We start from the raw sequence: 288,358 nt of genomic DNA on the forward strand, positions 1-288,358 counted from the left end.
TGCTTTCCTTATTGACGAAGCCATTCAACCAGAAATGACCCTCATCGCTGAAGATGAATTTTCGATAAAATTCGGATTATTTTTAAGTTGTTGCTCAGCGCAATTCAGGAACATACGCCGATTCTTGTGGTCGAGCGGCTTCAGTTCTTGCCTCAGTTTGATCTTGTAAGGAGATAGGTCAAGATCTTTTCGCAAAATTCGTCACAACGATGTCAGAGAGATGCCCCACTCTTGAGATCAACGTGTGAGAGACTGACTTGGGTCCCTTCCCCAGTCGATGCGCTAGCGGCAGCAATGCTCTCGACACTACGAGCACTTCTATGTCTCACTGGCACGGGAACATTCTGTACTGTGCCTGTGGATTAAAATTTTTCCACTGGACGCTGAATGGTTAATCTGACAAAACAATTATGAGGACCATAAATAGGACGTAGCGGTTTTAAAGTTGTGGTCACCGACTCTGAATTTCGGTAGTAAATTTTAATAATTTCGACTCGTTGTTGGGTCGTATATCTTCCCATGATAAAATGGCAAATCTTAGTGAAGAGAAATGTCAAAAGAGCGGGAAGAAATATGTCGTCGTTTGCTGTCCCCATCGGTCTACTTTTGTAGATTTGGCTTGCTTATTTGGGTTTCGGTTAATTTTTTTCACTCGATTTCATTCGAATGTCGAGATCTCCTGCCATCTCTCTAATACTTGCCTGACGATTTTCAAGCACATTATCCTTCACTTTTTTAATATTTTCATCAGTTGAAGAGGTCGAAGTTCGTAAAGAACGAGGCATGTATTCAACGATCTCTCGACCAGCTTTGGAGACTTTGAACCACTCGTAGACTTGTGTTTCTGATAAAACTTAATCACCGCAAGCCTTTTCGGAATGATTCCTCACACAGAAAATGATTACTTCAGATCGTTTCCCACTTAAGAGTTTTGAATGATGAAGAAGCATTATGCCGAAAGTGAAAGCGCTCAGGAGAGATGATAGGGTTTCCAATACCCCCGTCGAAGCATGCATTACTCTTCCTCTTAAAAATTAAATAAATTATTATTTAGTTAAGGTATGGGATCAAACAGGTGTTGGTCCTTGAATTATTGAAGAGAAGCGTATCAAGTGCATATCGATTAGGCTCACTTGTTACATTTGCTTTATGGTGTGGATATTAGAACTTGCTTTGTTGTCGTTTTGTAAACGAGGTAAACATACATACATATAATATGTACATGGGTTCATATGCATCTGAAAAGCACCCGAGATGAATGCTGGTATTTTACAAGTTCTGAATTTCAGTGTTTGTCTAAAACTTCCCTTCTATTTCTCTCTTAAGGGGTTGTTTGGGTTTCAGGGCCTAAAAAGATATATTGTCTTTAAACTATATAATATTGTCCTATATTTTCAAGTTGATCGGAAGAATAAAAAAAAATTATTGAAAATATTTCCTTTTTTGCTCGACGAAACCCATGTAACCCATTAACCATCACCACCTACATATGTATGTATGTATATAATAAGCAAAGTCAATTCTTATGAGCATTCCGAGAATATTATGCATATCGAATAGCAAATCAACTGTACAAAGAAACTCATACCGTTCATTCATGTTTGCTTCCGTCATTTTTTTATTATTTACTTAAAATATTATTTTTCGAATTCGGCCGCAACGGTTGGTTTGGTAAAAATCTGTGCAAAATGCCTGCGCCCAGTGTAGCCAGTCTATTTGTCGGAATATTAGTGGGCCTGATAATTGGCTACGTCGTTTGGGAATGTGCCTACGCATTCATACCATCTCTGAGAAATAATAAATATCACATTACCGAACGCATACGAATGTCAATACAACCGACCACCGAAGCTGACGATTATCGCGATGACAGCCAATTAATCGATCTCTACAATTTCACGTACATCATGAACCAGCCCAGCTGCACCCCCAACATCCATGCATTGGTACTCGTACCTTCGGCGCCTGAGAATCGAGATAAACGCAAATTGATACGACAAACGTGGGCGAATTTCGTCGAGTTGCCATTACATAAGAGTAACATACCTTTTCGTGTGGTCTTCATGCTAGGCATCCCCGGCACCGAGACGAGTCAGGCAGAGTTGGAGCGGGAGAATTTCGAATACGACGATATGGTGCAAGGTTCATTTGTCGACAGCTATGAGAATATGACATACAAACATGTGATGGCCATGAAATGGTTTCTAAACTTTTGTAGTAATTCCAAGATTCTCATTAAAGTGGATGACGATGTCTTTCTCAACACACCGCAATTGATGATCTACCTGCACAACACTATGTTACATAACCAGCTACCCCAAACGGACAATCATGCCGGTGATCGCGTCACCAACATCAGCAAACCTCTGAAGCTACTCTTTAGACAACAAAGGGATCTATTGTTCTGCAATCAAAAGATTGGTGTACGTGTCCACCGTAGTTATCGTTTTAGGTGGCACGCCAGCTATAGGCATTATCCCAACAAAACTTATCCACCATACTGTCCGGGTTATGGCATCGTCTATTCGGCCGATGTTGTGCGACGCTTGTACAATGCTGCACAGAGAGCCAAATTCTTTTGGATCGACGATGTACACATAACCGGTTTATTGGCGAAACAGTTAAACATACGGATTGTTCCAGCGCAGGCTTATACCGTATTTTGCGCGAGGAACCAGCCCACTTGTGATATACTGCAAGATAAGTCAGGTGATTCCGACCCGCTTGAATATTTGTTTTCATATTCGCCGACCTATGAGCAAATGCACAACATGTGGCAGCTGCACCTTGGCAGGCTGCGAGACTACATTTTCACGGATGTGGAGAAGAGGGTTTCTCATGTTGATTCCATTGAGACTGAATTGTGGTAAATGATTTCTCTGTTGTAAATGAATTTCGGATTTATATTAGCGGAAGGTGTGGTTTGTAAACATTTCGGAAGTTTAATAAAATTGGTTGCAATGCAAATCCATTTCGATATTATCATAAAACAAGCTTACAATAAATTTAACTATGGCAATAGGCTTGCTATTAGGCAAAGATTTGGATCTCGAGGCAAACATGGAACAATACAGCTACATGTATATCCATGAGATTATTAGTTTCCAATTCTGCGGCAGCTATAGGTTTTTCAATTAAATTCCATTGAGTACTTTGACACAATGGTGATTCAAAATAACCGAATTATCCGACCATTTTTTATGGACACAAAATAAATTTCAATGAATTTTTAATCACAATCACAATATAGTATGTATGCATGCATTCGTATTGTCGCGTGGAAATAAATATGATTTTAGCTAAGTTTCTAACCTCTCCTAGAGTATTGCTGTTTAGAGCGACATCTAGTGGTGAGCTTTTATTGTTTAGTCATCAGCCTTAACAGGGTGATTGCAGTGTTGAAAATTCTAGTTATAACGGGTCTTTTGCTGGCGCTTTAAAGCCTACATTTAAAAGGACTGGAAAGCATGCATCTTATATATGTATGTACATATATATGTATATAAGTAAACGGTGTAAATATACATACGTATGTTATGCCAATTAATGCTTATTATTTGAGGGGTGATGTACAATGTGGAAGGCGAAAAAGAGAATTTTCTGAAAAAAAACTTTTTTCGGTGAGAAAAAACAAGAGTAAAAATTTATAATTTTACGATTTTACGATGCTTTACGACAGGTTGTGAATTGAACATATGTATATATGTATACATTAAGAAAATAAAATAAAAAAACTGATTTTTTTTTTAATTCTAACTATATATAACCCCTTAATTGAGCTGTATACTACTAGAGTAAACCGTAGAGGAATAATAATTTAAATCGATTTGGTTTTTTATATTCCTTGTACCGATTAGCTTCGTAGTACTTTCTAAATAAATAATCTTAGATAACAACATTGTATTTGCAAAACAATTTCCTGCAGGGTCGTGTGAGAAAAGTACTGTAGAAACAGCCGCGCCAGCTTTGACTTCAACAGGTGTGCTTAAGGACAGGTCAATGCTTAACACAATTTCTTTGCTAACCTTATTCTGCTAGTACCCTGATGTGCAGCAGATTTTCATAAGAATGTTGTGAAAAAAGACGATCGATTTTACTTCAACCCTTTCTATATACAAGTATACTTGTAATCATATGTTTGGGCAAAACACATTGAAAAATCGCTTGTTGTGGCTTTTCTCCGTCTAAAAGCAAAAACATTATATTTCCAAGGTATGTACATATGTATATATATGAAAATTTTCAATAAAAAATCTCTGAGTAAATCATAGTTAGGTAGTGGCATGACTCTAATATAAGGTTTTCAATAGATCACTACAAAAGTAGAATAGGGACAGCAAACGACGCCATATTTTTCCCGCTCTTTTGATATTTTTCTTCAATATGGTTTGCCATTTCATCATGGAAAGATATACGATCCAGCAACGAGTCAGTGGCCTCAACTTTAAGATTTACATATATCCATATTTCTAAATTGCACTCGGGATTTAATCGAAAATTCGCATGAGATATTCCAATCTGACAAGTCACAGCCTGAAAAAGGCCATCAACACTCAATGATGTTTTATAAAACTGGAAGCAGGGTATATGTATACATATATTTGATCTATAAAGGCTCCATTAGAATTTATTGGCTACGAGTCCAAGGCCTTGTAGCATGAAGGCTTCATTGACTGCGTTTCACCAGAGAGGAAACATGCGAAAATGAACATTTGCGTTGCATTCTCTTTACTCTAGGAGCGATCTTCTGCCAAAGCCCATTATAATATAATTTATTAGAGAAGGGAGAAAAACGGGTCAATTTATTTACAAAAATCTGTCATTTATTTTTGATTATTTTTGTTTGTTTGTTCAATAACCGATTGTGAGTGAAATAGAAATGCTCAAAGCCTTATAGTCGAAGAAAAGTGTTGCTCACTTCTTTGTCAGCTAAAGAGCATATCCTCGCCTGAAATGCAAAATAACGTATGATCAAAAAAATCGAAATTGGGTGTGTTGTTGGTTGCGATTAACTGCTTCTAATTACATACATAATATTACATATGACCAACATTGTTCTGCGCTCAGATATGAACCAGTTTTAACCAATATAAATTTCTTTTTTTCACTCATGTTCCATTTTATTTCGTGTTTCATTCATGCCACTGTAAGTTTCCGGAAATGTTGTTACGTTATTTTGCATTTTAGTTGACGATATACATGTATGTTTGTACATGGGTATAGAATGGTTGTATGTGTGTATAAATAGGCCCAACTTACTCATGTTTACAAAGCTAAATGTGCGAGGAAAAAGTTTGGCTTCGCATAAGTAAATAAATAAATTCATATACATATACATATTTACTTACATGTCGACATTGAAATGTGTTGATCATTAAGTTGTATTGATGGTCAGTTGTTAGCAATTATTTGCTCGTTTGTAGGGCTTATTGACACCAATAACTTGAAGTAGTGCGTTAATTACAAAACCGTTAGTTTTCCTGCAGGGTGCGAGTATTTGTGTTAGTTCTTGTTGAATTCTACGAGACACAGCGGTTTCTTTCCCCAGTGGTGACGTGTTAGTGTAACGTGGAAAATGTCTATTTTTCCCACGCATTTAATTTTTTCCTTAGCCTGATTTAGTATTTCTTTGGTGCCCGACTAAAGCAAGTGGTCACAACAGTTTGCTATATATCCTAACAGTAACGAATTATTAGTAGAAACAAATAAGTATTGATTATTAATTCAATAAACTTGTGGCCAAATCATTTTTTAATCGTGTTTGCTTAAAATTTTCTAACAACAGAACTTGTAGTGAAAAGTAAGTACGAATACTCTAAATTTATGTTAGTACGCCTTGGTAGCGCATTCAAGGACGAACGTCTAGTGATTCTTGAATAAGACTACACCAGAGTCGAACGAAATAAATATAATTTATTTGAATGTGTTAAACTTCACGCTGCGAAAGACTCCACGATTGCGGAGACTCGATAATAGCATTCATCGTCTATCCACAAAGCACGTGTGTTTAGAGATTTCTAACCGCAACTTGGACTAGGTTTTATGAAGCGTGTCGTGAACGTGAACAGCATTCAATGTTGAAGAGATACCATCAAAAGTGCTGTATTAGCTTTCTTCGATGCGCCAAAACTTGGATTATATTAAACAGATTATATTAAAATCTCGAGACGATCAGATATCTTTTGATAATAATTTTGATCTAGCTCTCGCACGTAAATCTTTTGACATGATAGCAGTGCAATATTTGGTCAAAGACGACAAAAATTATTTATTTTGGGACTTTAAGATTTATCCCCTAATAGATTTCAGTGAATTAATAGCTCTATTTGCTCTATAAAGTGGGTTGGTTAAGCTGTTGATTTTTGAGAACGCGTTTTCCTCAATGTGGTTTAATTCTTCATAAAGTATTTACTACGAGGATTGCCTTTTATATATCAGGATTAGAGAGAAAAAAACAAATATCAAAAAATCATCAAAAATCGCTTTATTGTCTTTCAAGATATTCCCAATTAAGATAAATACATGCGTTTCAACTGATTTCGTAACACTTTTGCCACTGCGATTGAGGTATCGCAAAACGGTGCCATCTTCATGCAACAACCGCTTCTTCAGATGACGAAAAACGTTGACCTTTTAGTTTTTTTCATACAGAAATAAAAAGAAGTAATTGGGTGCCAAGTTAGGGCTCTATGGTGGCTGATCAAATGGATGTTTTGAGTGCTCAAAAATGCAGTTGCATCCGTCGATGTGTGAGAACTTGGAGGATGGAACCACGTGCAAAACTTCCCACAAGTGAGGAAAGTTCTTTAAGCGCCATGCAGTTGGGAGTGGTCAGAAATGAATATTTTACATATCACTTAAGCAGCTAACGACTTCCGGTCCCTCCCCAGGATTATGCGCCAGGTTTGGGACCCGCCAAGTAAAAACACCCTTAATCAAAAGGACACAACAGACTCGGATAAGAGACCCTTCATTTTGATGACGACCACTGTAAACGTATTAAGGAATGTGATTTAAGGGCATGCACCTGGAAGAGTCTGGTCCTGTAATTGGGAAGGTGCCGTTGACCAGCTGATTGATTGATTTTTCGTAGCAGTAAAGGCTAACATCATCGCTGTTCAAGAAGTGGGATTGACCGGACTAAGACTGAGACGAGTAGGTGCTTGTAGCATTTACTTAAGTGGCCATATAATAGAGTTGTGGAGTCCTGGCACTCATTCTGGTGGATGAATTTCTAGCCAGCGGAAAGCCTGCCTCGCAATGTTGCGATCGACAACAACACAAGCGGGGTGGGAAGAAAGAAAAAAAAAGAGAACAAAGAGAGACGCTGAAATGTGTGAGTATGAAGAGCTTGAGAAGCTAGCTGATAGTAGTAATGCTCGAAAATTCATTGAATAGATGAGGCGACTAACAGAAGGTTTCAAGACTTGAGCATACTTATAGAACTCCATGAGGTGAGATGGTGTACACGATTTGCCAAACGATGTCGATGGAGCAGACGTTCCATTGCACGACCACGAAGAAGTTCAAATAGCAATTACCCGTCTGAAGAACAACAAAGCGACGGGGTCTGATAGACATACATAGTTCAGCGAACTAACATTCCAGTTTTGAGATGATTCATCGCTATACCCGCCAGAGGAAGTAGAGGAAGACCTCTACTCCGTTGGAAAGACTAGGTGGAAAAACACATGGCTACACTTGGAATCTTCAATTGGCGCCAAACAGCGGAAAGGAAGAACGACTGGCTCGCTCTTGTAAATTCGGCTACAATAAAGAAGAAGAACCTACGTTTAGACTTTTCACTGTTCCATTTTTGATCTTATAGACCCCCAAAACAGCCATACCCTTAAAAAATTTGGCAAGGCCGCTGGTATATCCACTGAAAATATAAGAGATGATATTGAGTACTGAGGGTCACAGGTATGGTTACATAGGTTTGCAGAGATTTTTAAGTTAAGGTTAAAGCTGTTATTTTCCCCATTGAAATATGTAAATGTAGCCATTTAAGTTACCTACTTAAGGGTATACTTATGTATGTACACACATTTACATATGTACCAGTAAGCCAGTAATTCTCGCTGTCGGTCTCAAAAATGTCCATTTCTTTTCGTTCTTTATGCTTCCTGAATTTGATTGTGTTCCTGCGTCGAAGCACGAAAATTGTTCACACTCGCTGGCTTAAAACCGCACATACATATGTGTGTGTGAGTGTGTGGACACCTGTCGTTAAGTGAATGTTGCTGCCGCACACATCTACGCACGAGTACACCTCATCATGTTGATGTATGTACCTGTATGTAGGTTATGTTTGACAGAGTATATCCGCCAGAGTGATGCGCAGCGCTTCATTGTGCGAGGCACTCGTGCTTTTTGGTGCAAGGATATGCGATGCTTTCATGCAAACTGTGTGTGCTTGTTAACTGTAAAGGCATGCGCTGTTTGTATGTATATCGCACCTATTCATAATCGCATCAACGCCATATACATATATGCGTGTGTGTGTGTGTGCGGCAAGCACGAGCACATGACGTAGCAGCAGCAGCAGCACGAAAATGGCGAACGTCAGCAGTAACAGCAACAGCAGCAGTAACGGCATCATCATCCACGATTGCGTTGGCAACGCTGAGTATGCACTCATTGACTGACAATCAACTTAACGTTATTAAACAGTTACTGTCGCTGAGTGCTGCGGGCTTGCTGTTGTTGTCGATGTTGCAGTTGCGGAGCATCAGAAAAGTGAAAAGCAAAACACGCTCTTGCGCTATCTGCTAAATGTTCCACATACGCAGTGGAGTACACACAATGAAATTCATTCTGCTCGTACGCTATGCGCTGTTGCTATTGGTTACCACAAGCGGAGTGTTAAAGTAGTTGTTGCGATGCTGTTAGAGAGCCTCTGAGAGTTGAAGAGCGAGTTGTGTTTTTTCGTTTGTTAAATTTTGCTATTTTTAAAGTTGCCTGCTGGAGTACCGTTCACCGGACTTTGTCGCTGATTGCCAACGATGTGAGTAAGTGGTCAGTTTACCACTTTGCAGTTAACTTTTAGTAACATCTAATGCTTAAGAGTAAAAATGCTGTTAATGTCACTTATGTTATCGCAAAAGCGAAATTATGCTGTTGAATTCAACAGTGTGTCTAAGTCGGTGAAGTAAACATGATGTTAGTGTTTGTTTCAAAGGCTGTATTTGGTTTATAAACATGAACAACCTTATGCTGACTTCAGAGAGAGTATTTGACGACCATAATCGAGTTTATAGGGTGAGATTTTTTGCATAAAATACCGAATTCTAGCATAATTTATAGCTCTTTGAGCTGTGTTTGTTTTAGAAGACCGAAAAACGCGAATTTTCCAGAACTTTTTCTGAGAAAAAATTTAAATTTATTGACCCAAGAATTTATACAGATATTATATTCTTTTGACTGTATTTCAATACTTATTATTAGCAAAAATATTTGTTTCGAAAGGAACTACAGCTTATCTAAGGAAGCTCCTCTCAAAAAAGACGTCTTGTGGTGATTACTCTGCAATTAAAAACCAACCAGATTTTGTTAAAAAATATACTAGAATCTAGTAATTAATCGAATTTATAAGCAAAATACAATTTTTGGACGAAATGCCGGTTTCTCAAAAAAAATCGATTTCTGACCAGAATTTCTGTAATATCTCATTTGGAACCCGCCATAAGTAACGACAAAATCGAAAAAGTCTCGGACTGAAGTTTTTTATATTTAAGTGGCGTTCGTTTTCGCCGTAATTCTTTTTTTTTTTGAAATAGAGCATTACAAGATGGAACAACATTTCTTAACAGTTCGAAAATACAAAATATGGTCGCAACATTGTTTCAACTCTGTCAACTGTGAAGATCTTGTCTTAATTTTGGTACCCTGTACTAACTACGAGGCCTGAAAGCCTGTCATGAGGTCTACAAAACGGACTTATGAAGAGTATTGATATGATTTATACTTGCATTACACTGTTTTTTAAACGTCTTCCATAATTTCTCCTTAAAGAAAAAGCACGACTCATAAATCAGCACAGGGTGACTCCATAGGGTTTGCTCGAAAACTTTCCCGAATCGTAGTCAACTCTTTGCCTGTCTCCCCTTTCTTCCAGTGATTTGTTTGATTTTTATTGCGGCCATTGACTCGCCACTCTCACTAGTTATGCGCTCATTATGCGCGCCTCGGCGCTCCAGCTGCTCGCCCGACGCTCGTTTACTCGTTACTTCTGCTCCAACATCCACTCGTGCACATCAGCAGCCAGCAAGCCATAATCAACAGCTACCATCGATGCGACAATCTCTGACTTCACGACTCTCGACTCGACGACTCAAACAACTCGAGTGCTTTGGCGCTTCGGCACCTCAGCGCCACAGCAACTCGGCTGTAGGGTCGGTAGGCGGTTTGATGCCAACAACCATAATATACTCACACACACACACATACACGCATATATACTCGCTTACACACGAACACATAAACGATAATGCTCAACGGTAGCATTTGCAACTTTCGCACGCCACAAGCTGTGCGAGTGTCCTTTCGATTTTATCATATAGACAAGCTGGCTCCTTGTCGAATGCTCAGTTCGACTTGTGCACTGACAGAGGTCGCTTTCAGTGACACCACAGTTTCAGTTCAGTTCAGTTTTCGGCTGGTGTGTTGTGTTCTGTCTATTCTGTGTTCTTCTCAACCAAGTGATTTGCTATCTGGCGTGTTGCGCACACACACACTCACACAAATACAGTCACTAGTGCATTAATAACTGTTTCTGCTCGGTTTGATTTAGCTGCTGGCTGGTCCATAGTTTGGCGAGACGTATGTGCCTTTGAGTAGAGGGGACTCTGATTTTTGGCGGCGATTCCGGGAGTCCACGGCACATGGCAGCGAAGCAACGCACGCCACACAGCAGTAGCCAGCGTTTTGTCTAAATAATTCCGCTTGTAAGTCATTCCGTGCAGTTGGCTGGTGACCGTATGGTGAGACGCGGTGCGCTGTGTGCGTGTGGTGGTGGCTAGTGTGCTGGTTAGTTGGTGAGCTGGTTAGTTGGCGTGGTCGAGTTCATCGCACGTCGGTGTGCGTGTGCAGCAGCGGTGGATGCAGCCAGAGCTTCGTTCCAGAAGGCGAATTGCACGAATTGCGCAGTGCGTGGCGAGCAGGCAGCGAGCGAGGCGGGGCGTTTGTGGCAAGCAAATAAGTATTGCAAACATTGTAATCACTTTTAATCCGTTCATCAACTTCAACAAGTGTTAAAGTGTGCAAGATTAGGGATACTCAATTACAGTTACAACAGCGAACATTTTGAATATGTGTATATGAGTGGACCTCAGTGACTGCAGAAAAGTGATAACTGTGTATGTCGCCAAGCGTGCGGAGACAATAATAATTTCACAAACCAAAGTGTCAACCAAAATCTCAAGCAAACAGAAAGCAGAAAAAGTGTGTGGGCATTTCTCGGAAGGGGCAGCTGGAATTTCTCTGGACGTCTTAATGAAACATGGTCGAAGAGTTTCTGGAGAAATTGCCTGAAATCGACACACGTTACGAGGTGAGTGCCACACACACGCATACACAACTACACACACAAATAAAAACAGTATTTTTCGTGTTGAGTCCAGACTGCGGCGCGTGACTTTTAGTTGTCAGCAAATCGCTGCTTTGCACACATACACACTTCATAAATTTATTTATAATATTTATTTACTTTTCTATGACTGGCTTATCCCTTTTATATTACATTGTTCAAATCCTCCAGCGCTCGAGATCTCGAGTACTCAGCAACTTTTGAGTTTTGCTCGACGCATTTATTGTGCCAGCAGCTGTTGTGCTTATTTGCTCAGCGAAACGTGTTGCCCTACATAGGCGCAGACCCCTACAACCCATGCTAAACTAGCAAGAGCCTCTGGTTTCCGCTCAGCTCCACCGAGCCATGACTCCGTGCATTCCCTGCACATGCATAAATATTATGACCTCACGGCCCCCTCACACAGGCACTTGCATCCCGTTTCAGCCAGTCGTCATCTTATCAACCTGCAGCCTCAATATGCTTGTTGTCATTTATTTATGTTTTTCTACTTCCTTTGTGTCCGTCGTCCCTTTCACAAGTGCTGGTTGTTATGTATGTCACTGCTGTCTCCGTTTGGTTGCGTTGCGCTTGGCTTTGGTCGTGTCCTGTCAAGTGCAGCTTGCAGGCAGTAAATTCACATTTATGCAAATGTAAGGATTTCATTGTTTGTTTCCCACTTTAATTGAGTTCCAGTTGTTTTTGGCCAATTCCTAACAGGAATAGCCGCATGTTCAGTTCACTTTCGGGATCACTGGAAGTTATCCGTTGGGAACTTTATTTCGATTTTTTCTCTTCTAAATTCAACTTATTTTTTTTTTTATATTTATAATGAACTTTAATGAACCAAATATGTACCATGATGGTCGATCACTTTTTGCCATTTTCCGCAAGAGACATTATTCCATCAGTGTAAAACTTTTCTGGTTTCCCGGCAAAAAGCTGCGACAAGTAATTTTCACAGGCTTCTCTTGAAGCCAACTTTACTCCATTAAGGGAGTTCTGCATCAGAGGTCGGAACAAATCAAAGTCCGATGATGCAAGGTCAGGGCTATGTGGTGGATGCATTAAAACTCCCAGCCAAGTTTTCCCAGTTTTTGCCGAGACATCAAAGATGTGTGTGGTCTAGCGTTGTCCTGATGGAAGATGAAGCCCTTTCTGTTGAACCGTTCTGGCAGTTTTTTCGATTCTTTCATCAATCTCATCAGCAATTGTCAGTAAAATGTATAATCAATCGTTCAACCAGGCCGGAGCAGCTCATAGTGGATGATTCCTTTCCAATCCCACCAAACACTCAGCATAATCTTTTGAGGCGACATTCTCGGCTTTGTAATCATTTGTTGAGCTTCAGCACACTTGGACCATGATCTTTTTCGCACATTATTGTCAGATTTGATTCACTTTTCGTCTCCTGTTACCAGTCGCTTTAGAAATGGTTCGATTTCATTTCATTTCAACAAAGAATATCAGATGTTAATTCGGTCCATTAAATTTTTCACAGACAATTCATGTTGTACCCAAACATCGAGCTTCTTCTTGTAGCCGGCCTTTTTTAAATGGTTCAAAACCGTTTGATGATGAATGTTAAGTTCCTTAGCGATGTCATGGCTCCTGGTCAATATTTTCCATAATTTCATCGACTTTCTCAAAGATTGGTCGAGCAGAGCGAGGTACATCTTTTACATCGAAATTTCCAGAACGGAAGCCAGCGAATCATTGTTGTGCTACACGAACTGATACAGCATCGTCTCCGTAAACTTCACAAATTTCATTGGCGGCTTGCGTGGCATTCTTCGCTTTTTATACAAAAATTTCAAAATATAGCGAATTTCTTCATTATTTTCACTCAGCTTTGCACAGCTGTAACTTTTTTTTAAATTTCTCGAATTAAATTTTTTTTGGTTAAATGAAGCTTAAAATCTCACCTTTCCAACGCGATATGGTATGACACAATGTGATTGGTTGCATTAGAGATATACGACTGAAAAGATATTTATTGACAAAATACGAAAATACTTTTTCGACTACCCTATATAATTGAAATTCGGGGAGAACCCTTTCCTGATAGCAGTATGTTTGTATATTAAAAATGGGTTAAGTCGAGTAAATATTTTTGTTAGCCCTCATATACTTAATAGAAAGGTTCTAGCACTGTGCGAGTTATCTTAATTAAATTGAGTGCGCCTGTTTTTCATTCACAATTTCGTCGAATTATGAATGTTGAATTTTTTCACAACGCTTCTTAATATGAAGTTGTGCTCACCCCTGTAGCTATACCCCTGACTGTGATCTTTGCAAATTGAAAGCGTATGAAATGTTTGGTCACACTCGAACTTCGCCCTTTCTTACTTGTTTTATTTTTGTAATGAAACAAATTTTTATAATTAATTTTAATTTAATTAATGAAAAATGCAAATAAATGGCAACACCATTTAACCTGATTTTTATATTGTAGAATATATCCAATAAAACAGCTTCTAAAATTATAAAAAATATGGCAACCTATCTGCCATTGTTACCAAAAACCGGAACCAAAGGCAAAGGGATCGCTTAAGTTTTAAAAGGGTTAGTGGCTAAATATTAAATGAGAGCAATTAACTTACTCATCACTTAATTGCGCTCAAGCAGCATGAATAACCTTCGAGTTGCTTTCAATTCCCTGTAGGGTGTTTGTGCATCTTCCGGTTTACCCACACATATTTACATGTTTATAACATATATTTTTGTGTTTGTCTCTAAATCCGCAACCAAATTTTCAGTTTGCATGACAATTAAAATTTCTAGGAACCGAGATGGTGTGTTAGTAGAGATTTGAGTTCATTTCAACTGGGTGACCTCAATGTAACCTACAAAACTCAAATGAAATTGAAATGCAATTGATGGCCGCTCCGCTTCCTACTGACACTGTTGGTTGTTGTCCACGGTGTGCTGGTTTAATGAATCTCAGAGGCATTGGGTAAATTATTGGGCATGGAATTCGAAATATTTCTATTGTTACTTTGTGAACACACATATACCTTTACATGTCTGTATTTGTATTTGTATTTGGTGTATCGTGAGCTTCAAAAATGACAAATGTTTTCTGTGTAAATACCTGGATTTGGTAATGAAGAGGCGCGTTGGGCGTTGGTGGTAAGCACTGACACAGCAGATGATTAATTACAACATTAATTGTAGTATTTACAGATTTAGAATTGATTTATAAACAAATACTATGTGCACGCCGATTCCTTCGTTAGTTTAGAGGACATGCTTATGTATTGATTGAGTGAGCGGTGGAAATTGAGGTGTTAAGCTATAACGGTCTTTCAGAGTAAAATTCACTCTAGAGAGTATTATCAATTTTAATTTCACAATCCGGAAACTATCAGAGCTGTCGAAAGATTCTGGTGAGAGTTGTTAGTGCCTTACCTTATTAGTGTTGATTTCTATGTGTATGTATGTATGTTTTCTATATTATTTCTTGGCTTTGTTTGCTTGGTGTGGGAATATACTCAATATACTCTCCAGCATTAGGGATGAGGCAGCTTTTTAAGTTGCTGGACCCCTGCAGCATATTTTAAGCTGAGGTCTTTGCTATTGCGAAAACAGCGGAACTGTTCTCTAATACACCTACAGGCAATCCAGAGCCAACATCTACGTAGACAGCCAAGCAGCAATAAAGGCAGTAACCTGGTATCACATATCGACCAGAAGTGTCATGTGAAGCAGGGCAGCAGTGGAAAGCATTGTCAGAAGCTAGCAACTTCACTTCTACTGGGTGCCAGGCCACAACGACATCGAGGGCAATGAAATAGCGGACGAGATTACCAAGAATGGTGCACGACTAACACCCGAAAACGTGATCAACATTGGGAAACTCATGCATTGTCTATAGGACAATCTCAACAGAAGCATGGTAAGAAAACCAAAACCTGATGGAACGAGCTACCTGGGTGCAAGACCTCTGCAAAAGTCATGTGCAAACCGGTAGATCGGAAGTACAAAAAATTCCGATTGGCACTCGATAGAAGGGACAGTAGAAACATGGTCACTATCTGGTGGCGGCATAAGCCCGCAGAATGGGTCTGACAAATCCAAAAGACTGCAGGAAATATCTAGAGCAAGCCATCAGGGAAATATTCGAGCATATCTTGTGCACTTGTCCCGCATTGTCAAGGCTACGGTGTAATCATTGGGGTCGCCACGGTATGATACACTGGATGAAGTATCGATAGTGAGGCCACAGAGTATGTCAAAATTCGCTACAAGTGCAGGCGTTCTAAAGGATGACTACTCCTCATGAACCTAGCAACTAAACTGCATCTGGTATCGCAAAGGACCAAAACTGGTCTATGCGTGGCTCATTGGCCTACCAGATTAACCTAACCTAACCTACATATTTAGTGCTTGAACCTCATTAGAAATTTGGAATAAGATTTTTTTTTTAAATTTATTCCTGAATATTTACTCCTCAACTATAGTCCTCTTTTACATATTTGCGATGTATAATATAAGGTCAAACGAGTTATGATTGTGCCATAACCCACAATTACCAGAGCTTTCATCAATTCATCAATCTTTCATAACCATTTTGCAAAGCCATTTTGCCAATTAAGGACGAATTTCCAATTTATTTTAAGTACACCGTTATTATCCAGATAATGACTGAGAGTATTGCCAGATGCAATGAAAAGCAAGCTCAAGTGTCCTTAGTTGCACCAAAAACAAAGGAACCCAAATGAAAAGCGGTGAGAAAACCGAAAGCCTGATGCACAAAAGACAAGGTGTTCTTATCCTATTTTTATAAGAACCTTGTGAATTCGAAGGGATTTTGCGGTGTGCGTGGCCCTCACAAACGAGTATATAGTAATATAATATTTGTATGTATGCGTGTAAATTGCGGTTAGTATTTGATGATCGATGGAAATGAAAAATTCATATGCAATTTCGTTGCAGGCTTGTTTGCTTCATGATGTGCGAATAAATTTTAAATTTAAATTCGCCTCTTGTATGGCTATGTGCATGTGTATGCGTGTGTGTCTCATGGGAGTGGCTGCTGGCAGTGTCACCAGTCTTCTGTTGCTTTTCCGTCGCCTAGCTTTGGCTCGCTGTTGTCAGTTGTTTGTGTTCGTCAGTGTGTGCGTCAGTGTGTACGTCAATGGCTGTGGTGTCTGGTCGGTTTTGGCTGCGGTGGTTAAAGTGTAAACTTTCAATTTGTTGAAAAACTTTTACACGCCCATACTGGCGGCGTTTACAAAGGAAAGCGCCGTAAATGTCACTGAATCGATGCGAACTGTCATTGCAACGAAACCGCTGATATTTACTTTGGGCAGCCGAAAACACACGTGGTGGAATAAATAAATATTTAAAGAGCTCGGCTTAAGTTGGCTGAAAGCTGAAAGTGAATAGCTGAGTTATTTTTCTGTTTTCTGGAAATATTATAAAATTCGATTATGTTAAGAAAAATTAATTGGAGAACTGAATTCAAAGTGATCGAATTCAGGTTAGGTTGAAGACAGAAAACCTGCGTTTCATGAAAAAGTGGGGGAATTTGTCGACCGATTTCAAATATTTTCGGACTATAATATAGCCAATATTATACTTTCACTCAATTTTGCTTTGTTTGACATTTTTATCTAAATATTTCGAAGTTGGGGTAATATTAATTAGCCAATTTTATCCATTCTTGGCATCATCACATATTATTAGAAGAAAAAGAACTTCTGTAACCTTCAATAAGGTACCTCAAATATTGCCCGATATACTTTATGGTATAAAAGCAAACCGAATTTCAAATTCGTTCTTCTTCTTTTCTGGCGTAGGCACCGCTTACGCGGTTAAAGTAGAGTTAACAAAAGCGCGTCGGTCGTTTTTTCTTCTCGCTATATGGCGCCAATTCGAGATGCAACTGCAGCCGCAGAACCTTTCTCTCGAACACCCCTAAGGCCGGCTCATTAGATGATATCATCGTCCATGTCTCCACATCATATAGCAGGACGAAAATGAGAGCGACATATAGAATTTCGACTTTGTTCGTCGAGAGAGGACTTTATTTCTCGATTGCCTACTCAGTAGAAAGTAGAAGTTATTGGCAAGAGTGATTCTGCGTTGGATATCAATGCTGACATTAGCTTTGCGGGGCTACCAAGTTCAGATATAGATATCTCTTTCGTGCAGTCAAAAGCAGCTTTGAAATCGACGAAGAGGTGGTGTGTGTCGATCTTTCTTTCACAGGTCTTTCCCAAGAGTTGGTGCATAGTGATAATCTGGTCGATAGTAAATTTTCCAGGTCTAAAGCCACACTGACAAGGTCCGAACCGTTTGTTGACGGTGGGCTTCAGTCTTTCCGACACTATGTTCGATAAGACCTTATATTCGAAATTAAGGTAATTGACAGAGATTTTTGGGTCCTACTTTTTACACTATCATTGCCATTCAGCAGCCTAGAGAAGTGTTCCCTTATTAATTTCAGTAAGATCTGGGCATCGATCACTAGATCACCTTTGGGGGTTCTATAAGAGTATGATCCGGTCTTGAGACCTCCTGTTAGCTGGTGCATCTTTTTGTAGAATTTTCAAGCATTACCCCTGTTGGGAGCTTCTTAAGTTGTTCATACTCACTGCTCGTGTTGTTGTCGATCGTATCATTGCCAGGTAGGCTGCCCGCTTTCTCTCCTTTCTACGTAAGGAGTTTGAAGTAACGTCTCATAGTTCCCTTATATCGAGTTGCTGACGAGTGCTCTCAGAGAGCAGGAGTGCAAGCCGAGTAGAAAACCGTTTCACGATTGTGGTAGTAGCTTTTCAACGTTGTACCTTCCATGTGTTTGTTGTACAGAGGCGGGAGAATATTTTCGCTACAACAATATAGTGGTCCGAGATGATGTTAGGTCCTCTGATCATATGCACGCCAAGAACGCTGGATACCTGATGTCCATCTATCACAACATGATCAGCCTGGTTTTGAACTTTTCGATCGTGCTGGAATCTACAGGCAACCACATTTCGGGCCATGAGAAATCGATCAGCCCCAACACATTTGGAGAGGTTTCGCCATGGACGCTGACTTTTCCAACTGTTGTACTAAAGATGTCTTTTTTGCGCACCCTAGCGTTAAACTTGCCAAGCACAATTTTTACATCGTGGCAGGGGCAATTGTCATAAGCGCGCTCCAGCCGCTCATAATAAGCATTCTTGGTCATATCGTCCTGCGTCTGTTGAAAAGACGTTGCGAACAGACTTCAGCGAACCCTTAAACCGAATAAGTCGGAGTGGATCCACTGAAGCTTCCTCTCTTTTAGCCGTGACCCTAGGCTCCAAATGGGTTGGCTACCGCCTCATACGCAAGAGTTACTCACATTTCCAGTGTGCGCGGGTATAGCCCTTTGACTGTAACTGCGTACTCAGAAGCATGACTATACCTCATTACACCCCTTGAAAATCGTTACAATAAGTAAATTTATTTTATGGGGGCTAGGTTATAAGGGTTACTTCTCTGATTTATCGCATTTTTCCAACAAGGGCACATTGTTATCAGAAAAAGATTTCCTCGGAATTCCATTGACAAACCTTGAAGTAAAAAGTCAACGATAGGCACTGACTGAAAGATATTCGGATAAAAGTTGTCGAATATGTAGGCCATATTTTATTTACTGTAAAGTTAAAGAATCATGTCGAAAATGTGTGTATACATATGAAGAGTAGGTGCGGTTGTAGTCCGATTTCGATCAGTTTTAAAATGTAATATAGTATGGGAAGATAAAAATAACTGAGGCTTTGCACTGCGACCTAAGGTCCATTGTGACCTCTTCTATATCATGCATGGTCGACTGAGATGATGTGATCCCTGTCTACGTAGATGGAACCTTGCTTTGAGCCTGCTTCTACAAATGGGCACTCTATAATCAGGTGTTCTGAAGTTTCCTATTCCATGTCAGAAAACTGCCAGTTTGCGGAAGGGACTATGCCCATGTTAGACAAGTTCTTGAGCCTGCAGTGCCCAGTGTAGAGCGCGACAAGGAGGCGGAATCTGTCTCGGGGGAGGTTGATCATATCTTTAAACCTTGCAAGGTTGTACCCTCCCAGTAGATGCTTGATGTGCTGCCTGCTGCAGGTGCCGTTTCTACTGTGGAAACATTTTCCCTCACCGCTTCCGCATTCTTCTACGCTCACCCTCGACCTTCTTGAAATCACCCATCTCAGAGTAGTTGATCCTGCTCGAGGAGGTTTTTTGTGAGGGGGAGGGGGGTTCGTGACACCTACAACAGTCGCAGTAGACGCCTTCTTCTGAGTGCCAGTACAGGAGGGCACATCATCATCATCCCGCGCGTGATCCTCGAAGATTGCGAAAGAACGTCCAAAAAGCTGAACTTACGCCTGGCCCCTGATTCGCTCTTACCTGCATTTGGCATGTTGCAGTTAGTTGTTGTTGTTGTATTAGGAATTTGTTTGCTCATCTGGCTTATGGCTAGGTGAGCCTACTGGTCTATTCTTTACGCGGAGAACACAAGAGCTCCTTGACGCAGTAAGGCCACCGTTACTTCCCAAGGCGGCGCAGTGTTGGGAAGGCTCCATTAGAGTACTGCCGATTTTATCACCTGGCTGCAAATGTCCAACGGGCACAGGAATCGCATAACACCCTGGTTTAGGAGGTATCAGCTCTTGATTGCCGCACGCATGAGGACCCTGCCAATCTGAATGAGCAGCGCCTTACAGAACTTCTCACACCGGTTGGGTGGAGCCGAGTATGACGACAAGATACCTTTCATTCGCAGAGGATATTACTATGGGCGGGGCTTCACAGATAGACGGAGATAACTCTGATCATTTATATATACGTATATAACTCTCTATATCTATCTCAGTTAGTTTTACAAATAACAATAAGGTGAACAAATAATACAATGTAACGAAATGTTGAGCAAGTATAGTAAAGAAATTTCATACCAAACCCGCTTTTGGTATGACTCACATTATTCAAATGAGAATAGTATATATGAGTTTATAGTTTAGGCCATTACAGACACGTGAGCACTTTATTGAACACCTTGAAGCACTTCAATTCCCAAACTAAGCAAAACATTAATTAACAGTAATTATTTGGTAAGGTCCGAGGCTATTTATACAAACTTTTGATACTATCTCATCTGGTCAAGCATTTGCCATAAATTCTAGCAAATAATTTAGCAAACTCATATTTTTCTCATTCATTTCCCGCACATCTCCCTGAAAACCGAGCTCATATAAAAGCGTTTAAAAATCTATATTTAGTACATATTTAGAATATCTCATTAGAGCGGATTTCTATAACAATTAGCTATAGACACAGCCATATACATCGAAATAACGGTTTGTTTACCTATTTGACATATCTTTGGGGGGCATCAAAATTACAATGCATAATCACAATAATTACATATACCACATGCTGGGCACCCTGCCCATGGAGACCTTGAGGCTTAGCAAAACTCTGGCGCACACATGTGCACACAGAGTCCCGTTGAGTGAGTAACATGTCACAGTCGGAGCTAAAATACTAATATTTGTACTTTAGTGTGTGTGTGTGTGTTTAGCAAATATTAAACAATGAAATGGCAAATGTCACAGTGACGGACATATACATATGTATATATATGAATGGTTGTGTATGTACGGGCACTTATGCCAAACCGGTTAAACGCCAAAGACAATCGACCACAAAATTGCATGACAATTGCCTACACACAAAAAATATGATGAAAGTGATTTTTGACTTGTTCAGAGACTGGTTTCAAACGGAAGTGTGTTCCAAAGGTTTTTTGATTTATAGAACTCGGAACTCTAAGCACGTTTAGTAAGGGAAATTTAAATTATAATAACTTTTTCTAGCAGAAATACTTGTTTTAAGTCCCTGATGTGCAGATTGCAGTATAGTATCTTCTCAGGTTCTTGCTATTGTGTGAAAGAGCCCAAAGTCAACAAACTGATTGGGCCTTATTGTGTGGCTTTAGGCCCGGAAGATCAACAACTGACCACATATTCACCATGCACTAAATCTTGGAAAAGACCCATGAAAGGAGGATCGACACACACAACCTCTTCGTTTATTTCAAAGCTGTTTTTAACAGCACGAAAAAGAGCTGCCTTTATGCCGCTTTGTCTGAAATTGGTGTTCCCGCAAAACTAATACGGCTGTGTTAGCCAAAAGCAATTACAGTATCGGGAACGACCTCTCCGAGCTGTTCGCTACCAAAAGAGGTTTCATACCAGGCGACTCCCTATGGTGCGACTTCTTCAATCTCCTCGTAGAGAAAATAATTCGAACTGCAGACGAGAATCGAGAAGGCACAATTTTTCTAAGAATGTACAGCTGCTGGCGTACGCCGATGATATTGATATTATTGGCCTACACATCCCCGCTGTTGGTTCTGCTTTTTCCAGACTGGTTATGGAAGCGAAGCGTATGGGTCTAGTTGTGAGCGAGGACAAGACGAAATATCTCCTGTCATTAAACAAACAGTCGCCGCATTTGCGACTAGGCTCCCACGTCACTGTTAACAGGCATAACTTCGAAGTCGTAGATAAGAGTCGTCTCTCTTGGAACCAGCACTAACACCAACAACAACGTCAGCCTATAAATCCAACGCAGAATAACTCTTGCCAACGGGTGCTACTTCGAACTGAGTAGGCAATTGAAAAGTAAAGTCCTCTCTCGACGAACAAAGATCAAACCAAACTCTTTAAGCCACTAATTATTCCCGTGCTGCTATATGGTGCAGAGGCATGGACGTTGACAACCACTGATGAATCGACGTTACGAGTTTTCGAGAGAAAGATTCTGCGGAAGATGTGTGGCTCTTTGCGCATTGGCAACGGCGAATAGTGCAGTCGATGGAAGGATGAGCTGTAAGAGGTATACGACGACTTTACATTGATCATGTCTCTTAACAGCAGCTACGCTGACTAGGCCATGTCGTCCGTATGGATGAACACACTCCAGTTCTGAAAGTATTCGACACAGTACCTGTCGGAGGAAGCTAAGGAAGAGGAATACCTCCACTCCGTTGGAAAAGACAAGGTCGATAAGGACCTGGCTATACTTGGAATCTGCCATTGGCGTCACACTGCGAAAAGGAAAACTGCCGCGCTGTTGTAAACTCGGTTATAACCGCGTAAGCGGTGTTTACCCCAATAAAGGAGAAGAAGTATTTTTATGAACTACAAGTACGTTTTCATTTCTGTATAGCTAACCAGTTTTCTTAGCCGCCTTTTCATGGGGGAGAATACGTGCACTAGTCTCACCGCCAAAGAATGATTATCTCTCTCAAATTGTGACAAATAAATTCATGGCTGGGTTAACATGCTAGCCAATTTTAGTCACAGAAGGACACAAGCCACTAATATAATCATTGTCTGCGCAGTGAGTGACGGAAATAGGAAATAACAACAACCTCTTCATATTTGTACTCGCCCACCAGACCTTCGACACTCACGAGCTAATAATAATCACTCGGTTTAGTGAAACCCGACCCGTTGGCGTCTTAATGCCGAACAAATTCCATAGAAAATGTGTGCTCGCATGAATGTACAGTTAATTAATTGACACGTTTGATTATTATCAATTTGCAAGATTTTGTGCGCGTGAAAAGCTCCAGTCGGTACGGGAGAGCAGTCGCCTGCCGCTTACACGACGGCACAGTGGAAAATGCCGAAGAGACGCAATGTCTATGTGCTCGAGCTTGAGGAAATGTCAACGATGAGTGTTTATAAGAAAGTGAGTTAGGCATTATTAAATAATTAAGGTACCTTGTGGGTCGCCACGATAAAGGCTTTTCAAGGACAGTTGCTGGCGGTTCGCTTTTGTGGTGTTTGTGTGTAAACAAAACTTGTGTAATTTTGCATATTTTTATAGAAAATGAGGTGGAGACTGCATTTCAAACGCTTTTTATTTTTTTCTTTATTTAACTTTTAATTGTGACCTTGAGCTTGTGGGAAGCAAGGGACCGCAAGCTCACCTAAACACACTAAAAGCAGAAAATATTGACCAGCTGAGTGCGCAAACGAAAAAAATGGCAAAAAGTGTTTTTGTAATTCAAAGCCGCTTGGGAGCTTTTTTAGGCAATCAGTTGAGCTTATCACATCAACGTTTTGCTTGAAGGCACGACACATTTTCCATTTCGAGGCTTTAGCTCTTCTGTGTCTGATAGCATGCTGCGTTTGTGCGATGATTAATGAAACTGTAAGTCTCCGGGGAGAAGTTACTTTTCGGTTAACAGTTCTTTATCGAGAGGCAGCAGGAGGCGACTGGCTGGATGGAAATTATATTGTTTTTTAATGAAAAGCGTGCATGACATTTTTTTAAAGTATATACGGAATAACTTCTTGGATCAAGATTTTTATATGAGAGACAATTTTTTTGGAGGCTTCTTCGTCACTATTAGTTTGTTTGGAAACAAATTTATTTGAAGGAAAATGTAAGCTTGTTGCATTCTCCTACAAAACTAGTATTTCTGTCTATAATGTTATGTAGTGGAAAAAGTCTTTTCGTATTTTGTCAATCATATTGATCATACCATGTAGTGTACCGAAAAAAAATAAACTCGGGGAAGTTGAAAAAAAGTTGCAGCTGTTGAAAAATGAGTAAAAATAATGAAGAAATTCGCTATATTTTGAAATTTTTGTATAAAAAGCGAAGAATGGAACGCAAGTCACCAATGAAATTTGTGAAGTTTACGAAGACGATGCTGTATCAGTTTGTGTAGCACAACAATGGTTCGCTCGCTCCGTTCTGGAAATTTCGAAGTGAAAGATGCACCTCGCTCTGCTCGACCAATCGTTGAAAAGTCGACGAAATTGTGGAAAAGATTGATCATGACCATCACATAAGCAGCCATGATATCGCTTTTTATCGATTATGCTGAGTGTTTAGTGTTTTCAGCCTTGTCGAACGATTGATTCTACATTTTACTTTCATCAACTTTTGAGATTGAAGCAAACAATCGAAAAAAGGGCCAAAACTGATCAATAGAAATGAGCTTCGTCTTCCATCAGGACAATGCTAGACCACAGACATCTTTGATGATTCGTCAAGAATTAGGAGAGCTTGACCTTGCATCATCGGACTTCTATTTGCTTCGGTCAATGCAGAACTCGCTTAATGGAGTAAAGTTGGCTTCAAAAAAGGCCTGTGAAAATTACTTGTCGCAGTTTTTCGCCGAGATAACAGAAAAGTTTTACATTGGTGGAATAAAGTCTCTAACGGAAAATTGACAAAAAGTGGTCGACCAAAATGGAACATATTTGGTTCATTAAAATTCATTACATAGGTATAAATACAAAAAAAATGAGTTGAAGTTTGATTAGAAATACGAAAAGACTTTTTGACTACCCAATAAGTTGAAGAACTGTTCCTTAAAAAAAGCTTTGATTTGAGTAAGAACTCGGAGTTCAAATTCCGACCAGTACACAAAATGAAATTATAAAGAAAGTTTTTCATTAGTTTTCATTAGATTGGTGGCCATTGCTAACCTTGTAAGTTGATAGTGTTAATAGGAAATTTTTCAAACGGATTTCCTATTCAACCAACTAATTATAATATGATGGAATATTTAGCTTTCGCTCGATTGTAAAATTATCTACCGAGTACTCTCCAACCATTACATAGTCTAAAGGAGCGCAAGAAGTCAGTCACCTTCGGCTCATCTAGATGCTTACGGTGGCAGAAAGTCCAACAAACTGCTTTTAATTAAAAATCCCTAACTTGTGACACAAGACTACTTTATAACGGCTGTAAAAAATCACCTAAAACGGTTTACATATGTGTGTATATGTACTTAAGAAACCGAGTCGTTGAAGTCAAATTGATTTCCAATCAATTAAAATACCATGATACCCGACTTGTTATCGAAAATTCTGTTGATTAATGTGCTGCCATGGCTTTAATTGATTTTGTTGTTGTTTGCTCTTGTCTCTTCCACAGGATATAGTACCTATGGAACAAGTTAGCTCTATGGTTTCAAACGGCGGCGGCAGTGTAACCATGCAACGCGACGACGAATACCGGAATCGTATAATGAAAAGTAAGTGTGTCATTCAAGTTGAGCATGCTGTCACAGCCTCACCCTCACCTATCACCCGCTACTCATCACTCTAAGCACATATGTATGTTTGTAGGCATGTAGAAAGCATGTTGCAAGTGTAGTAAATAAGCTTTGTACCAACCTGCCTTCCGTTCCCACCGTTATTCCTTCCATGTGTGTTTGTCTTTGCAGTAGTCCATCTGTCAGCGCAGCTGCTCAGTGCACAACTTACAGCGCCCGTCCCAGCGTCAAGCGTCATCCATCAGCTCTGGCGACTGTTGAGCTCCAAACTAACTATTCATTTACACGCGCGCTTCCATCTGCTTTGAACAATTTTCACTGGCATCTTGTCTCGCCATCATCGTCACCAGCGCCGACATCACTTTATCACATTGAAAGCTCTTCATGCGCCTTGTTTGTTGCGTCCGTCCACCGAGCTCTACAGCGCCACACATTTCATCAGAGCTCGCGTCACCGTCTAGCACGCCTTACACCTTCTGTCGCTTTCTATCGAGTTAGCTTAGCCGATCGGCCCGTTTGCCGTCATACACGTCGCTTGCCACCTGCCACCTGCCACCTGCTTGTTGTGTGTCGTGTTGTCCTAGCCCATCCTTGCTACATCCGCCAAAACATGGCAGCGCTGAAAAGTTGACACAGTTTCATATCCGCCGACATGTTTTTGGTTACTGTTTCAGCGGTGACACTTGAGTCTCACAATCAGATGTTTGTATCTACCGTTTGTATGTAATAGACACTAATTTTTTACTTGCAAATACAGTTGACTGTCGAAAAGATAGCGACAAGACGAAAAATTGCGAAAAGTTCGATTCTTGCTTACCGCAGACTGAATAAAGTCTCTCTACCACGACATATCCGACACCAAAATTGTACTCCTTTTCTTGACCGATGTGGTCGGAGTTCAAAGGCAAAATTCCGACATAACCTCAAACCCTTGAAGTGAATGAAGTTATTACGGAGAGGGTCTCAGACTCAAAACACAAATTTGCAGAAATCTTACCAGTTCTTATTTGACCACCAAGACCCGCTATACTTCACCAGTGATCTAAGGCTTTATATAAGTTTAAGATCGCGCCTGGCGGAAAGTTAATTTGGACAGGATTTATGGATGTCAAAAAATCAGAGCCGAAGGCAATCATGTTAATGCACCGACTCGAAAGTTAAAAGTATATACTATACTTAAGAACCCGAGTTTCATTCTGCATGTTTAGCTTCTTTTTTGGTCACCTTTCCATATACATATGTTATCATGTGTGCGTGCGCACTTTCAAGGCCCTCCATAATATGCGGACCTATGGCTGTACATTCGCAAAAAATTAATTGAAATATTTCTCCATGGTCTTGCTTCTGTGGCTAAGCCTGTGGCTGCGGTTGTATTCCACTCGATTGTTTGTACGAGTTTTTTATGCTCTTCGTTAGCACATCCTTGAAATGCGCGGCATGCTTCTTCGCGGTTTATAGCCACTAACTGTTTGTAAATACAGAAAAAATATCAATTGTAGGTGCATGCATTAGGGTGTGCTCGCATAAGACATTTTGCAAGTTTAGACTGCAGATACAGGGTTTGTCCGTAAGTAAAAGGACTGATTTTCTTCCGTCACGACTGTACTTCGGAATGAACGCGCACCGACTGGATTCAGTAGAGGGCGTTCCTAGCTAACGAAGGAGCGTGTGGGCAGCTGTCTCCGAACACCTGGAGAGTCAGCTATCCCAACGCTTCCACAGCAGCCCTACAGCCCAAATGTGGTCCTCCCGGACTTTTTTCGTTTCCTTGCCTGAAAAGGCCTAAAAGGTCTGAAAGGCAAGCAATTTGAGATGACAGAGGGGATCCTAGCAGTATGCACCTCGGCGCTCAAGGCTATTCCGGAGAATGCGTTCCGTGACACCTTCAATACTTGCAAATCGCGTTGGCAGCGCTGTATCCACGCAGAAATAAGCTCTTTCTGAGAAAGATTTAAAGAATCGTAACGATTGGTTTAATACATTTTTTTAACTCGACTCAGTCCTATTACTTTCCGGGCAAAGCCTGTATATCTAATTCTTAAAGACGGAGACTTCAACGATTTATTCCACAGCGTTTTCTATTTCCGAGCCTATCCTCCGATATGTGATAAATATGCGCATAGACGAAGAAACAACAATTCTACTTCCGAGCGCTGTTTGGATCACCCTAAAGTGCTTATTTGCGTACAGCAGCCGAGCATACGCACATGACTTGAAGGCGACATCCGCCAAGGTGGCTAAGCGGAGAGTAAAACGTAGTAAAAGTGATGTTGGCGGCGCCGAAGGTGGCTGCGGAGGCGGCTGTATTGTTGGCGCTTTGCGCGCTCATGCATATAACGGCGTTGCTGCTGCTGGAAATAGTGAAATAGTGTGTGCATTGACGCGCGCAGGCACACATGAGTTTATTTCTATACACACTTACATACATGCACATACATATATGAGTGTGTGCGTGCGCATTTCTTTAGCTGATAGTGTGGTTTTGTCTTTTTATTCCCATTTATTTCACTTTTGTCGATTTGTAACGCCATAATGCTGTTTGTTGTTTGTTGTTGGTTTGTTTATTTGTTTGTTCCCCCTCATCTATTTGCATGCGCGCCTGAGTGTTAGTGAGTGACTACAGGCACAGCACGTATTCACAAGTGTAGTTGTATGCCTATTGAGCATGTGAAACTCGTTTTTTTATGTGTATGTGTGTGTAGTTGTTGTTGCAGCTGCCTTTTGTGTTGCACATCTGGTGCATGAGGCTTTGCGAAATTAATTGAAATGCTCCTTTTGTACTTTCCATTTTTTATTTTTACACCACTTTTCCTTTGATGGCGGAACGACGCGTGCGAATGGCGTTGGCGAATGCTCAAAAACCGCAAATTGGAATAATTATGACAAATATTCGCATCGCAAAAAATGCCTACATTGAAAAATCGTGCATATTTTTGTGCGATTTTCCAACATATATCATTGCTCTAAACATCAACGAAATCAATGATGACGCAAATTATTCGACAATTGATGAATGATGCGTTAATGTTGTTGTGCATGCGTTGGAATTATCCATTTTAGTACGGCGTGTGGGTGAGTGCTTCAATTGGATTAATGAATTTGCACGAAAAAAAATAAAATTTAAAGGAATAACTATAACTGAAGCACCTTGTAGCTTCATATGTACATAGACAAAGTTAATTGTTATTATTTATTTATTTAGAAAAGCATGATTTTATAAAGTATTTATACATATAGCATATAAAAATATACATTATTATATACTAACCAATTTGGTTGCATATATTTACATATACATATATTTATATATATATTTTCAAATCCTTAAATTCTCAATACTTTGCTGTCTAATATTCATTTAAACAAGTTTAAATAATCCCTAATTGTCAATGTGAAACCAAATATGCTTTTATACAATACACTAAGTATTGTACTTCCTTACCATTGCCTTGTGAATCCCCTGACTCCCTTTAGCCTATATGTATGGTATGTAGTTTGTATATCGTCATCTAAAATGTAAAACAACGAACATCACTTTTCAGGCGAAGGTAAACCAATAAAATAGAAACCACTCACATTGAAACAAAATTTGAGTTTTGGTTATAAAATGGTTATGTATTGGTTATAAAACGGTTATATATTGGTTATAAAACGATTATATATTGGTTATCATACACTCATATTGAAACAAAATTTGAGTTTTGGTTATAAAATGGTTATGTATTGGTTATAAAACGGTTATATATTGGTTATCATACACTCATATTGAAACAAAATTTGAGTTTTGGTTATAAAATGGTTATATATTGGTTATCACGCACTCATATTGAAACAAAATTTGAGTTTTGGTTATAAAATGGTTATATATTGGTTATCACGCACTCATATTGAAACAAAATTTGAGTTTTGGTTATAAAATGGTTATATATTGGTTATCATACACTCATATTGAAACAAAATTTGAGTTTTGGTTATAAAATGGTTATGTATTGGTTATAAAACGATTATATATTGGTTATAAATTGGTTATATATTGGTTATCATACACTCATATTGAAACAAAATTTGGGGTTTGGTTATAAATTGGTTATAAAACGGTTATATATTGGTTATCATGCACTCATATTGAAGTAAAATTTGAGTTTTGGTTATAAAATGGTTATGTATTGGTTATAAAATGGTTATATATTGGTTATTTTATCTGACAGCAATTTTTTTTTTAATGATACGTTGTTTTGCATTTTAGGTGACGATATGTATGTATCTATCTAGTGTTAACTATTTATCTGACTTGTATGAGTTGAATTTAGCTTTATGGAGTGCAATGATTGCTTTAGCTTAATTTTTTTCTTTATTGCAGTACTGAATAAATCTCCTTGTAAGTACCCACTTTTTCGTAAAGTGGTAACCCCCTTTTTGTTTTGTATCCCATAATTTTTAGCAGGAAAACAATTGAAATTTTAGCTATATATTTTGTGTATATACGTACATATATACCGTAATTGGACAATATAATTAAATTCTTATGCTTTCCATTAGTGCTAATATTAATTAGTCCCTTAGATAATAAGAAATGTCATGATTTATCGGGAATGTAAATTTATCGATTCTTATACATATATTTGGGTGCAATACTTCGTGTCGATTTATCATTGCATGGAAAGAGTTGGAATTGTAAGAGTGGGAAGCTAAAAGTTCGTGTTTTTTGTGGAAGTGAAGCAAGTTTAAGTCTATAAAGCGTTGAAGCTATGATTGCTAAAGGTCAAACATAAACTCCACTTGTATACGTATCACATATATGTATATAGTTTTGTAAGTAATTTTCGTAAATTGGACGCTAATAGTTTCAGCTCCCAAAAATTATATCTCATTTGTACCAAAACTTTGTTTGAGAGTTGTTGAAGCAAAGTTATCTAAACGCCTGGACCAAGCGATCTAAGCTAATTATCGAGGAAATAGTTCTGTTAATAATATCGATTTTTTTATTTTAACAGTAAATTTGTTTCACAAAACACGACTGCGCATTAAAGGGATTTTCTAGTCTATAGGACCGAATTTTGAGTATTTTTTGGTAATTGTTAAAAAAAAATTAATTCCTTTACCATACATTTTTATATATTTTAATTTACATCTGAAGAGTACAAATTAATTTAAAATATAAGGAAGAGCTATGTATGGGTATAACCGAACATTTCTTACTCTTACAAAGCCACGGAAATACTTTGAGGTGAAAACGTCAACGAATTCCAACAAATTTTATATATACATACATATACTATATACAACGACATACACTGAGCGAGTAGTCGGCATAAGGTTTGTTAGAAAAACGAAAATTATGTTGATTTGGTTGATTACTGGAAAGTGAAAGTTTCAAATGAAATTTAAGGCGTGGTTTTAGTTCGATTTATTATTTTCACACTCTTTTATGGGAATATCAGAGGAATGCCACGTACCAAATTTGGTTGAAATCCGCCGAACGGGTCCCGAAATCGGTGATTTCACCACAACTGTTCTGTTCCATCCCCTAGACCAATTTTTTACTCGGCTTCGACAAAGCTATCTCATACCATCTCAGGGGTAAAGTTTAATGTATTTGACGTGTTTAGTTATTGATTTAGCGCGCTTTAAGTAGTTTTTAACAGTAATGTTATATGGGCGTGAGCTGGGTCATCATCCAATTTCATCCATTTTTACACTGTCGGTAGGATTTCTAATAATAGTATTTGCGTTAGATGAACTTGGTGGTTGTAGCCTTAGTGGTACAATAAACTTATTAGAGGGCCACTTACGAACTCATAATTCTTTTGCCAGGGAACATGTGTATCAAGTTTCATCAATATATCTCAATTTTTACGCAAGTTACAACTTGCACGGACGGACGGACGGACGGACAGACAGAGCATCGACATGCTGAGCATTTATTTACATACATAACCCTATATCTATCTCGATTAGTTTTGGGTGTTACATACAACCGGTTAGTGCACAAAACTATTAAACTCTGTAGCAACAATTTGCAAAAGTTTACAAAAAATTGCATTAGCTATGCGTCCTTGAAGTAAAGAAGGTTAAAAATTCTCGTCGCTTTGATTTATACTCGTGTGGTCATAGGCAAAAAAAAAAAAAAACAATGAAGGACTATTGTAATTAGTACGAATTTCGCTATCACAATGCCGAATTTTTTTTAGAAAATGGCGGCTATCTAAAAATAAAAGTCGATTTTTTCACAAGTTTATCGGATTTTTCCCAAATATCAAAATATATCATCATCTTCATATTCTTGGGAAAGAGAGATATGATTCTTGAGGTATTATGGCGACCGCATCAAAAAAATAGTTTAGAGAAAAAAGCGTTTTAAGTTTCGTCCACAGCTCAAACCGATCCACGACACTAAAACGGAAAAAACTTCGAAAATAACTTGAATTAAAAAAAAAAATACTTTTAGTAAGACAGTTTGGAGTATCTAAGCTATCGAATTATGAAAACATTTTAAATTTTATTTTGTGAATAAATAAAATGCCTATATAAACGTAATAAAAAACTATTTTTTCTGACTTATGAGCGGATTTAATGCCTTGAGCCAGCATGGATAGCTTGTTAAACCTGAAAGCAATACAAGAACTTTGATCAATATTTCTATATATGTATATTACATTGTTGTAGGAGCTTATAAAAACTCATAAAAGGCGACGATACATTAAGTTAAGTAAGGTCGGCACCTTTCTTTAAATTTCTTTAATATCTACAATATATAAATTAATTAGGAACTAAAAAAGAGTAGCACAACAACGTTGCCTCAGTATATTAATTTTTAAATTTATAATGTGGATATTAGAAATATCGAAAATTGAAAATATGCTAGAGAGCAAAATCGAATTTTCAGTTCAAGCGTCTGGTGACTACATTGTCGGCATATAAATATCACTCATACGCACTGGTGTTTGGTATATGATTATTCCTGTTGTCGGTGACAATACACATATATAGAAGCCAATGTACAATGTGGATAATACAAAATACAAATTTTATAAAGTTAAGGTTATGAACGATGGTAAAAAGCTGTAGAAGTAAGTTGATTATTTTAATATGCAGAAGCTATTAGTTTTTGAACCTGAGAATTGGCAAAATAATACCTGCCGCCATAAAAATTTATGTTCGCTCACCAGAAAAGTGATAAGATAAGAGTCTAATTTCAAATGTTAATAGTTTATTACAAGTTGGAATAATTTAACTAAAAAATTAGAAATGATAAGCACTTTTTAAAAATATAGAACATCTGAAAAAAAAGGAGAATATTTTTATGAATACTTTAAGACTGTTAAAGCCGTTGTTAACTAATATGCTCACTTATGAATATTACTGCCTTGAAAATTCAGAAACTTGTCTTAGTTTAATCGCCTCTTAATAATACATCTATGTTCGTGAAGTTATAACCATAACTCAAAAAATGTTCACTATTTCGTCTAAAAAGTATTAAAAATTCAACGCCTAGCATGGATTAAATAGAAATTGCTTTCGTATTAATAAACCGTTGCGAAGTTCATATTACCAAATTTGCAAAACTTACAAGCACCACTTATTGGAGTACATAGAAGCATGTAGTACATGTGTACGAGCTTGCAAGTGCATGTGTGCTAATGTATGCACACAACAAGTGTTTTTGGTGCTTGTGTTTGCAACGGAATCAACAATGAGGAGACGGCCCCCAGCAATTCCATGCCGCGCCATGAACCCAGCAGAGAATTTTGTTTGCTTAAAACTCAACTGGTTTTATACTAGTAAAGAATTTGAGTTTCACGATGCGACTCAACGAAATTCACAAATACTCGTAAAGCTCACATTTTGTTATAAAAATATAATTGCTTATTTTTTTCAACTACTGCCGGCTACTAGGGTCCAGTTGATAGAAGCGGTTTCAGAGAAATAGTTTCCATATCAAATAAAAAGATCTTTACAGCATGAGCCCCGCTCTGCTTTCTGTATGGTAAAGTTCGCTGAAGAGCAAACACAAATACATAAACACTCGCACATATGTAGAAGCTTGTGGAGAAGTATTTGCATTCAAGCAAAAGTATCTCAGGGAGTTTGTACTCGTACTTGTCGGCAGACGCTTCACGTATGCAAAGCATTTCCAGCACGTAAACCGAAAAACACAAAGCATGCGCCGCACACACACGTGCACACTCATGTTGAGGCAGGACGCTGAAATGCTTGTGACTTGCAAATGGGTTTGATTAGTGAGAGTGGGCTTGTAATTTTGGCATAAAGCATGCTTTGGCCGAAGGCAATGGGTTAATTGCTTGTATATTTGCCATTTTTCTCACATAAATTTTAAAGTACACAAAAAGTTAGTTACGAGCGAGTGAAAATTTCATAACGGTCAGCAGTTAATTTTATGAGCCTTCTAATAAAAAATACAAGGGAGAAGGCTTTTTTAAAGGGCTGCGGTAGAAGGCTGGTTATATGTAGATAATATGGTAAACGATACGCCGCTCTATTGAGTGGGGTCAAGGAGGACGTTAAATTGATTGTCACTATTTGTTTGTTATTATTGTATATTATCTTTTGATTTTCGAAGTCTTTCCGAGCTAAATCGTATAAATATTTAGATAACTGCTCGCTTTAAAAATAATTTGCTTAAAAAAGTCGAAGTTTTCTGATATTTTCTGTAGGGAAGTGAATTCTGTATGCGTAAGTCAAACTTTCGAAAATTAAATGTCGCGTTTGAGAAAGCTAGTGGCCACCAATAATAATCTTGAAGTTGTTTATAATTTGAAATCAATTCTTTTCCAAAGAAAGATTATTAAAATTTCCCCAGTTCTGGAGACTTACGCATCATGAACTTAATTTTTGTTAACGTTTAAGTAAAGAATTTCAAGGAGTGAGCAATTATATACTCAAGTTCAAATTTGTCTTGGTCTGGTCCACATAAACGCAACGCCCAAGCCCAATCGATGCAATTTCCTACATTTTTACAACATATTTTCCATCAGTGAATGTAGTGAAGTCATCGAAAACGTACTTTTTGCCAACCAATAACAGCGTATATTGTCCCATATAAAAAAGTGCCTTGAAATAGTGCGTGTCTACATCAGAGAGTTTTCAACATCTCTCATGGATTGTCGTAACACATTTTGGATAATGTTTTGCTATGAAGCGTGCCAAAGGTAGACCCTCACTTAAATATTTGAATCTGATTGGCTCCCTGTAGTTGTATTCGAAACCGAAGAATCCGCATCGTCAGCCCAAGTGTTCGTGTTGTAAACAAACAGTTGCCAAAACACACAACATTTGACGAATAGATATCAAATTGCAGACATGAAAAGAGGTTGAGAAAAAAATAATTGTCGATGCGGTTTACCCGCGATTTTAAATTTAACGGTGCGAGTCTTTGAAGTTGTAGATAATTTCGTCTATCTTAAAACCAGCAATAACACCAACAACAACATCAGCCTCGAAATCCAACACAAAACAAGGTAGATTAAACTGGTAGGCAATAAGCCACGCATAGACCAATTTAGTCCTTTGTGATACCAGATGGAGTTCATTTGCTAAGTCCAAGCAGAGTAGTCAGAGTGCCAATCGAAGTTTTGTGTACTTTCGATCTACCGTTTTGCACATGACTTTTGCAGTCTTGAACCCAGGTAGCTCGTTCCATTATGTTTTGATTTTCTTTCCCATGTTTTTGTCCAGATCGTCGCATAGACAATACAAGGGTTTTCTAATGTTTATCACGTTTTTCGCTGTTTCGCTGTAGCCGCACACCATTCTTGGCAATCTCGTCCACTATTTCATTGCCCGCGATTCCTTTGTGATCTGACACCCAGTAGAAGTGAAGTTGCTTACATCTGGCAACACTTTCCACTGCCGCCCTGGTTCTCAAAACACTTCTGGCCGATATGCAGTATGAGGTTACAGCTCCGCGGTTTTCCCAATAGCAAAGACCTCAGGTTGTAATATACTACAGTGGTCCGGTAACTTGTTGCCTTATGGATGTTAACTCTGGACAGTTTATCCACGCACCAACTACATTCTACATTTTCGAGCCAACAGTATAGATGTTTAGAGTGTTGCGCGTAGCTAACATACATACCTTTACGCCAGCCATCTTTTCTTATGCTTATTTTGAACCTTCTTTCCCAGTTGAAAAGTTGTGTCATGTAGGCGGTGTTTGCCCAACCGCCATTACCCATTGAGCTATATTCGAAGGTCCTATCTGTAAATTCCCCTGCAGCTAGTAGTCGTCCAGCCGATTTTGGTCCGCAGTTACCAGCGAAGAGGTCTACAAGTATAGGTGGCAGGTTTAGTACCAGTTCAAGAGCCGCCGTTGGAGTTCTTCTTAAAGATCCCGCGCTGTGCCATACGCAGCGAGTCTCTGATCCCTTCGACACAGATTAACTCTTGCCAACATGCGCTACTTCGGAGTGAGTGGGCGATTTAGAAGTAAAATCCTCTCTTGACGAACAAGGACCAAATTCTATGAGTCATGCATCACCACCGTCCTGCTATATGGTGTCTGATAAGTCAGCGGTACGAGTTTTCAAGAGAAAGGTTCTACGGAGGATTTATGGTCCAAAAATTATCCATAATCTGCCGGATGGAACTAGAATTCAAATATACAATTATAGGGTAACATATATCAAATGCTTTAACTTTTCGAAAAGTCCAACTAGTTTAAGTAGTTTAGCAGCAGAGCTGATTTTGAGCGTTACATTCCGGCTCTTGTTTTAGTCAACCCCTCTAAATTTCAAACCACACTGGAACAAAGAAAAATCTTTGACGTATGACTTCTAAATTTTTACAGGATCAGCAATGCCTTCAAGGTGTTTTACTTCCAAGACAAGAAATTAACTATTTTCGAACTTTGTGTGCATACAAAATATTTGCTATTTATAAATTGATCAACTACTTTCCCCTCTCCTCTGCTAAAAAAGTTGCCTGGCCACTTCAAGAGCACACAACTTGCCTCAGGCAAATCTCTGCTTACAACCACATTTACTTAGTCTAAGCATAATAGTAATAATAATAAATCATCTCATTGTGGCAAATCTTCCACATGCAAATTGTATAGAAAAGAGGATGAAAGGAGAATGGGAAATATTTACACTTGTCATTGCAATTTGTCAAAGCAATGAAATGAAAGTAAATGACATGCGAAAACAAGCTCATAACAGCGTGCACAAGCAAGCCTCATCGCCTTGACTTGCTGAACCGAATTCCCCATCAGGCACATTTCTTAGCTGTGATTGTGGGAATCTCGCCTTATTAGCATAAAACACTTACATTTTCAACTAAATTACACAATGTTAATTTAAAAGACAAACTCAGATGCCAGCAACAATGCCGGCAGGACACAAAGCGACTGCGGAAAAGCGAAGAGAGAGCGGGAGGCAGTGTAATGAACGGGAGCAGCACGTCGCTGCTTTGCTCGAAAATTTCCTATCCAAGCGTTTATGTGTGTGTTTCGTTTGTGTGTGTGTGTGCGCATATTTGTTTGTATGCCGTCAAGAGGTTATCTTAGCAAGCTGGCGTTTTCTTAGCGTTGCTTTGTGGCCTCTTGGCGCACTGCCATCGCTGCCAATTCACGTTTCACGCTCCGCACTGTGGCGAATAGCAAGCGTTGCCACCAGATTGTGGCTGCTAGCAATTTCTAGATGGTTAATAAATACAAACTAAACACACAATTTTGGTGGGGAGGTGGGGCGAAGCACAAATACGGCACGCTTCACACTCCACCACGCCCTGCCGGGCGGTATTTGTCACTTTCAGACTTTTGTTAGTGTCTTTGAGTGGGTTCTGTTGTTGTTGCTGCTGTTGCTGTCATCATGGTTGATAGTTTTCTGTAGTGCCGTTTGGTGTTTGTTGTTTTGGTGTTGTTGTAAAGATTGGTTGTGTTTGAAAAACCAGCTTATGGATTAAAAGTGGAAAATTCGCCGAGGCAAAAACCGTTAGGCATTTATGATGCTGGCAGTTGCATTATGTGTAGTTCCTAGGCCGTTGGTGGCAGCAGGGAGGCAGGAAAGCGCAGCATTTTCTGCTTATAAGAAATTCGATAAGGGTTTTGTATATACATATGTACATATAGATTCTTTGCGTGCGTCCTCCGAGCGCTCGGCAGCCACAAGCTCACCATATACCGTATATAGTAGTATATATACATATTTATGAATACATGTACACATATATATGAATGTTGGTGTGCGTGAGCCCGCATATTTGTCAGTTCAATGCACTGCCTCGCCAACTTCCGCCAGCCGCTGCAGCTCGACAGCTCCATTGCTCAGCCCCCTGGGCCAACTCGATGTTATTGGCAATGGATTGTTGGCTGTCAGTCGTCGAGTGTGTTGATTGAAAAAATTCTTTAGGCTGGCGACTTATGAATGTGTGATATGCGCCAAGAGTCGCGCGCGTCCCAGGGGGAGGGGTTGGTGTGGCGTGCATTTCCGCTGCCAACTCAAGAAAGTTGGTGAATAGTTAAGGCCGTTGTATAAACGCGCTGTCATTTCTCAGTCTTTACGGCTCGAGCCGTCGATGCCGGCGATAGTGGCATTGAAGACGCGCACTCCGAAGCATTGTAGAAGTGGCAGGCGCAGGCACTCACATAAATGAACACAGTTTTCTTTATGAATTCCGCAAATAAATGGCAGCTATTCTCAACCACGTTGAATGTAATTTTTCTTCGCTGACTTCTTCTGCTTGCTTCTTCGCCAGCAAAGTCGAGAAAGTCAAGAAAGTAGAGATTCTTATGCATTTATTAGACGCTGCTGAATTTTGGCGCTTTTCATAATATTTGTGTGTGCTCAAGGCATTTGTTTGGACCGATGGCACTTGCTGTGTGACTATTTGATTCATGGCGTGGCATGGTGATCCACCGTGGTCGATTCGGTTTTTCATGGTGCGCGTTGTTTGTGGGGTTTCTAGAATGGATTTGTGCGATGTATAGAGATAAACGCTGGCAAATTTAGACTTATATTAAGCATTCTTCAATTTCAGTGAGATATTTGGGAAGTTCGGGATTTCAGTGGTTTGAAATGATGGTGGTTCGAATCTCGAAAAATGTTTTTATTATTTGAGTATCATCTTTTTTAGTGTCAAGGTCTTAAAGAGGACCTTTACAATAAATTTCACGATAATTAAAAAATTTTATTATTGTCGAGTTAAAGCACTAACTCAAACTTGAAGTCACTCCCAAGTCCATGAAATTTTGGGCTCTTCTAACTTAATTAATGCAAAAATACGCTTTATACCTTGAACAGCGTATATTAACGAAGTCATCTCTAGTTAAAACAAGTAAGGAAGAGAAAAGATCGAGTGCAACCTAACATTTTATACTCTTTCAACTTGCAAGGATCACAGCCATGGAAATACCTTAAGGTGTAAAACGTCAACCAGAGGAACGGAATCTAAGCAACTATATATATATATATATATATATAATATATACAAGGTGCGTTCCAAAGTAAGCAGGACTTTTTAAATCTAGCGCCCCCTGGTCGCGCCATCTATATGTCGACTAGTGCGTTAGAATCTGCTGTTTATCGATTGTCCAGTGAGAATTTCAAGACATTTCATTGATTGGAAGTAAAGTTATTGCGTTTAAAGTGTCAGTATGTTTGTGTGCTTCGAACAAAGGGCCAACATTAAATTTTGTTTTAAAATTGGTAAAACTTTTGACAAAACGTTTCAATTGATGAAACAAGTTTATGGCGATGATTGCCTATCCCGCAGCAGAGTGCACGAGTGGTTTCAACGTTTTCAAAGTGGTCGTGAGAACATAAATGACGGCCAATCAAAATCCGTGATCACTGGAAATTCTATCGAAATTCTACCATTAAAAATCAGCCGAAATCATCATTGAAATTCATGGAAATGGAATTGAACATCTCCAAAACATGGATTTAACGCATTTTGATTGAACATTTGGGCTTAAGAAAGGTGTGTGCAGGGTTCGTTTCGCAGAAATTGACTGACGACCAAAAATTGCTCAGAATCCAACATTCGAAGAAGGATTATTTGACCAAAAATCAAATTTTTACCATTAACCACTCCCCGTATTCACCTGATGTGGCACCGTGCGGCTTCTTCCTTTTGGAAAAATGCATTTGCTCATGAAAGGAAAGCGTTATGCAGACGTAAAGGACATTCAAAAGGCTTGCACCGGCATACTGGCGGCTATACCGGCCAACGAGCTAAAACACACGTTCGACATGCTCTTGGACCGTGCAAAAAGCTGTATTGAAGCAGAAGGAGACTATTTTGAATAAATTAAACTGATTTTGCCGAAAAAACCATTTATTCTGTTTTTTTTTAAGTCCTGTTTACTTTGGAAGGCACCCTGTATAATTCATAGACTGACTGACATATTCGACATAAGGTTTGTTAGAAAAACGAAAATCATTATATGGGAGTTGGGGATAGTGTTGACCCGATTTCAACTATTTTTGCCAATACCACAAACTATTAACATACTACATACTAAAAAATGTCCCTGGGTTTAATAAAGTACCTCCCATACTATCACCAATCACATGGCGTAAAGTCAGCCGGATATTCAAAAATCCTGATATACGTTACATATATGGGGCTAGGTCAAGTTTTTCGCCCAATTTTATCTATTTTAGGCACAGAGATAAGCTGTTATGAGTAAAACAAGCTCTCTCATTTTCGTTGAGATAACCACATATAAGTCACCGGGAACTTCGAAAATCTTTATATTAGGTAAATGGGGCTCAGGGAAGTATTGACCCGATTTAACCGATCTTTGACAGACAAAAATACTATTATCAGGAAAAGATATTTTCAGGTCAAAGGTTAACTATAGATACTAGGGTCCACATATTTGGCTGTGCCACCAAATCTGGGGCTTGAACAGTTGTTGTGCCGACAATTTTTGTCATAACCATTATTCGTGTTTTATTCCGTCATTTCAATTGCTTCTTAATTTGTGTACTGGAAAGTAAAAGAATTTAAAGTTGTGGTATATGGGAAGTAGGCGTGGTTGTAGTCCGATTTCTAAGTTTCATCAAGGTATCTTAATTTTTAGTCAAGTTACAGCTTGCACGGACGGACGGGCAAATTGACGGACAGTCACCCGGATTTCAATTCGTCTCATTATTCTGATCTCTTATATATACATATGTATAAGTATATAGGACTATATCTATCTCGTTTAGTTTTAGGTGATACGTAAAACCGTTAGGTGAACAAAACAATTACACTCTATAGCAACATGTTGCAAGAGTATAACAATGCACCTCGGCATAAATAACGGTGCTTTAGGGTGTTAAAATATTTATAACTCAAGAAGCTCGTGACTCCCGCTTTTTGCTTTTGCCGAATTTTCGCACGTACCACGAAGCTAGTACATATGTAGAAATGTCTTGAATTCCGACCGGCGATCAATAAACTAAATTATGTGCCAGCATCACATTTTCATGAGCTCGCATACACTCACCGCGAGACACATACACGTTTATGTGTGTGTGTGTGTGTGCGATGGTATTTTCTGTTTGTGCGTGCCTCTGCGTGACCTCTTCTGCATACGCCATTGCGATTCTCCCATTCATATTTAATTTTGTCGGAAGCGCGGAGCTTCTGCTGCTGTCGCTGCTGGTGTTATTTATTTGAATTTAATTGATGCTTTGTTGGCCTTTTGATTAAGTGTGAGCCCATCAGTGCTTAAATGTAATGTGCTCGTGGCAACGTTTTTGTGAATGGTTAAGCGCGCATTGCGTTGTAGCTTAAATTGCTGAAGCGGAAATTCTCATTAATGCTGCGCCAAATTTTGGTTGCCATATGTAATGCCATTGACGAATTTCCAGTTGAGTTATGGGCGCCTATAAAGCTTGTTGCAAATATATTTGATTACAGGACTTTTTTATGTTTCTCGATTAAAATTTCATGTGGATTAAAATTGACAAAATGCTAGGATTTAAATTAAATTCAGATAAAATACTGAAATTGTTGAAATGAATGTGTGTGTTTAAATATAAATTTCATCATATGCGCATATCACATTCGGATCAGAGGTTTTTGTGGTCTTATGTAGAATAAATATGTTATTTTTTATACAAATCAGTTTGCTGAAAGATAAGAGTGTACGAATTTAATCACATTTATTTGCTTACTATACTAAATCACAAACTACACCTAGTCATATAGATATACTCACAAAAAATTAAAATTTTTTATATGTTTTTTTTTTACTTTGAGCTCTAACAGCTTCGTGCTAAATTTAAGTTGATTACATTCATATGCCTGAGCGATTCGTTTCAATTAAGCTTTTGCCTTTGCTGTACCTTTGCTGCCCCACTAACTGAGTAATTATATTGATTTAGTTAAGCTGTCGAAAATTCATCATACCAACTCCGAAGCGTTCTTTGGCTCATACAAGAGAAAAGATTATCACATTTTCAAAGGCATATTTTACGATAGACAGTGGCGTAGCTACATTTTCGGGCGCCCGGGGGCAAGGACCTTCTGCCGCCCCCACAAAATATCTTCAATATTAAGGATATAAAATTTAGGAACTAGAAGCCACGCAAAGTCTGAAAATCCAAAATTCTCACAATACGGTTTTTGAGGAAATTGATAGTAAATTTACAAGACATCTTATTAAAAGCCATAAAAGAACCTATTTTCGCCCTATATCTTGTACACTTTTGACACAATTTGCAGGAATTTTTGCCCGAATTGGAGTTTTAAAAACAGCGAAGATCGTTTTGCCGCCCCCAAGACGTTGCGCCCGGGGCGACGGCCCCCTTCGCCCCCCTCTAGCTACGCCACTGACGATAGAGAACATACACAAGAAAATATTGGGTAGTCGAAAAAGTCTTTTCGTATTTGTCAATGGATGCCGTTGCAGTCGTATATCTCCAGCGCTACCAATCACATTGTGTCATACTATATAGTGTTGGAAAGGTGAGATTTTGAGCTTTATTTAACCAAAAAAAAATTTAATTCGGCGAAGTTGAAAAAAAGTAACAGCTGTTCAAAAATCAAAAATGAGTGAAAATAATGAAGAAATTCGCTTTATTTTGAAATTTTTGTATAAAAAAGTGAAAAATGCCACGCAAGCCATCAATGAAATTTCTGAAGTTTACGGAGACGATGCTGTATCGGTTCGTGTAGCACAACAATGGTTCGCTCGCTGCGTTCTGGAAATTTCGATGTGAACCTCGCTCTGGTCGACCTATCTTTGAAAAAGTCGATGAAATTATGGAAACATCGTTAAGGAACTTAACATTCATCATCAATCGGTTTTGAACCATTTAAAAAATGCTGGCTACAAAAAGAAGCTCGATGTTTGGGTACCACAGGAATTGTATGTGAAAAATTTAATGGACCGAATTAACATCCGCGATTCTTTGTTGAAATGAAATGAAATCGAACCATTTCTGAAGCGACTGGTAACAGGAGACGAACAGGGGATCAAATACGACAATAATGTGAGAAAAAGATCATGGTCCAAGCGTGGTGAAACTCAAAAAATGGTCGCAAAGCCAGGTTGATGCCTCGAAAGGTTATGCTGAGTGTTTGGTGGGATTGGAAAGGAATCATCCAGTAGGAGCTGCTCCAACCTGTTCGAACGATTGATTCTACATTTTACTGTCAACAGTTAAAGAGATCGAAGCAAGCAGTCTTCCATCAGGACAACCCTAGACCACACACATCTTTGATGTCTCGGCGAAAACTGGGAGAGCTTGGCAGGAAAGTTTTGATGCCTCCACCATAAAGCCTTGATCTTGCATAATCGGACTAATATTTGTTTCGGTCAATGCAAAACTCCATTAATGGAGTAAAGTTGGCCTTAAGAGAAGCCTGTGAAAATTACTTGTCGCAGTTTTTCGCCGAGAAACCAGAAAAGATTTACACTGGTGGCATAATGTCTCTAGTGGAAAAGTGGCAAAAAGCGGTTGAACAAAATGGTACATATTTAGTTCACTAAAGTTCATTATAAATATAAAAAATAGTAAGTTGAAGTTTGATTAGAAATACGAAAATACTTTTTCGACTACCGAATATATTTACATATGCACAGACATTTCAAAATCTGGGATACTAGTACATGCCTGTAAAAGTGGCGTTAAATCTTTAATTTCTCGCGTGTACTGTAAGAAAGGTAATTGAGGTACGTGCGGGGCGTATACATAACATTTGTTGACATACTCAACGCATTTCCAATATCCCACTCTTTCTCGGAATGTCTAGAATTTTCATATATCAAAAGAAACATTAGTAAAAATTTGAGCAATTTGACAGAATTATTTTGTTAGAACTGTTTTGAATTTCCTAAGGTGAGTGTGTGTAATTGTTCCAGTAACAAGTTCTGAGTTGGCTGTACGTGTATAACAGCTCCGTCATCACTACATCGGACTTGCTCGATTTGTTTACAATAACATCAGTTTGCTGTCAATCCATCATGAACGAATGAAAAAGCGACAAAGTGTAAAAAAATAAATATGAACATTTAATACAAAAGCAATATTTTTAATTATCCTGAACACGCACTCTACAAACTGGGTCACTCGCCGCTCATAGCAGCGCAACTCTCGTCAATTAGAGTGGCTCGTGCATTTGAAATTTTAATTGCACGAGAAAATCAATAACTCGTGCGGCGAAGAGGCGGCTGCATTTGCCTACTCATAAACATGAATTGATTTCAAATTTATACAATATTAATATCAATGTATGCGAAGGCAAAACACACGCTCCCCACCCACTTACTGCAGAGCCGATTCTCTGCTTGAGTGTGTTTGGGGGAGGAGGGTATCTGAAGTGCTCATTACTCAATAGCGCTATTGACAGACAGTGCACGGAGTGAGATCATTAAATAGCAATACTCGCACAATCACAAGTACCCACGCCACGAAGGACACTTTCAATGGCAGCACAGAGGCCGCGTGGACCTACTCATTGTCGAGCGGGGTACGAATGTATTATTTGCGCTGCGCTATATTCACGATTAGAACGCGCAATTTTTATCGCCTGAAAAGTTAATTTGCAGTTTTATATCAACATTCGCATTAACTAAATTATTATTTACTTTTAAATGACAGCCGAGTACTCATGGAATAATTCATACACTCCAAGTGCCAGCAAATAAACAAGTAGCTGTCCACCCCCTCTCTCTCCGCTGTGCAGTAAATGAGCGTCGCGTCGGGGCCTCACAGCGTGTTCTTGTATCGGTGGGGTGGTTGCTTAGCCATGGCGGAACAGCTGGCGATTCGGAGAAATTGCATTTAATAATGCAAAATGGTGGAAATGAGCAACATAATGAATTAAGTTTGGCTGTTTTGCCCGTTTTGCACAGGCGGCGAAACAAGAACAGCAAAGGAGCAAAGGAAAATGCAAAAAAAGTTGAATAAACCACAGTGTTTAGTGAAAAATACGTATATATGTCACATACATTATGACAAAAAAGTATCCGAAAATTGTAAAGAAAACGCAAAATATTTAGTTATTCCTCAATAATTATTTTGTTGCCTTCAAAGTAATTCCCACCAGTTGTAATACACTAATGCCAACGATTTTTCCCGTTCTCGAAACACTTTTCATAAGCATATTTTGGGATGGCCTCCAGCTCCTTCAACGAATTCGGTTGTATCTCTTCGATCGATTGAAAACGAGTTCCACGGAGCACCAATTTCAGTTTGTGTGTCAAGGAAAAATCACACGGATCCAAATATGGTGAATACGGTGGTTACTCGTTGGTATTATGGCATTTTTGGATTGTTCTTAGACAATTTCGGCCGTTTTCGACGGACGTTCTTATTCAAACGCCTCCATACGGCCGAATATAACTCTTTAATGAATGTCTGTTCTTCTGAATAAAATTAATGATGCACCGAACCACGAATATTGAAAAAAACAACGAGCATCACTTTGATTTTTGGTCGACTTTGACATGGTTTTTTTGGTTTCGGCTCATTTTTTCCTCCATTCCCACGATTGTATGCTATAATTTCATGTCAAACAAATAAACCCATCTCATCGGCAGTAGCAACGAGTCAAGCAAGAACGCGTTTCATACCCAAAACATCCACTAAAATCATTCGAACTTACTCGCGAGAGATGTCGAGCTCTCTTACCATCTCTCTAACACTTGGCTGACGATTCTCAAGCACCGTATCCTTCACTTTTTTATTATTTTCATCAGTTGAAGAGGTCCAAGGTCGTCCAGAACGAGTCATGTCTTTAACGATCTCTCGATAGTCTTTCAAGTCTTTGTACCACTCGTAGGCTTGAGTTTTTGACAAAACTGAAACACCGTAAGTCTTTTCCAACATTCGCAACGAATCCGCACACGAAATTTTGTTAGAAATACAAAATTTTAGACGAATTCTCTGTTCGATATTTTTATCCACTGTGAAAATGGCAATGCATTACTGACTACTAGCATAGCTAAATACATTTTTTTTGAAATATGTATCATTTAACCGTAGACCAAACAATTTCTGGATTTTTTGTTGTTCCAATGTAAACAAACACATCAACACATTTATTGTGAATATATAAACTTATAAAGGTCAGGAATTTTCATTTTACTGTGCTCAGAGTTATTGGTTTGTTGTAGTCGGCATAAAAGCTCATATTTTATTCCTAGCAATTTTAAAGAAGAAAGCTTAAATTGCATGTTTAAATATTCCGTATGTGCTCGCTCTTTGCTTTAGGAAATTTCGTAAAAAATATGATTTCAGAGGCTTGTGCCTCACACAATAATTTGCTCAATGAAAGTGGTTTTTTTCATCGATTATGGTATAGTACCAGCTTTCTTCAAGTGGTTTTGGGATTTAGTAAATAGATCTGCTCCAAAGTTCCTTACATTCTTTCGACTATAGCGCTGTGAACTTCTAGAAGTATCACTTTTGATTGGGAAGGAGTAGCCTCAACAAATTGCACAAGCAAAAGGACAAAAAGATGATTTGAATCAACTTTTAATACGTTCTGGTTATCATGTTCTTTACAAAAAAATTAATTAATTATAACAATGAATTACTGTACCAATGTGAGAGATCACTTTAAAAGAACATTCTCTTACTTTGATCGAGAAAAAGAGCTTTCATTCAGTAGCCAATACGAAGAGCTTTTACCGTCTATGGGCATGCCTGTATTCCCTTGATATGATTTACACAGGGGTTTTGAGCTATTCTTATCAATGGATTCTTTAACGTAAAGTTTTCAAAAATTTGTCATTGAGGTCAGAGATGTGTACTGGGTTTCCACACTCCAAATATATTTCTATTATAAGAAATTTTGTAATAAAAACTTTCAGCCGTTCGGAGTTCCTGAAATTATAGAACTGCCAAGTGGTGGCTAAAGCCAAAAGCAAAAGTTGAAGGAGAAGGTGGACGAGACATCCAGCAAGAATGTAAACCAAATTCAGAACTTAACTTTTTCCGCATGTAGGCACGCACTTTTTGCACAGTGTTAATAAACACGCGAGTAAATAAAATATGAAAATTTAAGAGCCATAAACTGCTATAAGCTTGCATATTTACGCAATACATATTTACATACCAAACTAAATAATTTCGGTTTTTCCAGAAGTCGCCATGTTCTAGGCACACATCGACAAATCATACACATAACTACACACATATGTATGTACATATGTAAGTGTAGTCGAATGTGAACTTTGTTTGCGTCTACCTCCATCTATTGTATACCAAAGTGTATGTACCTGCGTCTATGTGCGTGTACATGGAAGTCCATTTGGCTGAATATGAATTTATCCGGTTGTATGCTCCATTCGTTCGACTCTCGTGGGAAATGCTTGGATGTAGATGCAAAATTAAAAGTGGTCGAGAGCAGCTGCGTACAAAATGGATTTGCCTACGAAAGCCTGTTAGACACTTCATTTCGCAGGCCGCAAGGCAGTCAGCTAGTCATACTCGTATGTAGACGCCGACGCTAAGCGAAGCCCTGGCAGCTCATGACCCACTTCGCGGCGATTCAGTGCTTCAGGAGCTAAAACTGGGCGTGCGTGGTGCGAATACACGGCCGGATAAAGGTGTGGAGGCTGGTAAATGCATATATTTTAAATTTATATGCGTGTACATATGTAAGTAGTAAAGTGTGCAGTGAGTGCGAGGGAACAAAGTGCCGCCGGTTGCGAGCCGGGATGGTGAAAGTATGTTGTTGCTGCTGTTTATTGCTGCCGCCAGCAGGACTTTCAATGATGCATATAGCTATGGGAGGCATTTAAGGATGGATGGCTTGCGGCAGTGTCTGCAGCAGACAATAACCACACACATCAGCTTGATTGCGAACAGCGCAGGCGTGCACCATCCGAATTTAGTGTTAATTGTGAAGCCACAAAAGGCGAGACGAGCTCCATGCTGGTCCATCTACAACGTATTATGAGTTTGGTAACAATGGAGCACAAATGTGTGGAGGTTTGTGAAATAAGCACATACCTCCATGTATACTTACAACTAAGATTGCTGAGGGCTTATTGCCGTGCTGAATAGAAGTCGACGTAAAATAGAAGATTCGAAGCTACTTATTGGCTGCAGCCACGATATTACATACGAATGTATGTATTATTATTATCCTTCTCGGTCCAGTTACTTTAATTTGCTCTATTTTTCCTCTCTTTTCTGGAAAAAACTTTGCTATCTCACAAATTGCATTCGAATTGTGCGTTTTATTCCGGCATTAAAGCCACTGAATATCCTGGCATTCAAAATTCCGCTGCAAAAAGATGAGAATTGCGAAGATGCAAGAGAGACGAGAGCTGGCAGAATGCAAATGTACGCTAAACGGCTTCCATCTACTTAACGTTGTAAATAGATAAAATAGTGAAATCTATGTCCTTGAGAAATTTTAATATTTAGTGTTTCCGTTTTCATCTATTGTCCACTGCTGAGTTGCCGTCGCTGCGATTTCCAGCATTGTGTTCTTTTTTTGTCCAAAAGGTATGACTATGGTATGTTTTATAATACATTGTAATAAATTTGTGCTGCTTTGATGCAAAATATTTCTCTGCTTTAAGTAGGCTATTTGGATATCACAGATAAGTACAATCTTCTTACCGGAGTATACACAAATCGGAGCTTACATTGCGCCTTTCCTTTCCTTTTCTTTCATTGCCTTTCCTTTCCTTTCTTTTTCTTTTTTTTTCCTTTCCTTTCCATTTCTTTCCCATACAGAGCCTTACATTTGCCTAGAATATGTTTTATATGGCATTCCTAGTCTGCTGACATGCCTCTCTATTAGTACTCCTATTTCTTGTTCAAGTCATTCCTTTTGACTTTAATAGTCGCATGTGCGGCTCATATTCCATTTTCACGTTTGCCTACTCGTTGAATAAGTTAGAGATTGTCCCCACCGAGACTCCGCTATATTTATAACATGCTTGTCGATTAAATTTTATCATTTTCGGCATCTAAATGTAGGCACTACGTTTATCTGCTTCACCGATACCAGGAATATCATCATGTCCTGGAACCCATTGCAGGGTTATCGTGAAATAGGATGTTAGATCAACTAAGAGATCAAGAGATCAAGGCATTCACAACTCTTTGACAAAACCCTAACCTAATATATTCTGTTTCCTAAGTCTCTTACATATAGATATTCCTTGTTGTGAGCAAACTCCTTATTAGGACAAGAAGGTTTTCTTTAATTGCTGTGATCTCCGCTTTGAATACATTGCAATCGATTAGAAGGCAATTTTGTTGTCTAATTTTGCTGAAAAGACACCATCGCCAACTTGATTATCTGCTTGTAGCTATCTGTATAGATGCTCATCATGGACAGGGACGTATCACCTTGCCTTTTTCCCACTCTTTTCTGGAAGGGAAGATAATATGGTAAATAATCATAAATTTTCAACTGCATTTTAGGTGACGACATATTTACTGATTTTTATATACACTTTATATGTATGTATTTTTGTTGAGTTTAGCTTTCATTGTATTCTTCAGAATCGGTAATACAACTCTACTCAAAGTATAGGACTTGCAGTCAAATTTTTATTGAAGTTTTTCTCTAAACCAATGCATAATTTGCTACTTCCAGTAAAATTACAAATTTATCTTTTAAAAGTTTGAAATATTACTACAGGGTTCGGTGCGTGACTTTGCTAAAACGTGCGCTCTGCGCCTATTTGTAGGCTGAACTTAATGTAACCCACTAAAAGCGGTATTTTTTGTTTACTTTCTTTTCCGGTCCAACGCACATAATCTTCTAAAAACAAAAACAATGAAATGAAAATGATGATAGCAAAGAGTTTCCGTTTCTATTTATAATCAGTCGAGTGTCCGCTTTTATCTCATTTAATATTTTTTGAGGTTATTCTTCTGCAAGAGGAAATTCCACCGGCTGCTCATTTTATTATTGCGAAATATAACTAAAACTATTTTTTGTGAAAACATTGCTGCATATCCCAACATATGTATTCAAATGATTTGCTTGGTGGTATAGTCCGTTGGGATTGAAACGTGGTCATGAAAAGTGCATAGCCTATGCAAGTTTACTGTGTCTTGCAACAACTTAATCTGTATTGCTGCTCATACTAGGTAGAGTTCCTTAATTTTTCATATACTTTTTCGATTTCGAAATTCGAAAAACTTAAAATTTGATTTGATTTGATTAGAGGGGGGCTTAGATACATACGTAGCCTGCTATATATATTTCTGGCCTAATAATGTAAATCGGCATATTTTTCAACGAAAATGTTTTTTTTATTTTTTTTATTATTTTTTTTTATTGTCGATTGCTGTTTTGTTTCGGGCTCATACGCATAGATCCATAATTCGTCACCTGTGCGAGCCTTTTTTTGAGCGATTGTCAAATTGTGCGGGATCCAACGAGAACAAACCTTTTTTACGGCCAGGTGTTCATGCAATATCGAATGTATGCTAGTGGGAGAAATGCATAGGCATGCCTCTATCTGAAGGTATGTTACATGACGGTCTTGCATTACGATGTTTTACGCCATCGATGTTTTCTGGCACAACGGCTGTTTTTGGACGATTCACGGAATTCGTCTTTGAGCGAGCGTCGGCCACGATTGAATTCGTTGTACCAGTTTTTCACAGTGCTATAGGATGGTGCTTCATAGCCATACAAAGATTTTAGTTCATCGATGCACTCTTGTCGTGATAATCCACGTCGAAAGTTGTGAAAAATGGTCGCACGAAAATGGTCACGAGTTAATTCCATTTTTGGCCGAAAGTTAATTCCATTTTTTGGCCGAGATGAATTTTTTAATTCCCTGTAAATAAAACAATTCACGATTAAATGACGAAACGTTCTGAGTGATGTTATGTTAAAAAATGTCAAACTTTCCAATGGAAATGTCAGATTGCACCTGGCAACACTTAGTGTTGCCCCAGGCCAGGATATATATAGCAGCCCTCGTATTACGAATATACCTTCAGATCAAAGTATTCTATTGAGCCCACATTTCTTGTGGATTATTATATCCTGAACATGGTATATTTAAATTGCCACGAAGTTTGTAACACTCAGAAGAAAACATCGGTGACCCAAAAAAAGGTTTATATAAGCTAGCAGCATGACGAGTTGAGTCGATTGAGCCATGTTCGTTTGTCTGTCCGTGCGTCTGTTTATATGCTCGGAGTCAGATACCTGGATATTTAGTCAAATTTTAAGAATTCTCGAGTACTGGACACTGGGTTGACAGCAATTCAAAAAGAATGCAACAGCATTTTGCTATTCCTGCCAGCAATCACAATTGGCGATTTGGTTCCATGAAAAGTTTATGACAATGCCAGTCACTCTTGCGTCAAATCCACACACAAGTGGCCTTGGCTTAATGGCTGCCCCTCGCCGCACCTGCCATCAACCACTCTCACCCACCCACACAACCACTCTCATCCTCGCGCCCATTGCATGAACTGTGAAATTGCTATCACACTCTCGCCAGCGCTGCCACCAGCTCCACCAGCTGCGCCTTCGGTTTGCGGTGCAACTGGTCAATTGTTATTTATGGCATGTGAATTTCAGCGCAGTGAAAAAAAATGAAGCAAACTACACAGCTCTGTTTTGCAGCGCAAATTCTTGTGTGTGACCACAATCACAACAACAACAACATCCACAAAAACCCCTAACCCCAACGCATACTTGTGGCTTGGACCATTTGGCGCCCACTGGCAGACAATCAAATATTCAAATATTTTTCTGTGCATGCCGAGTCACATATTTGTGTGTGTAAGTGTGTGTGTGTTCTGCGACGCACAACTACATGCATGCATATCTGTATGCATGCGCTGGCAATAACAAAGGCAACGGTTGTCACGCTAGTTGCACTCGCTGGCATAATCTTTGTTTTTGTTTTGGTTTTCCATTGTTTTCATTTATTTTTAATTTTTTATTTGTTATAACGGTAATAGAGAGAAATAAACACTCAGTTGCATTAGCATTGTCATTATGCCATTACGCCGAATGAGTGGCCATTTTGTCTTTTGCCCACTGACATTCGCACACACACATTGACACACACACAAATACACTTTCGTACTTACTTACTTATTTACCGTTACGCTGCTTGCGTTTGGTAAGCTTTAAATGTGGTCACCACTTCTGTGGCGACTCAGTAGTTTTTGGCGACCGGACAGTTCGACAGTGCAACCGCCTTGGGTGCCGCTCCGCTGTTGCAAGTGCAACATTTTTTCGGCCCAACTACTGGACCCATTGTCCATACCAGCGTTATTGTGTGTGTGTGTGCGCGTGTTTGTGCGGTTTCTGCTGGCAAAGCGAAAGCAACGAGCGTGTGCATCGCAAAACTTCACGTGGAAAATCAAATTAAAGAAATAACTGTGAAACTCTAACAATTCCGTTACTTTCCTACTCGAAATAGCAAAAGGGCGCAAACAGTAAAAAGTGAAAAAAATATCCTTCGTGCAGCAGCAACGCTTTGTGTGGCCGTCCCTTCTGTGCTTTCGAATTTGCGAAATTTTGCCGCTGCAATGAGCACCAAAAGTTTCCTCTGTACGAACTCACGTTAACTGGATAAGTGTTTATATTTCGTTGGTCATTCCAAGTGGTATTTCTCATTTACATTTTCACTTCCATTTCCATTCATGTTGTTGTTTTTGCTTTTATTTTCGTTGTTTTGATATTTCTGTAAAGTTTTCTCTGCTTCCGTTTCATATGAATTCAATTTTTTCCAGCCAAACAATGTAAACATTGCGCAAACTTATAGCCACGTCCTCAGCGTTTTGTTATCGACTGTGCCGAAGTTGAGCATTTTGCTGATTAAGCGAACGCTGCAAAAGGCTAAAGTTGTGTTCTGATAAACCTACTCGGGCACATACAAGTTTACAGTTGCACAAATACGGGTGTTTGAGATAATGCTTTGCGATGTCCTCAAGCATCTTCTAGTTGAGTGTTTCGATTTATCTCACATAAATATATTTTCATGTGATTCCGTCGAGTCATCCGTGCATTAGGGCTGTTCTCATTGGATTAAAATATCTTTTAGCAGGCGAAACTCTAGTTTTCAGAGACCTTCTTGAGACGAAATGATTTTTGCTTTAATACTTGTGAATATTTATTGTATCTTCTAATTCACCATTTCGTCTGTTAGCACAAAAGCTAACAGTAGGACTTCTCTGACTGTTATAAACAGTATACCACTTCAATAGTTGACATTTGCTTGAAGTGGAAAGACGATTTCTTTGGCGTATTCTTGAACTATTTTTTATTAAAATTTTTGGAGAGTACTGTACCGAATAAAAGCTGATGTATTGATTATTAAAAGTAGTGGACTTAAAATACTTATATGAAATATGAGAACAAAAAATTTGGCAATTAATTTCGTAAAAATAAAAAAATATTCTAGAAATATGTATGTTATTTAGTTGATCGCTGAATTGAACACTTGATTGAATAACAGAAATAATATTTCATTGAGCACCACAAAAACAAAAACAACTGCACTTCAAATAGCCATTAACTCTATTTAAAGATTACAAATACGGTTATTCATAGCTTCTTTTATAAAGGGTGATCCATTTCGAGGTTCCCTACTTGTTTAAAGAAAAAAACACAAAAACTTCAAGTTTAATGGGGAATATTTGTTATCATTAGAAAGATTGTTCTTTGGCATTTATTATTTGAAGGCTATCTTTTGCAGTCGGTGGCCGCGGCTATGTATCAGACGGTCCATCCATGTGTCCAATTTTCGTTAACTCATTCGAGCCTTTCCACTGGTAACTGATGACACACGTGATGTTTTTCTCCAAGGTCTGAATCGAAGCGGGATTGAACGCATAGACTTAAGACTTTACATATCATCACAGGAAAAAGTCTAACTGAGTGATATCACACGATCTTGGTGGCCAATCGAGCGGCCCAAAACGTAAACTTATCTGCTCACTGAAATATTCTCTTAATAAATCCATTGATTGGTGTAATGTGAAGGAAGTGGTTTCAGTTATTATGGCGCAATAATGGTCGCCATTAACGGTTACGATCTTACCGGCATCATTTTTGAAGAAATATGGACCAATGATTTCATCGTACCACAAACCACACCAAATCGTTGTTTTTTCTGGATGAAGTGGCAGCTCTTGAATCTGCTCAGGTTGCTATTTGTCTCAAATGCGTCAATTTTACTTGTTTACTTACTTATTGAATCAGAAATGGGTCTCATCGCTGAACAAAATTTGGATTGAAAATGTTGGATCTTCTTGGAACTTCTCAAGAATCCATAGAGCGAAGCGCTTTGGAAGATCGAGCGTCTGCAGTTCTTGCACAAGCTGTATTTTGTACGCTTTCAATTTAAGATCTGGACGTAAAATGCGCCAAGTCGTTTCCTACGTCAGTCCGTCTGTCCTCGGTCTTCTTGTATACTCTCAGTTAGGGTTGCTATATTTTCTTTACTGCCTGTTGGACGTGGTCTATTTAGTCGAATATTAGCCAATAATGAATGCTGCGTTTCAAGATGGATAATGTATGCTCAGTAAAGCATATTCTTTACAGAACGTGAATTTTCGTAATAAAGTTGAACGATCTATAAATGTTCAGGCGTAAGTCAATCCTTGTTGAAATTCCAAACAATACAAATGCCAAATAATACTAAAAAGATCTGCCATATACTTGCGATTGATGATTACGTTATTTCCTGCCACATTTCAAACGAAATAAGGCCTGATGCTGCCATACAACAATCCGCCACAAAGTCAAACTTTTTGGAATGCAATTGCGTTTCTTGAACCACACAAGGGTTTGGCTCACCGCATTAGTGACAATTATGTTTGTTGACAAAGCCATTAAGCCAGAAGTGGGCTTCATCTGAGAAGATGATTTTTTGATGGAGTGAATTTGTGAAGTTTTCGGAGAACGTGATTTAGCGTAATAATCTTGTACAATTTGCAAAGAAATTGGACATATGATGAAATTGGACATATAATGATTTTTATTGACAATCCTTGCTGAACACTCTGACAAAATAAAAAAGTCAGTTAATAAACATGACAACCACGATCTGTCAAAATCACATCATTCCCATTGGTAGACGTTATATCAGGGTTTAGAGTAACAGAATAATAACAAATTATTTATAAACACATCACACACTAAAAAGTCACAACTCAAAATCTTTCGTAATATGTTATACTACGTAATACTTATTTATCTATCGAAGAAATTTCATTGTTCTTACTATTATATTCTGCTAAGCTGTGTATCTTTATCTGAAAAAAGTGAGCTTAATGTATCATTTTCGATAAAATAATTGTTTTTCTGAGAAAACTTTCAAATTTATTGATCCAAAACTTTTTACACACATTTTGGTATCTCTTAACTGTACCTCGAAAATATTCGAACAACGAACGATATGAAATTTTCTGTATGTATTCATAAATATAGGTACATTAAGAAAAAAAATAAAAAAATCGAGTTTTTTTAAATTGTAACTATATACTTGTATAACGCCTTAACGCAAAAATTTCTTTCAATTTCTCTGCTAAATTCGAGAATCAATCATATTTGTGTAAGACGCTCGTTTAAAGAGATACACGATACTCGTACTATGGACAATGATTTGGTTGTAAAATTTTAATAATTTTAATAGGTAATGGTCCTCCTGAAGATTCGTAATTCGAATTGTGACCCCGGAACAGGGTATATTAAGTTTGCCTATAAAGTATATATATAAATGATCAGTATGTTGAGCTGAGTCGATTTAGCCATGTCCGTCTGTCTGTCTGTATATATTCGAACTAGTCCCTCAGTTTTTAAGTAATCGTTTTGAAATTTTGCAAACGTCATTTTCTCTTCAAGAAGCTGCTCATTTGTCGGAACTGCCGATATCGGACCCCTATAACATAAAGCTGCCATATAAACTGAACGATCGGAATCAAGTTCTTGTATGGAAAGCTTTCACATTTGACAATGTATCTTTACACAAGTTGGCACAGGTTATTTTTTAGGACAAAAATGTAATCCCCGAAAAAATTGTTTAGATCGTTACTAAAAGAAATGCAACTATGAGGGGTATATTAGCTTCGGTGCAGCCGAAGTTAACGTTTTTTCTTGTTTAGAATCCGATATATTTAGCAATATATTTTATTAAATATTTCACTTCTTGGTCGAAATTAGTGTTTTTTTGTAAATATTTGCCATTCTGAATGAAATCGAAAACAGTGTCAACTTTTAAGAAATGAAATAAAAATCTAATCGAAAAAATACATTGAAGCAGCGATAACAGATCGCCATTTTGCAAACTTCCACTTTCAAATTTACTTAAATTTTTTAAGCTTGCAGCAATAATATTTTAAACTATTCGCTTTTAGAAAAATTTGTAGAAAAATTTCTAAAACAGTTTATATATACACCGTTAGTATTTACGAGCGAAATTTACAAAAGTCATTGTATTTGTTGCTCTCTTGGATGCTATGTAATCCAAGTACGTACATATATACAAGAACATATACAAGTATGTACATGTATATATGTATACTCGTACATGTGAGTTCAACTAAAAATTAGCTACCTACTGGATTTCGCTGCTCTTGGAGAAAAGCCAGATTGCATTTCAATCTTTTACAGATTTGTTTTTATTATCATTATTCTTTATATTTTCTACTATTTTCTTGTTAAGCCTTTTCTGCGTGTCACTTGCTGAGTAGTGGATTTTAAAATGCTATGGGCCGCCAAATTGAAGATTACTGTCTACATCTCGAGATCTTTTCTTGTTACTTTGGCTTACAATTTTAAAATGAAAGTTGATTATTTCCAACAACTATATTCCCGTTGTTTTATTTTTTCTTTCTGCTGGAAGCTGCTAACTAAATCTATTCCTATGGTTAAGTGAGCATTTGTTAAAAGTACATTGTGACAGAAAAGTGCTTTTAAGTATACCCTGAACAGGATATATTAAGTTTGTCACGATGTTTGTAACACCCAGAAAGAACCGTCGGAGACCCTATAAAGTATATATATAAATTATCAGTATGTTGAGCTGAGTCGATTTAACCATGTCCGTCTGTCTGTCTGTCCGTCCGTCCGTCTGTATATATACGAACTAGTCCCTCATTTTTTAAGATATCCTTTTGAAATTTTGCAAACGTCATTTTCTCTTCAAGAAGCTGCTCATTTGTCGGAACGGCCGATATCGGACCACTACAACATATAGCTGCCATATAAACTGAACGATCGGAATGAAGTTCTTGTATGGAAAACTTTCACATTTGACAAAGTATCTTCACCAAATTTGGTATAGATTATTTTCCAAGGCAACAATGTAATCTTCGAAGAAATTGATCGGATCGGTTAACTATAGCATATAGCTACCATACAAACTGAACACATAGTTACTAAAAGAAATGCATCTGTGAAGGGTATATTAGCTTCGGTGCAGCCGAGGTTAACGTTTTTTCTTGTTTTTTTTTTTTAATTATTCATCAATATTCATTTTGTCGGCTTCCAATTAGTCCCCACCAGATGTATTACACTTATGCTGAAGACTTTTCTTCGAAACACTTCTCATTTACACTTTTTGGGATGGCCTTAAGCTTTCACCGAATATTGTTTTACCTTTTCGATCGACGGAAAATGGGTTCCATTCCGATGGCTGGTGACTTGTTTGCATGTCAAACTTTTAAACCCATGTCTCATCGGCAGTTTTAATGCTCTCTATGAGTGTGTTAACGGAATTCGCATGATCAAGCAAATTCAGCACTAGCGGGACGAGTCGAGCAAGAACGAGTTTCGTACCCAAAATACCCACCAAAATCCTTCGAATGGACTCGGAAGAGATGTCGAGCTGCCTCTTGACATCTCTCTGTCACTTGCCTGACGATTTTCATGATGCTTGAGCTTTCACTTTTTTAATATTTTAATATTTGGCTGTTTCCTTCAACAGCTATTTCAGTGACCTTATGTGATCGTTTGACCGTAGTCTCTTCAATGTGAGTAATATTCCCAAATCGTTGTCATGAAATCGAATTAAATGGAACATCCGAGTTAATAGAACGTAAGAGGAGAGTGAAAATTCATATCCAAAATTTTAAATTTTATCACATTTTATGAAAAATTCGTTAATTCCAAATATAAAGCAACAATAAAGCAGTTCTAAATGAGAATTATTCCTTTGTTATCAAATACATAGCACGCATATAGTTATAATATTTCGCATAAGCTTCCAAAGAATTCAGCAATCAATGCCAAATGATTTCTCATTAAATTTGATCGCACAAATGCACAAAGCTCATTACAAAAACCACAACAATTGAAAGCAAATAAACACAATTATCCAGCACGCACGAATTACTGTATAATATATATATGTGATACTCGAAGAACAAAAATAAAAACAATGTCTACATAACTTTTTGGTCATCACATGGCGGCATTGAAGTTTTAAAAGTCAAATAAAAAGCGGCAATTGATGCTGCAGCACGTGCCGCAAAACACATAAAAGACAAATAAAAAACCAAAAGCGAAGAACCAGTATTTAACGGCGCACGTGTGTGTGTGTGTGTGAGCGCGAGTAAGTCTATTTGATTGCGCATTGCACAAAACGGCCCCAACATTTCGGACCACACGGACAGTCTGTGGCAGACGACAACGACGAGCATGGCGCCCGCTCCCGTCGGCCACCACCAGCACCACCAGCAGCAGCACAACCAAAAGTCGGCGCACATGCACCATCAACAGCACCATGTTGCCTACCAACACCAACAGGCGAACGCACACACACACGCCGCATATGGGCGCAGGCACAGCAACACGGCGACCACGACGGCCGGCACGACAGCCGGTGGCGCTGGTGGCGGCGGCTCGGGTGCAATGGGGCTGGCCATGCCCGGCAGCAGCAGCAGCCAGCGCGAGAGCAGGCCAGCGGACACCACCGTATCCGGCTCGACCATGTACAGCCGAGGTAAATGAAATGCTGAAATGCGCAAATGTGTAATGAATTTTGTCACTCACACACACACGCACACCCAAACACAGACACAGGCACTTACCATGTACAGCATATTCTCCTTGTCACATGCATGCCATTGATGATAATTTTTTACTGTCCTCATTTCATTTCATTTGCTTTTTCTTTTTCTGCAGTCCGCTGTGCTTTTGACGTCGCTTTCTTTAGTTTTCGTTTTCCTCTGGTTTCTTTTTTCGGCTACTCGCCCGGTCTTTTCAGCACATGCATGGCTAACGGCGAATTGGCCTTTTGTTAGCCGGATGCGGCGCTTAGTTAATTAGAAAGTGTTTATCTTTGATTGTATGGGCGTTGCAGTGGCAGTGGCTGTGATTGTGGCAGCTGCAGCTGTGACGCCTGCACGCCCTGCTGCAGCGTGTGTGTAGGAAATGTGATTTTCACACCCAGCATTTGTAAGCTAAATACGCCACAATGTTTTCTGTGCTGGGACCCAAAGCGAAATCGGAAAAGAGAGGCCGCTGGATGAGCGCGCACTTCGAAAGGGTGCTGCATTAGAGACGCAAACAGTTAGTGGCGGCGCAAATTTATTACAAATTGGCTTTGCGTGACGTTCAAATTATATTACACCTTCCGCTTAGCTGCCTAACATTGCTGCAGTTGGCGCGTTGCGATGCAACGCTGCACGGCGTAGGCGTCATAAAACGAGGCATGCAACATGCTGCGGTCACATGCCACCAATTCACTATCAATAAGCAGATATCAGTGTGGGTATGTATGTGTGTGTATGTGTTTGGTCAAAGCCAAAGGAAGTGGTTTGTGGCTGTGGGGTGTGAAAATGTGACGGGAAATGAGGGCAGGCGCTACGGAAATCACATTCACTTGATTGTATTTAAGCCATAATTCAGTTTTTCGAATATCCGTTTTTTCGTATTTGAGTGCAATGGGCAACGCAGCACGAAAGAGTGAATGCCGTAGAAGCGATTGTGCGCCTGACTTTGATTGATCCGCAAATCTAATTGTGACTTTGGCTTTGAGTATGCAAAGCGAATTAAAATTAATTGGTGCGTGGGCGTTAGAGTGGGAAATTCGGTCGTTAGAAAGAATTTTTTCAAGTTTGTGCGGAATTAAACAATATCAAGTGATCAATTTCGAGGTTCCTTACTTTTTGAAAGAAAAAACACAGAAACTTTAAATTTAATGTGGAATGCTTATTATCATTCGAAAGCATATTGTTTGGCATTTATCTTTCAAATGTTGGCCGTGGCTACGTCTCAGATGGTTCCTCATACGGCATGGTGTACTGTGAGAATGCTCAATTGATTTGATTATAGCTTCAGCTGTTTCTAACTTTTAAAGAAATGTGTTTATGGATCGTTTGTTCGTACTTTTGTATTAGCACATCGTTTTTTTTTTTCAAAGTTGGAGGTTTATATTGCATGGAGGTCATATTTTCTGCCAAAGATTAAAATAACACTTTTTATTTAAATGGGAAAAGTACTTTTATGCAGACAAGGTTTAAATTTAAAGTAAAGGGCTTATTTACGTTGTATATTTTTTTAAAGGTGAAAACTCAAATTGCAGGGACGTCAGCAAAAAAATCAGCATCACAGTTTAATATATTGGGTAGTCGAAAAAGTCTTTTCGTATTTCTAATCAAACTTCAACTTATATTTTTATGTTTATAATGAACTTTAATGAACCAAATATGCATTATTTTGGTCAAACACTTTTTGCCATTTTTCCGCAAGAGACATTATTTCATGAGTGTAAAACATTTCTTATTTCTCGGCGAAAAACTGCAACAAGTAATTTTCATAGGTTTCCCTTGAAGCCAACTTTACTCCACTTAGGGAGTTCTGCAATGACCGAAACAAATGGTAGTCTGATGGTGCAAGGTCAGGGCTATATGGTGGATGCATCAAAACTTCCCAGCTAAGCTTTGTCCTGATGGAAGATGAAGCCCTTTATATTGATCAGTTCTGCCTATTTTTTCGATTGCTTGCTTTAATCTCATCAGTTGTTGACAGTAAAATGTAGAATCAATCGTTCGGCCATTCTGGAGCAGCTCATAGTGGATGATTCCTTTCCAATCCCACCAAACAATCAGCATATCATTTCGAGGTGTCCTGGATTTGCGACCATTTGTTGAGCTTCACCACGCTTGGACCATGCCCTTTTTTCTCTTATTATTGTCGTATTTCATCCACTTTTCATCTCCTGTAACCATTGGCTTCAGAAATGGTTTGATTTCATTTGGTTATGTGACGGACCTGGTTAATCTTTTCTATAATTCTTCGATTTTTTCAACGATAGATCGAACATAGGTCTTTCACATCGAAATTTCCAAAACTGAAGCGAGCGAACCATGGTTGTGCTACACGAACTGATACAACATCGTCTCCGCAGACTTCACAAATTTCGAGATATCTTTAAGAAATTTGGCTTCAACTACTTCCGAATGCAACGCTACAATCTCCAAAGTAACTGCTTAGATCCGGACCGATCAAAATGAAGAAAGAACTTTTTTGTACTTTTTAGGCTAAAAATCATGTTTTTTCTTGTTTTTTTATTAAAAAAAAACAGTCGTTGGTAAGAAAGGCTTGTAAGATATTGGCACTCGAAAATGATATGGGCCATTAAAATTACTGCCGCCTTAATGCATGTGAAAGCATATACATATATGTCGCTGAACATATTAAATTGGCGTATGTGTGTGTGTCATAATTTGCGTGGTATATGCAATCAACTCTCCATTACTGCGATATTTTGTTGTTTAAGCGAGTAATTAAAAATTGCTGGTAAATAAAGTTTAATTACACTTCCCGCCGCAGTTGCCGCACACACTGCATGCACTCACTAGTTGTGGCTATGCGTGTAGTCTTGTGCGTAAACATTGTTCAACGCATGATTATGCGTCACGGGTTCAGCGCGGAGTAAGCGACAGCCAAGCGCATTCTTATATGTATGCAGCAGCAACTACTTTGCGAATTAACCGCAGATTGTGACAATGTTAAAGTGAGATTTAAAAAAAAAAAAAATTAAACAAAAAAAATATTTGCCAGAATATATATTTACACATAAAATTACTCGCTTTAAATTAAATTTAAACCCACTCAATTTGTTTTCGTTGTGTATTTACTTAAGCGTGCGCTTATGTGTGCAGGTGCCGTACCCGGTGGCGTATGAGTGATATTTTAGTGCTGGCAGCTTTATTTGTTACGCAAACGACGTGACATTTTAATTTATGCTTTCATATGCCAGTATTTTAAACAGATAAATACAAGTGTGCATCTGTGTGCTGTGCACATATAGTATATTTGCATATTTACTGCTCACGATGATTTCATGCGGCAACTCGGTACATCATTGCGTGCATAAAACGTGTTTTATTATACAAATGTTGTTCGTCTTTATGCATGTGAATGCCTGAGTATGAATTATAAATGCAATTGCCAGGCATTTTAGATTCTAAATTATTATCTCATTGCATTTCAAGCATATGGCATCGAAGATCTATTATTCTAACTCTAACGTAGCTGAATTCGATTTGAAAGATATACAGGTCCATCTATCAATCAGAACAACTATCTGTATAATTTATTTGCTGTGAATAAAATAAGTGATATACTTATATATAAACTTATTGTGAAGATAAAAACAGTTTTTAGATTAGAATAGCATCACATATCGGTTAGTTTCTTTGTACGAATCTTTCAAATTTATTGATAAATTTAAGCTTGGACAAATCTGCAGCAAAAAGTTTCGTATAACAGGTACATTTTTAGGCCTCTGGTCTTATATAAAATTATATGGAAAAGGCGGTGTAGATAAAATTCTTCTCATCTTGAACTTTCATCAAAATCACTTAAGGAAGAGGTTAGGGTTTCAAAGAAAAAAAAACTTTTTTGCGAATTTATTTCTTAAATATGGATTGAGTAATTTTATTCGAACCTTTTGTGCATTATGGAATACACTTTTGACAATATATTCTGATTTTTTAGCACTTTTTTAGTTCATAAACTTTTGACGCGTTTTTCTCGAAACTACTTTTTTAAAGTCCGTGTTTACTGTCATTTCAAAACTACTTGACCGATTTATCTCAAACTTTGTACACATTTTCGGTTAGAACATTTTTTTATACCCTGAATAGGGTATATTAAGTTTGACACAAAGTTTGTAACACCCAGAAGGAAACGTCGGAGATATATATAAATGATCAGTATGTTGAGCTGAGTCGATTTAGCCATGTCCGTCTGTCCGTCCGCCCATCTGTCTGTATATATACGAACTAGTCCCTCAGTTTTTAAGTTATCGTTTTGAAATTTTGCAAACGTCACTTTCTCTTAAGGAAGCTGCTCATTCGTCGGAACTGCCGATATCGGACCACTATAACATATAGCTGCCATATAAACTGAACGATCGGAATCAAGTTCCTGCATGAAAAACTTTCTAAGATAATAATGCAATCTGCGAAGAAATTGTTCAGAACGGTTAGCTATAGCATATAGCTGCCATACAAACTGAATGATCGGAATTAAGGGCTTGTTTGGAAAACTTTCGCATTTGACGTGGTATCTTCACGAACTTAGACATGGTTTACTGCTTAAGGTATCAATATAATCGCCGAAAAATTGTTCAGATCGGATTACTATAGCATATAGCTTCCATACAAACTGGACACATAGTTACTAAAAGAAATGCACCTGTGAAGGGTATATTAGCTTCGGTGCAGCCAAAGTTAATGTTTTTTCTTGTTTTACATTAAGGTTGTTTTCCTCCCTCAAAATGGCGGAACATTTCAGTGGAAAATAGCAGTTTACAATTAAAATGGCCGCAAAAAATTTTTAAATGAAAAAAAATTATCAGAGAACGTTGAGGGGAAGATTTGATTACAATTATACTGACTATTCTTGCTTTTCATTATCGGATAACTTCCAGCCGAGTTATCGTGAACACCGCAAATTGTTTTTTTTTTTTCCAAGACGTTCTGGGGAAAGCCCTGTTACCGGCTTATGCTTCAATATTTCTGTATGAAAAAAATGCCCTATATTGTCAAAAATATGCTCAATGAAGTGCAAAAAGTTTGAATAAAGTTATTCAATCCATATTTAAGAAATAAATTCGCAAAAAGTATTTCTTATTACCTTGAAACTCCTCTTTTAAGGGATCGTCACAGTATAAAATTTTCGAGAAATCGGTTTTTGTTGGGTTATCGGATAGTATACACTATAATAAACATTCGCTCGAATTTTGAAATCGAAATTCAAATTCATTCATTTTCTTGTAGAAAGGGAACAGAGTGGAGAACACAGCGTCTCCAATCTTTAAACACGTTTTTCTTAGAATGGTGTTTTTTAAAACGATTTCCGCTCTCAAAGGAAGAGTTTTAAAGCTATCTAGTTCCAATTTGGAGAAAATATATTTAACGTCATTCGCTATCGCGCTATGAAAGCTTTTATTTTTTGAAATCTTCCTATTTTTTCTACGAAAAACTTTCGGAAAAAAGTGCAGCATTCGATGCTTTTTGTTCAAATCGCCGCTATTTGGTCAAATTTGAAAAAAAAGGTTCCATAGCGCGATACAGAGTATTAATCTTTTTGAAATTTTTGCTTTAGATCAAAATTGCGGCCGCAATCGTGGATATCGTAGATTACCTTTTTTTCCGTGTAATTTCAACAGTTTATTGAACTATTTTACACCCAATAAATAAGCATAAAAAATCATTTTGTATTCGTCATGAATATATTTAGAAAGAAAAAATCGCGATCGATTAATTAATTCCAACATTAAAAAAAAATCGCGAAAATCAGTGATTTTTCGGAGGAGTGATTTTTGACTGAGTCGATCCCTTAAGTTGTTTTGCTTTCAAAATAATTATGTGTTTTTACGCATATTAAAATATATAGGAAATTTGTCAATCAACTTTTTCGAGTTATAAATTAAGCTAATTCTTTCCGCTTTCGTTTGTCGAAAAAAGCTTTATTTACAACTAAGACCTTTTGATATATGAGTCAACTTCACTTCATAATAGCATAGTTTAAGGCGCTCACATTTCAATTATTTGCCGTAAACATCTCTCTATTAGTGAATTTATTAAGCACAAATAAGTTTTTAACCAACATATTTTGCCAAAAAGTTATAAATTTAAGTAAAGCCAAAGTTTAACTGCTCAAGCCCCTGAAATTGGCAGCAAATTTAATGCGTTGTGGTTTATTTATTAATAAACATTCTTCTAAGCACTAGAAGTGGCAATATGCTTACTCATGCAAAAGGTTGATATGAATAAATAAGCTTATACATATTTATGTAGATGCGAACTCATTGTGATTTATTTTTACTTTTCATTTGTTTTGTATAACCGACAGGCAAACACAGCGCACAATTTCAGCAGCCAAGCACTAAGCTCTCCAGTTTGTTTGCATATTAGGGTGGTTGTATATGCAAATTTTGTTCAAATTGCAAAATTAGTTTTACTGCAAGACAAGATAAAAATATATTGGTGCATAGTTAATTAATCGAATGTCAAGAATCGATTCTTAATCGTCTTCGACTACTGAAGATCGATTCCGAAAAATCGATTATTTTACGAGAAAACTCGATTCTCGAGTAGAATCGGAATCGAGTTTACCATCTCTACTGGCAGCCATCGCGTGCACACATAATAACCTCCGCACAATAACCACAAAAAAAAAATAGTTATTTTCCCATGTTATTTATAGTATAGAAAGAGGCACCTCTTAATATTAATATTAAGAGCTCATCTTTTGAGTGACTTTCTTTTTCACATTTTCGAAAGTTTTTAGCCTGTTTTCTAGTTGAAAAAAAAAGGTTGACTCAGAATGACACACCCTAATGTATATGGCAAATCAACGCTTGCCGGGTCAGTTAGTATAAGTATAAAAAATTTTTCTTTCCTATCCAAAATGTGTTTATAAAATGAAATATGTATCGTGGCGTTGACGACAGTTACAGTGAGCTTTTATACGAGTATTTTAATGTAAAACATATATGCCGTTACCTGATATACATACATACGTAAATTGTAACCTCAAATATAACCTATACATAACTAATATATAACCAATATATAACAAATATATAACCATTTTATAACTAATTTATAACTAATTTATAACCAATATATAACTAATACATAACCATTTTATAACCAAAACTCAAATTTTTTTTCAATATGAGTGGTTTTCATTAAATCGTTTTTCCTTCGCCTGTAAGCTTATGAAAAGTGATATTACGTCATTTTGTATTTTAGCTGACGATATATTCTTTGAAAGTGAAAAATAACTGTGGAAATCAATATGGGCCACCCTAATAAGCCATACTTAGCAAAGAAAATCGTTCACTACTTGGGAATCTGGGCAACCATTTGTACGCACAACATTTGCTTGTGTGTAAACTCCGCATTTGTGCAGTCAATTGAGTACATTTGATTTTATTTGCGCCATTTAATATTAAATAAATTATTTGACAGTGATAAATGATAGAATGCCCCAGTTGAAACTGTTAGGATTACAGCTTAAATACTTAATTACTTAAACACAACATTTATTGTGCAGTTTTCACTGGCATAAATATTCACCAACACTTAGCAAATTGCTTTTAGATGAGTTAACAATGTGTGAATATCCAACACACACTCACACATAACATACACATGCCGGCGTGTGTGTGAGTGGGTTAAGCGTTTGAAGCGATTTGCAGAGTCACTGAACTCCGCTTGCGGCGCAATGAGGCATGCCGAAGGTATAAGCGTTTTCTATTTCTATTTATTTGTTTTTGTTGCTGTAATTTGCAAACATAACGTACGAATTTTGGGTCAGGCACCGTTATAGTGCAGTTGAATGTGTTGAGGCTCCAAAGTTCGGCGAGGCGTATCGGCACGGCATCTTATTCACACTTAAATGATTATTAATTGCTCTCGCGCTGGAGTTGAGAAATGTGTTTCGCCAGATTTATAAGTGTTGCATGCAGAGCAAATTCAATTTTAATTACGTGTGTGTTGAGGCGGCGCGCAGAGTGAAGATTTTCATATGAAAAGGAGCGTACGCACAAAAGAAAGTGCTGCAAGCAGTACTCCTTCCTTCGGCTGCGTCGGCATTCTTTGATTTCATTTCGCTTTGCGTTACTTCTCCGCAGCTTGCTCGCATTCTCTCTTTCCGCCAAATCGCAGCCTCCGCCATTGAGTGCATAACTTTGCTAGTAAAAGTTGCAACAAACTTTCACTTGGAATGTTATGAGACATCGATACCGACACCAATGATGCCTGTCCATATAATTTATAACTAATGGCCGCGACTCTTGCAAAGTATCATCAACTTGTTAGCTGCCATTTGTTGGTTAAAAATAAATTGAAAAAGTTTGTTTGTTGTTGTGGCTGTTGCTGTGCACACGAAAACTTTGCCACTGACCAGAAGAAATTTCTGGTGGAATTTGCAAAATTGCAATTGAAATGTTTAATATTGACAGATTTTATGGGAATCTGCGCGCTTTACATCTCGTCCTTCGCGGCATTTCCATTTTGCGATTTTCTTGCTGTGCAATTTGTAAATTCGGCAGCAAGTGTAACAAATGTCGGCGAAATGGAAACTGCACAAGCAGCGAGATAAGTGGCTTCATTGGGATTTCAGCGAATGGCTTCCGCGAGAGATTAGAGCGGAAGCTGTCTGAAATTTCTGATTGATTTTCGTACAAGAAGAGCTAAGGCGAATGGAAGGTCGCAAGATATCGAATACATTGCTCTTGGTAAAAATTGAAATAAAAAAACCAAAGTATTTTATAACTTTTTTGGCTGCCATACTTAGATGTGAGAGAAGCAAGATGCAATATTATTGCTATTTGCCTTAAGCTCCTTTCCATGAATCACCAAATCTTTCCCTTTAGTGCGAGCGATGCTTCAGCAGTCCAGGTCGTGGAATGTAAGTTGAAAGTTTTGAAGGCTCCAATTCTAATTTTCAATAAATTATTGTTGTGTGAATCCTAGTTGCTGACTCATGCTTCTGCAGGTATCGTTCGTCACTACCTTGCACTGGATAGTGTCATGGCTGATGGTAGCGCTTATATTCATATTTCTAATCAAACTCCATCTTGTTTTTTTTTTTTAAATTTATAATGACCTCTAATAAACCAAATATGTAGCATCTTGGTCAAACACTTTCTGCAATTTTTCCGCTAGAGACATTATTCCTTCAGTGTACAACTTTTCTGGTTTCTCGGCGAAAAACTGCGACAAATAATTTTCACAGGCTTCTCTAGAAGCCAAATTTACTCCATTAAGGGAGCCCTACATTGACCGAAACAAATGATAGTCCGATGGTGCAAGATCAGGGCTATATGGGGGATTCATCAAAACTTCCCAGTCAAGCTCTCCCAGGTTTTGCCGAGTCACCAAAAATGTGTGTAGTCTAGCGTTGTCGTGATGGAAGACGAAGCCATTTCTGTTGATCAATTCTGGCCGTTTTTTTCGATTTCTTGCTTCAATCTCATCATTTGTTGACAGTAAAATATAGAATCAATCGTTCGACCAGGCTGGAGCAGCTCATAGTGGATGATTCCTTTCCAATCCCACCACACACTCAGCATAACCTTTCGAGGTGTCAATCCTGGCTTTGCGACCATTTGTTGAGCTTCACCTCGCTTGAATCATGATCTTTTTCGCACATCATTCTCGTATTTTCCCCACTTTTCGTTTCCTGCTACCAAATTTTTATCTCTTTATCATCATTAGTCTCTTTAGCGACAGAACGGTTGTGGCGGAGTGGGGAATTGCACGGGCACTTCGGAAAGTAAATAGAGCACCCTATTACATGGAGAGAGCACGCCTCTGGATCGTTGGCTGCAAGGGCAATTGCTGAACACCAGCCTAGAGTACTCCAAACTCAAGTTCGGACCGAACATCGTGCATCGAATATCTTTCCAAGTGAAATCAATACTACGACCTAACTTATAGTTGCTGCTTTTCAGCATAAAAATGTGTAGGTTTGATATTAAAAAACTAAAAACAAGCTACCATACACAAACTTTCATATTTAATGCGGGCCTAGAGCACCTAAATATAGTTATGTTTGTCTGGTGATTTGCACGTTTTCAAATTTGCGATTTTGCGGAAACGAAAAATGGGCCGAAATGCATAATTTCACAGCAATTATATGAAATGACGCTCGCTCTAATACCCACTTTGTGAAATTAAATAACTTCGTGCGCGTGTGTGTGTGTCTGTGTTCGGCTGTGTCTGCTAAAATGTTAACCGCATACACAACAACAAAGCGTTTCCGGTTTACGAGTCAACGCATCTGTGCCACCGCCGTTGGCTGGAAAAAGCAAATGACAACAATTAGCTGGAAGCTCGGCGCTTAGAGCTCACGGCTCCCGCTCACTGCTCTGTGTGTGCGGTGCTCTGCGTTCTGTGGCCATTGCACGGCCCAGTGGCATAAAAAATGTTGGCAACCAGCTGAAAGTCGGCCTCCGGAATGTTGGTTGCTGAAATTTCTTTTTCGCCTGCAGCACAGTTTCTATACCCCTATGCATTTGGGTGTGTGTGTGAAGGTGTATTTCGTTTGTATACGCAAACAGAACGCAGTAATGCTTTGTGGGCTCAGGGATTTGAACATGGAAAATTTAATTGCTACGGCGAATAAAAATTTATGAGCTCAAGGAAAAAATGAAAAATACTCGCGACTAGACGGACTTATTGTATTATACATACTAAATAATCTAATAGCTGAATGATAATCATCGGTACGATAGCTACTTTATTCCAAAATCGATTTATGGCGTTGACCTCGAAGAGAAAATTACTTAAATTTTGGAGATTTGAAAAGTATGAAACAGCCGAATTCGTTTATATTTAAATGCATTTAAACTGGTTTGAAAATTCTTAAATATTTGTATTTACTCAAAACAAATCCTGCCATGCTGAGTTAATGCACCGAGCTCGTAAAGGCACCTGCTGAGGCACCTGCTCATAACGACAATATGTGTATACCTGGCTTACATGGCTGTGCTTGTGTTGGTTTGCAGCAGAAATTATTTCATTTCAAATTCACCCCAAGCTTTCTACATTCTTTAACACAGCGCTACAGTTCAAAGTCCTTAAGGACGTCGAGAAAAGTACTGACGCGGAATGCTGCTTGCCAAGCCAAAAATCACAAACCAATAGGCGGTGGAACGGCAGCACGGTAATGAAAAAAGTAACGGAAGGAACTCATAAAAAAGTACGCTTTACGGCATGGCGCCAGCAAAACCCCACTGATAATGCGGCTCGCGCACTTTGCGGTGGCTCGGTAGGAATTGTGTGCTGGCGAGCACACACACACACTTACAATACCTTTTTTTATTTATAAATGCACATTGCTGCTGAAATGTCTAGGTTATAGGCTGCAATGTTAAAAAAATATTGGCTTTTCCATTGATATGTTTGAGGCGAATTTCCAAAATTTCAAGTTCAAAGCCAATAGCGACTTCGCAGGCACACATGAGAGAGCGCAGCCAAGAGTACATGTTGACACACCCTCTCAATGTCGTGCCTTTAAAATCAGTTTATTGCTTCATTTCCTTACGATTTTTATATCTGTCTATATATACATACATATGTATATATGTGTATGTATGATTGCATATGGGCGTTTGTATGCAAACAAAAAGGGATTTTCTTCGATTTTGTAGTTTGAGTCTATCCTTTCATATTTTGTTCCTTGTTGCGGTTGTACTGTATTGAGCATAATAACAGCAACTTCTGATAAACGTATTTTTTAATATTAAGAAATATAGAATGATTGCGAGTTATCCAAGTGGAGGTACTTCTTTCAATAACTTTTTTTTGACATATCACGCGTGAGTCGTGTCAAGCTGTTATGATATTTTTGTTCAGTATTGTTTGGATTATCACGTTTATAAATTGTTCAACTTTACTACGAAAATTCACGTTCTGTAAAGAATGTGTTTCGCGTGCTTCACTCAACTTATGGTCAATGTAGTCGGCATACTGGGCATATTATTCGCAAAACAGTCATTTTGTGAACCAGAATTCATTATTGAATAATATTCTATCGGATAGACCACGTCCAGCTCGCAGTGAGTAAAATATAGCAACCATAGCTGAGAGTGTACGTGACGAACGTAGAGAGTCGATTCGGCGCCATTCACAGCGACTCGGACTGACGCATGGAATGACTTAGCGCATTTCACCTCGAAATCTTAAGTTGAGAGCGTATTAAATACAGTTTGTGCAAGAACTGAAGCCGCTCGACCTTCCCAAGCGGCATCGCTTCACTCTAGGGGCTCTTGAAAAGTTCCAAGAAGATCCGTCGTTTTTGAGTCGAATTTTGTTCAACGATAAGGTCCATTTCTGGCTCAATTGGTATGTAAACAAGCACAGTTGCCGCATTTGGGACGAAGAGCCTGAAGAGGTTCAAGAGCTAACATTTCATCTAGAAAAAGCAATGCTATGGTTTGTTGGCCGGTGGAATCGTCGGTCCATATTTTTTCAAAAGTGATGCCGGTGAGTACGTAACCGGCAATAGCGACAGTTAATGCGCTCTGATAACTGTCTGTTTAATGTCTGAAATTGAAGTTCCTGATCTCGGCGAAGTTTGATTTCAACAAGACGGCGCCACTTCCCACACATCAATCAATTAATGGGTTTGTGGAGAGAACACTTCGGAGTACAGGTAATTTCAGGTTTTTGGCCGGTCGATTGACCACCAATATTATGTGATATCACATCGTTAGACTTTTTCCTGTGGGGACATGTAAAGTGTGAGTCAGGATTTGAAGCAAAACATCACGCGTGTTCCTCGCCAATTACCAGTTGAAATGCTCAAATGAATCATGGTTGGACTCAACGGTCAGACGTAGCAGCGGTCAAAGAGATAATATTTAAGGATTTTGTGTTTTTTATTTAAAAAATTAGGTAACCGCGAAATGGATCACCTTTTATTATACTGAAATTATCAGAATTATATCTCAACGAGGACATTTTTTTGGCGTTGTCAACTTTTCCCAAGCATTTTTATGGAAGAGTTGCATTTATTTCGCACTCCACCGCACAAACGCCTAAATATATGTACATATGAATAAATGTCTGCGCGTTTGAGCTCTCTCATTCATGAACATTGCCATCGAAGCTTTCCCTCCACTCCGCTCCCTTTTAGATTTCAGTTAAGGCATTTCCTAAGGCGGATACGGTGAAAATTCGTCGTGTACATTTTGATATGTGGTGTCTCATTCGCAAACCGCCAAGTGTTGAGAGTGTGTAACAGATACGTTAGGCGCAGGGCGGCATCTTTGCCTAATATGAGCGGCAGTTTTTTGCCACATCGCTATCACATTCTCTACATTTTTATTATGCTTTTCTGGTGCGATATTAACGAGCTTTGAGTAGTGGCAAAAGTGCTGTAACAATCTTGCTTGTGGTCCCAATCATCTGCGAATATAGCCGGTTTGTGTATGAATTGAATTGATATGCGCGGGGTGTACGTAATAGGTATATAAGCTTTGTATAAATATGTGGAATATGAAACCAGGGAAAATATCAGTTTGGTAACAATGTTAAAATATATATGGAGGAGCGTGATAGGTATTAAAGAAACCAGAATGTGCATACACAAGGAGTCTTTGGAATTTTGAAATGAACTAGTTGTGTTTTGAACATGGAAAAAAAGAAAAAATACGTTTTTTAGTTAAAACCTTAACTTACAACTTGGATAAAGGAAAAAAAACTGAAAATTGAATTTTTGGCAGACATTTTTACAAAAAATTCGAGCCTCGAGCGCACAAGTTCTCAAAGCTGTATCTCCGAAAGTATTACTCAGATCAACTTGAAAATTTAGAACAATACGCTAGAGGTGTTGCAAAATTTAATAAGACAATAAAAAAATTTGACTTTTTGAAACCCGTAAATCCATGTATCGTCATAAAACACGAATAATATTAAAACAATTGCTGATTGAACCAGTCGAGTGTTTCCTGCAGGGTTTCATAAAATTACAAAACAAAGCACATAAGTATATTTATGTTGCAAAGCAATCTCTTTCTTTTTTGCGAGCTCACTTTATCGAAGCCATTACCAGCGTGTATGATAAAGCGTCTTTGGGACAGAAGTCAATGCCATAGCAGTGTTTATGAACAACAAAACGAAAAGCGAAAAAACAGAAGATAGATAACACTTATTATTGGCGCTGTCAAATACTTGAGGTGGCGTTATCATCAATGAATCTTTATTATTTGCTCAAATTTTGCTGCTGCATAAATTTTTATGACTTAATAAGACAATAGGTATAGAAGAAAGTGTGTTGATAATATTTTCTTAAATTTTACAATTTATAATAAACACTAACTAATAATAAGATATAAATACACTGGTTGCTGTAATCATAAGAATTTATATTTTTACAGATTTAAATGTCTGCCGGCAAAAGCCATGCTTCAGTCTTCATATATATTTAGTAGTTGAATGAAACGTGATTTGATTTCCAACTCAAATTGACTTAATTTCACATATTTCCGTTCCGTTGGTCTTTCTTATATGCGAGTTTACACGCCAATCTTCATACGCGCGCCCAACATCTGTGCGTATTTTTGTGGTTCCAAAAAGATGCTTGGCAAAGCTGAATGAACGACTCAACATGGCACTCAATGTTTGCAAAGTGAGATGAAATTGGATTCCATTGACGCTCGGATATGCTGCTATCCCGGAGCCGTCATTTACACTCACGCTTCTCGCTTAATCTCTTTGCGTGCTTGCTCTCTCACTCACTCTTTCTTTCAATATTTCTCTTCAGCTGCAAATATTTTGCAGTTAAAGCTTTATGCTTCTATTTTTAGCGCAATGCTCAGTACATTTCTGTTTTGAGCTTTCAGATTTCAGTTTAATTCATAAACTGTTACTATGCTTCACACACTTAAGTGTGTTGTTGGCGTTTCAGAAGTTCAATGTATTGCATACATGTATGGGGATGCTGTGCTTAAAGCAAGCGCCTTTTGTATGTTGTGTTGCTCATACGACATGGTGTACCCTAGCAATAGTAAGCTTAAAAATTGTTGGGCATATTTCAATTACGCGAAATAAATTAATTTTTTTATTGCAGATAGAAAAATATGAAATAAAAACTAATTACATTTAGTGGAACAGAATAATTTTCTACTAAGAAACACTAAGGAAAAGCATTTTTACTAAAGCCTTTAGGTATACTGCGAAATTCACTTTGCAGGTTTGTTTTTTCTAATCGGGTGGTGAGTACTGATACTTATACAAGCTTGACGAAGCTATCAAGCTATTTCCATATCAGTTTTGTTCCCAATCAATAATTTTTTTTAAACTGCATTTAAATCTAATCGAGCAAATATAATTTACTTGCTACATAAAGGTCTGGCAGCCTCAATTTTAACTTCAAAAGCTTCCAATAAATTCCACTAACATTTTTCCGTATTAAATACGTTCCTATGTTCTCGCTTCTATGTTTTCGCTTGTATTTGGACCTGCTAAACTCAAAATCGAAGTTCGAGCTTTTGCACTCTCCACCGCTCATGTTACACTAACAGCAGCAGCATACGGATGCTGTGTTAGCAGTTGTGCCACTGTCACAAACGAGCACATGTGGGCAACACTGCCGCAAAAGCATCAGCAATGACGTTGACGACAGCAAACATTGTATGTTGTTCCGCGTTGCTGACGTCGTCTTCAGCAACCGGGCGACTGAGTAGCGGCCAGCGACTAGCGCCTTTCGTTGTCGCGTTCGGAGCCAGGGGTGCCTGTGCTGCCCAGCGGGGACAGACATTTTCACACTGCGCGCTCGTGGAGCACAACGCAGCTTACATGGACCAAGACCAAGAAGTTGGAAGAATGTGTACCCTTATAAAATGGCAGCGCTGTGCGCGAAGTGAATTCAGTTGACGGGCAAGCACATAGGTGACAGGAACTTCGCGACCGAGCTTTTGCGGCGACCGTGTATGCTGTGAGCTAATACTATAGGTGCCAACAGCAGCTGCAACAACAACAACTAAAACAACAAGCGACTGTTACATTTTGACTGGCTGGTACGTAGCAGTAACAGCGGCTGTTGCCTTAACAGTGCTCTGCAGTGCAGCAGAGTGTGCGCCTTGTCCTGCTCACCGTGTCATGGGTGCAGGGGTAGAGGTGTGCAGTGGCAGCGGCTGTGCGTTGGAGCGACGTGTGAATGGGTGCTGTTGCTTTGTTTTGTTGCTTTGTTGCTGCTAATAAGTACGGTCACCGCAAGCGATCAGCAGGACGACCATAACAGGACGCTGTTTCAGTTACAGTTGCACTGTGGCCGAGAGCGAAGCGAATCAGAGAAAGGCGCGTGAATGAGAAAATGTAATATTAAAGTACAAATAATGAAAAAATAATTAAAACTACATATTGGGTTAGTTGGGTTAGTGTTGAAGTGCAGGCAGGAAAGTGGTACAGCTGAAAAAACGAAAGTAAATAAAAGTTGTTAACTCATTTAAAAAATAAATGCCAAATTATATTAGTGTATAGTAATTTACATTGTCTTGTTAATTAAAAAAATGTTTATTAATAACTGAAAAAAGAGCGTGAGATAAATTTAAAGCAAATCCGTTAAAAATATTAAAAATTTGCCAAACAAATAACAACAAAAAGCAAACCCAAGGCAATAATTCAAAATAACCTCAGATAGCTGCAACACTTAATTAGGATAGCGTTACTCAGCAGCCTCGCCAAGTGTCCACTATCCATTGCCACGCAACTGTGATCCTTTAATGACACACATTACGGCTTAATTAGCTGCACTCGTGTGTGTGTGTGTGTGTCTTAAAAGTGCCAAATTGCCAAATTGCTAAATTGCCAAACAGTAAAACGTCCAAAACAGCAACAAGTACGACCGAGTACAAATAGCGCGGGTGGTGAAGGGTCTAAAACGCAATGCCAGATACCAAAAAAGGTGAGTGAGTGATTACTGTCTGACTTCGTGGAGCTAATAAAACCCAGTTAGCCGTGTATATGTGTGTGTTGTACAGTAAAGCATGTGCTGCTCAACTGCTGACCGTTATGGCTGCTTATATGTAAATATATGTATAAATGAGTGCGCGTGTATATATGTATATAAGTACGCTTTTAGGCGATATCTGTATGTATGTATGTAGGACTTTGGTGCGTATATGCATGTTTAACCTCATGATCTAGTAACAAATGTATATAGAGCAGCTATTAAACTAGTGAAGCGCATTTTAAAACTTATTTTTTTATATACATAAATTCTTTTTTTTTTCTTTTTTTGGGGTTGGTTGGAAAATTTAAAGCCACTGGGGCGCTGTTTAAAGTGGAGCGTGGGAATTGCACAGCTGCTGTGTGTTATTTTATGTCTTATTAATAATAACTGCATTTAATCGAAGCGTATTTATTGTATGCAATGGGAACTATTGTGCTTCGTGGGTAAATTAATACTTAAATTCTCTTGAAACCAGTGAAAAGTGACTTATAACCGACTGCTAGAAATTATTACTCAGAAATTTATAATTATATCAAACATATTCATACCACTTTAGAAAGGGTTGAGATTTGTGAGGGTTTTCTGAAAGATTTTGCTAGAGGAATATCGCTTTAAAAAATAAATGATATTTTTTTTAAATAAAGAAGATTTTTTAATACGAATTTTTAGTATTATTTGAATGCGTTTTATTCATTTTGCTTATATAGTGTAGTCGAAAAAGTATTTTCGTCTATCGAATCAAACTTCAACTTTTTTTTATATTTCTACTAATAAATAAATAAACAAATATGTGCCATTTTGGTCCACCACTTCTTGCCTTTTTTCCGTTAGAGACATTATTCCATCAGTGTAAAACTTTTCTGGTTTCTGGGCGAAAAACTTCGACAAATAATTTTCACAGGCTTCTCTTGAGGCCAACTTTAGTCCATTAAGGTAAGGTAAGTTTTGCATTGACCGAAACAAATGGTGGTCCGATGGTGCAAGGTCAGGACTATATGGTGGATGCATCGAAACTTCCCAGCCAAGCTCTCCCAGTTTTTGCCGAGTCAGCATAGATGTGTGTTGTTTAGCGTTGTCGTGAGAGAAGACGAAGTCCTTTCTGTTGATTAATTCTGGCCGTCTTTTTCAATTGCTCGCTTCAATCTCATCAATTATTGACAGTAAAATGTAGAGTCAATCATTCGACCAGGCTAGAGCAGGTCATAGTGGATGATTCCATTATTATTCCGTTTTTTATACAAAAATTTCAAAATATAGTATAATTTTGAACATCTGTAACTTTTTTTCAACTTCCCCGAATTTAATTTTTTTTTGGTTAAATGAAGCTTGAAATCTCACCTTTGCAACACTATATGTTGTGACACAATGTGATTGGTAGCACTGGAGATATACGACTGCAACGTCAACCATTGATAAAATACGAAAGTACTTTTTCGACTACCCAATATACTTGTAATGATAAGTATATTTTATATCTTCTTCTTTTTAGGTGTTGACACCTCTTACGCGGTCAGAGCCAAGTAATGTCTATGCAGATATTCAATTAGAGCTGTCCTATATATTGGTTGCAAAGCATCTGAAACTGAGCATCTTCATACAAAAATGCCAAAAAAAGTTATGCTACATATAAAATTATTCTTTTTCGTCGAATTTCAATAAAAGCTCAAATTTTTTTTCTATAGAACATAAAATTGTTCTCAATTTAATTTTATTAAAACAATATCTGTCACTACACACCCAAGTCAAGCTACAGAATACCACTGTAACACAATATCTTTTGTTGTTTTTTTTATTCCGATGCCGGAACCTTCATTACACAAGCACTTTAAAGTAGCTAATTTGTGAGGTTATGAACCTTTTGCAGCCAACGGCATAGTTGCAGCGCCGCTCTCCCCTAACGGCAAGCACAGATTATACATTACGGCGGGAAATAAAATGCTTACAATTATTGCTTTTTTTTGTTTTGTTTATAGGACAACAATGGAAATTGTGCACAAATTTTATACAGTTCTGCTATTATCCTGCCCATAAGGATGTGCTTCTAGGTATTCCATTGTAAAACAAGCTGCGTACAAAGTAAAGCATTGTGCTCGTACAATTCGAAGCGTTCCGCGGCTAGCGACGACGGCGGCAGCGAACTGTGAAGCATTAAGCACATATGACACACGGCCAGGTCGTTGCAACAAACAGTTGTTGATATATAAATATATGTATAGTATCGGTAGCTTCACCACATGTGATATTATATATATACATTTGATTACTCTATAATAAATAGCGCATTTATGCTATAATTAAGCCGAGTCTGCTGAAATGCTGAAAATAGAAAAGCCATACCTACATGTATGTATAAACAACAGTTAGAAATAACTGCAGCAATCAAACAGAGTGGCAGCAATTAAAATGTATTTGAACACAAGAATGTGATCTCGTGATATTTTCATCCCGCTAACAGTTAAAGTTTGCTTTGCGTGGCTGTCGAAACCATCCACGACCCAAAGTGACTGCAACTGCGCCAGCGCATTCACTGCTGGGTTTTGCTTCGTACAAATCCGTCATACCAGCGTTTGTTCTATACCACACATGCATATGTAGCAGTAAGTATGTGCATTCACGATTATCTGCTGTAAAAAGTAAGCGCACTGCCATTTATTATGCGTCCGCCACTTGACTTTCTGCACACGCCGATTTTCGTTGTTTCCATTATTCCCTCAGCATTATTATGATAATTGGAAAGGCAAACATTTCCACAACCGAAATTGTTTTAAAGTGCACTGCCACATGTGTGCGTGCGCTGCTCGGCATGCCGTTTTATTAACTAAATTGGGAAATTAAAAACTTTTAATTCCATTGAAATCGTTTGCGATTTCATGTGAACTTGGCTGCTTGGCGATTTAATAAGGAAACTATGGAGAACTTTGCACTTCTTTGTCATCTGCGAACTTATTCCAATTAAAAGTTTTGATACATTTTTACTGAATTTTTCTTCTTGTTTAAGATATTTTATGGTGGATGATCTATTACATTTTTTCAATAGAGTAACAATGCAGTATTTACACTTATAAACATATACATATGTATGAGAAATTGTATACCAGTAATTTTACTCGCCGCTCATTGTTTTAATATAAAATATTCATTTCCCTATAAAAATATCATTTTTGCAACTTTTACCGGCAACTATACAATAAAAATAGCAAGTAATTCCGGTTTGATCCGACAAATATTGACAAAAAAAAACTTTCTCACCATCGTTATCACTATCTATGCAAATCTTTATTATCGCCTCGAAAATAGCAACCGAAGCCAATAATAGCTTACCAACGCGTAACCTAATTTAGCATACACTTGTCGTAAGCCTCGGCTGGAGTCGGCTTTAATGCCTTCAGCGAATTTTAGTTATTGCGGTTTCGCTCATTTTTGGCGCGCTACGCATATTCTCTAGATCGTTGGACTGCTTCGCCATTATACTCATAATCCCACGTCTCGTTACCAGTAGTAATGCGTCTGTTGCAGCTCGACTTTACTTTGCAAAAGATGCTGGTTTTTTGGTTTTTTTAAAATATTAACCAAAATATGTTGAGTCCAGTCATAAGAGACCGTGAAATCCGTTCCTACGACAGTCGGGTCTACGTAACCGGAACGGACGCGAATTTTATCTTGACAAGGGCTGTCAACTCGGCAGAATACTGCCGCTAAAACAAAAAAAAAGAGACCTTGAAATCCTTTGCCATAACAACAAGGTAGTAGTCTGGTAACTTTTGTTCAAAAATCGAAAAAAATTGTTGTGCTTAATTTGAAAGTACAATGTCTTGAGAATATACTCTGAAAATTTTAGACAGAAATTCGAAATATTTCGGGAATTATAACTAGTTTCCTAGAGCGCCTCGGAGTCTTCTCTCTCGGAGTTGTTGAACTTTAAACGCGTTTTTCTCAAAACATTGTTTTTCTGGTCGGCCCGGGTCCTAACTTTTTTTCTACTTAACCGATTGCTTTCACACTTATAGTTCTCGTCGGTACTAACGAGAATTTTTTCCACCCCTAAATTTTTATTTTACAACCCTTTCTTAGCTAAAATAAAAGGACTTTTTTTCGAAGTATTTACCCTTGAAATTTAACTTCACTAGTTCCGACCAGAATGACATATCTATAGATTACGAATAATCAAGAATATTTGATTTCAGATAACATCAAGAGCCAATATGTAAATGAAAACACTCTAAATATTCAAGATAATTCATTTTTATTTTCCTACAAAAAACCACCCTCCAAAGAAGCGATTTTCAATCACTATTTCTTTACCTTCTTGACGCTATCGTCAGTAATATCGATGTGTGCACGACTCGAGGCAACATATCGAAGACTTGGCGACTTTTACTGAACTTTTCAGCCACTCAAACACTTGAGTTCCATGACAAAGCAGAATCTCTCATTTTAAAGGATTCAGAGGATCCACTATAAAAAAGCAAAGCAAACTAGTTGTTCCATCGGGGCAGTTTATATAAAGCAGTGCAGGTCAGATGGTATACATGTTTAGAAAATCTCAGAATTGTGGAATTATGCTCGCGTTAGAAAATATATATGAACAGCGGCAACTTATTAAGAATGTATCAATTTGTTTTTGGGAATATACATACGTTTTAACCGGAATAGAAATTTTCTCTAAGGAAGTACTTTAAAGATTCCTAAAACACTTTTTAACGTCGTTTGAGGACAAGCGTTTATACAATCAAAAATCGATATACATATGTATGTTTTAAATTTGTGTGACGTCACTCTTTTTTGATCCATTTTTAAAAATTTAAGGGAATCGTATACAATTAGAAGGCCGAAAAAAGCCAATTTTCCAGAATTTTTTGCGGTGACCACTATATCTCTCAACTGATTCTCTGTTACTAAAAAAAAACAAACAGATTGGGTTAAGGTGATGTTAAATCTAGTAAAACAAATCGAAGGAATAAGCAAAATAAAAGTTTTTAACAAAATGGCGGTTTCACAAAAAAAATCGATTTTTGACCGAAATTTCGAACTTCAATTTTTTTCAAAAAAATTACTAAAAAATATATTTAAGAAGATCGTGTTGAAATTTGAGACTAATAGCCATTTTCGAGTAATGTTGGTCACCGACTTAGAAAACAGCACTTTGGGAAAAACATGTTTAAAGTTTGGCCTTGTACTTCCAAGCACTCTGAAACGCCTTTTCAAATTTGCGTGTAACTTCGAAAATATGTGCCGCAACGATATGATATTGTGTGTATTATTAAATCTATGTACATTAAGAAAATAAAATAAAAAAAAAACGATTTTGGAATATTCTAACTGTATATAACACCTTAACAAACAATTAATATTCATATTTCTTGTTCAAATCGAGGTGAATTCTTCGAGATTATTGAATAACAATAATCGATTGGACAATATTGGGTAGTCGAAAAAGTTTTTTCGTTTTTCTAATCAAATTTTTTTTTTTTTATATTTATAATAATAAATAAAAAGGGAAATATGTACCATTTTGGTGGACGACTTTTTGCCATTTTTCCGCTAGAAACACTATTCCATCAGTGTAAATCGAAATTTCGAAATTTCCAGAACGGAAGCGAGCGAACCAATGTTGTGCTACACGAAGTGATACAGCATCGTCTCCGTGAACTTCGTGAATTTCATTGGTGGCTGCGTGACATTCTTCCCTTTTTTTTACAAAAACTTCAAAATATAGCGAATTTCTTCATTCTTTTCACAGATTTTTGATTTTTGAACAGCTGTAACTTTTTTTCAACTTCCCCAAGTTTAATTTTTTTTGGTTATATTAAGCTTAAAATCTCACCTTTCTAACACTGTATGATATGATACAATGTGTTTGGTAGAACTGGAGATACATTATAGTATGACTGCATCGACATATATTGGCAAAATACGAAAATACTTTTTCGACTAGCCAGTAACAATGAAAATATTTTAATCAGTAACGGCTCATTTCGAATGCTCTATTGCTCGACTTCAGTCGTATTTAGTTATTATAATTTGAGGGAACAATACAATTTCACTTATATTTTTTTGGAAAACCGTTATTATGCAGATTATTTACGAAAGTTTTGAAGTATTATTCTAACCATTCTCAACTCATACATGTACATATATACATACATCTATTCAATTAGTACCGCATAAAATTAGCATAAGCGCTTATTAGTCATAAATTGCATGTAATTTTAATGCTTTGAGCATCTAACTTCGGCTTTTATATCATTATTTCGCAAATTTATTACATTATCGTCCACTCATTGTATTCATTGGACTGGTATGATCGTAAGTTTACATATGTACAAATGTAGCTATGTGGGAGAGTGTGCCTGACTGACCTACAGCAACAACGCTTTGGCTGAAATCTATTTTGTGTAATTAGTAACCGAGATATTAAGCGTGTATATGGCTTATAGAGCAGTGTGCCATGTCTTATTCTCTGCAGCGTTGGTGGCTGTGTGCTCGACGAGTTAATCCCATTAAATAAATATGCTACAACTCTGCGAGTGTATACATACACCGTTACTCATAACAATGTGAATAAACTGTATATAATCGGAATGTTTTTTTTATATCCAAATGAAGCGTAAGCTCAGTTATTTAACGGTATAACAACAAATTAACTTTCATGCATCTATATATAAAATAATTTAATACATATTTATCTGTGGAATGGTAAGATTAGTCATTAGGCTTGTGGCAACTTGTAGCATGTCAATGTATGTGGCGCTGTCAGTCAAGTAAATTTGCAGCTAGCAAAATATGCGAATGGTGTGTCATAGACGGTTATGCTTATATCCAAAGTGTTATATATGTATGTATGTAGACATAGACGTAGTATACCTTAATATAATATATGTGCGTGCGTAAGTAGTTGTTGAGACAAGTCGCGTCTTGCTTTGAACGCTATTGATCGCCTCTTCATAGTCAAGTGATTACATACGATTTTACTCACCACTCACCACTCACTCTCTGCCTCTCTTTCTATGTGTTGCCTTTGCAAACGCCATTGTACTTTCAGATATGACAGCGAAGCATTCGCGTGGATTCCTTCATTGTAAGTCAACTTTTTCCATAACAAATTTAATGAATATTTAATGAAAGTGTCCAGGGGGTACTTTTGCCAAGTAATCAAATGTGTATGTTATACTATGTAGTATTATAAATATGTCAAATAAGAGTCATGTTATTTTACATGTACATATTACATATGTGTATATCGTGGAGATACAGTGATGTACATACGTGTGTATAGAATATCGATTTATTGAACAATTTCTGCAGTAGTAAATATCAACTGCTGCAATATGATGAAGACGACGTAGGCCGTACTTCGTGTTTACTCAGACTGTGGTCTTCCAAAACTGAAAAAATGTTATTCTGGTCTTCGAAATCAACTTTTTCATACCAATGAAAGTGATATTCAATATGAAGAATGTTGCCTACAATTCGGCGCATAGCAAACAAAAAAGTTATATATATGAAAGATTTGTTTATTTATTGGTATCAGTGCAAAAAATTATATATATGAAGCAGTGTAGAATTATGCTACTTCCAAAAAAATAAAAATTTAAGAAAACAAAAATCTATTCTTATTTTATTTTAATTTTACTGGCCCATAGGCTTTAATATCCGTCAAGTTATGTTCGTCTTCGCAGATTTTCGAATATCAATACAATTTTGCAATCATGTATACTTAATTGTGAAAGAAGGTCTGTGAATATGTTTCATAAAATCCGTGATATGTCATATATTATACAAAAAAATGTCCATCACTTGCAGCTTTGGAAGCCCGCTAAACTTTTCAGATATTTTGTCCTGCTAAGATAACAAATATGTCATATATTGTGACAAAAAAGTACCCGGAAATTGTATTTTGTCGCTTTCAAAGTAATCCTCATCATACGTAATACACTTATGCCAACGATTTTTCTTGTTCTCGAAACACTTCTCCTAAGCACTTTTTGGCATAATCTTCAGCGAAATTTTTGAATTTTTCTCTTCGATCGACTGAAAACGTGTTCCATTCCAAAGATAGTTGACTTGTTTGCATGTCAAACTCATGACTTTTTGGCAGTTATAATACACCCCATGAATGTGTGAGATCTGTTAATGTAGGTACTCTTTTTGAAAAAAATCATCTTTATGAGGACAAGTCTAGCAAAAACGGGTTTCATATACAAAATAACCACCAATCATTCGAACGTGAGATATGTCGAACTCTTTTGTCATCTCTCTAATACTTGCCTGACGATTTTCAAGCACCTTATCCTTCACTTTTTTTTTACATTTTCATCAGTTGAAGTGGTCGAAGTTCGTCCAGAACGAGTCATGTCTTCAACGATCCCTTGACCATTTTTGAAGGCTTTGTACTACTCGTAGGCTTGTGTTTTTGATAAAACTAAATCACCGTAAGCATTTTCTAATATTCGCAACGATTCCACACACGAAATTTCGTTAGAAATACAAATTCAGACGAATTTTTTGTTTGATGTTTTAATTCATTGTAAAAATCGCAACGCACTACTGAGGTATGAAGACTTATGCAGCTGCTGTAAGCAAACTGGTTGACAGGTTGCTCTCATATTTGACATAGTAATTAAGGAATGTTCTACCAACTTAGCAAAATACCTTTTTTTTTTAAATATCATATACTAGGTGAATTTGACTACAATTTCCGGGTGCTTCCCTGACACAATGTACATATATATTTATATTAATATATATTCTGTTAAGTAATAATAGCAAACTTTTAGGCGTTGCGTAGAGCATTTCGAAAACAAAACGATTACTTACCTTATAAAATATTTCCTTTGTTTATAATTATTCTGCTTTTATTGCAAGTAATTATGCAAAGCGAGGTTAGGTATTGTGGTCCCTTCTTCATCAACGGTATATCTGCAGATTTCACAAAAGTTTTAATCCCAACTTTCAGTCCGCTCTCGTGATCGACAACCCCAGCGGTTTTATTTGCGCTGCATATTACATATTCGCATATTTATACATGTACATATGTGCGTATGTGGAAATGTCAAATATTTATGTTATCCCTCAACGCGGTTTTCAGTTACACATTTTTCAACAAATGCCATTTACATTTCTGTGGTTCAATACAACACGTGGGTATACATACTCTAACGCATACAAGTAAAAAACATGACACAAGCAGCCACATACAAATTCATACATTTGATATATTTGTATGAAGCAAAAAGTTACATGAAATGTCGGCAAGTGTGTGTGTGCGTTTGGAAATATGCAAATTTCATTATCACTCCAATGTCTCAATACAGCAATCAATTTAGCATTCAATGCCTCACACAAACACTCATATTTAATTTATGCTCTACAAATGAGTGTGTAACATACAGTTATATGCGAGCACAGCTGCGTCTCTTGAGGCTTTTTAATATTCCCTGGAGATTCTTGTTGCTCGTATGCTCCTTGGAATATTCTTGGATAATGTGTAAGACCCTGTTTGAAGAATTTCATTCATTAGTATGCATTTTAAAATAGACGGATTAAATTTAAGCTGTGTTTAGCTAATGGATTTGAATATGTGTATACCATATGCACCAGTTTGTCTATATATTTTTTGAGATGGCTTATGCTATGCTGCAAAGTTGTACCTAAAGCGATTTTGATTGATTGCGATGAACAGCAGCATAATTCTTGCCTCAAACCCCAATTTTTTTCGTGAAATTTTAAAATTCCCGTTTTTTTCCGAACACATCTGGGATATTCATCTTATTTCATAGGCAAGCTGGTAATTACGCTCTAAAATTTGCGTATCGAATTCAATCGATTATTAAAAAAAACATTAATAACATCAACAGCACAGCGTTTAACATCCTTATTCAAAATAACGGGGTTTTCAATAGGGATGCTACCAAAGTAGTCCAATAGGGACAGCAAACTGCGCCATATTTTTTGTGCTCATTTCACGCTTCTCTTTAGTAAGATGTGCTAATTCATCATGAAAAGATATACATACGATCCAACAACGAGTCAAAATTATTCAAATTTACTACCAAAATTCGGAGTCAGTGGCCTCAACTTTAAAAGCGCTACGTCCAATTTATGGTCGTCCTGTCAGATCAATAATTGAGCCTTTAGTAGAAAAAAGTGAATCCACAGGCACAGTACAAAATGTTCTCATGCCACTGCGACAAAGAAGTGCCCATTTTGTCGAGAATATTGCTGCCGCTGGCGCAACAATTGATGAAGATCCAAATCAGTCTCTCACACGTCGTTCTCTAGCGTTGAGCATCTCTCTGACGTCGTTCTGGCAAATTTCGCGAAAATATCTTGGCCTACATCTTTACAAGATCAAATCGATGAAAGAACTGAAGCCGCTTGACCACAAGAATCGTCGTATGGTCGTGAATTGGGTTGAGCAATAACTTGAAAATAATCCGGATTTTCATCGGAAAATCATCTTCAGCGATGAGGCCCATTACTAGCTGAATGGCTTTGTCAATAAGCAAAATATGCGTTATTGGTCAGGCAGCAATCAACACATACTCCGTGAGGCAGTTCCCGAAAAAATTACGTTTTGTTGCGGTTTATGTCTGAGCGGCGTCTTTGGGCCGTACTTCTTCCATGATGATCAAGACTGGTACGTTGCTGTGAATGGGAATCACTACCGCTCAATGATAACCGAATATTTTTGACCCGAATTGGATGATATGGACTTGGACAATATGTGGTTCCAACAGAATGGCGCGACAAGCCACACAGCGAATGTCACAATCGATTTATGGAAAACCAAGTTTGGTGAATTTGTTTTCTTACGAAATGGCTCAATCAATTGGTCACCTCGGGCGCGCGATTTGACGCCGTTAGACTATTTCATGTGAGGCTACATCAAGTCTATGGTCTATGCCAACAAGCCAGCGACGATTGATGAGCTTCATCTGATTATCGAACGTGAAATTGGAACAGCATCGTCCGATTTATGCTTGAAAACTGTCGAAAATTGGGTTCAGCGCCTGGACTTCTGCAAGCGTGCCCGTGGCGGCCAAGCAAAAGAAGTCGAGTTTCACACATAATGGCTCGAATGTACTTTCACAGGAATAAATAATTTCATTGTTATCCCAAACCGGTTTTTGCTCTTGTAGCGCTCTTACTGAAAACCCCGCTACTAACAAATACGGCTCAAAAACTTGCTTCAGGATTGAATTTCGCATATCTTAAGGCTTTTTACGCATACATTTCACTACATTACGCTAGAATAAGCTTAATAATTTGAAACTGTGGCCAGAAGCAATAACAGCCAAGGTGATTTAACAGGTTTTTGAGAAAACTGCTTTGTATAATTAACGGTATTATTATTACCAACTGTGTGGCAAATAGTTAAAATGTTTTAAAATTTCCCAAACGCATCTTTTCATTATATGATTGTATTTACCGCTACGGAAGCGTAGTCCAAAGTCGACTTATGCTGTTATTGCTTGTGTTTGCGACTATAAAAACTAAAAGCTATGTGTGCGCAGGCATTCTATCAATTTAATTGCTTTACTCCATGACTCCAAACGTTTAAGTAATTCTTCTTGGAATTTCATTTTATAGCCGATGAAGAAATTAGCGATAAGGCATCGACGTGTGGGAAGTTGCTGATATTCTTATCCGTTGGACTTGTCATACTCACGTTGCCGTTCAGCTTGTTCGTGTGCTTTAAGGTAAGTGGCAACATTCTGGATATAAGATTCATATATATTTACATATTGACATACATACATATGCAAGTATTGTTGTAGCACATATAACGGTGTGTGTGTGTGTGCTTGCAGCTGCTCTGAAATGCGCATTAGAAGCGATATTAAGTTCAGCTGCGACGCAGCTTGCATGCCACAGCAGTTGAGGCAATCAAAGTGGCAAAGCAGCAAATAAATGGAATAATAAATGATTTTTACACCTTTTGAAATGGCTGCATTCAGCAACGTGCCACCTGCACGTTGCAAGCAAGCAGCAGGCAGCAGCCGGCAGCAGCTCTAACAATCATTTATTTCATTGCATTGCAGTTCTATCTGTCTGCTGCGCTATTGTTCGGCTGTTCGGCTGTCGTTGCAACTTGCCTAACTGCGCGCACACACTCACACACAGTTGCACAAGATCCTCCTCAAATAACTTTACCATTCAGGCGCGTAATTTTTCTTATTATCCTCTTCGTCTTCTTATTGCATTTTCACTTTTTCCTCTTTCTAAATTACAGGTAGTACAGGAATATGAACGCGCCGTTATATTTCGTTTGGGCCGTCTTATGCAGGGTGGCGCCAAGGGTCCCGGTGAGTATGCACAGAATTTTTATTGGTGTTGGTGGTAGATAACGGATAGAATAAGCAGAAGTACATCGGAAAATGTTTGGAATGCGTTTGAACACTGCATATATTGGGTAGTCGAAAAAGTCGTTTCGCAATTAAGTTCGGGAAAACTGCCAAAAAGTTACAGCTGTTCAAAAAAGTGTGAAAATAATGAAGAAATTCGCTATATTTTGAAATTTTTGTATAAAAAACGGAAGAATTCCAATGAAATTTGTGAAGTTTACGGAGACGATGCTGTATTAGTTCGTGTAGCACAACAATGGTTCGCTCGCTTCCGGTCTGGAAATTTCGATGTGAAAGATGCAACTCGCTCTGGTGGACCTATCGTTGAAAAAGTCTATCAAATTATGGCAAACATTGAGCAGGACCGTCACATAAGCAGCCGTGACATCGCTTAGGAACTTGAGATTCATCATCAATCGGTTATGAACCATTTAAAAAAGGCTGGCTACAAAAAGAAGCTCGATGTTTGGGTACCACATGAATTGTCTGTGAAAAATTTAGTGGACCGAATTAACATCTGCGATTCTTTGCTGAAACGAAATGAAATCAAACCATTTCTGAAGCGAATGGGAACAGGAGACGAAAAGTGGATCAAATACCACAATTATGTCATGGTCCAAGCGTGGTGAAGCTCAACTAATGGTCGCAAAGCCAGGATTGATGCCTCGAAAGGTTATGCTGCGTGTGTGGTGGGATTGGAAAGAAATCATCTTTTATGAGCTGCTCCAGCCTGGTCGAACGATTTATTCTACATTCTGCTGTCAACAAGTGATGAAATTGAAACAATCGAAAAAAACCGCCAGAACTGATCAACAGAAAGAGCTTCGTCTTCCATCAGGACAACGCTAGACCATACACATCTTTGACGACTCGGCAAAAACTGGGAGAGCTTTTCTGGGAAAATTTGATGTATACACCATATAGCCCTGACCTTGCACCATCAGACTTTGTTTCTGTCAATGCAGAACTCCCTTAATGGAGTAAAGTTGGCTTCAAGAGAAACCTGTGAAAATTGCGAAATGGAACAGTTGGCTGGTTTGATGATGATACAATAGCAAATGATATGGATAAAACCATTTTTGACATTTAATAAGAAGTTCTTTCCTGAGCACAATACTATCTTCATTCTTCTCTCTATTTATTGTCAATTTGAGTTCAACTATCATGGGGTTTTGCCTAAGGAACCCCATTCCTTCGTGGAAAATAACAGCAACGACAATCAACTCCAACGCTTACATCGGGAAGAACCAAAAAAGCTTCTTATGTTTCCTCAGTTCCACAACAAAAACAAAAATCGAGAACGTTATAGCCCACAGTGGGTCAAAGTAAACTCCAAGTAAACTCCGATGCAGTTAAAAGCTTATAATGCTGTTGAGAGCAAGATCGACTCAAAATTATGAGAGCTTCTCAAACAATAAGAACTTACGGAAGCTTCTCCTCGCTAGAATCAGTCTAAATTCAAAGAGCGATAGTATCGGTTTCTCCGCAACTACTTGCTGTTGCCAAGAAAGCAGTTCACTTTGCATATGCAATTTCCTGCAGGGTACACCTGCTACACATTTACGAAATTCGCAAGGCGCTGCAAGCACGTGTATATGTAGTTGTGGTGTGTTTTGTCACGTACTCGCATATTGTCATCGACAACAGCTGCCACTGTTGCGGCTGCAGGAGCGCAATGGCAATTTGTGTTAATTGCAGCACTTGATCCAATTCTTCATCGTTTACGAGGCGCCGCGAAGCAGCACAGCCAACATACGTTTGTGGTGGAAAGTTTTGTTTGCCGTTCGCCTGCAACGGCACTTTGCGCGCCCGCTTAGTACCTTGCGAGAAGCCAAGCACACATACCACTACACACACGCACACATCTGCATTACGGCAGGCAAGATGTCACAACACTACATGAATGCAAGCACACACACACACACAAACAAGCTGGGTTGCATTCAAGCGACACATTCATGGCGTTCTCTGTGTGTGTGGGTGTTGTATTTGCCGTTGCCTTGTCATGCACGCATTGCATTTATTCTCACCGCCTTTGTTGTGTGGCAAAAGTGGTTGTTGTTGTTGTTGTTTCTGCTGTTGCAGTTGTTAGCGTCCGTGCCGAAGCCGTTAGTCGCGCTGCAAGAGCAATGTTCGCACCGCTGTGAATCTTTTTCGCGTCCTTGTTGTACTTTGTTGCCCCGGATGTTGGCGTTGGCGCTGGCGCTGGTGCCACAGCTGTCGTTGCCGCGGCAGCGTAGGTCGCTGGGCGGGGCGCTGCCGCAAAGTAGTTCTGTTCAATTGGCCACAAAAGCATAAATTGCGCACATTTTAGTGTCAAATGTGTCAAATGGTAATTTTCTAAAGAAAGGTCGCAAGCAAACGCTTGAGGTTTTTACCGTAGTTGTTGTTGCTGTTGTTCGTACTTTTTCTTTGTCTAATTAATTTTAATTGCATAAATTATGGCGTACTGTTATTTTAAGGTGTGAAATTATGTAGTTTGAGGGCAAAGGTGGGCGCTAGTTGTCCTTTATAAGCCATGATTTTGCTTTTCCGAGCTTGAAATTGTTTGCTCTGGAAAGTGTAACGTAGACCAAGCGTAGAAAATTTTTGAAGGAAAAAAAACTATAATGGAATGAAACTCATTGGCAGCGAAAAAAATACAAAAATGAAAGGAAAAAATAAATTTCGGACGATTTGAAGTCGGGAAGAATAGGGGCGTGGTTGCGTTTTTAAGGGTTAAACACGGTTTATTTCGATTTTCGGCAAAACCAAGTTTACGTCATAGTATCAAAAATTAAAAAAAATATATATGGCAAATTTAAAGATAGTGCAAAGAACCACAACTTTTGTCTCAACATCTTCTGGAAATAACCTCAAAACTCATGTGAAAATTTTAAATAACAAAGTTTTTGGATTTTTTACTTTTAACTTGTACAACATTTTTTTATTTAACAAAGTTTTTTCAAAATTATACTGCTTTTTTAATTTAAAGTATTGAGTAGTCGAAAAAGTCTTTCTTCTCTAATCAAACTTCAAGTTATTTATAATGTATATATTATTTATAATGAATTTTAATTTACCAAATATGTACTATGAAGCATCAAAACTTCCCAGCCAAGCTCTTCCAGTTTTTGCCGAGTCATCAAATATGTGTGGTCTAGCGTTGTCCTGATGGAAGACGAAGCCCTTTCTGTTGAACAGTTCTGGCCGTGTTTTCGTTTCTTTCAGCAATCTTATTAGTTGTTGACAGTAAAATGTAGAATCAATCGTTCGACAAGGCTGGACAATTCCTTTCCAATCCCACCAAACACTCAGCATAATCTTTCGAGGCGTCAATCCTGGCTTTGCGACCATTTGTTGAGCTTCACCACGCTTGGACCATGATCTTTTTTGCACATTATTGTCGTGTATGATAAGTGGATCGTCATTCTTTCAATTTGTTTCAGCAAAGAATCGCAGATATTAATTCGGTTCATTAAATTTTTCACAAAAAATTCTTGTGATACCCAAACATCGAGCTTAGTTTTGTAGCCAGCCTTTTTTAATTGGTTAAAAACCATTTGATTATGAATGCTAAGTCTCTTAGCGATATCATGGCTGCTTATGTTACGGTCCTGGTTAATCTTTTCCATAATTTAATCGACCTTTTCAACGATAGGTCACATTGAAATTTCCAGAACAGAAGCGAGCGATCCATTGTTGTGCTCCACGAACTGATACGAGTACAGCATCGTCTCCGTAAAAATATAGCGAATTTCTTTATAATATATTTAATAATAATATATATAATATATTTCACTCATTTTTGAACAGCTGCAATTTTTTTCAACTTCTCCGAACTTAATTTCTCACCTTTCCAACACTATATGGTATGACACAATTTGATTGGTAGCACTGGAACGACAAATATTGACAAAATATGAAAAGACTTTTTCGACTACCCAATATTAAGAAGGAAACCTTATTTCGACCTCAAATCGAAAAAATAACAACAATGAGTTTCTAATGAAATTTCTAACAATTCGTTCTTTTAAAACTAATTTTAATTTGCTCCGCACTTTCAGGCATCTTCTTTATCTTACCATGCATTGACTCCTACGCCCGGGTGGACTTGCGTACCCGCACATATGACGTGCCACCACAGGAGGTAAGTACGAAAGAAGCCGCAAAACTTTGCATTCACAGCCAATGCTTTCAAAGCACTGCTTTTACTGTGTTATTCAACTGCAATTCGCAGCAGTTGAAACATTTCACATAGGAAAAATGAAAAGAAATAATGCAAAAGTTCACTGATTCGCCTAAAAGAGATATTTAATTATTTCTTACCGAAAACATAGAAGAAAAAAATAATTAAATATTTTTATCGCAAAGTTAAGTAAGCAAAAAAGTTTATTAGTAGAACAAGTAGAAAGACTCATGTGCACATGCACACATATACACACACATACTCGTCAACAGTTAAGTGTACACGCCATCAAAGAACAACGCATCTCCTCATGTTGAATGTTACTCATACGCCACCGGTTACTAGCCAACACAGATTTTTCGCAACACACACACTCTCTACCGTTGATTTTTCGATAACATCTAACCTTATGGTGTTCGATTTTTATTTGTTTGCGTAAATATCATTATAATTAATTCAAGAAAATAAATTTTGAATAAAAAAATATTATTTTCTCCTATTTTTTCGCCTTTATATAATTTAAACTTTCACTTACTTTATTTGATACGAAAATAGTATACAGTTTTTATGAAAAACACTTCAAATAAGCCGATAATTGCTTACTTTGAGAAAGTTTGTGTTTTTCTTTCATTTAATACATTTTTTTTGTAAATTTTTTTGAAAAAATTTCACATTTACTAATTTTATTATCCATATTTTTGCTGATTTCTTAATTTTGTATTGTTTTTGGTGTGGTATTTTTTCATTTATCACCTCTTCATTATTCTAAGCAACCAGCAGCACGTGAACAACCAGTTTTGAGTTTTATTGTTTTGGTTTTTATTTTTTTACTTTTCAGTTTCTTTTATTATTTTCCTTTCCCTAATTGAATCGAAATAGACACTTTTTGAATTTTCATTTATTCATGGCGATTAGCGGGTGTTTATGATATTAAATGGTTAATTTTATTGTAAATACACACACTCACACCAACACATATTAAAACAGTGCATGTCAGTGTGTTAGTTTCTGTGTTCTTTCCACCACTCCCGCATTTTTGCGTCTATTTGTATTGTATTGTCTCATATATACATATATACTATATTTAAATACTTATTGTTGTTGTAAAATAAATATAACACATTCTGAATACAAATTATGAATTTTTAATAACTTCAATTAATCATTATTATGTACTTAATTTTGATATTTGATTTTTCAACGAATTTTAATTAATTTTGTGGCATTTCAAACTAACAATGTATACGTGCTTATAACGCATAATTTTTTATAAGTATTGATTTTGTTATTATTGAAATTTAATCGTAACATTTTGTTAAATTTAATGCCAGTTTAGGAATAAACACTGCTGCCCGCGAATTGTGGCAACTAGTCCTCTTTCCTCTTATAAGCAAAGTTCCTAATTATTGACAAAGTCCTAATAGAATTATAAGCTTCAAGTGTATCGTAGAGGCAGAGAACATAATATAGTTACTGTAATAATCAGCACATAATTATATTGCAACTCAAAGCCATAAAAACATCTTTGACTGAATAGACTAGTGCAGAAGCCTTTGAAAATTATTAAACAAAAGAAAGGAATTCACAGAATGTTGAAACCAGTAGGCAACGAAAGATAAAAACACACAATACGGGAAAAATAATTTACGGCCGATCTGAGATGAGGGAAAAAAGAAATTATTGAATTTATGTGAAAAATGCTAATTTTTGGGATTTTTATTTTCATCATGTACAAAACACTGGTTTCTTTCACGAAATTTGGTGTACACTGCCATTCTTTTGTTCAAAACTCAGATCGCCTTTTTTGCTTAGTGTTTGTTATTTTATCTTTCGCTACATCTTAGTGTGATATTTTTTATTTTCAAAAATAAGCCACGATGGCATAGAAGTTTAGGCTGAGAAATAAATTTTTTAATTGAAAAACTGTTATGTGGTATATAACTTCAGCTCTACAAGCGGTGGCATAGCTTCTTACAGGCAAAGAATTAATTAACACCAGCACATTACAAAACATAACGGTAGTTTTCCAAGCTAAAAACTGTACTATTCGTATAGTATAACAATAGTTTAAACTGCTGGCGTGAGCAAATATGGTTTTTGTGCATCGATTTGGGGGAGAAATAAAATTTGAAAAACTTTGCGTTCGCACGCTCTTTATTTCATGCCAAAATAAAAAAAATTTCAAACATTTCTACAGTAACTTGTGTTTGTTGTTGCATTAGTAGCTATATGGTTCAATACATTGACAATCGCTGTTCCATTTGAAATAAAGTTTCAACTATAATTAAAATCCAGCGTTCAGCAAGTGATTAGAGCGAACTCTGCTGAACGGCTTTTCAATTTTAGGAAATGTTTGGGCAGTGCTAGCAAACTGCCTGTCCGCTTGAAGAGTGTTCAATCAGCTTCAATCACAGTAATAGTTCACCAATCAAAGGTAATGTTTTAAAAATCCTGTGAGAGACCGTTAATATCTTTTTATCTATTTTCTTTAGTAGTTGGAAGTGAGAAATGAATTTTTCTTCTGATAATAAGAAAGAATTAGAAAACTGCAAGGTAGATGGTCTTCTCGTTACAATAAAGAGTTAATAATTGAATAAATTTTCTTAAAGGTGTCTAGAAGCTAGTTTTCAGAGTACTAAGCGAATAAAAAATATTCGATTTCTTTTTACCTACCCTAAGATGTAATGCAAGAGCTAATAATTAGAGAAATTTTCTTAGAAGTGACTAGAACCTAGTTTCAGAGTACCAAGTGAATACAAAATATTCTTTCTTTTTGGCCCACCCTAATATGAGTATCAAGCGAATACAAAATATTCGATTTTTTTTTACCCACCCTGGTATATACATATGTATATATATATATATCACCCTTTAAAGTGAGAAGCTGCGTCTTTTCACGCGACCGCCAGGCAAGCTTTTATTTATCTAACCATTGAAATAATTTCATAAGTTTCAATTTTATTTCAATAATCAACTTTTTGTTGTAATTAACATTTTATACGTACATATTTTAAAATTTCACCATCATATAAATATATAACCTTAAATATCTATATACACTACCGCATATTGCATATTGTTATCTCTACTTCTTCCTCTTCCACTGTTTTTAATAATTCGAAAAATCGTTTCCTCAAATCCAGTAAATGTGTTGCTGCAACTGCGTTTTTAACCGTTATTGCTTAATTACATACATACATACGACACATAGAAGTATGCTTTGAGTCAGTTTCCCTCGTTCCCCCCCACCATCACCACTTGGTTACATATGTACAAAACATGCTCGCATACACTTATATTGTTGAAGTTTTCCCACTTCCCCAGCAAAAGATAAAAATGGTTTGGAAAACGCGTCGTAAACGAATATTGTTTTTGAATATGCCTTATCTGTGTTTGTTATAGTTTTTGTTGTTGACCACATCACAAGCAGACGAAACGAAAAAAAACACGCGAAAGTGTTGAAACTTTATGTTGCATTTTTGCCTGAAGTGCACACCAATCACGCCGTTATTGAGCTCACACACATGTGCATACATGTGAGTGTGTGTGTTTGTGTGTGTGAATGTATGTGCACCAATTCACCAGATGCATGCCAAAAACAAAACTGATGCACAAATGAAATCTGTAACGAAATTCCGAAGCAAATAAAAACGAAGCGAAGATTAATAAAAGTCGAAAGAAAACCAAAACACAAACAAGAACAAAAACGCCATACATGGCCACACAGTGAGCGAAAAAAGCTCAGCATTTTTGTATTGACAAATGCTGCCACAGCCACACACTCTTCCACGCCGCCATCAGCCGCAGCCAAAGCAAACAAGGCAAGGCGGGACAGCAAGCGCAGCAACGCTGATTACAAGAAGAAATTTCCCTCTTTTGAGTTGCGCTTTTTGTTGTTGCTGCTGTTTTCAACTTTTGCAGTTAGTCGCGTAAATCTGTGCGAGTGCATCTGCTGGCAACTGGCACTCAAGTGGCAGCGCCAAAGCCACATTTTCGCCTGAGACAAAAACGGGCACGAAAACTTTAAGAGAAAATAATCGCCAACAGTAAAAAGCAAAATGTACGCACAACAACACTTATCTGCTTGGCATATAGACACTTCTTCGAAACTAAGCGATTTACGAAAAAGCCAAATCCAGTCAAAAGCTCGTTTAGTGTTGGTGATAGTTGTTGTGGCAGCGCGCTCAAGCTGATGCGGGCTCCAAATCGTTATCGGCACAGCGCCATATTTTTCACACCCACTGTTATGAAGGGTGCAGTAAAAATTTAAGCGTGCAATAAATGCCACGAAGTAAGCGATAGAAACAGTGGCTACACTGAGTATCAAAAGTAGGTGCACAATGAGGATTTATTATAAGGAATACATTCCTTAGGAGTGAAAAATTTTAGAAATAATTACATATGTTAGAAAAATTTGTCAAACAAAAATTATATATATAGAAGCAAAAATATTGGAAGGGCAAAAATGTGGTTTTTTATCAAATTACTCAAATATTGGAATTTTCTTAACTTATATAACTAAAGCTTACCTAAATTCACAACATATTCGATTTTATACCCTATACAGGATATTTTAAATTTGCCACGATGTTTGTAACACCCAAAGGAAACGTCAGACATCCCATAGAATAAATATTTAAATAATCAGCATGGCGAGCTTAGTCGATTTTGCCATGACCGCCTGTCTGTATGGACACGAACTAGTCATTTCTCTACAAGAAGTTGCTCTTTTGACCGAACTACCATTTTTAACTCCATTTTGTATTTTTTTGAGAAAATATATTGAAAAGCTGATTTGAATTTGAATTTGTGCACTTGCTTTTGACGACCACTGTACCCGCCGTGGCTTTCGCCGGCACTTTGCGATAAGCGAGTGTGCGAAAAACAACATTAAGTACAAGTTTTTGCTGCAGTTGCTGTTTTTGTTTTCGATTTCTTCTATTTTTTAATGCGTTAAAACTCCTTTTTCTCCCTTATTATTTCCCTTTCAATTTTTGCTGTCCTTTAGCTGGTATCGTACACGTTGTTTTAATGCTGCGACACAGTTTTTATCCCCGCCAGAATGAATTTAGCAGAAACCAAACCAAATTTATCAATTACACTCAGTTGTTGTTGTTCCATTTACGTACAACATATAGTAAAAAAAAAATATGATTAAAAATGAAAAAATAATAACAACAATAATAATATTACATATTACAATTTGCATAGTAATTCTCAGACTCACTTAGTGTTAGTCACACTTAGCTGAAACATGAAAATATCAAAACGAAAACGAAAACGAAAATGAGCACAAAAATGAAGACAAGCTTTTGTGAATAAAATTGGCTATGAAATTGAAGTCGAATTCTATATTATCTGTGCAGTATGCTAACATCTAAGGAATTATATATATAGTATAACATTTTTTTATACAATTTTTGGGTCTAAAACTCTTAACGATTTCAGTTTCTGATTTGGAATCAAATCTGTACCAAATCCGTATCAGCTTATGCTCTTAACATTATTTCAAATTACTTTAAATCTTAATTTGTTTAAAGTATTTTAAGTGTTAACGCCAATTTGGAGCGTGCTATAACGGTACACTATTTAAACGCGTCTTTGTCGAGCTTTTAGTTAAGCTAAGTACTTTGAAAATATTTAAATATTTGTAACAAATGTATGAATACAATATATCCAAGTTAGTATTTGTATTTTAATTATAATATTTATGAACAGGTATGCATACTAAAATGGGTTAGCTACGTCTCAAATTGCTAGTTTTAGGTATTTTAGTGGGTATTTTATTGGGTATTTTACTGGTTATCCAACCGGCTTTTGGGTATTTAATGTTTGTTTTACTGGTTATTTTACTGATTATTTTACTGGTTATTCACCAAACTCGACGATTTCTTTTTTAATTCCGTTGATGGATTCTAAGACTTTTAAAAGCTTATAAAATCTTATTAACTTGGGCGCTCAGCGGGTGGGAGAGCGCTCTGCTGCTGTTATCTATAAACGAGAATAATAGAGTACAAGTTTGCCGTTAACTTCTCTGACCACATCATTTGATTCTTGAAAGAAACAGCAAGTGAGCAAAGTACTTTGTTGTCGGTTTGCGGATTTTATTCTGAATATATTTATGTTAAACAACTTGCAATTAAGTATAAAAATCAAAACCTGAATATGTTTTCGATAAAAAAATTAATTGATTATATTTATTATTATTATTTTAATGAAAATGATAATAGAATTAAACCTTAACAGTACAAAAAGTATCAACTTTAGCGACTAAGACCATCAATTCCTTTTAAAACTATGCTGAATGTTCAGAAAAATTGGAAAATTGGTTAAGCAAAGTTTGTTTTCCTGAGAATGTAATTAAAATAATATTTTTTTTTGAATTACACTAATCCTCAAATTTTTGTTGCCTTTTCCATAAAATAGTTTACTTTATATTTAATTAATTTAAAAAATTAAGCCCTTAGTCATAAAGAGTACGTTACACAGACTCTAAAGTTATTAAGGAGTTATAAAAAGTCGACAAATGCATATTTTTATGGTTAAATGCTGATCAAAAATTTCGAGAATATTTTTTTATGACTAATTGAATTTTATAGTATAAATGTTTTCTCTACCAATCTCAAATTGTTAAATTTTCCGCGTGAACGAAATAGTTTTATTGAAATATATCTGGGTATATAATATAGAATTCGACAAAAAAAGCTAAGAAAAAATCGCCAATAACACATCAAAATACCAAAATTCCAAAACATTTTAGACTAGCATACACGAGTTATTAAAATGCCACGCCTCATCTTATACAACCCGCATATGTTTAATAGACGATAAGTGCAAGTAATTACTTAAACATGCGATTACATCTAATTAATAACGAAATGGATACTTCATTGTATGCATTAACTGTTTGATTATTTTCTATTTTTATGAGTTTGAAGCAGATAAATCTTTTTAGCGGAGTGATTTGTTTATCGAAATACTCGTACATACATATATCTATGTAATCCACTGCACTGATTTAACTTCCCCCTCCCCCTGATTAAGAGTTCAATTTTTGAGAGCATGCTATTTCCATAAATATAAATGTCTATTCTAATTAAAAACAAAAACAAAAAGCTATCTGTCTTTACTCAACTTTTACATAAATTACCGTTAGTCAATCATTAATAATTTATTTCTGACAAGAACGCAGTATTAACAAAACCTCAAACAATGCATAAACATAATTAAGTTGCAAAAAAATATATTTAAAAACCAAATTTTAGTTCCACACTAAGGAAACCATTCACAACAACTCTCATATAAACTAAATTCAAAAATTTTGAAAAAAAGTGATATTTGGAAAATGTAAAAATTGATTGGCTATCCTCTTATTGATAGCGAACAAAAATTAATTCATTACTAACACACACGCTCAAATCACATGAATAATCATTACATTGTGAGGACTACTTTGAAATGTAATTTGAAGGTCATTTGAATGCCGCAGTGTGAACACAAATGAGAAATGAAAGAGAAAAAATTGAAAAATTTAAAATTTTATTGCCAACTTATTACAAATTTATTAATCGATTTTTATCGCTTCCTCTGATTCGTTTGAGCACAAGCGAGGGATAACAGACCGCCACCAGTATAGAAGCAAACCTATGTCGAGTTCATCAATATGTGTTTGCGTGGTTTAGGCTGTTAAATGGGAAAGGGTTCGCATGTTCTCCGAAATTAAATGAAACAAATCAATTAATTTACTCACAAATACATATAATACCATATATTCAAAATATATATGTATATGTATAGTGCAAATAAAATTTACAAAAAAAACTCAAGCGTTTTGCCCGCCGATCAGTAACACCAACATACATAGACAATAACCACACACTCGTTAGGCGACAGCTAGCCAGTGATTAATCTAGTGTAGTACCATATATAAATATATAAATACCTATGTATTTAGTAGCCAATATATATACAGACATATTTATGTAATACAGCTTACTGCTGAGCAAAGCGTATATTGCCTGAAGAAAAGCTCACACTTGCTAGAATAACTACTAGTAGTAACTATATAAGCATATAATAAAAGATATAAACATTTAAGCATATAAACATATAAATATATAAATATATAATTATATATACAAAAGTAACAAACAGGCAGCCATGAATAGTTATGTATAATTGAAAATAATAATAAATAATCTTCACACATACATATATAGTTAGTTATATACAGTTATATACATATTTAGTTAGCGACTATATAAATAAATACACTTCAAATAGCCCTTAATAAAAAGTAACAGTAATATTTAGCTAAACTAAGTATAAAGATATATGCCACAAATATAACAGATATATATTGTTTTATATAAATATATGTATATATATTTATATACTTGTATATATGTAAACTGTATATGCATACTCTTAACTCATATCACTTCTACTCCAAGTACCTAATAGACTTACATATCGTCACCTAAAATGCAAAACAACGAATCAGCAAAAAACCCGAAATTGAGTTTTTTATCGCTTACGATTCACTACAACATACTACATATATGTAGTTTAAAATTTTCAGCTTCCGCTGTCAGATATAACTAATAGATAACCAATATTTTAACCAATATAACTAATAGATAACCATATTAGCCAATATATAACATATATATATGGTTTCAATTATAACGTTTTTCCTTCGTCATTAAACTTATGAAAAGTGATGTCACGGTATTCTGCATTTTAGGTGACGATATATGTATCCCCACATATAAAGAAAGCGCTTTAAGATCGTTTGGCGATGCAGCTTGTCTATACTACATACCCATATACCTAACCATAAATATACATATATATCATACATACAATTATACTCATATGGTTTGGATTATATACATACACACATGCATATTTTCGTTGAAATGTGAATAAAGCTGCTTGACTCCGGAAGACTGTGCAAATTGTAATAAAGTTAGCCATAATATCAAATAGCTAAATATGGTAATAATGAACCCATTAGTTAGGTATTGCATACACATAAGTATGTATAATGTATGTATATGTATGTATGTTATGTACAAATTTGTAAGACTCCAGTGTGGCACAGTACAGTACAGTTGTATGCGAACATATGTACCCAAGTGTGTGATCAAATTGCACTCCAACCATCTATTTAGTTGAGAATGATTTTGCCTTCGATTTGTGTTTCTGTTTCGATCATTTCTTTAACTCATTTCAATTCCGTTTTATTCCACTCTTGTTTTGACACACCACACAGTATCAACTTACTTATATACATACATATGTATTTTTTGTAAGAAACCTATGCATTTGTCTTATACTTTTACACTCTTGTTCCCTTCTTTGTACATATTATATTAAATATATATATGTAAGTAAACTTATTTCGCCTTGATTTACACTTATTTAACTACACTGTATTTGAAAAGAAAATATTGTTTACAAACTACACCTGACAGCAGCTTTTTCTGGTTATAAGTGAGCCTTACTAAGCTAACTCTCAACAATATGCTATACCTCTAAAACCACACCCCATATATAATATAAATTATTTCGATTTTACAAAATCGTTAGACCAAAAAGCTGTCTTCGATACGCCAAACCATTAGAGACTAACGAATTGAGCAAATTATGCCTGTTGTTCAAACGAATGACCAGCGTTTGTAGAGCAACTCTGTACTATTATGTTCCCTGACACTTATGAAATTGTCTTTGTTAGCAAAATATTCCTTTTCGCAAGGAGATACACTTTAGTAACCTCTTGCTTTCCACGCTTACTTTTTTAAAGCAACTATACTTTAGCTTTAACTTTTGAAAATCAATGAAAAATTGTTCATATTTCCATTTTTAAGTGGAATTTGTCACATAATAATTAAAAATGGGAAGACTGATCTGAAATATGCAAAACATAACTAGGTAGCACTGAAGACGGCAAAAGTCGAAAAGACTAACAAACAGTTGAACCAGTAGAAAAAAAGGTTTAACACTTTAATGAGGTATTCGAATACTCTCTTCTACGAATTCAATTTCCTTGCCTCGCGCAAAGACAAAGAGCGGTGAAATGGTGAATCGAAGACAGCTAATATACATACATACAATTTTAAGTGGACTAAAAACTACTTGGCTTAATAGAAACTTCGGTAATCTTTGATACTAGCCTGTAAGTAAAAAAGCCTTAAGACGGAAACTAATAATAGGATCATTAATGCTGTTTTGAGGCTTATCAGATCATGGCATGTACGGACCTTCAGTTCCACAAATAGACAAGTTATTCTCACGTTCTTACTTTTTAAGAGAAAAAGGGTAAATATAAAGCCGAATCGAGCATATGACCTACACTTCTCGTATTAATAAAAAAAAATAACTGGAAATTTAAAAAACAATTTCATCTCCTATAGCTTCCCAGAGGTCATTCCAAACTACGAACCTTTCGAATGGCAGATGGTTGCAAGTACCTTTGGTTTTAAATTACCGAGGTAACGATCATTGAGAATCAGTGTTTTCATCAACGTTTTGCCTCGCCCTGGTTCATCAAAAATACGGTTAAATACTTCTATACACTTAAACCAAATTCAAAGCCAAAGAGAAGAGAACCTCGTTTGGAAGTTGGGAAATCAGTGCTTCGATCAAAATGACACATAATTAGTCTCTCCTCAAGTTTAAGCGAAATATTCTTGTTTCGAAAACTCAAGCAAATGATACAAGTTCAAGTATGTTGAAAACCTTACAAAGTAGAAGTCTTTTTCTCTGTGGGCAAAAAATGGTAAGACTTTTTTTATTTAAATTTCACGCAAAAACCCATTCGTTGAAATATTTTTTTTACATAAACTGCATTCGGCAATTTTACGATGAGTGAAATTCTTTAACAAAGAAGTTCCATTACATTTTGTGTGCGGAGTCAAATTTCTGGTTCCGAAACAAATGCGTATCATAATGCTTAATACGAATCAGAAAGTTGGAAAAGGTATTCGGCGATAATTCTTTGCCGTGAGCAAATGTTTTTGATTGCTACAAATTATTCCAAGAGTGTCGAGAACGCATTGACGACGAACCACGTACAGAACAGCCATCAACATCAAGTGATGACGAAGAACTCAATAAAATAAAGGAATTGGTGCTTGAAAGTCGACAATTAACAGTCAGAGAACTCACTGGCATCGTTGGAATATCGGAAGGATCAGTTAAAAACCATTTTGAAATATCATTTAGACCTAAGAAAAGAGAAAGCACGATTGGTTAAAAAATCACTAAATGATTTCCGACAACTATGAAATTTATTATTACTGGCGATGGGTCTTGGATATATGCTTATGATCCGGAAACATACGTTCAATCGGCCGAATATCGTTGCAAAGGTGAGCCGAAGCTGAAAAAACCACGTAAAAGTAGGTCAAAGCTCAAGGTTAGATTGACAGTTTTCTTCGATTACCGAGGAGTGGTGCACTCCGAATGCCTTCTGAGCTATACGTGAAACGAGGCCGGAATTATGTTTCGACAACTCTGAGTTTTTGCACCACGATAATGCACTGTCGCATACTGCGTTGATTCTTGGTGACTTTTTCGCCAAGTTTTCAACCAATATCGTACTGTAATCACTTGATTGAGTTCCGTGTGACTTCTGGCTATTCAGCAGCCTCAAACGACCGCTCCGGGGAAACCGTTTTGAGTCAATTGAAGCCAATAAATGTAAATCGCTACGTGCATAGAAGGCTGCTCCGGAAATTTACTCTAACAACCGTTTTGAGGATTGGAAGAAACGTTGGCGCAAGTGTTTTGGTGCCAAGGCGGATCACTTTGAGGGTGACGACATAGATTTTGAAGAATAAATTAAGAATTTTAAAATTACGAACAAAGTCTTACTATTTTTTGTCCATAGTACAAATGTGATTTTACTAAATCGATAATTGTACTTCAGTTGTTTCTTGGTTTCGGAAGCTCAGAAATTGATCTTCGGCGTTGCTAATAAGCAAATATTGATAAACATTTGTTCAATGGAATACCCTAGCGCACATTCTCCATGTTCCTTTTATAAGGCCTTTAATTCTCAACAAACCGCAGCGCTTGATATCGAAAGCTAGTTGTAGAAAAGCTGCCTAATTCTAGTATAAAATGGTGTTAACTTAACAAGCACGAGGTAGGTTTTTCTCTTGGAGCGGTTTACTCTCTGACCTAACACGTTCGATGGAATCTCAGACTAAAGTCTCCATGTTCACTTACCCCAACAAAACCGTCAGACGAGCTTAATGTCAAATATCACATGTATTTCCTTCATTCATATAAAGCATTTCACCAATTTAGTTAGCGTGCATTTCCCTTTCACTGAAAACATTTATTTTTCACCACAAATCAATCACATTGCATTCACTGTCAAAAGCTCATTTTAGAAGATGTGTGGCAATTGCAAAGGCCCCCGAAATCACAAGCGCACCACAGGAGCACAATTTGTACAGACCATAATTATTAAGTAAATACACACAAAGGCTTAATTATGTGCATAAATCTACTGCCAACTCCATGCTTCAAATTGAATTCAAAATGGAGGCACACAAACACACCCACACACAAACATTCGAATGACGCAGGCACATGTATTAAGCAGCGCGTGGCCTTGTCATCGATAGCAAGCGACGCTGCAGTGTGGCAACACTGTACGCATTCGCAGCAAATGAATAAATACACGGTTGCATAAGTATGTATTATAGGATATAGCGTAGATTTAACTGTACGTATTCACTTATGTAGTTGTATGTGTGTATGTATGTATTGAGTGCTGTGTCCTGTCATTGCTTTCGCATCTCGCACCACAAATTCACGTCATTCTTCGCGAAAATTAAGAAAATGCAAACAAAATCGCATTGCTTTTTTCCACACATGCAAGCGAGCGTTAAGGCGGCACAAATTTCACAACAACTCAGACACACACACACCCGCACAAGTGCAAGTATGCTTAAATGTGTGTGTGTGTGAAGGTGTAAAGCGAATTGCAGCCGCAAATTAAAGTGAAAATGAAGATGAAAATGAAAATGAAAATGCGCAAGCAACTCACCAAAATGCAACAAATCTATGTGGCATACATACATACACACTCACCTCTTTTAGGTTAGGTTATGCTTAGTACATAGGTTATCTTTATATGCACAAGTAGTGCCGCTCTGTATGTCTGTATGTAGCTGACTTTGTGACTTTGTGTCAGGGAAAGCCACCACCAAAAACACTTGCTTCTTTCTTTGTATGTATGTATGTACTTGCGTAACGTAAAAGCTCACATTGAATTCACCAACGAAAAACGCGTTGCAAATTCACAAAAATCACATTTAACTTAGAGTAGTGGAAGAGCGGAGGCAACACAAAGCGAGTTAATTTTAGCAAATTCCGCTTTGATTGCGAAAATCACGCATACAAACAAACAAGCTAACAAACAAACAAATAGACATAGCCTAAGCAATCACAAATAAGAAATACGTATAAGAAATTAGAGTTTAGAGAAAACAAAGCTAAGCAAAGCACAAACAAAGCTAGAAACAAACAACCAAACAAAACCCACCACTGCACTTTGTAGGTACTGACAAAGGACAGTGTCACCGTGTCGGTGGATGCAGTGGTTTACTATCGCGTTTCCAATGCGACAGTTTCTATAGCGAACGTGGAGAACGCTCACCATTCGACCAGACTTTTGGCGCAGACTACTCTACGAAACACAATGGGAACTCGGCATTTGCATGAGATACTCAGCGAGCGAATGACAATTTCCGGCACAATGCAGGTGAGTCACACCTAACGTTCAACCCTTTTTGTTTTTGGTTTTCGGTTTTTGCTTTGCAGCGCTCGTAAATCACCAACACCATCACCACCATCAGCATAAGCATCAGCATCAGCATCAACGTCAAAGTTTCAGTTTCAGTGGTTTAGTGTCAGCATCACTGTCGCTCACCTCTCACCCGATCACACACGCACATACCCACTTGCATGTCATCCGTTACATTGCTGCTGCATGTGTTAGCAGCTCGGCGCTGGTGCATGCCGCACATGTGCTCCACCTTTATGAAGTCAACCAGTCGGCGCGGGAAGCGCAACAGCAGCATCGAGGCTAATGGAGCGTAAACGTGATGTGTGGCGCGCCAATGCAAATCATCGGAGGTTGCAAACTACAGTCGCTTACTTTATAGTTCTGTTGTTTTTTTACTTTGATTGTGTGAAGTGCGAATGTCAGACGAGGGTTGCGGGTGAAGGCGCGCAAATGGCAGCGCGAGCAAGGCAGCTGAAGAAATAGTACTACAGGAGGCTCACATTGACATGTGTTTTTGTATGAGGCTGCCCTAAAGAGAAATCGCACGAACACAAGCTGGTTATATTAGGTGGCTTCAAAGGTAATACGAAGGTTCAAAATATGGAGAAATGTTTAAAAAATGGACTCTACTTATAAGTAAAATCTCGTGCCACGAATAGAAGCATAATTTATTGTGTGATTTTCGAAAGGTCGTGGTGCTTACAGGGCTGTTAAATACATACCTTTAGCAGTATAGGAGATCACAGTCTTTAACGTAATTTAAATTCTGGTTCTTTGCAGTGCTCGAGAGAACACTGTCAAGCCACGCTGCAAGCTTCAGTTGACTATACCAAAAACGTTGGCATCACGGATGTTCCTTTCTTCCTAAAAAAGCACAGAATACTTTCTTTAAGGGGGGAGCCTGCTGTAGAGGCTTCAAAAACTCGATTTTTTTGGGAGGGAAAGAAAAACTTGATTAAAGCGAAATTTTTAGGGTTTGTAGTTATATATTTAAACATCATCCACAAACTTTTGGAAACGAAATCTTTGGTATTCTGCCTTTGGAAAGCCATTGACCGATGCACCTCGCATGTGCATTTGTTGGTCGGCGAGCAGGATGCAGCTCGCAATTTCTATCGGAAACAAAAAATTCAAAGGGATTCATATTTTTTAATAATTTATCTTCTAGTTAAACTAAAAAAATTCCAAAAAAAAGTTGTTTTTGACCAAAAAAATTTTATTTATGTTATTTAAAAGTATGTACAAATTTGACTTTTCTTAGTTTTTTTAGTTTAAATTGAAGATGATTTAATGCCAATGATAATAAACTTTGCCCCGATTCCATAAGACGTTTAGTTTTTTTCTTCCTGCCCGCTAATTAAGAAAAATCGTAAAAACGAAAAACCAAGAAATCGCGCGTCAAAGTCTTCGCTTTCTGCCCAAGCGCTAATATATCTGCTAGACGCTCGGTCATTATTTCCCTTCTAGCTTCGAAAATATTTCGAATTCCCGTCTATAACTTTGGGGACATATTCTTAGATTATTTTTAAAGAGACTTAAGCAAAAAAAAAATCGATTTTTTGAAGCTTCCAAAGCAGGCTCCGCCCTTATATTCTGAAACATAAGCAGATTTCTTAAGCTGAGAGATACTTATAAAAGCTGTCTCTCCTAATCATACCGAATTGTAATATAAAATATTTTTACTTGGCCTCCCATTTTTGAAGCTTTTTACAAGTTTTCCTAAAATAAATCGGTCTCAAAGTGGTAATATTAAGCAAATTTCCCCGCAAGCTCTCACATTGCTTGAAACCAAAGAAACTTTAAAGGCTTCATGACAATTTGTTTTTAGACGGAATATTTTATCATCAAGTCAGATCCTCCCTGCAGGGTATGTGATTACAAAACAATTCACTGTACAAATGAATTTCTTGGGGACACATTTTATATGGCTAAGGGTCGCCGATGTGCATGTGTTTGTATGCATATTCATAAATAGAAGTATTTATTCGCTTGTCGTTACTGCAACTTCTACGAATATAAAGTCTGAAGATTTCCTCAGGTGCAAAGTGTAATGCCTTTTAGTCATGTCGTCGTTTCGCACACTTGACACAATTTTTCCGCTGCCACTGTACTCGTGTGCACACAGCAAAGGCAGCACAACAAGTACACACGCGAAAAACAAAAAAGAAAATTGAATAAAGATGTGTGAATGTGTGAGTACGATGTAATAAAATATGAGCCAAGCAAATTTAAGAAGAAAGTCACAAGTTTGTGTATGCTTTTGAGGTTACAACAGGCGGGGAGACGAAACAGAAAACGAAAATATTTCTTATTTATTATTCAAAGAGAGAGGCCTTTTATGAATAATTTATCTACTTGTCATGTGCGTTAAAACTTTCCGATTTCTAAAATTTCACCATTTTCACCTCATGGTAATATTAAATGTGTTTTTGGAGTAACCTTAAGAGGGGTTTTGTTGTGGGATTGATGAGATACATATGTATCTTTTTGAAAGAAGAAACTCAAATTATTATTATCATTCGAAGAACATTCTTTGGCATTTACTTTTTGAGGACTATCTCTTTCAAGTTTAGCGGCGGCTACGTCTCAGATGGTCTATCCGTTAAGTCCAAATTTCCATGACTAGTTCGAGCATTTCGACTGGTAGCTGGCGCATGACACACGTGATGTTTTGCTCCGAGGCCTGAATCGAAGCGAGATTGTCCGCATAGACTTAAGACTTTACATATCCACACAGAAAAAAGTCTACCGATGTGATATCAGACGATTTTGGTGGCCAATCGACAGGACTAAAACTTGAAATTACCTGCTCACCGAAGTGTTCTCTTAATAAATCTATTGATTGATGCGATGTGTGGGAAGTGGCGTCGTATAATTGAAACCAAAGTTCGCCGAGATCACGAGCTTCAATTTCAGTTTGTTATAATGGCTCGATAACGGTCGCTTTTGGCCGTTACGTTCTCACCGGCATCATTTTTGAAGAAATATGGACCGATGATTCCACCGACCCACAAACCACGGCAAATCGTTATTTTTTCTGCATGAAACAACAGCTCTAGAATCTTTTCAAGTTTTTCTTCGTCCCAAATGCGGCAATTTTGCTAGTTTATATACTCATTGAAAACGCCGGATCTTCTTGGAACTTTCCAAGAGCCCATAGAGCAAAGCGATGTCGCTTGAATAGGTCGAGCGGCTTCAGTTCTTGCACAAGCTGTATTTTGTACACTTTCAGTTTAAGATCTCGACGTAAAATGCGCCAATTCGTTTCATACGATAGTCCGAGTTGTTGCGAACGGCACCGTATCGACTCTCCACGGCCTCACTCTCAACTACGGTTGTTACATTTTCTTCACTTCACTTCACTAATATTATTCAATAATGAATGCTGGGTCTCAAGATGGGTGATGTTGTTGTGAATAGTATGCTCTGTAGGTCGATTATGTTGAGAGAGGCGTGCGAAACACATTCTTTGCAGAACTTGATTTTTCGTTATAAAATTAATCTTTCCATGATGAAATGTCAAACATGACAACTTGACACGATTCACTCGTGATCTGTCACAAAAAGGCTATAGAAAAAAGTGCCTCAACTTGGACCCGTTTAAATAATTACGCATCTAAATAAAATGAGTGGTGTAAAGTTTTGGTACAAGGTAATATCAAAATACTCAAATATAAAATCTAATCTAATAATAAAATCAGATCTTTTTCACTTAAGTTTCTCCATGCCATCATAACCAAGACAGTGATGACTTGCGTGTATTTTTATAGCCTGAACAGGGTATATTAAGTTTATCACGATGTTTGTAACACCCAGAAAGAAGCGTCGGAGACCCTATAAAGTATATATAAATGATCAGTATGTTGAGCTGAGTCGATTTAACCATGTCCGTCTGTCTGTCCGTCCGTCCGTCCGTCCGTCTGTATAAATAGGAACTAGTCCCTCAGTTTTCTAGATATCCTTTTGAAATTTTGCAAAGGTCATTTTCTCTTCAAGAAGCTGCTCATTTGTCGGAACGGCCGATATCGGACCACTATAACATATAGCTGCCATATAAACTGAACGATCGGAATCAAGTTCTTGTATGGAAAACTTTCACATTTGACAAGATATATTCACCAAATTTGGTATAGACTATTTTCTAAGGCAACAATGTAATCTCCGAAAAAATTGTTCAGATCGGATTACTATAGCATATAGCTTCCATACAAACTGAACACATTGTTACTAAAAGAAATGCACCTGTGAAGGGTATATTAGCTTCGGTGCAGCCGAAGTTAACGTTTTTTCTTGTTTGTTTTCAAATTGTAACGATTTTTTTCTATCGCTACCCCACCTCGTATGCGGAGGGTTAAGTGTTCTTTAATCTCTTGGAAAAAATTTCATTGGCCGGTGTATTAAAAATCCGTTGACATTGTAGCAAGATTGGGTTAAGTTAAGATCTTATACTTAGTCCTTCATAAGGGCGTACACATACGATTTTTGGAAGTACTGGTAATAAAAACTTATAAGGGCCAAATATTGGGTTACCTCTAGTGAACCCACATCCGCTCTGCAAAATATAGTCATACACTGAGAAAATCTCTCCACCTTTTGAAAAGTAACTCCCTTGCAAATGTCAGAAACATATCGACAAAAGTTCAGCATTTGACATTTAATTTAACTTCCATCACATGGAAAGACGCTCGAACAAACGGCATTGACAGCCGATGACTGTTGTCACCTGTCAACGCTGCCAGAGCAAGTGATGCAAGTAACCAACACATCCAAGTTGATTTGACACACACAATCACAGCAACAAAAAAATCACGAAGAATAAGAATTTAAGCAGTGTTGCATTCGCACAACGAAGCACATGCGTGTGTGTGTTGGTGCAGCATTTTTTCCTCAGGTCGTTATCGTTGTTTATATTTACTTGATGCGCTCATGCAAATAAGCAGAGATGACATCTCACTTGCCATTGATGAGTGCGCATAAACAAGCGCCACCTCCCCGCATCCACTACACACTTACACTCACACGTACACATGCCTGCGGATGTAAGCAAATCCGTCCGCCGGGTCAGCTATCGACACGCCCTTCAGTGCTCAATCGTCAAGCCATTTGAAGCAATGAAGCGTGCACAAGCAATGCATGCAAATAGATCAGCACACACGCACACACACACACGTGCTGGTGAAGAGATATTGCTATTTTTATGCACGACCAAAATCACGGATGCCGAGTTCAGTGCTTTGCATGCGAGGGCAGCAAGAAAGTCGTAATCGCAAACGCAAATCACATTAACATTAACAAATGCTGGCAAACAGAGTGCAGAGCAAACTGTGCAAACGACGCACACAAATCGAAAAGTTTGCAAAATATTGCAAAGCACAACACACCCACACACACTCATACACATGCTAGCATTCATCGATGCTTGCGCTTTTGCAAGGGCAATATATTTACAGAATGGACGAGAGTGAACATAAAATAAATAAACACTTTGTTACGGACGACATTTGCATTTGCAATGCGAGACCTTTCCATGGGAATACCGTTACAGTTAGTTTAAATATTATATAAATAAATGCACGCGCTTGCTTGCTGGCTGCAGAAAAACTCGAGGTGCGTGAGTTTGTTTCGAACTGATCTATTTTGGTGTACTACCAGTCAGTGGATGAGTTTGGCGGCAATGAGTGACTTTGCGAACAATAATAAGACTTAGTGCGGAGCCATAACCTGAAGCCCTCCATCGGTGAGGTGAGATGGTTTTCGAATGCAGCCAATATACAAAATGCTGTTAAAGCGCGGAAAATCGGTATAAAAATGCCTGGAATAAAGTACTGGGTTCCATTTATACATTTTTGTATATCTGTAAGATCCGCAACAGAACTTTTCCTCTCCTTGCCACGTGTATCTCGTCCGGAAAATTGAAGGTCTCAAAAATCGCGTCTGAACGTCTGACGAATTTTAAGAAAAACTTGTTCGTGCAAGAAGTACACTTTGAGACTACGATCAAAACACGAGCACGGATCGTGGTAATGTTCGTCACGAAATTAGATCACACTTTTTTGGGAAAAATTTATCGGAGCGTTGAGTGATACGGCAACTCACACCGATGACCATTTCTAAACTCATGTATGCAGGTTAACTATGTTTCGTCGATGTTTTGTCTAGCGCTAAATCCATTCTATAAATATGTACATATGTGCATAAGTACATATGTACATAGAAACAGCATCAACAATTACAAACCATTCCTAATTTTAAATAATTTTCTAATGGTAAGTAATATCGAAATTTCATTTTTGCAAATATAAATTTGCCCAATATTAAAATAAGCTGAGAATTCGAGTAATTCTTTTCAATAAAAAAATGTATTAAAATTGTATTTGTAATACGGAACAGTTTCCTGGTTTCTATTTCAAGGGGCGTACCTAGTGTGCCAGCCTACAAAAACGTCGCTTAAAAAAACTGTTAAACTATACCGAATATTTTGAAAATTTATCCGTTCGTCAAGAATACTCAGAGGAATGAAAAAACAATTTAAATATTTGTTGAGTTATACGAGATCTCTGGCGGCCACTACTGCTACTGATTCGGGCCATCTCCGTGGGTAAAACTTAAAAAATTATAAAAAAATCAAAAATTGACAAAATGGGGCCCTTAAATCAAAATAATCAGATCCAAAAACAGATAGGTCATTGTATGTAGAACTACATACAGAACATGCAAAATTTCAAGATGATCCGAACATTTGTCTTCGGTATATCATTTTCGCAAATTTGAAAAATGTTCTTTCGAGAAAAATGCGTTTAAAAAACGGCTGATTGAGCGGAGAGTTTATGCTTTAAATGGCTTAACTCTAAAACTATTTGAGACATCGATTCGAAATTTTAAAATGTTTTTTATAAGTGTGAACTAACGAAATATGAAAAATTCACACAACCATCACAACTACCAACAACAAAGTTGAATGTCTGCATTTTTTTACTAGCGGGTATTTGTCTGAACCCAAGGGGTTTCTATGACATATGAGCATACGAATGCATACGCATATATGTACATATATATGTATGTACCAAACATGTGATATACATATTTAAAGCTTTAAAAATGCATTGAGGTCATTTGGTTAAATCAATTCTTAAATGTCGTACAAAAGGATAAAGCATTGATTTGAATAACGGAATCGAATTTGATAAAAAATAAAAAAGTTAATTTAAATGGAAATTCGAAATTTTCTTTTTGTATGTAAATGTTTTTCTCTCCATTTCAGCAGGCAGGAAAAAATTTAAACAAAGAGCCTTTTAACGAAAATTTTGACAATTTAATGCCAAATCCTTAAAGGAAAACAATGGGATTGTTTGCTAACTATTAATGAAAGGAGAAATGCATTATTATACACACAGGTATATTTACCGGATTTTCCAATAAGGAGAATATAATTTCTAAGTGTCGTTTCGGCCATTTTTAATTTGTCATGATTTCTATTTTTTTTTTCACTGTATTCAGTAATGTTTACAATTTCATCATAGAAAGATATATGCAAGAACAACATTAACAAATTTTTCATTTTTATTATCAAAATAATCGTTTTCTAATTGCAACTCTTCGTGCGCCTTTGCCATTTTATGGTCGTAATCATAGTCCACCTGTGTTCGTCGAATTGTTGAATAAATTTTCTTTACTTAACGTTCAAGTGCCAATAAGACAAATAACCGCTCGAAGTAACGGCAAAATTGCTGTCGTTCAAGCTAGTGTTGCTGAAGACCGCAATTTGTTGATTTCAAGACATTCTCATGAATTGGGACTGTACCAAAGCACAACAAGGCGGATTTTGAGAAAGGATTTGGGGTTGACTTCGAATAAAATTGTTCACACTCAAAAACGGAAGCCATTGAACCACTGTTAACGTCGTGAATTTGTTGATTTTGCCTTGGAAAAAATTTAAATTTTTTAAGAAAATCATCTTCCCCAACGAGGCTCACTGTCATTTGAGGGATGCTGTAAATAAACAAAGCTCTCGATTCTGATGTGAAAAAGATCAACAAATTATTCATGAACAACCATTACGTTCACCTAAATTGACAGTTTGGTGTGATTGTTGGTCTGGTGGAATCATCGACCGATAATAATCCACTTTTTATAAGTCCAGTCATTATAGTAAGTTCACCTCGGAATTCGATATACCCATTTATATGTCTGTAAATACTTGTATATTGACACCCTAAAGTGTTCTCAAAACCTACATATGGTGGGGTATAACTTTAGGGTGTCAATATTTAAGTATTTACAGACATATCAATGGGTATATCGAATTCCGAGATTCTTACCTAATTTAAGCTTAAATGACTGGGCTATATAGCCGAAATTGAAAGAAGTTGATCTTGACAACGCAGAACGATAACAACAAGAAGGAGCTACGTGCCACAAAGCGCGAGCACCAACCCAATTATTGCGAGAAAAGTTTTTATATTCAATTATTTCATGAAATTGTGACATTGAATGTCCAAGAAGTTGTGATTTAACACCATTATACTACTTCTTGTGGGGTTATTTGAAGTCATTGGTCTTTAGCAATAATTCAGACTCTCCAGAAGCTTTAGAAGTCAATATTGAAAGTGCTTTTCATGACTTACGACTTTATCGAGTGGAAAAAGAATTCAGAAATTAAGTTCATCGAACTCTTCTCTGTTTAGTGATCATTAATCAATTTATATATCATATACAAGTTCCGTCGCAAAAGAAACAGAACTTTTTAAATATAACTGTTTCTGGTGGCGCCACCTATTGGTGGGTATATGAAATAAAAAGTTTGATTTCTTGTTGACATTTCGTAAAAATTTTAAGACAATTGGATAACTACAATCGATGTTTTGGATCAAAAAGTGACAGCAGCTTTTGGTCATCGGTCGTAAAATGCAAAGAGCAAATATTAAGTTTTGTTTTAAACTTGGAAAAACGTTTACTAAAACATTCCAAATGATGAAAAAGGTTTATCGTGATCAGTGCTTATCCCGTAGTAATGTGCATGAGTGGTTTAAGTGATAGCAAGATGGTCGTGAGGACCTCTGTGACTATCAGAAGTCGGTCGTCTTCAGAAGTCAAAAATAAAGGCAATGCTGACGACACTGGTTTCAGCACATTTCAGCTATCCAAAAGGCGACGACGGATATTCTCAAGAGCATTCCGAAAAATTACCTTAAACACTCATTTGAAATGCTAATTTACCGGGCTAAACGCTGTATCGCAGCACAAGGAAACTACTTTGAATAAAAAAATTTACCTTTGGAAAAATATTAATTTTTTGTTGTTTTTTTTAACAGTTCTGTTTCTTTTGCGACAGACCTTGCATTTTGCTCTGCTACTTCAACAAGAGCCTACTGCAATAATTTATGTAAAAACAACAACTTCAGTGAAGGTTTCTTTTGACATTATATTACTTAAAATTCTGTGATCTATATGATGCCTTCATATTCGAATACCCGAGAATTTTTCAAGGAATTTTTACCAAAATCGAGACTTTTTTATTTTATTTCTTTGAAGAACCTACTATAACTGGTTGCTTAACTGAAATGTCCGAAATTTCCGTTTTCAATGCATTGGATTACAGTTACTCGAATACTGGAGAATTTTTGAGAGAATTTTCTCAAAACCCGATACTTTTTTAAGTATTTAAAAAAAAATTGTTAAAATTAAAAATAAATATGAGATAGCATGCCACTGTTGCTACAAACAATGGCAACAAATGGCTAGTATCTTTATTTTCGTGACATGTTTTGGCCATAAAAATGGCAAAAGTAAACTGGGCATAACAATCGAGTCTAGTGCTGTAAAAAAGAAACAACGAAAACAACAATAATACAACCGCAATAAAAAATACCCAAACCAGCTGCCTTGCTCTCTGCCACAACAATAAAGAAAATCTAAACCAAATGTTATCCTTGAAAATGGCATCTGCGGCATACACACGCGCAACAACAACAGCCCTTCTATTGGATTTTATTTGGTAAGCTAGTGTTGAATGTGGGTAGCAATGTAAAGTCGGCGCTCATCTTTCAGGCTCATAAAAAAGTTGAGTTTGTACAGTTTTATGACTATATCTGAGCAAAGGAGTTGTCAAAAGGAAATCAGAAACTAATATTGTGCCATTTCTATTTGTATTTGTCTCGTTTGCATGTCGATGGCCTAACGATGCTCTGGGGATATCATCAATCCGCTCAATAACAACCAACAATGGCGCTGGCAAATAAACAAATAATCGCTTTGTTATCAAACACTTTCGCCCGACTGCCGATTTGCCGCGCAATTATGGACGAAACTTTTGCTTGGCGTTGCAGGTCCAACTAGACGAAGCCACCGATGCTTGGGGCATTAAAGTCGAGCGTGTTGAAATGTAAGTAACTGTGCATTATTGGATTATAAGTTCATGTTTGTGGTTAGGAGATTGTGCGTGAAAGTTACAGTGAAAAGAGAGTTAAAATAAAAAAATTAACAGCTGCGGGGAAGAACTAAAACAAAATCGAGAAAACTCGCAATTTTGCTAAGAAAGTGAATTATTATTAAAGCTGAAGCCTGTATTTTTAGTTCAATTTTATGGTGGCCTTTGAGCTGCCGAACTTTTCGCCAGTACCACCACTTGTATTCAATAACTAAAGCTTAGACCATAATCTTTGCCATAACATCGTCACGTGCCACTTCCGCGTACTATAATTTTAATTAATAATTTGATGTACATTTTTCGATTTCTTTATTCGTAAATAAACAAAACCCCGACTCCATGATTAAATACACAATAATTATCAACTATGTATGTTTGTTATTGTTTGTGTATACGGTATGTAAATGGTTCCATTTTTGGCTGGATCAACAGTTATTAAAACTCTTAAGCTACATAATGGCTGCGGCATAATAAATACAGGGTGCATTGCTCGCTTAATGAACTGCCAGCTTTAAGCCGATTTGGCTGCAACAAAGCGCTTACATAATTAACAACAACAATGTGTGCCATTATGCCAGAATTTCATAAGCTTCTCAGGCGCTCTATATGTATGTGTGCAAGTATGTAAGCGCAGGGTTTTACTTGTTATACCTTTGTTTGCCAACAAGCACGTATGCTTGGATATTCAAGAACACGCGCACACATTTGCACATACATATGTGCGACAATATGCACGTGTATGTATGTGGGACGTAATTTGAGTGCCACCAAGTCAAAGGTTAACCAGCACTTAACTGCTTACACATGTGTAGATATGTGCTGCCTTATGTGAATAATTCAATTTCATCACAAACACGTACACACACGCACACAACGCAACGCTTACATGCAATATCTATGGAGCTAGGCCAAGTGGGGTTATTCGCTACTGTTTCATTCGTTGCATGCGTTTTAATTATTGCTATTAATTTACTTAAATCAAGTGTAGTAGCCAAAGAGTATGAGAATATTCAACTCTTCTGGATATCTCTTTCAACTTTAACCCATCAAGAGAGTTTCTAACGTAGGCCTTACGTCGTTTCCATAAATCATAATTCAATACTGCTCTCTACCCAAAATGAAAGTTCTGCCTTACTAAACACTAAAGTGAAGCAGAAAATTCTATCATTCCTCTTTATTGACGCAGATATCGGTAACGGCCGGAGAGATTTCTCATCCGAGGCTATTTTCTTCCTTTCATTGACGGTGTTTTTACGTGGCGGGTCCCAAACCCAGCGCACAACCCTCAAGAAAAGGGATTTTTCGCCTCCTTTCTTTAGCTCGTCTTCAAACGGCTGTTTTTTGGCTAACCAGAGAACACTTGGTCTAGACCGGAAGTTGTCAGCTGCTTGAACCATATGTAAAATACTCGTTTCTGGTGAATGGCGCTCAGAGAGCTTTCCTCACTTGCGTGAACTTCTGCACATGACACCATTCTCCTATTCTCTCTTTAAGGGGGTACTCTCATGTAAACGCATTCATTTTACCACTTTTTAGGAAAAAAATTTTTATGCGACAACAAAATTCAATCATTTTAATTTTTTGAAATGCACAAAAAAAAAATTATTTTTCGTTTTTTTACGTTTTAAATATAAATTTTTTTTACATCAAAGTAGTCCCCAACAAAAAAAGTAGTTCACTGGTCATTAGGGTGTCCATTATTTACCAAATTGATTATTTTTGACGAGACGCCCCCTAAACTTTTAGTTTTCCATCTAAAAAAAAATATCAGACCATAAAAAGCCTTTAATTTTCATAATAAACCTTGAACCAAACACGATACATTTCGCATTTAAATAACATGGGATTTTGCCACTTTTTACGAATATTTTTTTTCTTTGGAACTTTTTCGTTTGTAGGAATAAAAAAGTCATATTCTTGTACAGAATTGAATGCTCTACAAAAAAAGTCTTCACAACTTTTCGATATACTCACTCCTTTAAAAGTTATTTAAGGTTAAAGTTAACTTCTGCGTAATATTCAAATGTAACTAAGGAATGTTTAATAAAGGAAATCTGATGTACTCAAATGGCTTAAATTTGATTTGATTTGCAAAGTTTTCTTATTTTTTATCTTAAAACTATAGGCATGATATATTTTTTTGAATAAACAATTGAATTTTACAAAAACGGCTGTTCATGTTGTCTGAAATAAAAAATCGAATGGATTATTATTCAGTAGTTCTGCGGCTATCGTCCCTAACAAATATAATCAATTTCATAAAAAAAAATGTCGAACTTCAAAAAAAGTCACGAAAATCTTGTTTTTTTCGTTAAAAATTGTTAAAAAAATATGAAAATATTTTCGAAAAAAAACAATTCTGGTAGGGACCATAACTATAAATGAGTAGAAGAACATACATATGTATGTAAAATTCGACAATCGGTTGAATACTTTTTTAGGACCATGACGGTTTCAGAAAATGATGATTCGATAAAAATGCGTTTAGAAAAGTAGCAGCTGCAGACTTGTCATGGCGCCTGGTAGACAGTCGCTAACTTATCAAATACTATGAATTTCGGTCTAAATTTTTCACAGCATGTTTTCAATAGGTTTTACTGTCAAAATAAAAAAAATGATTTTTCGAAGTGATTACATGACAATACCCCTTTAAACATATTATAAATAAACCTTATAAAATAAGTTTAAACGCCAATTCAACTATAATACTTTCATTAAAGCCAATATAAAAACCAAAATTGTCAGAACCGTTAGCTAAATATGCAATTTGAATAAATACGAAGTTGCAGGGAAATGTTGAATTCCACCCAATAAATAATGTTACGTATACGCCATGTAGCTACCAAACGACTTGCAACACTAAACATGTGAAATAATTGTTTTTGCAAAGCCATTTAGCTGTTCAAAGCCCTAGAGACATTGACTATTGAATTCTTAGCTAACAAAATGTGCGAAATCCATGCACGATACGATAGAATACACACACACACACAAATATACTTATATATTTTATATAGGAAGAGTTACTTACATACATATTTTGTTATGCCAAGCAGCGAGAGCAAATAAAAAGCGATCAATGACAGCATTGAGTATATATATTTATATATTTATATATTGTGCATTGTTTACCTACACATACAAACATATACACTTACACACATACACAGCTGTGGTTTATTGTAGCCCAGGCTGGCGTATCTTCTGTCACGTATTTGTTTTCAATCACGTAATTGCGTATAATGACGTATTAATTTGCTTTACTGCGCGCATTTGAAAGGCATTTGTTGTAAATTTATTTTAAACGACAAGCGGGTACTCTTAGGAAACCCTAACCCTCCCTTAAAGAGAAAAGCATTTTAAAGCTACAAATGATATTTTCATGCCTTGAGTAGTTTCTATGCCGAATTAGCTTAACTACTGATCTTTGAGGCCACTCACAAAAGAGTTCCAGCGCTAAAATTAAAATAATTATTCAACGTTTAATATGATTTCTCACAACATTTTCCACACCACAGCAAGGACGTACGCTTGCCCGTACAGCTACAACGTGCCATGGCCGCCGAGGCTGAGGCCGCACGTGAGGCACGCGCCAAAGTTATCGCCGCCGAAGGAGAACAGAAGGCCTCCAAGGCATTGCGCGAGGCATCCGAGGTGATCGGCGGCTCGCCGGCAGCGCTCCAACTGCGTTACTTACAGGTAAGCGATAATTACATCAAATTAATGTTGAGCAAGAAAATGTCACACAAAATTAACCATAATTTTGCAATTACCACCTCAACACAGACACTCAACACAATATCAGCGGAAAAGAACTCCACAATTGTTTTCCCATTACCCATCGATTTGATAACTTACTTCCTGAAGACTACCGAGGCGACGGCGCAGCAAAATGCCGTTGTACCGGCGGCGGCGGCAACGACCAGCAGCGAGCACTCACCGCAGGCGTCGACATCGCCGCAGGCGGGCATACAGACGGCAGCTATGTAAAAACAAACACAACAATAAAAACGACAACAAAAATTGTACACATAACAGCATGCAAAATACACATACATGTGAGTGTGTGTGTGTGATTTGCAAACGCTTTTTGTTCGAAGCCCGAGCGTGCAGGAATTTTGGGTGTGGGGCCGAGTGATTGTTCAAGTTGACTCGGAAATATGCCTGCATCGAGAAATGTGAATGTTTGTGTGAAATATTAGGAACGCAATTGAAGAAATAACACAGTGTGCGCGAAAAGTATGCGTTCTCATAGCTGAATTCCGGTAAAATGTGTGATCAATGCCGCAGAAAGGTAATTTCTTGGCAAATTAGACTCTCAAATGCCTTCTAGTACTTTGAGATCAGACCATCGAACTACGAGAAAAATCGTGGGTTGCTGAAAGAGCGCATACTCTTTGCGCACACTTTAGCCATGCGAATAAGTGAATAACTAGGCGTAGTTTTAAGTAGTATTAGGACAGTTGATAAAATGTTGCTGAAAATGGCGTTAAGTTTGAACGATTAGCCAAAAATCATAAAGTTCGCAAAATTTTCTAAATATTAATTACACTAAATATTATTACTACACTTCTTAGCTGAATTGAATCACACGGTTGCAAGTAAGGCGATGCGAAACGAGAGTTAAATATAATAGATTTACTAAAACAATTACTCAATTATTTTCCCAACTCACACGCACGCGTTTAATTCATCGAAATATATTAAATACAAAAACACATTTTCATGTGCGAGTTTCAAGTTTAGTAATTACGTACACATTCTTACATATATACAATATATAGTTGAATGAATAAAAATTGAGAAAGCAGTTTAGTAAGCGCTCATACTTAGCATGTAAATATAAGTCTCGATCTCATTTTTGAATGCGTACAAGTGCTTTGATAAATAGCTTAAATACACAATTAATGTGACAAGTCACACACACATGCAGAGAATTGTAAATATACTTGCATTTACTTATATTTAGGCACCTCTCTCATTTGCGATTAGGGCACCCGAACGAACTAATAAATTGCGTGACTAATTTACTGGCAAATAGAACAGAGTCATTGGTAGTAGTTTTCTAAGATAAGTCTTATTCAAGTTAATAAGAGAACAATTGAAAGCAATAAGGCTAATAATATTCTTCAGAATTCGAGAACAAGAAGAAAGCAAAAGCAGAAATTTGCGAGTTACCTGTTTTTTTCTGACAAAGCGTAATTATTTTACTAATTATTTTCATAACAGTCATCTTGTAGATTTTGTAAGCTAATCAGAACAGAATAAAAACACTGTGCAAGAGCAAAAGTAATATGCTTGCCTCTCCTCTCGTGACAAGTAGAAACTAACTGATTGCTCAAAATTCATTACATTAATTTTTCCCTGCACATACATTTTGTAGCATTAAAAATATAAGAATCGTCAATTTTTTTTACAAACTGTGTTGAAGCAGCAGTTATGGAGTTCTAGGTATGAACAAACTGTTAGGCCTTAAATTAATTTCCAATGCCATTCGATAGAACATTCTTTGGCATTTATTTTTTGAGGATTATCTCTTTCAAATGCTAACTGCGGTCACGTCTCAGATGGTCTATCCGTTGTGTGGAATTTTCGATCTGAATCGAAGCGGGAATGTCCGCATAGACTTAAGACTTTCCATATGCCCACAGCAAAAAGTCTAACGGTGTAATATCACACGATCTTGCAGGCGCAAAATATGAAATTATCTGCTCTCCGAAGTGTTCTCTCAATAAATCCATTGATTGATGCGTTGTGTGGGAAGTGGCGCCTTCTTGTTGAAACCAAATGTCGCCGAGATCACGATTCAATTTCAAGCATCAAATAGTCGGCCACCATGGCGCGCTAACTGTTGCCATTGACGATTACGTTTTCAACGACATCATTTTGAAATAAATGTGAACCGATGATCCCACAAGACCACAAAACACACCAAACCGTCGTTTTTTCTTCAATCCCTTCAGGTTTCTCTTTGTCTCAAATGCGGCTTGTTTACACACCTATTGAGCCAGAAATAGGCCTCATCGCTGAACAAATTTTGGCCTGATTTTCTTGTAACTTTTCAAGAGCTTATAGAGCGCAGCGATGTCACTTAGGAATGTTGAGCGACCCCAGTTCTTGCACAAGCTGTATTTTGTACATTTTCAGTTTAAGATCTCGACATAAAATACGCCAGGTCGTTCCATACGACAGTCCGAATTTCTGCGAACGACTCTCCGGGGTCTTCGTGTTCACTCTAAGCTACGACTGTTATATTTTTTTCACAGCGTGCTGGACGTGATATAATCGATCGAATATTACCCAATAATGAATGCTGGGTCTCAAGAGGTAGGCCGATTATGTTGACCATAACTTTATATTTTTATTTTTAAACTAAAAAATATGAATTTCATTATTTTTAACATTACATTATTACTTATTATTAATGACCAAAATCTATAAAATTCTTAAAAGCATTAAGCGCCACATCGAATCAATAAAATTGCTATTTTTCGCTACAAAATAGACGAATTGTTATACATATGTATATAGCAGATTATATAATATTTGAAAACAAAATTATTGCCAGCACGAAATCTCACTTTTGCTTCGCACTAAAATATCTAAAATAAGAGTAAATACGCCACAAAACACTTTAATAGGTTGCTAAGCTTGAATTAGAAACGTCGAGAGCATGTTTAAAACAATAAAATTAAATAAACAATAAAACTTAGATAACATTGTTCTAAGAGATCATAAGTGATTTTCTTATGTAAAGTTGATTATGTCACAGTACGTCATCGGCTGTGCTGGCGGAAGCTCTTAAGGATGATCCCATAAAGGAACAAAGTTTTATAACAATTGTACTTAAGGTACCAAAAGCAGAATTGAAGATTCACAAACACTTTATAGACAAATAATCGGTCCAGAAAACAGCAAACATCTGCTGAGAATCCAGTTTTAGTTGACAATAAATATTTGCTGACATTTGTTTGCGCTAATGAGCGATGAAAGGAAATGAACTAGCATGACAGGGTAAATAAGAAGCAGTGTGCCGCCTTATGGGTTCCATTTGAAGCTTTTACTATAAAATATTAAGCTTCTAAAAGCTTTCAAGCAAGGAGCTTTCGGAAAAGCACACAAAAGCGTACAAGCTAACTAAGCGTAATGCAAACCGGTTTAAGTTTGAACCTGATACAGCTGCTCGCTGCCTAAACAGTTCTGTTTGAATGAGCAAGTATTCAACAAAGAGCATTGTATGATAGGAATTTGAAAAACATGGAAATTGTCAGCAAACTATCAGCTTCAGCATTACAAAAAAAAACTATTACACTTCGGATGGATAGGCGGAGTCAAATACAAATACAAAAGCTCGGGAGGCCGTGCAGTCTGGACATGATTTTAAGTTAACCCTTAAACGCCTGGCGGTTCCCCCAGGAACTACTACTTTTTCGTAAAATTTTCATTCCGTTATCTTTTATCTCAGTCGCCAATTGTGTGTGAGCTTTGCAGTCCCTTACGTTTCGACTTGAGTAAGAGTGCATCGAAAAAATAATTTCGAGGAAAATTTTGTATTTTCAACTGACATTTGTGAAAGTAATAATATTTAATTAATGCTGACAATTTGGAATCATCATCGCTAATGCAATTTAATTTGATGTAAGTGTTGATAAAAAGTTTGTGAAATAAAACTCAAATGGTCCCTTGAGCAATCATCCGGTGCCTAGAGGAACCGCCAGGTGTGTAAGCTTAAAGTCCTTCATGATTGATTCTCATGACGTCTACACAGCTTATTTCATTGTGGAAGCAACTGCGCGCATGCAGTTCTGTAAATACAAAATATGTATATCTTATGGCTAAAAAAAATATATTTAAGTAATTTATAAACGCAAATCGGAAAAAATAGTTTTTCGTCATACTTAAAGTCCCACACGAAGTCATTAATTATAGTGAGCGGGAGATCTTGACAATTCGATAATAAAAGTTTCATTCAATGCTCAGCTAATTCAATATACACTATGTAGCAAAAATATACGTATCAATACATTTTTTTATTCAAATAAAAACTTATTAAGAGTAATAGTTAATTAAGAAATGTAAAAAGTGAAATATTTTCGACTTTCAATAATGAAATACAGGTTTAAAATACTCGAATACTTACATACATAAGTACATACACAAGTGACAAATAGAATGGACACACAATTTGTGGCGCCAAATAATGAAACCGCATGCAATAACTAAACACAAATTTAAATAATCGAAAATATAATCGAATGTAATTGAATACTTGTAATCAAAGCCAGGGAGCAGCAAGATGTATGTAGCTGAAAAAATTTGACAAATAAGCAGCTTTTAAGGCGCTGGCGAATGGCGAATGGGTGCGTGTGTGTGTGAGGCGCGGAGAGCAGTGTACATTTAGCGGGATTTGTGGTGCAATAACAAAAGTCGGACGGTAAGGGCAGTAAGAGCAAGAGAATGGCAAGAGAAATGGACAGTGACCACACTCCGGCTTTTGTTGTGGCAATACAAAAACAACACTATAGAAAAATGTATTTGAAAATATAAGCAAAAAAGTATTGAAAATAATGTAGCATAGCAATAAATATGTAAAATTAACAATGACATACATATTTACATACACCACACATTAATTTCAACTACGAATTTACATAACTTTGTACTTGCATACATACTTACATAATACTTATATATACATACATACATACATATGTATTCATTATGTAGTCTCGGCAGCAGCAAATCAATTTTCGAATAATAAACTCAATTAACTAGTATCCATATATTTATAGAGCAAGCATTCAAAACGAGAGAGTTGTCTACTTACACTCACACATACATACATACATATGTACTTTAAATGGTCGCGGATTTATTACTTCACTAAGGCCGTGCAACTCTGTCTCTGTGTAAACTAAAGTCTGTAGAAATCAAATTTTTAAAAATACACAATTCAAAAATAAGCTAAGTAACTGTACTTTATAAACAAAAACAACAAAACAAAAACCTTTAAACCTTCACACAACCGCCATTTTTGGCATGATAATAATTACTGTACGCACACACACACATACACAAATAGCATCAAACTGTGCTGCAGAAGAAGAAGAAAAGTGCTCGTTGAGTTCGACGAATTGCGTCAAGAGTGAGCGCATTGTTCATTGCATATGGTAATATCAACCGATTACAAAATACGATTCAATACTTTTACTTACCCAAATTATAATAATTACAACAAAGACAAAATGTAGAATACTGCAAATGAGAGACCGTTTTCGAAGTTTTTAAATAAATCAATGTTTTTATCGGTGTCCAAAAACAAAAGACCAAAAAGGCAACGCATTTTATTTTGTCTGAGGATTTTCGGGTGAGTATGCAGCCATTTTGGCTTGTGGTGTTATGCCTCTATGATTTTGTGAGCCTCACGATTTTGGAGAACGTATGATTTAGTGCACGAAGCGAAATCTTGAGATATGGAGAGGGTTGACCTAAAACTATAAGTTCTAGAAGCTGGAATATCGTTATATTGATAAAGTCGTAAATCCTAATTGTGCTCTTATTGTTATTACAGTTGTTGTAACAGCAAAAAAACTTTCCCCTATGACCCTCCCAGCTTAGCCGCTGTCTCTTAATTCGCTGAACTATGTCAATGTCGTCTTATAACTCATACATCTCATCGTTCTACCGACTGTGATATTCGCCGTTGCCAATGCGCAAAGACCATACATTTTCCGCAAAACCTTTTCCTCGAAAACTCATAAGGCCGACTCATCACCATATAGCAGGACGGCGATTATGAGTGACTTGGAGAATTTTTAAAATAGCACGGTAGGGAGTCGCCTTGTCTAAAACCCCGTTTGGTACCGAACGGCTCAGAGGATGGTGCCATGTGTAGAAGTTCACGCAAGTGAGGAAATCTCTCCGATCGCCATGCGCTTGGGAGTGGCCAGAAACGACTATTTTACATAAGGCTCAAGCTCTGGTCTTAGACCAAGTATCCTCTGGGTAGCCAAAAAACATCCGTTTGAAGGCGAGCTAAAGTGAGAAGGCGAAACATGCCCCCCATGAAAAGAAGAAAACTGCATCGGATAAGAGACCTTCTCACCGCGGTATTGCTAGGAATGTATTTGAGGTTGGTTTAGGAAAAACTAGAAAGCTCGTTAGGCATTAAGAATTACAAAATTTAAAGTTTCCCATTACTTTATTAATTATTCTTTATATTTATTAGTACAAATTTATAAAAACCTTGTATATCCGATTTCCTAAGCAACTATTTTCGAAGATACCAAATATACGTTTTGGAACTATTGACAATCCTGAAATATTTCTCATCTAAATTATATTCTATGACGATTTTTCATACCCTGTAAGCACGGTATATTAAGTTTGTCACGAAATTTTTTACGTCCTGAAGGAAAAATTGGAGATCCTAAAAAAATTTTATAAATTTATACATACTGTAGCATATATCGACAACTTCCATAACTGGAACTTCTATAACTCGAACTCTTGAATTGGCAGTAGAAGTCAAATTTCATAAAGATTTCCTTTCATAACTCGAAGTTTTTTGTAGATTATGGTGTTACGAGTTACATAAGTTCAACTGTATATTTATGATATTTAAAGGATCAGTATGACGAACTGAGGCAATTTAGCCATATCCGTCTGCCTGTCTACCTGAAATTTTACACACATTCTGTGCTGCCCAAAAAGCTGCTCATTTTTCGGAGCCGCCAATATCGGACCACTATGCCATAGAAGTGTCATATAAACTGAAGGATCAAATTCTTGTCCTTGTTAGGAAAACTCTTTTATCTGCACGAAATTGAGCATGGATTATTCTCTCAAACGATAAAATCCAGCAATAAAACGGTATAATCTTCGAAATTGTTCAGATCGGGCAACATCAACTGCCATACCAACAGGCCGATAAAAATCAAGTCCTCATATGGACTTGTGCTCCTTCACTTCTCATACGACTGCGACTATCGCCATAATACAGAGCCGCAAACGTTGTAGACAACTTACAAGGCAATCGGCCGGCCAGTCCTTAACTACGCCGCACCTGGATGCCTCTTGATGTTTCCCATCGAAGACCTGTCCCAGTTAGGGAACATTTCTGCTTACGCAGAAATCATCGCTGCAGTCACCTGCTTGGAGCGCAAGCATCAAGAGGTCATTCCTCAGCTACGTCAACGACATTAAACAATACCGACCAGACTTCGAACGCAACTAACTTCCGAAAGGGCTGACCGCAATTCACAATGGAGCCATCAAACAACTTCTCTGACCCCCTCCCAGCGAATGGCGTACTTGGCGTCAAACCACCACCCATTGCAGACGAAGAGCTCGAGTTGCCGCGAGAAACGAAAGTGACCCTTACGGAGTTTCGTTCTGGATACTGTAGCAGTTAAACTCCTACATATTCAGAATAGACCCCAACGTATCTAATATATGTAGGTCCAGCGTGCAAAAGGTCCCCGCTTGAACAGTTTTGATAGGAATTGCTTTCTGATTTCTGTACTGGAAACTGACAGAATCAAATGGAATTTAAAATTTTGCTATAAGTGAAGTAAGCGTACAACCACGCTGATATCGCCAAATTTTGCACTGTGACATAGGGATGTGAGAAGAATGCCAGTCCCGAGATATGAGATTTCACTCGAAAATGGGCGGTGCCACGCCCACCGTCCGATTTTCACACCGGCTTCCATGAAGCCCTCTCATACCATCTCGGAAGACGAACGGACAGACGGACAGTCACTCGGATTTCAACTCCCCTCGTCAACCTGATCGTTTATATACAATATAATATGTATATAGATATAGCCTCTCTTTATTTTTGGTGATAAAAACAACCGTTGGTTGAACAAAACTATTATACTCTGTAGGAACATGTCGCAAGAATATAAAAAGACACATTGAAGGGAAATGTGCGGCATTTTTATTGCATTTTCAGGATTCAAAAACAGCAAATTTTTAGGTTAGGTTGAGTGAAACACATTTCGTATATTTGAATTTTATATCATAATTTATTTCATTATTATTACACATAATTTCTGTCAGCTATGATTTACGATTCACTTCTTATTCGCTTTAGCAGCGAATCGTGTGTATACCTCCCTTACCATCCACCATCCACTTTCAATTTGTTCTCACATTAGTTATTATTATTTTAATATTTATTATTTATTATTACGCTTTAAATTTAATAATATTTATTTGTTTATGTACAAAAAATTACCAACTACGCTAAACAATTTTTATAGGTTATCATTCACGTTAATCCTAATCACGTTCTAATGATTTTGTTGTTGATTTTCTCATTATTTATTTTTTGTTTTTGTTTTCTTTTAGCTTATTTTTATTTAATAATTCTTCTTTTTTTAATCTGGTTTTCACTAATTAATTAATTGCTTTATGTAACATAACATTATGACGAATGCTTAATATGTATGTGCATGTGTATGTATGTACGTATGTGTGTGAGCACAACTTGTTTATGCGACAATGAGGATGGATGCAATGCAATTCTTCTGGCGGTTTATAATGATATCATATATGTATGTACGTATGTATGTATGACTATGAAATGATTAAATATTTATGTAAATTAACTATGTTTCCACTTTTTAATTGTAAAATAGCTTAGCACGGTTGCATGTATGCTTATATGCATATATGTGTATATGTATGTGATGTGTGTATGTGATGGAAACATATTACTGGCTTTGCAAATCACTTTTCCGACCACATTTCCTATGCACTGGATTTCAGCCAAGTGAGGCCCAATTTATTATGTGCTGGAGCTTAACGGTAACTAAATTTTAGCATGTGTAATTAATTAAGTGTATCTATGTATGTATGCGCGCAAATCCGATTCAGCTTCCACTAATGCTGCGAGCACAATCCAATTACTTGTGATTAAATTCGCTGGCGTTGGTGGCCGCTGACATGGATTGCCTGATTATAAGTTTATACCGTTATCGATTTTACTTTTGCTGCCAACATATCTACTTGATTTTCATTCAAATATCGTTACTATATATATGTATATAGATGTATGTATGTAGGTGCCAACTTCACATATTTCTTTATTTGTTGCATGTGGTGAGTACGAATTGTGTTGCTACTGATTTTCTATCCACACGGTTTCAATGGATTTCTGGTATGCATGTATGTATATGTGTACTGATATTTACTTATGCAAGAATTCACTCATGGTTGTATGTATATCTATTACTTTATACCCTATACATATTTATATAGTTTAGTGAGAAATTTTCGTTACAAAAAAGTTGAGCTCTCCGCTCGTTTCAACAAAAAAATAAAATAAAATTATAACTTTGGTTTCATTCGTTTTGTATATATGTATTAATGCCATATAATAATGTATATGTATGTATGTTATTATATAACCAGTTAAATTTGATTATTGTATACTAAAGTGATCTTCTAATGAGTAGTTCGTACGCTGGAAAAAACAAATGACGAAGTTGTGATGCGCATGAGAAAGCAAAGCTGGAAGAGAGTCACATAAATACAATGTACATATGTATGCTGTAGATGGTTTACATGTCGTGTGTATGTATGTATGTATATAGTTCTGAAACCTTTGCGAGTAGTGAGCAGTGAAATCAGTAAGGATATGGATCAGCTGTCTTTTATAGGAAGTCCATTTAGGTAAATAGGAGATTTGGCTTGAGAGTACGCCGATGTGAATGAATTCAGGAATGCTTTCAAATGTCTTATTGTAAGCAGTGTTGTTGTAAATTTGTTTTTTTTTATAAAAAATGTATTATAAACAAAAAGTGAAGTGGAAATATGGAAGAATGTTACGCACATCAGAAAAAAATCAAAAAAGTTAAAAATATGATTTTAAATTTGAAAAATGAAGACATTGCAAAAGAAAGTGCATAAATTGTGCAACAATAATATAAGAATGTCATAGGAAATTGTATGCACAAATATTATTAAAAGTTATCTACTTTAAAAAGGCGAAATTCAAGTACTAGATAACCTTTTGGAGACTGAGTAAGTAGATTGTGAATAACCTAACCTAACATTTTGTGATATATTTGAGGAAAATTAAACCGTAAGCGGTGACTCCGCCTTTAAAAAAGAAGAAGAATAAAGATTTTGAAATAAATTTGCTTTAAATTTATGTTTACATTTGAAAAAAGCGGCAAAAACTAAACCAGAGCAACTCTATAAACGGCATGCTTATCACATACATATGTATGTTAGTACTTCAGCCAAATATGCACCCGTTTAATAGTTAACAAATTAATATGAAATTATACTAAATAAAATTCCAAAATATTTCTAACCAAATATGAAAAAAAAATCGAAATTACGTTTTATAAAATATTTACGCCTTTTTTATAATTTTTATATTTTTTTAAAAGAAGAAATTCAATTCAAATAAATTACAAAATTTAATAGTTTGAGCGCAATTGCACAGTATTAACCTAACATTGTTTTAATATAATTTTTAGTTTGGCTCAAAAATATTAAGTAGCTCGCAAAATGAAAAACTTAGTAAGTCCATAATATAAAATTTTGCGCTGCAATCGAATTGCTAGAGAAATACTAACAGTTAAATATTAATAAGTTTACTCAATCACTTGAATAGAAACATTATTTTTTTTAGCACCACAGCACAATGAGTGGGCAAGGGTATATTTGCTGAGCTGTAGCTGCCACTTAACTGTATCATCGATTATGTCAGCGTTTTTTTTTTTAAGAAAATCAAAGCTGATATTTTCTTATAAACGCATTTTTTCATAGCTTTGCAGGTTAGTTGTTGTTGTAGTGGTATAGAACAGAAGAACAGAAGCAATAATGATGGAATAGTGTATTTCTTCTCACACTTTCTTAAACAGCTGACAGTTGCCAACTGTTTTGCCACCGAAAATTTGATAAGAAATGCAAGTGTTAGTGAGGCATGAAGTGTAATGAAGAAAAAAGTGTGATACAAAAAAATAAAATTATGCTTTATCAATGCTTTGCCACTTATGTGAGCTTTTGTGATTTTTTGTGAAAAGGCTTAAAATTGGATTTGTACAAACTAATGCTTAGAAAATAAATTCGTTTGCTGTTATTTTTGTAATAATAATTAAAAGTAATTCAATTTAACAGGTTGCAATGAACTTACTTATTAGTAAAATAACTACATACTAAGAAAAATTAAAGAGAGAACGGTGAAAATAAAAAATAATTCAGAGAGTGAGAGACAGTTTCAGCGCTAACCCAACGCATGCGCATAGAACTCGATAAATGCATGGAGAGATTTTTTTTCTTTTTGTTGTATTTTTTTTTTTTGCAAGATTTTAACGGTTTCTTCATTCGTTTTTCTTGCTATTGACTGACTATTAGATATTTTATTGTTGTGGTTGTTTTTGTATTTGTTAAATGCTTCTTTTATATAGCACAATTCATTTGCCATAAGCTTAAAATTACATAAATACCTCTATATAAATTATAAAAGATTTCGCTTATCAAGTGTAAAATATTTTTTTCTTCCTTTTTGTTTTTTTTTTTTTTTGTTTTATACTATCATAAACGTACGCATATATCATACGCGTACTATGTGTTATGTATGTATATAATGTAGAGTAGCTTTTAGTATGTAGCAGTTTCTTTGCGAATGTAAAAATTCTTATTCTTCAATTGGTACATCCCACTGGCCCCATACATGGCAGCGCCAAACGATTGCGTGTGCACCTTGATGCTGCTGCTTGGCGTTTACGCTGCAGCAATTGCAACTTTTGTCATTGAAAAGTTGCTTATTTTTGTTTTCTTTAATGTAGATACTTTTTTTTGTTTTTGTTTGACGACTCACTTCTCAATTGAATTAAAAAGGCTTACAATTAAATCTAGTTAATTTATGTATGTTTGTATATATGTATGTGTATGTATGTATGTATATCGCACTGGCAATAACGCTGTACCACTCGCGGCATTTCGAGTGCTACGCTACTTAATCCTGCACCTCCCGATAGGGCACCTCCGACGTCACGGTGAACGATTCGAAGTAGTGATTCAAGAATTCGAATGTTGGCCGCTTCTCCGGCACCGCATCCCAACATTGTAATAGTAGATGATAAATATTATCGGGGAAATAGTGATTAGTTGGTTTTGGCATGCGGAAGCCACGTTCGATATTCTCAATGACTTCTCGACTATGCATGCCCGGATATGGCACTTGTCCGTAGGTGAAGAGTTCCATTAGTAGGATACCATAAGACCAGACATCGGATTTGATTGAAAATTTGCCATAGATTATCGCCTCGGGTGCAGTCCATTTGACAGGGAAGCGTGATCCCTGTTTGGGGCAGTATTCATCGTCGGCGATAACGCGCGCCAAACCGAAATCACAAATTTTGGCAACATTATTCTCGCCGATCAGCACATTGCGTGCGGCCAGATCACGATGTATCAGTTGTTTTGATTCGAGATATTCCATGCCGGATGCCACCTGCGTGGCTATGTAGATAAGATCTTCAAAGTGTAAATAGCGGCCGTCGCCTTCGCGTAGAAAGTCCAACAAGCTGCCTTTGGACATGTACTCCTGCACAATGTAGATGGGCTCCTCCTGCGCAATAAAAAACGCAATGCAAATCAATCAATAATTCCACAAAAACATGTATGTATGTATGTACTCACCTGCGAGCAGACGGCATACAATGCCACCAGCCGATTGTGGCGGAACTTCTTCATAATGGCGGCCTCTTGCAGGAACGCCTGCGTCGACATGGTGCCTTCGCGCAGCGTTTTCACGGCGACGTCGATATTGTTGCGCCACTTGCCGTAGAACACCTCACCGAAGTTGCCGCGTCCCAATTTGCGTATCAATTGAATTTCGGAACGCGGTATCTCGTACTTGTCACGCAATTCCGGTCCCAGGTCCCACATTTGCGGCTGTGGCTTCGGACACGGACGCGACAGTATGTGGCAAAGGCCAAGTGCATTTTCTGCGGAAATTAATAGCAAATGAATATACAGCATGGCAAATGAAACGCGCAGCTAACTACAGTAGCGGCCATAAAATGGTGACCAGCAATGAAATTATAAAATTTAAGGATTTTGGCTGAGGACTTTTATTTTTTTCGATTTTTCGATGTTGTTACTTTCAGCTGATTACAATTGTTTCGACGCCATTTACCGTTATATAGTTTTAAATTAATCGTGAAAAATTTTTAGAACTTCACTCATTCCAGCGAGCATTCGTCCGTATATTTCGTTTCGTCTGGTACATAAATGTTCCACTTTGAAAAACGCATTTTACAAATTCTGTTTTACACCATAAACTCGCCGCTACTGTATTGACAAATGCGTGTGCATGACATAAACAACTTACTACTGTAGGCCATCACCAGCGCCTGCAACGAGGGGAAAGTCTGATTTGTGGCAATGTAGTAGCCACCATTGTCGAGCGGCTTGATGCGATAATGTTTCACATGGTAGCCACGGCCATCCTCCCAATCCTTCACCGACAACGAATATCCGTTGGGATTGTGTTCCGACGGACGCACCAGGAATGTACCGCGCGGATTCTCCTCGGCCAACAAAAGCTTATCGGCCTCTTTGCGTAGCACATTTTCAAAGAACCAACTAAAAGAAGGGGGGCGGAGAGCGAAGGAATATATGTTTATTAAATCAAAAACACATGGAAAATCATATAAAATATGTAGGTGTGTATGTGTACTTACTCTTCACTGTTCACGCTGCGCTCCTCGGCGACAAAGTTTAGGGGTATCAAACCCTCCTGGCGTGTGCTCAAATTGACTACACGCCACCAATCGGACTCGGTGTCGTCGATTACTTCCATCCGGTCGCCCTTCATGAAGCTCAAGTCAGACTCATCGCGCGACTTGTAATCATATAGGGCGACAACGACACGCCGCTTGGGCAGACCACCTTGAACGCCAGCTGTAAATACAGAGGGAAACAGACAGCAGAGATGAGTGGGGGTTATGAAAGGCAAATACATATTTTTTTAAACTCTATTTGTGTACAGTTATGTAGCCATAAGGGATGGGTTTAAATCAATTTTAATGTGTATTTGATTGCGTCGGCGAGCACCAAACGGCGGCAGCTGGCAAAGAGCTTGAGGAAATTGGAAAAATCGCTTGAATTTGAGGAAATTTAATAAACCGAGGAAGAAGCTTCATTTTTGCTATATTTTTTAATTGCAAGAGTGCTGAACGCGCGCAAGAGCTCGGGACTTCAGGAGCTACAATAAAAGACAGATAAATAATAAACTTCGGCACAAGCATACACACATGCAAAGTAATGCATGAATGCATGAGTGTGTGTGTGTGTGTGTGAAATTTAAAAACCTTTTAAAGCAACCTAAAAACGCCGCATTCTCGGTCGCGCTGCCATAATTCATTGCAACACAATCTGCTAATTGAATGAAGAGCAAAAAAGAAATAAGTAAATAACTGTAAAATGTAAGCCAGTAGCAGCAAGGGGAGATGAGATGCAAAATTAATGAATAACGGTACCGTAATGCCAACTTTTTCCAAGTGCACTTACTGTCGCTAATTGTATTGCACTAGATATTTACTCGCGGTTCGTGTGTTTTTCGGTCAATCATACTTTTTGGTGTTAAGCGTGCATGAGTGTGAGTGTGTGTGTGTACGAAGTAAAAAGTTGAGAAGCAGCCGTGTCTGTTTGTGACTGTGTAAATGGAAATGTAAATAATTGCCTGCCGACCAGTTGGCAGCTTAGCTTTTTTAGCAAGGAGCCTTGGCCTCCGCGTGCATTCCGTGAACTCACATACACACATACATAGTCGCTCGAAAAAATGCAAAACGCTTACAGATGCACATATGTATGTATGTATCAGCGCATAGGCAACATGGCACACGCAGCAGCGTGCTGCTGGCACACATGTGGCGTGGCGAGGCGAGGCGAGCGTATCAAGTGGCATTTGCTACAAGTGCTGCACAGCGAAAATCAGCTTTGTTCTGCGCCTTTCAACTTTGGCCTGCAAATGGAATTTGCTCAAGCTGGCTTGTAATGCTCTAGCAAGCCTCAATAATGAAGACACAGCAATCACAGCTGCTGCTGTCGCATGCACTGCGCCACATTGCAGCGCCAATGAATGCCGCAGTTGCGGGGTCTCGGCCTCAGCGTTCAATGCGCAGCTGTGTTGTGCGGTCGCAAGGTTCAGCGCAGCAGCAGCAGCCGCCGTTAGGGCGGGCGTGTGCCAGAGGGCAAGTTTCAATGTTGCTGCTCAAGCGCACTACAAACACACACACGCCTATAGAGCACTGTAAGTTTTATTAGGCACAGTAGCGCGCAAAATATATGCAATATGTCCATACATAACATCAAATACTATTTTAGTCTCCTCTTCTGTAATAAAACCACAAGCTACTCGGGATTTGTATTATTTGCAGACGAGATATTGCTCTTATAAAAATAATTGCCTACATTTGGGCGCCAAAGACTTGATATCGTCAAATTACTTAATTAAATTTATTCAATGTATTGACCGATCTCAAAATAAATGTATACAGATTGGCAGTAAAATTTTAAAAAATAAATGGAAGAAAAATATAAGGCGAGAGTGAGTATGAGGCGTGAGTCCCAGTACCCTAATAGTATGCTTAGAATTAACACACCGTAAAAATATGTTTTCTTTGTATGTATATAAGCAATTACAAATTCAGGGACTCGTTGAGTTGAACAAAATATCAATAATTACACCGGTCAACAAAAAAAATTTTTTGGGGTTATGTTGCCATGCTGCATTTCTGATTTTAGACTTTGAAAAAAAATTAGAATTTTTATTTTCAGCACTTAAAATTTTCTTTGCCTGATAAGAACATAAGAGAAATACGAAAAAAAGTTTTACAAATTCAATTTTGAATTTAAAGAAATTTCCCTGATTTATGGTGCTGGAAGCGCTTTACTTTTGCCCAACACTGTGCTTACGAGTACCTAGCAGCTAACAACTATAAATATTTAATTATTCAACCGCGTTAAGTCGTACTTAAGCGTTGTTGAGCTCAAGCCAAGCGAGAAGGAAAGTCGCCGTACTTATGGTGTTACCGCTGGGTGTTTACATACGTACATATGTATATACACACATACTAATATAATTTGGAGTGTTGTAAATAAGTAGCATAAAAACATGTGGCAATGCAGAATGCTGGAATTCCGGACCTAACACACAAATAAAGCTTTCTTCTTCATGAGTTTAATGCAAGCTTACATTTGAGTTTTAAACATATATTTTAAAATATAAATCACAGGGAGTTTGCAAATTGATTTTTAGTATTCAAAGATTTGCACATCTACTTTAGTCCCTTCACTCATCCTTCCGCTAAGGGTTTTCTTTAGATTTCAATTACTCCAATGGAGCTCAAATCTCATAAACCTTAAGAGCTACGTTGCCATCAGTTCCTAACCTAACCTAAGTTGTATGTAACGCTACTGATCGCGATCATTCACAGTAAGTAAGCATTAATATCTTCGAAACTGCATCAAATTGAATTATTATATCTACAAAAAAGTCTCAAGAAGTCATACACTTATCGAGGAGCGGTGACAGTATATACTTGGACATATTAAGTATTCTCGATGAAAGAAATCGAGAGGATATTGAAAGCAGATTTATTTCATGGTAATGCCTCAAAATTCAGAGCTAATAATTTGTATATCTAAAAAGGGATCCTGATATGTACCTCAGTGGTATGTATATAGGGTAGTCGAAAAAGTCTTTTCGCATTTCTAATCAAACTTCAACTTATCTTTTATATTTATAATGAACATTAATGAACCAAATATGGACCATTTTGTTGACCACCTTTTGCTATTCATCTGCTAGAGACATTATTCCATCAGTGTAAAACTTTTTCTGGTTTCTCGGCGGAAAACTCCGACAAGTAATTTCCATGGGTTTCCCTTGAAGCCAACTTTACTCCATTAAGGGTGTTCTGCATTGACCGAAACAAATGGTAGTCCGATGGTGCAAGGTCAAGGCTATGGTGGATGCATCAAAACTTCTCAGCCAATCTTTCCCAGTTTTTCCGAGTTATGAAAGATGTGTGTGGTCTAGTGTTGTTTTTTTTCGATTGCTTGCTTTAATCTCATCAGTTGCTCACAGTAAAATGTAGACTTAATCGTTCGACCAGGCTGGAGCAGCTCATAGTGGATGATTCCTTTCCAATCGCACCAACCTCTCAGCATAACCTTTAAAGACGTCAATCCCGGCTTTGCGACCATTTGTTGAGCTTCACCACGTTTCCTGTAATCATTCGCCTCAGAAATCATTTCAGATTTCATTTCGTTTCAACAAAGAATATCAGATGTTAATTCGGTCCGTTAAAATTTTCACAGACAATTCACCAGCCTTTTTAAAAGGTTCAAAACTGTTTGATGATGAATGTTAAGTTCCATAGCGATGTCATCGCTGCTTATGTGACGGTTCTGGTCAATCTTTCCCATAATTTCATTGACCTTTTCAACGATAGTTCGAACAGAATTGCATCTTTCACATCGGAATTTCCAGAACGGAAGCGAGCGAACCATTGTTGTGCTACACGAACTGATACAGCAACGTCTCCGTAAACTTCATAAATTTCATTGGTGGCCTGTGTGGAATTCTTTCCTTTTATATACAAAAATTTCAAAGTACACAAGCGAATTTCTTCATTTTTAAACAGCTGTAACTTTTTTTCAATTTCCCGAATTTAATTTTTTTGGTTAAATGAAGCTTAACATCTCACCTTTCCGACACTATATCTATGGCATGACACAATGTGATTGGTAGCATAGGAGATATACGATTGCAACGACATCTATTGACAAAATACGAAAAGACTTTTTCGACTGACCTATATACTATATCTCAATATCGAAAAGTTTAAAGCTCACTAGATATTAGCAACCAACACACCCACACTTACACATGTACATATGTACCTACATATGTATACATATACATTTGTGTGTCAGTATTAAAATTTAATTAATGAATATTCTCAAAAATGTTTCGCACTCACTCAATGAGCTGCGAGCTTACCCTGATTAACAAATAAATACGGATTACAAGCAATAAAATATTGATACGAGCGACCTTTCACACAATTGCACACACAAATACATACATATGTGCGAACTGTGATTTCTCATATTCACACACACACATAATTATATTCCTACACATTTATATATGTTTACAGTTATAACTGCTGGGCAAATGAGCCTGTCAAGTCACTGGGTTTCCCGAATGCCCACTACCCTTTGCAAACTTAATAATTAACTCAGCACGCACAACTACAGGCGCATATATTTCACCCAGAAACACGCACACACATATACACACGAGAGCACAGTAAATATAACGGATGTGGGTACTTACTTGGCGTTGTACGCGGGCGTATTATGTCTGCGCCGCCCTTGGCGCCAATTTTGAGCGGCCCACGATTCGGATCTGGCGTGTAACGGGAGTCCAGCGAGCCGCCATTGTTATGCTTTTGCCCGCTATTATTTATATGCGTCTGGCCGAATGTGTAGTCTGATTTTTTATAGCCACTCGGGTAGGCAAGTGCCAGCTCCTGATCCTGTCGTTTGCTGCAACATTTATTGCCCATTTTGCTTGCGTCTGCTTGCCACTCGTCGCTTGCTACTTGCCACTGGCCACGGGCCACTTGCCACAATCAATGCGCTTAGCCGGCCGGCCGCTGCTTCGCTCACTCGCTCACGCGCCTTGCTTTATGTTATAAAAAAATTGGCTTAACCGCCAGCTCGCAATGCTGCGGCACTCTATTTTATGCAACAACAACAACAAAAAGGCGTTGAGTAATGAAAAAGTCACTTTGCTAAGTTAAGTTTTGAATAGTTTTTTGTTGCACCAAATTTGATTATACGCGAGCGCACTGCGTTTAAATGCTTTCACCACCGTGTTGCCGTCAGCAAAAGCACGGTTGCAATTTGATTTGTCCCGTTATTATTTAGCTTTTTATTCGTGTTTTTTTTTTTTGTTTTTTTTGGGGCTTTACTGACTAAACGTCGTTGTCAATACGAATGCTATCATATGCGTTGTAGTTGTTGTTGTTGTATTTTTCACTTATTCGTGTGTTTAAAAAATGCTGCAATTCTTGTTCGTTTTTGGCAATGTTAATTGTTGGTTTTTGGTTTGTCAATTTCGCTTTGAGTTGTTGCAATTTTTGTTGTTTTGTTGTTGTTTGTTCGTCGTTTTTCTTGCTTTACTTTAATTGAAGTTCGACATTTTCGCGCGTTTCTTGCTTTAACGTGGAGTTCTGTTTTGATTTCGAGATCATTTGTTGCATGCGTACGAGTGTTGTTGTTATTGTTGTTGTTGTAGTTTTGTGAACATTCGTTTAAATTTCAATTCAATTGAGATGTTTAATTAATTTAATAAACTATCAGTCAAGTTTTTTTGTTTTTGGATTCTTTTCATTAAAATATTTACGATTTAAAAGTGAAAAAACGTGGAGGGCTTTAAATTTGAAAAGCTTCGGATACAGTTAGCTGATGGCGCCTACTAACTAACGCCTCTAAGTACTACAGCTATGGCTACGTGCTGCTCTAGAGACGGGTTGTCCTTTTGATTACAGTTTATATTTGCGGTGAACTAGTAGTTGTGACTGGGACACGTGACACACCGTTTTGGGACACACTGTTGCACTTAGTACGCTTGTGTTACAGTTATATTCTAGTTTTAGTTAGTGATTAGCACGCACGGTTTTATGTAGTTTATTAATGTGTAGTATTTAGGTTGTTGTTGGATGTTTTGTGTTGTATTTTAGTGGCACTGGCGCTTGTGACGAGTCGCTTGTCCCTCTGTGCCGTCGTACCGTTGCACTGTGCTGTGCGTGCAGTGCTCACAAGCACCTTAGTAGTAGTACTGCGGGTACTGCGGATTTGTTGCTTCCACGTTCGTTCGTTTTGTTTTCTTCTTTCGCCTGTGTTTGTGTTTGCTTAGTGCTGCCTTTGGCTTCGTAATCGTGTTCGGTTACGCCACGGCGACCTTTATGTCGTCGTATTCGTTCTCGTCCTCGTCGGCGGCGTCGGCAATTTCGTTTGTGTTGCAGTCATGTGTTATTCTTTGCTCTTTTGTTTATATATTGTTTGATTTTCTTTGACGTTATTCTCATTGCTGTACGACGGTATTTCCCTTGACCCTAAGGATTGACTTTTTTAGTTGCGCTTGCTGCTCTACCACTGTTATTGTTGCTGCTGCTCAAGTTGAGTATCTGTAACGAGAAAAAAGTTATAAATATATTTTAGTATATTTACTAAGAAACATAAAAGACGGGATCAATATTTTTTGTGTTTGTTTGTAGAGCGCTTCAAGTGAAATGTCATTGTGTGGCATATCATGTGACATTTGTAGAAATGAAAGCGATGTTATTGCATTTGAAGTGACAGTTTGTTTATTTTAAAAAGTTGAGAGTACCTTCGTGCTTCAATGAAAGATTTGAGCATTTTCACGTATGATATCCGGTAGAAAATGTAGCAGTATAAGGAGTTCCAGTAACTCAACATATTTCGAAACTTTATAATACAAATTACCACATGAATCAGAACACTATAAATAAAACATATGAAATCCCAACTTTCTATAACCAAAAAAATAATTTAACACCTATCAATGTATTCAGGATTCTCACGCTTTTTTTTTTTTTTTTTGAAAAATATTTTTATTTCAGTTTTCAAGTATATTTTTGTTTGCAAACCCATTACTGTCAAACACGGTTTGACATCTACGAGGCATTGACTCCACTAAACTTGTGTAGATGTCCTTTGAAATATGATTCCATTCTTGTTTAATCTTTTCGTATAATCCCTGGAAATTTATGGGAACGAACTCTTTTCTTCAAATGTGTCGAAAGATTTTTGATTGAATTTAAGTCCGGGCTGCATGAGGGTCAGTCTAACAAAGTCACCATGTGTTCCTGAAACCATTGTTTTATCGTATACCACGCGCAGTATGTTTCGGGTCGTTATCTTGCTGGTAAATCCACGTTACGGGCATATTGTCATCAGCATATGGTAACATTAGGTTATCCATGATTGACATGTATTTCAACTGGTCCATGCGTCCATCGATTTTACATATAGGCTCAACACCTCGCCACGACATGGTACCCCAAATCTTTAAATAGCCGCCACCATATTTTAAAGTTGGCCTAGTGTATTTGGAGTCCAGCTTCTTTCATTGAGGCCTGCGGACGAAAATTTTTTCATCTGAAAACCCCTGATTATCTAGCTCTTTTCCACTCTTTTGCTGTCCAATGGCAGTATTTCTTTGCAAACTCTAGAGTTGTGGCTTCTTCCTAACTCTAAATTTCTCCGAAAACCGCAATTTGAATTTAATTTACCGGGTTTTAGGGATCGTTTTTTGACTCACGTATAATTAACTCGCCCTTCCAAAGAGTCGCTTTCCGACCTCTCTTATTTCTTGGAACTTGTTCTGATGTTTTATTCTTGTTGAAATATCTAACTACCTAAAACTCTCAACTGTTTCAGAATAACTGGATTTTATCAAAATTTGTTGATAGCTCAATCTGACCATTTTTTCATAAAAGAGAATTTGAAATAAATTCTATAACCGGTTTATTTTTTACTCAGTCAGATTAATTATTATTTTTTTTTTGTTTGAAAAAATCACTCCTTACCATAGGGTAGAGTACGTATACTAACTATTAAACTTGTGAAACAACATACTTCAAGAATGCCTCTACGTAATACATTCCCCTCAATTAGTGTAGCGCCTCTATTATCTACTTGTATAACAAAACAGTCTTTCAAAAAGGCGAGAAATCTAGGAAACCATTAGCGAGTTTGCCTCCTCTCATAGAAATTATCACACAATATTGGTTGGGCACTAACTGATCATTAAATATGACCTTGAACAACAGATCCAAGTTATTTCGAGAAGACCGAGTAACATAGTAAAAAAAAAAAATTTCGTCTATTCTGTCAAATGAGCAGCTTTTTTGGGAAAAAAGGACATGTCTAAAATTTCAAAAGATAGCTCAGAAACTTTAGGATAAGATCGTATAAATTGTGACAAGAAAAAATTCTGATGATTTTTCAAAAAATATTTATATTTCTGAGTCGACCAGTCGGTACACCTCAGTAGTGCTTTGCGATTTTTTCAGTGAAATCGTTGAAGACATACCTCGTTATGGACAACCTTCGATCTCTTCAACTAATGAAAATATTAAAAAGTGATGGGCATGGTGCTTGAGAATCGTCAGTCAAGTGTTAGAGAGATGGCAAGCGAGCTCGACATTTCTCAGGACTACGTCCGAATGATTTTAGGCATGAAACGCGTTCTTGCTCGACTTGTCCTGGTAAAAACGAATTTTTTTCAAAAATAGTACGATTGTTACCGAATTTAAAAATAAAAACGCAATGAATATCATCGATCGATCAACCACCGAGATTTGGTTCCGTGTGATTACTTTGGAGGCGACAAAATAAATATTGATGAGTAATTAAATATTTTGCGTTTTATTTACAATTTCAGAGTACTTTGTTGTATATACAGACTGGCCATGACTATATCGACTCAACTAATCAAGCAGATCATTTATGTATATATTTTATAGGGTCTACGACGTTTCCTGAAGTGTGTTACAAAACTTTGTTCAAGGAGAAAACCTTATCTCTAAAACTCTAATCTTCAATTAGAAAAACAATTATTTTTTTGGGTGCTCATTATCTCTTCTGCAACTTCTTAAGAAAACTGTGCATCATTTGTTTAGTTCAGACGAAAAACAGAAGCTTAGGTACTTACAACTGCGGTTGGCAATAAATTTGAGCACACTCGGGTATTTGCAAAATTATTTGCACAAACCAAAAAATGAATAGGAGTAAATACGACAAGCGAAGAAAGCCTTCAACTAAAGCTGAAACGTGTGATAACATTAATAGGCGAACCACAAGTCATTCGCCCGCATAAACACGAGTGCCAAGTTCAAGCACAGCAAGAAGACGGGCCAATGACTTTAGAGCCACGCAGCTTCCCAGCAACTTGGCTACCGGCTGCACGCGACTCTCGGCCCACTATCCACCGCACACTCCGCTTTGTTGGTTGTTGGCCGCCGTTCACCTTCATCGTTCGTTGATAGCCGATTTCGTCTGTGAAATGTCCTTTCGAGATTTTGGCAATTTATTTCCATTCAACTGCAGAGAATGCGCACAAAGTCTTTGACCGACTGCGCTGAACTGAACTTGTCTATGGCAACACATTTGTTGTTGCTGCAACGATGGCTTTGAGCGATGGAGGCGCTGGAGTGCAGTGCTCGACAAATCGGCGACCGTCGTCTGGCAATCGGCGCTAAATTGCAGCATAAACACTTGCAGATGTTCATCTACTGGTGGCCTGATGTTGTTGTTGCAGTCGCTACTTTTGTTATTGTCCACAGCGAGAGAAGACAATGACATTGAAGAACCCTCGATATTCATCCTTTCACCTGCCTAATGCGGCTCCCTATTACTATTAGCACACTTATAGCTCTTTAACGGATCAGGCACATGTGTGTGTGTGTGAGGAGTCAAGGGTTGATTATCGCCTGTTGCCATTAATAGCGTTCAATTGGTTAATTGAGGGGTTGTGTTAATTGCAGTTTGTGCCTCGATATTATCCTAGACGTGAACAAGAAGAGCAGCATAATGACAATAACAACAATGGCAGAGCAGCTCAGGCTAAATTGTTACTTTACAAATAGATTTCAATCGATTGTATTGAGTGTAATTAAGCAGGCTTACTTAGCAGCAACTGGCAAGAAGCGCTCGAATTGAGGCGTCTGTGGTTGTTGCAGCAAATTTAATGTGAAACATCTGTCTGGACTCGTACGACGAGCTGACTAGGCGTCTGCTCTTCTTTCCCCTTTATGAGCGCATATGACCGAGCAGTATGTCAAAGAGCAAGGTCTATGTGTGTGTCAGCAGCAGAAACTAAATTTGCTGTCAAAGAGACCCGAAACAAAAAGCACAAAATGGCCATTCAGCTGAATGAAGTCCGAGCGGCCCCTGGACTTTTGGACACAAAGCGCGTTGACAAATGAAAACCGCACAGTCAAACGAAAAATCGAAAGCAAGGAAACTTGCTGAAAGGAAATCCGATTGCATTTCAATTTTATTTTGATTTTCATATTTTTTACTCTTTCTTTTTTCAGTTAGCATTGTGCAGTGAGCTGGAAATCGAGGCATGGGCAGATCATAAAGGATTAAAAGCGATACTCAGTTTTTTGGTGTTATTTAGCAGTTGAAGCACTGAAATGACTTGAGTGCAAAAATATATAAGGGAATAGGAAAGAATTTCAGGGCAAAAGTAAAATGAAGTAGGGGAGGATAAAAACCGTAAAAGAGTGATGATTAATTACATATGTATATACGAGGCTAAGGCTTAAATGGGATAGGCGTTCTCTTAGAACTACTTTTTATAATTTTTTTTTTGATTATCCTAATATCCCTTTTATATTCCTTGAATGACAATTTTACTTTTATGGAGATATTCGACTCCAAGTAACTCAAGAATGCGTAAATAAAAGCCCTAAGCACCGAAGCTATAATACTTTTCACAAATTAAAAAATTATATATCACAATTTTGGCAGCTATACAAGGTGCGTTTCAAAGTAAACAGGACTTAAAAAACAGAAACAAATGGTTTTTTCGGCAAAATCAATTTATTTTATTCAAAATAGTCTCCTTCTGCTTCAATACAGCTTTTTGCACGGTCCAAAAGCATGTCGAACGAGTGTTTTAGCTCGTTGGCCGGTATGGCCGCCAGTATGCCGGTGCAAGCCTTTTGAATGGCCCCTACGTCTGCATAACGCTTTCCTTTCATGGGCAAATGCATTTGTTCGAAAGGGAAGAAGTCGCACGGTGCCATATCAGGTGAATACGGGGAGTAGTTAATGGTAAAAATGTGATTTTTGGTCAAATAATCGGCCACAGGCGTCGATCGATGAGACGGTGCATTATCGTGCAACAAACGCCAACTTTCATCTTCGCGATATTCGGGCCGAACACGTCAAATACGGCGCACCAAACGCTTCAAAACTCCAAGGTAGAATACCGCATTAACATTTCCATGAATTTCAATGATGATTTCGGCTGATTTTTGCTGAATTCCCACACAGTTTCGATGGAATTTTCGGTAATCACGGATTTTGATTGGCCCACATGTTGATCGTCATTTATGTCCTCATAATCACTTTGAAAACGTTGAAACCACTCGCACACTCTGCTACGGGATAGGCAATCATTGCCATAAACTTGATTCATCAATTGAAACGTTTTGATAAAAGTTTTACCAATTTTAAAACAAAATTTAATGTTGGCTCTTTGTTCGAAGCTCATTTTCGCACCGATAACACAAACATACTGACACTTAAAACACAATAACTTCACTTCCATTCGATGAAATGTCATGAAATTTAGACTGGACAATCTATAAAGATAGCAGATTCTAACGCACTAGTCGGCTAGATTCAAAAAGTCCTGTTTACTTTGGAAATCACCTTGTATGCTATAGTGTTCCGATAGTGGCGCTTCGGACAAATTAGCAGTTAAGACACGCGGATCATTAACTTAGATTGGCTTTTATATTTCTGGATTATTGAGAATAAAAACAAATATTAATCATAGAAGATCGGTTTACTGTTTTTTCAATATAACTCAAATAAATACCCATAGTTGTCTTATGATAGATCACAAGATGATCTTGCAATATCGGTTTGTGCACAGCCTCAATAGTTTTCGGAACAACAAATTGATTTTGGACGACCTACACGAAATTCGTCTTGGAGTGAACTACGTCCGCGATTGAATATACCTTCTTGATGGAACTTAATTAAGCTTGGAATGGAATTAAGCTTCCCGATGGACATGAATGGAAAATATACGGTATTTTATTCTATTTTTTTGTCGAGATGAATATTTTAAGTTACTGTAAACAACACAAATAACTCTCATAATTTGTCTGAGTATGTATAACATCAGAAACGTTCAGACGAGGCGACTTACTATCGAGCAACTTCTTCAATATTCTATAAAAGTGTGCAGCTGCTGGCGTACAGCGATGATATTGATATAATTGGCCTCAACACCCGCGCGTTAAGTTCTGCTTTCTGGATAAGGAAGCAAAGAAAATGGGTCTGGTAGTGAACGAGGGCAAGACGAAACGTCTCCTGTCTTTAAACAAATAGTCGTCGCACTCGCGACTTGGCTTCCACGTTACTGTTGACAGTTATAATCTCGAAGTTGTAGATAATTTCGTCTATCTTGGAACCAGCGTTAACACCAACAACAAGGTCGGCCTCGGAATCCAACTCAGAATATCTCTTGACAACAGGTGCTACATCGAACTGACTAAGAAATTGAGAAGTAAAGTCCTCTCTCAAAGAACAAAGATCTAACTCTACAAGTCACTCATTATTCCCGTCCTTCTATATGGACGATGACAATATCTGATGAGTCGACGTTACGAGTACTCAAGAAAAGGGTTCTACAGAATATTTATGGTCCTTTGCTTATTGGCAACTGCGAATATCGCATTCGATGGAACGATCAGCTGTACGAACCATATGACGACATTGACACTTAGCTAGAAGATGTCGTCCGTATGGGTGAAAACACTACAGCTCGGAAAGTATTGGACGCAGTACCCGCCGAGGAAAGCAGAAGAAGAGGAAAACCTCCACTCCGTTGGGGTGATCAGGTGGAGAAAGACCTGGCTGCACTTGGTGTCTCGAATTGACACCAAATTGCTAAAAGAAGAAACAATTGTCGAGCTGTTGTTAACTCGGCTATAACCGTGTAAGCGGTGTCAACGCCATTAATAGAAAGAAGAAGATATAGGAAAATAGGTTTCTAACTTATTTGGTTAGTGAATTATCCATTTTTCGTATTCTTGAATAATACCGTTCTGCGCGCACAGCCTATTTGTTTGACTAAATACTAGAAAAAAATCGATGTAAAACCAGTTTCTTCATCCGATGTCTCCCAAAAGTAAAGATTGAGAAGTGAAAGGTAATAAATTGAAACAAAAAAAAGAATTTTCATCAAGACGGGTTTCACTTCTTAATACAGCGATCTAAGCAATATGGGGACACTATCTATCGGCGTCAGCTGAAGTCAATTATCTATGGAAAAATTTAAGAAATATTAACGATAAAATCTTGAACTTGTAAACATCTCCTTGATTGAAATCGAACAAACGTGACACTGCTTTAAAATGCATGCAAATAAAAAAAAAACAATGAAAGCAGAGGATTAGATTAAATAGAGTAAAGAAACTTAAGCTATTATGAGACATTTTCTAACCTCATAAACTATATTGCAAAGCAAAGTATCAACATAAAAACAAAAACACAAATTTCCAAAGCAAATACATATTATGAGACAATGCAAATGTTTTCGACTGCGATTCACATAATTTTGCTTCTCTAATTTCTTCAATTGCCTGTTTCCCGTTACATCTGTGCACGTTCAAGGTTTTTCCCCTCTGCATCCTTGAAGTGTTGTTTACATACCTAATTCTTATGTTGGTTACAGTTACTTGCGGTTTTGCTTGCACTTCAACCCTGTTTTATGTTTGATACGCCAACAACAGCAAAAATCACTTGAACTGCGAATGTGAATGCGACGACGACGACGACGACGAAATGGCGTAAGGACAAAGGGACGAGTGAGAGCATGCGTCTGTCGCTACTTAAAAAGTCGACACCGCGTCCGCTTCCGGTGACGCCACTCCAGCCAAACAAGCTACGAAGCAGGCTCGGCGGACGGCAGAGCAGGCAGAGGCAAGGCGCGCAGCCAAAGAAACAGACAGACTGTGAACGCCAGACAGTCGTTCACCTTTAAGAGTCACGTGTTATCGATTAGTTTGAAATATGTAATGTGAACACAAGCACACGCACACATACATATGTAACTATGCAAAAGAACACACATAAATATGTATGTACAGAAGACGCTTGTAGGCATAAGAAAGCGGATAATTGCAGGGAAATCCACCAGCAAATGTGCGGGCTGTTTGGTTTCAAGCGTATACATGTGTGTGTGTGTGTGTGTGTGTGAGTTGCCGTGTGTGTGGTATGGCAGCTATGTTGAAACACAATTATACATGAATTATGCTCGCTTTCGCGCGCTGCCAAGGTAGCAACAGAACACTGGCGGTGGTGTAATAAAACACTTCCAAACTCTAGTCTGCCCGCTCCCGGAATTCGATGCACAAAAACTCTCGGTCTTTCGCTCGCATACGCGTACATATGAATGCGGATATATATGTTCGTGTATTGGTGTTGTAAATCTCAAGAGCGACGCGTGGCTTGTCGAGTTAACAAGATGTATGGAAACGCTCAAGAGTATGAGAGTATGTGTGCGTATGTCTGCACAGGTATTAAATCTCAAATAGGCTCCACATATGGTAGCCAGGCTTAATGTAAACAAACGGCGCATGTCTATCACCGGGAATGTGCGGCGGTGGAGATTTCGTTGAAGAGTGAAGTTTAATGTTGTGTATGTTTGCATTTTTATGACGCATACCGTTAAGCACGAATCGCCACGAACTCTTGCCATACACACTCACAAAATGCTCTTTAAGGGAATTCCTTTCACCTTCGGGGTATTTGACTTTTAATGGAAATCTAGCCAAGAACGCCTAACACTCACGTTCGCTTTTGGAAAAAACAGACAAGCTTTAACACATAACGGAATTGGTTGTTTTTTGTCACACATGTTGCATACATGCTATCAGGCCTCGGGCATGGCCATAATTTCTACTTTTTTTCAATTTCATGACAATCACAACGCCTTTTGTTTTACAGCGCCGCATTCGGTCACGCGAAGTTAGCAAATCTGATGTCATTCATTACAATGTTAATAAGTCACGCTGAAACTGTTATTGTCGCACTATTGATTTTCGTAATTGCGATTGCAAATCTATCGAGTGTTGGTTCGGGCATTCACATATTCATATACATATGTGCATACATATAAAAGTAATGGAGGGCTTCATGACATTTAGCAAAATTTGTGGCGCACGAGAAATAAAATGAAAATGTTGTTGTTGTTGTAGCGGCAGAAAATATTCCTGAAATAATTTCGAGGCTTTGTGAAGAGTTGACAGTCCTTGGTCGGATAAAAATCCGGCTCCCTTCCGGTTGCTTAGACCCGCCTATCCTGGGAACGTTATTTGTATGTAAATGTATTTGGGTATGATATTAACAGCTAAAATTTGAAGTGCGGCTAAATGAACAAACAACTGGTGTAAGTAACAACGATTGCTTAGACAATATATGGTTTATACTAATGCTTTGAACTTCTTGCACGGGATTGAATTCGATGAACCCAATTTTCGAGTACTTTTTCAACTAAATCAAAACGTATGGCATGAGTAGCACGTTTAGTATTGATTTCTAAGGCTTGAAGAGAGTCTAGATTATTGCTAAAGACCCCTGACTTCAAATAACCCCAAAAGGTAGTAAGGTTGCCTTTTATATTGAGTAGTCGAAAAAGCCTTTTCGTATTTTGTCAATAGATGTCGTAGAAGTCGTATATCTTTAGTGCTACCAATCACATTGTGTCATACCATATAGTGCTAAAAAGGTGAGATCTTAAGCTTCATTTAACAAAAAAAAAAATTTTGGGAAGTTGATAAAAAGTTACAGCTGTTCAAAAATCAAAAATGAGTGAAAATAATGTAGAAATTCGCTATAATTTGAAATTTTTGTATAAAAAAGGGAAGAATGCCACGCAAGCCACCAATGAAATTTGTGAAGTTTACGGAGTCGATGCTGTATCAGTTCGTGTAGCACAACAATGGTTCGCTCGCTTCGTTCTGGAAATTTCGATGTGAAAGACGCACCTCGCTCTGATCGCCCTATCGTTGAAAAAGTCGATGAAATTATGGAAAAGATTGAGCAGGATCGTCATATAAGCAGCCATGACATCACTAAGGAACTTAACATTCATCCACAAACGGTTTTGAACCATTTAAAAAAGGCTGGCTACAAAAAAAAAAGCTCAATGTTTGGATACCACATGAATTGTCTGTAAAAATTTAATGGATCAAATTAACATCTGCGATTCCTTGCTGAAACGAAATGAAATCGAACTATTTCTGAAACGAAGGGTAACAGGAGACGAAAAGTGGATCAAATACGACAATAATGTGCGAAAAAGATCATGGTCCAAGCGTGGTGAAGCTCAACAAATGGTCACAAAGACAGGATTGACGACTCGAACGCTTATGCTGAGTCTTTGGTGGGATTGGAAAGGAATCATCCACTATGAGCTTCGCTGGCCGAACAATTGATTCTATATTTTACTGTCAACAAATGATGAGATTGAAGCAAGCAATCGAATAAAACGGCTAGAACTGATCAACAGAAAGGGCTTTGTCTTCCGTCAGGACAACGCTAGACCACACGCATCTTTGGTTACTCGATGAAAATAAGTTAAAGTTTGATTAGAAATACGAAAGGACTTTTTCGACTACCCTATATGTTAGACTAGGTCCGGACTAGGCGATCATTATTCCACATAAGTTCTATTCTCATTATGGGAAGATTCATACATGTACTTATACGAGTAAATTTCCAATGATCGTCAGCGCAGTATACAAACAATTACTATTCACCCAAATGTCTCTAATTTCATAGATTTGTAATATTTCCATCAATTTACTGTTTACAACCTGTTGCGATTTCTCATAATGAGCGGTTGCTTTGCGAATAATTGAAATGAAGTAACACGACTGCTGCCATTAGCAGAAAACGATGGGATTGTGTGATAAGAAGCGATTATTGGCACGAACTGTAGTTATCAACGAGAGTGGAGATAAAATAATTATTTAGCTAAATGCAATTAAGTAAATAAATAGTAAGCAAACAAGTATGTGATTTCATACAAAAAAGCTTAAATTAAAAAAAAAAAAATCCAGCGACATTTTTCCACAGAAATTAAAAAGATCTAAAGATTCCTAAGATTTTCATGAGTGAATAAGCAACGAATGAATAATTTGTACGTGGTATATATTTGATGCACGAAATGTAAAGAACTTATTCTATCTTATATATTATTAAAGTTTTCTAAACATAGGAATGCATTTTCACATGTTTATTTTCCACAGGCGGCTATAACTCACAAAAAAAAAAAAATAAAAATTAGTAAAAATTACATTTAACAAGTTAAATCCATTCAGAAACAGGTTTTACTTTTCATCTGAGGACACTTCCAATGCGTTTTTAGCTTTAGTCTTCCTCCATATATTAGCCGCTTAAAACTTCTAAATCTCCATATACTCATTAGTCGTAGGGCAATGCTTGACATAATATACATACTTGGAGAAAACGGAATGGAGCAGTTTGCAGTTCTTTTATCTTGTCTAAAGTTAAATTTAATATCCAGACTCGCTTATCGATTCATTTTATATCCTTACTGTCGAAATCTTCTAGATCAAATTTTGAACTAAACGATCCTTCCACCGAATATGTGATGATTTCAATTCTTATCCCTGTACATTTTGATTAATCTGACGCACTTTTCAACATCAAGAATACTATATTTTGTCTCCTTAATAAATTTAATCAACAATTACCAGTCTGAAGAACAACAAAGCGGCGGAGGCCGATGGATTGCCGGTCGAGCTATCCAAACACGGCGGCGAAGAACTGAGAAGGAACATGCAGCAGCATCTTTGTAGAATATGATCGGACGAAAGCATGCCCGACGACTGGAATTTAAGTGTGCTCTGTCCAATTCTCAAAAGAGGAGAACCCACAATCTGCGCCAACTGCCGTGGAATAAGCCTCCCCAACATCGTATATCCGGTTCTATGGAGCGTATTGTGTGAAGGATTAAAGACCAACGTCACCAAGCTGATTGGACCTTATCAGTATGGCTAAAGTCTTTTCTTGAACAACAAACACCAAACCCTAGAAGTCACTCATTATTCCGCTAATGCTATATGGTGCAGAGGAACGAACGATAACAACATCTGATGAGTCAGTGTTTTCGAGATAAAGGTTCTGCGGAAGATTTAGGGTCCTTTGCGCATTGGATGCGCTGTACGTGACAGTGGATAGGTCAAGCCGTCCGAATGAATGCTTTCAGAGTATTCGAAGCAGTACCCGCCGATGGAAGCTGAGGAAGAGCAAGACCTTCACTCCGTTGGAAAGACCACGTGGAAAAGGACCTGGCTACACTTGGAATCTACAATTGGCGCCAAACAGCACAAAGGAAGAACGACTGGCGTTCACAATTTTCATACATCTATATTGTAAGCTTAGTTGTTGAATTTTTCATATAATTCTTTCTGATCCTCGCTCGGAGTTTTTATGAACTAATAACGCACGAACGAATTCATTGTTTTTGTTGTTAGCTGCACTTATCTCCAAAATCAACGCAATTATGCAATATCATTTCACTGCCGCCATTTGAAAATGGCAGACAAACTGAGTAGTCAGCAATGAATGATTCAATTAACTCACGGTTGCAGTAGTCTCAAAGCGAAATAATTGGCGTTCGGAACGAAAAAATCGCATACTTGTTTTAATAAACGAACGGTAAATTGGCTTGTTTGCCTGAACGCCGTGGGTATGTAAAGTCATTTTTATTTGTAAGCATGTAAAATTACTGAAACATTTTAATACACGTTTTTTTAATGTGTATTGTTACTTACACACACACACGCACACACAGGCACATACTTTGCGGCATTAAAGGCTAAATATTAAATGAAATTTGTAATAACGACCAATTATGTAGATGAATGTGCTATAAACTTTCCGACTGCCAGTTTTTAACCTTCGCAATTTAATTTCATAAAGCACAGTAAAGGAGGACCTAACATTGGACAAAACCGAGCATGGAAGAAACCTCGTACAGGAATGAGAAAATTTCGAACATTTTTTAACAACAAACTATTATTACAAGTAAAAATTAAAAAAAAAATATTTTTTTAGTAGCTCTGAAGTAAATGCCAAAAAATATTAGGTGTCCGTTAGAATAATCTTCAAAAGCGACCGCAGTGGTCTTTTGAAAAAATTGACAATGAGGTTAGGGCTAACCCTAAAACCATTTCTCGCCTTAAAATGTGCGTATTGAAAAGGAGGAAAGGTCTGGTAAAAAAGGAACCACATAATCGTAAGAAGGCAAAAAACGTTGTGGTCATTCTCAAGAAAGAAGCAAACATTTTGGAAAGGAAATTGACGAGGAATGATGACAGGAATTCGGGCAGCAGACGTACAAGGTACACAAAGTTCCAGATAGAAACGCCGTAAAAAACGAAATCGCAATAGACTTTAGACTTTTCATATTCCCACAGAAAAAAGTCCAAAAATATGGTATCACACGATCTTTCTGGCCAATCGACCGGCACAAACGTGAAATTATCTGCTCACCGCAGAGTTCTCTCAATAAACCCATTAATTATTTGATGTGTGGTGTGAAGAGGCGCCGTCTTGTTGAAACCATATGTCGCCGAGATCACGAGCTTCAATTTCAGGCATCAAATAGTCGGCTATCATGACGCGATAACGGTCACCATTGACGGTTGCGTTCTCACCGGCATCACTTTTGAGGACATATGAACCGATGATTGCACCGGCTCACAAGCCACCCCAAACTGTTTTTTCTTGGAAGAAATGGCAGCTCTTGAACCTCTTCAGGTTGCTCTTCGTACCCAATGCGGCAATTTTGCTTGTTTATATACCATTGAGCCAGAAATGGACCTCATCGCTGAACAAAATTTGGCTCGAAAACGTTGGATCTTCTTGGAACTTTTCAAGAGCCCCTAGAACGAAGCGATCTCGTTTGGGAGGATCGAGCGGTTTCAGTTCTTGCATAGGCTGTATTTTATACGCTCTCTATTTAAGATCTCGACGTAAGGCTCCTATATTTTCTTCACTGCGTGTTGGACGTGGTTTATTCAGTCGAATATTATCCAATAATGAATGCTGGGTCTCATAATAATGGGGATGTTCGAGTCTCAATCACTGCGGCAGTATCGCAAGGCATTATATTCGACGCAAAAATGTTGCAATATAAGTATCAGCTGAGTATCTGCAGAAAAGCAACACTGTCGCAAATTGCTGCAGTTATTCGCTTGCTCGAACATCCCCAATAAGTGATGGTGCTGCGTTCAGTAGGCCGATTATATTGGCCATGAGCTGAGCGAAGCGGGCGAAACACATTCTTCATCTTCTTTTTGGAGACCTGTTTTGATATATACATATGTACAACTTACAAGGCGACTGACGTGATTTTTACCTGGTTTTTACCGAACAATTTGTATGACAGCTAAACCTATAGTAGCCCGATATCGGTTAAGTGGTAAACTTAATACAGCATGTTCAGGGTATAATATCCCAAATGGCCCAACATGAAGAAGTATAATTAAATATTACTATATTAATAATAGAATTTATGTGAGGTTAGATTTTATACATAAAATAGTAAAATGTCTTCAATAAATCGGGAAATCATAGCATAATTTCAATGGTCGATATTTTACGGACATTTTATCGAAGTGAAAGTAACTATACGATTACTAAAGCATACATATGTATAAACACACTTACAAAAGTATATACTTTCATATGAGTCATAGCGCAAAGCAAAAATAATAAAATAATTAAATTACATTTACGTCACTTTCGCTGTGCTAAAAAGCAGATTGCTTCCATAAAATTAAGAAAACAGCTTAGTATTAGCGCAAATGAGCAAAATTGACTTTTACAGCTGCAACAAAAACAACTTGCATGATGAGAACTTAAAGCTTGGCGAGAAAAAGTTCACAACTTTAAATTTAATCCGTATTGCTTCTTGCACGGATTAAAGGCAAAGTACTTGCAAGTGATTAAAAAAATCAACACTGCCTACCTGTCGCCTCTGCCGAGCGCGCCCAACCGCTGCAGGCTTAGAATGGAAACTATGTTGCAATAAAGCGTTAGTGTTGATGACCCACATAGCCATCAAACTGGAGGAGCTGCACATGCCGCATACCAATTACTTCAACACACACAACGCCTCATATACAGACATACAGACATTTGTATGAGAGAGTATATGCAAAATATGTATGGGTATGTGTGTGTGATTGCTTTTTGTGCTATTATTTTTGTGTGCAAGCGAATGTGCCAAATAGTGCTGTAAGTGTCATTATGCTTTTTTGTTAAATTGCTGCAAAAGCCAAAGGCGAAGCGAAGCAAAGTGAGCGAACAGACGTGACTTTAATTTGGTCTAAGTAAAGAAAAAATAAATATGTATGTATACAACATATGATACGTATGGATGTGTGTGTTTGTTTGAAAAGCAAAAGTGAAAACTACTGATTTACAGTATGCACGTGAACGTAAAAAAGGGGGCGTGTACTTACAACCTACGTACTCCGTTTGCTTGTTCGCCAGTGACGTGCGGATTAATGAAGGAGCACATTATCATACAAAATGGGTGTGCACTTTCGCTTTGTGGAAATGCACACATTCATTTTTTCTACTTGAAATATGTATATTTATATATATAAAATTCCAGGTACTTCGAAATGTATTTACTAAATTTTTTTAGTCAACTTTTCGGTAAAATCCACAATCGAAATATTGGGTAGCCAAAAAGTCTTTTCGTATTTCAAATCCAACTTCAACTTATTTTTTTTAAATTTTTTTTTACTTTTTCGATAGTTTATATATTCAAAGAAAAAACGTTAACTTCGGCTGCACCGAAGCTAATATACCCTTCGCAGGTGCATTTCTTTTAGTAACTATGTGTTCAGTTTGTATGGCAGCTATATGCTATAGTAATCCGATCTGAACAATTTCTTGGGAGATTACACTGTTGCCTTAGAAAATAACATATACCAAATTTCGTGAATATATCTTGTAAAATGTGAGTTTTCCATACAAGCATTTGATTCCGATAGTTCAGTTTGTATGGCAGCTATATGCTATAGTGGTCCGATATCGGCCGTTCCGACAAATGAGCAACTTCTTGAAGATAAAATGATGTTTGCAAAATTTCAAACCGATATCTTAAAAACTGAAAGACTAGTTCGTGTATATACAGACAGACGGACGGACAGACAGACGGACGGACATGGCTAAATCGACTCAGCTCAATATACTGATCATTTATATATATACTTTATAGGGTCTCTGACGATTCCTTCTGGGTGTTACAAACTTCGTGACAAACTTAATATACCCTATTCAGGGTATAAATATCCTGTGAAATAGGCAAAGTCGTATCTTGAATAGTTTTTGAATGGCAGCGTTCTAAACAGCGACCGCTCAGAGGTGCAAACATATACATACATATAAGTGAAACTTTAAACGCGTTTTTCTCGAAACGACATTTTTCAAAATTGCTGACATCATAACTCAACGGGAAATTGACCGATCGACTTCAAATTAAAACTGGGTATAGTTGAATACATTTGCTATACAATGGACAACGATCTTTCTGATCGGTTGAAAATTGTCAATTTGGCATTAAAAAACGACCATTTTTTCGTAAAAAAAAACGATTTTTTTTCAAAATGGCGTCATTTTCTTAATTTTTGATATTTTTCAAAGATTGTAGTTCACTGTGTAGAAAATATATTTAAGTTTAATAAACATTTTGAATTTTTTTGTTTCAGCTACTCATTCGACCGGAATCATACCAGCAGTTGAGGCACTTTTTTTCAATATTTTTCTGAAAAAAATTTTTAATAGTGCTAAAAATATACTTTATTACGTCCATAGAACGTGGAAACATTCAATCTAGTACTTTCTTTTAAAAAAAATTCACGAAAATCGCCTAATTTTTCATGCGTCACACTGGTATAGCCCCTTAATGAACCAAATATGTACCATTTTGGTCGACCACTTTGTGCAATTTTTCCTCAACTTTCACAGGCTTCTCTTGAAGCCAACTTTACTTCATTAAGGGAGTTCTGTATTGACCGAAACAAAAGGTAGTCCGATGGTGCAAGGCAGAGGCTATATGGTTGATGCATCAAAACTTCCCAGCTAAGCTCTCGCAGTTTTGCCGAGTCATCAAAGATGTGTGTGGTCTAGTGTTGTCCTGTTGGACAAAGCCCTTTCTGTTGATTGGTTCTTTTCGATTGCTTGCTTCAATCTCTTTAATTGTTGACAGTAAAATGTAGAATGAATCGTTCGACCAGGCTGGAGCAGCTCATAGTGGATGATTGGTTTCGAATTTTGGCTTTCCGACCATTTGTTGAGCTTCGCCACGCTTGGACCATGCTTTTTTTCGAACACTATTGTCGTAATTGATCCACTTTTCGTCTCCTGTTACCCTTCGTTTCAGAAATAGTTCGATTTCATTTCGTTTCAACAAAGAATCGCAGATATTAATTCGGTTCATTAAATTTTTACAGAAAATTCATGTGATATCCACACATTGAGCTTCTTTTTGTAGCCAGTCTTTTTTTAAATGGTTCAAAACCGTTTAATGATGAATGTTAAGTTCCTTAGCGATGTCATGGCTGTTTATATGACGGTCCTGCTCAATCTTTTCCATAATTTCATCGACTTTTTCAACGATAGGTCGACCAGAGCGAGGTTCGTCTTTCACATCGAAATTTCCAGAACGGAAGCGAGCGAATCATTGTTGTACTACACAAACTGATACAGCATCGTCTTTTAGAAACCTTCAAACTTTTCCAAACCTGCTAGGCATGAATTAACACATATTTATACTAAGGAGTATAAGTACATACATAGTCTATATTTAAGTAAGCAAGCAGGAAAAGCCTGTATGTTTACATAGCGAACACGCTCTCTCCGAAAAGTGCTTTAGGCTATACCGTAACCTAACATTTCCAAATACCACATTTCTACATATGTCAATATGTATTGACGTAGTTGACGCTCCTTTTTATGTGTTCCTTACACTTTTCGACAATTCATTGTTATTTTTACCACAACTTCGTGCGGCAACAAATTCTCTCTCTGAACTTCATAACTTTTTGTGGTGACGCCATCGGCACCGAGTAATGGTGTTGGCAATGATGACGTTGCTTTTGCTGTTGGCATAGCCGGCAGCATGAAATTGAAATTTGCTGCGGTACGTCACATGCCAAACCATAATTAAGTGAAACGCAAACAAACGCCCTCTCCGCCACACGGGGGGCGGTAGAATGTGGCAAAGAAGGCGAATGAAGAAATATTTCTTATGGAATTTTAATCAGCGATTTATGTGCTCATATACTCCGCTACCAATAGGAAATCTGTGTACGAAAATGAAGACAGATGACAGATGACAGGTCCACTACATAGCCTAGGAAATAACTTTTCTTGTGAAAAGAAAACTTTTCAAAATTTCAATTTTTTAAACAACTTAATCATTCTGACAAATTACTTATTGACAACACTGGAACTTATTTGTATTACTTGAAGATTATTAAATGAAGAATTTCCGACCGGGTGGCCTAGTCATGTATATAGAGTTAACATTATTGGCACCACCCACATTTGCGCGTATTTCTGTTTGCTTTAATAATCAGATAATTTCGAATTTTATATACAACATGCAGACCTGCTGATTTCGGGTTTGGAGCAAATTAATTAACGGTGATTTATTGATATGCTTAAACGAAATCTAGAAAAATATTTGCACCCTTGTAATCGGGTTATTCGCGGGTTCCCATGATTCGCTAATACTTTCGACTATGAAAAGGTTTTCTACATATTTAATCTGAGCTGGGATTTTTTATACCCTGAACAGGGTATATTAAGTTTGTCACGAAGTTTGTAACACCCAGAAGGAATCGTCGGAGACCCTATAAAGTATATATGTATATAAATGATCAGTATGTTGAGCTAAGTCGATTTAGCCATGTCCGTCTGACTGTCCGTCTGTCTGTCTGTATATATACGAACTAGTCCCTCAGTTTTTAAGATATAGTTTTGAAATTTTGCAAACGTCATTTTCTCTTCAAGAAGCTGCTCATTTGTCGGAACGGCTGATATCGGACCACTATAACATATAGCTGCCATACAAACTGAACGATCGGAATCAAATGCTTGTATGGAAAACTTTCACATTTGACAAGATTTATTAACGAAATTTGGCATATGTTATTTTCTAAGGCAACAATGTAATCTCTGAAGAAATTGATCAGATCGGTTAACTATACATATAGCATCCATACAAACTGAACACATAGTTACTAACAGAAATGCACCTGTGAAGGGTATTTAGCTTCGTTGCAACCGAAGTTAACGTTTTTTCTTGTTTTATCTATAAGTTTACAAGCATTTAATGGAAAGATAGTTTTGGTAACGAAATACATCAGCAAATAAATGAGAGATTAAAATGGCAGTAGAGATTCGCCTAAAGCGGTGATGAGCTCATAAAGCAAGAAGATCGTCGGATGAAAGTTTGCCAACCCGATATAAAAGTGCTACGACACATTTCTAGGAAGCGAGGAGGTCGTTAGGTTTTAAGTTTCAGCCTTCTCAGCATCGCATTCCAGATTCTATTGTGAGTTTTCTCCGAAAAATTAAAAGGCTCTATAAACATTCTTTTCCAAATGTCTCTCTCGTGCAAATCTACCGAATACGAGTATTATCTATGTGTACAGTTTTAGAAGGAAAGGATGGAGTCATGTGTTGAAGTTCACGCAAGTGGGGAAAGTTCTCTGATTGCCATTCACTTGGGAGTGGCCAATAGCGATTCTTTTACATATGGTTCAAGCAGCTCACGACTTTCGGTCTTAGACTCTGGGTAGCCAAAAAACACCCGTTTGAAAACGAGTTAAAGTGAGAAGGCGAACTTTCCTTCTCCAGGGTTGTGCGTTGGGTTTGGGAACCAGCACGTCAAAAACGCCCCCCATGAGGAAACAACAGCCTTGCCGTGTTTACAACAAGCTATAACCGCGTAACCATTGCCAATGCCAATAAAGAAGAAAGTTTTAGAAACTTCCAGTACAGAGTAAAAAGCTCTTCAGATTTGATATTACACCAAGCACCAGTTCAGTTTTGATGCTCAAATCAGCTTCCTTAGTCAACCTATATTAGTTTTACGTCCGCGCCACACAACAATAACATTTATTTTCGAGCTTTGGCTATATTTACACACATGATGAAACAAAGGATTGATATAAATTTAATTTGCTATTTTTCGCGCAGAGAAAAACGTGCAGGAAATAAGCTTACACTCACACATCAACATTCTCCAAACACATTTTCCTCCATTAAGTACGATTTAGCTTCAAAGAGAACGGAAAATTAAATTTTACTATTCATACGTGCGCGGATTTAGGGAAAGCTCCTTAGCAAAATGGCGAAAGTAATTTAATTTAGTTTTACTTCTTTGAACGCATATGCTGCCAGTAAAGTGTCTTAACTTTGGCACGAAACCGCAGAGCGAGCATGCTAAAGATCATTTTATACTTCTTTACAAAAGTGGAGCAGCTTTAATGCGTATGTAATGAATAGGAAGGTATATTAGTACCTGAAGGTATCAAAAAAGCTGCGTGATTCTTTTTCTTTACTGGCATAGACACCGCTACGCGGTTATAGGCGAGTTACCAATAGCGCGCCAGTCGTTTCTTCTTTTCGCAATTTGATGCCAATTCGAGATACCAAGTGCAGCCAGGTCCTTCTCCACCTGATCTCTCCAATGGAGTGGATATCTCCTCTTCCTCGTATAGCTCAAACAACTCATTGTTCCATTGAATGCGATATTCTCCGAAGCACAAATGCCCATAAATCTTCCGCAGAACCTTTTTCTCAAAACACGCAACATCGACTCATCAGATGTTGTCAACGTCCATGCCTCTGCGCCATAGAGCAGGGGCCCTATTCTGTATCTCGATTCGAAAATGTATTCCATTCGAAATTCGGATTTACTTTATAATTATCCGAAAGTTGCACCACCCTGTGCCAGAATAAATACGTACAATTTTCGTTTTCGCTTTCTACAACTCAAAAGCTAACGAATATTTTATTCGAAAATTGGCTTGAAAATCCGAAAATCGAGTTAGAGAATATAAAAAATCCGAATCCGAGTAAATTTTTTTCGAATCGAGTTACAGAAAAGGCCCCCAGGACGGGAATAATGAGTGACTTATAGAGTTTGGTTTTTGTTCGTCGAGAGAGGACTTTACTTCTCAATTGCCCACGTAGTCCAAAGTAGTGCCTGTTGGAAAGAGTTATTCTGCTTTGGATTTCGAGACTGACATTTTTGTTGGTCTTAATACTGGTTCCAAGATAGACGAAATTGTCCACGATTTCGAAGTCGTGACTTTCAACGGTGTCTTGGGTGCCTAGTTCCGAGTACGACGACCGGAGATATTTCGTCTTACCCTCGTTTACTACCAGACCCATTTGCTTTGCTTTCTTATCTAGAAAGCAGAACTAACGGCGCGGGTGTTGGGGCCAATGATATCAATATCATCGGCATACGACAGTAGTAGTACACTCTTATAGAAGATTGTACCTTCTATATTCAGATCTACAGCTCAAATTATTTTCTCCAGGAGTAGATTGAAGAAATCGCCTATCATGGAGTCGCCTTGTCTGAAACACCGTTTGGTATCGAACGGCTCGAAGAGGTCCTTCCCGATCCTGACGGAGCTTTTGGTATTGCTCAACGTCAATTTACACAGCCGTATTAGTTTGGCGGGGATAACGAATTCAGACATAGCGGCCTAAAAGCAGCTCCTTTTCGTACTATCAAAAGCAGCTTTGAAATCAACGAAGAGGTAGTTTGTGTCGATCCTCTTTTCACGGGTCTTTTCCACGATTTGGCGCATAATGAGTATTTGTTCAGTTGTTGATTTTTCAAGCCTACAGCCACACTGATATGGTCCAATCAGTTTGTTGGCGGTGGGCTTTGATCTTTTACACAATACGCTCGATAGAGCTCCGTGATTATTGACAAGTATTTCACCATTAAATCAGATTCCTTAAACTGTTTCATCAGCTCCAGAAGTGTATTAGAAAAGGATCTTCCGAGGAAGCACAATGTTAATTTTCATTAACGTTGCATTTCTAAGTGAGAAGCAATCAACACAATAGTAGATCAGAGCACTGAAGAGTTTCGACGGTTTCAATGTTAAAAAGTTTTAAGTTTGACAAATTTCTGAGAAATTATAATAGATATAGAAGTTAAAGAAAAGATAAAAGGAGACATTCCCTACCTGATCAGGAAAGAAGTTTTACCGTCCTAATTAATACAGTAGAGGCCTCTAATCCGGATCAATTAAAACCGGCCTCTATCCGGAATATAAGGAAATCCGGATTACCAAAGACATATCAGAACTATGTATTATGAAAAAATATTTATAAATTTCTGTTTGTTTGTTATAACAAATAATACACATGTTCCAAAAAAAAAAAAAAACTTAAACAAATAAAGCATAAAAGCGAATGAAGTGAATAATAAACACGTGATCCGGATTAGAGAATACGGATAGAGAATGTCGGTCCGGATTACAAGGGACATAATAGAAATTTTGAGTTTTTTAACCCTGTCCGGATTACAGTGGAATCCGGATTAGGCCATGTCCGGATTAGCGGGCCTCTACTGTACCACAAAATTATTTATTATACTTTTTCTGAGATTAGTTAATTATCACGAACAGCCAAGTACAACACAACTTTCAATAAAACGTCGACTAAGCTTCCATTAAGCAAGGGCTGCGAAGATATATGTACCTTTCAGGAGGAGCCAGAGACGAAAACAACAAATATTTGTAGCCAAAGCTTTGGAGTATTTGTTGTACAAGTCAAGTGTATTGACATTCACGGTGATACACAATATGCTGACCTCGAGCAAATAGTAAATAGGGCACAAGAATGCAAATGTATACCATATAACAACAGCAACAACCACAGCAAACAAATAGCGCCTGCAGCAAGTGCTTTCATGGCGTCCCAAGAATGCAGTAAAATAGAGTCTAATGGTGGCGGCAAATATGACGCTGGACAGGGTATGATGACGACAACGCGGAGCTTGATGAAATCACCAACTACAACGCGGCTCCTTGCTTGCTGGAGCGTTTAAGCAAATGTGAGTTTTTACTGTTAGTGGCGTTGCGTGCCGAACGTGCGCATGCATATGCGTGCCTCCGCAGCCACCAGCCAGCAGTCAAGCAACTATTGGACGCCCCACGTAGTCATCTTGCCATGCTGCGCTGCACTGAGAGTCATGGCTGGGCAATGCGGGTCGTGAATAACATACAAAGTAGCAGCCGCTTCTGGGGCACGTTGAGACATTTGGAAAGCACCCAGAGGACATTATAACCATCATTTTGTTGCCAAGTGTGGCGTCCGTGCAGCACATATTTCCATCTCTATGTATGTATGTGGGCAGTTAGTGTTCGTGCGTGTGCCAGTGCGAAAGTGTGAGTGTGTGAACATAAAAACAATATTGCTGTACATACAAACTCAATTGTTGTTGGCCGGCAGCTGTCCTTAATAACCAGTCATATATACACAAGTATGTATGTATATATGTGGCAGCCAGTTGGTAGGTGCATTCGCAATGCAGCGTAAAATAAGAAACCGAAGTGAGAGACTAGGAAAAAGTAATAAAGTACGAAATAGCGGACGTGTGTGCGGCGCGTGAATATGTCTGTGTGTATGTGTGTTTGTCGACAAATCTATGCCAAAGGAGCCGGGAAGGAGAAGGGTGAATGGCAAATGACTCGCATGCCAAGAAGTATGTTGAGACAAGCGCTGCGAAAACATGCTGCCAAAGTCAATAAATATGATGTAAACTGCAAAATGAGCGCTTGCGTGACACACAGCAAATAAAGTAATTGGTTCATGTGAAGCCATGTTGATCTTAAAAACATTAACATTTAGTTGGTAAAAACAATATTTATTTACTGAGCGCCGATCACTTACCACGTCTTCGATTCACCGCTACCCTACTCGCTAACGGTTAGTCCACACTTTTGTTGAGAAATTTACACGTGAAAGCACCAACAAAGGAATCCTAGTTGAACAGACTAGAATACACCTCATTAAAGTGGCTTTACTGCTTATTATTCTAACTGTTTTAGTTAAAATTAATTTAGCAGATTTATACAAGTTGTTTGTTCGATTCGCCTTTTATCTTTAAGATATCCAAAAGTAATTTATTACTTCATATTTGCAGACAAAAACAGAGAGAGGCCGAAATGCGTGAGTACGAAGAGCTTGACAAGATGGCCGATAGAGGAAACGCTCGAAAATTCTACGAAAAGATAAGACTACCAGAAGGTTTCAAGGCCGGAACATACTCTTATAGGTTCCAAAGTGGTGATCTATTTGCTGATGTTTAGAGCATATCAGTTATGGAGGGAACACAGCCAGCCTGCTGAACGGTAAAGGAAGTGTAACATTGATGTTACCAACAATGGAGTTGGCGAACCCCATTCCCCAATTGATGGCGATGAAGCGGACGTTCCATTGCCTGACCATGAAGAAGTTCGAATAAATATTACCCGTCTGAAGAAGAAGAAGAAAGCGGCGGGGCCGATGGATTGCCGGACTAGCTATTGAAATACGGCGACAAAGAGCTGATAAGCAGCATACATCAGCTTCTTTGTAAAATATGGTCGGATATAAAGATCACAGTCAACAAACTGATTGGACCTTATTAGTGTGGCGTTAAGCCTGGAAAATCAACAATTGAAAATATATACACCATGCGCCAAATATTGGAAAATATCTGTGAAAAAGGGATCGACACACACCATTTCTTCGTCTATTTCGAACATATTCTTCATATCTGTGAAGTCGTAGATAATTTCGTCTATCTTAGAACCAGCGTTAACAACAATGTTAGCCTCGAAATCCAACTCAGTATATCTCTTGACATCAGGTGCTACTTCGAACGAACAAAGACTAAACTCTACAAGTCACTCCTTATTCCCGTCCTGCTATATGATGCTGAAACATGGACGATGACAACATCTGATGAGTCGACGTTACGAGTTACCTCCTGTGCGGAGGATTTATAGTCCGTTGCGCATGGGTTACATCGAATACCGCCTCAATATAACGATGAGCTATACGAGATATAGGACGACATTGACATAGATCAGAGAATTAAGAGACAGCGACTACGCAGGCTAGGGCATGCAGTCCGTCTGCATGAAAACACTTCAACTCTGAAAGTGTTCGATGCAGTACCCGTAAGGGAAAGCAGGGGAAGAGGAAGACCTCCACTCCGTTTGAGAGATCAGGTGGAGAAGGACCGGGCTGCACTTGGTATCTCGAATTGGTGCCACACAGCGAAATTAAGAAGCGACTGTCGCACTGTTTTTAACTAGGCTATAACCGCGGAAACAGTGTCTAAGCCAGTAAAGAGGATAGGGTGTAAGGATGAGGACTACGGTTAGCTAATGAATTTTAGGATAGATGTCAAATGTTAAAAATATGTTCTACCAACACTTTTCAACTAACCCAAGGTCAATTTCACTATAAATCTTTGTATTTGGCTTTATATCTCCGAAGGTAGGTTGAAGTAATAACCTTCACAATACAAAGAATACTATAAAAAATATATATTTCGGCTACACATGTCATATACGAAAGAAATGTGGGCTTTTAGACAGCCAATTTGCAAATCGAATGCTGCTGAGGCTAAAAATACGCGTGGATGCCGTTGTCAGGATAAAACATATGGCTAAAATGCCGAAGCTTAATCCTAACTGACAAATACCAACGGGCGCCAACATGTCCGGAAAGGAGTGAGTGCCAATTGGGGAGCACTGCGTGTGACTCGAATTGACAATGAGCCTGCCACACACACACACATAAACATACATATATACACTGCAATATATTTATATATACAAATGGTAAAGATAAAATGGCTAATGGGCGAAGACAAACATTTATAAATGGAATTCATGAATATTTGCATACATGCGTGTGTATGTGTGTATGGTATATGTCCACATTAACTAATTTATGTATTAGTTTACTGGTTGAAGTGCGTAAATATATTCATAAGTGTGTATTATATGGTCACAACGAAAATATTATTCATTTCATAAAAACAACTTGGCAACTTTTTAACTCGATTGATTGGCAATATTGAAGCCACCTCATATTTGTTGCTGCAGGTTAGAGAGGGAGAGAAGGTGAAAGCGGAAATGTAGAGAAATGCGAGCACTGAATTGGAAAAGCCAATAGCCGCCATCAGATAGCAAAGTAAATAAAAGAACAATCACATTCTGCCATTTGATAAAATATCGCCGCATAAAAAAGTAGAAAGTGAAATGCAAATAAAAAAGTAATGAACAAAGGAATATTGCGTATGAAAGTAAACAAGAACGGAGAAATACTTTCGCACATATGGATGGGATGAGCAAATGTGTGTCTGTATGTATATGTAAATATGTTAGACAAATGACAGCAAAGGATACGAGCTTAAATTTCATAAGCGGACTCACATTTCATTTGTTAAGATTTTAATACACCGAAGAGCCGGTCTCACCTGGAAAAATGGAGAAAAAATTTGTTGAAAAAATATATTACAAATAATATCTATTAAAAATTGCATAAAACCTATTTTGGTTTCTACATTCATATGGAAAAGAAATAAACATAAATCAACCCTTGAAGTATTTCATAAGTTATAGAACTGCCTAATATTGGGCAGTCGAAAAAAACTTTTCGTTTTTTGTCAATAGATGTCATTGCAGACGTATTTCTCCTGTGCTACCAATCACATTGTCATGATGTCAATCGATGAAATTATGGAAAAGATTGACCAGGATCGTCACATAAGCAGCCATGACATCGCTAAGGAACTTCAGATTCATCATCAATCGGCTTTGAACCATTTAAGAAAGGCTGGACACAAAAAGAAGCTCGTTTTGGTATCTGTGAATTGTCTGTGAAAAATTTAAAGGACCGAATTAACATCTTCTTTACTGAAACGAAATGAAATCGAACCATTTCTGAAGCAATTGGTAACAGGAGACGAAAAGTGGATCAAATATGTCAATAATTTGCGAAAAAGATCATGGTCCAAGCGTCGTGAAGCTCAACAAATGGTCGCAAAGCCAGGTTGACGCCTCGAAAGGTTATGCTCAGTGTTTGGTGGGATTGGAAAGGAATCATCCACTATGAGCTGCTCCATCCTGGTCGAACGATTGATTCTATATTTTATTGTCAACAACTGATGAGATTGAAACAAACAATCGAAAATACGGCCAGAACTGATCAACAGAAAGAGCTTCGTCTTCCATCAGGACAACGCTAGACCATACACATCTTTGACGACTCGGTAAAAACTGGGAGAGTATGGCTGGGAAGTTTTGATCCATCCACCATATAGATCTGACCTTGCACCATCGGACTTTGTTTCGGTCATTGCAGAACTCCCTTAATGGAGTAAAGTTGGCTTCAAGAGAAGCCTGTGAAAATTACTTGTCACAGTTTTTCGCCGAGAAACCAGAAAAGTTTTACACTGATGGAATTATGTCTCTAGCGGAAAAATGGTCGACCAAAATCATACATATTTGGTTCAGTAAAGTTCATTATAAATATAAAAAAATAAGTTGAAGTTTGATTAGATATATGAAAAGACTTTTTCGATTTCCCAATATCATGAATAAATTGCTAAATTGCTGTGTGGTCGTCGAGAGGTTACAAAAAACTCTTCTCTATATAATATTCCTTTGTATTTCTAAATGATACATTTCAAAAATATACAGAAGTTTTTCAAGAATAACTATACTAAAAGTTCCATAGTTCATTGAATCACAGCAATACTAGACAATTCCCCTGAAACATGACCCACAAGCATAATTATTGTGAACATAATATTTTTAGAATACATAACTACGCACAAAGAAACCGGTGACACAGAGTTCAATAGCGCAACTTTGAGTGTAATAATCACGGAGAGCGGAAATCGAACGGGGCACAACGTTAAAAATTCAGCACTAAGTGCTTAGACACACAGGGAAAGCGTACAATTGCCCAAGGGTTCGCCTACAGCAATCGGCACTCAAGCAAGTAGTGGTCAAAAACAGAAAAACGGGGCATCGACCGCTTGGCACTTGCTCCATGAATTGCAGCAGATTGGCTGAGTGACACACACACACACACCAGAAACGGACGTAGCCAGGCCTGCGGTATATTTTAAGTCACTACCCGGTGGGTGATACGCAGACCCACCAACACTCTTACACACATACACACGCATATGTGCGCCACGTGAAAGTTTAAAATGCACTTGAGGTTTCGGGTAGCCTTGCATGTTTTGATTTATATCAAATTCGTTTCTTTTCCAACGTGCAGCTGTCATATGCTCGAAAAGCAATTTGTTTTTGTATTACAACGGGCAATTCGACTTGCCAACGTAATTTGAATAATAGCGTATAAATAAATTACTTCATTTCCTATGCAATTACGGTTATGTATGGACTCCGTTCTGTTTACTAGTTGTAGTTGTTGTAGTTTGATTGTTCATTTGTAAGCAACGAATGCTTTCAAACTACATATTGTGTGTATGCAAAGAATATTAACTTTTTCCGTTATGTCTGTCAAGTGCACATTTAATTTGGTGATTTCAACTTTTTTCCGAAATTAGAAAAACATATTATTGGGTATTTATTTTTATGCTTAAAGAAGGATAGAAGGCAGATTATTAGGTATAGGTATCTTGTAGTGACCTCTACAATATTACTAAATTCTTCTTCTTTACTTCCGCTTACACGGTTATAGCCGAGTTAACAACAGCGCGACAGTCGGTTCTTCTTTTCGCAATGTGGCGCCAATTGGAGATCCTTCGGAGCCAGGTCCTTCTCCACCTGATCTTTCCAACGGTCTTCCTCTTCCTCCGTTTCCACCGGCGGGTATTGCGTCGAATACTTTCAGAGCTGTGGTGTTTTCGTCCATTCCGACAACATTACCTATTCAGCGTAGCCATCGTTCCATCGAATGCGGTATTCGCCGTGGCCAATGCGCAAAGTACCATAAATCTTCCACAGAACCTTTCTCTCGAAAACTCGAGATGTTTTCATGCTGTCAAGAGCAGCTTTAAAATCGGGGAATAGGTGGTGCGTGCCGATTCTCTTTTCATTGGTCTTTCCCAAGATTCGGCGAATATCTGATCATTTGTTGATTTTTCAGCCCTAAAGCCACACTGATAAGATCCAATCAATTTGTTGACGGTGGGCTTTAATCTTTCACACAATACACTCGATAGAACCTTATATGCGATGCTGAGGAAGCTTTTCCCACGGTAGTGGGCGCAGTTTGTGGGGACTCCTTTTTTGTGGATTGGGCAGAGCAAACTTAAATTCCAATCGTTGGGCATGCTTTCGTGCGAGCATATTCTACATACAAAGAAGCTGATGCATGCTCCCCATCAATTCTTCGCGCCGTGTGTGAAAAGCTCGGCCGAAAATAATCGGCCCCCGCCGCTTTGTTGTTGTTCCTTTGTGTAATTGCTATTCAAATTTCTTCATAGTCGGACAATGGAACGTCTGCTCCATCATTGTGATTGCAGCTTCTCGACGTCGAACCTTCCTTGTGTTTGTTCACTTCTACACAAGACTCCATCCCTCAAATTACTGAATTACTCTTGTCTAAAAGTAGCCGCTTTTTGGTCTGTTCACCATCAGCACTACCCCAAAGTACCTGTAGTATGTCCAGTTCCCTGATGACCTAAGGTGTTTCTCTAAGACTAGATGGTGTTTGCAAGGAAGATTTCACTTCTCGAGCTCAAAATGGACTGCTGTAGGCACAGAAGGACATGTTGAAAGCAAACCGAATATCTTTACAGTATCCAGGTAAGTTTACAGCAAGTCTTAAAGGCTCTGACCAACAGTGCCGGCTGAGAATTTTTCCTAATATACAAGTAGAAGAAGTTTGTCGGAAGAAAAAAGTAGACAGCAGAAGTATACAGAAACGCAGGCATAATGATTGCCGTAAAGAAAACAAGATCGGGCTCTTAATATGGCCGGTGTCATCTATACCTGGCAGTCTGTTTCCAACCACATGGGAAAGCTAAAATAGTGCAACAGCCCAAAAAAATAAATTTTCATGGATTAGCACCAATTTGTACTTGTTCGCGCTTACAGAAAAAACAATCTTTACAAATGCGCATCAAATGACACACACACGTCCCAAATAGGCACTTCAATAGCAGCAATATGCCACATCATTGCCGCTAAACAAGCAATAAATCAACTGCAATGAAACAGAAATAGCGAAGTCACAACCAAAGGAACAAAAGTGCCCACACTCAAAGCGATACCGTTTCGCTATTAATACTCATCGGCATGCAGGCAGTCATTATTTCAGGCTGTCGCAGTGGCACTGCTTTGCTGCACAGACATACATATATGCGATGGAAGGAGGAGTCACGAGGGGCGCTAAAGGGGAGACACAAGCGTTGCATGTGGCCGGTATTTATGTAAAGGCGATTTATTGCCACACACACATATGGGCATGTGGGTATGAGTGTGTGTGGACCATGTCATGATTATCCCGACAGCAAGCACGGCGAAAGCGCTGGGCGCGGGGTGTTTGCTGTTGCTGTTGTTGCCGCTTCATAAACATGACATGCCCCACATTTGCTGACATTTTATGTACTTCACGAAAAAACCAGCATACATTAACACACATATACATGCGCCCACATACATGTGCAGTTATGCAGGCAAAGTAGTTGAATGTGAAGGAGGCGCAACTACTGGACGACAGCGGCAGGCACTCAGGCGCTCTAGTCCACTTTCTTAAGCTGCAACACACACACACGCACATACGCAAGCAGACAAATTTTTCACTTTTGCACTCCGCATTTGTAGTTTGCTGTTGGCACAGATGCATTTTCGGCAAACGAAAAATGAAAATTACCCGAAGGCTCAAGACGAAGGCAGGCCGTCTCACAGGTGAATTGTGTTGAGTGCCGCGCTTATCGCACTCGTCCATGGCAACTAGTCAACATTTTGGTGAGCGCTCGAGTTGGGCACACTTTAGCATTGGTTTTGCGCCCAAAAGCGTGCTTTGAAAAATAATCACGAACATTAAAACACTTTTTGAGTTTCATAAGTGTCACTTTGCATACAAATTTGCATGATCATAATGAATGAAATTCTGCAATGGAAATCCCATTTTAGAATTGAAGTAGAAGCGTGCATAGAAATGCGTTGTGTAGACTGCAGATTGGATTTCCGTATTTCGTATTCAAATTGTTTTCACACACACTCACACACGACCGCACTTTCGGTCCACATGGTTGCATGTGGCGCACACCTGCAGGCGATGGCAAAAATTTCGCACATTTGCAATTTTTGTTTTACAGTTAGCATAAGTGTTGCACGGCGAGAGATTTGTAAATAGACGCCGGGGGCGCCCTGTAGGAAACAGCTGATCACAGCAGAGATTATCGCGTGAATTCTGACCAATTCCCAAAATCCATTCGAGATTAATGCGTTTCTTTAGGAAGCATTTCGGCGAGACCAATGACATCTGAAGGTTGATTTCATAATAACTAACAATTCAAGTGCATAAGTTCAAATTTACAATTTCTCAGAAATGTCATTATAAAAAATGAAATTTGAAGTTATGCTTTTTCAATTAATTAAAACATAATTGACGCTCCGCCATCTAGTTGATCTTTAACACGTATTTATGGCGAGTTTTTTTATATTAGCCGATAAAGTTTTAGGCTGTCTCAGAATAATTGATTGGTTTCATAAGAAACTGTTTCTTAAGGGGTTACATGGGTTTATGAGTTTCGAAAAATCGAGTTTTTTATTGGCTTATTAAATCCTACAACATCTCTAGAATATTGTCCTAAAACTTCAAGTTGACCCGAGTAATAGTTTCGGAGATACAGCCTTGAGAACTTTTGCGCTCCAGGCTAGCTAGACTAAGTTCGCCGTCTTTAAACACGTTTTTTTCGAAACTGTGTTTTTGAAGTCGATTGGGAAGATTTCTCGAGAATTACTAATCCGATATTCATGAAATTTTACACAGGTCTTTTAGATACAATTCCTAAAGACTTGGACGAAGGATTTTTTTCGATTACAATTATTTGAAAAAAAAGTGTCGCGAAATTTTCACTGAAATTTTCATTTTTTTATAAAAATGCCTGCCAAAAATCTAATTTTCTGTTTTCTTTCTTTGTCCAAGTTCTAAGTTAAGGTCTTAACTAAAGCACGTATTTTTCACTTTACATGATCCTGTAAGGAGTTATACTGCCAACGCAGGCGCATCTTTTGGTGGCCACCGGAAATGGCGTCGCAATGGCCGAGTTTAAAATATTTTTTACAAAAATTTCAGATTTTCTTTGCTAATAGATTTGCTATGCTTGTAACAATAAAAAAAATTCTAATAAAATATTTAATTTTTATATGAGAAAAAATTGTTGAAAGAAGGCTGTTTCTTATCCGAGGAAACCCATGTAAGCCTTTAATCGAAATATGCTCGCAGATTTATCATTGCCTGAAAGAGGCTTTTCTTTATACGAAAAATAGTTTTGTTGCCGATCAGAAGCTGCAATCCGGTTCTTTATAGTGTAGTGCAAATATATGTATGTACATATTAAATCGTTTGCCTACATTTCGGCGCGGCGCCAAATAAGCTTGCTAACCAATACGAGCTCAAAATTTAACATTAAAAATCTATATAAAATTCCCCATTCTCCCTAAAATGTCATTGCCTTCACAAAGGTGTCGTGTACAATTCGAAACTAATGGATTTCCCTGCGGGGTAGCATGTTGGTCCCAACACGAAACATCGTCTTATCAAGATGTACACAAAAAATAAATTACAACACAAAAACCATAAGCTCCAACACATACAGGCATTCAATGCAAGTAGGAATGTGTGCGGTGGGTGTGTGCAACATCGCCACCTGCAACTTCGTTTAAAAAAGCGTTTCCTCCCTGCGTCTGTGGCGCCCGTCTTGTACGCTGTCGCAGACACGAAACACCTTCAAGTGTCGGAAATTATGAATGAATGAACGAGAAATTTGCGCTCCTGCAATGACGCGGAGCTGAGGTTGAAGAACACACACACACACACGTGTGAGTGTGTATGTGTGTGCGGTAAGTCTGAAAAAGGATCTCCAGTAGGGCGGCATTTCTGAATGCATTGTGGCGTACTTAAGAGCAGCGTGTAGGTGGAGTGTCGGTATGTATGTGTTGAAATTTGCTCCAGGCTGTATTCACCCACCATTTTGTGTAGCCCCGAACACCTTCCACTGACAATGACAATGTTTGTTAATGCGGCCGCATTGTGGTTTAAATTTCCGCCAAGGACATAGACATACGAGTATACAAACGTGGCAGCAGAGGCCATTGCATTAATATTCATTTCCCTAAACGGTTAATAAATAAAGTCTGCCCGGATAAGCCGTGTAGTAGGCTTAGTTGAATAGGATTTTGGTTAATAAGTTAAATAATAGGTCGGCGAGCTGAATTTCAGCGGAGTACGAATTCGGTCGAAGCTTCTCGGTCTGAACACGGTACAGGCAAGCTAATTAAATCCAATAAACATTCCGGTACCATAGAGTTAGAACTTGGGAGCACGATTTAAATATTCGACTGGCATAAAATCCGATTTTGTATGAACAATGAATCGAACCTGAGGAAGTTAGGTGAGATGTAAGTTGTATCAACAAGTCGATAGACATTTTATGATAATGTTTTCGTTGTTGTTGTTGTAGAATGAACGGTTTTATAAACATAAGTCAGAGATTTCCATCAAGGTCTTCTAACATTAATTCCACAAACGGTCGACTTCGTTCTTGATCTTTGATATTCAATAGTTAGGTTTAAGGAGACATGTTTAGGTTAGATGGCTGATCGAAGATTGCACGTGGTCTGGTATGGTAACACTCCTGTGTTCGGAGATTAGCAAAACGCTTAGTAGCCAATTTTGCACAAAAGTTTAGTTTCGACTCCCGCCAGTTCGGTGGGATGTCTGAAGGTATGCGCTCTCAAGTATTTAAGTCTTGATCTCCCAAACGCGGGACAGTCAAAAAGTAAGCCCCGAGTTGTTTCCACCTCATCTTCTTCTATACAGCTTGTGCAAACGGTGTCTGGTAAAATTCCCAATCATACAGCATGGACGCCAATAGGGCAATGACCTGCTAAAAGCCCCACAAATAGGGAGAGGCTTGCCTTACTGAGGGCAAAGATACCACTAAATCTCTTGCGATCAATCTTGGGCCAAGAGGCTTTTGCGACAGCGCAAGTACACAAGAGGATACGAAGGCACCGACCCACTCCCACTCTATCGATAGCGGTTCTAGGGTGTCTTTGCTTGCCAGCTCATCAGCTTTACAATTTCCTGCGATTCCGCTATGGCCCGGCATCCATACCAGTCTTATCACAAAGACAGTTGGAGTTGATAAAGAGCTTATGACAGTAAACCCCTCCACGAACTTTCCGACCAAGCTCTGACCCATTTGTAAAGAATCTCACTGCCCTTCTTCTCCAACGGCTTTTTCCCATCCATAACTCCCTCGTCGGTATATGGTCAGAGAAAGAGCCGCCATAGTTCGGGTTGGCGACTCCATGATTAAGGAGACATGTTTAAAAACAGGAGACTCGTTGTCGTGGATACACGTTGAAATACCTTTGGATTCTGGATGCATAAGGGTTTAACCAGCTGCTGTACCAAAACCGCAGATATGCAACGATTTCTAAGGTTCAATAAGACCAATCAAGCTTCTCGTCGACAGCTTGGGCTTCAACGAAATTCATTCAACGCATGTCAGAATGGTTTATTCTATTATTGTTGCTTAGCCAACAAGCAGAGGCCTCTCACTGTCACTCATATGTCTCATACTCAAAAAACAATACTGGTATTGAACATGTGGAACATATATGTATTCTAATAATATAAACAAGTTCGAACAAGAGCAACAAACTTTTCCAAAGACGACTACGAATAGACCTTCTTAAAGTCATAAATATAGAAGCAACATATGCAGCAGCGGCGATTTAACAAGCTGCACCTTGAGGAGAGCTGCTTGCACCACACACACACACACGCATGTTTTTGCATGAGTTAAATGCGCATTCAAGGAAAGCTGAGCGAAAGGTTCAATTTAAATGGATAGAGCTCACAAATGCACATATGCTTATGCCGCCATGAACTTTGCTTAGCTCTTACTTTTCTACTACAAATAGAGACACGCCGAGAGCGAAGCACGAGCTCTGCTGGATGTTTGTAATAATAAAATATTGCTTTGAAAAAGTATCCAGCGACTGGCATTATACCTCTAAATAAGAAAAACTTCATAAATATAAAATTTCAAGCCACAAACCCCCACCCGTCAAACGCATATTGAGAAGGACGGAGAAGCATGTCAAATTACCAATGTCCATTATCGGACTTACTGTTTATGTTTTCAGGCATTTTCTTGTGCGTCATATAAAATATTTACATTGAGCTCGTCGACGCCGCTGCCTATCGAAGCTTGCTTGTAAATGGAGAAGGTTAAGCGGTTTGTCACTGAATTATCGGCTTATATTGTGGCCACCACCACCTCAATGTCCGCTGAATGAGTTGAGGGCAGCTAATAAAGAAGGTTTTTTTAAATCACACACATATAATACATATTTATTTCCATATAGAAGCGGTGGATTGCTGCGAGTGCTGGAACAATGTCAGCAAAAGCTTTTAATGATTTGAAAATATGTATAGCTTTTATTCGATGCAACTAACATTGTTCGACGATAAATATTTATTATTTATATTTTCAACTTTAACCTTCTTGAATGTTGGAAGTAACACTTAATTGTTTTATGTAGAAAACTGTAATTTCAAAATATATGTCGAAAAACGTTGCCTACATTTAGGAGGAGACTTCAATTCAAAATGAACATATGCTGATTTGCCTGCAGTATCATAGGTGGTCCATATATCGAGAGGTCCGGTTAGAACTATAAAAACTTACTGATCTTTAATAAATGATTTTATAAAACAAACATCTATGTCCCACCTTCAGTTGCGTCGAAAGAACTCCACAAGGGGGGACCGTTCCCGGGACTATGTATCCGGAATGGCCCCACATTTTTTATCCGGCCAAGGACATCAACTCGGCAGAATTCTGATGCTACAACAACAACAACATGGAGGACAGAAGTTCTTAAAAACTAACAATTTAATATAATATACAAAGAGTGTTCCAAAGTAAACAGGAATTTTTGAATCTAGCGCTCCCTGGTGGCACCATCTACATGTTCACTGGTGTGTTATTATCTGCTATCTTTATCGATTGTCCAGTGAGAATTTCATGACATTTCATTGATTGGAAGTGAAGTTATTGTGTTTTAAGTGTCATTATGTTTGTGTTATCGATGCGAAAATGAGCTTCGAACAAAGAGCCAACATTAAATTTTGCTTTAAAATTGATACAATTTTTACCGAAACGTTTCAATTGATGAAACAAGTTTATGGCGATGATTGCCTATCCCGTAGTAGAGTGCACGAGTGGTTTCAACGTTTTCAAAGTGGTCGTGAGGACATAAATGACGATCAACATGTGGGCCAATCAAAATCCATGATCACCGGAAATTCCATCGAAACTGTACGTTAATTCATCAAAAATCAGCCTAAATCATCATTGAAATTCATGGAAATGAAATTTAACATCTCCAAAACATCGATTTATCGCATTTTGACTGAACATTTGGGCTTACGAAAAGTGTGTGCACGGTTTGTTCCGCACAAATTGACTGACGACCAAAAATTGCTCAGAATCCAACATGCGAAGAACGATTATTTGACCAAAAATCAAATTTTAACCATTAACCACTCGCCGTATTCACCTGATATGGCACCGTGCGACTTTTTCCTTTTCGGAAAAATGCATTTGCCCATGAAAGGAAAGCGTTATGCAGACGTAGAGGTCATTCAAAAGGCTTGCAAAGGAATACTGGCGGCCATACCGGCCAACGAGCTAAAACACTCGTTCGACATGCTTTTGGACCGTGCAAAAACCTGTATTGAAGCAGAAAGAGACTATTTTGAATAAAATAAATTGATTTTGCCGAAAGAACCATTTGTTCTGGTTTTTGTTTAAAAGTCCTTTTTACTTTGGAACGTACCTTGTATAAAGGTAGTCTGACCAATAGGTGTGGTAGTAAGACTTAGTCTGTTTACGAAGGAATTAATACCGAGAAAACATTGAGAATGCAACAACAACAACATTCCCAGAATTTATTATTTTGCAATAAAACTTTCAAGAATTAAAAGATAAAGGCAAGTGCCTAAGAAGTAAGTAAGCTTTCGAAAAATAAGTGAGCAAATTCCCAGAATAACAATCATCAAATGGCGAAGAAAATGCCATAGAAGCAACACGAACGTGCTTCCTCACGAATGGTGCAAATCAAAGTTCACAAATTGTTTATGATATTGATGACGTGTTCGAAGTATTTAGTTCATGTAAAGCCAAGATGACAGCACGTGAGTGCATCAACAAATATGCGACGTTATAGACGCTCCTGCACATACACACACGTGCACACAACACACACACATACAAAGATTGCACATCAATTTAATTTATTTTATTTTTATATTTATTTGCCAGTCTCTCGTCGGTCTGTCTGTCTGCACAGCTTCGCCGCCTTCAGCCCTCGATGTAAGCTAGCATATAGCACTCTGTGTGGGCATATCGTCCCGCCACTATCAAAATATGCAAATATAAATATGAGCACATTTACACTCTCTTTCACATACAGAGTGTATGAGCGAAAGCGCTTACACCAAAGTCATGCTGATTGAACAAATATGTTTATGTATGTGTGTGTGTCGATAATATGTAGATATTTAAAAGCATTTTATGTAATAATACTGTTAGTGCACAAAATGACGTCCCTGTTACGAATTCATAAGCATTTGGTCCTGTATTTACGTGTACTATATTGCCAGCATACCTCCATAGATCACATACAGTGGCACAAAAAAGTATCGACAAAAATCCATAACTTGATTTAAAAGTGTAAATATGTTTCACAATCTCCGTGAATGAGGGGAGAGGGGGTTAAAATAGAACGATGGGCGTGGCACCGCCCACTTTTAGGTGAAATCACATATCTCGAGACCCGCCCGACCGATTTCAACCAAATTTGGTACATGGCATTCCCATGACATTTTTATATAACATTGAGAAAATGGCCGAAATCGGACTACAACCACGCCTACTACCCATATAACATAATTTTAAATTTCATTTGAAACTTTCACTTTGCACGAATTCAAATTCGTTTGCTACCTTACGACCAAAAATTGTTCAAATTCAACAAAAACCGTACAGGCCCCTAGGTACCAAATAAGTGGACTCCAGTACCTGTAGTTGACTTTTCACGACAAATTTCGGTCAATGTGTGAGATATATTATTGAAATTCAGGGAAAATCCTTTCTTGACAATGGTATGTCAGTGTATCAAAAATGTGTTGAATCGGGTCAATACTTCCCCTAACTCCCAAATACCTAATATGTGAATTATCTTTATAAAATTGAGAGAGCGAGTTTTTCTTATAACGGTTCATCCTTGTGGTAAGAATGAATAAAATCTATTGAACACTCGGCTTAGACCCCATATAACCAACAATCCTTAAGTACCTGGCGATACTTCCGTGGCTTAAGCTCTTGGAAGTTGCAAGAGTATGAAATGAATAATGAATGGAATATTTTCATTCTACACTGTAAAAATTTGTTGTGGTCCTTTTTTATCGGAACGCAAGCAAAATAGTTGCACAACTCTCTGCATACCAAATTATGAAATGCCACATGGAAAAAGGGATGTGCAATATATGAAAATGAGAATATTTTAATGCGTTTATACACATGCACATATCTACACACTTGCATTCGAGGATGTACACATGCGTGACACAATTGCAGAGCAGTCGGTAGTTATTTGTGTATCTTGCTGGTGATTCTTCGTATTTTGTCAAAGTAATAAATTCTGTTGCATGCCGCATTCATCGTATGTGTACATGTGTGTTTGTGTGTGCTTTTATGGCATATTCATTGACATACTGGGACTTAATACAAGCATGTGAGCGTGTCAGTTTTTCACACAATACTTAAAGCTTCCCATCATAACACATCGATTGACAAATGTCCACCGATCATCTTTACTATGGTGAGAAAGTTTACAGGGCTTAAAACAAGTAGTTTTCAATTTAGTATAGCCTTAAAAAGAACTTCTAACTCTCAGAGCGATAGTGTTTTCATCCACTCGGACGACGTGAACTAGCCAGGTCTCTTAATTCGCTGAACTATGTCAATGTTGTCGTATATCTTGTAAAGCGATCGTTCCCTCGACTGTGATGTTCGCCGTGCCAATGCGCAAAGAACCATAAAACTTATTTTTCTTAAAAACAACTAGACCTATTTATTAACAATCTTTCAATGATAAAGTGGCGATATGCTTTATAACTATAGATACTGGTACACCACAAAAGTTGATTACAATTTTCTATAGTCCATGATGTTCTCAGTTTTTGAAGAAAACTTAGCTAATTTTCAGCATACTGGATGTTACTACTTATTAGTATATTTCTTCTTTGACAAGGAGAATTTTTTATAACGGGTTTTCAAATAGAGCGCTACAAGAAAGAAAAAAATGAAATTCTTCATCCCTGTGAAAGTACATTCCATGTCATTATGTATGGAACTGAATTTCTTTTGCATAGTCACCACGGGCACGCTTACAGAACTCCCGACGCTGAACCCGATTTTCGACGGTTTTCAAGCATAAATCTGCTGCAATTTCACGTTCGATATTCGAAGAAGTTCATCAATCGTCGCTGGCTTGTTGGCATAGACCATAGACTTGACGTAGCCCCACAGGAAATAGTCTAACGGCATCAAAACACACGACCGAGGCGGTCAATTGACTGGGCAATTTCGTGAGATAATACTTTCACCAAACTTGGTTTTCAATAAATCGATTGTGACATTCGCTGTGCAGCTTGTGGCACCGTTCGTTGGAACCACATATTGTCCAAGTCCATATCATCCCATTCGGGTCAAAAATATTCGGTTATCATTGCGCAGTAGCGATTCGCATTCACAGTAACGTGACGGTCTTGTTCATCCCGAAAGAAGTACGGACCAATGACGCCGCCACCGCACCAAACCGTAATCCTTTCAATTCGCCATAACGTCGTCACAGAGATGGGCAACGCTTGAGAACGACGTGGGAGAGGCTGATTTAGGTCTTCCTCAATTGAAGCGCTAGCGGCAGCAATATTCACTACGGACACTTCTTTGTCTCACTGGCATGGGAACATTTTGTACTATGCCTGTGGATGGATTCCACTAGACGCTCAATTGTTTATCATACAGGACGATTATATCGACCATAAATTGGACGTAGCGCTCTTAAAGTTGAGGCCACTGACTCCGAATTTCAGTAGTACATTTTAAGAATTTCGACTCGTTGTGGGATCGTCTATCCTTCCATGATGAAATTGCAAACCTTACTGAAGAAAATTTGGCAAAGGAGCGGGAAAGAATATGGCGTTGGTCTACTTTTGTACCGTCCTTATTGAAAACCCCGTTATTTTCTTATTTTAAGGGGTCACGAGGGTTTCGAAATTTCAAAAAATTGTTTTTTTTTAATAATATGATATATAAGTATGTCTAGAATATATTCCTAATAAAAGTGTAGGGATAGAACCTTTAGGAGAGCGGTCCGTCAGGCTGCACCGGTTGGCATTTTCAATGATGATTGATTTGATGGAGTTTTTCTGGAAATATCATTTTCAAAGTCGGGAGCCAAGCTTTGACCTGAAGCACTACTGAAGCAATCTTATTGAAAATAAATAAAATGTTCTTGAGTTTAATCGAAGGATTCCTTTTGATTACAACTAATTTTTTCAAGGCGAGTTTTGGTCAAAATTAGACCTAAAATCATACTGTTTATGTTTGCAACTTTGCCAAAAAATTTTTTTGATTTCCAAATACGTCGATTAATCAGGACCTTTACTCATCTACAAACTAATTGGTAATATTTTGGTTTTTGATTTTAGATGAATCCTTTGTCTGTTATGCGGACCACCGCGAGGAGACGTTTATAGGCAATGGCTGAATTTCCACAAAACTTGTTATGAAAAATTCACAAAATATTATTCAAATTTATATTAATTTTTTTTATGAATTTATTTATTTTATGAAAAAAAATGGTGAAAATAGCTACTTTTCGGCCGTCAAAACCCACGCAACCCCTTAAAGGTTGCTAAAAATATTTTGTGCGTACGCTGATGTGCCAATGCTTTGGAAATATGACAATGCAGACAGTCTGTGTTAACATTATGCGCCCGGCACTTGGGTGATTGCAGCAAAAACTGCTCCGAATATTCTCGGGAAATCATCAGACTGACAAAAAAATGTGAATATGTCTTTTTACTAAGGCAGCTAGTGCTTTTGGCTTAAGTGAGGCTGAGTCGGTAATATAGCTTGTCCACTGTTATTACCATACTTTCGTGACCGACTGTTTGCTGTAGACGACACAAAAACGAATGTGCGCGCAACTCACGAGTTTAGAGTCGAGTAGCATTTTATTTTATTGTTACGTTCAAGTTTTCACACACTCAACAACAACAAAAGCGGCAGTTCTAAAATCACAGTTTATGCCTTTATGACCACTTCTCACACACAGCCACACACAAACACATGAACATACATATGTATATGTATGTTTATACATAAAAAATGCGAGTATTAATTATTAAAAAATGTACTTTATGATGTGTTATTTTTTCAACAGAAGCTGCCTGAGCGCTTCAGTATAAATGCACGTGTGTGCGTGTGTGTTGGCAGAAGTAAGCGAATTACAGCTTCACGCTTCTTCGTTTTTTAGCATTTTTGGAGTAGCGTTTTCCAGACTCTTGTTCCACTATATTGTTGCTTGCTCTTTGCTTTTGTTTGGGCCTCGCTGGTGTGCCGGCTGCTCGTTGAGTTTCGTTTTGTTTTGAACTGGAGCGCAGTTTAATGGCCACTTTGGCACACATGTTGAAATCTGCTCGGCATAACGCGTACAAAACAGCAGCAGAAGCAGCAGCAGCAGCGTTGTGATGATGGATTCTTTTGTGCTTGCGAGCAAACAGCTTTATAGACACACCGGTGCATAGATATAATCGGCAGAACAACTCAAGTATATATGTATATACAAGTATGTACACATGTATGTGGGTGTGTGTGGCGGTTGCTGGGTGTGGATGCAGTGGAGGCACGGAATCATCAAAAGCATCAGCGCCAGCGATAGCATCGCCAGCAGCAGCGGCAACGGCAGCGGTGAAAAGCGAAACAGCAAAAGTGGCTGCAACAACAGCAAACGCCGCAGTGGAAACAGTAACTAACGATAACAACGAGCAATAATCCACAGGCAGACAGACAGACATGCTACTACCGCTGCAACTGTTCATGAAAGAAAGCGGTTTTAATTTTTTCTCGCTGAAATTAAGTGCTGCTTTGGTGGAATGGACGGCTTGTTGGATGGCTGGTTGATTGCGGCCACATTTGGCAAGACAGCATGGCTGTGATAAAGTTGGACACCACTAAGTCTGCTCAAATAATAAAGTAATCATGAAGGTGGTCTAATCTGCGCGCAGAATCAGCTGATTTCATGCGAACGTTATAAGCTACCTAAAGTACGAAAAAGTACATATATTCGTATTACTAATCAAACTTCAACATATTTTTTTTTATTTATAATCACTTTAATGAATTAAGACTAAAAAGACTTTTTCGACTACCCAATATAAGTAATGAAATTTGTCATTGGATTCACTGAAAATTTGCTTACCTTTTTATTAACCGATTGTTGTAAAACTGTAAAGACAAAGGACAAAAAGTTTAGAAAACATATTTACATACATTAATTTAAAGTATATTTTATAACATCATATACATACATAAATATGTATAAATTATATGTCTACTTGTACAGTGCCATTTTATGCTACCGACCAAGCAAATGGCTTTTGAAAGCTGAGTAAAGAACAGCTGACAGCTAAAAGGACAGAAACGACAGAAGCATAACCTTCATAGGTAAGGGGATGACCTCAGGACGGCTTTCGAGGCTTGCTGAATTCAGTTTCATTTCGAAAACATTTAACCAGCATCAGGTCAAGTGTCATAGAATATGCTTTAAAATTGCTTTCAAATACATATATATTATTATCTACCCACATATGAGTATTTCAGTAAAACCATCAAGGCTCAGCTGGTCCACACTAACGCGAATGGAACGAATGGACGTTTAATGTTAACATAAGCATAAAAATTACATTAGTGTTAAGTACTTGAACACACACACACATACATATATGTTACATAAACGAAATGTAGATAAGTGCACACTAAAAAAAATATAAAAATACATAAGTTAAAGTGAAGAATATGGAATATGGTGCATGGCAAACTCAACACACAGACACATGCACACAAGCGCATAAAGCATACGAGGCCCACACGCGCAAGCCAATGATAGAAGCGAGTTGCTATTGATTTTTATGCAGGCAAACACTTCAGCAGAAACTCAGCAGGCGACCAAACGAGCAAAATGGAATTGTTCATTAAATAAAAAGCAGAATATTACAAGCTAACCAACCTACATACATACAAAAGTATATACAAAAGTTTGATTATAGAAATATGCAAATGAGAATTAATTTTAGAAGATTTGAATAAAAGAAATCTAAAATTTGGCAAAACAAATATTATTACTCAACTGCTCTGCTTTAAAGACATGGCAGCCCTTTGGGAACTTAAAGCAGTGCCCAGTCAATTAGACAGTTACATAAAGGAATCAAAAGAGAGCAATGAAATGAAATTTTATTGCCTCAAATAAAAATATTCGAGTTTACTTGACACACCTTCAGCGAGAGAGTGGCGAGTTTCTACCAAAAACATATGCAAGGGTGTACGGAAATGTGAAGCAATATGCCCAAAAGGTATAAATAAAGCATAAATAAAAGAAAGGCCGAACGAAAGGAAGTCAAACATAAAAATAACGTAAACCAAATAAAAATGCTAAAATGTGCCGCATAAAACGGATTTGAAAGTAAGAATAATGGTAGGCTTACGCAGAGATACTGATAGCCACACACCGCTGATGAAGCCTTTGTGGAGGCCTGCCTTTGCTGCTGGTGGCAGTGACATTTTCAGAGCCAGCAAACACGCAAACAGGCAGACACGCAACTCTGTAGAATTCCACCCGCGTGACACGCATCTTGAATACATTTTTGTTTTGAGAGCGAGAAGCCCTGTGGGCGAGCTGAGTGGGTGGAGCGGAAAACTAAGTTGAAGAAAGTGGAAAATGCGAGTGCAGCATTGTGTTTATTTGCTATTACATTCTTTATATAAATATTAATCAACGTTTGTAGAGCCAGGAAGTGAGCTTTCAATTTCTACTTATCGCATTAATAAAGCTGAGAGAGCGCGTAAGACATGGGTTCGATTAGCAGCGCTGACAGGCAAACGTGCAAAACTAGATTATCCGTTTACTTAATGAGTATTCAAATTAAATAAAGTATGAAAACGTGCGTGGTATGTAATGTTATGTGCCAAGATATGACCTTGGCAAATTTCGAATTAAGTAATAAATGATGAGAGAGTGACGTATAAAAAGTCGATTATTCATCATGTAGATAAAGCTAAAAAAATCCTTAGGCAATAATAGTATTTAATACATATGTATGTACATACAAAATGATCTCAAATTATCACATGATCTAAAAGCAAGAGCGTAAACGATATTGCGGAAGAGACGACATTCTTTGTTATTTTTGTTGCAGCGCAAGAAAACATTTCCCAAAAAATAAAAATTTAAAAGCCTACTCCTGTTGTTGTTGTTGTTGAGCGGATTAATTCTGCCGAGTTGACAGATCTTGGCCTGATAAAAATCCGGGTCCGTTCCGGTTACGTAGACCCGACTGTCATGGGAACGTTTTTGTTGATTTTATGTATGCATTTGAATCGGTTTCACGACGCCTCCAAACATGAGAACTTTTTTCTTGGGTTTGACGCTGAGTGCTTCAGAGAGATTACTGCAGGGCTAATTTTGTAAGTGTGCTTTAGATAATTTATGATTTTCTAAGATCAATAGCATTGCCAGACCAAAAATTGCGCCTCAATGGAGTAGTAAAGAATATCACATATTTACATATATTTTGTACAGGGTACATATATTAAGTTTGCCACGAAGTTTGTAAGGCCAGTAGAAACTTCGGATTCACTTTAAAATACGTCGGTTGGCTTTTATATTTCTGGATTTGTTGCAATCTGGCATTTCACAAATTTATCGTCAAGTTTGACATCGTAGTAGATCAGTTCAAGTCGAATTTCCTGAAGGACGTCCAAAATCAGTTCTTGTTCCGGAAATTGTACGCAAACTGATATTGCAGGATCGTCATGTGACCTATCGAGACAACTATAGGTATTAGTGGGATCAGCATATATTCAATATTGTATGAACATTTGGTTTTAGATTTTTTTTTACGTGTCGATTGTACAAAAGAAGGCTCATGTCGATTGGACCAGAGACCAATTTCGTCGAAAACGTCGTGACAAGTGAAGAGTCGTGGATTTATACGTATGCGTATGTGCGTAGACTGTATGGGTATTACAAAATGAGCCGAATACGACAAAAGCTGTTCGCGCACGAAGCCCTCCCAAGCAAACGGTTGCCTTGTTTTTAGGAAAACTGGCAATGTCGCAACCATGCCACAAGAACAACGTTGAACTATAAATTCTCCGTGATACACAACCATTTGTATGCCAATTGCCTTTCAAGAAATTAAGAAAACCAACCGCCGAAGACGGATCAGTCTTCACCACGACAATGTGAGCTCTCAACTGAAAGAACTGAGCACTGAAAACCTCTATTGATGATAATATTTAATTTTGTTCTCTAATCCCGACATAGTAAAGGTAACCCATGTACAATCGAAGTTAACGGGTTTTCTTGTTTTCATATTGACTTGATTTATTATTGAATTATTCTCCCTTGTTCCTCGTAATAACTTTCAGCCAGCAGCGCAGTGTTTTAGGCCCAACGCTATATATCATATATACAGCAGATCTTCCCACAGCTAATAATGTATTAACTTCAACACGTAACAAATGCCACATTTTAGCATCACGAATAGAGAATGAGCCGATCGCATATTTCGTAACTACATTCGCTTGAAAGAATAAATATTTCAAGAATTTCTTTACGCCGACACCAATTGGTTTAGATAATAAAGGAAAACAGAGAATTTTTCAATGAAGTGTATACTTTTCCTCTGTTTATTCCGAAATTAGCACTGCCACTTTCATTAACTAAAGCATACGCAGGGCGCTGGTGAACAGATAACCCAAAAACTTTGTCCATATTTATAGTTTTATTTCTTTATGCACCTTTTCTGATAAATATTTACAAGCATATAGAGGCTTAGTAGGTGCATTGCACATGAAAAATCAATCACTCCAGTAGATATCTATCATTTTCAGCGCTCACAACAAGCGCGAGTGTTTACAATTATCGGTTTTCATACAAAAAAAAAATCGAAATCAAAACATATAGAAATTGTATATACATTTTTTGTATATATACATACATACATATATGTATATGTTTCTATCTGGTAATATGTGCAGTGTTGCCTTCAATCATTTGATTATGTGCACACCCGATTGACACCGTCATGCCGCCGAAGCGGCCGATCGTAACTCGGTAGTGTTGCCATAAATTGAATACTTTATGAGTTTGCTGGCGCAGCAATGACATTTTAATGCATTTGGGAGCGGGTGAGATAATAGAAATGTTGCAATGGCTGCATAGCTAACCGAGGCTTTTGTAATTCGAAAGCCACAAAGTACGCCGGTGTGCAACAACAACTAATATACGAACATAAATACGACAGCAAATGCCTGCCGATGCACAAACACAAATATTTTTATGTTTGTGGCTTATGCATTCTTTCAATCGGGTAATCGAACAGCGAGAAATACATAAAAGTGATAACTTCCAACAATCAGTTTTGATTGCCGCTAAAGATAATTGATTGCCGCCGCTTTTTAATGCATTTATTGTGAGTGAAATTTCACTCGTATTGTGTGTAATTCATAAGAACAATAAAACGCTACGAGGCAGCTAGTAGCCGACAAGTCATAAGTGTTCGGTTGTAGTTAGTTTCTTATGCATTTTCGTTTATTATTATTATTTTATGTTTTCCTCTGCTGCATGTGTATTTTCATTTCTGTGAACACTTGGCAGTACATTTCCGGTGGTTTGCACTGAGGCCCGAAATAGGAACGGGGTTAAAGTAATGCATATGTTAATGGTTATGTTTTATTAACTGCAGAGAATTAGTAACAGCCGGGCGCGATTTCATCTTATCATTTCTTGCTCTCAGCACTAATTTTTTATCGTATTCCGTTATGCTTCAGTAAAATTTGGTTTATTTCGTGGCGTAATATTCACCTCTCCATTCATTCAGCGGTGCGCAGAAATATTGCTGCCGTTTGTGGGTCACTATTCTTAGTCCAATTGCACTAATAGATCAATGCATCTTTTATTTGCGGTGCAAGACTATTAATTTTGCAATAAATTTCACACAATTACCGACACACACATAAGCATCTATGTAACATTGGTAAGAAAGTGTGTTTGTAAGTATTTAGGTCTCACAAATTTACCCCATAAATTAATTTAATGGCCAAATGCACAACGGTACTTGCGAATAAGCCTGTAGGAAATTTGTACGGCGCAGAGCTCTTGTCAGCTGACGAAACCGCGTCAGCTGTCAACTCTCTTGTTTGAACGGTATTCGTTTCAATACCATTTTTATGAAAATTCTAATGGAACAGGAATTTTGTAACTTTTTTAACGATGCTTGAAAGATTATTGAAAAAATCTAGGACAAAATCAATAAAACGATAGCTCAGATAATATCGCTTCGAGGTTGCCTACTTTTGAAACACAAAAACTTCAAATGTGATGGAGAATGTTTGTTATCATTCGAAGGAACATTCTTTGTCATTTAGTTTTTGAGGATTATCTCTTTCAAACGTTAGCCGCGGCTACGTCTCAGATGGTGTATCCCTTGAGCTTAGTTTTCGACGACTCTTTCGAGGATTTCGAATGTTAACTGGCGAATGACACGCGTGATGTTTTGCTCTAAGGCCTAAATTGTCCGCATAGACTTTAGACTTTACGTATCCCCATAGGAAAAAGTCTAATGGTGTGAGATCACATGATCTGGATGGCGAATCGAGCGGCCTAACACGTCAAATTATCTGCTTACCGAAAGTGTTCTATCAATAAATCATCCATTTATTGATGAGATGTGTGGAAAGTGGCGCCGACATCGCGAGCTTCAATTTCAGGCATCAAATAGTCGGTTATTAAAGCACGATAACTGTCGCCATTGACGGTTACGTTCTCACCAGCATCATTTTTGAAGAAATACGCACCGATGATTCTAACTGTCCACAAATCACACCAAACTGGTGTTTTTTTCTGGATGAAGTGGCAGTTCTTGACACTGTTTAGGCTGTTTTTCGTCTCAAATGCGGCAATTTTGCTTCTTTACATATCCATTGAGCTAGAAATGGGCCTCATCGCTGAACAAAATTTGGGTCGAAGTCGTCGGATCTTCCTGGAACTTTTCAAGAGCCCATAGAGCGAAGCGATGTTACATGGGAAGGTCGAGCGGCTTCAGTTCTTGCACAAGCTTTATTTTGGAAGCTTTCAATTAAAGATCTCGACGTAAAATGCCCAAATCTTTTTCATATCACTTCACTCTCAGCTACCGTTCCTATATTTTCTTCACTGCGTACTGGACGTGGTCTATTCGATCGAATATTTAATTATCAATTAAAGAATTTCCCTTCCCTGGCACAATTGACGTCATGGAAGGTACCTGAAGGCAGCACCTCTATTTCGAAGCATGGAAAACAACGAATTCAAACGAACGTGCTTTCCTGCGGGGCTTGGTGTACAAGTACAAACACATATATGCGCCCGTCAAGAGTGAGTGACTGACCTGTGGATTGGGTTGTTGCAATTTCAATCGATTTCAATTCACTGAATCTATGCCAAAGAAGATTTTACGGTCAATTTACAGACAGCAATAAAGTAATCGGGTCCGATTGCTGGCAGTTTTTAGAGCAACAAAATGACATTGTTTGCCATCAGCTGCAGAGCAAAAGTGTCGGCAAAAACTACAACAAAACAGCACAGCAATGACACTGTGGCGACAAAAGAAGCCAGCGAAGGCGTGCAAGCAGTAACTTACAACATTCGTGCAACAATCTGCAATCTACTTGTGCATGTATTCGCACATACAGAAATGCTCAAGAGTATGTGAAAATATGCTTTAGGACACACACACACACGCAGACGAGGACTGGAAATATGCTTAAACATCATTCCGTAGCAGGCACTTGAGACAACAAGCATCTCACAGCGAGACAACAATGAGGTTGCTTTCTCAGCCGACGCATTCCTTGCACCCTTCTGCTGCATCGAAATCTTCAAAAGTATCGCCACAGCTGAGCTGAGCCCGCCTCAAGTCGTTCCCTCGAATTTATGTGTGCACACAGTGAAATTTCCTAGCATACGGAGCCGCACTCGGCTAAGTGCTGTGAAATTCGAAGACAGCCGTATGCACACTTCCTTACTTCCTGCCGCTGGGGTTGAAGAAGTTATGTGATGAACATCTAACAATTGCTTTTGATGCGCCAACGCCATGGATATGGTCGCTGTCGCCAAGTACATTTCATCCCCTTCCACCCGGCGGAAAGCCGAAAAGAGCGCCGTCCCACAACGGCAGTACCCTCAAAGGCACTCAGGCGATGGCACAGAGGGTGGTGCGGCAAAGTTTTGTAAGCATAAATTGGAACACGAATTCCTTGAGATTATTTCGCAGATTCCGCTTTTGCTGTTTCGCACAAATTTCACAGCATATTTTCCAGCGCAATTTGTCCGACGTGGCGGCTGAGAGCGGAGGGAATGAGAGCGTGCGAGCGCAAAGAGGTTGGCTTGAAGGTGGGGAATAATAAACACCAAAGCCTGCCTGCCTGCCGCTCTGCAGAGGTCTAAATGGCTTTGCGTTGTTGGTTTCTTTTATTTTTATTTTGTTTTTGTTTTTGCCTTTGCTTTTTGTGGCATCTAGCTCATCTTTTCAACTTCACTCTAAATGTGTGTTTACAGTGAATTTCCCTGATGACTTGATGCGGTGGCTCATACTGATGTTGACGTTGAAGAGCATTTTTGTTTCAAGGCGAATTGACAGGGCAAAAATGTAGCAGCGCTGGGTAAACTGCAGATGTATGTATGCATTTGTGCATGTGGTGGTAGCAGTAGATGAAAAGGTACCATTTAAAGTTTGGAATGCACAGTTATGAGCGCAGTGCAGTGTTCCCGAGTGCGCGCATTTGCCAGGTGGCCTATTTATAATCATTTCTCGAATTGCAACTCTGTACTAAAACGAGGTCCGCATTGAAAAATTATTTTAACTTCTTTAATTTTTACCCTCTCGTAAATTGTCGATCTTTGATTGTTGTTCTTGGAAGCAGCGAGACCCTTGCAGCAAAAGTGAGGCCCAAAATTATACCCGAAAAAGTTACCTCGTAGTAAAGCTGAAGTTCCAAATCAATTAGATTAGTTGTAACCCTTAACAATTAAGCTGCACTGCAGTCAACATCATCATAGTATATTCTAAGTTAGGGATGCTTAGGCAGAAGCTCCATTGTGTCCATCTAACGGTTTTTCTATTTTTTGTATGATCGCTGACAGCGGTCCACCACACCAAAGCATCAAAGCGCAAAGCAAGATTAGCTTAACCACCGCTATGTATCACCAATGCATGAGGCCAGGTGATAGATCCCATGTAGACCCTAGCATCATCTTACATTGAATTTTTTCACTTTCTCCTCCACATTGACTTTCCACAACAGTTTGCCATCAAAAATTACTCCCAGGTACTTGGTACATACACTCCTTGACATTTGGTGAATAACCATTAACTTTTTATAAAGTTGTCGAATAGTTATTGGACTCCCTATGTTCTAAATTAAGAAGACTTCACTTGAATGGGAACTTTATAACTTTAGTACTATCAACAGTTCCCATTCAAGTGGACCCAAATGATTTTATATTATTTTGCAAAAACTTATTTACTTTACTTTACTTGGACTCCACTTATCAGATTGCCTAAGCAGCTGTTCAGAAGCTAATTATTGAGGTTAAGTCGCTAAGAAATAGCACTTCTGATTTGCCATTTAATTCTTTGTTATACTTTTACGTATATTTTTTAACTGTGCTTTATGTATAGAGCAACCGATTGGTTGCGTGAATACACAGATATATATATGGTACATGAACAAATGCACATTCACTTTTGCCTTATCTGCTTGATTTAAAAAAACTCTGATTCGTACTGCAAACAACTGTGTGTGTGTGCGTGTTTAAGTATTAAGTCTAGTTTATAACTCAAAAGCTTTATGGGCTCGCTTTTGTCCTTGAATGTGTTCATTGCTGGCGACGGCATAAAGTAGGGGCCGGTGTAGTTGATTTACTTTTCCCTTTTATTTTATTAAGTGCTGAAGTAGAAAGTAATAAAAAGTACTGAAGTGATATTTCAAAGAACTTCGATTGTATGCAAGTACGAATTTATAGCATAGAAGAAACGTAAGGTCATCTCAATAGCGAGTTCCAGTAGTTATTGATTTGGCTGATGCTTGCCACTAATACTGAGACACTGCAGTGAAGTTATTCAACAAAGAAATTCCATTACATTTGGTGTGTGAAATCATGTTTCTAGTGCCGAAAAGTTCAGAATGTTAGAAAAGGTCTTCGATAATAATTATTCGTCACGAGTCGCTTTTGATTGGTACAAATTATTAAAAGACGGTCGAGAACGCTTTCACGACGAATCACGTTCAGGAAGGCCATCAACATCAACTGATGATCAGCACGTATGTAAAATAAAGGAATTGGTGCCTAAAAATCAACGATTCACTGTCAGAGATCTTATTGGCATCGTTGGAATATCGGAAGGATCAGTGAAAACCATTTTGAAGGATCATTTGGGCCAAAGAAAAATGAAAGCACGATTGGTTCCAAATAACTCAATTTTTTCGAAAAAAGTGTCGTATTAAGGTCTGTGAAACAATGCTTTCCCACTACCAGGATTTCATGAAACGTATTATTACTGGCGATGAACCTTGAATATATGCTTACGACCCGGAAACAGATGATCAATCGGCCGAATATTGTGGCAAAGCTGAGCCGAAGCCGAGGGTAGGTTGACAGTTTTCTTCGGTTATCGAGGTGTGGTGCACTCCGAATTTCTTCCCATCGGCCAAAGAATACTATTAGAGCGTTATGCGTTTTTTGCGTAGAGCTAGAAGAAGCCGGAATTTTGTTTAATGGGAAATGAGCAAAGCATTTAGTTTCAACTCTTCCTCTTATGTTTTCCGCAAAATAAAAATAAAACTAATGATTGATCGCTTCATCTTTTCCAAGATAATAACTTTGACGACAGACCACGTTGATCTTCTTGAGCACACGTGTATGCGAAGAAACAAGTCATCATTCGATCTGTCTTAATCTCAGGTATCGAAATCGGTTAGTAGAAGGGTCATCGGATTCGATCTGTCTTAATCTCAGGTATCGAAATCGGTTAGAAGAAGGGTTAAGGTACACATCTAGTGTGAAATTTAAAAAATATTTTTTTCCCCCATATTTCGATAACATACTAAAATTTCAAGTCATTACTTCAAAAATTTTTGAGTTACAGCCATTCGCTGAGTTCAATCCGTTCCACCAGTTTATTTTGAAACGCGTTTTTTAGGTTTCATCCACAGAGAAGGCCAGAATTACTGCGGTATTGGGGAATCTTTTTTTTCAAAATTTCACTGTATATTCCTGAAACCCTGAAAAACTGTGTTTTTTAAACCTCAAAAATCGATGCTTTTAGGTTGTCTTACAATGTGTGCCCCTTAAATATATGTATGTATGTATAAGTCTTCGACTCGTTACTTCTATATACGCTATACGTGAGTTCTGCTCTCTAGTAAAAAAAAACACATAAGAAGACAACAACAAAGTTAACCTGTTTAATTCAATACACTCTTTCATATCTTTCCTATCTTTTCGATTTTTATTTATGTCAGTTCTTTATCCGTTTCAGCCTTCTCCGAAATCTGGCTAGTCAAAGGAATCTAAAATAAACGAATGTGTGCACTAGTTCTGCTGGATATTAAAAAGAAATACGGTTTATGCTCTCAGCAAGGAAAAGGGAGAATTTGTGCCCTGAACTTCACTTCCTGTTTGCTAGCTCAAAGCAATATTAAATGGCACGGATTTAAACTGTGATCAATTGAAATGCATGAAATTAATATATAAATGCATTTCACTTGTTGTCGTTGTTTACTTTTTTTTGTATTTTGTGGAAGCACTTGCTTTCCGGTTAGAATGCGTTGAATTGCAAATGTGCACAAAACCAGAAACTCTTTTCAATGGAAAGCATTTCAGCCACTTTATTATTCCGCCAGGAAAAGAGAAATCAATATTTATCAATGAAAATGCTACAACTTTGGAACGTCAGCGGGAGCGAGCAGGCGGGCTACGAACACATATGTGGGGGCGGAGCAGGCGCGTGCTGCGCTCTATACGCTCTATTTTCTACATGAAGATGTCCCCGTCCGGTGGAAAGAGCAAATGCAGAGGGCAAGAGCGACAGAGTGCCAGAGGGCAGTCGTGTCAGAGGCTATCGGCTGTTCGAACCATTATAATTTTCTGCTTTTCTGTTCAACTTTAGTACGCTCGGACCGCTTAACTGTGGCATCCAATCTATATTCATACGTATACTCGTTTATATGTTGGTATGTATGGAGAGGGTGTGTGCACATAGAGTTCGGAAGCAACAATGTTGATACTTGCGATCAGAATAGAATGGAATGAAATGCAATTGCTGTCGTGGGCTTTGTGTACACACATCGACAAACATATTTATGGCGCGAACGTGTGTGAGCTCTTCAGCTTCACTTGATTTGCTCACATTTATTCAAGAATACTTCGTAAGCCTGTGTTTGCTTCCATAAATTCCCAGCGGGAAATAGACACAGGAATCAGGGCAATGATCCGCGTATTAAATGTTTTCTAAAGCTTAGTAATGCTATATGAAGTAATAGAGGATAGTGAGGCTTCAGAACTATAATCGAAGTTGATGGAGAAAGTTCTAAGTTGCCTTTGATCAGATGATTAAGATATCTTGAGTTGAAACAATTGTACCACAAACACAAATTATATCAGAATAGGCTAGGCTAGGCTTTGGAGGAACCAAGATTCAACTAGATGAAGGGATGACTTGAGTGTCTGGTAGAGATATTTGATGATATAAAATTCTTGAAGGTGACAGGTCAACTTTGACCAAACTAACACATCCATTAAACAACTAAATATTGAAATGATAGCGCAAAACGTCACCTTCGTCCAATTATGAGTAAAAAATTTGCTCAATTCTTCTCTCTTTCCTCTGACACAGCAAGTAGCGAGAATATTACTATTCAAAAAGCTCTTCCACCCAAGAACACAAAGTACATTTACGAGTGCAACAAGAGCACATCGCAACGCCTGGCATGGCAGAACATGTATGCAAATTCCAAGTTGCTTGTTTGTACTAATATCCTAATGAAATCGCAGAGCATTGAACTTTCTGTCGATATGGACGAAAGGCAGGCAGCAGGCGGCATCAGCCAGTTAAGCTAGTAAAGCCTAAAAAACGGAATAAGCAGGAAGTGAAAAGTGCACAAACTTGGAAGTTGCCTTCATGCTCGTCCTTACCAGCCTACATATGTGTAATATGGTAGGTGGAGAGATGTGGAGGCGCGAATAGACACGACAGGACAATGCGGCCTGGGCTCGAGCCGACCAAAGTTAGCAACAGAAGCGTACTCATTGCATACGTTCAACAAACGTCGAATCGCTTCCATGTTTGTAGATAAATATTTATCACCACCTGCCCGTGAATGAAAATATATATAACTGACCTAAAGACACAAGTGACATGAAATGGCGCATTGTAACTAAATATGAATGAACCGGTGTCAGACTTGACTTAGTTTTTAAACCATTTGCAAACTCAAATGAATGGTAATGTGGTGTATAGGGTGATCCAAGAAGAGATGCTTTTTCAATAGCCTTTTTTTTACAGATCGCGCGTGAGTCGTGTCTTTTTTTATTGAACAACGTTTACAAATCGTTCAACTTTAATACGAAAATTCACGCGATTCGCTCAACTTATGGTCAACATAATCGGCCTACTGATTGGACATTCATTATTGGATAATATACCACTTCCAGCACGCAGTGAAGAAAATATAGCAAACGTGCTGAGAATGTAAACGAAGACCGTGGAGAGTCGATTCGGCGACGTTCGCAGCAACTCGGACTGACATATAGAACGACTTGGGGCACTTTACGTTCAGATCTTAAATTGAAAGCATACAAAATACAGCTTGTGCAAGAACTGAAGCCGCTCGACCTTCCCAAGCGACATCGCTTCGCTTTATGAGCTCTTGAAAAGTTACAAGAAGATCCGACGTGATCGAGACAAATTTTGCTCAGCGACGAGGCCCATTTCTGGCGCATTTGGGACGAATAGCAACCTGAAGATATTCAAGTGCTGCCATTTCATCCAGAGAAAACAACGGTTTGGTGTGGTTGTGAGCCGGTGGAATCATCGGTCCATATTTCTTCAATAATGATGCCGGTGAGAACATAACCGTCAATGGCGACTGTTATCGCGCCACGATAACCGATTATTTGATGCCTGAAATTGAAGCTCGTGATCTCGGCGATATTTGGTTTCAACAGAATTGTGCCACTTCCCAAACATCGTATCAATCAACGGATTTATTGAGAGAACACTTCAGTGAGCAGATAATTTCACGTTTTGGGCCGGTCGGTTGGCTTTCGTGATCGTGTGATATCTCACTTTTAGACTTTTTCCTGTGGTGATATGTAAAATCTAAGCTCTATGCGGACAATGCCGCTTCGATTCAGCCCTTGGAGCAAAATATACCGCGTGTCATTCGCTACTTAACAGTCGAAATGCTCAAACGAGTAATGGAAAATTGAACTCAACTGACGGACCATCCGTGACGTAGCCGCGGCTAACGTTTGAAACAGATAATCTTCAAAGAATAAATGATAAATAGTGGTCTTTCGAATGATAACATTACTCATTAAATTTTGAAGTTTCTAAGATTTTATTTTTTTTTAAGTACGAAAACTCGAAGTGGATCACACTTTATATAGAAGAATGAAATTACCACTTTACTAGCTAAGTAGTTTGATAAAAAAAAAATCGACCCTCAAAATTTTTAATACAAAATTTCGGAAAAAATTATCGAAAACATTCGGAACTTATCAGAATTTCCCAGATCACAAAACAGTTCAAAAATTATGTTCCATATTAGTTCATTCCATTTATATTTAACACACCATAACTATTTTAAAGCTACTTAACGAAATATTCTACAATTTCATTGATGATGAACTAAGATTTATACAGCAATATATCTTTTTACGGTATAGATAGTATCGCTTCCTTTAATTAACGGCAACTAAAATAATTGCTATCAATTAATCTAAAATACTTAATCGCACATTAAAGTAGTTAAGGTGATAACAAAATAGGCATTACCACACACAATGGCCTATAAATAATGCAAATTACGTCACACGGTATAACGGTATTGAGGGCGCTCTTATCGTACCATTAGCAATTAGTTCTCATTTTATAGCATCTGATTACTATCTATCAACTGCGAATACAGCCCATCAACCCATCAAGTCGTAAAAAGGTAAAATAAAGCAATCAGTTCACATATAGATGACAACGGATGGCAAGTAGTTAACTTGGCATAATGTCGACAGGACAATGTTGGCAATCTAAATAGTTGAAGCCCCACACTGTTTGTAGGTTTATGTGTTAGTAGAGAATGTATGTAGGTGAGTAATTAAGTGTAACAATGGAAATGCCATAAAATAAAACGGGACACAAGAATTCATTGCGCATCCTAGCAACAATTTAAGTAAATATCTCCATCAAAGCCAGCACAAAATGAAAATGAAATGATGACGTAAAGAGAAGTCAGCTCAACTCAAAAAACTGACGACAGTGACGAAATACATGGACTTGCCCTATGAGTGGCAGCAAGTAATGCAGTACCGTAATGAATACTAATGTAAGTAGTCTACAGATGGCATATGTATTTATGTATATCTGGCTTCTTTCATTATATAGTAAGAGATATATTATCGTCTATTCTTTGAGCTCGTTCAGTCAAGTCTCTCATAATAGAGTTTATGACAGTTTAGCCGGTACTTGTTCATAGAGAAGCATTTTCGCAGATTTTTTTTGTTTATTTCAAAATGTCAAATATCGCTTCGTAGTTCAGAAAACGAAACTTGCCGAGAGTTGGAAGAATCAAAGTTCAGCGATAAACATATTTAAAGTAGAGATCAAAACTTAAAGCCGAAAATATAGTAAAGCCCATTTAATTTTCCTTAAGACGTGTAAAAAGATTCGAGGTCTCCAATGAGCACGAGGGTTATCAACCATGAAGTGGGCAGAGACCAAAAATTCATATAAGCCATCATAATAGCAAAACTACTGCTAACAGTACCACTCTTGTCCCATGAAAACATCTGAGAAAATTTCGGGAAAGTTATCGCTTCAACATAGACTTGTTTCAAAATAACTACAAATGACCATTTCGCGACCCTCTACTTTACTGTTCAAACAATGGCGCATAACACCAATAAGACTCCACCACCTCGAGGGGTGGTTACTAATCGAAATAATTTTTGTGTACAACAAAAGGAAGCAACAACAAATTCCGTCGTCTAATGGAGAGTGGCTGGCCCAGCAACTTCGGCTCAAGCACTCAGTAGGCCAGTGAGTACACAGTTGAAAGCACGTCAAGTGCCACTCATAGCCACGATGAACAGAAAATGCGCGCCAATGTGGACAACAACAACAAGTAGTCAACGCTGCAATTGTACCTTCAATTGACCCTGCCATGCACAGTTGTGCCTTTTGATTTTTTTATTCTTCTTGTTCTTCTCAACTTGTTACATACGAGAATGTTAAAGGGTATGGCGAGCTGACTTTTTCGTATTTTTGTTGAGCTGGGCGCGGAGTGGAGTGGAGTTGCCAAGAGTGAAACAGCATGAAGTTTAGCCGCTCAACTTGAACGCAGCGCAGCAAAGTACAAAAGTAGAAATCGCTCAGTAGCGCTCTTCAGCGAAACTTCAACAACTCCACGCCGATTCTGCTGCAGACGAACCCGTCGGCGCTGCTTCAGTGTTGGAACACATTTTTCCATTTGCGCAATTTCGAGGCAAAAGTGAAGAAATTGTCACAGTGCAGGAATCGTAATTGATGATCTCACTAACTTCGAGCTGTGTACCGTTATGTTGCATGTGTTTATGTGACTTGTGCTTTTCAAGTGAGTTTATCGCTGAAATCAAAGTTTTGCAGTAAGCCATTTCTCTTCGTTCCCATCGCACGAACTTCAGTTCATTTCGCAAAACTTTAGATGAGCGATAAGTGCGAATATTTATTGTTACACAAAGGGTGTTGCAGGCAAAGGTCGTGGCTCGAGGTGACATGTCTGCGCCACATTTCCAATTGTCAGCATTTATTTTAATGTCGGCGATGTAATGTAAACGACTGGACAGGTTATTCAGTGACACCGCACTATTCATTTTTTTCTGCCAATAATTCGCCAAGGTCAAATATCAGCATGTACTAAATTACTATTATATAGCTGGACAGCCGCGTGGTTAAAGTTACCTATATTTCTTGAGAGCCACAATAAGGAGTGTTTCTAGCACCTTTACAGTTGGTAATAAGTGACTGCATCGATTTCTATAGCGAGGGACCCACCGATTACATCGTTACAATAACCTTAAGATTATTATTTCATAAAATCGTAAGGTTTCTCCGAAAATTAGTAGACAACCAGATAAGCCGTTGAGAGAGACAGATGTATTGACCGATTCCTGTGATTTGTGAAACCCCGGCCAAGCACTGTCGTCATCAAAAGGGGGGTCTCTCGTCCGATGCTGTTGTTTACTTTTCATTGGGGACGTTTTTTGCGTGGCGGGTCCCAAATCTAGCACACAACTCTGTGGAGGGATGGTTCGCATTCTTTTACTCGCCTTCAAACGGATGTTCTTTAGCTACCCAGAGGTTACTTGGTCTAAGACCGGAAGTTGTGAGGTAATTGTGCCGTATGTATTCGTAGATAATTTCATCTATCTTGGAACCAGCATTAACACCAACAACAATGTCAGCCTCGAAGTCCAACGCAGAATAACTCTTACCAACAGGTGCTACTTCGGACTGACAAAAACCAAACTTTATAAATCACTCATTATTCCCGTCCTGCCATGTGGTGCAGAGACATGAACGATGACAACATCTGATGGGCCGACGTTACGAGTTTTCGAGATAAAGGTTCTGCGGAAGATCTTTGGTCCTTTGCGGATTAGCCACAGCGAATATCGCATCCGATGGAACGATGAGCTGTATGATATACGACGACATTGAAATAGTTCAGAGAATTTAAAGATAGGGGCTATAGTGTAGCTCCAGCTTTGAAAGCATTCCACGCAGTACCCGCCTAGGAAGCAGAGGAAGAGGAAGACTCCCACTCCGTTGGAACGGCCAGGTGGAGAAGGACCTGGCTTCGCTAGGAATCACCAATTGGCACCGCATTGCGAAAAGAAACGACTGGCGCGCTAGAATTCGTCACAAAGCACAGCTGGAGCCTGTCAAGGCTATATACGCCATACAGTACTTTAAATTTCCTATATTTTTTTACTCATCCACTGAGTTTTTATCTTCTACTCTCTGCAGTTGTTTTTATAGTTGTAATTCGCCATGAACACCGCTTTCAGTTGAGGCTCACATCACTTTTGCTGCTTCCGACGTGCAACCGACAGCGGTGGCAGCAACACCTCTGTTCATTTGCCAGGTGCTTGCTTGACTGCACCGCTGCGTTCGCCGACTTTCCCCGCCACTTTATCAATAACCGCTTTTGTAAGCTCGCAGCCTTTGTGTCGCTTACACACAAACCCACAACGGACCATTGCTATTGCCAGTTAATAGTGATTGCTGCAACGCCAGGCGCAGTTGTTGCTGTAGCTATTCGCACCAGCCTTCACCGACTAGTATTATTCTTGCCGTGTTCGGTTGGCGACGCCATCGTTGATGTCGTTACAGTTATTGTTTATTTGATTTCATTTCATTTAAAAGCTTTTCCGCTATTTTGCATTCGTTTTGTTGCATGAACGCTTACTGGCAATTTGTTGCACGGCCGCCTCCACTCCACCTCTTGCAAGCGCTGTCCACTCACAGAGGTAAATAGCCAAGCATTAAGGTATATGCACATATAGTATATACAGATGCGCACATACAGATATTGGCAGCTGTTATCTTTGCCGCCAACAACAAAGTTATCGTGAGCCACAAGAGCACAGGTGTTGCGGGCGTTGCGGTGCAGGCGCGGCACGCCAAGGCGATCGATGGCCCATGCAAAACCATGCATCGATGTGGCAAAGTAGTTACTAACCCAGTTTTACGGGCTTTTATTACTTTACCGGCATTACCGAGCAAGATGTATGAGTTTGCGGCATTAAAGTGGCGCAGCGTTGGCGGCAACCAAATGGCCAAAGGTGGAATGAGGTGGAAAGCGATACCATGATATGATAATGCGGAGACTGTGGTGGCGTGTGGGTGGCGCTGCAAGAGGCTCAACTCACTTTGGGGAGTTGGTGGAAATGCGAGCTAAAAAGTAAAATACAAAGAACGAAACTGCGTAAGAAAGAAACGAGCAAGGGAAGCGCAGAAAAGTTCATTAGACCGCTCTGGAAAGTTTCAAATTATTTGAATTAATTTTAATTAAGTCTGTTCTTACTGCCAACGAAACTGATAGTCCGAGTGAGCGAGCGAGCGACAGCGAGTAAGAGAGAGTGTTGTCAATGAATGTGTGAGGAAGCTGGGTGGCCAAAACTTCAGTTATCGTTTATTGTAACTAAAGTCGTGGTTTTGAAAATATTACTTATGACAAAAACTGAGACAACATAAATAAAGAGAAAAGATTGCTCCATATTTTGAGAGTTATAAGTGAGAGAAAGAAATTCGGAAAGTTTCAAAAGGCAATGATAACGATTGTAATGTACATATGAGGTTTGTTGAAAAAATAACGAGAATAGTCTTTAGCGATTTCAGCGATGCGCTTTTAAGGCCCTTAATGCTTGTAAAACGACGGCCCTTTAAAGGATTTCTTTATTTTTAGAAGTAGAAAACGGTCACACGGTGTCATGTCTGACGAATATGAGGCAATTTTGACAATTGGACTCTCCAAACCTTCGAAACTTTATTTCTAGAATTCCCGTTATTCTTTGAACACACTCCACATACTGTGGATGGGTAGTCCAACCATCCCGGTTAAGCTTCATGCACAACCTAAGAAGCTCAACGGCGGGACTTTATATAGAAATCTAAAATACCTTTGTGTTAATGAAATGCTTCATTTGTAAACCAAAACATGCATACATTTCAATTTACTCGCTAAAGTATTTAGAAAGTATTGAGTGCGTAAGTTTCTTGTAGACATAAAACAGTGCGACGCACTCGATAAGGACGGACGGAAAGTACGGCAGTGATATCACACTGTTTTTCTTTATATTTTATAAACCGGCAATGATTCCTGCCCAGTTCGCTCCTCAACTCGACACAATAGTTGACATTGCACCATATTTCGCAGCTGCAAACAATGCAAAGAACAAATGCGCCAGCTTGCCACGACAGCAATTACGAACATGAAGCTAAACAGCCATAGAAACAGTGAGTTGCAAACTTGCTCTTGAAAGTAAGTGAAAATACAAATTATTTTCAGAAATTGTGCTGAACTTTTCGAAGAAATAACAATTATTCAGTAGGGTTTAGTTTATGGCGTAATACTGGAGTAATTACATTGGAAGACTCACAGCAAAAGGGCAATTGGTACCAGAGTTAAAGAGGGATTTCGAGAATTGCCCTTACTCAGCTACGTTCTGGATACTGCAGCAGGTTAAACTCCCACTTGTCCAGAATCGACCTCGACATATCAAATATATGTAAGTTTGCATGCCCACCTAACTCATCAGACACCCTTTTTCCTATGGATCGACCCCGTCCAAACAGCACGTTTCTTGGACCTACCGTTGGATGACCTCGATGACAACTTTTCTGAGCCGTACCACCCTAACGGGACTAGATAACCGTTACAACAACAACAACAAGGATTTTTTTAACAAGTTTTTCTTTCAAACCGAACTAACATTTGGGTATTAAAAGGAAGGGAAAGGAGTATGAGAACATGTAAACCCACACCGAACCATTTTCATTGCCGTTTCTTCGACAGTCGAGTCTAAGTAACTGGAACGAACTCGAATTTTTATCCGGCCAAGAACTGTCAACTCGGCACAACAATAGGTAGGTAGGTAGGAGTGCAGCCCTATCGGGCTCAATTAGCACTTGATGTGCCATTTTGATACACTATTCGTAGAACCTCCTGTTTTCACCTTCTCTCTCAAACCATTTTGAGGTTTGGATGAAACTACTTATGTCTGATATGCTTTTAGTGGAAATCCATTCAAAGTTTGGTACTTGATGGATTCCAAGTGTTTTGTGTCGGATCTGTGCTAGAGCTGGGCATTCGCAGAGAAAGTGGAAAATTGTTTCCTTGTTCCCTGCTACGTCGCAGCCTCGGAAGATGTCGTTGTAGGGCATACCCATTTGGACGCATGTTCCCCAAATGGCCAGTGCCCTGTTGTGGTAGCTGTTACTCTGTAGATGCTTTTTCTTGACCCATTTAATAAGTCGTTGGTTCTTTTCAGGTCATATGTTGACCATAATTATTTAGTTAGGACGCATTTTGTAATGTTTTTCCACCTGTTATTAGCAACTTGTTAAAATTGTCTATTGATCTCTCCTTTGATCGATCCTAGCGGGCTAGGTATTAGCTCCGCCTCGGATTCGTTGAGGAAAGCTCCTGCCTTTGCCAACTCGTCTGCTTTTTCGTTACCGAAAATGTTCCTGTAGCCGGGAACCCAGATCAAGTCAAGTTGGAGCTTGTCTTTTATTGAGCTTAGTGCTCTCTTGCAGTTGTCAACTATGCTGGAATTTGTCATGGATGAAGACAAGGCCAGGAGCACCGCCTGGCTATCCGTAAATATAGTTGATTTATGTACATATATTCCCGTGGTTTTCTAATAGAACTTCGAAAGCTTTTTCTATGCCTAGTACTTCTGCTTGGAAGATGCTAGCCGAGTTCGGTAGACGTATAGAGAGAGATTTGCCTAGATCAGCGCAGAATACCCCCGTGCCTACTCCGAAGTCCATTTTGGACCCGTCGGTATAGACTAAGATGACAACAACAATAACTACAAGTATTTTCATAAAAAACGAGCGAAATGCAGCACTGAAATCGAACCACCAATCAGAGCGAAAGACAGTTGCGTCAACACTTCTGCGAGTCACTGTAAGTATATGGAACGTATGTGCAGATGTCTATTTACACTAGCAATATGTGTACAACACATTGTGGCAACCAAGCAGGAGCCAGAGCAAAGTATTGTCGGAGCTATTTTTAGGAGCAAATATTTAAAACAACGCCAAGGAATGGGCGCTCGAGCGACGTCTCACGCAGGAGGTGCTGATAGACGTGCACCAAATGTGAGTCAAGTGTGGCTGCGACTTATTAGAACCCAAGTGAGACAACGAGTATAACGAAGCAGGCACGGAAAATGACTAAATGAGAAGGGTATCATTTGTGTACACAAATAATACATAATTTCTGTATAGATATGTATGTTTGTGTGCAAATGCAGCGGTAATATGCATTTCTTTATGGCAACTAGATAGACCAAATAGAAGCAGGCCAATGACAGACAAATAAAAACACACGCACACACAACCCTAGATGCGCACATAAAAGCCGCGGCTGGGAGAAATATCGGGCTGCCGAGCAACATAAAGTTAAATGCAGAGGGCTTCGGGGAAGCTAAATAAAATGGAGATGAATGGGCTCAGCAACAACTCGCACAAACAATGTCGCTGGCGTGATAAGACAAGCAGTAAGCAGCAAAGGTGCAAGTGTACTTACATACATATGTATGTATCTACAATGTGCATACACGTAAATACACACAAATGTGTGCGTGTTCCCGACCGCGGCAAAGCAACTTCAAAAGCAAGTGAGATATCATTTAGTCAATGTTTACCCATCATGGTGCGTGGAGCAAACCACATGTTCGTGTGTCGCCCCACGAATGGTAAACAAAGGTCGAGGCAGCATATAAAAAGTATTAGAAGTTTGAGCTGATATTTATAGCATTAAATGGTTAGATTCCAATACCTTTAAAATCGAGCACAAGCATGGTCTGCATTACAGTGCTTGCTCCCTTTACTTAGTAGCATGCCACTTTAACCCTTATTTAAGTTGGACTATTTAATAATATATATTTTTCGAAAAATTTTTTGAAACTGTGTTTAGTAATAAATATTTATATGCCATCTACAACTTTTGGTCATACACATTTTCTGTTTAAAATTAATATTATCAAAATCATTAAAGTGTTGCCACACAGCGATTTTCATATGAAATTTAAAGAATGATAAGATTGAAACGATTTTTAATTGATCAAGGACTGCGATCTTTTGTAGATTTTAGTAGAAAAATTTTTGTATTGCTACAAAAGTTAAAAATTCGAACAGAAGTTATTTAGAAGTGAAAACCTGATGCGTGCCACAAGGGTTAAATACAAATAGAGACCAAAATAAACAAAATATAAAGCTAATACCAAAAAACGCAGTGTATACACATAAAAGTGCTTATAGAGAATGCACTTAATAAGCAGTAGTACTCCAATAAATAAAGCATATAGTCAACTAACAAATGTATACATACCTACACGATGCATAAACAAATAACACAACTATTTACTCTTATTTCTCGAAAATAGTGCATTGACTTATTTATTGATACGCAAAGCAAGAATCAACAATAATGGCTACAGCAGGAATATGCTGCAACGCCAAAGAGCGAGAAAAGATAAGGGAAAATGTATACAACAAAATAGAAGGTTGTAACAATTATTTAACGCTTACAACAGTAAATTCTTTATTCGCTTTTCCTTTCCATATTCTCTTCATGACTTCTTCAGGCCCTCATTATTTGGTGGCTTTTGATTGAATTAATTTACAAGCAACAAGAGCCCATTCGTCTACAACTGCAAAAAATGCGTTCAATTGCACCAAAGGCAGCTGTGCAGTAGCCACGAGAGGAGCAGCTGTAGCCGGAGCCTTAGTAAATAAAAGTATAAAGTACGAACTGACATTATGACACCATTATTATTTGATGCAAGGAATTATTAAGTGGTGCGTACAAGTGTTTTGCCTTCAAATGGATTTTATAAAGGAAAATTGTATGAATACGTGGCATGTGTGCGTGTATGCATTGAAAACACATGTGAGGTTCACTAATGGTTGTTCCGCAATTGCCAGAATGGCATAAGAATGTGCTATAGCACAATTGGCATATTTGTTAAATTGATTCTAAATACATTATTACAGAATCATTTTAAAATGGTTATACCGTCAATTTTTTTACGCTCAGCATCTGTAAATATATAAACGAACGTAAATATTTTATGATTGTATACATAAATCACACACTCACTTCAAAAAAACAAGCAGAGGTGGCTTTATTTTATGGTTGATATCGGTTATTTCAATTAACAATCTTGAATATTGAATTTATGATTTAAAATGTGTTGTTATCACAGAAATATGCTTTCATATAAAATTATTAACTTTTTTTCATATTTTAGTCAAAATATTTTACAATTAGACAGCTTTAAGGTCTGTAATCTGGAATAATTAATTAATATATGCTGCTAAATACAATTAAATACATATGTACATACATATACATATACATATACATAATTAGATATATAATTTCTACTCACCTCAAATCCACAACACTGAATTCTGCTCGCTTACACAAAACCGAGAGCATTAAAAACTTTCCTCTTTATAGTGAAAATGTTTACTAAGCATAGAAACAAATTTATTTGTCATTTAATACTAACTATTTAGGTAAAAAAATATTTTGCATGAGGCCAAAGCGCAATCCTTTAACACATTCCGCACAAAATATTTTGCTTTTAAAGTATTAATATATTTGCAATTGAAAAAAGTCAGATATAATAAATATACAAAAAATTTAATTTCCTTGCAAAATATTTGTTAAAAATTAAATGATGCGTGGCATTTTATAATTTTGTTTGTACAACATTAGAAAATTAGGTTTGTGGATATTTTAGTGAATGTCAACTAATCACAATAAAAGTATTGTTAAGTATTGTTGTTTTACTGTGTCAAAATATACAAATTTTCTATTTTGCCAAATATATCCTTATGTAGAACGATAAATACATAAAGGTATATAGTACATATCTACATATATCGCATATGTATATCCAGAGGGCAGAAAAGCATTAAAAGTGGGAAGTAATGTAAAGAAACGAGCCAAAGGACATCGACACACGCACACGCATAAACATAATAGAAACAAAGTTATGGCCGCTGCAACGGTGGATGTTGTCTGGAAAAGCACAAATCGACAGCAAACGCTCATTTGTACATGACCAGTTTTGTAAAGATATTGAAAATGGACAGGATAAAAAGATAGTATTCAAAAATACAAAGTAACTCAAAAAAATGTTCTTAAAAAAACCGAGGTTTTTCTTTTTAAATATTTTTCAACACACAATTTCGTGCAATTCCCAGCATCAAAAAGGGGCGAGACCACACAAACACTTTTCTCAATTCCTTTATTATTTATCTTTTCGGTTTTTTCACTTTATGCTGCGTTTTCGTCGCTTTCACACTGCATTGCCACAAATATTTTCAACATTTTTTTCACAGCACGGTTTCTCATACAATGTTTATACATATATTCTAGATGTAAATAAACTTACGAAATAGTATTAAACTTTTCGCTTAGATTTACTTATAATAGCTCTTTTATTTACTTTTTCCATTAATTAACAATCAGATTGAACAAGTTTTCATGTTTCCGCTATCCACCAACACAAAACGGGAAAATTTTTCACGCACCACACAAACCGCACACAGAGACTGAACAAAACAGCGTTGCCAATTTCGTCTTCACAACATTTCTGGCACTATGACAGCAGCCTGAAAATGTAGTTGCCGAACATTTCGTTTTCAACAGAAAATATTTTTACTTTATTTCTAATATGGTGAATTTTGGTAAAAATAATAACATTTTGCGAATGGCGTACAACTCAAACATAAAAAATTACGTTATCAAACTTCAAAAAGTCGATCTATTTTAAATTAAATAGAATACAGAGCAAATTGCGCTGCATGATGACGGATGAGTGTGTTGTGTGGTAGTTGGCAAATTCGATTTTGCAGGGTTGCACAGAAATGCTACTATTTTGTTTATGGGTATGTTTTGGTAATTTGTTTAAGCTAATATCCAAACCAATTAGGGCTCTCAAAATCACTTCAAGCTTTCACTCGGTTCAGATCTTAGCTAAATACATGTTTATGTGAAACACCGACACTGGAGATCTTGCATCAAATTGAATTTTTCTGGATGAGAAAAAAGCATTAGGAACTATACCATTCATTAATTCAAATAGGATATGAGTTAAAAAGAAAAATGAGTTTTCCTTCTTTATTTTTATTTGATCAAGAAAAGTAGCATAAAGTACAAATATTATCTATGTAAGTATGATTGTTTTATACGGAAATTTCATTTAGAATTTCAATTAATAAATTAACCTGAATAACATTCCAGCAAGCCATTTAGATATTTAGTATTAATATTTAAGGTATAACTTTAATTTAATAACAGAGTATTGAATTAAGAACGGTTTAGATAAGTTATTTGAAACATTGAGCGACACTCAGATCAATTTTAGAAAATAATGTTAAAAATGACACCAACTGATGTCAGTTAATAACCAGCAACAATTTTAATCCAGCGTTAGTGAATAAAAGAAAGATAACATTGCCAATTTATCTTTTATTTATTTACTTTATTTTTCACATGAATACTGGACGCAATTGCCTTCTGACCTTGAGAAATAATTATTATTGAAATGTTGAAAATAAACAATACACATGCATATGTATGTATGTATGTATATCAAGACTCACGCCGCAGATTTATATTACACTATTAAGTAGGTATTTGATTGCGGTACAGTTTAGTTGAGCACACAATGATTTCCCTTTCTACTTTAAAAAACAGAATTTGTTTAAATTTCACTTTGCGGATGTTCCGGTTTCAATTAAGATATTTCCTATAATAAAAAAAAATATGCAAATTGTGTGCATTGTTCGCTGCAGCCTATTAAGTTTTTTTTTGAAATTGAATTATTTTCGATGTTTTATTTCTACGGTCGCTCTTATTGTTGTAATAAAAAGTGTAAAATTTAATTTTTGAATGTGTGAGCTGCTCATATAAAATTTGTTAAACTCCTATTTTAATGGCAAATTTGATATTTTTAAGAAATATTTAACTATACACTTATTTTTACCACTGGTCAAGGATTTTTTTGACATGAATAGAGTGTACAATTAATAAATTGCCATTTCAGCAACTTTTTACTGAGCAGGAGAATCGGGGTAGACGGGCTCCTCCCACTTATGATGCACTTCTGGTGTTAAATTGATAATTTGTACATGTACTGCTTGGTGCTTTTCGAATTTTGGCGGAATTGCACACAGACGGTACCTTACTTCGTCACCTGGTTGTGGCACATATTCACCATCAATACTGCAATTTGATTTCATGTATTGCGTGTAAAGACCTCGAAACAATTTGTTTACTTACTCAGAAACATGACAGAAGAGTTCTTCACCACCCGATTTCGGTGAGATGAACCCATGCCCCTTCGAACGACTAAAAGCCTTAACGATACCTGTTTCAATTGGATTTTCTAAAGCACGAGCCGACCTGTAAGTATATATACAAACATTTATACATCATACAAAATTCTTTTCGGAAATGGTAATTAATAAAAATTACGTGAAAATAATTAAAAAGTTAAGTTGAGATAATTAGACTAATCTTTTCCTACGCAAACCTTTATACATTCTCTCTTGAATACAAAATATTAACTCACGTAGAAGCAGTGCGTGTGCGTTTTGTAATAATGGGACTGGGAAGCTGCAAAGTCAAATTTGGGCTGTGCGCACTTTGTTGCCGATTAGTGGGGGGTTTGCCAGCCGCATCTTTTTCCGGTGTATTCAACTGGGACATATTTTCGTTCTGTGCTGCTTTCCTTCTATAAGATGGTAATTCTAATATGTTAAATTTATTTCTAGGCAGTGCACCAAATTTCACTTTCTGAAGGCGAGGTAGAGGGGAATGCCAGCTTCAAATAAGTACTCAAAATTTCAAGATAGGCGGCGTTGGGGCGGGTGTCAGGCCTGTGAAAAGAAATCTGCAGGTTAGCGCAGTAATGTTTACTGATTTGTGTACGATAAACAAAATACTATCACTTGATTTCATTTATTTACTGATGGTTAATTCACTAACTTTAATAAATTCAATCGAGAAATAACGGAAGAATATTGAAAAATTCCAATGCAATTAAACTAAGCTCTAGGCTTTTTTTGCGCTGAAATTGACAATCGGCTTTGCGAAATTACTTCCAGAATGTTGCCATGTTGATGTAAAAATAAATTGGACAATAATGTCAAAATTAATATTAGAAATGTTTTTCGTCGTTAGGAGACGTCATTTTTAATTCATAATGTATTAAACAAAAATTTGTTTCGATTTATCTTTTTATTTTAAATAACTACCTTTCAAGTTGATCACTTGAACTATTGGTGAAAAATCGAAAGAGATGATGTAGGATGCAAGCAACTTAATAATCAATAATATGTAGTGGAGAGGAGTGAGCGTTTCTTGTTCGTGTACTGCCTAGGTTAGTAATTATTATTTGGTAATAGCACTGGCAACACAAACTTTTGCCAGGGTTTCCTAATTTTTTCATCCCTAAGAAATAAAGGTTTTATATTGGCGGCGAATAAACGACAGCTGATTTGTTCGCCAATTTCGAAATATATATATCTAATGTCAAACATATTTAGCTTCTGTTTTGAATTGAATTTAAGAATAAACGAAATAAGTATTATACACAGGATATTAAAGTACGTACTAATATATCCAAACCTACAATTGAAATAAATTAATGATATATATTCTCATTTGGTAAAAGTAAGAAGACATTTTTAATTTAGAAAGTGCAACACTGTGCTACCACCGCTGCTTTTGAATCAAAGTCCTGAAAATTATATATTTTGTTGAACATCTTCGATGTCTACGAAAAAGTGACTAATTTATTTAAAATCTTATACGGAATCATTCGCTACGAGAGCTTTACTTCGGCGATAAAATGCAAAACTCACAAGGTGAGTCGCAGGGAGATCACAATTACGTCGCTCGTCGTACTCGCTCTACTTCTAGCGATGACTCCAATATAGAATTGAACAATATAAGTACACGGAGAACACGTTTAAGACGCGGACAAGTAGGTAATACAGATCATGACTATAGCTCGTTAAGAGCGCTAAGCGAGGAAGTCGCAGATCTCGCTGAAAATGAGCCCAATACTGAGCAATCGGAGGAGCAAGCAGACAGCCATGAAGAAGACAACAATGTTGATGAAGATGCGGCTGAAGTTGAGGAGGAAGTTAATGACCTTGCTGAAGAAGCACAGGAAATGCTTACAGAATCTTTGCCTCACGAACGACGAACAATTGACGAAGAATCTGAGATTGGTACTATATAGACATTTTGAATGATATATGCATATAATATGATAACGTTTATAACATTCTTTAGCTGTTGGACCCGAACCTACTCCACTTGACGCTTTGCCAGGACCTAGTATTGGCTCAGATTCGGCTGCTACTGACATGCCAAACAATGAGGGTTCAACGGTAAATTTGGTTTCTCCATCCCCACCAAAGAAGCGAAAGCGACTCAGTACAGGCACTCCAAAATCGAACACACCGCGGGTAAAATCCAGCGACGGCAACGGTCTTGATGAAGATGAGGAAGACGAAGGTTTAATATGCCCTATTTGCCTCGACAACTGGGAGATGTCAGGTGAACATCGCCTAGTGTCCTTGCGCTGCGGACATCTTTTCGGAGATTCCTGCATTCGCCGCTGGTTGGCAGAGAGTGCACGCCAGTCGGGCAATAAGGCTTGTCCACAATGCAAAGCAAAGGCCGCACCCCGCGATATACGTTGTTTGTACGCTAAGCGAGTTAGGGCAATCGATCGAAGTGAGGAGCATCGCTTACGCGATCAACTGGAGATAGAGCGTTGCCGCTCACAATCATTACAAACAGAAGTATCCGCTTTAAAAATGGCACATCAATTGGTAACCATACAAATGAAAAACCTTCAAGCAGAAAATGATCGCATGAAACAAATGCTACGAACTGGTGGTGTCAATAGCTTCAGCTATGAAGCCAGCTTCGACAAAAACAGGCAATTGCTAAGGCTCCAGATGCAACGGATTTATCTTGAGCGTACAATTGAGTTGACACGCGAGGCTGGCTGCCGAGTATTAATACACGCTGAACAGCATTCCTGTATTTTGGCCTCACAGAAAAGTGCACAAGGTCTATTTCCTGGATATGGCGTGCGCTTCATCGATATGCCTACATTCCGTACCTCAACATTCTTGCATGCGTCCTCGAAATTATTGCGAGATATTTGCTTAAGTGCTGATCAACAGCTTCTGGCTGTGGCTAGCATGGAAACACGTTCCAAATTGTTCGACTTGCGCAACCGTCAAGTGGCTTCCACATACGAACCAGGTGATAAAATGGTATGGGCATGCGCTATGGACCGCAAAGACCGAGTAAATGTACTGTATTTGGGTTCCTCCAGTGGTAGTACATATACGTATGATATGCGTTTCCCTGAAAACATTTTGGAGGAATATAAAACTGAGGGTGAGTTGAGATCTCTCATAATTGTTGCGAAACTTTTACAATTTTTACGTTTTTAGGTGATTTAAGTACTGTGATTAATGTGGCCAGTGTAACCCCGTGCAATGATTTTCCTCACGGTGGCTTTCTTGTCTGCAAACTGCAATCACTTTGGTTCTATGAATACACTGATAGCGGCATTACAACTATTGCCACGCGTCTTCCCTTGGATGGCCCGTTCTTTTCCATGCGTTTTGATGCCGTTCATGAAACGCTCTTAGTATCGGCCCGGTGTAGTATGCGTCACCCACAGTCACGGTATATTGTCGGGCGTTTGGAAAAAGTGGACAATACAACAACACTCAATGTGAAAGTCACATTTCACGGCTCCAAAGCTACGCCAGTTATGACACGTTGTGCACAAGTTGCAGTTGAAGCGAATACGCTGGTAGCAGGCTACATTCAGGATGTCAAACAGTTGGCGTTGTTCGATGTGCGTCGCGAACAGCGAATCCAAACAATGCCGGCACAAGAGGTTATATATGACATATGTCCCGTCTACACGAGCGATACAACATACCTGGCTGGTCTCTCCGATACTAAATGCCGCATGTACAAGCTGATGTCTTCAGACACTTAGTGCGCAATTGCGAAACTGAATTATTTTTAGTATTTTATTAGGTCGTTTTGTGTTTTAATTATGTTGTTTTTTGCCATTTAATATATAAATATGTATTTCCTTAATACCTAAATATCCACTATATTTATCATAAATAGATCGTTTCCTTAATGTTAGCTTAAGCTTATACTTTATCGAGATTTTTTACGAGGTCTGCACATCCAATTTCTACACCAACTCATTCTGTAAGTTTTGTTAGTGGCTTGTGCGGCAAGCAAATGATATTTTGTGATCATCAAGTCTACATAGCCATACGTAAGATTAAGCAAATAAGACTTTATTGAATTCTCATTAAATATGGTAATAAAATTTTGCTCAGACTGAATGTGAACAAAAAAACTATTTTTCTGTCATAATTAACATTTAATATAATATATAACGGCTGTTTGAAAGGGAATACCACTATTGACAACTTGTATTTCAGCTGCTCCAACGGCAACCCGATCTTTTGCGGTTAGTTCTACACCGATGCGAATGTTTTGGAATAGACGTCTCCAAAGTTAAGTCTGAAGAGAGTTGCGGTCGAAGTCTGGTCAGTGACGTAGTCAAGGAAGGGCATCTTGATGTTGCTGGAAGGCAGCTCCGCTTCAAGCATGTTTCTGCGAAAACAGCCCAGCAGAAACCGCTTGTAGAGGATGTCCTTATGTCCCTAAACTGTAAACATACGGGCTTCGCTGTATCAAGAGGCATCCTGTGCTAGTCCGGAGTGCAGTATTCTGACACGTCTGAAACTTCTTCGTCTGTGTTTCACTATATCTAGGAGACCATATCAGTGCGGCGTAGTTTAAGACCAGCCGGCTTGTTGCCTTCTATGTTGCCAACATGAGCTGGCGGCCTGCGACTTCAAGATTTTTTAGCGGTGCTGAGTGAAGAAGCACAGGCTGTCAAATGTTACACTTAAATTTTTAAGATTATTAAAAGTCAGAAATTTAACGCCATCGGCTGTAATGCTAAGATCCAATCTATACTCCTTCGTCCAGTTCGTGAATATGGTCGCTGTGAATTTAGTCGGGAAGAAGCGAGAAAGGTCGGAGAGATAGCCGTTTATTTTTGAACACATGCCATCCGATTCCGACAGCCGAGTCTAAGTAATTGGAACGAACTCGGATTTTTATCCGGTCGAGGACTGCAAACTCGGCACTATTCCTTGAAACTACTTCAGGAATGTTTTCTGCCGATACAACAACCACAACAACATATGTTGACAAGTAACTCAAACGCCGTGGATTTATGTCGAGCTGAACCGAAGCTGTAACACTCTTCACATACTTATGTATTTCTTATGACATAAAGGGTATAAAAAACCTTTAACTTGATTACAATCGTTCAGTTTGTGTAGCAGCTTTTTGATATAGTGGTCCAATTTTTGGCGATTCCGACAAGAAATGAACGTATGCATAATTTCAGATCGATATCTCAAAAGCTGAGGGATCAGTTCGGGTATATAGACAGACGGACACCAATAAATCGACTCAGTTCGTCATGCTGATTGTTTATATATTTATTTTATAGGGTGTCCAACGTTTTCTCCTTCGTTTGGGTGTTAGAAACTTGGTGGCATACTTTATATATCCTGTTCAGGGTATAAAAATAATGATAACAAAACTCTCAGTTGCATCTAGATCTTAATATTTGAATAAAAAGTCTTTCTATATACTAATTAATGTGTTTTCTTTTATCTATACCATTTATTTCTGCAATACAAGCAAATATGCATACAAATATAACAAATTTTTATTTTTATTTTTTACAAATAGAATTTGTTTTTTTCATGCTAGGCGAATAGTTTTGAGAGTATATGTATCTACTAAAGCTAGAAAGGATTGAGGGATACTTCGATCAAATGTATATATGTACATATGCGCTATACATACTAACGAGATTTTGGAGATGTATATTTTTTACTGAATATTTGCTTACACACTTGTATACATATATACTTACATATATGTATAAATACAGACTCACAAAGCACTTAAATATAATTATTTTTGAATTGAATTTAATTAGTACACAAATGATGGAAATCTATTATTTCGTTCAAAAATAGGTACTGACATTTCTTAAAATAGCAAAAATCTTTTTAATTTAAATTCGTGTCAAATACAGTCTCAAAATTACACTTATTTCTGTTAGGTGTGAAATTCCGCTTGGATCACTTCTATATACCGAATATGTTTTTGTTGTATACTTACACTTAATTAGAATTAAATTCATGGACTTGTATGTTGTTGTACAATGAAATGAAATCTGTTGGGTTTGTGGGGCTTGCGTTGATGACAGCCAATACATGGTATGTGTATATGTATGTGTGGTGAAAAGACATAAGCGTCAATGTTCAATGAGAGGATATTTTGACTTATACAGCTGACATTAACTGCCGTCTGAGGACTAAAATGGTCATTTAAGAATTAATTCCAATAAAACTGTGAACACACACAAATACTACAATTAAGGAACAAATTTAGTGAAAAAACTGGGCATTTGGTTAGTAACCATTTTTACTGAGTTCGGCGTTCATTATAAAATGGCTAATCTCAATTATGACCACTTTCATTGGTTTCGGTTACGTCTCATAATCACTCTATGGAAATATGTAGGTCCATGGTCGAGCGTCAGAACCGCAGCAGCCAGTGTAGTTTTGGAAACTAAAAGCACATAAAGTAAAAACGAGAGCTAGGGATGGAGTTGAGGAAAGCGATATGTGATGCGCGAGAACCCAAATTCAAATCCGACAGGCGTAAGTCCAACTGCGGGTGCATAAGTCGAACTTTTGCACTTAAAGCTTACACATTAAACATACATACATACATATTCAAAAAGTATTCAAACTGTTTGTGCAAGTATGTGTGTGTGTGTGTTGAGGGAGGAAATAAGGAAATGCATGTTTGTTTTGGTTTTTCACTTCTCAAGTAATTTTTACACATTTTTATTTTAATTTATTCGTATTTGCATTTTGTATGTATATGAGTGAGTTTGTGTGTGTATGTTTATGTTTTGTGTTGGTGTTTACGCTAAATTTACATAAAATACGGACTTACACATATGTATGTATATATTGTATAAAAATCATACTTTAAACTTATGTATGTGGTAGTGTCGCCACAAAGATTCGAATCAATGAATTTAGAAACCGCGTTCGCTGCAAATGATTTCGTTTAAATTTAAAAATAAATTTAATTTTATTAACTCTTAATTTAATTTCATTTATTATTTAAATTAAATTTACATATAAAAACTAGCATTGCTTAGCCACTAAGTGTTTTTATTAATTCTCAATAATTAATAATTCATATTATTTACGCATAAAAAAAACTAAAAAACAAACAAACTTCCGCATTCTTTTCTTTGTTTTTGTTTTGAGTAAAAAAAATTGTATAAAAAGAAGAAATTGTTGTAAAAATTTCATATAAAGTCGGTATATAAAGCGCCAGAGAAAACATGCGCCACGCAACATATACCTTTCACTGTGTTTTTAGATTCTTCCCATGCACGCCTATGAGTGTCCGTCTTTTCTTTATACTTTATATGGTTGTTGTGGGTTGTTTGGGAGCTGCTGCTTGTCATTCAACTTGTTTAGTTCGTATAAATGCATTCGTTTATGTGTGTGTGTGTGTGTAAGTCTGTGTATGAAACGTCGATGCGTTGCTACGCTAGACTCTGCACGGCTCCCATTTTCTCTTGCTGCTGTCGCATCATTTATTTCGCTCTAAGTCCACAGCCACGCACACTGCTACTCGTTCACTTAACACATCGGCTTATACTTCGTTACTCGTCACTCCGCCCTTTGGTCGACCCGCTTAGTCGACACGTGCATAGCGCGGCACAATATCGTGGCTAATCCAGAAATTACAGTTCGGGTGATCTTGCTGTGGCAAAGGGTCCTGCGCGATATTCAGCACTCGTCGACTTGGGTCATATTGAGGTACGGTTCCGTGTGAGATGTAGTAGTAGAACAGCTGTTGCATGGACGACATGAATCGTCGCTGCTCGGCTGTATGCGGCTCGTAGCGCCCGAGTATGGCGAGCACGTCTGTATCGACGGTGGCCAACTGATTCTCACCCTCACCTTGCTGCACCACATAGAACGGCACAGATGGTTGCAGACGCGCATTGGTCAAGAGTGGGCAGATGGTGCGTATGTCGGTAATCATGGCGATTAAGTTGCGGTAGTTTGTCGCGTTGTAGAGTCGTATGGCTTCGTCGGTTAGATTGAGTGCGCCAATTTTCGAGGCTGCAATGAATGCGCGTACCTCTTCGGCAGTCCAGTTGGCGTGGCGTTGACGCAGCTGCTCGCTGTGTGCTTCATGCGCTGTTGTGCCCATGACGAGTTTCGGTTGGCCGGTATGCTCTTCTTTCCAGGCGTCGGCGGGGTGACGTTGCAGGAAGCTGCCATCCAACACAAGCCATTCATGATGCGTACTGGGATTTTCGTCTGTGGTTGGTATGTCTGCAGGGAAGTGCAACCAGGTGTCTGGTGTGGCGGCCCAAATTTGCTCGGTCGTTGAGCTGCGTAAGCAATTGATGTCGGCGCAATCTAATGACTTGGCAAATTGTTCATTGCGCTTTTCCGACTCCTCCAAAGGCTTGCCAGGGAAAATGGCCGACGATGATGAAACCCAAGCGTTCTTGTAAAGACCTTCGATCTTGTTAGAGGTTACAAGTGCGGAAACAAGCGTACCACCAGCGCGATGACCAAGTAAAGTCACAGCTTTGGGATCACCACCGAAATGCGCGATGTTCAGTTGAACCCACCTTAGCGCGGCAATGATGTCGGAGAGTGCATAGTTGCCCGAAGTACGTGGATAGGCGTCTTTGGTGAGCGCGTCCAATGCAAGGAAACCAAATGCACCCAAACGGAAGTTCGGACGCACAAACACAACGTCATGTGAGCGTGAATAGCGTGCCGATGGTCGGAGAACACCAGGTGATGGGCCAGTTAATGTCTCGGCACCGATCAACACAATAACCGGTACTGGACTGTTGTAACGCACATGTGGCGTCACAACGTCTAAGTACAGACAGTCTTCATCGCCCACAATCGTACCGTTGCCCAATCGTTGTGTGCAGTAATTGCTCACATTGTGCGCTTTCAGGGTGCCATTCCAGCAATCATCGATGCCGCCAATCGGCTGCGCAGGACGCCAACGTTGTTCGTTTACGGGTGGTAGGGCATATGGTATGCCACGGAATGCGAACGCGCCATCCTCTTGGAGTCCCTCAACCATGCCACAACCAGTAACGGCGTCCATGAAACGTCCCTCACGTACTGGCGGTGAGGTGAGTGTCTCCAACGAAAGAACATAGCCGATCACACCAATGAGCACGATGAAAAGCAGAACACCGAGCACGATCAGACCATCATCCGGGGAACAGCGGTACGAAAGCAAGCGTTCGGCGAAAGAAATTGGTGCTTCAGGCTCCTCGGGAGATTTCTATAAACCAAACATATTTTACTTAGCATCATACTGTGAGTTGTATATTTTTGAAACACATTAAAATGCATTCGCATTGTGCATTATATCGATTACTCACCTCTTCCGTTCCCTCCAGTTTAATTTCACCACTTGGGGTCTTCTTCAGTTTTACAGGATCTTCGGTGCCATTGTTCTTAGCGGGCGCTTTATCAACACAATCTTGATCTTTCAACGAGTCATCGAGCGTCTCCATTGAGGCGAGTCCTGCTTTGCCCATACCCAGTTCCACATCGTCATCCGTCCGCTTTCTCGGTATCATATTGGCAATCGGCAATTTGATGGCATTCAAAAGACCGCGTTTCTGTGGTACCGCATCCGATGCATTGTTTGTCTCACCATCAGCAGCTGCTGCCTCAGCGGTAGCTTCTAAAGATCATAAAGAAAAATATATATTTATTTATTAAGCGAAACTAAATACCATCTTTTGTGCTGCAAACTCACCACTCTTCGCATCGGCATCGCCATTTGCTGTTTGTTTGTTCTGTTGCTTTTCGGCAGCCGGTTTGCGCACGAAAAAGTTGCGCAAGCGCTCACCAAAATTACTACGCGGCTTTTCCTCTTTCTTCGGTTTACCCTCGCCGTTTGCCGCTTCGGTTGGCACTTCATCTTTATTTTCGCGCTCCAAAAGTTCGCCATCAGCGCCGTCACCATCAGCCTTGGGTTTGTTTTTCATAAAGAAACCGGGCAATTTCAAGCCACCAATCGGTATCTTCATCGGTTTGACCTCACGATCTTCAGTGGAGATCTTCTTTTCATCGCCCTCTTCAGTCTTAGCGGCGTCCGGTATGTCAATTATCTCCTCACCACTACCACCATTCGCCTTCACAGGCTGTGCTTCAGCGTCAGCTCCAGCGGAAAGCTTTTCCACCGATTGAGTTGGCGACTTTTTAGTACTGGGTGTTGGCGTTGTTGGTTTTGAGTTGGCAGCCTTTTTCTTCTCCGTGTTTGGACTTGGATTCTTGTCTTTTGCGCCGACATTTTCTGTTTGCTGCTCAGCGCCATCGGCATCCTCTTTTTTGTCGAGCATTTTGTCGGTCTCTTTCGGTTCGTCAACTGCCTCTTGTTGTGGTGTAGTTTCTGATGGTCCTGTCTCCTTCTCTTCCAACTCGCCCATTCTTTGTGCTGCTGTTCGCTGATCTTTCTGTGTGTTATCGGTGCTTATGCTGCCGATTTTTTATAAATATCTAAACGAGGGTTGTTTGAATGTGAGTTGGTGAGAGTTGAGTTAAAATTTGGCGGGTTTCGCAAGTCTCTTGAGTTCGTACGTCGGTTTTATGGAAAATATCTGAAAGTAACAAGCAATGATAATACATTATTTACTATTTCATTGAGAGTGATCCGTATTATATTCTCAAAAACTGGTCTTATGGGCAGAAATTAGTGTTTTTTACTGTTATTTAAACAACAAAACCAAATCAGCTGTTTTTCGAAAACATTTAAAAACCAACCTGCCAATTGCCTAAAAGAAATTCAAAACTCACTACTCATTAATTAAAATAAAAAATGGCCGCCAAAGAATGATGTTCACCTTTCACAATGTTTTTATTTACTTTTAAAATCCTCACAGATGAGCGCGGGAGTATCAACCTCTTTGAAATTTTTTTTCTTTATTGTTTGATTATTTTCTAATTAATTTTTAACACACCTTTACATATATGTATGTATGTAAATTATTTATACAGTTTTTTTATGAAACTTTCGTTAAAATCACACTAAATTAGCAATGTCTTCAATAAATATATCACTAATGACGACACGAAGACGCGCACAGCACAACCTCTGTTTATAAAAGCGCCTGCAAGACTGCTTAGCATTCGCCGTTGATCCTTTCAAATCCTCTTTCAGGGAATGTTTCTTTTTTCATTACAAAGGCAAGCAGCACCGAAAGAGCTGCTCTTAGTTCAACAGGATACACATAATCCGCCACACAGGCTCACTCGTTTACCACCGAAAACAACAATTGTTTATGTCCTTTGCGCTTACCTTTCACTCAGGTAGCGAAAAGACAAAAAACAAGGCATTTGAAAGCGAGAAGTTGCAAGCGCGTAGTTTTCCGTTGCGAAAATTTCAAACATTCAAAAAGAAAATTCCTTCATTGGTTTTCCCTGTCATTTGCGAAGGTTTGACGTTTTGGTAAACGTAACCTGAAGGTAGGTAGCGCGCTCAGTAGACGACACTCGAACGTTAAGACGGCAGGCAGTCAAGTCAGGAGCTCAGTTAGTCAACATATACATACTTACATACATCTGTACATTTACAATATATATGTATATGTACCATATAGTCAACCGCCATCAACCGAATGCGACTTGGCTTTATGGCTTCAAATTTCGCGTTGGTAGCTGTTGTGCCTGCCTGTGGCGATCAAGGGTAGAAATGCCGCAAAAATCACGAGCATGAAATTTTCAACTCTCGAACAATGGAAAGAACCTAACCGAGTCTTGCACTGATGTGTGTGTACTTCTGTGTTTGTGTCTGTTGGAGACGGCGCATTTTCCCTTTTCATTGAAAATGTATTTCGTGTTCAGCTTCGAATTTCATAATTTTTACGCACGTATCCAGTTCAAAATGAAATCTTATGAATTCGCGAGCTATATTTTTTGTATGTTTGTATATTCGAAGAGTAACAACCGAGTTTCAAGTGATAGTGCTAGTAGTCGATGTGGTTTGGATATTTGGATATCTCAGCAGAAGAAGTAGTACTAATGTAATAGAAATTTGTGTATACCTTTATGGTATTTCCATGATAAATTCAGAAGCTTCTTTCCTCCGAATAACATAGGCTCACCGAAAAGAAAGAGGCTCGGTGAGCAGAATATCATACTGAAATCGAAGTGTGCGGTTAGAGAATATTTAATGAATGAAGAAAATAAACTCTGTGAAGTAGTGCTGTTATTGTCTGAACTTCCCAGTTAACACAGTGCGAAAGCATCAACAAGTTTACTAAGGCTGTTCTCTCATATTACTCAATCTACTTTCGCAGAAATTTGTGAATAACATAAGTAGTTATGATGATCAATGAATTCACTTAAACTGCCAACCCAAAAATACTAGAATGCGAATTAAAGTTTTCGGCTTGCTTAAACAAAGACAAGGTCTTAGGTATCTTTGATGTTGTAAAATGCTCTTTTGCAGCTTCGTTTCCAAGTTCCCCACTTTTTTAAAGAAAAAACACAAAAACTTCAAATTTAATGGGGAATGTGTGGGAAGTTGTGAGATCACGAGCTTCAATTTCAGGCATGAAATAGTTGGTTATGATGGTGCAATAACGGTCGCCTTTGGCAGTTACGTTCTCACCGGCATCATTTTTGAAGAAATATGGACCGATGATTCCACCGGCTCACAACCACACCGAGCCGTGTTTTTTTTCTGGGTGAAAGCTCTCTCTCTTTTGTGTCGGAATGTGTCTCTTCGTATACCTTTGCATACATTAAAGCTCTCGAGGAACATTTTCCATAAATCCGATATTAAACAGATTTTTGGAGTTGCAACTCAACAAAAGATTTCAAGTCATAAAGTCTGCGAAGTGTCAAAGCTGAAACACTTTCAAGTAAACCCCCAGAACTTGTGAAATTTGAAAATTGATTAGAAATTGGAAAATATTTCAATTTAAAGAGTGTGTGTGTGTGCGACACATTCATTGAAGCATCATATTTGATACAGATCAGCGATTGTAACTCACACATACAAATATGTACATACACACAAATATGAATGCTGTCCTCAATGCCTGTGTGTGTGTAAAAGTGTCAAGAACTCAAATCAGATCCAATAAATACTCGGAGCATAGACATTCCACCAAAAAGAGGAGGGAAATAATTTCAATATTTTTCGAATTTAACATGACTACAACAACAACGGCGGCTGATATTCTAACGAAAGATTATGAGGCATTACAAGCGGCACACAAAGTAACCGTTGAGATTACAACAAACAATACAAACACACTTCAAAAGCAGGGTTCGTAAGGTCATCTGGCACCGACACCACTAAGCTGCCAGCGCTCGGCCCAACGGAACGCGCCGGATCCCGCTGGAGCAGCCGCTTGCCACGAATGTTGCCACAACGCGTTGTCAACGCCCGAATCAGTCGCTCGGCAAATGCCATTAAATTTGAACTTAAAGTTCAATCGCTGGTGTCTTAATCTGTGTCCTAATCGCGCTTGCTGGCGCAAACGGGTGAGCGCATCATCAGCACACATACACACACAGAGACAGCCGCGCCGTTGCATGCGTGCAATGAGGAAATTAAGAGATTTACATATGTTGCATCAATATGTGTGTGTGTATGTGTGCTTTAATATTTGAAAATGCGTGTTGAGGAATTGGTGCGTGGCGCGCCCGGATGACACTGGCAAGCAGGCGGCAGGCATTAAGAGCAGCGTACAACAACAAAAACAGCAAAAATTCGCTGGCTATGGCGGCACCAGCGCGGAATGTGCCACTTCTGCTCGCCATGTGGAAGCCGATTCATGGCGTATTAGTTGGAAAATGAAAAAAAAAAACAACAACAAGTAGTTGCATCACAAACAATGCGCGCCCGAAATGCCGTTGCGTGCCGCTGCAACGCAAGGAATTAGAGTTGAAAGTGCACGTAATTCCTTGTTGTTGTTGCTTTAATTACATGACAGTAACAGTTCGCATAGCGTTTGCTTTTCATGTGATGGTTGTTTTTATTTCTGCTGCCGCCAGCTTTGCCAGAGATATTTGTGCGACGCAGTAAGCGCGTCTATTTGGAGCGCGATTAGGGTCAGCAGAGTAATTATGCAACATGCACTGTGCCAGCGACACAATGCAACAACAGCAACACAATTTACATACTTTTGCACATCTGAGCTGACAGCAAAGAAGGCGGAAAGCACGAATAATCATCTGAGGCACACGCAGTAGAGTCACAAAGGCCCGCAAACGGCGCTAAGCAGACGCATCTATTGTCGCTGGAAGACTGTTGCGCACGAGCAACATTTGCAATTGCAATTAAATCCATGAAAGTTCGTCTGTTTGTGCAATTTACAAATTCATGTTGCGAAAAACTGTGACAAAAGTCTTTGATACCAACGTACAGTAGACCGGCGAAAAATTGGGAGCATTTCATTTTCATTCTCCTAAGAAAGTTGTTTTGTATTATAAGTTAGATGGATGGATGGATTCCAAAAACGGCAAGACGTTCTAAGATTGGAGCAGTATCGAATCCATAAAGCTTAGTTTTGGAATGTATTCACATATTGGTAGTCGAGAAAGTCTTTTCGTATTTTGTCAATAGATGTCGTTGCAGTTGTACATCTCCAGGGAAAAATTCCACGCAAACCACCAATGAAATTTGTGAAGTTTACGGAGACGATGCTGTATCAGTTCGTGTAGCACAACAATGGTTCGCTCGCTTCCGTTCTGGAAATTTCGATGTGAAAGATGCACCTCGCTCTGGTCGACCTATCGTTGAAAAAGTCGATGAAATTATGGACAAGATTGACCAGGACCGTCGCGTGAGCAGCTATGACAAGCTAAGGAACTTAACATTCATCATCAAACGGTTTTGAACCATTTAAAAAAGCTTGGCTACAAACAGAAGCTCGATGTTTGGGAAGCACATGAATTGTCTATGAAAAATTTATTATTTGCTAAAACGAAGTGAAATCGAACCATTTCAGAAACGAATGGTAACAGGAGAAGAAAAGTGGATCAAACACGACAATAATGAGCGAAAAGGATCATGGTCCAAGCGTGGTGAAGCTCAACAAATGGTCGCAAAGACGGGATTGACGTCTCGAAAGGTTATGCTGAAAGGTTTGGTAGGATTGGAAAGGAATCATCCACCATGAGCTGCTCCAGCCTAATTGAACGATTGATTCTCCATTTTACTCTCAACAAGTGATGAGATTGAAGCAAACAATAGAAAAAAATGGCCAGAACTGACCAACAGAAAGGGTCCTGAAAGCAGGACAACGCTAAAACACACACACATTTTTGATGACTCGGCAAAAAACTGGGAGAGCTTGGCTTGAAAGTTTTGACGCATTCACCATATAGCCCTGACCTTGCACCATCGGACTACTATTTAACTCGGTCGATGCAGAGCTTCCTTAATGGAGTAAAGTTGGCTTCAAGAGAAGCCTGTGAAAATAACTTGTCGCAGTTTTTCGCCGAGTAACCAGGGAAGTTTTACACTAATGAAATAATGTCTCTAGCGGAAAAATGGCAAAAGTGGTCGACCAAAATGGTACATATTTGGTTCATTAAAGTTCATTATAAATATAAAAAAATAAGTTGAAGTTTAAATAGAATTACGAAAATAGTTTTTCGACTACCCAACATTTGGAACTTATCTTCATAACAGCAGGCTCCGATTGCGTTACCATCAAAATTACTAGTGAAAGGAAAGCTGTAACATGGAGGAGGCTTGTAGAACTTTCTAATATATTGCCTGGTAGACCGTACCTTGAGAAACATGGCTATAATGCTGGGCCAAACATCTAGAAAAGCGCCAATATTATACATTTCAAAGCAAGTTACAACATCTTAGACTGACTAAGCCGCCGAGAGGACACTGTGAATACATTTGATGAATATGTATGTTGGTTTATGCGAAGTAATTACGACGCTGCAACTTTAATTACGACAAATTAATGGCAAGTGATGTCTTTAAGATAATTCATCACGAAGAGATGAGCAACTCTAGCATTAGAATGTTAAAAATAGACTGGGTCACACAACTCTGCTATATTTAGCTCAATTGTTTAATGGCGTCGATGATGACGCTGCTGAGAACGCTTGCACAAATGACCTGCAAATTGTTGGCAGTACTTAACCGCTTGTGTGAAGACCAGTGGACAGTGGGAGGAAGTGAACTCTGGCACCACTTTTCAGAGACAGTGCACGCAACAGCGAAAACACATGCAGACAAACTGGAAAACGTAATTAGCATACGCCTAGTACTAGTCTCGCACTTAATTGAAGCACTTAAGCGTCGCACACATACATAGAAACAATAAAAACAAACTTTAAAATAACCGAATATCACGAAAGCCCGCTTTAGCTAATCAAAATAACACCTCTGAATCTTAACTCTCGCCACTGTTCACCTCAATTGCAATGTGCTTTAGTTTCCCCTCGCTTTTTCGGTTGTGAAGGGTGCGTGAGTAGCCATTGTGGTTCGTAATTTGTCGGCGTCAGTCAGGAAATAAATTAAAACTAGACAAAAAATAGTTGCGGAAGCGTAATTAAAAAACGTGTGTTGAACATGCGATGCAATGAAAAATTGACGAAATTCGGTGCTCTCGGCACGCAGCTACCACCCGCAAACAGTGGACACACATTCGTGTGCAGTAAGCGGAGGCCGAGCAGCGAGGGTCGTCTATCAAATTCACACTGCCGCCGCGCTGCACGTGAGGAAAATGCGTTTTGAGAGACAGCCAGCGGCGGCATTGTCTAAAAAGTGTTATTGTTTTATGACACAACAGAAAATTCACACATGTCGACATTCGCAGGTAGCAGAAGAAGCATGCTGAAGAGTGGACATACATATGTGGCACATTATTTACACTGCGAGAAATTAAACTAATTTTGGTTGTGTCATTTTGACATCAAAGAACATTAAAAATTATATTTTCATATTTCTTTGTATGCATTATTATATTTAAAAAAGGATATATTATGTAGTCGAAAAAGTCTTTTCGTATTTCTAATCAAACTTCAACTTGTTTATATTTATAATGAACTGTAATGAACCAAATATGTACCATTTTGGTCGACCATTTTTCCGCAAAAGACATTATTCAATTAGTGTAAAACTTTCCTGGTTTCTCGGCGAAAAACTGCGACAAGTCAGTTTCACACGCTGCTCATGAAGCCAATCTTACTCCATGAACGGAGTATTGCATTGACCGAAGCAAATGGTAGTCCGGTGGTGCAAGGTCAGGGCTATATGGTGAATGCATCAAAATTTCCCAGCCAAGGTCTCCCAGTTTTTGCTGAGTCTTCAAAGATGTGTGCGGTTTAGCGTTGTCCGTTTGTTTCGATGGCTTGCTTCAATCTCATCAGTTGTTGACAGTTAAATATTGAATCATTCGTTCGACCAGGCTTGAGCAGCTCATATTGGACGATTCCTTTCCAATCCCACCAAACACTCAGCATAACCTTTCGAGGCGTCAATCCGGGCTTTGCGACCATTTGTTGAGCTTTACCACGCTTGGACCATGATCTTTTTCGCACATTATTGTCGTATTTGATCCACTTTTCGTCTCCTGTTACCATTCGTTTCAGAAATAGTTCGATTTCACTTCGTTTTTGCAAAGATTCGCAGATGTTAATTCGGTCCATTAAATTTTTCACAGCCAACTCATGTGGTACCCAACATCGAGCTTCTTTTTGTAGCCAGTCTTTTTTAAATGGTTCAAAACCGTTTGATGATGGATGTTATGTTCCTTAGCGATGTCATGGTTGCTTATGTGACGGTCCTGGTTAGTCTTTTCCATAATTTCATCGACCTTTTCAACGATAGGTCGACCAGAGCGAGGTGCATCTTTCACATCGAAATTTCCAGAACGAAAGCGAGCGAACCATTGTTGTGCTATACGAACTAATACAGCATCGTCTCCGAAACTTCACAAATTTCATTGGTGGTTTGCGTGACATTCTTCCCTTTTTATACAAAAATTTCAAAATATAGTGAATTTCTTCATTACTTTCACTCATTTTTGAACAGCTGTAACTTTTTTAAACTTAACCGAATTTAATTTTTTTTGTTTAAAAGAAGTTTGAAATCTCACACAATGTGATTGATGGCACTGGAGATATACGACTGCAACGACATTTATTGACAAAATACGAAAATACTTTTTCGACTGCCCAATATTTTAAATTATTAAAATATTTTAGATAATACAAATTTTATTATTAAGGAATTATGCGAAGTTTGTCTAACAACAATTTTTTTTTTATTATATTTTATTATATTCACGACACTCGTCGTTTATCTTGACAAAGGAACTATATTTTTTCCAGTGTATGCTTCCAAATTAAAAGTAAATTTAAGTAGAAATAACTATTAGACTATTTTAGATAATAAGGCAATTTGTAAACCGCAGGTGGTGCGGCACAAGCCCAACGAATAAGTCACCCCGAAAAGCCAAAAAGGGACCACAACTCACATTAATGTCCTGCCGAAAAGTGTAACATACGGTAGCTGCGCCTAAATGTAGACTACATAAATAGTGTTTAACGGGTTTAGATAATCAGTTTAATTGCCTGCCATTATGGTGAACATAAAATTTAACAAACAATTCAAGAAAAGGGTCACTGAAATATTGGAAAGGCGTCAGAGGCCGGAAATTAAAGAAAAACTGTTGATTGGCTATTTGAAGCGGTCGAATAAGGGTTAAAGCGTGAAGAAGAAAATAGAAGCAGGCGCTATTGGGGTTAACTATCGTACTGAATTTATGGGTTTTTTATATTATTGAGTCAAGTAACTGATTTCATCAAGAAAGAAGAAGAATAACTGATTTCTGAAGCTTTAAAATTTATAGGTAATTTTGTTATGGGATTGAAATTGATTTGAGAGAAGAGTACATTAAAGAATATGTATGTAAAGCTACACTATACCGTTAAAGACATATGGGAATGTGAGAGGAAAGCAAAATTATCAAGTAACTGGCGTGCGCTGTGACGCCATTTCAGGCTTTAGGGAGAATACTTTTAATATTGCAACTGCAATTACTGTTATAAACCAGTAAAGCCTGGTAAGCAACGGCATGAATTCAACAATTCTACTAAATAATTATAGTGAGGCGATAATGATCGCAATGGTGACACATGCACACCAACAACAACAAACTGTGCGTTTCGAAAAACAATAATAATAATCCATAATTCCTGTTGTCCCCCCTAGACGCTGTATGGACACGCACATAAAAGTGCAACAACCAGGCCAGTCGGCTTCATATATATACCATAAATACATATCTACTATATATAATACGCCAACCAGACCTTTATATATTTCCGTTTCCAGTACGAGCCTTGTCGCTTCATGTCTGTGCTGCAGTGAAGCATGCCACGCCACAAAGCGAGTTACTTTATGGCCGGCGTATGCGCCTACAACCATAAACCGTGGTGGGGCCTGCAAACGGCCGACAGCAGACTGTGAATTGTCAATAGGGAAGTAGTGAATAACAACGGATTTGAATGTGGGTGTGAAGTGGAGCGCATAAGCCCCGCAAATACGCCACAATCTTGCAGCGGCAGCGCTCTCTTTCGCTCTCAGGACACATGGCGGCATATAATTTATTAAAAACGCACTGGTGCAGCAATTTGAAAAATGTGGCAAAATCGCGCGGCAGGAAATTGCACTTACTCTACTCTAGGAGGGAACTGAGCCCATGGGGGCCGCGAATTTATGCTTACGAGTTTATGCTCTTACAACAAATATGTGTTGTAGCATTTCAAATAAAATCCATTAAAGGATATAAATAAAGGAGCGGCCGGGTCAACGGCCTCAAGGCGGTTGGATACCTCAGAATACTACAAAAAGTGAAATGCAAAACAACAACAAAATAATAACAGCAGTTGCGACGGCTCCGTCAGGTGAACACGCGATATTTATGCTCGCATGCAGGCATTGATGTATGAGTAAATGGTGCAGCAAGGTATCGTAAAAATTAATTGTTGTATTGTGGACTGGCTGCAATTGGAACAAACGCAAACAACAACAAAAACACACTTCAATTGCGGCGCGATTAAATTAATGTACTCAGCAGAAACACACAAAGCGCACAGCAATTTGGAGGCAACTAATTTCTGCGTGTAGGCACTCTGAATGTATAGAGTTCTTTTTTTTAAAAAGCTTTTCTTCAGATGGAAGACTCCGCACGTACGACCACCCACGGCTTTATTTGAAATAATGCGACTGTAATTTATAACAAATTAAAAGCCATTATCAGACACAATGCAGAAACACGTACATACTATGTGTGGGTACATGCCCTGTAGGAAAATTTTGAAACACCAAGACTTGTTGGTTTCTCTTCGATGGCCTACACACTGACTACTTTGCTGCATCTTCTTCAGAACTATTTTCTTCAGCAGTAGATTGAAGAAGTCCCATGATAGGGAGTCACCTTGTCTTGAGCCTCAGTTGGTATAAAACGGCTCGAAAAGGTTCTTTCCGATCCTAACGGTATTTGCCATACCTTTGAAAATCATATAAATGCCCCCTCGCACAATAAACTAATCATTAGAGAACAAATATTTTACAAAAAGCAATGCAAAATTCATACAGGGTCTTCATAAAGCTAAAGCGCTGGCGGTAAACCCCGACTTACACTCGCATTAGCGACAAAGCACCGCTGGCAATTGCAGCTATTTGTGGAGGGCGCCGCCAGACAATCAAAACAGTGTCAAACATCAATTTAAATGCAAACAAAACCACAAAACTTAAACTATTGGCGCTAGACGCCAGTGCCAGTGGAGGCAAGCTCCGTCGCGTTACTGAAATATTGGCAGATGGGTTTAGTGTGTGTTGTGTGCGCGACGTGTGTTGGAGTGCGACTCTGTTTGGCTGGTTGCTCGCTTCCTGAGCGTGGCAAATGCACTTAGTTTTTGGTTGTTCGTCGCCAGACGCTGCACGATATGTCACACTTAGAAAAACGTGCGGCGCCAGCTTTGCACTTACTTTTGTCAGACATTTTTTCGTGTCTCCAGTTAAATGGCAATAAACATATTGGAGGTGTGTATGTAATGATGTATGTATGTGTGAGTTGTAGTAAAATGTTTGGTACAGTTATTAAAGTTGCAGAGCAGAAAACAATAAGAATGTATGGCGAGCCATGTCTCTTGCTCAAATAGTGGAGGTTCACAGAAAATTCCTTTCTGAAAAGGCAAGCGTCTAATGCTGGTTCAAAAGAATTATATTGGTAGTCGAAAAAGTCTTTTCGTATTTCCAATCAAACTTCAACTTATTTTTTTTATATTTATAATGAACTTTAATGAACCAAATATGTACCATTTTGGTCAACCACTTTTGCCACTTTTCCTCTAAAGACATTTTTCCACCAGTGTATTCTGGTTTCTCGGTTGAAAACTGCGACAAATAATTTACACAAGCTTCTCTTGAAACCAACTTTACTCCATTAAGGGAGTTCTGCACTGACCGAAGCAAATGGTAGTCCAATGATGCAAAGTCAGGGCTATATTGTGGATGCTCTAAAACTTCCCAGCCAAACTTTTCCAGTTTTTGCCGAGTCTTCAAAGATGTGTGGTCTAGCGTTGTCCTGATGGAAGACAAAGTCCTTTCCGTTGATCAGTTCTGACCGTTATTTTTCAATTGCTTGCTTCAATCTCATCAGTTGTTGACTGTAAAATGATAGAATCAATCAAATGATTCCTTTCCAATCCCACCAAACTTTCAGCATAACCTTTCGAGGCGTCAATCCTGGCTTTGCGACCATTTGTTGAACTTCACGACGCTTGGACCATGATCTTTTTCGCACATTATTGTCGTATTTGATCCTCTATTCGTCTTCTGTTATCATTCGCTTCAGAAATGATTCGATTTCATTTCATTTCCACAAAGAATATCAGATGTTAATGCGGTCCATTAAATTTTTCATAGACAATTTATGTGGTACCCAAACATCGAGCTTCTTTTAGTAGCCAGCCTTTTTTAAATGGTTCAAAATCGTTTGATGATGAATGTTAAGTACCTTAGCTATATCATGGCTGCTTATGTGATGGTTCCAATTAATCTTTTCCATAATTTCATCGACTTTTTCAACGATAGGTCGAGGTGCATCTTTCACATCGAAATTTCCTGAATGGAAGCGAGCGAACGATTGTTGTGCTACACGAACTGATACATCTCCATAAGCTTCACAAATTTCATTGGTGGCTTCGATGGCATTCTTCATTTCACTCTTTTTGGTAAATTTCATAAAATCTGATCTTTTCAACACTATATGGCATGACACAATGTGATTGGTATCACTAGACACTGCAACGACATCAATTGACAAAATACGAAAAGACTTTTTCGACTACCAATATTCTATTCAAATTTTGTATGAAAAAGTTTTTTGGAAACAGTCCGTTTTTTGCTTCACGAAACTCATATAACCCCTTAAAAACACTATTATTTTTTAATTTTTGATATTTTGGAGATTTTTTAATTTGTTCCTTCATAAATGTATGCCTGTATATGCAAAAACTCTTGAAATGCATGCATTGTAATGAAGTTATTATGCAAATAATGCCCGTTGCCGGAGAGATTTGGCACACGCCGAATAAATTGGGTTTTAAATTGCCTAACGTTTTGAATTGCCAGAAAATTGGCCTCGAACCGTATGTGTCTGTATGTAAGTGCAAGTGTGCATAAGCATTACAGACGCTCAAGCGCTGGCTGTCGGCCGCTGGCAGTCCATTATCTCTAGGTAATCAGTCACGTGTCGATTTTCGCATATAAAATATGCATGCTTGTGTACGTGTGTGTGTGTGTGCATGCATTTTCCATTTCTTGTAGCCAATTACTTTTATGCTCTAAGCATATTTCCGGGAAATTGCTGGCACACAAAACCCGATTGCACGTACACACACACACACACGCATTTGTATTTAACAAAAGCGGAGATATTGAAGTTTCCACATTTATCAAAAGCCTTGAATAAGTCAATCAAAAAAAGCAGACAATTTCGAAATATTTTGAAAGGCGCTACTTAAAGACCAATTTATTCGAAATTTATAATGAAAGAAATAATTAGAGAAGTAAAACATGAAAAATTAACCAAATTTCCACATTTCCACATTTCCTCATAATGACTGACTGATTTTGATTGCAGTCGGCATTGGTTACATCTAATTCATTGCGGTTACTTTCAAATCGTTTGCCCTTTCGTTTTAATACTTACTACAACAATCATAACAAAACTGTATTGCAGCATCTCAGCGAGCAACGAATTCGCCGTTACATTACAATAATTGCCGGCGATTAGCGCCAGTAGCTCACTTTGATCTGCATAAATATGCAGAAATGTATATCTATGTGTGTGTGTGTATGTAAACCCTGAGTATTATGAAAATAAAAACCCTTGTAGCTACATACATATGTACATATGTACATATGTTTTTAAACGCAAAATCCCAGCCACACAAATTAATATTCTTGTAATTGAGTTTTTCTATTCGCACCGCTAATGACCAACGTCAACGCTCCATGAAGGGGGAAGAAGCTAACTGCTTCCTCATCTGCGCTATTCATAAAGAACCAACACACACACACACAAACACACGGTTACAAATGTTCTAAAGCAGTTCGAGTTGCTCTGTGCTGCTAGCTGCCCCAGCCTGTACGCTGCGGTTGCCAGACCAACATTTTAACTGCCCACTCTGCAGTGGTCGGCTGGCCGCCGCAACCGGTGAAGTACCTTCGAGTGCTTAAAGGGAATGAGTGGGCCGACCTCGACGACGTTGATGGCCGAAAAGGTGGCTTTAGCTGCTGCATTGACTGATGGCCAGTAGCCCTATCATAATGGGTTTGGGTTTTGTGCTCGTTTTGCTTTTTCGGTGACTCGCAGGCTGAAGTGCACGGCAACGAACAGCAACAAATTAAGTTCATTAGAACGTGTACAACAAAAAATCAAAATTAAAAACATAAATAAAAAAAAAATATTTTCACAGAATTTGTAAGCGTTATGAAGGGTCTTACCACTCAGCGCTGGCCAGAATTTTTACATTGGCGTTTTTTTCGGTCGGTATTAATTGAAGCTCGTTTTGTTTAATGCTTTGTGGTGATGTACTTCCAAATCATAGATGTGAACTTTTCGCTCAGATGCAAAACAAGATTTAACGAGCAGCAATAAAAAGAGTTTTCCCAAACAATCTCAGCATGTTTATTTTGTTATCGAGTTTTAAGTGGCGAAGCCCACGCGCTAGCTGAAGTGTTCTAGCGCCTACAAGCTTGCTTTTGGAGTACTTGAGGTTTGCCAGAATTCTATTTTTCCCTCTGTGATGTTTAGAAAAAAATAGAAAAAAGAAAGAAGCAAAAATAGAAGGGTTTAACTTAAAGTGGCGCAGCATTCATAAAAAGTATGTGGGCGTGTGCTGTGGTTTCGTCCATCTCCTTCATTATTTAACTTATATTTACAGCATGGGAATTGAGGTTCATAAACATATGTATTTGATGGGTAAACTTTGTTGTTTATTGAAAATATTTTTTATCTCGCCTTCGCTTTGTAAATCTATTGAAGATTTTATTTGTAAGTAATTATTTCGTACTTTTTTTCAAGCAGGTCTTTCGACTTTCATGGAAATAAGTTGATTTTTAATATTCGCGCTGAAATGTAGGCAACATAAAAATATGTTTTACATTATGATTTCTGACGATGATTTTTCGAAAAGTTCGACGATGGCTACAAAGTTTGTTGCTAGATGCTAAGCAAATAATGTTAAGGGGTTACATGGGTTTTCTCCTAAAAAACAGCATTTTTTCAAAATCTTTTTTCTCATATAAAAAATTAATTTTTTTAATAGATTTTTCTATTGTTACAAACATACACTATTAACAAAAAAATTCTGAAATTTTTGGACCAAAATATTTTAAACTCGGCCATTGCAACGCCATTTCACGGGACCGCTAGGAGAAAAATGCTTACAGTATCATCTAAAGTAAAAAACTGCTTGTTTTAGTTGAAACCTTAACTTAGAACTTAGATCAGGGGAAAAAGGACTAAAAATTTGACTTTTGGCAGACATTTTAATAAAAAAAATGAAAATTTCAGTCCACAGTTTCGGCACAGTTTTTTTTCCAAATAGTTGTAATTGGAAAAAAATCCTTCATCCAAGGTTTAAGAATTGTATCTCAAAGACCTTCATAAACTTTTATGAATATCGGTTAAGTAGTTCTCGAGAAATTGTGCCAACCGACTTCAAATACACAGAAGAACGCGTTTAAAGATGGCGCACTTAGCATAGCTAGCCTCGAGCGCACAAGTTCTCAAGGCTGAATCTCCGAATCTATTACTCGAATTCACTTGAAAATTTAGAACAATATTCTAAACGTGTTGTAGAATTTAATAAGATAATAAAAAATTCGACTTTTCGAAGCTCGTAAACCCATGTAAACCCATAATAGAATACTCGATTTTTGGAAGATAACGTTTCTTCTCTTAAAAGCAATTTGTAAATATGCAGCGAGAGCAAGTAAGTGCTAAGATATAAACGTCTAATATTCTCTCTTAAATGTGATTAGGCACAAGCAGCAACAACATTGCACACATTTATCAGCGTCAATGTCAACAGTGCTAAGTGCCAAGCGGGCGCTCACACACACACACATACATAGCCACTTTCAGTACACCTTCAAGGTTTCCAACAAATAAACTACGAAGGGGTACAGTGCTTGCAACATAAAAACGCAGATACACGTGAGTTCACGCGTGCAACATGGCGCTACAACAAACATTGTAAATTATGCGTGATGCCACAGAGAGATAGCTGCAGCTGTCTATGGATACTCCAACTATGCAAAGAGCAAGCAAAGGTGCGCGTCACACACATACACACATATACATACATAAGTGCGTGCGTGTTTGTTTAGAGGTAAGTACCCGCTAGATAAAAACCCACAGTTCCAACCGATTCTGTGGACCCTGCGCCGCGCGATTATTGCGACATTTAATTGCCGCCAGCGAAGCGTTGCACACACACACACACACACACACACATAAATCAACAGATTTATAGCGGAAATGCAAACAAACGAAAAGAAGTTAAACATTTGACCCAGGCCAACAAAATTTTCGAAGAAAAAACGAAGACATAAAAAATAGCTCAGGCGAAAGAGCAGCTAAAGTGTGGCCAAGACCTTGTTGCAACAAGAGCAACTTTTGAGAAACACATAATACGCATTGACGTGTGCACATGTATGTGTACCGTATGTGTGTCTTCGGCTTGGTTACGTGCGATGGCTATCTTTTGAGAATATAGACGCAGCCCTACATTCGATCGCTGCCTTCTAGCGGCGTGCAGCTGCAACGCGCTCATAATGTCTTTCACAAAAAAGTGTTTGTAAACAAAAAAAATTGTTTACATTGAGTAGGGGTGTTGGTTGTTGTCGCGAGTTTTTTGTTGCGTGGCTTTTCGGAAAAGTGTTGAAATTGTTGTGTTTTGTTTATCGAATCGAAAAGCGAAGATCACATTTTTCATTGGAATTTTGTTTACATTGTTGTTGCCTAAAACGGACACGACGTTTTGAAGTGAAGGCGGGAAAATGCGCTCTCAAGTAGGGGAAACGCAATTGCAGCTCACGCTGTCAAAGGAGAAGTGCTTTTTTGCTTTACAGAATTCTGTTATTTTGTATTAATTGCCTTAACAGACACACACACATACATACGTCTTTCTGCAATTGTAAGAATACAGATTGAAAAGTGAACGAGCGGAAAGAGCCGTCAAGCCGTCAGGCCAATAGAGTATTCACACCCGAATTGTCGAGCGCCTTGCCGTTGATGGCATTATTGGTGCGGCGCTTTCCGCGAGCCACTTCATTTGCATGTAAACAAAGCCAGCCCGTGCTGGAAATCCAGAAAGCGCACACTTGAGCCGAAAAGTTTTCCAAATGTATTGTTTGTTTCCGAAATTAGGGTCGCCGCCATGCAGCATATATTTATGTGCCCCAACATATTCACACACATATGTATGTATGTATGTGTTTTCATCTTTATAAGTACAGCAATAAATCATAGAAATTTCGAAATTCAAACTGAAAATGGGCGTTTTTGTTGTGCTGTACTAGCAGTTGTGGTAGTTAGTAGTTGACTTAGCGGAAGTTAGGCTTCGCTGCTTCTTCGCCGCGAGCATGCAGCTGCGCGTGCAACAGTTGCCACCAAAAGTACAAAACCATGTCATTAATGTTGGTTAGCTTGACGGTTTGTACAATTTTCACCTACCCATCAAGCCAAGTTGGAGTGGTTAATGATTTTAACATTTTTTAAGTTGTTGAGTTTTTTTTTGGTTAAATTTGTTGCCTTTGTTAGACTAAGATTAATGATTTGCGCTGAGGGGAGGCCTTACTGATTTATGTAACGCTAAAAAAATAGTAAAAAATGTAAAAATAGAAACAAAGCGTTGGAAAAGTATTGAAATACTTACACATACAAGTAAACTGCTTGTTGTGCACCTTTAATTAATGCAGCTGATTAAGATTTCGAAGCTGGCGCCTGCAGAGCGCTTGGTAAACAATGCTACTGCCTGCTGCCCTAAAGACAGTGGTTAGTGTTTTTAATCACTTTCTTTTTAACCAAATACCTTAAAGAAAATTGTTAACTGTTGTGTTGGTTGGCAGTCAAATCAATCAAATTTAACACATCCACACGCATGTGCCCGAGGTAACGCAATGCCTCGTGCATGTGGCAGTTACAAATGCAGTAGACTCTATTTGTTGTACAATACAGTTATTTTTGAAAAAAATATAATAATAAAAATATGCAATGGTTTGAGTTTTTCGAAGTTACTAAATATCGTTTAACTACATTTTAGTTGAAAACGGTGTTAGGGTGGGAGTAAACATTTTTGTTTTGCATTGTACTCTGAAAAATATGTTTTTAGCCACATTTATGAAAATCTCTACAAGTATGAGATCTTAACTGTAATAGTTAGGTCCTCCATTTTAGTTTCGTTTATTTTTTTTTTCATTATTAACAGGTATTCATATCTTGCTTCTATTTAGTTGAAACAAATATTTTGCTTCAGAGGTTTCGTAGAAAATGAATGCTTTTCAAAATATCTATAACGATTTGTTCGTAAACTTGATCGTTTTAAAGATATTAATGGACTTTAAGAGCGACTGGTCTCTAATTTTGATACTGCACCTAGTTCCTTGAACTGCGAAGTTCCTATATATCTAAGACGAGTTCTAGATAATGCTGTACAGAAGCATAAGAATATTTTTGAGAATAATAAAAGTTAATGGCGCTCAACCGCATTAAGATAATAATTGACAACTAATTTCAAACTGATTTATAAGCACAAAGTGTTTGAAAAATAGATTGTTTGAACAATAAATTGACTGAAGCATCGGATAAGGGTTTTACACTAACTAATTTTTATCTTTATATACATATAAAAATTACGTGTCACGTTGTTTGTGCGCGGTGGACTCCTAAACTACTGAACCGATTTTAGTAAAATCTAGCACACTACAAGTATGTATGTCCAGTTCGAGCCAACTTAGAAGATACGATAGCAAAAACAATTCATAAATAAAAAATACAGTGAAAGCTCTATTAAATGGACGCTCTATTAAGCGGACATCTCCATTAACCATGCACATTATTGATGTTTATTACGTACAATCTATTAAGCGGACAACTCTATTAACTGGACAGCAAGGCTGGTAAGCAGACATTAAGAAAGCAGCTTTAAATTCTTTATTTTTTCCAATGAAATTTATGTATTTGTATGAACATATTCAAAATTAAAGCTCAAGTACAATCTCTTGGATTCTTATACCGACAAAAACGTTTTCGCCTTTATTCGTAAATAAAATTTTCACTGCATTGAATATTATATGAATAACAGTATAAATGTATATAAATGATTTCGTTTCGTTTCGATTTTTTTTAATTAAAAGAATTATAATTTATTGCAAATAACTCTTATCTGCCCTATTGCCAACTACTGTGTATTTTTAGCAGTTTTATTCACATTTACGAAAATAGTGCTATATAAAATCACAAAAATTTAAAAACATACATATGTACAAATCGTCACCCAAAATACAAAACAACGTATCATAAAAAAGCCTAAATAAAATATATGTGACATAAACTTTTTAGCTTCCGCTCTCAGATATAACCAATATATGTATATCCATTTTACAATCACTTTATAGCCAAAACTTAAATTTTGTTTCAATATGAGTGGTTTCTATTATATAGTTTTTCCTTCCCCTGCAAACTTATGAAAAGTTTTGTTACATTATTTTGCATTTTAGGCGACGAAATGTAATTCTGCTTATAAAAAAAATATTGTGAAATCCATCATCACATAATTATTTAACACATTACTATTTATTATATACAAACATGTATGTAAACTAAACACATACATACACATATCAGGTTCAAAGGTAAAGTCATACGTACATTCAGTCAAATTTTATCCAAATTCAATTGCATATCCTGCAGACTTCCACGACACACAGCATCCGCTCGTTTCGAACTTTTTGCCTTTTCAAAAAAGAACTATTTTTCACTTGCCGTAATGATGAAATCACCAATAAAAATCACTTATGATGTTTGTTATCCTTTCTTTATTGGATATGTATTTTGTTTTTCGATTTTCAAACGTTTGCTCGAAACTTTCGTTCGATATAACTTTCCAATAAATATTAGTTCACAAATGTAAATAATATTTATTTGTTGTTTTCATAAACACTGCACAAGCAACTTTGAAATAATCCAAATATTTCACTTCAAATTCATGCAATCAATGAAATCCAGCTGTACCAAAGCGCGATTCCCCAAACGAGTTGTGCACTTATCCGTAATATGTTGCGCGACGGTCCAAAGCGGTTTTCAAACTACACGCCGGGACGCGAAAAACATGAAAAATAGGGAAAAAGCAGCGCGTCACCCAACCGCGGCGAATGAATGCAACTGGAAGCGAGTAAACGAAAGAGAGGGAGAGAGAGAGCGCGTGTGCAACATAAACTTGGTTTCCGCCAGAAAAACACTTTCCAATTACTATGGCATACAATTCCAATAGAAAAGTACGCTTGTGTCTGTGTGTGTGCAACTGAAGAATATGTTTTTATGCCAGCAGCAGACGTGGAAAGCCGTGATCACAACTCGTGAGCCACTATTTTAAGGGATGGACGAGACAAAGCACCGAGAAAGAGCAGAAGACCAAAGAGTGGTGCTACAAATTTCATGCGATAGGTGAAAAGAAAGAGTGTATACTTAGATGTGTGTATCAAGGCCCGCACACTCACTTGGAAGGCAACATAGAGCGAATGTGGCTCAGTTGAGAGTGGCATCGCATTATTTCCAGTGGGAAACGTGCGCTTGTGTATGTGTGTGTGGATATACTATCGCCGGTAGTGGCAGCAAGAGGACCAACACTGGCCGCCACAAGCGCATCTATATACATACATACATACATACTGTACAAATTTGCTATGAAATTATGCAGTGATATACATACATACGTACATATGTATGTATGTGGGGTTTCTGCTTTGCGCCTGCATATTACCGTTACCCTGATGATGAATATTCGCATCTGTAGCCAAACAAAATACACCACGATGCCCAGCACACAACAGAAAGCAAAACACGTAAAGATATCTATGTATATTTGCATGTTTGTATATATGTACATATGTATGTGTATATATGTATGTGATTACAGATTTTTGTTTTGCTACTTTCTTGTTGTACAGTAGCGAAAAGGCGAGTGTTGAAAATACAGACTTACACTCTGCGGCAAAAGCCAGGATGCAGGGTTAAGTATTAAATTTATATTTTAAATTCTAAATTCTCAGAAAAATCTTATGTACTGAATTATAAAAAAGTAAAAGTAAATATTTATATTGATTTTTCTCAAAATATACATATGTATGTATGTATATGTACTTATTTTTGCCACCATAACAAACAACAACAAAATGGCATCAAAAAAGGAAAATGAATCGGCAATGTGAGAAGAAAAATTCACAACAACAAAGTGAAGAGACAAAAATGAGGCATCTTAATATCGAATATGTCAGTATGTACATATGTATGTATGTATGTACGTATGCTCGTTATTCCCAAAATGCTCCCCGAATTCCACTGCGACCACGGAAGTGCGCTCGCCCCAAGGAAGGGGGATTTGAAAATTTGTCAGTAAAGATTTGCTATAAAAAGTATAATGTCTTTAAGTAATTGCGATGGTTGTTGTAGTTGTAGTTCGTGCTATACACCTTCCGCCACAGGTTGCAACGAGCATCGAATGAACTCTGTGCGCCGAACTTTCCGGTTGCCAAATTGGCGTTGGCAACAGCTGTCACGTTGGCTGAGTGAGAACTGCAAGCAAGTGGATGACGTTGTTAAGGAAACGCTCTAATTTACGTGAAGTGGCAAGGTATACACAAACGTTCATTCTCCTCGTAGCCCATTAAAGTTCTAAAGGTTCCGCCGTGCATACATTTTTCCTGCTTTGTGACACTCAGAATGATTCCGGGCATTTCGAGGTGTCGTTAGCTCACATTTATTTGATTTTCCATATTCGTGCTTCAACGCGCCACCCTCAGCCACACTTTTTCCAATGCTAATGATAAATGAATGTTTGGCTGAAGTCTTTGTCTTTACCGTGTGGCAGTTGTACGTTGCTCTGCAGGTTTGTATGTATGTTCAAGGATTTATTCGCAAAAAAAACTAGTGGATTCAACCAAAGGCGATGGTAAGGACAACTATGTACATGTGTACGTTTATAAGTAGGTATACTGGCGCAGCATATGTATGTCATTATAGCAAAACTTTATCATTATCTCTCCAACCATGTAACGGAACAAAATTTTTAACACACAACCAACAATAACACTGAAAAGAGCTCTTCTTTCACATACCCTCTAGGAAAGTCTTAACGAAATATCGTATTTAACACCTTGCATTCCTCCTGTCTAACATTTAATATCCCACATATAACGGTCAGAGCCACTATTGCTCCCCCAACCACTCGCCTTAATTTTTTATGTATGAATACATCCATCCATAAGTACCATGAGTCCAAATAGAAATCATGAAAGTAAACAAAAATTAAAACTATAGTTTTTTATAGAAGCTTGCAAATTTCCTACCGGGTGTGTGTGAAGAAATGTACACCAACGCTTATTAACAACTATAAGCATAGGCTTATCTTCGCAAGCGCGTTCATTGCTTTCTCTCAAGTTGCGTATTTTCCGACAGCAGGACTCGCTGTCGTCGCGAATTTGATTATCTACCCTTGGAAATCGTTTTTTCAAACACACTCGCAAACAAACCTTGGCATTATTCCCACTTTTTACACTATGCGGCTCATAACACTTGGAACAGGCACACAGTCTGATGCTTTAATCGCGGCATATTTAAAGTTTTTAAGCGCATTAAGTACATATCTGCGATAATCCGTGAAAATTTCAGTTTTGTCACAGGGTGTAGTATAAAAGGGATAAAATGCCATTTCGAATGGCGATTAGGGGCTTCTATTAGAATTATGAGTTCGTCTCTGTCGAAATAAAAACCCTCGCCTCGACTATCCAATGCGACGTCCACCTCCTACAATTTGATATAATATAACTTTGATCCGAGAGTTATCCGTTTTATAAGATAGTCGAAAAAGTCTTTTCGTATTTTCTCAATAAATGTCCTTGCAGTCGTATAATCTCCAGTGCTGCAAATCACATTGTGTCATACCATATAGTGTTGGAAAGGTGAGATTTAAAGCTGCATTTAACAAAAAATTAAATTCGGGGTATGTTGAAAAAAGTTACAGCTGTTCAAAAATTAGGGAAAATAATGAAGAAAGTCGCTATATTTTGAAAATTGTGAAGTTTACGGAGACTGTGCTGTATCATCTAGCACAATAATGGTTTGCTCGCTTTCGTTCTGGAAATTTCGATGTGAAAGATGCAACTCGCTGTGGTGGACCTATCGTTGAAAAAGTCGATGAAATGATGGAAAAGATTGACCAGTCACATAAGCAGCCATGATATCACTAAGAAACTTAGCACTCATCATCAAACGGTTTTGAACCATTTAAAAAAGACTGGCTACAAAAAGTAGCTCGATGTTTGGGTACCTAATGAATTGTCGGTAAAAAATTTAATGGACCGAATTAACATCTGCGAATATTTGCTGAAAGGAAATGACATCGAGCCATTTCTAAAGCGAGTGGTAACAAGGGACGAAAAGTGGATCAAATCCGACAATAATGTGCGAAAAGATCATAGTCCAAGCGTGGTGAAGCTCAACAAATGGTCGAAAAGCCAGGATTGACACCTCGAAAGGTTATGCTGAGTGGTTGGTGGGATTGGAAAGGAATCATAAGCTATGAGCTGCTCTAGTCTGATCGAACGATTGATTCTATCTGGCTACCATTGTTTCGGTCAATACAGAACTCCCTTAATGGAGTAAAGTTGGCTTCAAGAGAAGCCTGTGAAATGTACTTGTCGCAGTTTTTCGCCAAGAAACCAGAACAGTTTTACACTGATGGAATAATGTCTCTAGCAGAATAATGGCAAAAAGTCGGTCGACCAAAACGGTACATATTTGGCTCAATATTTCATTTAGTGAAGTTCACACGAAAGGAATTGTACTCGGCTACACTTTTCTTTGGAATTGACATAACTACTTACATATGTATGTCTGCCAAACAACAGATTCCAGTAATACGGATAGTGACAGACTTAAAAAAGCACAATATGGGGTAACAGAAGCTCGTTGGTGTTGAGGCACCTTGCCAAATCTTGAAAATTGCCCGGCATGAGACAACAATATTCAGAACTCTACAATCACCAATATTTATTTTTCAAGAGTGGCTTAAAATAAAAACTACCGTAATTTAAATCGATTAAATTCTTCACACTTTCTCCATTGATTTTGCTAGTAGCTTTTTTTAGACTTTCCGTCGAAGTTAATCTGCAGTAGTCTTTTATGTCTTTCCTGGTTATTCCTTGCCTGTGTTAGTATATACTTATGTATGTACATATGTATGTATGTAAATAGTGAGGATGTGCGTGTGCACAATTCATTAAACTTTCTAATATTAAAGTCGGCATTATTTTCTTTTTGCATGGCAGATGTTTAAAGGCACGCTTTCTCGGCGGCCCGCATCAACTATAGGCGGAATAAAAAATGCTAAACCGCAGCAAAGGCAAAGAGAGACATACAAAAGAGTATCCCACATGAAACACATGTTTTGTGTGGGTTCTGTTGTCAACTCCTCTTCCGAGTTTTCTCGTGTGTGTTTGTTTGTTTGTTCTTTTGTGTGCTTTTGAATTCATTCAACGTTTTTTTGGCTGCTGAGCTCTCGATATCTTAGGATTTCGGCGTATATACATACATGCATATGCTTGAGTGTGTGTGTGTTTGTGCACAATTCTGTCATATTTTAGCGCAAACCAACTGGTTCCTCTTTAATTTCCGCTTGACGTTGCGGCTGCTCCTTTGAGAAATGCGTGAGCGGGCATAAATGAGAACGATTATTAGTTCGTTGGCGAAGGCGCTGCACACACACATTCACACGCACCAACGAACTTGGATAAGTTCTTATGGGTTAACGGATGCCAACCATGAACTGGCAGTCAGTCAGGCGCTGATTGAAAGAATACAAATTTGCTCTTTTTGTTTTTTTTATTGTTGTACTCATACGTTTTGTTCTTCCTGTTACTCCTCAGCGCTCATTGAACGCCAACGCAGTTAAAAAGCAGTTGCGGACGGACGGTATGTTGCACGGACAAATAAGCATGACATGATTCCGTCATGTATGTGTGTGTATGTGTGGGTATGTTTGCCTCATTTGTCAGTCAAATGAATTGTGTGGTTGCGGTTGTTGTTATTGTTTGCTTGTTTGTTTGCACAAAGTGCACTTGTATGTATGTATGCACGTATGTATGTATGTGTGCGGTTTTATACCCTCATTTCTCACAGCAGAAAGCATCGAAATTATTTTGAAGTACTCGGTGGTTGTTAGTGCTGCTGACCAATATACGAATACATACATACATACATACATGCATAAGTGAAGAAAAATATGCGTGTAATGTGACACTGGTTGTTACCAATGTTTAGAGGCCTTACACTTGCCTCGGCTTGTTCCCCGAAAGCACAATAACACAAGAACAACGGACTCGAATTGAACTTTGACAGCTTCGAAGTTTCGAATTATTTCACTTTAAAAATGTACATATATACCAATATATATACATACATGTATGTATGTATGTGAAATTAAATTTCAATATTCCTATCAGAAATGTTAACAACATCTAAAGGCACATAACAAAAACAACACATATGTATGTACGTACATGCAGATATGTAATTAGGTGGGTAGCTGTAAATGTGCATTCGTATGCGTGTGTGTGTATGTCTGATCAAGCATTTAAGTGCAAGTAGGTCGCGGGGATAGTGGTTGACAGACAGACAGCCGAACAGGCACATTCAATCAACAACCAATGTAAACTTGCATACATACACACACACACACAGTTGTGTAGAGTTATGCTCGTCGGCTTGTTTGTCACTTTTGTGTCTGCACAGCTGGCACAGCCGAAATGCAGCCGAAAAAGTGCAGACTGAAATTTAATATAAAATTTCGTTTACTGATTATTTCGATTCGAGGGGTACCCCTCAACACCCTTCAAGTTTTTGAACATTTGTCATTAAAACTTGGGCTGAAGTAAAAATAAATATGTAACCTCGATTACAATTCTCGTCAATTTCTATAGCTTCTTTTTAAATACTGTCACTTCCAAATTTCCAAGCATACATACGTACATACATACATACATACATACATACATATCTTGCCAATGTTAATACAACACCACTAAAAGTTAATTTCAAACCAATCAAGAACACAAACTTCAAAACAAACTATTATTTTGGCCCAAAAGTTGTTGTTCCCCACGAAAACATCAAAAAAATCCATAAAATAATTGTGGATAACCCCAAAGTGAAGTTGTTCGAGATAGCAGGTATTCTAAAGATATCAATCGAACGTGTACAGCATGTCATTCAAGAATATTTGAGTATGAGAAAAAACTCTATGCAAAGTGGGTGTCACGCGAGTTCACCTTTGACCAAAAACAGCGACGGGCTGATGATTCGGTGCAGTGCTTGGAGATGTTCAAGCGTCAGAAACCCGAGTTTTGCGTCGATATGTGACATGGATGAGACATAGCTCCGTCATATCACTCCGAAGTCCAATCGACAGTGATCCGATTGGAGTGCATATAATGAAAACGCTCCAACGCGTGGAAAAATGCAACGGTCGGCTGGCAAGTTATAGCGTCTGTATTTTGGGATGCGCATGAATTCTTATTGGCTACTTTGAAAAAGGAAGGGTAATCAACAACGCCTATTACAAAAGAAAATGCTGTTTCACAAAGCCAATGCACGGTGTCACAAGTCTGTGAAACCGATGGCAATAAATTGAGCTTCGAATTGCTTCCCCATCCATCATATTCTCCAGATCTGGTCCCGAACGCCTATTAACGACTATTTTCTGTTCTCAGATTTCAAAAGAATGCTCGCTGGGAAAAAAATTTCGTCGAAAGAAGTTGTGAGCGCTGAAACTGATTGGTATTTTGAAGCAAAGGACATACAGGATTTATCCGGAAAGCAATAGGACTGATTTTCTTCCACCGCGACTGTACTTCGGAGCGTGCGTGCAACGACTGGATTCGGTAGAGGGCGTTCCTAGCTAACGAACGAGCAGCTGGTCAGTTGTTCCGAGCACCTGGAGAGTCAAGACAAACATTTTCGTGCCACGTGTTTCTGTGAGTGCTGCAAGCCAAAAAGGCAGCGTTCATTAGAGCAATCTACGCGATTAAATTCTGTGTGAAACTCGGAAAACTGCGTTAGAGACGTTTGATATGATCTAGCAGGCTCACCCATATGTTGCTTTAGCAAGAAGTGGTGTGTTTGGCACCAAGCCTTTTTGTAGGTCCGCGAAGAGGTCGCTGATGTAGATGCTCATTGTCTTTTTTGACATCAAAGACATCGTCCATCATGAATTGGTTTCTCCTGAACAAACCGCCAAGTTTGTCGTGGAAGTCCTTAAGAGACGGAAGGTCAATCGGGTCCGACAAGCCAACGCAGCCGATTGGAAGTTGCACCCCGACAACGCCCCGGCTCACACCGTCTTTCTTGTGAACAGCTACCTAACCAAAGCCGACATCCCAACGCTTCCAAAGCCTTGATACATTTATGTTGAAAAAACACGAATTTTGAAAAAAATGTGTATTCCTATGTTAGGCCGGAGATTTTTCAATTGATCTGTTATCAGACATTTTCTGATAATTATTTCTCAATTACTTTTAGAGTCGGCTCTCTAAAGCTCTCTAAGCTCTTAAATAATAATTTATCATGCTTAACCTAAAATAAATATGTATGTACATATTTTAAAATGTGTTCTTTTGAACGGCTCGGAGAGGTCCTTAAAGATGCTCATGGATCTTTTGTTATTGCTCAACGTCAGCTTACACAGCCGTATTTGTTTTGCTTGGATACGGAATTCAGCCTTAGCGGCATAAAGGCATCTCCTTTTCGTTCTGTCAAAAGCAGATTTGAAACCGACGAAGAGGTGGTATGTGCTATGGTTGCTATTCGAACTTCTTCATAGCAATAGTGAGTTGGAAACACTCCTTAAATCAGAGTAATGAAAGTCGGGTTCTCAGTGCTTTCGTTTACAAAAAAATCAACTTCGTATTGAAAGAAAGCTTTTGCAATAAAGCCGCCCGACCTCCCTATATATAAGAACATTTGTTAGGAATTTAAATCAGGAAAGTAAATGTGGCATCACCCGGCAAACAGGCGATGGTTTAGAAGCAGTCAAATAAACTTCATCGCCTTTCGAGAAATTGCAATTCAAATACACATAAAATTTTACACAAATGCATTCATATTCCAGCTGATAGTTTACATACCATACATACTTATGTATGTAGTTTTAGAATAGTTTCTGTCTCGAGCTTTGCAGCTCCTTTGCCTGTTTTTTCTTTTTTTTTGTGGTTATTTGCATTACTTACGTGCATTTCCGCGCTGTTCCTCATTCATCTCTTAGTTGTTTTTCCCTCTTTGTCGGCCAGTTTTATTGCACTCAAAGCACTTGTCGTTTGGGCGCCGCGACTCCGAACTCCTAATCGCGCCAGTCTCCTTCTGACTCTGAAAAGTTTCACACAAATATGCTTATCTGACTCACACACATATTCTCAGTTAAGTTACTCGCCACCGCAAAGCTTTATTTGCAAACGGCATTTTGGCTCTGCACTTCACATTCCATGTGGCACAGAACACGCACATGCGCCACCGCTTCCGCCCGCCACTTATATCATGCCTACAATCATTTGCATATCCTGCCGCATGGCTCTGCTGATTTTAATCCTTTACATTACCCAAATAGTGTCTGTGAGTAGTTTCGTTAGCAGACGGTTGCAGCATCCGTCCGTCTGTCCGTCAGGGACTGCTGTCTGTCTGCATCCTCTTCATGCATTTTGTTTGTGTATCAAGTGAATTACTTATTGCATTCCGGTTTTGTTGTTGGCGTTTGCATTTTTGTAGGCACACCTAAAAAAGTAGTGGGAAGAAATGCCTTTAAGTGCACTTCTGCCCGAAGTTTTACTCTCATTCATCAGAATTTTCTGCTTGCGGCACGCTTTCGAAGTTGAAATCTTCTTAGGTCGCACGCGGGCAAAAGTTAATGAGTATACTTTATCAAAACTTTTCAAATAAAGTGGTTTTTGGGTTAATTTGGGCTGCATGTTTACTTAACAAAATTGCACGTTCTCTTGAGTTTTCGAGAAGATTTGTTCGTCAATGTCTAAGTTTTTACATATGTATGTAAAGATGTATATAGTAACATAATTTTAATTTTATCGAAAATTCTTTCTCTTCTTTATTGGCGTAAACACCGCTTACGCCGGAATAGCCGAGTTTACAAGATTTGTCTTTCTCTTTCTCTGCTTCCCACAGTGAAAGCTGCGTCGAATACTGTTAGAGCTGGAGTTACAATCATAGACGAGATGACCTAGCCATTGCAGCCGCTGTCTCTTAATTTGCTGAACTATGGCATTGTTCGTATATCTCTTACAGCTCATCGCTTCATCGACTGAGTTATTCGCCGTTGCCAATACCCAAAAGACCATAAATCTTCCGCAGAACCTTTCGATCGAAAACTCGTAACGTCGACTCATCAGATCGTCTGTGCCTCTGCACCATATAGCTGGACGGAGAAAATGAGTGACTTATAGAGTTTGGTTTTTGTTCGTTAATATAGAACTTGACTTTTCAATTGCCCACTCAGTCCGAAGCATAACCTGTTGGTAAGAGTTATTCTGCGTTGGATTTCGAAGCTGACATTGTTGTTGGTGTGGATACTGGTTCCCAGATAGACGAAATTACTTACGACTTCGAAGTTATGACTGTCGGCAGTGACGTGGGAGCCAAGTCGCCAGTGCGACGACTGTTTGTTTGATGACAGGAGATATTTCGGATTGCCGTCGTTCAAAGGGAAATTATGCTTCTAGTGACTAGACTAGTGGTGGTAAATAAGGATTTCTACCACCTGATTTGTAGTATAATGACTCAGCAACGTGAAATTATTCAGTTATGGGTGTTAAGACAACCAACGGGTGATCAGCTCAGCTTAAAATTTACTCTTCCATTTAGGAAAACTTGTTTTGTTTTGAGGTAATTGTAATGTCTTAGTTATCTAAGCTTGTCTCAAACTTTTTCCAGAATTGCTATAACAAATAATTCAATCTACAACTAAATATTCTAATGTGAACTTTTTCTTTGTAAAGACATGAAATTTCATTTGAGTTGCAGTTAATAGACTTCACAACGAGCTTTCCATAGCACTCATGCTCTTTCAATGTGTCTGTGCAATTGAGGAAGAAAACCCACTCGTGATCAATGTCTACACCTACGTACAATGGGCTGCAACAACAACCTAATAACTATAATTACAGCCAAAGGATGAATGCGTCCATTAGATGTGGCGACGACACTCCAAAACTGACAATAATGTCGTTGTCACTGTCGCTTATGTTATTATTATTATTATGTTGTTGCTGTTGTTGTTGTCGCCGTTGCTGTAGCTGTTGCTGTCATTTCTTCCACTCAAGCGACTGCAAATAATCGCAAACAATAGATGCATGTTCTGTTCGACGCAAAGACGTCTTGTGTTCTCTGGCAGACAAAAATAACAGTAACATAACGAGCCGAATAAGGTTTAAAAATAAGAATAAGAATACAATAAAAAGCCGACCAAGTAGGAGAGTACAATAACTTGTAGCAACAATAACAGTAAAGTACATGTGGAACAATAAATGACAGAGTCGTAACTTTCCAAAAATGAGAGTAAAAAATAAATAGAAAAAAAAATTACAACAAAATTATCGTGATATTAGGCACAAGCTGACGACAAAGGAGCATCCAACTAAGTAACAAGCCGCCTCAGCCGTACCGTTGCGCCAGCGCAGACGCGTAAGTTAAGGCAGCGGCATGCATTCGCCTTGCCAGCGAATAGGTGGATGCAACGAGCGCAAGTGGCAATAAATAGCGAGCAACAATTGCAGCACAGTGGACCCGCAGCAGCACAGCATCCGCGCTGTTGCATGCGAACAATGGATGAATGCACCCACTTCACTTCAGTCAGCCAGTCAAAAAGCAGTGCGCCCATGCACAACCTAATACATACATATGTACACACATATGTATATATTTATATATTACATACATACATAAATAAATAATACTTATATTGGAGTACAATACTAATGGTGTATTGAAGAATGAGAAGAGCACCGCATAAAGGAAAGGAAACCAGCAATGACAAAGCAAATGCAGAATATCTTATAAACAACAACAACAGCAACAACTAACAATGCTGAAGAAAAGAAAGCGGCTGTAATAAAGAATTTACTGCCTACCGGGACTCAGAGATCAAATATATGTTTGTATGTATATATGAAAATCATGGATGCAAGTAACAGTACCTTGAAATTTGAAAAAGTTCGGGAGGAAGTGTTGGGGTGTTGGGTTAGCAATGCAAAGCTTTAACCTTTAAATTTTGCATAATGTTCTGACCAAGTCAGCAAAGGGTTCGTTTCTCAAGGTCACTAATTCGGTTTATTTCGGTTAATTTACCGGCTAAGATCAGAAATTATGTACCAAAACCAGTCGATTTTTTAAATACGAAATCTTACTCTCCGTAAGCTTAGAAGCACACGTTTAGCCAAATATGGCGAAAACTCAACTTCATCTTTCTTGAACTCTCACTAACCGCAAATTAACCAACAAATTAGTTAAAACTCTTCCTATATCATCAAAGGTCTGCTAACCTCTAGCCCATCTCGAATCCATACTTCATCATTATTTAAGAAACTGAAACATTTTTCTTAACATTTCTGTCAATTGGACTCATTCACGCGCAGCCTAACTGAACCAATCTTAGCTTTCTTACAACGTTTGTGCTTAGTAACCGTATTTTCTACCATTAAATAAGTTCGGTAATATTTTATATCGTACAAATATATGTATGTATATAAACTCCATGCCTGCTTTTGTTGTACGATTTATGTACTTCTAAGCCAAGCTATTGATTTTTACTTTGAACCAACAGTTCGATGTACAAATGTTAACGTCTGTTGGCAACAATTCCCTGTTTTTTACGTTGGCTGACTAACTGTCCGAGTTCTGGCTGCTTTGACACTTCAGTTTTTCACTTGGCATTTCATTCTGCTTCTTTTCCATTTACTTTCGCGTTTTAGTTGCACTATTTTCATAGTGTCTTCTGGTTGCATTCGAGGAAACCCTTCAAATTTTTAGTTACCTTTTTCTGCAATTGTGGCAGTTTTCCACCTCTGAACCCTTAAATTCCCACACACAAACCTGTTCATCTGTATGTCTGTACAGCCAATCCTCGTGTTAATTCGTGAGTGATGGCAAAACTTTCTCCGCCCGCATTGCTTTGCATTTCACGCCACAGTTATCCGATTAGAATTTTTTATGGGAACCTAAGTAACAACCTAAAAAACAAAAGTGGTAAATGCGCATACGTATGTACATATACATATATGTACTTATGTAGATATGTTGAGAGCTTTGTATAGCTCGTGTTTGAGTAATCCCATGCAAGTGTCGCTGCAGTGACTGTAAAAGTGACCAAAAGTTTCTATATACAAGGCGAACTCCAACTAAACTGGAAATTTTTCAAAAACTTACAAAAGCTTATATACTGTTAAGTCAAGGTACTGGTCGAGTAATAGATAAAGTGTTCGCCAGCTAGACACGAGGTTGAAGTTGCGTTATTTCTGGTAATTTTTGGCTACATCCAGACTCTTCTTCACAAAGACGTAGGCATAATTTGGTTACTTCAGTATAAAGGCCCAAATAAACATGCACCTCTGGAAACATGGCTGTTATTTATGACAAGCTGGTCGATTTGGTTCTGGGTTTTTCGTTCTTGAGGAGTTAAGTCTATGATTTCAACCCACCAACACTAAATTTCCATATAGAGTCTAAAGCTCTATCGATCCAATAGTACACTAAATATTTCATTTACGCTCTTGTATCCAAAAATTATTATTTTTTTTTATTGAAGTAGACACCGCTAACACGGGAATAATCGAATTCACAAAAACACGCCAGTCTGGTCTTTCCAACGGAATAGAGGTTTCCTTTTTCTCTGTTTCCCACGGCGAATACTCTCAGTACTTTGATCCAATCGGACGACATGACCTAGCCAGCGTAGTCTTGTCCCTTAATTCGCTGACCTACATATGTCATTGTCGTCGTATATTTCGTACTGCTCATCGTTTCATCGATTGCGGTATTCGCCGTTGCCAATGCGTAAAACACATACATCTTCGACAGAACCTTTCTAACGGAAACTCGTAAAACTGACTCATTAGACGTCGTCATCGTCCATGCCTCTGCACCACACAGCAGGACGGGGATGATGACTGACTTGTAGAGGTTTTTCTTTGTTCCTCGAAAGAGGACCTTACTTCTCAATTGCTTACTCAGTCTGAAGTAGCAGCTGTTGGCAAGAGTTATTCTGCGTTGGATTTCTAGGTGGAGGTTGGAGTAAAAGCTGGTCCCAAAATAGACGAAATTATCTACGACTTCGAAATTATGACATTCAACAGTGACGTGGAAGCTAAGTCGCGAGTACGACGACTGTTTGTTTGATGACAGGTGATATTTCGTCTTGCCCTCGCTCACCACCAGACCCATTTGCTTCATTTCCTTATCCAGTCTGGAGAAAACAGAGCTAACGGTGCTGTTATTGAGGCCAATGATATCAATATCATCGACATACGCCAGCAACAATTACTATAACATTCAACTTTTACGAAGTAAGTAATGGATTTTTTGTTTATTTGTAATCACATTGGCTCTGGAACGAACCTCCAATACAAGTCAACTTCCGATCAGCAAAAACCGTGGAAAACGCAAGAGTCTTCAAGAAAACTAGAGAAATAAAGATGCCTACATGCTAGTATAGTACATATTTATCAGTATGTTTGAGTGAGTAATCATGTTTATGGTGCTTTAGAAACGCTTCAGCGCGCTATTGGCGATGTCGGCGCTCGTGGTGGGTGGCGCGGTGCGGCAGTGTTGAATGGGCATGTTCGGGCCGTGCTTGCATTTAAGTGGTCATTGCTTACAAGCCCTCATACATATGTATGTATGTGCATTTATGTGCAAATTTCTCCAGCAGTGTAGCCCTGTTGCTTGTTCGAAAGCACATGTATGTATGTGTGTGTTTGCCATTTTGTACTACAAATTTTATTGTATTTTAATTGATTTTCAAATGTGCATTCCGTAGTTTTCCAGCTTTTGTGTCCGACTTTTTATTTGCCATTTCCATTTACAACATTTTCATGTTATTTGTGTAAACATTTGTAACGCTTGTCGGACATGAGCACATGAGCATATGAAAAGAGCTATGGTCATACATACGTACATGTATACATATATAAATACATACTTGTGTGTATGAATGTTTGTACATACTTAAGTATGTATGTTTGTGAGAAAGTCGCAAAAATTACCGGGTTATTGTCGACGCCGATGATGAAGTAATTAGGAGTTGATATTAGGAATGATGCATATGGTACATACATATATACTATGTATGTATATATAAATAAATCTATAGATATTATGTAGTTGGGGGTATTTATGACATTTAAGTATACTGAAAATCATTATAAAAGTATATGCAACAAAAACCTCTTGGAAATGGTTTAACCGAATCTGATAAAACGGATCTATGGTATATCTCCGAAATGAATGTAAAAAATTAAAGAAAACTACAGTTATAGAAATGGTCCACTAAAAGGAGGTTCACCATAATGCCCTTGTAGGTAGTTTTAAGAAAGCCTAACTTGGCTCAGCCAGCAGTTGCTCTTTTATACTGATTAGAGGTTCGCACTACCTCTTCTCAAGGAAAGGAAAGGGTTCCTAATGGGGTTACATGGTTTTCCGCGGTTAAAAAACAGCCTTTTTCAACCATTTTTTTCTCATATAAAAAATTAAATATTTTATTAGAATTTTTTATTGTTACAAACGTACACTATTAATGAAGAAACTCTGAAATTTTTGGACAAAAATACTTTAAACTTGGCCATTGCGAAGCCATTTCTGGTGACCCCCCTAAAAAAGATGCGCCCTCGTTGACAGCATCACTCCATACAGGATCATAAGTATATAGTGAAAAAATACGTGTTTTAGTTAAAACCTTAACGTACTACATGTAAGAAGGAAAAAGAACTGAAAACTGGATTTTTGGCAGCAATTTTTACAAAAAAATTAAAATTTCGTTTTTTTATTTTCAAATAGTTGTAATCGAAAAAAATACTTCGTCCAAGTCTTTAAGAATTGTATCTCAAAGACCTGTGAAAAATTTCATGAAGACCGGTTGACTAGTTCTCGATAAATCTTGCCAACCGACTTCAAATACACAGTTTCGAGAAGAACGCGAATAAAGATGGCGCACTTAGCCTAGCTAGACTCGAACGCACAAGTTCTCAAGGGTATATCTCCGAAACTAATACTCGAATCAACTTGAAATTTTGGAACAATATTCTAGAGGTGTTTTAGAATTTAGTAAGACAATAAAGAACTTTTTGAAACCCGTAAACCCATGTAACCCCTTAACGGTCGCTCATCAATCGCATTTCTGGTTGGGAATGCTTATCATAAAAACAGGCGAAACAAAGCTTCTAGGTCACTCAACTAAATTAAAGTTCAGATCGGAAAAGCTTTTAGTAAATTCATAAGCGCCAGTTAAAGGGATTCCAATGTCAAGAAGACTCTTAAACTTCCGTTATAATTCAAATTATTTCCACAGTGTCGAACTTAAACTTAATTTATAATTTAACGCTCATTTTCGAACAAAAATGCAACAAAAGTGCAATTTAAGCGTTCACTAATAAAAAGACGAAATTTCATTGTAACAGTACTTTCTACATTAATCTAAAACATGATTACATAAATCACCATTTCATCAACAGCAATTTGCCGTGGCATATTAAACATTACAACCGAGCAGCTTCAAAGTATTTAACGATATTTATTTTTCCAAGCGAACACAAGACGTTATGAAAGTTCGTTAATTACGAACAAAAAACATAAAAGAAAGCAAAAACGCTATTTACCGCAACAACAGCGCACTAAAGCTGCTTCTGTACAGCAATGAAGGTATTATCAATCAATCGTAGATTATCGTTCCATCAATGTTAACTTCGTTGAGGAAGATATGGGCGGCAATTATGAAGCCACAAGTTAAAGGGAGCAGAGGGGCATTGAGCCACATATCAATTATCGAAAAATCTCACACGCTCAAAGCTTTTATCACAGTCGACTCATCTTAACACTTCAGTGTCACTTATATATACTTGTATATACATAGTAATGGATGTACACTACCAGCTTCCTGTATTTCCTCTTCAAATATTTCTATGTACGCCACTGTGCACATCGTTATCTGCCACAGAGTAATTGAGTCAGCAATATTTCGCGCCATTTCCAACTTTTTTTCCTCTTTGTGTGTATGAATTGCTTTGTGATCACTTGAAGTAGCGAAATGCAGAGGAAAAACATTGGTCAGATACAATGTTGCGCTTCACCAGCAATAGAGGGGTCTAGCTGCATACTTGTCCGTTTGACGCCAGGGCGCCCAAGCCTGTGCTTGCGAATTAAAATCAACTTCAGACAATTCAAGTTGCAGAAAAAGTAGCCGAGTCATTATCTATTTGAGGTTAGCTGCAATTGAAGACGCACATGTACTACATATGTATATGTGCATACACAATACATACTTCAACAGAGGCAGACAGGCGTTTTACTCGCATCGTGAAGGAGTAACCGGCTTCCTTGCTAAATTATTTTCAAGAGAGCAGAACGCTTGCGCAAATTGCAATTGGAATATATTTTTTTCTAAATTTTATATTGCTTAAAAAATTAGAAGAAAATCTTCAGCAAGCCTACAAAAGTAGGTCAGACAATTTATAATAAGGTAGGCTAGTGCTGGAGCCTCTTTCAGTCGTCTCGACGCATCATTATCAATCATGCATAAAAATGGTATTTATAGTTGGCTGTGACCCCAAACTGGACCCACTCGCTGGGCCGCCTGTGTTCGTATCTAAGTACAATATTTTATCGGCACCAAAGTAGCTGTAAATTGCAATGCGAAAGCAATAGCAACAACAAGTGTGGCAGCTGGGCAGATCCCCTTTGATGCGATGAGATGGCCGATGCGATGCAATGCGCTGGCTGCAATGGACTGCTGGCCTCTGGCAATTTGGTGCATTGAACTTTACACTCGGCCACCATCACACACACACACCTACACACATGCCTTAATGCATAGGCAGCCAAAGGTACGGGCAATATTGAGAGTGTTGCTAGCGTATTTCGTAGGAAGGAAATCGCATTGCATGCCACTTGGGTTTGCAATAAGCCACCAACAAAACCAGCAATTGCTACTGCAGATGCGGGCGAATCTTTCGACTCTACAACACACTCGCACACAAACTAGCAAACGGCAATTTATTGTATGTACATATGTATGTATGTATGTATAAATGTGCTTATTATCTATCAGCTCATAATGCGATTATAGGCCACTGCGCCTGGAGAGCCACAAATAAATAAATATTTCATTGGAAATGGCATCGAAAGCACATTTACAAAAATCCTCCATCTGTGTGTGCATGGCATGCGGCTGCTTAGCCCAACGGATGGATATTTTATTTGCAGCACAAGCAACAACAATAACAAGAAGAAGAAGAAGAAGAACGGAAACGCATCACAGTGCCGCAGCGCTAATCCTGCAGCGTGTGTTTGTGTGTGATTTGGATTTGTTGCAACATTTTGCAGCTGCAACGTTGAAATACGAGTGGCTGAGTGTGTTCCGCGGCATTTACAAATTATTAATAATCACAGCGATTGAAGTGCTCCAGCAGGCGGCGAAATAAAAATCAATAATAAAAAAGTGATAAATGTGGCCTAAAGCTGCATTAGCAAAGTCAAAGTGCCCTTTAACAGTATATATAAACATACATATGTGCTTATAAATATACCGCAATACATACACACATTTGCTTGCAGCGCAATTAATGTGAAATTGCTCGCCCATTTCTCTTTTTCTTCAACGAAACCGAAATAAAAGCAATAAAAGTGTAATAAAAATTACAATAATTTACATACTCACACATACACACACATACTCGTGTATGTATTATCGGTTATACACGTTCATAAAAAATGCGACGTCGTCAGCTGGCAGCAGATGTTCAATCGCCCGAATGTTGCACTCTGGGTGTGTTGCCGCAAATTGTTGCACTGTATATATGTAAGAATGTGAAAGTTAGTTGTTGCTTGTGGGCGTGTTTGCGTGCAACAAACCCTTTAATTTGGAAAATCTAAATAAAAAGGCCATTTGCCATGGATGAAAAGGTGTTGAGTTATTTGTCAAAACAAATGACTTATGAATAAAAATTGTATGGTTTTTAGTTGGTTGTATGAGTGAATGCCCCTTGCATGCAACAACAAAAATATATAGGAAGATAATTATATATTTCAAAAACCTAAAAAGAAAAGTAATATATTTTAAATAAGTGACTTTCGTGCGGCAATAAGCCAACTTTTTTTAAAAGTAAGTAAGTTTGAACGCCTTAAGGGCTGAGGGGTAGTTAGAATTTTCAAACAATTAATTTTTTTTTCATTTTCGTGAAGTGTAATATCTTAAAAATATTCCCTGAAAATTTCACGTTGATCCGATAATTAGTTTTTGAGTTATTCGACAAATAACAAAGAGAGCTCGGGCACTCCAAGGCGCTAGTGTGAAACTTTAAACGCGTTTTTCTCAAAACAATGTTTTTTGAACCGGTGACAACTACAACTCGAAAACCGTTCAGTAGATTTTAATGAAATTTATACAGCTTTTAGAATACATAATAAACTCGGGCCTAATCGAAGGATTTTTATTTTTTCGAAAATTTCGATTTTTTAAGACCAATTAACTGTTGATTTTTTTGCAAAAATTTAGAAAAAAATTTCCTGAGGCCGCCATTTTGTTAATTTTGAAAATAAAAAAATCCTTCGATTAGGCCCGGATTTATCTATTTATAAAACTAATTTTTTTTGTCCTATTGATTTTAGATGAATCTCCAAGGACTTATGCTTGTCACCGCAAACAACTATAAATTTGGAAATTAATTTTTTTTTGAAATTTTCGTGACTTCACGTCAACACATCCTATAATAATGCCACATTACTAATTTTGTAAAATAACATGATTTAATAGCTAAAAAATACTGAAAACTCTCATTTTTTCGTGCCTTTGTCTACCCCTAACCCCTTAAAGTCTTAGCTCTTTTATAGCTCTTTGAAAGCCCATTCACTATGGAAAGGTGATTTATTAAAAAATATTGTTTCATGGAGTTGCCGCACAATATTTAATTACGCATTATTTACTTTGTCGCTTTCAAAATAATCGCCACCAAATGTAATACACTTATGCCATTGATTTTTCCAGTACTCGAAGCACTTTTCATAAGCACTTTTTGGGATGGCCTTCATATCCTTCAGCGAATTTTTTATCTCTTCGAACGACTGAAAACGAGTTAATCAGAGCGGCAATTTCAGTTCAAGGAACAAAAAAAAATCACAGGGAGCCAAATCTGGTCAATACGATGTTTGTTCGATAAAATTCATTGCGTTTTTGGCTTTAAATTCGATCAGAATCGTAACTCGATGCAGTGGTTCATTCTCATCGTGTAAAATCCAAGACTTGTTCTTCCACAACTCCGGCCATTTTCGACGATTGTTCTCATGCAAATGCCTCAATACGACCAAATAGAACTCCTTATTGCCCGTCTGTCAATTCATGATGCACCAAACCACGAGTAAAGAAAAAAACGGTGATCATCACCATTCCGATGCTTGTTTACTTGTTTACATGTTAAATCCAAAAACTCATGTCTCATCGACAGCTATGATGCTCTCCATGAATGTGGGATCGGAATTCGCAAGATCAGGCATGTCCAAAGAGATATAATTACGGTACTCTTTTTAAAAAAATTCAGCTTTATCGAGACGAGTAAATCAAGAACGCGTTTAATGCCCAAAATATCCATCAAAATCATTCGTACGGACTCGCGAGAAATGTTGAACTCTCTAGCCATTTTTCTTACACTGGCCTGACGATTTTCAAGCACCATATCCTTCACTTTTTTAATATTTTCATCAGTTGAAGAGGTCTAAGGTCAGCCTGTGGCATGTCTTCCACGATCTCTCGACCGTCTTTGAAGACTTTGTACCACTCGTAGGCTTGTGTTTTTGATAAAACTGAATCACCCTAAGCCTTTTTCAACATTCGCAACGATTCCGTACAAGAAATGTGATCAGAAGTACAAAATTTGAGACATATTCTTTGCTCGATATTTTTAACCATTTGTAAGAGTGTACCGACTTAAACATTTTGTCCTCTTACTTCTAACGTACATAAGTGAAATGGCATTCTAAACAATAACCGTCGAAAAACCGTTTATGTAAAACTTAAACTTGTTTCGCAGAAAATCTACGTTCGATTAAGTTAAGTTCATTTCACGTGAAGCCACGAAAAATCTCACTTGGACTGCTAGAGCCGCGGTTGTGATGCCCAGAACTTATAGGTATGGATGAAAAAGACCGTTGAAAATCGACCAAACGTCTAGAAAATGCCACAAATATATTGAGCCAATTTACCGGGTTCGTAAAATGCAGCCGAGCAGTTTCAACTGTTCCCACGAAAGTCGAGTCTAAGTTACCGGAACGACCCGGACTTTGTCCGGCCAAGGACTCTCTACTCTGTACAATTTCTCGAAATAATTTCTGGAATGTTTTCTGCCTCTGTAACAACAACAACACCTTAGTGCACCGAAAGCTGGACAGTGGAGGAGAAAGTGTCTAGTTTTTGCATCTTATCTTACTCATTGCAACTTTCACAAATTGAGTCCTACAAAATATATAGCCTCACTGCGTGAGTGTCAAGAGGACTGTAACAATTCAGGACTCCTATCATTGCGATGATGTGAGAATTGCTAAGAACTAGCAGTTCAATGGACCTTTTACGTTCCACTCTGAACGAGAAGGCTTTCGCAACGCTACAAATGGTGGTTGCTGATCAACGATTGCTGAGCTCGCGCGAAGCCCATAAACCCAGCGCCCGTGTGCACGAAGACAGGGGAACTCCTGCTCATTCCCATGCTGGTGGAATTTGGGGGTGAGTATGTTTTCTTGCAATACAATCGGCTTTACAATTTCCGATGATTCCGGTTAGGCCAGGCACCCAAACTTTTATACTGTAAGAGGCCGCAGTTCGGATTACATGTTGACAAAATATTAATCGGAAACCATAACTGTTCCAGTTGAAAGCATTTTTAAGGGACACTGTCTAAGAGGCTTAAGTGGTGAATCCATAAATTAAATTTTTACGGATGCAAATGTAAAGGTATTTCGAAGATGGCAAGGTGGAAATATCCCGATACCTTCTTCCCGATTGTAGAGCTTTCAAAACAAAATTGTGACGAAAGCACTTCGCTGACATATTAGGATTTTGATAAGGAGCCTTTGTGATCTCTATTGCGGGGATCAGTTCCGACACTTAACTAGCTTGCAAATAAGCACAATAAAATTATTCAAATATTTAAAGTGGAAGAATAGAGCAAAACCATAAATCAAGAAAACCGTAAGTGTGTGCATTTGACTCCTGTTTGCATTATAAACACATATCGAGTGTTGCAAATGGTTTCGAGTTGCAAGTCCATCCTAATAAAGATGTTAAACTAAACCGCATACGTGCTCAAACATGTGTATGTGTGTGTGTACAAATGTCAAACACTTTGACAACAAAATGACATTCATTTATACTCGCAATTTAGTTGCTAGTTGCAAGTAGCAACCACAGATGCCACAAATTAGCAAAGCACTACTGCGCAGCATTGAGAGAAACCGCAGCATTGCGGTTGCAGATTTGCGGCGAGGTTTTCGGTTTCAAGAGCCACTAGTAAATAAATAGATAATAAACTAATTCATTAAATGAAATTAACTCAAATCAGCGGATGCAACGCGCCAAGCGCGCACAGCAACGCGGACAACAGATGGGCAGCACAGAGCCAACTACCGACGCGCAAATACAACTATGCAACAAAACATTGGAGCGTCGCCACATCTAATCGGCGCGCAAAGTAGGCGCTCAGCACGCCAGTTGGCGCGTGATGCCACAGCGCGCCGTTCAGCTAATGAAGTGTAACCGCAGACCGACGCGAGCGTTGAGTGAAATGAGCAGCAAGCGGCACGTCGCGCATTCCGATCGGCATGACTTGGCAAGAATGCGGGTTGCGGTCGGGTACAGTCGCTGATGGATAAGCAATTGAAGGCGCAACAGTTGCGCATGCGCGCGGCAATTTCACCGCGCACCGTCTCCATTGCCTCTCCTCTCCGATGCTCACAGAGTCACCGTTTTGTTTTGATCTCCAATTGGTGAGGCGAAACTGTACCGTTGACGAGGTGGCACCTGTGTGCAGCAAGCGGCTTCTGGCGCACCAACAACCGCAATGAACTGCACTTTATGTGCTCATGTATGTATGTGTATGCGCGCGTTCGACTTCTTTGCGGCAGCAATAAAAGATAATAAATGGCTACAATTATCGCTAATGTCTAACAGCGGTTGGAGCGCGTGCGCTGCAAACAACAACGACTGGCACATAGAGAATGCAACAACAACAAAAACACATAGCGGCACAGACTGTTGAGTGTGGAACTTGGCTGCTACTGTCATTGGAGCAGTAAGTAAGTGTAGCAACAGCAAACGCAACCGTCAAGTTCAAAAGTCTTTAGGGCGCACGAATCGCTGCTCTGACAAAGCAAAGCGACTTTCAAAGTAAACGCAACAATAATAAAATAGAGTTTCAAAGAAAAACATTCAATACATAAAGAACTCGTGCCAAAGCAAAAGCGCAGAGCAGCAGAGCAACACTTGCAACGGTTGCAAGTTCACCATTCATGCCGCTTGAGTCGTAAATTTGCGCAGAGTTTTCATTTCTCCATTTTTAGCTGCAGAAACTGGCAATATTTCTGCAAAGTTCAAGTTCATTAAAATGGCGAGGAAGAAAAGCAAACAACAACGATACTAATGCCCATATATACATACATATGAATATGTATGTGTGCACTGAGTACGGTAAAAAGTATAGTAGACGTTGGCGGCGGAAATTGGCAACGTGCCCATTGTCAGCATTTCTTGATATTTTTATTTACGCGAAACGGCGGGCAATCAGCGGCCTGACAGACGGTGGAGTGGCGGTGACGGTGGACAGCATCAGCTGCTGCAACATTTGGTTAGTATCAATGACGCAGCAAACTAGCTGGCCATGTGGCATGCCTCAGCCGCGGGTGGTGACTATTACTGCAAATCGTGCATTTAATTGCAATGCATGGCTTATTAAGCGCAATGATTTAGTGAATATTCATGCAGTGTGCAGGAATTGAGACAACAGTACTTGCTTTCCAATGACGTTTGGGCCATTCCAGTGCCTGAGCGCCTCCAAATAGACTTACAACTTGAATAAATCTTTAATTGAGACACATTGCACATTGGAATTGCAACAACAGTGAAGATCTCCAACTTGAACTACATACCGACTTCTCGTGATCAAACGTACAATTAATCCGAAGGGATATATAGACCGAGTACTTTCATGCAATTACAGGGTTTGCCCGGAAAGTAATAAAACTGAGTCGATTTAAAAAAAATATTAAACCAATCGTTACAATTATTTAAATTTTTTTTAAAATAGAAAAATTCTGCGTCGATGCAATGCTGTCAGCGCGATTTCCAAGCGTGAAAGGCGTCACGGAAGGCATTCTTCGGAATAGCCTTGAGAGCCGAGTTGCATGCTGCTTGGATCCCCTTTAATCGGCCTTTTCAGGCAAGGAAACAAGGAAAGAAGTCCGGAGGCCTGGGCATCTGGCATCTGGGCTGTAGGGCGGCTGCGAAAGCGTTGGGATTCCGGCCTTGGTTAAGTAGCTCTTCACAAGAAAGGCGGTGTGAGCCGGGGCGTTGTCGTGGGACAACTTCCAATCGGCTGCGATGTCTTGTCGGACCTAATTGAGCCTTCATCTGAGTCTATTGAGGACTTCCCCACATAAAACTTGGCGTTGACAGTTTGTCCAGGAGAAACAAATTCATGGGGATGCTGCCCTGCTCATTCTTCCGGTCTTTATTCCCGGCCCTCCAAAAAGGCCTGGGGCCACCGAACACACACCACTTCTTGCTAAAGCAATATCTGGGTAAGCCGCTTGATCATATCAAACGTCTCTGTCGCAGGTTTACCGAGTTTCACACAGAATTTAATCGCGTCCCTCAGCTCTAACGAACGTTGCATTTTCGGCTTGCACCACTCACAGAAACACGTCGCGTGAAAAAGTCGTGACTTTCCAGGTGCTCGGAGACAACTGATGAGCTGCTCGTTCGTTAGCTAGGAACGCCCTCTACCGAATCCAGTCGGTGCGCGCACGCTCCGAAGTACAATCGCGGTGGAAGAAAATCAGTCCTATTACTTTCCGGACAAACCCGGAGATCCAATAGTCAAAGCAGGCTCTTGATCCATTCAAAACAAAAATTTGTTCCTTTCTTTGTGGCAAAGAAATTATTTACAACTTGAAAGTGATGACTATCAACAATGCACTGAGATTTTATTTGAAGCCGGGAGATTTGTCCTCATTCAACAACATAACCATTTATGCTTAAATGAAATAGAGCAATGGTATGTGTAGCGCCATGACTTCACGATTGAGCGAATTCATATTCTTCGATTTATGGCTCACGTTCTCGTTCTCCTTCAGTCATCAAATTTTAGGCTTTTTGACTCCACAACATAAATAATATCTGAACATCAGTCGCCGGACCTCTCCATTATTTTTTCCGAAACTTCTTACTTCCTCACTTATTTCAGTCTCACTCAGTTTCTAATACGAAAAAAAACCCTTCACCGGTTTCTTTATTTGCAATCATGAACGATTTTTAAGAAAATGCCCCACAATACTTCTCCATCACTTTGTGAATTCAGCGTCCAGATTTCAAAACATAACAACACTGGTGGTCCACTTAGCTTGTCTCGTACTCATTAATGCGGTTGATTTCATTACAACAACAACAGCGTCACAACACCAACAGTATTATTAACTGCGCCTGCGTGGGTGGCACATGGCATACAATCACCAAATCCTTGCTGAGGGCAGACAAATGAGCCACAGTTTCATTCATTAACCGCCACTACAACCAGCATAATTATACATATGTACATACATTTACGAGTATGTGCTCACAATCGGGTTAGGATAGTCTTCATCACACAAGAGCTGTAATCTTATACAATGTCCCATCCTACGAATAAGACCTCATATTTCCATAAATTTACACAAATAATTTCCAGTTATGAAAAGAGTTATCTGTATGGATAGGCGTATACAAAATATACATACATACATATATTCGTTCATATTCACAGCTATACTCAGCTGAGTTTTCAGTTCAGTTTCCGAATTTAATGCAACTTCAACGCAAGAGTTACTTCTCTGCAGGCTGTGTGTTGTGCGGTGCCATCATACCGTGTAGGTGTTGATGAATGAGAGCTTCAATTTAAATTTCATGCATCAATTGTTTTGACTAATTCGACAACACTGCAATTCACGCGTAATGATTTGGCAGCGCTAACCAAAATGAATTACTAATGAGTTTAAAAGCAAGGGTTTAAAGCACGCTATCACATACAAACTTATGGTAATTACTCAGATAATTATCTGATTATAATTAATTTCTTCTCAGTTAAGTATTTATCATATTTAGATCGTTGATTCTATTATATTAATAAATAATATGTTTGCCTCAAAGTAAATTATGAAAAATCTAATTAGTGCATAATATATTTATATATATATATGTACATATGTAAATATGATACATTGATAGATCAAATAAGGAAGGGCCAAGTCTTTACGCAGTCGAATATTAAATGATCCCAAAATAGATCATGGAATAACTTTGTTTGATGTATTTTTTGTTTTTGTTTAATTCGGAAAGAAATCAATTCTTCATTCATTTTTTTACTCGAGGAGGATCTATAAAACTAATATTTACTCCAGAATCGTGGAACTTGATCAAATTACTTTCCCTTGGGTTTATTAAGCTAGTTTCTTCTCATATATAATATTAATATACAAAAAGATCCGATAATTGATCCAAATATCTATCATTATTTTATGCTTTTGCTTTGGTTGACGAGATCTTATTAATCAATATAACAGTGACTTAATTATATCTCACATATGTATCTTAAATTCACAACAAAAGTATACACAGGTTCAAAATAAATATTTTAATATGTAAAAATTGGCAATGATTGGCATCAAAATTTTATCAATTTCTTCGTTACAGAGTGCTACATCAACAACATTGCTTGAAACAGTTCGTCATCATTAAAAGTTTTATTACGAAAGTGAAGTAAACTTTCTCTTCTTCTGCTTTACTGGTATCGACAGCGTTATAGCTGAGCAAAGTAAACACTTACACGTAAATATTGAATTATTTACACTACATATATTCACTATTTTCTGGCGAATGTCATGGCCTAGAATTAATTACTATAATCTTGTTCTGGTACTCTATCAACAAAATATTTTCCAACCTTCAGAAGCCTCTGCAACAGGCCTCCTTCAAATTGGAAACAAAAATAGTAAGAGAAAAAAAATGGAAAAAATTAATGTGTGTGAGATTTCTTCGTAATTGTGGGTGTAACATATACATACATATGTATGTATGTATATTATTTAGATGTTCAATGTTCACAAGCCAGTTTCCTTCCGCTTCCCATAAACTGCCACTCTCCCGTTTTCTTTAGCAATAACTTTTTAGAGATATTGGAATTGTCTAGTCTCTAATTTCAAAATTACAACAAGGTATAATACACCTCGCTTTCTACTCACTCTTCCATACAATGATCCAACACATGCACCTAACATTTCCGTTTCCTAAAGACTCTTTCTATACTACTCTTAACAGTTATTTTTGCGAGTCTTAATTTTGAGACTTTTTCTCAATTGCTGACCTACTGAGTAATGAGCACAAATTGCGAAGCGACAGCAATGAGATAAAAGAGCATTAAAGCTCAGTTGTCATTTGTAACGAGAGTAAGCGCATCTAATGTTGAAGAAATTATGTATATTCGTGTAGTGTGTGTTGTGCAAAATGCTCATTCATTAACTATTTAATTCTTGTTAGAAAAGTGTACCTTTGAATAATAAATGTAGCTGTACTATGATATTGTTTAAACGAAAAAATTGTATGAAGAACAAAAAATCAAATAGTTAAGGTTGCTTTGTGGTCAAGGGTGGGGAATGCAAATTCACAGTTTATTGGTTAACAATCAGTGAGCGTCGTCAGCTGCCTTTACCCACGAAGGTATGTATATGTAACTAATCGCCGATATGACGAATGGCTGCCTTGCTACACACTTACATATGGATGTATGTATGTATGTGTGTACATTGAAATGGATATTTAGCAGCAACATATGTATGTATGTACATACTTGTATCAAATCATTAGAGAGTGTATTATGCGAAGTTCGGTAAGTGATTTATTGCATACAAGAATATACTTCAATGTAAATATATTATATGTATATAAATGTATGTTAACAAAAGCTTTTAGAAAACTCTTAGTTAAAAATCATTAAATGAAAATAAAGTAATTCTTTGAAATTTTGAAAAATTGCCTATGAGATATGTAGAGGTGTCAATATCTTTTTTTCCGACCATTTTCAGACTATAAATAAATTTGAGCTACATAATGGTTGTCAAAAAAGTTTTGCGGCATTTTTATTGAATTGACCGATGCTACGGCTGCTACTATGCCGGTCTCTTTCGACCAATTCAACGATTTATCGCAATTTTCGACGACAAGCCTTCCGGAGCGTGGCGCATCTTCGACCACTTCTACACCAGAACAAAAACGTTGAACCATCGTTGTGCGGTGGAAATGGTAACTGTATCGGGTCCATAAACTGCACAAATTTTATTGGCGGCTTGCGATGCATTTTTGCCTTTATCGTAGTAGTACTGTAAAATATGCCGAATTAAAAGAAACGACAGTCAATCAAACACGTGTTAGCGCGTGAAATGAGCTTTCCAAAAAGGTATAGCATGACCCGATGCGACGAATAAAACTAGAACTACGCGCTTTCAGCGCCAACTAGCGAAAATACCGCAAGACTTTTTTGACAACCTATTATATTATATTGTTGACCTTGGTAAATATATTTAATAACACTCTGTGTAGGATAGTATCACAAATATGCAAAACTTAAGTATTGCCATGCCCAAAAAACGAAATTTTGCAAAAGCCATTGAGAAATTGTAATTTATACATATCTTTAGCAAATTTTGCTAAACGTAAAGGGTTCTTCGATGAAAAAGATAATCCGTTTACTATGTATAAGTGAGTAGTCAGGGTTACACAATACCCCTGTAAACTAGTAACTTACAGCTCAATCTTCATAACAAATTTCAGCAGACATCTCTATATATGATTACTGACGCATCTATAATTAAATTGTGGCTTTATAACTATAATAATCAGTTCCGACCGAACTTAAGACCTTACTTCCAAAACATTACGTTTTCTTGGAAACAAAATGCACGATAATGTTACATAAAGTATTTTGTTTGCTCTCCTATGTACATACGATATATATTGATACACAGTCATAATTACATATCTTCATTACTTCTTCAAGAGCTTCACTATTCAGAAGAATACCAGTTCTGCCTAAAACATACATACGTATAGTATACATACATATACATATATAAAACACTAAGCGGCATCTGTTTGTTTGTCGCAGGCTCTGGAAGTCTACCAAAGCTGAAGTGTGAAATCAACCTCATCGGCACACGACATATCCCACGAAAAAACGACGTTACAATTCAATTTGATAAACAAACAGTAAACAAATAACAGGAAATGCAAGCACAAATTCAGATGTCGATGATGGAATTAATAAGGTAATTGGGTGAAAGAAAAGCCAGACCTTAAGTGCTGCACGAAAGAAAGCAAAAAGGCGTGTGCCACCAAAAATGCATTAACAATAACACTTGAAAAAAGAACAACGAAGAATTGTACGAAGAATTAGAAACGTATTTTTAACTTGCACACTTTGAGCTGCACATTTACACAGTTTGTTTGTGTTAAAGAAAGAGAAATATTGAGAACCAAGAAAAATCAACAAAGCGCCGTGCCACTGATAGGTACAACAAAGCCGCTGTAAGTTCGGATTCAATTGATTGGAAGCGAAGTCATTCAAGCGTCTGGGTGACGATCGTTAGAAAACTAAACAAACAATTGTGTAGTCACTGCAGCGTTCAAAACATCGGACATCGGGCGTATTGTAAGCAAATAAACATACGAAAAAGTCACTGCCTAATTACCGGAAATAGCACTTGCCACAATGCAAAGAGCAGACGTGCGGCGAGCGGTGCGCACATGCACAGGCGCGAACATGGATGCAAAGAAGTACAGTAACTGAGCAGAGCTGCATATATGTCAGCCTTTTTGAACTACAATCGTAGCATTCGAAGTTGCACCTGAGCGCTTTTGTTTTTCTAATTTTTCGTTACTGAAAACTATGCCTATTTCAGCTCTTGTGTATGGGAACACCCAGCAAGAACTCGAGAACTTGCTGTGTAGTTTTGTTGTACAGCTTTACTTCATTATTAAGGGGTCCCGGTATTTCAGGATTTTTTTTAAGGTTTACAAAAAGAGCAATAGACTTAAAACTTTTACAGTTTATTTATACACTTATGAAAAGTACAAAACTATTTTTTTGTTAAATAAAAAAATTTTTAAAAATAATAAAAATGGCGTCAAAAAAAAACTATCTTAAAAAATAACTCCGGGTGCCGTTGTTGATTTTGACTCTTCAGAACATCTGAAACATAAAAACCAAATAAATTATTAATCAGTAGGAGTGCAGCTATCACTGGAACTACAACCAAAAAAATTTTTAAATTAAAAAAATTTCGCGCTTTTGAAGTTCAGATTCTGAGAACAGCTATTTTTGGACCAGTTTTAGATCGAAAAAAAATCGAAGTACTTAAAATTAAAATTTGATCGTAGTCCCGGCGATAGATATTGATCTTATAAACACCATATTAAAATTGATTGATTGATTGATTGATTCGGATGGATAGTTTTGTTTCATCAACGGCACGCCGAAAAAAGTAGCTTTGAGATAAATGACGTACAAAGCATCCATTCATTGAGCCCCTCGACCGCGCTACCTGCTAAAACGGCTGTAGAAGCTAAAATAATGTGAATATCCTTCCAAAAATTTTACAGTATATTCTTAAAGGACTATACTTTCAAACTATCAAACAAAAAAAAATCGATTTTTTGAAAATTCTAGACCACCGGGACCCCTTAATATTTATTGTACGAATTCGCTCTCTGATAGTATCTAGAGAGCTTTGGGTTACTTTGGTCGAAAATATCATGTTGAACTCAGAAAAAAGTCGAGCTTAGGATGTTGCTTAAATAGCGAGTATTATTTTTCTAAAAGGAACGTTTGTGATTTGCAAGAAACTCTGAGACCCCAAAAAGAGTTTCTTGGTAAGCTTTCCAAGAAAAGAAAAAAATAGCAAGTTTAAACAGTTATTGTCTTCAACAAGCACTTGGCGACTTCTAGATTCCAACTTGATTCCATCGTCTAAATTTTCTAATTGGGTCCACTGACTTCAGCTAGATGCACATAAGCAACATAATTTGAGTTGCCGTGCTGTCTACAGCCAACACTGTGACAAAGCAAAACAGACAAGTTGGTAAAACGTACAAGTATGCTTTTTTCAACGTGTGCCTGTTGCGCTGTCATTTGACTGTCGGGTTGGCAATGCTTCAGTGCGCATGCGCGTTGCTGCAGTTAAAAATAAAACCGGGAACCGAACTTCTGCTTGCTTTTTGCCAACTTACATGCGAAAAGCAGCGTTATTTCCTACGCCGAGACTCAACAGCGTCGCGGTCCGTTGCGGGTCAGCGGCTGCTGCAGTAAATTATAGTTACGATAAATGACACACCCTGCCGCATGTTGGTGCTGTGCATGCCAACAATCATGTAAATCATTTCAAGTTCACGGCAAACACCGCCGCCGCGATGATATGGCAGCCAAACGGATCGGATCAACATCAGCAACGAGTCAAGAGCACCGAGCCCGAACATCAAAAACCAGGTTTGTGCAAAAATCAATGTAAAAATAAATACAGCAACGATCATTTTTAATGCGTGCCACAACACGGTGTGCTGTCGCATAAAAATATCGCGCATGTCAGCTCCACAAATGCAACGAGGCAGCACACCACCGTGCCATCAACCAGCAAGAGGGCAATGGGACAGATCGTCAGCTGAGGCGGCGTGCAACAATACTGAACTCGCTTAGATGTGCGATGTGCTGTTGATTAGAGTTGAAGGCTCGTCGGAATCACTCTGCGATATTGGTAGCGACACTGGGTGCATCAAAGTTGTCCCAACGGTGAGTGCATTGTTGCACATGCAACACGTGTGCTTGTGTATGTGTGTGAGACTGCTGGGAAGGACGCCTGTCATTGGAACGCCCCCATAAATGGGCTGAAGAGCAACGTAGGGAATGTGACATGGACGTGTAATGAAGACAAAGGGGTTAGCGATCAAAAAGCACTACAAACACGCGCACATAGATATTGTAATGTAAAGACTCAAAGTATCAGCAAAGAAAGACAATTTATAGTACAAGTATGTATGTAACTATAATTGCCCGTGCATATAGAGTTGTCTCAAAAATAATGCTGTCTGTATGTACATATGTTTGTTTGAAAAATTCCCAGAATTCTTAAGCGCATATCTCGCATACATATAAGTATGTATGTATGTATATATTTATTTATTTGCGTCCATATTTACATTATTTTATTTATTTTCGTAATTCAGTTGCAACAATAGCGCTCGTTTGACACGCTGACGTTTTCGACGAATCGACAAATCACAGCTTCCACATCGCGCACACCGCATATTATCTGCAAACCGCTAAAGCCAACAAAGCTCCATCTCATCTTTATTCTTATCATTTCCCGCAGTGCCATGTCAGCCCTTTTTTGGTTTTCGCATCGAAAACGCACAAGCTAAATAAACGAAGTCGTAAAACAATAAACATATTCAATTAGTTGGGTTGCGCATGCGCGGCAGTTAAAGCGCTGCACCAACAGCTTTCACACATACGACAGCCATACACCTACAAACTATCGGGCTCATGGATTTATGGGGGTACCAAATGGATGATGTTCTTACTGCTGGCGTTTTATTGTATTTATTCAGCGTTCTCGGCTACTGTTCGGCTGGTGTTAAATTTCGAAACAACTTAAATCACCCTAAGCATATATACAGTCAGACCTCGATAATAATGAGTGCGAGAAGTATTCTTATCTTGTTATGTTACAAGCTGTTGGATTATATTTTTTTGATGCGGGGATTCTTAATATGAGCAAGAATTCGTTTTGATAAAAATGGAGAGATTCCTTAATAGCCATCTTTTAGAAAAATAGTCCGCAGGGGAGCTGGTAAATATGGGTTCTCCAAGAACTTTCATATTTTGTGAACTTTATTGGTTATAACCGGATAAACACCTAATCCGAATGTAGAAATTATAGACTTTGATAATAAAGAAATATCCTTCAATTTCCATTCGCGAGACTAAACTTTCATCGCCCTTAGTAGAGAGCTCTGTTAATATCATCAGGTACCCAGTCATAGAAGAAAACGAAACGATTACTTCGCGCAGTAAAGCCGGACTTACCAATACCAATTTAGACACACAAGGAAACGAAAAGGCAGGCGAGTAGGGGAATTGTGTTCCCAGCTGCCCAAAACCATTTAGCTCCTTCATGGGTTGTTTAAAGCATTGGACTTGGATTTGAGGTTCAGATCTTGGAACTCTAGCAACAGAGACACATAGGTATAGTAAGTCACTTTAGGGTGGTGTTGATGGTAGAGGGACCAAAAAGCTTATACTTCTAGCTGAAAGGGAGCTTAGCAATATTGTAGGGGCATCACTGGGCACCTGTCCTTAATCCAGGCCGAGCTTCGCTATTTTGCCCCTGTTTGTAAAACATGATGATTGTTAGTCGAATCAATTAACAAAGAACGTCTAGGGTTCAGATCACACCTTGAAAAAATCAGAAAAGTAGAGTCGGGATACATTTCATGGCTCCCAATGCTTCAAATTTAGAGACTTTGGACAGAATGGATGGAAAAATATCGTATTTTACAAAATCAACTGAGTTTCTAGATAAAACCGGCAGCGCAATAGGCCTAATGATAACTTAAGTGCAGTCGCATGTGGTCTAGCGCTCTTGCGCCAGGCTTTTCAACTAACCAACCCTACCCTAGTTTTTACTGAAGATCGAAGTTCGTTCTGTCCTTAAGAACGGCTTAAGAATTCCTAAGGCTTTTTGTTCTTTCCTCAATTATTCAAAACATCTTGAGAGTTTGTGAGTTCTACGAATTTCTAAAAATTATTGTAGAAAACTTTGATAGTTTTAGATACTCTATATATTAATTTTTTTAAAGAGAGGCTCTAGATCCATATAGTCCATCACATTAAGCTTCGAAAGACGTTACACAAAACAGTTTCATTCCAGTTTTAATAAAGTAAGTCTATCCGCGAGTCAGATTTCATGAATGTAGTACTACTCCGATTAATAAAATACTCTAGATACATACATACATACAAATGTATACCGGTATAATCTCGCTTTAAAAGGAGTAAGCTAGCTAAAGCGTTTGGGCGTTTCGTGAAATCGTTGCTTGTTGTTGGGTTGTTATCGTTAAAGTTTTGTGACATGTAAATATCGTTTAAATGTGACTGACTGAGCACGACTCAGCGACACTAGACGTTAGACGGTGGCCCAAAGCGTTAATGGCAATAATGCAAAAACGAGACTAATGTAAATAGTAACAACTTTCGACATCAATGGCGGAAAGCAAACATAAAATGACCCCGTTTGCCCCCCAACTCCAGGCGGCTCCGACAATGTTTGCTTGGTTGTAACCGCGCGGCCCATTTGACATTGCCGCCATGGCTAGCGGCGTTACATCTCACGTTCACCTAAGTGTCTCCTTTTTTCTTTGGACGGGCTTCAATTACTCTGCAGTAACGAAGGAGTTGAAGCAGTTAATTGAACTAGAAGGAAAAGCAGTTGGTTTAGGAGACCGTGTGGGAGAGAAGAAGGGGGTAAGTCAATTATTTGCCTTATATACATATGTATGTTCCAGTATATATCTATATGTATACGACTGTGCTCGGTGTTTACCCAAGCCAATTTTGTTCTTTTTAAGATCCTATTGCGTGACAACGTTTGTATGAATTGTTTGCTGTACTTTTTAGGAGCTTGGTGTTTATATGTATATGATGAAGGTGCATAGGTCCTAGGTGAGATATGGTAAGTTGAAATTTCTTTATGTACTATAAATCTCTCTCTCTTATTTTTTAATATGGTCGCCTCAGCATAAGGTCGATCAATCAGTCAATTAAATTCTCATCAATTTTCTACAGATTTTTTGCTTAAATAAATAGAAGAAGAGCCAGATTTACCATAAATACCAATAAATTTACAGAAACATACATAGAATGCAAGACATCATTTTCTAATTAAGGAAGCCTCAGCTCCCAGTTTAGTGTCATCCGCAGAGGTAAGCTTCTAATGACCTCGGCTCTAGGCCTATAACTGTCCACTTCTTTGCTCCCTACTTATAACAATTATCCGACCTACTAATTCGTCTTTGCCACATGTTTCATAAAAAGCCGAATACTAAACATACCGTTACATCCGAGTTGGTTATTGACTTTGATTACTTGCATTTTTCGTTTAACTCCCCGTAAGTCCATCCAAAAAGAAAAAAATCTGTTTTTACGCACGAGTGAGCATGAATAGCAAACCGAAAACAACGAACAATAAATGCGCCAACTCTAACAAAATAACGGTGCAACTAGTTAGATGAAGAAATTTCGAAAATGCAGCATGAAAATGTTGCAGCAAATAGTTTCTATCGCCTGCGAAGGCAACCAAGTAAATAGTCAAAAAAGCAGAGTCAGCTTTATAAGTAGCGTGTCCAATTGGCTCATCCGTTGGGTCAGTGCTACCGTTCGTGTAGCTGATTTTAATGTGGAAACGTCAAATTTATCAGGCCAATGGCATCGTGGCTACTCTTCACGCGGAATCGTGCCAATATGATTAGAAAAGAATTACAATCTTACTCTGGAGCTCAGCAGCCAAAGCGTGGCGCTTTATGGAACAATTAAATTGGGTCATCTAACATTTGTTTCAAAGCGTGTACTATCATGTACATATATACATGAGGGCATTATTCTTTGTAATATTTGGAGAAAACTTTTTCTAGTAACTTAAGTAATTGTTTACCGTGATAAGATTCATAAATGTATAGGAAACGACACCATATTTTTCACCGTTTTTTTGACGTTTCTCTTCAGTAAAAATTGCATTTTATTATGGAAAGATATAAGATCCAACAACTTGCCGAAATTATAAAAATTTACTACCGAAATTTAGAGTCAGTGACTTCCACTTTAAGAGCGCTACGTCCAATTTATGATCGTCATAATCGTTCTATCAGATCAACTATTGAGAGTCTATTGGAAAAATTTTAATCCACAAACACAATACAAAATGTTTTAGTGGCAGTTGACGAAGACCCAAATCAGTCTCCAGCACGTCGTTCTCAAGCATTGGGCATCTCTGTGACGTCGTTGTGGCAAATTTTGTGAAAAGATCTTGGCCTACATCCTTACACAATCAAACTGACGTAAGAACTAAAGCCGCTTGACCAGCAGAATCGTCGTATGTTCGTGAATTGGGCTGAGCAACAACTTGAAAATGATCCGAATTTTCATCGAAACACCATCTTCAGCGATGAGGCTCATTTCTGGCTGAATGGCTCCGTCAATAAGCAAAATTTGCGTTATTGGTCAGACAGCAATCCATACGTACTCCATGAGTTACCATTGCATCCCCAAAAATTACGGTTTGTTGTGGTTTATGGGCCGGCGACGTCGTTGGACAGTACTTCCAACGTAATGATCAAGACCGGCACGATAACCGGCAATGATAACCGAATATTTTTGGCTCGAATTGGATGATACAGACTTGGAAAATATGTGGTCCCAACAGGACGATGCCACAAGCCACATAGCGAATGTCACAATCGATTTATTGAAAACCGAGTGTGGTGAAAGTGTTATCTCACGAAATGGTCTGGTCAATTGGTCGCCTCGGTCGTGCGATTTGACACCGTTAGACTATTTCCTGTGTGACTACGTCAAGTCTATGGTCTATGCCAACAAGCCAGCGACGATTGATGAACTTCGTACGAATATCGAATTTGAAATTGTAGCAGTACCGACTGATTTATGCTTGAAAACCGTCGAAAATTGAGTTCAGCGTCTGCACTTTTGTAAGCGTGCTCGTGGTGGCCACGTAAAAAAAAGTCGAGTTCCATACATAATGGCATCGAATGTACATTCACGGGAATAAAGAACTTCATTGATATCCCAAAACGTTAGCCTCTTAATTAAAAGCCTATTATATGGTCACTTTCGCTTTTCTCGAAAATGTGTTTTCAAAGTCGGTTGGAAAAGATGGCCGAATGCACATTTTTCCCGATGGCCCGCCGGAAATTCCGTCGTAATGGCCGAGTGGATATTTTGCTTTGAAAATTTCACAAAATCTTTGTAAAATTCTTAGGTATCTTAGAAAGAATAAAAAGTTTGAAGAAAATATTTATGTTTTTAGGAAAATAGGCCGTCTTTTGTTCAAGGAAACCCATGTGATCCCTTACAATACCAGTCTCTTCATTTTGGAGTTAAGGAAACTTTTAGTTTTCATCATGTGTTTGCATGTCCCAATAGACGTGTAAAATCATATTGTATTTCCATAAACACTAAAAGAGAGTTTCTAAAGAGACTTAAAGAAATATTTTGCTATGGTTAAGTATATTTGTTATATTAAACACTCAAATGGACACTATACTCCAGTTTGTAACGGAAAGCGAACGTACTTTTGCGGCCTTTCTCTCTTCATCTCGGCTAATACGCCACGCTAGCCCTTTCGACTAGATCCATCCGACGATAGCGTTTCATCGCGTTGTGGCTGATTGCAGCACGGCCAGTTAACAGTTATAATATACCGCCGATATACATAAGTATGTGTACACATATACTATGTATGTAAATACTAAGTTTATACTTCATACAAATGTACACTCAACAATAGCAAAATGGAAAGTTTGAACTCGATGCACTAAAATGGATCGCAAATAAATTAATTGAACTTTGCACGAACGTTTACAGCGATTTCAGTGCATTTTACTGAATTATAAGAGATAAATTTTAACACTAGCATTTTGGGTATGAGGAAACCACAACCATTGCACTTTCACATGAAAATGCTCAACTCCACTTGGTCACACCCGAATTTTGTCACGTTTAACCGACGATCGCTCCACTTCCCAAAACAACAAAAGCATTCATTAAACTTGCATTTGCTTTGCAACATTCGGCTGCTAACAACACAAAATTCGATTTTGCGATTTCACCTGAAAATTGATTAGCAAAAGTCAAATTAAGTAAAACTTAATGAAAACCAGGAAACGCACGCCCGCCCGTTCTCCAACTTTCTAAGGTTAATGGGGGTGCAAATTTCAAATCTCAACGAAATTTTTATCTACTTTACTGCGCGCTTGCTTGTAAGCCTGATTTTAATCGTAATTAAGGCATTATTTTTAGACTAACAGCCGGTGGAAGTGAGTGTGAGTGCGACGGTGTTTGTGTTTTGTGATTTCGAAAAATCTGGCGCTGCAATGAGAAAATAAAACAAAAGAGCTAACGCCGCTATCTAATCATCATATAAACGCTCTCACATACATATGTATGTACACATGCATAGATACCTTTTATGGCATATGAGTCTTTATAGCGCTCACATGCTGCAATTAGTTTATTGGTGGTGAGCATCTTAAATATTTGCTCTTGTGCTACTTAATTGATTTACAACTGAAACTCATCAGCATCTTTTTATGGCACAACAATTTTAAACGCCTATGAGCTTGCGAAATGAACATTCATAGAAGCAGGCGACGTAGAAGCAAATGGCAATACGCGAGTTTTTAAAGCAGTGGACATTGAAACCGGGACGGAAAAAAATATTGCAGCTTTTTTCAGATACTTATGCATTATGATACTTGTGCGGCTTACTAAGGAATCAGCTTCTCAGATCAATCTTCACTTGCCTATTATCAGACTCTGTAAAAATTTTTTTATACAGAATTTTTAAATTAAAAAATAAAAAAAAAATTGAAATATCTGGTCTTTTCATATGGACGTTATAAAAGTAGACCGTTAGGGACAAGAAATGACGACATATTTTTTGCCACTCTTTTGTCATTTCTCTTCAGTAAAGTTTGCCATTTCATCATGGAAAGATATACGTTCAAACAATGGCTCAAAATTATTGAAATTTACTACCGAAATTAGGAGTAAGTGGCCTCAACTTTAAGACCTCTACGTCCAGTTTATGGGCGTCATAATTATCCAAATAGATCAACAATTGAGCCTCTAATGGAAAAATTTTAATCCACAGGCACAGTACAAAATGTTTCCGTGTGAGACAAAGAAACTAATATTGCTGCCGCCAGCGCATCCCCAAAACCCAAATCAATCTCTCACAATTCGTTCTCAAGCGTTGGGCATCTCTGTGACGTCGGTAGGTCGAATTTTGCAAAAAAGTCTTGGTCTACATCTTTACAAGTTCAAATTTATGAAAGAACTAAACCCGCTTGACCACCAAAATTGTCGTATGTTCGTAAATTGGGCTGAGCAAGAACTTGAAAATCATCTTCAGCGATGAGGCTCATTTCTTGCTGAATAGCTTCGTCAATAAGAAAATATGCGTTCAGGGAGGAATCCACATGAACTCTATGACTCACCATTGCGTCACGAAAACTTTACGGTTTGGTGCGGTTTATGGGCCGGCGGCGTCATTGGACCGTACTTCTTCTTGGACAATATGTGGTTCCAACAGAAAGGCGCCACAAGCCACATAGCTAATGTCACAACCGATTTATTGAAAATCAAGTGTGGTTATCTCACGAAATGGTCCGGTCAATTGGCCGCCTCGGTCGTGCGATTTGACGCCGTTGGAATATTTCCTGTGAGCCTACGTCAAGTCTATGGTCTATGCGAAGAAGCCAGCGACGATTTATGAAACGAATATCCAACGTGAAATTGGAGCAGTATCGACCGACTTATGCCTAAAAACGGTCGAAAATTGGGTTCAGCGTCTCAACTTCAGCAACCGTGCCCGTGATGGCCATGAATAAGAATTCAAGTTCCATACATAATGGCATCGAATAACTTTCATAATCATAAAGAATTTCATTGATATCCCAAAAACCTGTTACTTTCTAAACAGCTCACATTTTCCAATTTTAATTGGAATCTCTTTAAAAATTATAAAAATTTGCATTTTATACCATTGTACCTATCGAAACACTTTACGAAACAAAGCAATATAAAGCGGTTTACTGTTTGGAAATATACCGTTATATTATTTTTATGCTTAAATATACCTTAGTGTTAATATAACACTTATGAGTCATTAGCTACTAAATCATACATATATTTTTTCAGCATCCACAGTTTAATGCCCTCCACTGTATGTATGCGCCAATAGCCGAATGCGCGCGGCAATTGACCGATAATTGCGCTAAAATAGTGAACATACTTAAATACACAAGTAACAGTGAGCAACAGAAAGCAACAACGTGCAATCAAAGTACACGGTAATTGCCCCATAATGTGGCAAGCAGTAAAAAGCAAGCATTGCTGCACATTTCATAAGCTTTTCCCCCGCTTTTTGCCCATTTCTTGCTCCTGCTCTGCATTACAGCATTAGCGTTGACCGTTTTCACTGCACCTCAATTGCAGCAACAACAACCACAATACGCTATGGTGCAACGGCCAACGTAGCACATTAGGCGCTGCGGCGCTGGCAAATAACGCTGCAAATATTTTTGCAAATTTTACCGCAATGCTAACATTGTACGAGGCCATAAATTCGAGCGGCCTTTAAGACGCCAGTTCCAGCTGAGACGCGGCTCTAGCTCGCACCCATTGTGCTTTCTCCCGATCTAAATACGACTGCACTCCGGCAAGCAGTCATCGGTCAGCGTTAAGCGTTAAGCGTCGTGTTGCGGTCATTGTTTCGCCAGCTGCTCGCCTTGGTTTGTGCTTGCAACCGATTTCCTTTGCTCGCACAAAACAGCTGCTTTCAAATTTGTGGCATAAAATGCAATTTGTATTCGCCTACAAAACGAGCAGATAAAACATCTTCTTACTAACAACGCCACGCTAGCACTTTGCTTGGTTGTACGGTACTTTTTTATCCTTGCAACTTTCAAAGCGTTTCCATGTAGATCCATGTACATGTTGTTGTTACACTGACCCCTATTATTCTTTCGCTTAGGCATTAGTAAATACATATTCTCCATTAAACTTTCATTTTAACAAAAACAAAAATAAAAAAAGAAGTGTCAGTTTCATTTGCGTGTAATTTATAAAGAGCTACAATGGTGCTTGCTTCACTATCCTTATTCTTTCACTAAACGTGGCAATAAGAAATGTTGAACTTACTTATTCCCGGTAAATTGGAGCACAATTCGCAACAGTCGTCCCAATTTGCCTTGGCAGCCTTCAGTGTGATTTATAAAATGTCACGTAGCAAGTTGCTTTGTTGCATGAAGTTGATGCACTGAAGTAAGTGACAGTTCTGTGTCACATAAATTCCTGTCACAACTTTAAAGTAATATTTCTACTAAGATACTATATGCGTACTTATTTAGAGGTAAATTAATAAGAGAACTGAAAATGCGGGAAATTGCAGAAACCATTTCAAACTTTAAACATCGATAGATCCAAACCTTGGAAGACTTTGTCAAATAACATAGAAATCGTGCTTTTGAAGCTTGAAAACTTAAAGTCTTGCTTCCGAAGAAGTCACATATAACAACGGGTTTTCCAATAGGGAGGCTGCAAAAGTAGTCCGATAAGGATAGCAAACGACGCCACATTTTGCAATTTCCCTTCAGTAGGGTTTGCCATTTCATCAAGGAAAGATATACGATCCAACTACGAAATTGGAGTCAGTGGTCTCAACTTTAACATAAGAGCGCTATGTTCAATTTATGGTCCTCATAATCGACCTGTCAGATCAACAATTGAGCGTCTACAAGCACAGCACAAAATAGTGTCGAGAATATCAAGTCGTCCTCAAGCGTTGGGCATCTTTGTGACGTCGTTGTGGTGAATTTTGCGAAACGATCTTGACCTACATCCTGACAAGATCAAATTGACGCTAAAACTGAAGCCTCTTGACCATCAGAATCGTCGTATGTTCATGAATTGGGCTGAGCAACAACTTGAAAATGATCCGAATTTTCATCGAAAAATCATCTTCAGCGATGAGGCTCATTTCTCACTGAATAGCTTCGTCAATAAGAAAAATATGCGTTATTGGTCAGACAGCAATCCACACGTACTCCATGAGTCACAATTGCATCCCGAAAAAATTACGGTTTGGTGCGATTTATAGGCCGGCGGCGTCATTGGAGCGAACTTCTTATGTGATGATCAAGACCGGCACGTTACTGTGAATGAGAATCGCTGCCGCTCTATGATAACCGAATATCTGTGCCACAAATTCGATTATATGGACTTGGACAATATGTGGATCCAACAAGCGAATGTCACAATCGATTTGTTGAAAACCAAGTGTGTTGAACGTGTTATCTCACGAAATGGTCCGGTCAATTGGCCGAATCGGTCTTGTGATTTGACGCCGTTAGACTATTTCCTGTGTGACTACGTCAAGTCTATGGTCTATGCCAAGAAGCCAGCGACGATTTATGAACTTCGTACGAATATCGAACGTGAAATTGCAGCAGTATCGGGCGATATATGCTCGAAAACCGTCGAAAATTGGGTTCAGCGTCTGGACTTCTGCAAGCGTGATCGTGGTGGCCATGCAAAAGAAATCGAGCTCCACACATAATGTCATCGAATATACTTTCACAAGAATAAAGAATTTCAGTGATGTATTACAGTAATTTCTTTAAAAGGTATTTGGAAAAGAGATCAGATATATAAGATACCAACTTAACGGTTGTGTCGTAGGAAAGAAAAAAAATGGCCCGGCTATTTAACTTTTGACTGAGACTCAGTGAAATCATTGTGCAGTTAATGCCTATTCTTATGGGTATGAATTAGAAAATCTAAGATATTTGATAACTGGAAAAAGTCGGGACCAACTAATGTACACATTTAGACTGACCTAGGCATAATAAGACATAAACTCTATCAGCAAGAACACTTTTTTAGAAACCTTAAAGACCAAAGAATCGATCCAAAAGTAAATTATACAGTTCGGGCCTAATAAAATTTATAAATTATAACATATGTCACCAGCTTCATTGAAAAATTGTATTAAAACTTATTTAGGTCCCTCATTGTACTGTAGCAGGAGTGACCAATTTCAGCTTGTATAAGGAAAGTACATACGTCAGAGTCTCTAACACTTTCAGTCTCTTCTAGTTCTTATGCATTCGAAGTTTTAATGCGTTGCCAGCTGATTTCAAATAGTCTCATAGTGGTTGTAAGAAGAAATGGACAACAAGCCAGCTCATGGATACCAGCACCAAGAAAAATAGTTCGGTAGCTATTTTAAATAAATTATACCAATTATTCTGTCTGCTATATCATTGGCCTAATCACATCTGGCACTTAGAATTTACCTCCTCATCTAGTCTAAGTAGTCGTGCACACAACAAGAAAAAGAAGAAAGAAAAAAAAAACATTATCCACAACATGGAGCATATAAAGTTACGAGTACCAAGATCAAATATCCGAAGATAGTTCAAAATGTTTTGCTGCTCTGCATCACAATCATTAACAATAGCACCGTAAGCCCCCGGCATCCATTCTCAAGTCATAATTACGTCACTAGAAATCCGTGCGGCGCTTTCATATATATTTATATTTGTAGACACCAACCTGCATGGAACTTAAGGCCTAGGGCGATTTTTCACACTATAGGCTGCCGTGTTTGGCTAGAGTGGTGGCAACGAACGCGGCCACTAGCAGCTGACCGCCACTCTGCCGCACATCTAGCAAATTCAAACAAACATATGTATGTACGACATGCAGTCCCACACACACATCCACACATACGCGTACACCAGGTTGGTAATTGCTAAATGAAAGCAGCAACAAACTATAAAATGTTGCAGCCGTTGTTGGTGTTGTTGCTGCTTCCAGCCATGCAATTGTTGTTCTCATTGCCCAGTTGAGCTTCCTGTTCTTGCTGGTTGCTGCCACACAGTAGTTCTTCACAAGCGTTCCCGATGTCAGTTGTATTCGCACACACACAACACACACAGTCAAGCACCGTTATTTGTATGTGTGGTTTGTTTGTATGAGATTACTTCTTTTTGCTGCGCCAACTTTCAATCAACAGTGGCGGAAATGCAATTTTTTATGCAACCACTTTTATTTCGGTTTTTTACATTTCGTGCCACTACATTTCATACCCGTTTGGCGTCCACTGCCTTATGTAATCTTGTTCATCGCAATCTTTTTGGTTTGTTTCGTCTTATTTTCGCAGTGTTTTCTCGTAGCAATGAACCGTGCTTTGGCGCTGCTTCACTTCACATCCGCAGCTTTAAAAGCCAAGCGAGCAAAGCAACAGCCAAGCCGTCATCGTCATCATTGCCATCGTCATCTTCGCCATCATCGTCAACATCTTCAACAATGGTAGTGAAGTGAAGTCGCCACAGAGAAAAAACAGTAGTCATATCTTATCCTCTATTTAATAGTTTTTGCTTTTTGTTGCTGTTAAGCTTCACTTCCTGTGTTGTAGCATTGCTTTACATTTCTGGCCAAGTCAGCTTCAAGTCCAACCTCAGCTTAGCCAGCATTTATCTGGCAGATTTGTTTATTGGCCGTAGCTTTAATGTTGTCGCCTTTGGTGATCCAATGTTGCTACTCTGTACGCCTAACATTTGCCGATTGATATCTCTTTTCTTTGGCTTTCATTTGAATAAATATTCGTAAATAGCCGGTCAACTAACAAATGTCTCGACTAAGAGTTATGCGCTTACTATAATTTTGTTGAATGTCAAGAGCAATCGGTTCTCATATTCTTAGGAAATCTGATCTAGAAAAGGCTAGAGAACTTAAACACAATAAATCATGAAAGGGAGAGAATATAGAGGACCTTGCAAGTAGAGCTTCAATGACTTTCTCATTAAGTTCTGTTACTAATTTTGACGTTATTCATACAAACTGACTTATGAGGGTCTGTGTAAGATCCATGGTTTTGAAAAATATTAGAAGCTATAGTTTTGATACATTACCTTTTATTAATTTTTTATACACTGAACAAGATTATTAAGTTTGTCGCGAAGGAAGCTTCGGAGACCCTATAAAGTAAATATTATACTACATACAAGTGTAAATGATCAACGTGTCGAGCTGAATAGATTTGGCTACTCAGATGTCCGTCTGGATGTCCGCCTGTATACGCAAATTAATCACTCAGCTTTGGAGATATCGATCTGGGATTTTGTTAACGTCATTTTCTCCTCAAGAGGCTACTCATATGTTTGAATCGCTGATACAGGACCTCTATAGCATATAACTGTCACACAAACTAGCCGATCAAATTTTAGATAAACGATTTTTTTCTTAATAATCGTCAACCGTTTTTTTATATGGATACTTGGTCTAAGACCGGAAGTCGTCAACTTCTGTAAAATAATCGTTTCTGGCCACTACCAAGTGAATGGCGCTCAGAGAACTTTCCTCACTTGCGTGAACTTCTACACATGACTCCATCCTCCTTGGAACCAGCATTAACCACAACAACAATGTCAGCCTCAAAATCCAACACAAAATAATACTTGCCAACAGGTGCTTCTTCGGACTAAGTAGGCATTTGAGAAGTAAAGTGCTCTCTCGACGAACAAAGACCAAGCTCTGGAAGTCGGTCATTATTCCCGTCCTGCTATGTGGTGCAGAAGCATGGATGATAATAACATCTGATTAGTCGATGTTACGAGTTTTCGAGAGAAAGGTTGAACAATGAAATAGTTCAGCGAATTAAGAGAAAGAGAAATCCGTTTGTATGGATGAAAATAATCCAGCAAAGAAGAACAACATTCCATTTGAATAAAAAATTTTAGACAAGAGGCAACCTTTCAAGAAACCTTGCAAATCGATTACAACCAATGGAAGTTGCAATGCACTAATCTAATTTAAGTGCAAGCAACTCCGAAATGACTCCAGCTTATCAACTTCAAGAAATAATTGAGAACATTGTTTCCTAATTAGAACAAAAAAAAAAGAAAAACAACACTAAAATAAATCGGTGCATTTAAAGCGATAATAAATGAGACAGCAAAGCGCTACACTCACAACAAAAGTGCACGAGTAATCGAAAAAACCACCAACAACTTAGTAGGAAAGCAACCGCTGACAGCAATTGTGATGGTTATTAAGTTTAATCTCCAGATCAGTTGAACATGAAAGCAATAATAACAATGAAAATGACTGACAAACAACATAAACATAATTGACACGCAAGATTTCGTTACAAACACACACACAAAGCCATACAGCTAAAAATAGAAACCTTGTAGTGTGACCACACAAACACAGTGGAACGAAGGCATAACCTAAAAGTGGATCAAAAGGCAACATAGGAATGCACCAGTAATATTTCTATTAATTTAAGACTTGAAACGGCGGCAATTCTTGTGCTAATTGAAACGGTTGCATTTGTGACAAGATCAGAACATGATTACCGGAAGGAAAGAAATGGGAGGGACAAAGTGCACCAGAAAACTGGGTGCAGGTTCAGATTATAATTATTCTTGTATTTAAGTAAAAGTTAACAAAGTAACAAACGAAAACAAGATTAGATTCGATTAGATAAGTGAAAGAGCATTGCCCTCTACTAAGTCCCAACGTCTTAACTAGCCTCAGCAAATTGATAAATTCCAATATATTGCTATAGAGGCAATGTGATCCCTATTTGGAAACATCAATTCAAGGGGCTTTATGCTTCGCCTATAGACTGCTGTGCAGTGAATTAGCAGGTGTTCCAGGACGCAGATCCGGCAATTCGCACAAGAAGCTAAGAGCTTCTTGAGCTTACAATGGCCAGTGTAGAGTAGCCTGAGTGTTTCTGTTGGTAGGTTTGATAACATACGATATATTAGCCACCTAGCATGGCTATACGTTCATTACGATAGTTGTGTTGGAGGTTTAACTCTAAACACCGACTTGCAGCAAAGACCTCTGCTTGAAATATGCTCAGAAAACTACCCATAGGTATGGAGAGTTTCGTGCGTGTCAAAACAAGTAACGGTGATACATAAAAAGAAGGACCATAGTAAAGAATGTGTCAAACATTATTAAAACGCATCATATGTATGTAGGTAAATAAGCTGTTTCAAATAAGAAACCTTTGGAAATTTGTGTATAAAACTATTTAAAGGAAAAACTGAAGAAATATTATCTTCTTTGAGTGACAAGGATTCACTATCAAACAGAAGTGTTTAATTAAGATCTTCAGTCAGTTCCTAGGCGGTGTGGTACAAATTAGAAAGTTTGTTATAATTGAGGGTTATTAAGGATTTTCAAAAACTGCTAAGTTAGTGTTAAAGTAGAGAAGATCTCATCTATAAGAGTATGACATGTATATGACCGTTTGAACATAGCAAGAAAAAGCTTTTAAATGATCTACTTGGGTTAACCAGACGCCGCTCTCTCCTTTGGTAGGGGTTCTTACTTCACGAGATTTTTTCATGTGGCAACTTAAAATACTTTAATAGACGTCGTGGCCGCGGTGTTAGTAATTATGTAAGCAAATAATCAGACATATGGCAACACTTATCACATTTCTGTACTTTGAGTATAAATGTAGTCCCTAGTGCACATACATACATAAGTATCTAGCTGAATTGGAGTTATGAAAATTCTAATATTTTCCACGGAGATACCGTATAACTAATATTTTGGAATTTTCATCAGCACCAAGGCGTATTTCAAAACTTGAACTCTTGTTCTCCTCACATCACTCCCTAATCACATGGAAAGGTATTCAAAATATCTTAACATGAGCTTGCAACATGAGCTATATATACATATGTACATATATGTATATATGTATAAGTACATTTGTGCAGTACATGTATCCATGTAAGCTCTCCAGCAAGTCGACATACATATGTATATGTAATTGATTACGCAAACTTGAGTCATTGCCGGATGGATTGCTGAATAGAGCATTGAATTGTCGGTATCTCTTTTTCTGGGCATAGATGAGCACAGCGGCATGTGAGTGTTCTACGTAAGGCTCACACTATGTGTTCACTGATTACAAAGATCAATAGGCATGTAAATGAAAATTGATGAAGTTAAAGTCAAAGCAACCACAGCCTCAACTTCAACCGAATTGACATGAAAGCTTACGGCTAGACCTAGTCAATGACTTCATTGAACATAAATACCATATATTGTTGTTGGCTTTGTGGGAAGTCAATTTACGGCATTTATGTACATATTTATTTTTTATACAACTATTTGCTGTAATATATACCTTGCTTATGAATAAGTACATATGTATATACCTTTCATATACATATGTCAGTATGTAAGTGAGAAGTTCTTGAACTTAAGTGATTGTACGTGAGAAAGTAATTAATTTGACAATTAAATTGAATTCTACTTGGGTATCTTTAAGCTGTCAGGTATTTTCTTGAGTTGTGCCGACTTGAGGTGCAATGTCTTCATAAACAAACGGATGTGTGTTTGTAAGTATGTCTTTATCTACTATGTGTCTAAGTGTTTATGGACTCGTTGTTTTGTTCACTTGAAGCCGGGAGAGATATGAGAAATGTTTCTGGATTTCCTATCAACTGATTACGACGTATTTAGTGAGAATCTCATAAAGCACAAAAGGTTCCCAGCCCTTTGATCGCTCCACCGGGCCGTAGACAGCTAGTTACCAGTTTAGTTGGTCAGTTGGCTTTTTATTGCTATGGTTGAGTGGATTTGATGTATTGTTTTGCTTTCAACGCAACTGACAACACACAAATAAAAACAAATAACAACAACAAAATAAATAAAAATCACATTACCACATTAAAAATAACAACAGAGGGACTAGCGTATGTTACAATAAAACATTGAAAGCGGCACGACTTGCACTAGATGTTGCATGTTGCAACAAGGGACAGCAAAAGTGCTTGTTTCCTTTAGCTTTTTATTTTCATTTTATTTCTGTTTTATTTTTTGTTTTTTTTTTTGTGTATTTTTATTGTCCAATTACCAGTTGGAAATAATATAAGAAGCCCATTTCCAGTTGTTGTTGGGTAAAGAAATGACGATTTGCCTAGATTAGTGTTTTCCACTACATAAATAAATACTTATTTTGAGAATGTTTCAAGGTTCTTGACACACTTATAACTTTTTCGAGACCACGTCCTTCAAAAACACCCACGAACCATACCCTACTTCGTACTGGTTCCGAAAATTAATTTTTAGCGTCAAAACAAAACGAGGTTAGTTAGAGCCTTCGAAACTTCAACAAATTCAATTTCATTGAACGCAGCTTCGAAGCTTTCAAATTCAGATTGTAACATTATTGCCAGACACTGGAATTGAACAACCCAAGTTACAGTGTTTTTTTGTAGCCAAATTAGAAAATAATACCACTTTGCTTCCAGTAAGACCTATTAGCCTTCGGGTTGCAAAGCTGATTTATTATTTATTACCAGTTCTTTATTAAAGCACATTTTTGGCACAAAACGTGCCCCATACAAAATTATATCTTAATCATGAATTGCATCAACTTTAAACCCACCCTTAAAGATGAGCGAAAAATACACTTCGCACCCTTCAGCAGGCAGCAACGACCA

The 288,358-nt window shown here is 38.0% G+C and overlaps 6 protein-coding genes and 1 long non-coding RNA gene across 21 annotated transcripts; 3 read left to right on the forward strand and 4 right to left on the reverse strand.

Moving 5' to 3' along the window:
- The first annotated feature begins 1,649 nt into the window (after positions 1–1,649).
- On the forward strand, positions 1,650–2,870 carry LOC120778486 (UDP-GalNAc:beta-1,3-N-acetylgalactosaminyltransferase 1-like). Its single transcript, XM_040110305.1, has one exon. The coding sequence runs from the start codon at positions 1,689–1,691 to the stop codon at positions 2,868–2,870; it is 1,182 nt and encodes a 393-aa protein (XP_039966239.1). The 5' UTR covers positions 1,650–1,688.
- A 2,760-nt stretch (positions 2,871–5,630) lies between these two features.
- LOC120778972 (band 7 protein AGAP004871) lies at positions 5,631–121,683 on the forward strand. Of its 13 annotated transcripts, none has more exons than XM_040111057.1 (11): positions 5,631–5,800; positions 25,502–25,601; positions 28,683–28,694; positions 83,014–83,049; positions 87,564–87,673; positions 88,207–88,279; positions 92,365–92,447; positions 106,066–106,269; positions 116,619–116,674; positions 120,238–120,418; positions 120,506–121,683. In XM_040111057.1, exons 2-11 carry the CDS (start codon positions 25,514–25,516, stop codon positions 120,707–120,709), a joined length of 1,047 nt encoding a protein of 348 aa, XP_039966991.1. In that variant the 5' UTR covers positions 5,631–5,800; positions 25,502–25,513; the 3' UTR covers positions 120,710–121,683. The 13 variants fall into 13 exon arrangements, with proteins under 13 accessions (XP_039966991.1, XP_039966984.1, XP_039966990.1 ...); XM_040111050.1 differs by lacking the exon at positions 5,631–5,800 and adding an exon at positions 10,602–11,551; XM_040111048.1 differs by lacking the exon at positions 5,631–5,800 and adding an exon at positions 23,202–23,296.
- A 10,348-nt stretch (positions 121,684–132,031) lies between these two features.
- LOC120777729 (tyrosine-protein kinase Src64B) lies at positions 132,032–140,108 on the reverse strand. The gene is made up of 5 exons (XM_040109219.1): positions 139,101–140,108; positions 134,434–134,653; positions 134,082–134,335; positions 133,388–133,695; positions 132,032–133,316 (listed from the first exon to the last, which is right to left on the reverse strand). Exons 1-5 carry the CDS (start codon positions 139,330–139,332, stop codon positions 132,702–132,704), a joined length of 1,629 nt encoding a protein of 542 aa, XP_039965153.1. The 5' UTR covers positions 139,333–140,108; the 3' UTR covers positions 132,032–132,701.
- Positions 140,109–183,472: 43,364 nt separating this feature from the next.
- Positions 183,473–207,935, reverse strand: LOC120778045. Of its 2 annotated transcripts, none has more exons than XR_005705552.1 (3): positions 207,778–207,935; positions 206,764–206,846; positions 183,473–183,503 (listed from the first exon to the last, which is right to left on the reverse strand). It is a non-coding gene; the product is annotated as an uncharacterized LOC120778045 (long non-coding RNA). The 2 variants fall into 2 exon arrangements; XR_005705553.1 differs by having other exon boundaries at positions 206,764–206,885.
- Positions 207,936–208,841: 906 nt separating this feature from the next.
- On the reverse strand, positions 208,842–210,489 carry LOC120778562 (cold shock domain-containing protein CG9705). The gene is made up of 4 exons (XM_040110425.1): positions 210,378–210,489; positions 209,962–210,268; positions 209,670–209,792; positions 208,842–209,612 (listed from the first exon to the last, which is right to left on the reverse strand). Exons 2-4 carry the CDS (start codon positions 210,096–210,098, stop codon positions 209,441–209,443), a joined length of 432 nt encoding a protein of 143 aa, XP_039966359.1. The 5' UTR covers positions 210,099–210,268; positions 210,378–210,489; the 3' UTR covers positions 208,842–209,440.
- Positions 210,490–211,013: 524 nt separating this feature from the next.
- LOC120778106 (E3 ubiquitin-protein ligase RFWD3) lies at positions 211,014–213,810 on the forward strand. The gene is made up of 3 exons (XM_040109808.1): positions 211,014–211,627; positions 211,692–212,816; positions 212,873–213,810. The coding sequence occupies exons 1-3, from the start codon at positions 211,243–211,245 to the stop codon at positions 213,430–213,432; spliced, it is 2,070 nt and encodes a 689-aa protein (XP_039965742.1). The 5' UTR covers positions 211,014–211,242; the 3' UTR covers positions 213,433–213,810.
- A 2,645-nt stretch (positions 213,811–216,455) lies between these two features.
- LOC120777337 (neurotactin) lies at positions 216,456–239,479 on the reverse strand. Of its 2 annotated transcripts, none has more exons than XM_040108581.1 (4): positions 239,071–239,479; positions 219,390–220,233; positions 219,007–219,314; positions 216,456–218,906 (listed from the first exon to the last, which is right to left on the reverse strand). In XM_040108581.1, the coding sequence occupies exons 2-4, from the start codon at positions 220,060–220,062 to the stop codon at positions 217,272–217,274; spliced, it is 2,616 nt and encodes an 871-aa protein (XP_039964515.1). In that variant the 5' UTR covers positions 220,063–220,233; positions 239,071–239,479; the 3' UTR covers positions 216,456–217,271. The 2 variants fall into 2 exon arrangements, with proteins under 2 accessions (XP_039964515.1, XP_039964516.1); XM_040108582.1 differs by lacking the exon at positions 239,071–239,479 and adding an exon at positions 233,637–233,696.
- Between the last annotated feature and the right edge of the window lie 48,879 nt (positions 239,480–288,358).

Source organism: Bactrocera tryoni, chromosome 5, assembly GCF_016617805.1.
Source record: "Bactrocera tryoni isolate S06 chromosome 5, CSIRO_BtryS06_freeze2, whole genome shotgun sequence".
Lineage (NCBI taxonomy): Eukaryota > Metazoa > Arthropoda > Insecta > Diptera > Tephritidae > Bactrocera > Bactrocera tryoni.

Coding starts and splice junctions, on each gene's coding strand:
- LOC120778106 (XM_040109808.1), top strand. CDS start 211,243: ATGCAAAACTCACAAGGTGAGTCGCAGGGAGATCACAATTACGTCGCT. Junction 211,628..211,691: donor TGACGAAGAATCTGAGATTG/GTACTATATAGA, acceptor AACATTCTTTAG/CTGTTGGACCCGAACCTACT. Junction 212,817..212,872: donor GGAGGAATATAAAACTGAGG/GTGAGTTGAGAT, acceptor TTACGTTTTTAG/GTGATTTAAGTACTGTGATT.
- LOC120778486 (XM_040110305.1), top strand. CDS start 1,689: ATGCCTGCGCCCAGTGTAGCCAGTCTATTTGTCGGAATATTAGTGGGC.
- LOC120778562 (XM_040110425.1), bottom strand. CDS start 210,098: ATGTCCCAGTTGAATACACCGGAAAAAGATGCGGCTGGCAAACCCCCC. Junction 209,793..209,961: donor CGCACACGCACTGCTTCTAC/GTGAGTTAATAT, acceptor ATATACTTACAG/GTCGGCTCGTGCTTTAGAAA. Junction 209,613..209,669: donor CTCTTCTGTCATGTTTCTGA/GTAAGTAAACAA, acceptor ATCAAATTGCAG/TATTGATGGTGAATATGTGC.
- LOC120778972 (XM_040111047.1), top strand. CDS start 58,680: ATGGCGCCCGCTCCCGTCGGCCACCACCAGCACCACCAGCAGCAGCAC. Junction 58,984..87,563: donor CTCGACCATGTACAGCCGAG/GTAAATGAAATG, acceptor TTCATTTTATAG/CCGATGAAGAAATTAGCGAT. Junction 88,280..92,364: donor GGGTGGCGCCAAGGGTCCCG/GTGAGTATGCAC, acceptor CCGCACTTTCAG/GCATCTTCTTTATCTTACCA.
- LOC120777337 (XM_040108581.1), bottom strand. CDS start 220,062: ATGGGCGAGTTGGAAGAGAAGGAGACAGGACCATCAGAAACTACACCA. Junction 219,315..219,389: donor CGATGCCGATGCGAAGAGTG/GTGAGTTTGCAG, acceptor TATGATCTTTAG/AAGCTACCGCTGAGGCAGCA. Junction 218,907..219,006: donor AACTGGAGGGAACGGAAGAG/GTGAGTAATCGA, acceptor TTTGGTTTATAG/AAATCTCCCGAGGAGCCTGA.
- LOC120777729 (XM_040109219.1), bottom strand. CDS start 139,332: ATGGGCAATAAATGTTGCAGCAAACGACAGGATCAGGAGCTGGCACTT. Junction 134,654..139,100: donor ACGCCCGCGTACAACGCCAA/GTAAGTACCCAC, acceptor CTGTATTTACAG/CTGGCGTTCAAGGTGGTCTG. Junction 134,336..134,433: donor CGCAGCGTGAACAGTGAAGA/GTAAGTACACAT, acceptor CCCTTCTTTTAG/TTGGTTCTTTGAAAATGTGC.